The sequence below is a fragment of the Acomys russatus genome, chromosome 29 (assembly GCF_903995435.1).
Source record: "Acomys russatus chromosome 29, mAcoRus1.1, whole genome shotgun sequence".
Lineage (NCBI taxonomy): Eukaryota > Metazoa > Chordata > Mammalia > Rodentia > Muridae > Acomys > Acomys russatus.
The window spans coordinates 24,490,552-24,775,682 of NC_067165.1; the positions used below are offsets into that span (position 1 = coordinate 24,490,552).

At 48.2% G+C, this 285,131-nt stretch overlaps 5 protein-coding genes, 1 non-coding gene and 3 pseudogenes across 9 annotated transcripts; 4 read left to right on the forward strand and 5 right to left on the reverse strand.

The window, feature by feature from the left end:
* Window positions 1-10,271: 10,271 nt before the first annotated feature.
* Window positions 10,272-21,479, reverse strand: LOC127211986 (antizyme inhibitor 2-like; annotated as a pseudogene).
* Window positions 21,480-44,255: 22,776 nt separating this feature from the next.
* Window positions 44,256-66,575, reverse strand: Serinc2 (serine incorporator 2). Its single transcript, XM_051171624.1, has 10 exons — window positions 66,444-66,575; window positions 57,259-57,420; window positions 56,416-56,606; window positions 55,314-55,393; window positions 54,858-54,995; window positions 51,941-52,110; window positions 49,635-49,725; window positions 49,171-49,306; window positions 45,898-46,110; window positions 44,256-44,415 (listed from the first exon to the last, which is right to left on the reverse strand). The coding sequence occupies exons 1-10, from the start codon at window positions 66,480-66,482 to the stop codon at window positions 44,280-44,282; spliced, it is 1,356 nt and encodes a 451-aa protein (XP_051027581.1). The 5' UTR covers window positions 66,483-66,575; the 3' UTR covers window positions 44,256-44,279.
* A 35,930-nt stretch (window positions 66,576-102,505) lies between these two features.
* Window positions 102,506-109,354, forward strand: Fabp3 (fatty acid binding protein 3). The gene is made up of 4 exons (XM_051171631.1): window positions 102,506-102,672; window positions 106,062-106,234; window positions 107,958-108,059; window positions 109,276-109,354. The coding sequence occupies exons 1-4, from the start codon at window positions 102,600-102,602 to the stop codon at window positions 109,324-109,326; spliced, it is 399 nt and encodes a 132-aa protein (XP_051027588.1). The 5' UTR covers window positions 102,506-102,599; the 3' UTR covers window positions 109,327-109,354.
* A 1,312-nt stretch (window positions 109,355-110,666) lies between these two features.
* Window positions 110,667-144,169, reverse strand: Zcchc17 (zinc finger CCHC-type containing 17). 4 transcript variants are annotated; one of them, XM_051171627.1, is made up of 8 exons: window positions 144,052-144,169; window positions 138,930-139,050; window positions 133,101-133,158; window positions 127,295-127,395; window positions 124,757-124,848; window positions 117,917-118,017; window positions 115,781-115,926; window positions 110,669-110,869 (listed from the first exon to the last, which is right to left on the reverse strand). In XM_051171627.1, exons 2-8 carry the CDS (start codon window positions 138,993-138,995, stop codon window positions 110,711-110,713), a joined length of 723 nt encoding a protein of 240 aa, XP_051027584.1. In that variant the 5' UTR covers window positions 138,996-139,050; window positions 144,052-144,169; the 3' UTR covers window positions 110,669-110,710. The 4 variants fall into 4 exon arrangements, with proteins under 4 accessions (XP_051027586.1, XP_051027584.1, XP_051027587.1 ...); XM_051171630.1 differs by lacking the exon at window positions 138,930-139,050 and having other exon boundaries at window positions 144,052-144,129; XM_051171629.1 differs by lacking the exons at window positions 127,295-127,395; window positions 144,052-144,169 and having other exon boundaries at window positions 110,667-110,869.
* A 910-nt stretch (window positions 144,170-145,079) lies between these two features.
* On the forward strand, window positions 145,080-154,067 carry LOC127211987 (pleiotropic regulator 1-like; annotated as a pseudogene).
* A 9,785-nt stretch (window positions 154,068-163,852) lies between these two features.
* Window positions 163,853-166,185, reverse strand: LOC127211669 (pleiotropic regulator 1-like; annotated as a pseudogene).
* Window positions 166,186-167,943: 1,758 nt separating this feature from the next.
* On the forward strand, window positions 167,944-198,005 carry Snrnp40 (small nuclear ribonucleoprotein U5 subunit 40). Its single transcript, XM_051171422.1, has 10 exons — window positions 167,944-168,144; window positions 171,351-171,480; window positions 173,714-173,807; window positions 175,930-176,095; window positions 179,177-179,299; window positions 186,249-186,369; window positions 189,813-189,895; window positions 191,754-191,815; window positions 195,495-195,598; window positions 197,436-198,005. The coding sequence occupies exons 1-10, from the start codon at window positions 168,001-168,003 to the stop codon at window positions 197,483-197,485; spliced, it is 1,077 nt and encodes a 358-aa protein (XP_051027379.1). The 5' UTR covers window positions 167,944-168,000; the 3' UTR covers window positions 197,486-198,005.
* Window positions 198,006-212,513: 14,508 nt separating this feature from the next.
* Nkain1 (sodium/potassium transporting ATPase interacting 1) lies at window positions 212,514-257,048 on the forward strand. Its single transcript, XM_051171347.1, has 7 exons — window positions 212,514-212,628; window positions 250,258-250,395; window positions 251,867-251,947; window positions 254,521-254,718; window positions 256,043-256,103; window positions 256,579-256,660; window positions 256,818-257,048. The coding sequence occupies exons 1-7, from the start codon at window positions 212,575-212,577 to the stop codon at window positions 256,825-256,827; spliced, it is 624 nt and encodes a 207-aa protein (XP_051027304.1). The 5' UTR covers window positions 212,514-212,574; the 3' UTR covers window positions 256,828-257,048.
* LOC127212134 (U6 spliceosomal RNA) lies at window positions 248,734-248,839 on the reverse strand. The gene has a single exon (XR_007833514.1). It is a non-coding gene; the product is annotated as a U6 spliceosomal RNA (small nuclear RNA).
* Window positions 257,049-285,131: the final 28,083 nt, after the last annotated feature.

Sequence of the window (285,131 nt, forward strand, 5' to 3'; positions counted from 1 at the left end):
ACACATACATACATATATATATAAAACAAGACTGGCAAGGTGGCTCAGTGGATTGAGATGTCCTCATGGCCTTTACAGCATGGGTTCAATCCCTGGCCTCAACAGTGGAAGGAGAGAACTGCTCCCACAGGTTTGCCTCTAACCTTCAAGTGTGCACTGTGCACACCCATGCCCCTCTACACACTAAATGAACAGACCAACGAAACAATGAATAGAAGGAACGAGACTGAAAGAGCATAAAGTGGGAGCTAAGAGGCAAATCCGCTGCACATAATGAGCCACCATGCCACGGTGTGCTGCACCAATGGACCTGGATTCTAGTCTGTACCTCAGGGGTGATCAGCCTGTGAGCTCAGAGCTGAATGTGGTCTGAAGTGGTGTCGACCATGGTGCCTCTAGTTCCTGGAAGGTGTAAACTGAGCTCTTTGGAGGAAGCACCTAAGATCCATGTTAGTCACCAAAACACATTTTCACATTCACTGGCAAAGTTGTGGTGCGCATCTTCACAAAGAATGAAAAACTACAGAGGTGACCTTTAGGTTTTTTGGTTTTTTTTGAGGCATGGTTTCTCTGAGTAGCTCTGGCTGTCCTAGAACTCACTCTGTAGACCAGGCTGACCTTGAACTCAGTGGTCCCTCCGCCTCTGCCTCCCGAGCGCTGGGATTAAAAGCGTGTATCACCACGTCTACGCTATGGCCATGAGTTTGAAGAGACAAAAATCAAACTTGTGGAAATGAATGACAGAACAATGAAAAGCCAAGAAATGTGTAAAGTGCATGGGGCGGGCACAGCTGAAAAGAGAAAGAAAACTCTAGAATGAGCATGGAGACAGAGAACTAAAGTTTGAGGCCAGTGAGAGGCTCAGTGGGTAAAGGCATTGGCCACCATCCACATGCCCGCATGGTGGACAGAGAGAACAGACTCTTGGAAAGTGTGCTTTAACTTCCACACATGTGCTCTCTGTCTGTCTCTGTCTCTGTCTCTCCTCTCTGACACATGTGCACAGGACGTATGGCATCACACACCCTGGAGGATTGCTATGAATTTGAGACTAACCTGCACTACATAGCGGGTTCTAGTCTAGCCAGGGTTATAACCGTGAGATTTTGTCTCAAACAACCAAAGCAACACAAAGAAAGGGCACAGGACAGCACGCGAGGGGGAATACTTGCCATTGGTTTAACTGGAAGTGAGGAAGGAGGAGAGAAGTCAGTGGCGGAAAGTCCCCCAGCACCCACCAGACATTAATTTACTGATTCAAACAACCAGACAAATCCCCAGCCAGGCATTTTATCTTATTGTAATAAATGCACTATACACATTGAGGTTGCTAAGGAGGGGGAAAACTGCATGTGGCGGACCATGGGAAAATTCTGCATGCTTTCCCTTTAAACTACTCTTTATAAAGGTCCCTTAATTAAGAAAAATGTAACTACACATACCATGGCGAAAACACAAAATACTAAAGACAAAGAGGAAGTCTTTTTTGTTTTTTGCTTTTGGTTTTTCGAGACAGGGTCTCTCTGTGTAGCCTTGGCTGTCCTGGACTTGCTTTGTAGACCAGGCTGGCCTAGAACTCACAGAGATCCACCTGCCTCTTAAAGGCGTGTGCCACCACGCCTGGCTCCAAAGAGGAAATCTTAAAAGCACCCAGGAAATAAGAAGATTATCCCCAGAGACGGAGAGATTTGGAATGAAAGGGTTAAGGGTTAAGGGTTAAGGGTTAGCCACCTCCACTCCACTGACAGAGCCCAGATGCAGATTTCCAGCTTCCCCTGGATGATTTATGACCGTCGTAGGCTGTACTCTGGCCAACAAGCTCAAAGGCTAGAAACCGTTCGTACACAGTGTGCTTTTGAGCACAATTCAGTTAAACTAGAAAACAATAATAGCGCACTAAATGCTAGTAAATTAAACAATGAGCTGCTAAATAATGCATGACAAACTCAGGAAGGAAATTCTAATTAAGATAGAATATGTGAAATTGAGGGGTTGTAACTAACGCAGGCTCATAGAGTCAGTAGGTTTTCCTGATATTTAAAAAAAGAAAAGAAGAAGAAGAAGAAGAAGAAGAAGAAGAAGAAGAAGAAGAAGAAGAAGAAGAAGAAGAAGAAAATTGAAAATGGAGTGACAAGCCCAGCAATGGAGGGTCAGGAGTTCAAGGTCACTCTCAGCTACACAGAAAGTTCAAGGCTATCCTGGGCTACATGAGACTTTGTCTCAAGGGTTAAGAAAACATTTAAAAAGAAGAGTAAATCACAGAGGGCAGAGAAAGAGGAAATATGTTTTTAAAGAAAAACACTGGACGCGCTGGCTCACATCGGTAAGTCGGCACTTGAGAGGCTAAGGCAGGAGGGTTGCCATGAATTCCAGACCAGCCTGAGTTACAGAGGGACACTCTGCCTTAAAGAAAATAAATCATTGAGTCCAGGACAGCCAAGGCTACACAGAGAAACCCTGTCTCAGAAAACGAAAATAAATAAATAAATATTAAATAATTAAGCAATGAAAGTGTTAATGTTCTCTAAATATGATTTGTAATATGAATAAACCTCTAACAAGACTAAAAAGAGAAAAAAAGATCAGGGCCTGGAAAGACATGTGCTCAGTAGTTAAGAGCATGTGCCCTGCTTGCCAAGAACCTAAATTCAGTTCCCAGCACCCACATCAGGCATCCTCCCCTGGCCTCCTTAGGAACCGTTACACATGTAGCACACACACACACACAACACACACAAATAAACATTCTAAAAACAAAAGGGCTGGGCATGGTGGCATACACCTCTAATCTCAGTACCGGGGAGGCCAGCCTGTTCTACAGAGAGTCCCTAGGCAGGCAGATCTATGTGGAAAGACTGTAAAAGGAGGAGGAAGGGAGAGGCAGAGAGGACACTACAGGTATCAGAATGCAGGAGAGATCATTATTACAAACTCTACACAATAAGAAGCCAGGTGTGGTGGGGCACACCTGTAATCCCAGCACTCAGGAGGCAGAGGCAGCTTGGTCTACAAAGCGAGTCCAGGACAGCCAAGGCTACACAGAGAAACCCTGTCTTGAGAAAAATGAAAAACGAAAAACAATATGGAAATAGGATAAACTTCTGTCACATGATGAAACACCCTAAACAGAAATAAATCCTTTGAAAGGATAACACTGCAAAACCAACACAGGAAGAAAAGAAAACCCAAGTCAGCCTTTTATCAACCAAGGTCACCCCAGCTTGAATGGCATTACTGGTATTCCAACACTGAAGGGAAAAAATACACTAATCTTACACAAACTCAGACTATAGAGGAAGGAGAACCATTTCCCAACATATTTTATGAGGTCAGCCTAATCTAATGCTAACGCCAAATAAAAATCATTATTTTAAAGCCACAGGCCAATATCCATCACACACACAGTGACAACAATCTTTAACAAAATATTATAAAACTGAGTCAGTAATGTAGAAACAGTGGTAGATGGGGTTTATCCTCGACGTTTAAAATCTCGGGCCAGCGAGGTGGTTCAGTGGGTAAAGGCGATTGCTGCCAAGCCTGATGACCTGAGTTCGATCCCCGTGCTGACAGCGTAACCCAGCCTTTTCAGCCTTCCAACACTGAAGGCCAGCGGCTCTCCAGGGCTCCTCCAAGCACCAAATGGGAACCGCTGAGGCATTCATGCTCGTGGGCTGAGCACCATTGGTTCTCAGCCTCTCCGGTGTGTAGTCAGCCGTTCTTGGACTGCCCATCCTGTGTGGTGCAGCCGATCTATTAAATCCTCATAATGTAGATTCATCCTATTGGCTCCGTATCTCTAGGGAACACTACTATACCTTGGGACCACAAGCCAAGCCTGCGTCTGTGTGGGCCATCCCAGCTGACGCCAGACCTGTGTGTTAAGTCATCTCTGACCTTTTGCTTGATCTATTCCTGCAGGTGACTGCAGCCCATGTCGCCCATAGTACTGACCCAGCTGCCTAGTTCCAACCACAGGGCAATGAGACAATACTTGGCTTCATTTTATTTATTTATTTATTTATTTATTTATTTATTTATTTATTTATTGGCTTTTCAAGACAGGGTGTCTCTGTGTAGCCTTGGCTGTCCTGGCCTCGCTTTGTAGACCAGGCTGGCCTCGACAGGTATTAGTATTTCAGAGCACTAAAGTGGCTAAAGAGGAAAACAGCACTTTTCACTTCGGAGCAACTTGGGCTTTTCCACATGGCTGATGGGAGTGTGTGTTAAGTGCAAACAGTTCAGCAGAGTCTGAGGAAGCTAAGTGTTTATCTGCCGTATCAACCAGCAGTGCCGTTTCTAGAAACGTAGCAAGATAGCTACGTCCAATTTCAGGTCTGCAGTAAGAAACGCACAATGAGAGAGGAGGGAGAGAGAGAGAGAGAGAGAAACAATGACAAAGGTTTCCTGATGCTAAACATGCATTCAATGCTTAGGCTTGTCAAAAGGGGAGGGGGGAGAAATCAAACATAAATGGGATTAAACCTGTGGTAGCTACGCATCAGTGAGCGGGGAAGTCGGTGTGGGAACAGAAGCCCTGCGCAGTGGGGCAGCGCTTGGCAGCGACAGTGGGAAACTCTGACAAATGGCCTGCTTTCACTAACAAATGACTTACAAGAGGGAAAGAGATAGAAACTAGGAAACATCAAAGCAAACACAGCTCTGACTACTCAGGACAATGAGGGGACCCTGACTCGGCCTTCTCCTGGGGCTGATTACACCGTCTGCTGGCTTGCTTTCTGCTGCCGAGATCAAACTGGAGGAGGAAAGCAACCACAACTGCAAAAGCAACTAGAGGGAGGAGAGGGCTTTTTTTTTTTTTTTTTAAACCAGCTTACACTTCCAGGTAACCACTGAGGGGAGTCAGGGAAGGAACTGAAAAGTAGGAACGCAGAGGCAGGAATGGAAGCAGACTCTACAGAGGAACAGGCAGCTTCCTGGCTTTGCCCCCTCTGGTTCACGCCATGTTTGGCCTGCCCATGGTGGCATCACCAACAGTGGTCGGGACCCCCCCTCACACCCACCAGCAATCAGGACTGTTTCCCACAGATACAGCCGTAGGCTGATCTGATCTAGGCAATCCTGACATTTAGACGTCTTCCCAGGTCACTCTTGGTTGAACGAAGTTGACAATAAAGTTGGGACTAGAAACATGGCTAAAAGTGGTGTCTGTTACGGCTGAGTGGATGACTGTAGGCTGGAAGGTTGTAGGTGTCTTAAAACTGATTGGTTTTCATCATAAAAATTAACGTATGCCCCCCCCAATAAAACCCACAAGAAACAAGGGAAATCTCCTAGGAGACGGGCTCCTGGGAGAGTCCTCAAGGCGGTTTCCACAGTGGGTTAAATGAGGTGGGAAGGCTCACCTTAACTATGCGGTGCACTGTTCCCTTGGCTGGGATTCTAGGCTGACTAAAAGAGAGAAAGGCAGCTGTGCAGGAGTCTCCAGCTCTTGGCTTCCCATACTGTGACCAGTTCCTGCCGCCCAAACCTTCCCTGTGGTGATGGACGGTGGCCTCCAACCCTGAGCTGGAATAAACCCTCCCTTCCTCACAGCAGCAAGAATTACAACAAAGAAATTGTACAAAAACAAAACCATACACATAAGATAGAGGCAAAGCAGAAGTTGGGGTGATAGTTTCACTTTGGGCAGGGGGCTGAGAGTCTGAGAGGAATCCGGGGGCCGGGGGGGAGCATCTGAGGTGACTGGCAGTGGCTCTGCTTTGCCTTCAGATGGGAGCAGCTACTAGGAGCTTTGTTGTACAGTGTTTTTTGTTTGTTTGTTTCTTAAGATTTTGTCTTTTAAGATTTTTTTCTTAAGATTGTGTTTTAAGTGTGTGTGTGCGCGTACGTGTGTGTGTGTGCGTATGTGTGTGTGTGTACGTGTGCGTGTGTGTGTGTGTTCAGGCTGTCTCTGGAGGTCAGAAGACAGTATCAGATCCCTTGGAGCTGCATTACAGTCTGTCTGACCACACGAGTGCTGAGAACCAAGCTCAGATCCTGGGAAGAGTGTGTGTTCTCAACTACTGAACCATCTCTCCAGCCCTAAGCAGCTTTTTGCTTTTTCTCCCCCGAGACAGGGTTTCTCTGTGTAGCCTTGACTCACTTTGTAGACCAGACTGAACTCACCGAAATCTGCCTGCCTCTGCCTTCCCTATGGTGGGTTTTTTTAATCAGCGTGGTTTCCTGGGTTTCTCCTGTATTTATGCATAAAAATAAAAATAGTCTGGGGGCCAGGAAGATGACTCAGTAGGTAAAGACACTTAAAAACAAACAAACAAACAAACAAAAAAGCAAAAAAAAAAAAAAAACCACGCTCACAAACAGAATTTTTATTTTTAAACATTAAAATACATTTATTTGTTTATTTTATCTTAAGTAACGCTGGGAAGACAATTGATCATAACAATAATAAATAGCAAACGGTTTTCTTTGGGAAGGTTATATGCAAAGTTCAGACCTTTCTCTTTTTTACAAAAGCTCATATTGCTGGGTGACTGGAGTACATGCACAGAATCACAGCATTCAGGAGGCTGAGGCAAGAGGCTCATGACTTCCAGGTCTTCTCTTTAAGCACCTGGATCAACCCACACCTGTCAGCCTCTCTGGCCATTGTTACTGTTCCCTTCTGGTCCAGCCTTCTCCCAAGCCTGTCACCTGTCGGGTGTATTCCCCTGGCTCCATCTCCCCATCACCTTCTCCAGTCGCTCTCTGAATCCCTTTAGTCATCCAGGATAGTCTATCCTTCTCTAGTTTGCTTCCCTGCCCACTTCCTGTGCCCCTCCCCCCACACCGGATGTCCTTGCTAAAGAGCTTCCTGACTGATCCCGGTGCCCACAACAATAAGGCCCAGAGTAAGTGTTCAGTAAATGTCATGAATGATTGGATTAAGTGGGGGAAGGACAGATGGCTACTTGTAATCACCTCTCTAGAGGTAGTTCAGTGCTAGAGCACTTGCTTGGCATACCCCAAATCCTAGATTAGGGCCCCAGAATTTGGGGGTGCAAAATTAAATGGGGAAAAGGAGAAAGAGGGGGCTGCAAAAATGGATCACTGCATCTCGCCTCCGATCCTGATGGCAGGAGTTCAATCTCGGGAACACACATGATGGAAGAGGAGGGAACCAACTTCTGCACGGTGTCCTTTCATTGTCGCGTGATCGCCGTGGCATGAGCGTGTCCCCTACACACACACACACACACACACACACACACACACACACACACACACACACACTAAAGGTTTGAAAGGCGTGGGCAGGGAGGGGGAGAAAAAGAAAAAACAACAAAAGAACACCAATCCAGCCCTTTTCAGTTGGCTTCTGTTCGCGCCTATTAGCGCAAGGCCGATTACGGTCAATAGGTGGCAGGAAGGCACCGTGGCTGAAGCCAGGGTTTACCCATGATCCATGCTTGCTGTGTGTAGGCTGTGCTGCAGAATGGAGCACACCGAGGACCGAGGACCGCAGACTTAAATCCCTGGCTTTAGCACTGGCTAAGTGACCCACGGGAAGTTGCTTCTATAAGTGGGTAGGAAAAGTTCCCGAGGACTTCCGGGGCTGTGGGTAGAGCCTAGATCTTCAGAGACCACCTCCCCGCCGCGGCCACTTCAGGCTTTAGCCATCTCCCTGTCTTGGTATCTCCTGCAACCTCCACCCACTCACTCTGCACCTGTGCCCACGGCAGGACACGAGTGAGGGCAAACCACCAAGTCGTTCACTCCTTCAAGTTTCCCAGGCCGCCCCTGCACAACCCACAGCGGTTCTCAGGCGCATCCTCTCCCGGCCTTCCTTGTTCTGGCTGTCGCCGCTGTACCTTCTGGGAACGCAAAACTCCTTCAGCCCACTTCTCTTCACCATGACCCGGGTAGTTGAATCACTGGGAAGCTAATCTGAAGAAAATGACGACCCCAGCCCCCGCTACACACACACACACACAAACACACACACTAGATTCCTCCAGCTTGCTTGGGCTCCGATACACCACACGCCCTCCACCCTGCCTGGCTTGAGGGCCCATCAGCTTTTGCTCTTGAAATTCAGACCATGAACTCTCAACCTAAAATAAACCCTTCCTCTCCCCTTGGCCCCACCTCCTTTCCCGTAGCCCTCTGTAACACACCTCCCCGCGAGACTGCCCGTGCTGAGATCCCTCACACACACTCCTTAGACCCTGAAGCCCATCAACGGCCTCAGCATTCTTCCCTGTTACCTCACCTCCTACCTCACCAGCCTTGGACACAGCTGAGCATCCTTCACTTGTCTACCGCTGATGCCCTTGGGCCTAGAACTATGACCGCCACCCATTACTGACCCCTTTCACTCGTCTATCTTGGCTTTTCCTCAGAGACTGATTTTGTAGGAGCCACTTAGAGGTCTATGCATCTTGTCAAACATGTTGAAGCAGAGTTTTGATTTCCACCCTCCTAATCCATTCCAGCACCCTACCCATGAAAGGGCAGCCCTGGGCCTAAACCCTGAGGTCTGTCTCACTTCCCCTCAAACCCCCCCCCCCCTTTTTCTAAGATTTATTATTATGTATACAATGTTCTGTCTGCATGTACACTTGCAGGCCAGAAGAGGGCATCATATCACATTATAGATGGTTGTGAGCCACCATGTGGTTGCTGGGAATTGAACTCAGGACTTTTGGAAGAGCAGGCTGTGCTCCTAACCTCTGTGCCATCTCTCCAGCCCCCGACCCCCCCTTTTTTCCCAGACAGGGTTTCTCTATGTAGCCTTGGCTGTCCTAGACTAACTTTGTAGACCAGGCTGGCCTCGAACTCACAGTGATCCACCTGCCTCTGCCTCCCAAGTGCTGGGATTAAAGACGTGCACCATCACAGGCGTGCCCCCTTCTTTAACAGGATCCCCTTGCTGCTTCTCCTGACCTCTGCCTTCACCTGCTCTGGATTAGCATAAAACCCCTGACTTAGCAAGCAGCCTGACCAGCCATCCTAGACCCCTTTCCTGCCTCATCTTAACTTCCTTTCCACACTCTGCACCGTCACATGGGTCAGTCTGGCCTTTTCTTGAAGTTCATCCTCGTTCTGACCTTTGCACTTGCTGTTTTCCATGTGGGGCTCTCTTGGATGCGCTGCCACACTTCCTCCCAGGCTCTGAGCCGTCACTTGGTCCCTGTGCTGCCCACTGCTGCCCAAGTACTCCTCCTTGTTAGGATTCTGCTAATGTTAGGATTCTGCGACAGTCTGCCTACCTGTGATGTCACTGCTTACCTGCCACAGGGGCGTGGCCCTGTCCTGGGCCATATAAAAGAACAGACCCTCCATGTGGCTCTCTCTCCTCTCTACCCGTGTCTACCCCTCTCTAGATCTCTCTCTTCCTCCCTCCCTCCCTCCCTCCCTCCCTCCCTCCATGTGTGACCCCAGAGACCTCTTAGGTGGATCTGTTGCGTGGTGGGATTCCATGCCTCTGTACAGCTCCGCCGTTCACCTATAACCTCCACTGCTCAGCTTTTTACACTCCTCCTCTTTCGTTTTTCTTGTCAGGACCTATGCTCCCGCATCACCTTGTCCTTTAGCTGTGTGTTTGTTTATGCTCTGCCTTTTCTTACCTGTAAGGTAAAGCTTTTCCTCTCACTCAAACATGGGTCCCTTGGGCCTAGAACAGCACCGGGGTGGTGGGTGGGTGGATGGATGGATGGATGGATGGATGAATAGACGGATGAATGGATGGATGATGGATGGGAGGTGGTAGATAGATGGATGACTGATGGATGGGTAGATTGATGGGTAGATGATAACAGGTAATGAATATGAATGGCAGGTGATGAATGGAGGATGGATGGGTGGGTAGTGGATTGCTCAATGGATGAACAAGTAGATGAGTGATAAGTGGGTGGATGGTTGATAAGGACTGGATGGATGGTGGATGATGGATACCTGGTAGGTAGATGGATGAAATGGATGAGGGAAGAATAAATGACAGATGAATGTTAGGTGGATTATGATTGGCTGGCTGGCGGGCAGGAGGGATGATTATAGATGAATATTAAAAGTCCTAGAGAACCTACACCCACAGAACAAGCAGGGCACACCAGCTCTTGCGCCTACACACAGCCTTTTTATTTTCAGCAAAGCCCAATCCTATCTGTACTTTGAAACCCCTTCGATGGACAGAGGTTAATGTTTCCAGTCTGATTTACAAGATCTGGAGAGGCCCACCGTCCCAAAGCTGAGCCTTTCCCACATTCATGGGAGGGGTCTGCAGCCCACACCTTCTGCCAGATGTCCGGGCAAGAATTCTCTCCAGTTCAAGGATACTGGAAGATTGACTCAGAAGGTGGAGATGGCAAGCCATAGAGAGTGCAGGGGAAGAGGCAGGGCTCCGAGGGGGAACTTCTGCAGGGAGAAGGAGATGGGGTCAGAGAAGGAAGGGTCTTATCATATCACTAGGATGTTAGACATGGCCCTCGGGGACATGTGGCCACACACCAGCAAGGCCAGCACCATTCAACTACAGTAAAGAGTGAAGAGAGTGGCTGTCCTGTGCCAGCCTTTAGGACACACACAACGGCCTGCCCTCCTGGAGCTTGCATTCCATCACAGCCATGTCTCAGCCGACCAGCCCAGAGTTCTGGAAACATACACAGCACATACAGAGATGCACCTAAAAGCATCGAGAGCTGATCTGACCCATGCAGCCTCCACAGACACATGTGTCTGCACAGGCATGAGTCGCCAGATGTGCCCTAGGAAACACATACAATTGTGTACATGCAGAGCCTCGTGCCTATGCCCAGCACGACAGCCTGCAGGGCATGGGCAACCCGAGCCCCTGCCTCTTGAGTCAGCACTAGACTTGGTGATCTCAGAACACAAAAGGCCTCCTTACCTTCACATGATGGGTATCCTGGGGACAGGCTCCCTGAGGGAGATTCGGAAGGCACCGTAATGGCCCTCGTTGAGGTAGTATCCCAGCTTCCTGTGGCCTCCTGGGAACAAGGGGTAGACAGAATGAGCTGTGCTTGGCCAGGTTTCCCTAATGAGCTCCAGTTCCCTTGGGAGAAGCCCAGGCCCACTGCTCAGTACTGCAGAATTCTTGCCTTGTCCTAAGCATCTTCCCCAATGCCCCTCCTGTTATGATTTAAGCCTGTATCAGGTGTTGGTGGATATTGAGCCAGGGCCCTGCTTTTGCTAGGCAAGTGTCCTACCATTGAACTATATCTGCAGATCTTGGCTTTTGAGATAGGATCTTACCATGTAGCCCAGGGTGACATTGGAGTTAGTGATCTTCTTGCCTCAGCCTCCTGAGTGCTAGGATTGTGGGAATTTGCCATTACACCCTGTTTTGTCTTAATCTTGTTTCTTTGAGACAAATTCTCATAGCCCCTACTGGCTTATGTAGTGTATAGTATAGTATAGTGTAGTGTAGTGTCTTGAACTCATGGTCTTCCTCCTCTTCCTGAGAGCTGGCATGACAGGTGGGTAGCAGCATACATAGTCTTGTTGATACTCTTGACACTCTGGCATCTGAGGTCTGCAGACCCAGTAGAAGTCTGACTTTCCCAGGCTTATAGAAGCAGTAATTGTCCACATAGATGGCCACCCAAGTATACGACCACCATCTCAGAGCCCAAGAAACCAGCTGCTTCTGTGTATATATTTTTTAATTTTTACGTTTATTTATTTCATGTGTATGAGTGTTTTGGCTGCACGGTGTTATCTGTACATCACATTCATGCAGTGCCCACTGAGGCCAGAAGAGGGCGCTGGAACTGAAGTTACAGATGCTTGTGAACCCCCGTACCAGTACTTAGAATTGAACACAGGTCTTCTGCAAGAGCAGCAAGTGCTCTAAACTGATAAGCCTCCTCTCTAGCGCTGCTGCTGACTCATTTCTTGAGCTATCTCTGCTCCAGCCACTTTCTTCGGTATTTGTCACAGCCGCCCTTACACTTTGGAGCCCGCTGAAGTCACCCAAACCAGCCAGAACTGAGCCTGTCTTGCATGCTCTCAGCCTTGTCACTCCCTCCCTCCTAAATCTCAATGGAGGTGGAGTGTGGTGTTTCATGTCTGTAATCCCAGCACTCGGGAAGCTGGGAGTAGGAGGGCTGCCACGAGTTCTAGGCCAGCCTGGACTACAAAATGAGACCCTATCTAAATAGTAAAATGACGATGACGATGAAAACAGTACAATATACTCAGCTGGTAAAGAGTTTGCCTAGCATACACAAAGCCCTGAGTTCAATGCTGGCACCCCATAAAACCAGTCATGGTACTCCTCTCAATGGATGGAATAAAATGCCTGCATTCCATCCGGGAAGCTGAGAGTGGCTATCGTTACTGACCTGGTGACCTTTTGCTATCTGTAGAGGCAGACCCCACCCAAGCCTCATCGAAATCCTCCAGAAAGTCTATCCCAGACTCTCACTCCCTAGACCTTTATCTTTAGCTCCCAGTCAGTAGAACCCATCCTGGGGGATACGGCACATGTACTCTATGGCCTGCTGAGGAATTTTAAACGTCACATGTACTCTATGGCCTGCTGAGGAATTTTAATCCAGCCACTTGGCTGCTCTGGTAAGGGATCACATCCAAAGACCTAGATCTGTGTGATCCATCTGGAATACAGACACACCCTTAGTACATGCCTTTAATCCCTCTGGCTGCAATACAGACAGGCCTTTAGTACCCGCCTTTAATTCCAAACAATGACGTCTAACTGAGGGGCAGACAGTGATGAATGAGAGAAAGATTTGACAGAATGAGCCAGAGATTGGATTCTCCTAACTTTCACAAGAATAGACAGGAAAGAGAAGCTACTTAAGAGCAGTGCAGAGAGAGAGGAGAGAGAGAGAGAGCGAGCAGGAGAAGAGGAAAGGGGTTGGGGAGTACAGTTCTGTTCCTTACAGTTCAGTTCAGTTGAGTTCAGGGCAGTTCAGTTCAGTTCATGGAATTCAGAGGCAGTAGAGGCAGTTTTTCCAAGCAGAGAAATTCAGTGAAAAGCAGAGAGAAGCCAGTTTGAATCAGTCATCTTGGAGAGGAGTTTTGAGCCAGAACAGCTCAGTTGAACCAGCCAGCCAGAGTTCAGAAAGAACTAGAAAGGGTGAGCTTATTCATCAGTATATCTCAGAGGTTGAAAACATTCTAGGCCTAGATTAGCAGACAGAGACTGGAAACTGAAGCCTTCAAGGTCCAGGCTTGCAGAAGACTAGATTGTACAGAGGCTAGAAGCTTCCAGGCCTAGGTCTAGGGGTATTTAGATAGAAAAGCTCTAGGCTCAGCCCAAGCCATGTATTATTAGTAAAGCCTGGGTACAGCTCTCATTTTATCCTATCATCTGAGAAAATAAAAACTACTTTTACAGGACTGGAGAGATGGCTCAGAGGTTAAGAGCACCGTCTGCTCTTCTAAAGGTCATGAGTTCAATTCCCAACAACCACATGATGGTTCTCAACCACCTATAGTGAGATCTGGTGCCCTCTTCTGGCGGGCAGGTGTTACATGCAGACAGAGCAATGTATACCTTTTTAAGAAACAAACAAAAAACTCCATTTACATCTATGCTGTCTCTGTTAGACCTATAGAACCCACCTACTGTCCCCTCCCCCCCCCTTTTTTTAGTTTAGTTTAGTTTTGTTTTGTTTTAGTTTTTTCAAGACAGGGTCTTTCTGTGTTAGCCTTGGCCGTCCTGGACTCACTTTGTAGACCAGGCTGGCCTTGAACTCACAGCGATCCGCCCGCCTCTGCCTCCTGAGTGCTGGGATTAAAGGCGTGCGCCACCACCGCCCGGCTCCCCTTCCCCTTCTTAACCCACCCTATGTGGATGATGCATGCAGGGACCTGTGTCTCTGGGAAAACTGTGTGTAAAAATTTATTGGGAGGCAGCTGTCTCCACAGAAGTATGTCTTGCCATAGCTAATTAGAACAAATCCTTAGGACAAATCCTGGGTGTACTGTAAAACAATGCCCAACTGTGACAGCACCAACCGCCGCAGATGGCTCCCTCTGCCTGAACACCCTGCCTCTATTGACATTACTCAAATAAGCATCTGACAGCTTTCTCCCTAGCTCTCTCACACTCTGGCTATTGTGACTCCTGGATCCTCCAGACATGACCGTCTACCAGTCTGTCCCTCGCAGCCACCTTAGTTTGTCTTCACAGCATTTCTCTTGAACCCGCATTCAGATTTCCAGCCGAATTCTCTTAACATCTGGGCGACTGCCTGCCACTTGGATGCTGACCCTGAATACGGATTTTCTCTCCCCTGTTTTTCCCTTCTTTCTCCTCCCTCTTTAAACCCCAGTCACCGTGGTACGTGAATCAATTCTGGTTTGAGTTCGTCGTGATGCCAGGGATGAAGGGTACCAGCCTCAGACTCAGAAGGACCTGGACCAGCTGCATTACTGACTAGCTGTGCTGCCTTGGCTGAGTCACTGCCCGTCTCTGAGTCCCTATGTCTATACATGCTCACCGGGGGTTAACCAAAGCTGTCTCGCAAGATTGGTGAGCAGACCCCAAGGCAAAAATATGTATTTCATCTGTCATTGGTTTCTGCTGATTGGCAGCTCTTGCTTTTTTGTGGATATCACAGACACTAGCTCCCAAATCCTTGTAACTGACTGTGGCGGAGTGACTGAAGACAGGTGTGCTACATCCCGGCATCCTCAAAACAGTGGGGGGAGGGTACCAGACCAATAAGTATCTACATGTCAGTGTCACTCAGCCCCAGAGATCAAAGAGCACTGATCCAGTGGACGAAGACCTGGGAATGTTCTCGATTTCGCCATGAAAATATTTCTGGGCTGTTCTCTGGCAACACGGCAACTCTTACCTTCCTCCCACACTCAGCGACAGAATAGCCAAAGATCTCTCCTGGGAGACACAGTGATGAGTGTCAACGGTTACTGTCACCAGAGGATGTCAGCCTTCGGGATGCATCTGATCATAGCAGTCAGCCCTGCTTTAACTATTGTGGGACCTTGTGTCCCTGTACTGTGGAACTGTCACCTGCTGCCGTGCCCAAGAGTCTGCTCCTGATTGCCTAGGTTTAGTTACGGGGTGTCTAGGGCCTTGAAGTATGTACCTTGCAATTGTTCCCTTGGTACAGAATAGACTTCCCAGATACCTAGAAGAGTACCTCGGTCTCTGTCCTTCACCTCCCTTTTTTCTGGGGAACACTGAACAGTGCACAGATGGGGCCAATCTAGTGCCCAACTCTGATCTCACTTCCTATAACTAGGCACCCCAGACCCACTGACCAACCTCTCTCTGAGTCCTGGGGACACCTGGACTGTGGCTACACCTGGCACCCACCTGGCTCCAGCGAGGACTTCTTGGCTATGATGTTCACAGCAGCTGTGCACACGGCCAGGCTCTGCAATGAGCTCTGGGAAGTACTGGGCCAGGGCAGCATGGATTACTCTCGACATCTGAGGCGACAGGTGCCACCCCTGCCGTAGCCTCAGTGGAAGCAAGTGTCCTGACCAGTCCCCCTTCCCTTTTTCCCCACAATAGGCATGAGGAGGGAGGGCAAGCTCACCTCTTCTTATTCAGAGAGAAACAGGTAGAAATGAGGCTGAGAGAGCTCAGAGCCACAGCCGGTGCCTGGGCTCTGGCACCCTAAAGAATATGACATTGTGGCTGGAGAGATGGCTCAGTGGTTAAGAGCACTGGCTGCTCTTCCAAAAGTCCTGAGTTCAATTCCCAGCAACCACATGGTGGCTCACAACCATCTACAATGAGATCTGGCGCCCTCTTCTGGTGGGCAGGCATATACGAAGGTGAAACACTGTATACTTAAATAAATAAATCTTTAAAAAAAAAAAAAAAAAGCCGGGCGTGGTGGCACACGCCTTTAATCTCAGCACTCGGGAGGCAGAGGCAGGCGGATCGCTGTGAGTTCGAGGCCAGCCTGGTCTACAAAGTGAGTCCAGGATGGCCAAGGCTACACAGAGAAACCCTGTCTCGAAAAACCAAAAAATAAAAAATAAATAAAAAGAATATAACACATGGCCAGTGGTTAATGACATGTCTGAAGAAGGACACAGTGGTTGGAGAGACAGCTCAGTGGCATAACACTTACGCACCTCCAGCAAGGGTGAAGATGAAAAAGAAGAGAGGAAGAGAAGAAAGAGGAGTAAGAAGAAGAAGAATGGGGATGAGAGGGAGACAGAAGGGGAGGAGGAGTAAGAAGAGGGCGGGGAGGAAGAGGAAGAGGAGGAGACCATTGTTAGATGTAGCTCCTGATCTTGTATCGGAGCTGTGAGGCTACAAAGAGAAGTGTGATACACAAGTTTTCACACTTGGAAACACTCACAGCCACACATGCAGTCAGTGAAGATGCGCACCAAAGGCAAACCCCAGGGCCTGCAAACAGACTACCAGTTACACAACGTTACATACAAACACGTAGGCCTGCCCCTGTCCCCCAAGCCCAAGCTGCTACACCCAGACTGCCACTCATCCCCTGGGGCCCATCCTTCTCACCTCTTCAAATTTGGCTTCTGAGCCCTCGATTCCCGGGAAGCCCCCTCCAAGATCCAGGAGGCTCATGTGGCGGCCAGCCTTGCGGCCCATCTCAAACACGTGATGGCAGTCAGCGATGGCCTGCCCGTATGTAGCTCTGGGGTGTGTAGCCCCACATGGAACCTACATGGAAGCTTAGCATGGCCATTGGTGCGGAAGACACACAGGTCAGTATGAGGACAGATGCACTGAGCAACACCCACCCAGGGACCTTGAGCCTGATGCTAGCCAAGGTGACTGTATGTGGCCTTGGTCACTTCAGGTGTCCTCAGGGAGACACATGCCCTACAGTCACCCTATCAAGGCTCATGACAGAGTGATACTTTCCCCCCAGCTGCCCACTTCTAATGCCTTTGTTGAAAGGGCTCCTCTTCTCTTACCTAGAATCCACGTCACCAGAACCCCACAACCCAGTGCCCCCTGAAGATAACCTGAGAGCCATATCAGGAGAGCTATTTCTCAGCAGATGTAAAACCTGCCTGGCCAGATGCCTCTGAGGGCAAAGGTCCTCACCGCCAAACCTGACTACCTGGGTTCAAGTCCCAAACCCCATATGATGGGAGAAGAAAACTGACTCTTAAAAGTTGTCTTCTGACCTCCACATTTGCACCATGGCATGGCATGTGTACACACACACACACACACACACACACACACACACACAGAGAGAGAGAGAGAGAGAGAGAGAGAGAGAGAGAGAGAAAGAGAGAGAGAGAGAGAAAGAAAATAAGTGTAAAAACTTTTTAATTAAAAAAATTGTAAGGAGCCTGTAATCCCAGCGCTTGAGGAGGCAGAGGCAGGCAGATCCCCATGAGTTCGAGGCCAGCCTGATCTACGGCTTCAGGACAACTAAGGCTACACAGAGAAACCTGCCCCCCCCCAAAAAAAAAATTGTAAGGGGCCATGAAAAAAATAACGAATAAGAGCAGTCTTTTTTTTTTTTCTAGACAGTATCTAATATAGCACATGCTAGCCTCCAACTTGTTTATATAGCTAAGGATAACCTTGAACTTCTGACCTCTCTGGCCTCCACTTCTAGAGTGCTGGGACTTTGGGGGTATGTACCATGACTGGTTTTATCTAGTCTATCCCAGGCAAATGCTCTACCCACTGAATGAAGTCCCTAGCCCCGCCCCTTTTTAGAGACCAGGTCTCCTGTTGTTCAGTCTGCTGCCCCTGACCCTGTCCTGCCTCTGCCTCCCTAAGAGCTGGGATTGCAGCTGTGTGTCCCACACCCAGGGCTCAGAAAGAATGGAAGGAATGCGTGTATCCAAGAGGAACAAAATGTAAAAAATTAAGAGACTGGATCTGCAAGCATGATTAGACCCCGAGGGAAAAAGGAAGTCAGCTACACCAATCCTGACTTCATTTAAAATTCCAATCTTTCTCATCATGGAGATTTTTGCATTTGTTTTGATTTTTTTTAAATACTGTTTGAAAATGTTGCATATCTGGACTGTTAAGTTTTTTTGATGTTTACTTAAATTTTGTCCCCAAGGCCTCACATCCTCTAGACTTAGAAAACACACCAAGCAGAGGTGTCCCTGAGAGTCCTCTGCTGCCTAGGGCCAACAATAGAAATCAGGATGGGAAAGGCCAGTGCTCACATACGCGGCCCCCACCACAGCCAACCCCAGCTCTCTCACCACCTGGAGCAGGCGTCCGCATGCCCCCAACCAGGCTCCAAACTTGGCGTTCAGCAGGAAGGTGTTTTGACTACCCTGAGTCTGTATCCGGAGGACCGACCTGGAGGAGGAGGGAGGATGGCAGGGATGCATGAAACCCCGAGATTCTCCAACCTTCCCACCCATCCCTGCCTAGTTGCTCTCAAGGACTCAACATGGAGAGCAAGGAGCAAGGAGAGCTCCTTACAGACTCTGCCGGGCAAAAGTGGGATAGAATCATATAGATATTGTATAGATTATATTATATCAGATGAATAGGCTGAGCAGTGGTGGCAGATGCCTTTAATCCCAGCACTCACACTCAGGAGGCAGAGACAGGTGGATCTCTGAGTTCGAGGCCAGCCTGCTCTACAGCTTGAGTTCCGAGGCTACACAGAGAAACTCTGTCTCAAAAAAAAAAAAAAAAAAAAAAAAAAAAAAAAAAGAATCAGAGAAGTTACACAGCTTTCCTAAAATCACACAGCACATGGCTTATGAATCTGAAATGTGAGCCTTGGTCTGAGTCTAGCATAAGTACTTCTTTTATGATATCAGGATGCCAGACCTCCTCATGCCAACCTCCATCCAAAGTCTGTGCAGAGACAAGGTTTTCTTGGCACGAATGTGTGCCAGAGAAGGCACTGGGCAGCCTGACTGAACCCTATGCCCGCAGCCCGACCCTCTTGATGCCCAGAGGCTTTCTTGGGACAATCTTCTTCTACCTGGTTGCTGAGGCCCAGACCCATCTGTCGGAGTCCCCTGGCCCACTGTCTCCAGTGGTACCTCTGCCATCTCACCTAGCCCCCCAGGGTGGTGCTGGGCCACCTTAGTCAGTTCTTCCTCGCTGTCGAAGGTCAGAAGCTGCACCCCACAGCGGGCTGCATACCGGATGTGGGAGACAGCCTTGCAGGGGTTGGCGAAGATGATTCGGGAGGGGGCCATGCCCAGGGCTAGCACCTGCTCCAGCTCCCCCTTGGCATAGGCAAAAGCCAGAGTTCGGGCTGACCGGCTGCTCCTGCCTTTCCTAAGTCTTTGGGGACAGGACCTTAGCCGGAACTAGTGGGAACATCTTCCAACAAACCCCTGTGGAGCCAGGTTCCTCACTGGGAGAGTGTCCAGCCTCACAGAAACCCCAGACAAGTCTCACTCAATACCTGTGGCTCCTCCCAGCACTTCTGACCTGCCTCCTACACTAAAACTCTCCAACCCAGAGGCTGGGCTTTGTTTCCCATCCCCCGGAGTCTGGTTCTTATATAACTCAGCCATTTTTTGTTATGTGCTTTCTGGTTCCCACATGCTCTCTTGGTCCCTTTGACCTCCTCATCTCTTTCTCGTCTCTTCCTCTCTCACGCCTCTCCCAATCCTCTCATGGCCCAGTCTGTCCTTCTGGCCATGTTCAGTCTGGACTCTTCCAGAAGCCTCTGCCTGTTCTTTCTCTTATATCCACAATAAAAACCTCCTCAGCCATACCTAGGAGTGGTCGTGTCCTCACTGTCATTCAGAGTTGGTCCCATTTTAAAGAAGGAGAAACTGGGCCCAGTGTGGCGCATGCCTTTAATCCCAGCACTCAGGAAGCAAAGGCAGGTGGATCGCTGTGAGTTCAAGGCCAGCCTGGTCTACAAAGTGAGTCCAGGATAGCTAAGGCTACATAGAGAAATCCTGTCTCGAAAAACCAAAAAATAAATAAATAAATAAATAAATAAATAAATAAATAAAGAAAAATAAAAACAAAAATAAAATAAAGAAGAAACTGAGGCTCAGAAGGGTAACTGGCCATGCCAGGCAGGGAGCCATTCCTTAGTTCAGGTTGTCTGGTCTTGCTGCACATCCAAGTACAAGGCTGGCCACAGCATGGCTTGTTTGGCTTGTTTGCTTGTTTACTCATTTAAAAGCACCTGAGGGGCTGGGCCTAGGGCTCAGCTGGTAGAGTGCTTACATAGCATGCACAAAGCCCTGGGTGCAATCAACACCAAATAAATTGTGTGACCTGTGCCCCGGGAAGGCGGAAATCGGAGGACCAGAAGTTCAAGGTCATCCTCAGGCGACGTGGTGAATTCTAAACTAGCCTGGACTGCATTAGACTCAGTCTTCCCACAAATAAAATCCAGCAGCAGCAACAAGAAGAAGTCTTGAGCTTTCAGCATGCCAGTCACCATCTTGGGGGCCAGAGGCCCCGCTCCTGATCTCCTGACACTGGCAGTATTTCTCCAGAAAGTGATAGGCTCGTGGGGGAGGTGATTGGCAAGCTGGCACAGGCTCACCTGGCTGGCACAGTCAAAGCCAGTGCCCAGAGCAGCCAGGACAAGCAGCACCCAGGGCCTGCTGTTGCACTTCACTGCATAGAAAGGCTGGACTTGGGGCAGGGCCTGGAGGAAGGTCTGGTGGCGGCTGGCCAGCACATCCAAGTCAGCCACCATGAAGGCGTCTTGGCGGCCCTGTTAGAACAAGAATAAGAGAGCGAGGTGGGGGAAACAAGTTAGGTCCTTGAGTCCTTTCCACTCCATGACAAACACATTACTGTTCCTCCAGTTTTCTTCTTCCTTTCCTGCCACTTCACTCTGTGGTTTTGTTTTTGTTTTGCTTTGTTTTGTTTTAGGCAGGATTTTACTAGTCCAAGTTCCTGCTGCAGCCTTCCTGAATTCTGGGATTACAGGTGTACGCCACTACCTCTAGCTTGCTTCTTCCTTTTTAGGGCCTGCAAAAATAGACTTGAGGTCACACAGCAAGAATATGACAAAGAGAAGATTATTTATTTATTTATTTATTTATTTATTTATTTATTTTTAAAGACTTAGTCTCTCTATGTAGCCCTAGCTGCCCTGGAACTTGCTCTGTAGACCAGACTGGCCTTGAACTTACAGAGATCCACTTGCTTCTGCCTCCTGAGTTCTGGAATTAAAGGAGTGCACCACCATGTCTGACAAAGAAAAGATTTGAACTCTGGTCTTTTTATCTCTTGAAACAGAGATGCGTGAAGGCAGCCATCTGTAGTCCAAAACTGGAGACAGATGACTTCAGCCCCAGACAAAGGCTTGGTTGGGGGTAAACTCCGATGCCAGGGAAGGGAACTGAAAGAACTGCAGGCTTCACCCAGTGCAGGCCCAGAGAAGGCCTGGTCTAATGGCCTCCCGGTCTGGAAACAGGAAGCCTTCTTGGATCCCAGCAATGGACTCACCCTCCCTCCTTACCGAGATGGAGAACTCCTGGATCTTCCTCAGGACCAGCTTCCAGGCAGATTCCTCTGGCCCCAAGGTGATGGGCTCTGATGGCCACAGGCTTTCTGCAATTCTGGGCAGCTCTCTTGGGCCCTCAGAGGGTGTGCTCATCCCTGAGACTAGAGCCGAGGTGTTCTCGAGGCACAGTTCTGACATCCTAGAAAGGATGTTCTGTGGACCCAGTTTCTTCCTTCCTCAACTCCTGCTGTCCCTCCCCACAGCCAGGGTGGCCATGTCACTGAAGCCTGGGCCCCTTTCAGCCCCAAGAACTCCACCAAAGCCCTGCTGACTAAAGCTTTACAGTGGCCTAAGCTTTACTAATGGCCTAGCTATTGACGCAGGTGACAAGCAAGGCATGGCAGCCAATCCCTCAGGGCAGAGAATATGACCCTTCTCCAGGTCCCTTCCTACACTCTTCCATTCAAGATGACAAATGGAGACTCAGTAGAGTCCCACCGTAGATCACAGGACATTACAAGTGAGACCTGTGACCCAGTCCCACAGGGGAAAGAGGGGGACTTGCCTCAGGTGGGGTGGTTGGCGGCACCTGGGTTCCCAGAAACAGTCAGAGATCCCTCAGACCAAAGTGGAATCCCTGATGGCCAGAAGGTCCATAGTAGAGGCTGTGTCTGTGACCTATCCACACATGACTCACCCTGTGGCCATCATGACCTGCTTCCTCAAGTACAGAGAGCTGGGACGACAGTGCTGCCTGGGCTGCGGGGGGAATATTTGTGGGGTAATCTAGTCCAAACAAGATCTAAGGGAACAGAAAGCCTATCTTCAGACCAAACCTCCAGAGAAGCTCACACCTTCCAAGGTGTGCCCACTGACAGGTGTTGTGGGTGGATGGGGACGCCTGTTGAAAGCAAGCACCGGCCACCTTCAGAAGCAGGAGAGCCCAGAAGCCCTTTCACCTCTCCCCTTAACTCCCCAAATGTGTCCAGATCACACCACAGAGGGTGTGGGCCTAGGTATAGGATCAAGACCCCAAAACTCTAGTAAGATGTGGCCCTGCAGGCCGGAGTGTGTGCTGGGCCCTCGTGGTACCTCTTGCTCTGGGCTGCCTATTTAAGCGGGATGGTGAGCCTGTTCACGTCACTCCATTTTGACCCATCCTACCTTTCCACAAGAGCCTCTAAGGCCTCCCTGTGATGAAGCGACCACCTTGGGAGCAGGGCCTACACTTAGAATGTCAGCTGTCACTTTTGGAAGGCGTGTGCCCCACCTTCAAGCTACAACCCAAGTAAGTCTGAATATAGTTTCAGCAGAGGATGGCTAAGGAATAGTCCTTTTCATCCGTCGTATTATACCCTTTTTTCCTGGGCAGAGTGGGGACACCAGGGGCCTGGGCCTGGGTGATGGAAGGGCCCAGTTCGCCCTTCTGATGGTTGAAGAGCTAGAGACATGATTGGCCTTTTTTTTTTTGGAGACAGGGTCTCTCTCCGTAGCCTTGGCTGTCCTGGACTCACTTTGTAGACCAGGCTGGCCTCAAATTCACATCAATCCACCTGCCTCTGCCTCCCAAGTGCTGTGATTAAAGGCGTGCGCCACCACGCCTGGATGACATGATTGGTCTTAACCCAGAAATTAACCCACTTATTAGTCCCTCCCTACAGCCTGTCTCCTGCCTGCAGCCCCTCTGGGGTCCTCCTCTCCCAGGATAGCAGACGGCAAAGGCTGTCTTCCCATTATAAGAATGTGGCCACGGGCGCATCAGTTGACGGTTCTGAGCTTTGGTTTCCTCATCTGGAGAACGGACAAGAGGAAGAAGAAATCTGTGAAATAATGTGCATGCAAGGCCTTGCTGCCGCCACTGCTGTCTAGACGCCCACTGCTCAGAGGGCACAGAGTCTCCTGTGTTGGTTAAAATGAGAGCAGAAGGAAAAAACAGTATGATTTTCCCAACCTATGGAACCTGGCATTCCGCTAGGATCATGGGAAAGAATGATGGATGATCCAAAAATGGACTCTGAGCAGATCTCAACCGCTGCTCAGCAAGGACAGGCTCACAGAACACACATTGTGGACAGTAAAAAGAAGAGCTTGTGCCAATAAAATCAGTGGGAAATTGTTCAGAGGGCTAGACGTGTGGTTTTTATTTTATTTTAGTGTTTGGTGTTGCTACCTGCGTAGCAGGAAATCTAGTAGACACTTTATATCTAGGGTAAATATTACAATGAAATAGTTGTCCCCTATTGAAGAAGTCACTGTAGAAAACAGTGCTTGTTTCCTGTCATCTACAGAGTTGGTTTTCTGAAAGAGCGTTATAGCCTTTGCACGACCTTGGCCACAAGACAGTTCTGGCACATTTGCAATGTCTTGCATTACTGAGTGCTGAGACCTACTGTACACAGTAAGGACTAAAGTCCCAGGGGTGTGATGTTTTCCTTCAGGAACCATATAGATTAGATTACGGGCTTTGGTATGAGGAATTTGTTTGACCCAAAAAGCAACTCTTGTGTTGGCTCCAACTTTCCCAATGCTACTTTATTTGGGGTTCTTTAAATGCTTAGACCTCCCTTGCCACCCACCTATCCTAGATAGGACAAAAAGGAGGTTTATGGGAACAGAGGAAATAGACCTTGTTGGATTCAGTTCCTGGGAGCGATTCCCCTGGCGTAGTTGGCACAATTTCAGCAGACCAGCAGATCCACCAAAGTTGCTGCTGGAACCTGGAGCAACCAGAACCCAGAACCTCAGCCGAAGCCCAAAGCCTCAAAGCCTTCAAGCCTTCACTGGAGCGGTTTTCTCCCGGAGCATCTTGAAGTGGAGTGATGAACAGCCAAACAATACCAAGAACGAAAAAGCACCTTCCCCCCCCACAAAGTGGCTCGACTTCTAAGTGGATAACCATCACCTGCTCTCTCACAAGTCTGTTCCCCATCCCACACTTGGGATCAAAACGAAAACAGAAGCAACTTAAGGGAGAAGGAACTTACCTCAGCTCCTGAGTTCAAGGAATCCTGGTGAAGTCCTGGCTCTCCTGCCTCCCCATCCAGGGGCTGAGATTACAGCCAAACCTGGTTTGAGCCCATGTCTTTTTGTTTTTTCTTGAGACAAGGTTTCTCTGTGTAGCCTTGACTCACTTTGTAGACCAGGCTGGCCTCGAACTCACAGCGATCCACCTGCCTCTGCCTCCCGAGTGCTGGGATTAAAGGCGTGTGCCACCATCTCTCGGCTTAAGCCCCATGTCTTTTGATGCCCTTCTTTCAATCCCTCATCTCCACAGTGGAAGCAAGAAGCTGACTTTCCCAGACACCCTTGGCAGCAAGGCACATGGGGATGTGATAGATACGGAACTATTGAAGAGGTTTGATTATTTTATGTGCATGAACGTTTTGTCTGCGTGTATATCTGCGCACCATGTACGTTACATGTCCGGCGTCCATTGGGAGTTACAGATGGTTGTGAGCCACCACGTGGGTGTTGGGAATAGAATCTTAGTTGTCCATGTAGCTCCAACACCTGACCCGCTGACCTTCCTTAGAATCCAATGTTTTGCCTGAGAGCTTTTAGTGAGTTCCTTTTCTGCAGAAATAGCTAAAAGGATTGGTTTTACAGTGGGTTTGCAACTGGGTCAGTGGGAATTAGTGATGAACACCACGCACGCACCCACGCACGCACGCACCCACGCACGCACGCACGCACGCACGCACACCTATTCTTAATTACCTAGGAAGGTTGAGTTGAAGGTCAACACTATGGAAAGAACACGTTGCCACACTATATAAGTACATTTAAGTCCCCGGTTAAGAAAATTACCTAAAGCCGAGTGTGGTCATGCACACCTTTAATCCCAGCACCCAGCAGAGGCAGGTGGATCACTGTGAGTTCAAGGCCAGGGTTCTGTGTAACGGAGAAACCCTGTCTTAAAAACAAAACAAAACAAAAAAGAAAAGAAAGAAAGAAAAAAATGAAATGAAAGTTTACCTGGTGTTACTTAGATTAAAACTCCCATGAAAGGAAAGCTTTAGTGAGCTGGGGATGTTGTTCAGTGGTAGCACACTGGCCTAACATACAGAAGGGCCCGGGTTCAATCCTTAGCACCTCCCATAAAAAAAAGTAAGGCTTTTAGAGACAAAATACCCTCTGCTCAGAAATGCCACAAAAGACCTGAGAGACACAGATGGGAGCATGCATTAGGTTCCTCCAATTGGGCTCAAGACTGAGGGGAGAGACATGGCTCTTTGGTTAGCTTCAGCTGTCAGCTTGACAGACTACAGTTATGTGAAGGAGGGCGTGTTAACTGGGGCACTGCTTCCATCAGATTGCCTTGTGGGCGGCATGTCTGTGTGTGGGGTCATCTTCTTCATTGCTAATGGATACAGTAATGCCCTGCCCACCGTGGGTGGTACCGTCCCTAGGCAGATAGTCCTGGGGTGTATAAGAAAGCACATACCTAGAGCTTAGCGCCAGGAGGTGAAGGATGCAGGGCTGCAAAGCTTCTGGGAAAGGCCTCATGGATCCAGCTCCTCCCATAGTCACTCAGGGCAGCAAGGAGCAGCCAGCCACACCCAGCTGCTGTGAGGGGGCCCAGTAGACCCAGCATTCTTCTCCTCTGCGGTCCTTCACAGAAAGGGGAACCCGCCCCTGTCCCCTGTACACCCGGGGCCAGAGCAGCTTCACACATCAACAAGGCCCTTGCTTGGCATCTGTATGACTCCTGTGTCCATTTTACATCTTAATCCAGCCTACGGCCTCCTGGCCAGGACCTCCTAGACCTTGACAAGTGAGGGGCGGGGTGGGGCGGGGTGGGGCAGGGTGGGGTGGGGGGGGGGGGGAGGCATGAGGTTCAGGAGGTGGAATGAGCTTCTCTTCAGTTTCCCCCTGTACTGTGCTGTCTGTCTGTCTGTCGTGCAAAGAATTCAATAAAGCTCTCACCTGAATGAGATTCACTCATACCTGGTGAGAAGAGAGGCTTGGGACCCCTGGAACTGGACTTACAGGCAGTTGGGATCTGTGATATGGTGCCGGGAACTGAACCTGGGTCCTCTGTTAAAGGCAGCAAGTGCTCTTAACCACTGAGCCATCTCTCTAGCTCTCATCTCGTTCTCTTGTAAATATAAAATGTTTAAGTGTGAGTATAGGTGTGTCTGAGTGTGAGTATGGGCATGTGAGGGTGGGAGCCTGGGGAGACCAGAAAAGGGTGGGCGTCAGAGCCCCAGAAACTGAAGTTACATGGCATTGTGACCAGCCATGTGGGTGCTGGGAACCAAATTCCAGTCCTTTGGAGGAGCAGTATACACCCTCAACCACTGAGCCATCTCTCCCGCCCCCGTGCAACTGGCACTCTTTAGAGTGGGATTGTAAGTTGGTAAAACCACTTTGGAAAACATGTTGGTAATACCTACAAGTTAAATGCGCCTGTGCCCTATGGCTTAAGAACTCCATTTGAGAGCGGATGTCCCGTTAGAAATCAGTGGACCTGTACCCACTAGTGTACCTGTCTACCAAAGACATGCACAAAATGGCCAGGCACAGGAGGGAGATTAATAATATCCTCAAAGTAAAAACCAGCCAAAAATCCATGAGCAGTAGAATCTATAAGCAAATTATGGTCTATTCTATGGACTAGAACATAGGAATGAAAAAGGACAGCGCTAAATGGAAAAACATGAGTGAGTCTTGAACTATTTTGTTTTGTTTTTTGTTTTTTCGAGACAGGGTTTCTCTGTGTAGCCTTGACTGTCCTGGACTCACTTTGTAGATCAGGCTGGCCTCCAACTCACAGCGATCCACCTGCCTCTGCCTCCCGTGTGCAAAGATTAAAGGTGCGTACCACCACCACCACCCAGCCTGAACCTGCTTTTGAAAGGTAGAATCTGAGTAACCGAGCTCCTGTGAAAGAAGGGGAGTCTGAGCTAACTGTGTGCCCGGGTCTGGCTCCCTTAACTGTGCACTGCTTTGGGTTCTTCAGGGTCTTGTTAAAGTAAATCCTCTAAAGCTTGCAATGATAGGGGTTGGCAGCTTTCCCCTCCTGGGACCGATGTGGTCACTGTCCCTGGGGAACGGCCTTCAGAGCAGGAGGGATGGTGAGGTGGGGCAGGGAGGGAACAGCTGTCATTTCCAGCTCTTTACGAGAAGGCAGCATGGCTCTTGGAGAGTCAGAAACAGCTCATCCACCCAGGGAAGAAGATTAATTGTGCTGACAAGGGAGGCGTGCCGTGATCCGTGGGCTGGAGGCTCATGAGGCCCGTAAATCTTCCCAAATGACCCCATTATATATCTTGTGACACTGCCAACCACATCAGCTCTGATTTCATATGAAAGTCCAGGGCCTGATAGGACAATGTGTGAAAGACAAATTGTGTTTACTTTTTTTTTTTTTGTATGTCTATATGTGGTGTATGCATGGATATGTGTTTATGCGTGGGTGCAGAACCAAGTGTTCACACAGAGGCCAGGCATCACAGCCTGTAGACAGCAAGCTGATCAAGCCATGAGGAGCACACCATGGGTCCCTTGAAGGCCTGAGTGTTCTGACTCCAACTGGTGCCATCCACCTTGCCTCTGGGGTCACGCGCAGTCACTCAGGACCTCACTTTTCCTTTGAATTAAAAAGAATCATCTATTTCAGGCGTGGACTCTCTTCCCTCTGTCTACTATGCAATACTTTTCAGAAACGCGAGGACTCCTACACTGATGCTGGGCCTGGTGTCTCCCTCCATCCTCAGTGTCCTGCTCTGCTTTGCTTTAGTAAACACCACACTATACACTGGCTTGCTTAGGAATAATTTAAAATTGCTACCTATTTAAGTTGCATGTGATGTTCACACACACACACACACACACACACACACACACACACACGTGAAATTATTTTTCTCTCTGGAGCTTATAAACTTTCTCACAGTAGGCCATTACCTCCCAGATTTACTGTGTGTGTTTGTGTTTGTGTGTCTGTGTGTGTTTGTGTGTGTGTGAGTGTGTGTGAGTGTTGCATGACTTTTCCTGTTGGACACAAACACCATCTATCCACTCCAGATAGGGAACTCGTGACAGACCAAATATTCTGCCCTAATCTAGTTTGGTGTGGTGGTTTGAACAGGAATGGCCCCCATAGGCTCCTGTGTTTGAATGCTTGGCCCATAGGGAGTGGCACTATTAGATAGAGCCTCTTTGGAGTAGGTGTGGCCTGTTGGAGTAGGTGTGGCCTCTTGGGAGTAGGTGTGGCCTTGTTGGAGTAGGTGTGGCCTGTTGGAGTATGTGTGGCCTCTTGGGAGTAGGTGTGGCCTTGTTGGAGGAAGTGTGTCACTGTAAGGGCGGGCTCTGAGGTCTCCTCTGCTCAAGCTATGCCTAGTATGGCACACAGTCTCCTTCTGCCTGTTTGTCAAGATGCAGAGCTCTCGGCTCCTTCTCCAGCATGCTGCCGTACTTCCCGCCATGATGAGAAGGGACTAGCCCTCTGAAACTGTAAGCCAGCCACCAGTGAGATGTTTTCCTTTATAAGAGTTGCCCCGGTCATGGTGTCTCCTCACAGCAATGACACCCTAAGACACTTGGTGACTCAACATAAGTGCCTGGCACAGCTGCCTCACTGAGAAACCCAGGATTGTGTGTGCACGAATCGCAGAAGTTGCACCCTGGGAACTCTCGGTCCAACTTGGAGGTGACTCCACTGAGGAGCCTCCTCTGTCAACAGTTATTTGCTGCTTATATAAATTCAGGAACAGGGGCGGGGGAAGCCGGGCATGGTGGCGCAAGCCTTTAATCCAAGCACTCAGGAGGCATAGGCAGGCAGCTGATCCCTGAGTTCGAGGCCAGCTTGGTCTACAGAACAAGTTCCAGGACAGCCAGAGCTACACAGAGAAACCCTGTCTTGAAAAACCAAAATAAATAAGCAAACCAACCCAGGAAAGGGCTCTTGAGTCCTGTAATTTTCTTGTGAGTTTTGTGAACTCCCCCGCTCATTTCACAGAGTTGGAAACTGGAGGAAGTGGGACAGGGAGACTAGCGAGCATACTCAGGGCTTCTCTCAGCACGATTCAGATACGCAACCAGCACAGTCACCATCATCCCCTGCAGTACACTAGGTCACCAGCGCTTACTCACCCTACAGAACTGGAAGCCTGTGCCCTCTCCCCAGCCTCTCCCTCCCGTATCCTCACCCCAACCCCCCCGCCCACTCAGCTCCTTCCCTTGTAGGATCATTCGCATGTCTTGGTCATTGTGAAGGACACTGTGTTAAGCACGGGACAGCAGCCAGCCGCCCTCGGCACACCCAGACGTGGGATTGTGGGTCACATCGTAGTCCTGTTTTTAATGTTTTGAGAACGCCCATACTGCTTGTTCTACTGACTGGAACTATTTACAACCCCAGGGACACCTCATGTAAGAGGCCATCTCCCACACACCCTCACCAGCGTGTCCTGTCTTTCGGCCTTTTAATAATGACCACTCTAACAGGTGTGAAGTAATTCCTCACTATGGATTTAACTCACATTTCCAGGTTGATTAGTCGTTGTGAACAATTTTTAAATAAAAAATTTTTTTGTTGAGATTTTACTTGTTTTTCTTTTATGTGTGTGGGTGTTTTGCCTCCATGCATGCCATGCAGTACATTTGGAGACCAGAAGAGGGCATCAGATGCCCTGGGACTGGTGTTAACAGGTGGTTTTGAGTCACCCAGCAGTTGCTAAGACCACAACCTGGCTCCTCATAACTGCTAAGCCATCTCTCCAGCCCCTTGTACATTTTTGCATGTATTTGATGATCTTCTGTTTATTTTCCTTTGATAAACATGTATTCTGGGGTTTGCCCCCTCATTCTTTTTCAATCTTCTTTTTAAATTAGTAATTACTTTAGATTTTTGATCAAACACATGGAGCAGACTGGTGAGAAGTCAGGAGACACAACAGGGAAATCCAATGCTGACACTCCCTTCTGGCCTCTGAGGGCACCACGCATTCAGGTAGTACGTAGTCATGTGTGCAAGCAAGACACTCATACCCACAAAAATAATGAAGATAAATTAAAAACAAATAAAAGTGAAGAGTAATCAAAGAGAGACACCTGATATGGACCTCTGCTTTCCACACACACATATGCATGTGCATTGGCATGTGCATCTGTATGCACACACGCACAACACACACACACACACAGGCACCCTTGCAGAGCTGTGTCCTTACAGATCCCCTCCGCAGACCGCCTATAGCCGTCTGCAGATAAGCCTGTCTCCATCCAAGTCAACCATGCTTTGCCTTCATGTCCCCAGTTCCCGCAGACTTGTCCTCTTCCTTCTCACATGGAGGTGATGTAACTCACCAGGGTCCCAAGGACAGTGGCTAAGCACAGTCCAGTGTCATGGCTCAGGGCTCCTTTGACAGTCAAGCAGACAGACAGGCAGACAGGCAGACAGAGAGTAGAACAAGGACCCTCTCAGGGTGGTGCCTATGTGTTTCACTGTGCTGTGACTCAGTTTCCTGGATGGCTCCACAGGGGGCTAGAGAAAGTCATCACAGAAGAATCACCCCTACAGCCACTTCTGATCGAGGATGGGGCAGGACCACCCCTCCTTACCCTACTCAAAGCAGGACCTGTGCCCTGACCTCTCTGGGCATGCTCTGACCTGTTACGGAGCTCCCCCCTCCCCCATCCACTTTTCAGATTAATAAACTGAAGTTGAAAGATTGCAGTGACTCACCTTCGGCACCGGGAGCCTGGGATCTTCCGCTCCTGGAGTTATGTACATGGCGTCTGGTTGTAAAACGGGGACCAAAAGCAACGGCTTCGTGGGGGTGACTGTTAAGGCCAGATGAGGTAGGAACTTATGAACCCCCCAGGGCTAGTGTTGATACATCTTAACCCCCTGCTGGTGGGAGGGGTTTGGGCTTTGACGATGGAGCAGGTGCTGTGTGCTGTCGATGGTGTCCAGATGGTGGCGCTATTTCAGGGGGACTATAGAAACCGTAAGAGGTGGGGGCCTAACTGGAAAGAGTGCATCACAGTCATCCGGAGAATGTTGGGGGAGGGACCTTGTCCCTGGCTCCTGCCCACCCCCATCTCTGCATCCAGCCCATCACAACAGGACCCACTTCTGTCACATGGTCCTGTCACCATCGCGTTTTCCCTCCGAACGGCCCCAGAAACACGGAGCCAAAGACCATGAACTAAACCCTCTAGAAGTGTGAACCAAAATAGAGATTCCTTTTTAAAAGTTGCTTCTGTCATGTGTTTTGTCCCAGCAGGATTAAAAGGTAATAAAATGCAGTTTGAAGGATGCTCCAACTAGGGGTCAGGTGCACCCAGTGGAGACTCCCTCAGGAATCTGATAGGTGCAAACAATTCTGTCTTGTGAAGCAACCAGCTGGTCTCATGGTTTGCCTACTCCCAAGCTCCAGTGTATTCTAGCACCTGCTCTATTCACAGATGAAGAAATGAAGCTTAAGGAAATCTGTGACGGGGGCTGGAGAGATGGCTCAGTGGTTAAGAACACTGTCTGCTCTTTCAGAGGACCTGAGTTCAATTCCCAGCTACCACATGGTGGCTCACACCCATCTATTATGTGATCTGATGCCCTCTTCTGGCATGCAGGTGTACATGCATATACACAAAATTAAAAAATAAATCTTTAAAAAAAAAGAAAGAAAGAAAGAAAGAAATCTGTGATGTTAGCCAGGCGTGGTGGCGCACACCTTTAATCCCAGCACTCAGGAGGCAGAGGCAGGCGGATTGCTTTGAGTTCGAGGCCAGCCCGCTCTACAAAGCGAGTCCAGGACAGCCAGGGCTACACAGAGAGATCTTGTCTCAAAACAAAACAAACAAACAAAAACAACAACAACAACAACAACAACAGGAAATCTGTGAAGTTTGTGTGGTGCGGCAAGTTTCCGGCTGGTCTTAAACTTGCAGCGTGCTTCATTGTCCCCAAACACAGGATCCTCCAGGCACAGGATCAAGTTGGGAGAAGTGAATGTGCTAAGGTCAGGCTGACTGGAATCTATAGACACTGAGTCACAGTGAACAGCAGAGGGCAGTGGGGGCCGGGGGGAGCCACTGTTGGTATCTTATGAATGAGAAGCTTAAAGTTTACAACTAGGTGTGGTACTGTACGCTTGCAATCCTGTTGGGCATAGTGAGTTTCAGGCCAGCCTGGGCAACATGAAAGACTGTCTCACGCACACACACACGCACACACAGAGAGAGAGAGAGAGACAGAGAGACAGAGAGACAGAGAGAGAGACAGAGACAGAGAGAGACACAGACACAGACACAGAGAGAGACAGAGACACAGAGAGGAGAGAGACAGAGCAAAAGACAAAGCAAGGCTTCTCTGCCCTGCTCTGTAACTCACTCCAAGGGTAAAGACGGATGCCTCATGTGTGAGTGTTCACAGACACTGACAGGCTGCTCCGGGAAACAATGTTGCAATGCAATTGCAGGCCAGTTAAGGGAAAACCATTTCCTCCTAGTCAGTAGGAGTTAAAGCAGTTGGGCCAGTCACCTGGCTGAGGGATCGCCCTTTAGCAAGGCACATCTGTCCCCCTTCCCGCCTCCCCCCACCCCACCCCACCCAAGCCATACTGAAGAGATGAGTATTTGACCCTTTAATGAGTGAACATGCTTTCTTTCCCAGAAACTGCTCTTGGCCCGACTCAGAAAGGTATAACTTCCCTCTCCTCCTCCTCCTCCTTCTCCTCCTCCTCCTCCTCCTCCTCCTCCTCCTCCTCCTCCTCCTCCTCTTCCTCCTCCTCCTCCTCCTCCTTGTCTGTGCCAAGCCTGGCTATGCTGTCTCTAACACTGGGCTTCCTTCCTCTTTCTCTGGAACCCTGTCCCCTTCTGCCAAACTGCTGCTGGGTTACCTCGGGGCTGACCTCCATTGCTGGAACACAGGTGAGCAACCCAAACCTCAAGGCTTTCTCTCTTCCTGATCTTCATCTCCTTCCTCTAAGAAGATGCCAAGATTTAGGGTTTGCCTGCCCTGTAACTTTTCTTTTACATGTCACTGAAACTGTCATTAAGCTTTCTTCTGAAACCATTCTTTTTTGTTTTGTTTTGTTTTTGTTTTTGAGACAGGGTTTCTCTGTGTAGCCTTGGCTGTCCTGGACTCACTTTGTAGACCAACCTGGGCTTGACCTCACAGAGATCCTCCTGCCTCTATGTCCCAAGTGCTGGGATTACAGGTGTGTGCTACTACGCCCAGCCTGAAACCATTCTTCTTTTTCTTTTTTCTTTCTTAAGATTTATTTATTATTATGAATACAGTGCACTGTCTGCATGTACACCCGTAGGGCAGAAGAGGGCATCAGATCACATTACAGAGGGTTGTGAACCACCATGTGGTTGCTGGGACTTGCACTCAGGACCTCTGGAAGAGGAGTCAGTACTCTTAACCTCTGAGCTATCTCTCTAGCCCCTTGAAACCATTCTTGAATGCCCTGGGATTGACAGAAACTGTTAGTCAGAGATTCTCTGCTCCGGAGTCTGAATTGGGCCAGGCTGCAGATGGGATGCCTTAGACCAGTGCTTCCCAACCTGTGGGGTCACTTACCATATGTTTACACTACAGTTCTTAAGAGTAGCAAAATTACAGTTATGGCTGGGCGTGGTGGCACATGCACTCCCAGCACTCGGGAGGCAGAGGCAGGCGGATCGCTGTGAGTTCGAGGCCAGCCTGGTCTACAAAGTGAGTCCAGGGTGGCCAAGGCTACACAGAGAAACCCTGTCTCGAAAAACAAACAAAAAAAAATTACAGTTATGAAGTAGCCACAAAACAATTTTATGGTTGGGGGTCAGCACAACACGAAGCACTGTATTAAAGGGCAGCTCTAGAAAGGTTGAGAACCACTGGCTTAGACAGAAGAGGTTAGAACAGATTGAATGAGAGCCAGAATTTAGGGCTGGAGAGATGGCTCAGAGGTTAAGAGCACTGACTGTTCTTCCGAAAGGTCCTGAGTTCAATTCCCAGCAATCACATGGTGGCACACAACTATCTATAATGAGATCTAGTGCCATCTGCTGGCCTTCAGGTGTACATGCAGACAGAACACTGGATACATAATAAATATATAAATCTTTTAAAATAAATAAAGCTGAGTTTGTAGGAGGCAGAAGAATGGGTATAGCCTGGAATTCAGTGTTGGAGCCTGGGTTGGTCCCTGGCCCTTGAGCGGTGTGATCTTGGGCCTCCAGACACTTGCTCATCTCTGAATGGACATAAAAGGAAGATCCTTGAGGCCGGAGAGACTGCTCAGCAGTCAAGAGCACATGCTGTTCTTGAAGAGGACCCACACCAAGCAGCTCACAACCACCTGTGATTCCAGCTTCAGGAGATCTGACATCTCCCTCTGGTCTTCGATGACACCATATACACATACACATAAAGTAAAATAAAATAAATATTTTTTAAAAAAACTTTAAAAGGACATATGTTGGCTGGTTTTATATCAACTTGACCCAAGCTAGCATCCTGAGAGGAGGACATTTGAATGAAAATGCCTCCATAAGATTGGGCTGGTGGTCCTGGGCGCTATAAGAAAGCAGGCTGGCGCCAGGCGTGGTGGTGCATGCCTTTAATCCCAGCACTCGGGAGGCAGAGGCAAGTGGATCGCTGTGAGTTCGAGGCCAGCCTGGTCTACAAAGTGAGTCCAGGACAGCCAAGGCTACACAGAGAAACTCTGTCTCAAAAAAACAAAACAAAACAAAACAAAACAAAAAAAAAAAAACCAAAACAAAACAAAAAAAGAAAGAAAGAAAGCAGGCTGAGGAGGCCAGGAGGAGCAAGCCAGTTAGTTTGCACTGCTTTATGACCTCTGCATAATTTCCTGCCTCCAGGTTCCTGCCCTGAGTTCCCACAGTGATGGACTGGACTGCTACCAGGAAGTGGAGGACAAAGCAAAGCCTTTCCTCCCCAGGTGGCTTTTGATCGGGGTGTTTTGTCACAGCACTAGAACCCCAGCTAACACAGGACCGGTTAAAAATTACAAGCTTCTTCTCATCTTTCTGTTCTCAAAACACAGACTGAGAAGCCACCAGATGTAAAGCTGATGCATCCTTTGTAACTCAGTCTCTGCTAAGCAGTAGTAACATTTATTTAACTTTCCCCATTCCTTCCCAGGCAGGCTTTCAGTTTGCTTCCAGCTTTGTTGTGAACAATGCTGCCCAACAGCATCTTTGATGTTTTCATCTTGCCTGTATCCTTCCATCCCTGTGTGTATGTGTGGGGGGGGGAGGGAGATACCTGCATCCTTCCATGCTTGTGTGTGTGCCTGCATCCTACCATGCTTGTGTGTGGTACCTGCATCCTGCCATGCCTGTGTGTGTTCCTGCATCCTGCCATGCCTGTGTATTTGCCCGTATCCTTTCATGCTTGTGTGTGTGTGCCTGCATCCTGCCATGCTTGTGTTTTGTTACCTCTATCCTTTTACACTTGTCTTTTGTACTTCCACCCTTCCATACTTATGTTTTGTTCTGTTATACAGATTGCAGAATTTTCTAGGTGAAAGCACATGGGTGGCTTTCATTTAATCAGTATTGTAAGATTGCTTTGGCACTATACAGTGCATTCAAGGCCAGTCCATGTAACTTAGTGTCTCAAAATAAAAAATAAAAGTAAAAAAAAAGAAAAAAGAAAAAAAAAAGAAAGTGGCTCACTATATATATATCCCAGTAGTAGAAAACTACTGGTCTGGCAATGAACCTAGAGGGTCTAGGCTTATTCTTTAATACAGAAAACAAATTGCTTTGACAGTTGTAATGATGAAGGACCACAAACAATGGACATAGGTCCCTTTCTCTGCTCCCCACCCTGACTGTCTCAGTCCAAATCTCTCCCTGTCACCACTCAACTGGCGAAGATTTCTTTGTTAATCCTGAATAGAAACTGTGGATGGATAAAAGGTATACAAATACCGCTCCTAGGAGGCTCCCCACCCATTTCGTGTTTGGCTGCAGAGAGCCTGGGCAGCAGAGCAGTGTGAGCAGCGGGAAGGAGCGCCCTCTAGTGTTCAGGCTTCCAGATCAGGTCTTTTGTCCCTTCCCAGCAGCCTGGTTAGCCTGGGTTGCTGCAGTTCAGCGGGTGGTTCCCAGCGCCTACCAGCAGAGCCCGCCAGGTTCAGGACTGTGGGTGCAGCTAGTGGATGGTTCTGAGTCCTCAACAGCCGCTTCTTCAGCTATCAAGTGGCTCCTGTTACTTCAGCCCTAGTACAACGATTGCGGACACTGTGCTGAGAAGCCAGGGCCTTGGTTCAGCAACCAGGTGCCAGTCCCAAGCAGGCATCTTTGAAAGCCCAACAACACTAGGGATCGGAAGCTGGGCAAGAGATGCCAGATCTGCTTCCAAAGCCACCAGGACGTCACTATCTGTAACACAGCGTCCTCTCTCAAACCGCTGGGCTGTTGCTGCTGTTATAATGATGGTGTCGGCCGCCGCTGCCTTTACGTTGCCAGCGGGGCCTCCAGTACTGACAGTAGGCAAGTCCGGAGTTTACCGGCCAGGAATGTGTCTCCCTGCCAGAAAGGTCAGTGAGCCATTCATTTTAGACCAATCACAGACCTTGTCTGGGCCAATCACAGATCTGCCTCTGTAGCACCAATCACAGTCTTTAAGGTTTGTGTTTTGGTGCAGTCACGACTTGGCCTCTTACACAGTTCCTCCACCAGGAGAAGGGCTCCTCCTGGGACCAAAAATAGAGGAAGTGGTTGCAGGGTTAACTAAAACACTACTGTCTCACCACTACCACCTTCTGCTCCTCCTTCCCCTCGTCCTCGTCCTCCTCCTCTCCTCCTCGTCCTCCTTGTCCTCTTCCTCCTCCTCACTCCTCTTCCCCCTACTGAAGACCGAGCCTCCTGGAGCACACAAATTTGACTCAAGCTTGTCATATAGCTAAGGATGGCCTTGTGCTTCCTGTAGTCATGTCTCTACCTGCCAAGTGCCGGCATAACCTATGTGCATGAGCACGCCCGTTTCAGTCAGTGCTGGCAGTGAAGCCCAAAGCTCCGTGCATGCTGGGCACACACTCTGCCAAGTGAGCTGCATCTGAAGCCCCAAAGTGCAGCAGCTTTTGTGTGTGTTTAATGTTTCTACATTTAAACTTTTATTTTCTATGTATGGTGTTTTGTCTGCTTACACGTCTGCGCACATGTGTGCCTGGTGCCCTTGGGAATCAGCAGGGGGAGCTGGATCCCCGCGAGATGGTTGTGAGCTGCCATGTAGGTGCTGGGAATTGAACCGGATCTTCCGTGCTCATAAGTGCTGAGCCATCTCTCCAGCCCCACAGCAAGCAAAGCTTCTTAAAGTGTGGAAGGTGACTCCATTCATATAGAATCCCATAACTAGAGAGCTCGCTCTCTCTCTCTCTCTCTCTCTCTCTCTCTCTCTCTCTCTCACACACACACACACACACACACACACACACACACACACACACAGGCAACAGGGAAAGGTCTCTGATTGGACAACAACCAAAACTTAATTCAAAACCAAACGCATACTGAGTTTGAGGTGTGTTGCCGTGTGAGACTCCACTGCAGCCTTGGGTCTGAACACATGACATGGACACTTTGGCCAGAGGATGCCATCGGACCACACAACTCCAGTGCTGCCTGAAAACCTCAGTTCAGATTATACACTGTTGTGTTATAAACTGCAGAGTCTTCATTGAACCTCTGCCTCCTGAGTGCTGTGATTAAAGGTGTGCGCCACCACGCCTGGCCTGATTTAATTCTTTATATAAAAACAAACATACCGGGGCTGGAGAGATTGCTCAGCGGTTAAGAACACTGACTGCTCTTCCAGAGGTCATGAGTTCAATTCCCAGCAACCATATGGTGGCTCACAACCATCCACAATGAGATCTGGTGCCCTCTTCTGGCCTGCAGTACATGCAGGCATAATACTGTATACATAATAAATAAATAAATATTTTTTAAAACATATCTTGGTATACAAATCTGTTTTCATTTTCATAATTAGAAAAAAATTTGTATGCAAAGAACTATGGTTATATAAATCTTTGATTTATATATGCATATATATACAGACGTGGAGTTAAGTAAAATTTCTTGTGTAAAAGGATGGTGAGTGGGAAAACTATAGGAAGTCTTAACCTACACTTATACATCAAGCCTAGTTAGAGCGAAAAGTCTGGTACAAACTGTTCCGAGCAGCCCTGGCTAGGACTGTGCCCTCGGGAGCCAAGGCAATCAGCGGCTGTCTTTTGTACAGTGTCTGTGGAGTGTTTCCGAAGGCTGCTGCTGGCATAAGGGCAGTCAGGCTGGCTGTTTGCTCAAGGCAGCTGAGACAACAGGAGAGTCCAATAGCAGCTAATTGGTGAGTCAAGTTGCCCATTCCCAGGGTCTTCCCTCATATAGAGGGAGATAAATAGCAGAAGAGGTGCTACCAACAAAACTGGCCATTAACACTAACCATAATTTTTTAAAAAGATTTATTTATTTATTATTATGTATACAGTACTCTGCTTGCATGTACTTGCAGAAGAGGGCGCTAGATCACATTACAGATGGTTGTGAGCCACCATGTGGTTGCTGGGAATTGAACCTAGGACCTTTGGAAGAGCAGGCGGTGCTCTTAACCACTGAGCCATCTCTCCAGCCCCATAATTTTTTTAAAATTAAGATTTAAAAAAAAAAAATTAGCTGGATGTGGTGACACACATCTTTAATCCCAGCACTGGGGAGGTAGAGGCAGAAGGATCTTTTTGAATCTGAGGCCAGCCTGGTCTACAAAGCGAGTTCCAGGACAGCCAGAACTGAAAGAAACATTGTCACAAAAGTTTTGAAAATATTTTATTTTTAAATGTTTATTTATTTTTATGTGCACAGTTATTTTGCCTGCAAGTGTGTCTGTGCAAAAGACAAAAGAGAGTGTTGGGTCCCCTGGGACTAGGATTACAGATCATTGTTAGCTGCTGTGTGGGCACTGGGAATTGAACCTTGGACCTCCGCAAGAGTAACCAGTGCTCTTACCTGCTGAGCCATCTCTCCAGTCCTCTGTTTGTTTATTTTGAGACATAATCCCACTCTGTAGCCCTGATTGGCCTGGAACTTGCAGTGTAATCCAGGCTGGTCTAGAACTCACAGAGATCCTTCTGCCTTTGCCTCCCAAATGCTGGGATTAAAGGTGTACACCACCACTCCAGGCCTTTCTCTCTCTCTCTCTCTCTCTCTCTCTCTCTCTCTCTCTCTCTCTCTCTCTCTCTCTCTCTCTCTCTCTCTCTCTCTCTCCCTCCCCCTCCCCTCTCTTTTCTTTCTTTCTTTGTATGTTTGTATGTGACAGGGTTTCTCTGTGTAGCTATGGCTGTCTTGGACTCACTCTGTAGACCAGGCTGGTCTCGAACTCACAATGATCCTCCTGGCTTTGCCTCCTGAGTGCTGGGATTATAGGTGTGCGCCACCACTCACAGAGCCTCCAGGACTTATTTCTTTACCTACCTATTTATTTGTATGTGTGTGCCTGCTTATCCATATGTGCACTATATACATGCAGTGCCCACGAAGGCCAGAAGAGGGCGTTGTATTCTCTGGAACTAGAGTCACAGGCAGTTGTGTCACCCAAGGTGGGTGCTAAGTACCAAACTCTGGTCCTCTGCAAGAGCAGCAAGTGCTCTTAACCGCTGATCTGCCTCACAGACCCCTCTACAAGATTTAAGAGACAAGATGCAAAAGCACTTTATAAAATCACTGCAGCGGGCATCTTTCTGTGTGCTGCTGCCCCCTGGTGGACGGAGTGCTCAGTGTTGCGGTTTGATGGCGGCAGGGCCTCCAGGAGAGTAAGAGGCAGTTGTTATCAGAAGTCCGTTCCTTTCCCTTCGTCGGCCCTGGGACCCTGGGGTGACACTGACTATGACATGGGTCACCGCTGGGCACCAGCAACACTCTGGTTTTGTCTGTTTGCTTGCCTCTCACGACAACATCTGGTGACTGTGTGATGATCGCAAAAGCTAATGTTGTTTCCTGGCTCTGCCCTCTGTTCCCTCTGTAGACACTGGATTCCCTCCTGCTTGAGTTTTTCTACTAGGCCAGAGATTGCAATTGCCCAAAGAGCAGTGTTTCCAAGTCTGGGGAAGACTTACCTTCATCTGGGCTGGTTGGCGTTTAACTCTGCACTGTCCTGGGTAGCTTTTGGGGTGTTTTGTTTTGTTGTTTGGTTGGTTGGTTTTGGGGGGAGGGGTTGTTTGGTTGGTTGGTTGGTTGGTTGGTTTTTGGTGAGACAGGGTTTCTCTGTGTAGCCTTGGTTGTTGTGGACTCACTTTGTAGACCAGGCTGGTCTCGAACTCACAGCAATCTGCCTGCCTCTGCCTCCCTGAGTGCTGGGATTAAAGGCTTGTGCTTACGACGCCCAGCTTTGCAGTGTATTCTAAACCAACTAGCCATTCCTCTCACCCTAGCCTCAGGTGTAAGGCTTACGGGCATGCCCCACCCATGCCAGGCTTCCCCATGCTTTGTTCTAGTGGACTCTCACCTACTCTGCCAGCCTCAGCTTCAAAGTCATTTCTTGGGAGAGCTGTGTGACCTTGTACCCCTCAATGCCAGAACTTGGGTTGCCTGACTCAGCGGAGCCCTCCCCTCCTATTCCTTCCACAGCCTTCCTGCGGCTGCTCCAGAATCAAACAGTGCTCATCCAACTAGCCTGACTCATTCTGAGTGTTTCTCTTTATCAGACTCTATCCTAGGCCCCTAGGGACCATAAACAACAGAGAGTGAGCACAGGGTCTCACTGGCATTGGCCTTGGGGAGAGTTGGACCATACAGTGACAGTCATACAAATGGATCCAAGGGTCACACAAAAGAATAAACACGGCATTAGAAGAAATGGGTGCTAATTAGACTCAGGATAAGGGCCCTACCTGCTCTTCTTATTATTAGTGAGATTAATGGCCAGTTCACTATATCAGCTAGTGTGGTCCTCACAGGCAGATATGCTTGAATTCTTGATCACCAGTTAGTGAACTGTTTGGGAAGGATTAGGGGGTGTGGCCATGTTGGAGACCTGTGTCTCTGGGAGTGGCCTTTGACATTTCAAAAGCTCATGTGGGTGTCTGTCTCTGTCTCCCTCTCTCTTTTCTTCTCCTCCTTCTCCTCCCTCCTCCTCCACCTCCTACTCCTTCTTCTGTTTTTGAGACAGGATTTCTCTCTGTGTAGCCTTGGCTGTCCTGGACTCTCTTCGTAGACCAGGCTTACAGAGATCCACCTGCCTCTGCTTCCCAAGTGCTGGGATTAAAGGCGTGCACCACTACGCCTGGCTCTTCTTGCTCTTGTTGTTGTTATTGTTTTCTTCTTCTTCTTCTTCTTCTTCTTCTTCTTCTTCTTCTTCTTCTTCTTCTTCTTCTTCTTCTTCTTCTCCTTCTCCTTCTCTCTCTCTCTCTCTCTCTCTCTCTCTCTCTCTGTCTCAGTATGTAAAGTTCTAAGCTATTACTCCGGGTCCACTCCTGTCTACTTCCTACCATGATGACCTTTAAACCTAAACAAGCCCTTAGTTTCCTTTGTGAAAGTTGCCTTGGTCATGGTGTCCCCTTCACAGGAACAGAACAGTAACTAAGTTACCAACGCAGCTGGCAGAACTGATGCCTAGCAGGACTTAGTTAATCCTGGTGGGGTTGTTTTTCCTGGTGTAAGTGACCTCCCAGCCAGGCACAGCAGAGCTCCCACAGACATCAAGGACCCAAAGTCTTCCCATTCTCCTAAGGCAGATTTCCTATCCACGGATTGGTTGTCTCAATGTCCCAAGAAGGATGCTGAACAATCTGGGGCTATAACACACTTACAAACTTTCCCCCCTGGTCTTTGTTTGTTTGGTTTTTGTTTTTGGGTTTTTTTGTTTTTTTGTTTTTTTGGTTTTTTTTGAGACAAGGTTTCTCTGTTTTAGCCTTGGCTGTCTGACAACTCATTCTGTAGACCAGGCTGGCCTCGAACTCACAGAGATTCACCTGCCTCTGCCACCCAAATGCTGAGATTAAAGGCCTGCGCCACCACCACCTGGCCAATCAACCACCTCTGCAAACGCACAGGTCTTGAGGAACACTCTGGACATTTTTCTTTTCCCAAAGGAGAAACAAGGAGAGAATAATTTGTGCACTGCAGAGTGCTCTGACCACCTCCTGGAGTCTCCAGTAGAGAGGCACGAGGACCACACCCATCCCAAGTGAGAGAGCCTTCCGTGGCTTCACCCAGTCTGGCCTCCATCTGCCTCACCTCACCTAGGGAAATCTGTCTAAAATACAATCTGACTCTACAACAATTCACCTATAGACATCTGGGGGCGCCCCAGCACCCTCTCACACCTTTAGGCATTCTCCTGGCTCAGCACCCCACGTCTCCCCACTGTGGGATAACCTAGTCTCCCCACAGGCCCTGAGGGTCTGTGCCATCTCACCTACCTATCTTCTCACTCTCCTCTGGCCCCACATGCCCTCTGCACCCCAGTTTGTACTTGCTCCTGAGCCCCACATCCTTGAGCTTATATACGGCCACCAATTGTCACCCCTCTCGGCCCAACTCTTCCCGATTAGTTTCCAGGGTGCCTACATCGTTCTTCCACTCCCCGAAACCCCGGGGGACCTGGGAAGTGGCTGTGTTCCAGGCAAGACTATAAACAGCACCCAACTGGACTGTCAAAGAACTACCTACAGGACACACCCACAAGGGGGTGGGGTGCATGGCCTACGGCCTGTCAGTGACCCTCACACCAGGCGCTCTTGCAGGGCCAGGACTTTTACTGAGCATCTTTGGCTGAGCCTGGTGGACACTTCTTGAGCCATCGCCGAAGCCACTGACTCACCATTCTCCTCTAATCACCAAGGAGCTAGGTGCCGGCCCCCCCCCCCCACGCCTCAGAGTAGCAAAGCCAGACAGGTTTGGTAGCCCCAGGGCACAAGTGCTTCCCCCAAGTGTTCCTAAGTCTGGGACTCTTGGGGGTCTTCTCTGGACTCTTTTTTTTTTTTTTAAGTGTTTTTGAGACAGGGTTTCTCTGTGTAACAGTCCTGGCTATCCTGGACTTGCTTTTGTAGATCAGGCTAGTGTCAGACTCACAGTAATCTGTCTGCTTCTGCCTCCCAAATGCTGGGATTAAAGGCATGCGCCACCACGCCTGGCTTTCTCTGGACTCTTTTGTTTGTTTGTTTGTTTGTTTGGCTTTGGTTTTTCGAGCACAGGGCTTCTCTGTGTAGCCTTGGCTATCCTGAATTCACTTTGTAGACCAGGCTGGCCTCGAACTCACAGCGATCCACCTGCCTCTGCCTCCCAAGGGCTGGAATTAAAGGTGTGCACCACCACACCCGGTTTTTCTCTGGGCTCTTACAACGTCAATCCCAAGTACCATTTGAGTACAGTGACGAGGTCCAGACTATAAATGTGGGTCAGAGGGAGCCGAACTCCAGGTCACACACTGGACACACAGGCCCTTTCAGCTTATAACCCCCGCCCTCTATCCTGCCCACCATGCTCTCTAAAACCTTCACTTCCAGGCATGGTGTCCCAGTCACCAGCCCCCAAGTTGGCTAAGGAGGTATGGGGGGGCAGGGTCACACCAAGGCTGAGGAAACACAGGACATGGAAGGCGCACACATGTACAGACGTGTTTATTGGATGAAGTCTCAGAGACTCGGTAAGGCACGAGGTCTAGGAAGGGGGTCGGCTCCGGAGGCCTGGAGCACAGGCCTTGGTGTGGGCACCGCAGTGGGGTGTGCACCCCCTGCCAGCTGAGAAGCTCTGGGCCACTCTCTCTTTTCACGCCCTCTTCTGGAGATCCTGAGAGCAAGGTCTACTTCTGTCCCAAGGGTGGGTGTGCATGGCCGGGAAAGTGGGACTTGGGTCAGAGCAGAATGTCCCACAGACCCTGGAGTCCCAGGACTAGGGCAGGTCCTGGAAGAGGGTGGGTAGGCGTGGCCAAGGATGGGCTGGCCCATGCTGAGCCCCTAAGGCACCAGGTGGGCAGGCTGCACGGCATTCTCAGCTGAAGTCTCTGTTGGGCAGGATCAGGGGGGCCACCAGGGTCCACAGGTAGAGGAACAGCCCCGCCCAGCTGGCACAGATCTTCACCCAAACGGAGGTCCACGTGCTGATCATCTTCTGGGTCTCACCAGGGCTGGAACACAGCATTGGGCTCATGAGCCTGGCCCCCTGTGACCTCAGTCTTGTCCCCTGACTTGGTGAGCCAGCTGAGACCTCTAAATTCAAAGGCGGCCCTTACCCTGTGACTCCAATCCCCATGTCTCACGCCGGAGACACCTGGCCTGTGACCCTGGGCCACAGAACCAATCTTGACTACAGTTCTAGGCCTTGGCTTGACCTGACCTCCTGGCCCCTCACTTTGTCGGCCCTGAGCCAGGCATAGTGTTTTACACCTATAGTCCCAGCACTCAGGAGGCAGAGTCAGGAAAATCAGGAATTCAAGATTACCCTTGGCTACAGAAGAAGTTCAATAGACCATCTTGGGCTAGAGGAGACTGTGTATCAAAACCAAAGCAAACAAGTCCAAGGTCCACTGGCCCAGGCCTGTAATCCCTGCCTCTCAGCAAGTGAGGCAGGTGGATCTCAAGTTCAAGGCTCGCTTGGGCTACACAGAGAAACCCCATCTTTAGCATGTTGTCAACTAGTCCTTTGACTCCTCATCCCTGGGGACTGATGAACTCCTGACCTTAATCCTGCTTGACCTTGACTTTGGTTCTTGTTTTTTTTTTTTTTTTTTTTTTTTTTTGGTTTTTTTGAGACAGAGTTTCTCTGTGTAGCCTTGGCTGTCCTGGAACTCACTTGCAGACCAGGCTGGCCTGGCCTGGAACTCACAAAGATCAACCTGCCTCTGCCTCCTAAGGGCTGGGATTAAAGGCGAGCACCACCACGTCTGGCTTGGCTTTGGTTCTTAATCCACTAAGTCAGCCTTGGCCCCTGACCTTATTACCCTGACTTCCCTTCCCTGTCCCTTTACTGGTTTGATTGCCCCTGAACCTCAGTTTTAACCAGATGACCTAGCCTCAGTGTATGCTGACAGACTATTGCTCCTCAATAGTCCTGACAAGATGCAACTCTCAAAGGTTCCCACCCCAACTCTAGACCTATTGACTCTGACTCTTTGGTTGTTGTTTGAGACAGGGTTTTCCTGTGTAGCCTTGGCTGTCTTGGAACTCCCTCTGGAGACCAGGCTGACCTCGAACTCATGGAGATCCGCCTGCCTCTGCCTCCTGAATTCTGGGATTAAAGACTTGAGCCGCCGCCACCCATCGACTCTGACTCTTAATTCTATGATTGCAACCACCATATCCTAATCCTGCCCCTCCATGCTTCCCCCACACTGGACTCCCCTACAATCCAGCCCTGGTTTGCAAATATGGTCCCCCTGCTCATCCCAGCACCTCCTCCGATCTGTCCCTTCCTGTGTCTTTGCAAACCTGTCAGAGGCTGGGCCAACAAAGACACAGCAGGGAAACTAAGGCAGAGAAAGGCGGTTTAGGACCTAGAACAGGATCTGCCCACCCAGGTTCCCAAGCCTTGAGCAGAGACTGGAACACCCAGAAGGGTACGCCTGGGGCTGCCTGGATCCTCCCCGCCCACCGCACTTGCTGCAGCATACCTGTACCAGTTGGTAAGCGTCATCATGACGTGCAGGGAAGCCAGCACCAGGCAGAAGTGGAAGAAAGAGTAGCTATAGGTGACACCATCCTGCTCGTTGTCATAAGCCCGGCCCTCGCTGACAGCCACCTGCTGCTGCTGCTGCACAGTCTCTACTGGACACTCCTCTGTCTGCATCAGGCTGTTCACCTGCCGGTGGTCAGAGGAGCGCAGGCTGGGAGAGAGGAAGGCAGGCTGTTAGGGCCACTGATGGGAGATGGGCAGACACAGCAGGCTGTGGCCCCGTGTGCCATGGAGTCGGCCACAACACTAGACTTAGGGAGTACAGGCTCCTTGGAGACCCAGCAGCCAACAAACTGTTCAGACCCTCAACTCTACTCCAACTCCTTTTTAAAAAAGATTTATTTATTCATTATTATGTATACAGTGTTCTCTGTCTGCTTGTACACCTGCAGGCCAGCAGAGGGCATCAGATCACATTATAGGTGGTTGTGAGCCACCATGTGGTTGCCGGGAATTGAACTCAGGACCTCTGGAAGAGCAGTCAGTGCTCTTAACTGCTGAGCCATCTCTGCAGCCCTCCAATTCCTTATGTCCCTGGGTGAAATACACCCTCTGTGAACTCCAAATTCCCTCAGGGTCTCTCACGAATGCCCAGTACAGGATATAAACTAAATAGTCAATTTCTTATCATTACCAGAACGGGTGCTGAGTACTAAGTTCTGAGTACCAAGTCCTGAAAAGCACCAACCAAACCAGGAGCCTCATTCATCAAGGTTTTACTTGGTTAAGGTTAACTGGGTCTGCTAGGAAGAGGAAGGCTCACTTGAGAAACTGCCTCCATCAGAACAGCTTATAGGCTAGTCTTCGGGACATTATCCTGGTTAACTGTTGATGTGGGAGACCCAGAAGGACACGGCTCATGTGGGTGGTCCACCCAGGACAGGTGATCCTGGTCCTGGGCTACATAGCTCTGTAAGAAATCCAGCTGAGGGGCTGGAGAGATGGATCAGAGGTTAAGAGCACTGATTGCTCTTCCAAAGGTCATGAGTTCAATTCCCAGCAACCACATAGTGGCTCACAACCATATCTTCTGGCCTGCAGGCAGAATGCTATATACATAATAAATAAATAAATTAAAAAAAAAGAAAAGAAAAGAAAAGAAAGCCAGCTGAGCAAGCCATGGGGAGGTGGGTAAGCCAGAAAGCAGTGTTCTCCATGGCTTCTGTTCCAGTTCCTACTTCCAGGTTCCTGCCTTGAGTTCTTGTTCTGACGGCTTTCCATGATGGACTATTTGTTGCCTTGAAAGTGTGTAAGTAGATAAACTCTTTCCTCCCAAATTGCTTTTGATCATAGTGTTTATCAAAGCAACGGAAAGAAAGTTAATACAGGTTGGTATTTGGGTGGAGGGTGTATGTGTTATGTGTGCACGTGTATATGAGGTGTCACTGCCTGTAGTAACAGTGTGTGTGTGTGTGTGTGTGGGTGTGTGTGTACACACATGTGTAGGCCAGAAGATGATGTTAGGTTTTCTCCTCAACTGCTCATCAACTTTGTTTGCTTATTTATTTATTTATTGTTTTTTCGGGACAGGGTTTCTTTGTGTAGCCTTGGCTGTCCTGGACTCACTTTGTAGACCAGGCTGGCCTCGAACTCACAGTGATCCACCTGCCTCTGCTTCCCAAGTGCTGGGATTAAAGGCGTGCGCCACTGCCGCCCGATGACTTTATTTTTTAAGACAGGGTCTCTCACTGAATCTGGAACTTGCCATTTCAGATACATTGGCTGACCAGCAAGCTCCTCACACACACACACACACACACACACACACACACACACACACACACACACACGTCCACCCTGCAGTGCTGGGGGCTACAGTAGCGTGCTACAGATATATGCTGGGGACCCAAACTCAGCTCCTCATGTTTACACAGCTTGTACTTTATCCACTGAACCGTCCTCTGGTTGTTTTGTGTGGCTGTCTCACGTAGTCCAGGCTGGCCTGGAACTCCGTCACTACGTAGCCCAGGTTGCTCTAGAACTCACAGCAATCCTCCTGCCTCTGCCACCCACAGGTTGGAATACAGGCATGAGCCGCATCTGAAAACCTTAAGCTGTATTAGTGTTCGGTATTGAGTTTTAGCAGTTGCCTTTATATTTATGAAAAGAAGGCAGAGGGGAGGGTCAGTGGCCGAGCACTGGCCTGGCACATGGAAGGCCCTAGCTGGAACCCAGCGCTGAAAAGAAAGACCAAAAACTCCCCTGGGCTGGCAAGGTGGCTCAGCGAGATAAAGGTGCTTGCTGCACACATCTGGAGACCTGAGTTTCATTCTCAGAACCCATGGGAGGGTGGACAGAGAGAACTGACTTCCACATATGTGCCAGAGTACATGCACTACCACACACGTCACGCTCACATATACAAAAATAACGATTAAAATGCCTGTACTTTATTATCTGGGTGCTGGCCTTTCTTGGCTTTTGGTTGGTTAATGAGTGAGTCAATGCATTTGATACCTTGGAGTTTTACTTGGGATTTTTCTACAGCTTATGCCTTAATACTTTAATATTAATTTAATATTAATAAATACCTTAATTCTTTCTGTTTCCATTGGCCCATAGTTTTAATACATGATATATATATATATATATATATATATATATATATATATATATATATATATATTTTTTTTTTTTTTTTTTTTTAAGTTTTTATGCAAATAACTAACAGGACCAGGGACATGGCTCAGCTGGTCAAATGACCTGCTGCCAAGCCTGATGTTCAATCCCCATGTGGAAAAGCAACTAAAAGGGGCATTTTCTTGATTAATGACTGATGTGGGAGGGCCCAACCTACTGTGGGTAGTACCACCACTGGGGCAGATGTATAAGAAAGCAAACTGACAAGCCACCAAAAGCAAACCAGTAAGCAGTGTTCTTCCATGGTGGACCATGATTGAGATGTGTAAGCCAAGCCGGGCGCAGTGGCACACACCTTTAATCCCAGCACTTGGGAGGCAGAGACAGGCAGATCTCTGTGAGTTCGAGGCCAGCCTCGTCTACAAAGTGAGTCTAGGACAGCCAAGGCTACACAGAGAAACCCTGCCCTGAAAAACCAGAAAAACAACACGAAACGAGATGTGTAAGCCAAAGAAGCCTCTCCTTGCCATGTTGGTTTTGGTCATGGCATTTACCACAGCAGCAGAGGGCTCCCCAGTCCTCCCTCCCTCTCCTGACTCAGTGCCCCTCCCAGAACCCAGGCCCATGGTACCTAATGAAGAAGGTGCACAGGATGAAGATGACAAGACCCACAATGCTTGGGGCATCCCACCACACGGTGCTGTAGTCCTCCAGGACCACCTGGCTTGTTCCATTTTTAGTGGGCAGATGAGGGTTGCATTTTTGGTCTGGGGAAGGAACACAGATACCTTTAAACTCTAGCTGACTGTATCTCAGAGTCAGAGAACTCTGGGGTTAAGCAGAGAGCTGACCCAAGAGGGCAGACAGATAGACAGACAGACAGACAAACACACCTCTAAGGCCCAGCCAACAGCAGACAACAGACAGCACATGGCAGATACAATGAAAGACAACTTCAGGAGTAGGTGAGACCCTCATGGCCACCACACCCCCATCTCCACCCCCAAGACCAAGTCTCTGGGTGTCCCGGATCCCTATGATGTCCCTAGCACTTCAGCAGGCCAGTGTTGGACCAGCAGCCTGTCTCACACTCACCAGGGACGTTGGATAGGGCAGACCAGGTGACAAACATGGTATACAATGTGATGACGGAGGCCTGCAGCAGACCTGAGTTGGGCTGGGCATCCTGGTAATAACAATTCATAGGTAAGAAGAGCTCAGGTCACTCACCCCACCAGTCACTCCTTCCCACCCAAAACCAGAGCCCTAATTCTTTCTCTTGACACCCCAGTGACCAGCACCCTTACTTCTGCAAATGCTCAGGTGGGCTTCTCTAGTTTGCTCGGCTTCCCCTGTCCCTCCCCCAGTGTCACACTCCAGAATCCCAACACTGCAGCCTGTTCTGCAAACCTCTCCCACCTCAGTGGCTTTGAAGCTGGACACATGCCTGGCCCCTCTGCCTGGTGGGGGTGGGTGGGTGGAGGAGAGCTGGAGAGGGGGAAATAAGCCCCTGAGCCCCTGCTATGGCGGCTCCGCCCTACCAGCCTTTGCTGCACAATGCTCTGCAACCAAACTTGCTTTGTTTGTCCATGACTCCTATTGCTGGATTTTACCCGACTCCTCAGAACATGCGGAAGCTCTGGAGCCAGCCTGAGTTGGTTCAAAACCAGCTCCACTGTTTACTAGCCTTGGCTAAGTCTCCTCTCTGTCTTCTTTTTGTAGAAGGGTATGTGTGTGTGTGAGTGTGTATGTGTGTGAGTGTGTATGTGTGTGTGTGTGAGTGTATGTGTGTGAGTGTGTATGTGTGTGAGTGAGTGTGTGTGAGTGAGTGTATATGTGTGTGAGTGTGTATGTGTGTGAGTGTGTATGTGTGTGAGTGAGTGTGTGTGTGAGTGTATATGTGTGTGTGTGAGTGTGTGTGAGTGTGTGTGTGTGAGTGTGTATTGTGAGTGTGTATGTGTGTGACTGAGTGAGTGTGTGTGTGAGTGTATATGTGTGTGTGTGTGTGAGTGTGTGTGTGAGTGTGTATGTGTGTGTGAGTGTGTATGTGTGTGAGTGAGTGTGTGTGTGAGTGTATATGTGTGTGTATGTGTGTGTGAGTGTGTGTGTGAGTGTGTGTGTGTGAGTGTGTATGTGTGTGAGTGTGTATTGTGTGAGTGTGTATGTGTGTGACTGAGTGAGTGTGTGTGTGAGTGTATATGTGTGTGTGTGGTGTGTGTGTGCGTGTGTTGTGGTGCGTGTGTATGTGTGTGCGTGTGTATGTGTGCGTGTGTGTGTGTGAGTGCGTGTGTGTGAGTGTGTATGTGTGTGAGTGAGTGTGTGTGTGAGTGTATATGTGTGTGTATGTGTGTGAGTGAGTGTGTGTGTGTGAGTGTGTATGTGTGTGAGTGAGTGTGTATGTGTGTACAAGCCTGCACACAGAGGCTAGAAGACAACCTCAGCTGTTGTCCCTCAGGAACCATCTTTGTTTTTTGAGAGACAAGGGCTCTCGGTAGGCCCTGCTGCTTGCCAACTTGCCTAGGGTAGCGGCCCCTCCCTCCCCACCTCTTGGATTATAAACACACCTGACATTTTTGACACGGCTCCTGGGGAATCAAACTCAGCCTCTCAGGCTTGCACAGAGAGAGCGCTTTACTGACTGAGCCATGGCCCAGGCCCTCTTCATCCCTTTAAGCCTGTCTGCTTCTCAATACAATGGGGTTGACAATAGTAGGAGGAATGAGAGACTTAAGGTTGGCTATTCCTATCCTCCTTCCTCTACCTCCGCACAGCCATACCCATGTCACCGCAGAGCTTGGTGACAGCGGGTACCCACCAAGTGAGCCCCACATTCATCACCATTCACAGGCCTCAACTTTCACAGTGGGCAGTGAAGGCTCTGAGCGGGAGAGTGGACCCCAACCTAGGTACTAATGATTCCCCAAACCTTAAGCTCCCTGTCAGCACCGAGATCTGCCCGGGTATAAACTCTCTGGAGAACAAAGGAGCATTGTGCCAGCCCCACCCATTGTCTCAGAGGGTCTGGGATGGGACGTCAGGAAATTACACGCCACGCCCCCAAACCTCCTTTTGAGCTCTGAGAATCATTTCTGTTGACTGGCACAACATTAAGCCTGCAGCTATGGCTGGAGTCTACTCGACACCTGTGTACCTAAAGAGACCTCCGCCTGAGAACAACCCCAAAGAGCATTTTATGCTTGAGGAGGGAGGGGCACAGTACAGTTAAAGCACTTTCCCAAAGATGCCCAGCGCGTAGATACAACAGTCAAATCACGAGACCAGGAGCTTAGAGGCCTATAAACCCAGCCTGAGTTTCTGTGGCCCGTCAGCCCCTGCCCGGGGACCCAACTTCCTTCATGAGGTCCCACCTGTAAAGGGACTGGGCCAACCAGCAGGCTCACCTGGACCTTGGGCAGGACGGCGATGATGGAGACACAGACGCAGAAGGTGAGGTTGAGGCTGATAAAGACCTTGCCCTCGTGGCAGGCGCCGGACTCCGTGTAGTAGACGAACATCAGCGCCACCGCAGCGATGGACACCAGGTAGAACAGGAAGGTGAAGAAGAAAAGGCCTGGGCAGAGCGGTGTGGAGCCAAGGCTCAGATCCAGGAGGCAGGGGCAGGGACACCGACTACCCCGGGGCGGGGGGTGGGGGGTGGGAGGGTGGGGGAGGGAAGACCTACAGTGCAGCCGCTCTCCTGCCACAGGCCTCAGTTCCCTAATGTAGGCAGTGGCTCCCCATGGCACCTTTGTGACTTCCTGTCCCAACCCAATCCATAGTGAGTCATGTGCTCTAAGGAGGTGATTGTCACTCTGAGTACAATAAAGACAAAACAAGATGTCGTTGCACCTCTGCCATTCAAAAGAATTTGTGGGTAGGGCTGGAGAGACGTCTCTGCAGTTAAGAGCACTAGGTGCGTGTGTGGTGGCGCACGCCTTTAAAATCCCAGCACTCAGGGAGGCTGAGGCAGGTGGATCGCTGTGAGTTAAAGAAATAAAAAAGAGCTCTTACAAAGGACCAGGGTTCAGTTCTCATTGCCCACATGGTGGCTCACGACCATCTGTAACTCAGCTTCAGGTGATGTGACACCCTTTTCTGACCTCCAGGGACACCAGGCACAGACAGTGAACATACGTGCATACGTGTTGGCAAACACCCATTCACATAAAACAAAACAATTCAAAGTGATTTTTGGTTAAAAAAAAAAAAAAAAAATCCTCAGGACGACATAGAGTATGAGTGATCCGGCTTCACCCTCATTACCCGTTTAACCTCCACCTAAGGTTCGAGTTGCGGTTAGACAACTTCAGCTGCGTTGTAGCTTAAATGTGCTACAAGTTTGTAATCTAGAAAATGAACTAATAATGAATAACCCAGCAATAATCCCAGGCTCCATTTCAAACTCAAAGGATTCCATTAAAAAAAAAAGATTTATCTATCTATCTTTCTATCTATCTATCTATTTATTATGTACACAGTAGTCTGCCTGCATATATGCCTGCATGCCAGAAGAGGACACCAGATTTCACTATAGATGGTTGAACTCAGGACCTTTGGAAGAGCGGCAGTGCTCTTAACCCCTGAGCCACCTCTCCAGCCCAGAATATTCCATTTTCTAATCTGATCTTCCTTTTGTTGTTGTTGTTTTGAGACAGAGTCTCTCTATGTTGACTGAAACTTGCTCTGTAGACCAAGCTGGCCTCAAACTCAGAGATCCACCTGCCTCTACCTCCTGAGTCCTGGCATTAAAGTATGTACCACCACGCCAGCACCCTTTCTGTGTTCTTTGAGAGAGGGTGTGTCTCATGTAGCGCAGCCTGGCTTCCAACTTATTTAGTAGAGGCTGGCCTTGAACTCTTGACCCTCCTTTCTCTTCCTCCCTGATGCTGGGATTATCATATCTAGGTTCTTTACTTTTTTTTTTTTTTTTAATTACTATTCTGTGTGGGCACATGTACCATGGCACACACGTGAAAGAGCGGAACTCCATGGAGTCAGTGCTCTCCTCCCACATTTACATAAATTCTGGGAATCAAAATCCAGGTCACTAGGTTTGTGTGACAAATGTCTTTTACCTATTACCGATGTCAAGAGTTTGCTTTAACTGTCAACTTGGCATAACCTAGAGTCACTTGAGAAAGGAGTCTGAGGGGAGACTCAGGGGAGAGACGGCTCAGCGGTTAAGAGCACTGACTGCTCTTCCAGAGGTCCTGAGTTCAATTCCCAGCAATCACATGGTGGCTCACAACCATCTAGAATGTGATCTGATGCCCTCTTCTGGCCTGCAGGTGTACATGCAGGCAGAGCATTATATACATAGTAAAGAAAGAAAGAAAACAAAAGCAAAAACAAAAAACAAAAGAAAAAAAAAAACCACCCAAAAAACAAAAAGAGAAAGGAGTCTCATATGAAGAGCTGCCCAAATCAGATTGGCCAGTAGGAGGCCAATATCTGTGGGAGACTGCCTTACATTGATGTAGGAGGGCCCATCCGACTGTGGGCAGCTCATTTCCCTAAGCACGTGGTCCTCAGCTATATAAGATGGCTAAATATACATGAGCCCATGAGCCAGCCAGCTAGCAGCACTCTTCTGTGGACTTTCTTTCTGTCATGTTGTTGTTGTTTTGTTTTGTTTTTCTGAGACAAGGTTTCTCTGTGTAGCCTTGGCTGTCCTGGACTCGCTTTATAGACTAGGCTGGTCTTGAACTCACAGAGCTCCTCCTGCCTCTACCTCCCAGAGTGCTGGGCTTTCTGGCATGCACCACCGCGCCTGGCCTTTCTTTCTTTCTTTCATTTATTCTTTCTTTCTCTCTTTCTTTCTTTCTTTTAATGAGACAAGGTTTCTCTGTGTAGCTTTGACTGTCCTGGAACTTGCTCTGTAGACCAAGCTGGCCTTGAATTCTGAGATCTGCCTGCCTCTGCCTCCCGAACGTGTCACCACCACCAGGCTCACATTGTGCTTTTTATGTGGGTTCTGAGAACATAAACTCAGGTCCCCATACTTTGGAAAGGCAATAAATGCTAGCCCGGCCTTTCTTGCAGACTTACAAGTGCGAGAGATTTGGCAGAGCAATCTGCTGCGAGGACTGCAAGTAGACACCACTTAAAGCACGGTTGAGCCACCACCAAAAGGGCCTGGCCCATTGCTTGCTGTGTGCAGAGTCTCCTACAGAAGCTACTGACCTCAACCCCTCAGAGCCCCTCAGGCAGCTTCCGGCCATCAGTCTCTTTCTCCCCTCATCCCCAAACTTCCTCAGCTCCCCACCCCGATTCCTCAGGCACCCAGCCCCTCGCTGCGAAGGCCAGCATGGCACCGACCTGCGTACCAGGCTGGGGAGTCACGCTCCTCCGCCTTGCACAGCCACCGCTGGTTCCAGGAGTGGGCAAAGTCAATGAACAGGATCAGCTGGATGAGGATGAAGAGGAAGGAGCCCACGACGCCGAAGTAGAACCAGACTGTGGGGAGAGGGCAGTGAGGTAGGTGGTTGGGGCCAGAGGAGCAGCTGTGGGGACAGCAGGTCCCACAGTTCCTTGCATGGCTTCCCTCGGGTGTTCTTTCTCAAACACACCCACCTATTCAGCAATCACCTCTTCTCGGTTTAACCGAGTAATAGTGCCCCACCCAGAGTTACCCTAAGGCTTCAAAACCCAGCGCCAGGATGTTATCTAGCGAAGGGGATGTCGAGGACCGGTCATCTGGAGTCAGTATGATGCCACCCACACTCTCCCACCCTCCTTCCTTGCTGCCCCTCCCTTGTCCCTGAAGCCACCTACTCTTTGGAAAGGAGCCATCGGGAATGTAGAAGGCGCCCACGGTGATGCCCACAAGGATCAGGAATTTAAAAAACCAAAACCTGCAGGAGAAATGAAGGGGGAAAGCTGAGTGGGGGTGGGAGTGGGGGAACATACAGAGCCAGAGCAGAGGCTGCCCAGAACCTCCACCCCCAGGAAACAGGTCCAAGGAGAGGTGAAGGGTCTTCCTGGTGATCTGATAGACACAGGGTCTTCCCCACTCCTACAAAAAGCCTGGAGCTCAGGGCAGAGGGAAGAACCGAGCAGTGAGACTGCCACTAAACTGCTGTGTGATCTCAGGCCAACCTCTAGCTACCCTCTCTGAGCTTTTTCCTCATTGGAAAAATGAATTTGAGGGCTGGAGGGATGGCTCAGAGGTTAAGAGCACTGGCTGTTTTTTCAGAGGTCCCGAGTTCAATTCCCAGCAACCACATGGTGGCGGCTCACAACCATCTGTAATGGGATCTGGTGCCCTCTTCTGGCCTGCAGCCATATATGCAGCCAAAATGCTGTATACATAGTAAAAACCTTTAAAAAGAAAAAGATAAAGCCGGGCATCGTGATGCAGGCCTTTAATCCCAGCACTCGGGAGGCAGAGGCAGGCGGATCACTGTGAATTCGAGGCCAGCCCGGTCTACATAGTGAGTCCAGGACAGCCAAGGCTGCTACACAGAGAAACCCTGTCCAAAAAAAAAAAAAAAAAAAAAAAGAAAAAGAAAAAGGAAAAAGAAAAGGAAAGAAAGAAAAGATAAGAAAGATGAGTTTGAGTGAGGGCTGGGAAATAGTTCAGTTGGTAAAGCAATTGTCATGCAAGCATGAGAGCTGACATCTGATTTCCAGTAACCACGGAAGAACTCAGACATGCTTATCCCTGTGGGCTGGATAGCCAAACTAGCAGAACCAGCCCCAGGTGAGGGACTGAAGAAAGGTGTGGATGGCTCTTGGGAACAGCTGGAGCTGATCTCTGGCTTCTGCTAGTGGATCTGAGAGGGGCGGGGGTGGGGCGTCCAAGATCTCTGGGGACTGGCAAACGGGAGAAAAGCCCTCCAGAGGAGTTGCCAGGGTGCAGGTGATCGCTCCTCACCCGTTCTGGATGGCTGCTCGCGGGTCCCGGCTACTGCGGACACAGACCATCAACAGCATGAAGAAGAAGAAAAAGGCTGCCGTGGCAAAGCACATGCGGTAGACAGCCCGGAAACCCAGCAGGGAGCCGCAGTCCAGGGGGCCTTGTAGGACCACGGGCTGCTGGGTCCTGTCCTCACACACCCAGGGCAGCTGTGGAGACAACAGGGCGGCTTGAAATCCCCACCCACCAGAACCCTGCAGCCTCCCATCAGATCTGAGCCTGCCTTCGTCTCCATAGCCTGTTTCCCATCCCGTGTTAGGCTGAACCCTAAGAGAGGCTGCCCAGACCTTCTAGCTCCCACCTAGCTGGCCATTTCTCTGTTGTCACCACCATCCAGACCCCATCACCCATCCCCACCCTCCATCATAGTACTGTGGTAGGTCAAGTCCTGCTTCCAAAATGGTCTTCACTTCCTGCCTTCAGTAGTATCCCTAAGAGGCCTGTGGCCTCTCTACAGACTCCTCAGGGATCCACACCAATACAAAAGCCAACATGTTAAAGTCTTGGGTATAAAAGCCCCAGCTGGAGTTGCACTAAGGTCAAGTCAGGATTCCCACCCTGGGCTTCAGCCTTCAAGGGGAGACGCACTCCCAGGACCTGCCTATAGAGGGCAGTCGTAAGGAAGAGGCGTCTCCACAGGAAGCGGGCTCCTGAGAAACTGCGATCCACCTCATTGATGTTCAGTTCCTCCTGCCCATGCGACCTGCTGTACCAACAACCTCGGGAACTTCAGTCACCTTACCTTGTCTGTGGAGGGCGGGGCAACCCCGGCGCCTTCCAACCTCCCTCCGCGACACTCACCTTGTAAAGCTGACTCTCCACTCCTGGGCTCAGCATGATGATGGACACCAGTACGCCCAAGAAGAGAAAGCTGGTGAAGAGGAGGCGGCTCACGGTGGAGTTGCGGGTGGAGGGGCAACAGCCGCATAGGATGCAGGGCGCAGAGCCGCAGAGGCAGGATGCCTAGGGGTGGTAGGGACAGCAGCCATCAGTCTCCTTCCCCCACATGGGCAGGCAGCACCCACCACCTACTGTATCTCAGTCTTCAAATCTGTGCTGAGCTGGGGAGGTGACCCCCACTGACCTTTCTAGCCCGAGACTGAAACCGGTGACCACAGAGTCCGTGGGCAGCGTAAGAGAGAACTGGGGGTCACACTATCGCTCAGGCAGAGGGAGTAATCAAAAAGAAAACCAGAAGGCCAGCTGCCCCTGATGAATGACCCTGGGTGACTCTCATTCAACCTCTGAGCCAGGGGATCACGACAACAGCCATTCTTCACAGGCAGTTGTGAGAATGAAGCATGGTGTTTAAATAGGTCTTGGGGTTTCTTTTTTTTCTTTTTTAATTAATTTATTTATTTTATGTATATCAATGTTTTCTTTGCATGCACATCTGCAGATCCACCTCTGGAAGAGCAGCCAGGGCTCTTAATCGATGAGCCATCTCTCCAGCCCTGGGTGTTTAAATTGTAAACCCCAGCCAGGTGTGGTGGCTTATGCCTGTAGTGCCTGAAGCAGCCAGCCTTGAACTTAAACAGCTCCTTAGGGAAACCCCGCCGCCCCCCACCTCCCGTCTCTTCCCCGGTTCATTTTTCTCTATAGGACTCTAGAATTCTTTGTTATCTTACTTGTCTGTCTGCTTCTTCCTTGTAACAAGGATGGGTTTTTTGCCTGATTTGCTCACTGGGTCACATCCAGAAACAATACCCAGAACCTATTAGAGGCTCATAAACTATATGTTCAATGAACACGAAGTGTCCAGCATAGAACCAGATGCGTGCTAAACCCTAAGAAACCAACCAGGGCATTCAAAACATCTGGACTTGAGCCTCTCCCAGCCACTGTGTTTTGCCTGAGGCTGAACCCATTCTGGACAGCAGATGGTGATCTAACACTTTCCATCATCCACCTCTGAGTGACTAAGGAGGCTGTGTCATAGCTGAGTCAGTGAAGAAGAGACTCACCCCTCTGGGAAACTGGTCCCCAAGCACAAGCCTTGAGGACACACACTCCCAGGCCAGCCACAAACAGCCCAAGTCCTTACCCAGGTATTTAAGAACCCAAGAGGAACAGTCTTCCGTGGACATAAGCCAAAAGTTGCCGGCACTTAATAAGCTATTTGGGCTATTTGAGAGATGCCCACTTTTCTGTGACAGAGCTGGTTTGGACTGAATTCTGGTAGGTCCTAGAAGGCTTCCTTGAGGGAGTGACAGAAGCTAAGGGCTGAAGGATCAGGAGGCAATGCCAGACCCAGAGCAGGAAAGTGCTCCTGCCCAGGGCAGCTTTTGAGGAAGGAAGCAGGAGAAGGCACAGTGAGCTGGCGCTGTGCTGCTTGATGGGCTGACAGGACCATGCATTCAGCTGCACATGGGACCCCGGTTTTCACCCACAGGACAATGGACAGCCTCTGAGGGTACCCAGCCCTAGCTACAGAAACGACCTTACCCAGAAGGATCAGCTTAGCTGACCGAAGCTTCTGAGACTCTCTGGCTCCTCTGAGAACTTTCTGGCCCCGTTGTGGGCACAGCATCCTCCGTGTGGCTCCCTTCCCAATCTGTCTCTTCTCCTAGACTGAAACCTCCTTGGGTAAAATCCCTGTCACTCACAAAACCAAGTGCAACATGGGTGCTAAATGCAGTACAAAATTTTTCTTCACTGTCCAAGTCACAGGCACCACCCTTCCAGCAACTTCGGGTCACGGCTTCCGGTTGTCCCCTGAAGCCCAGGTTCCTGACTATGGCCATCTCTGGGTAAGCCGGAGAGAGGTCTCATCTTACACATGTGGGTGATGAGGTTAAAGGTTAAAGGGCTTAGCAGAAGTTGTACAGCAACACAGATCACAGCACGGAGGGTGGGAGACAGAAGTGACAGGAAAGGTTAGCTGCATGGTGGATGAAAAGCATTCCACCCACCCATGGCCTGCTTCCTGTCTTTAAAAAAAAAAAAAAAAAAAAGGAAAAAATTAAGACCCAAAAAGGTGACAGCCTAGCACTTGGGAGGCAGAGGCAGGCGGATCACTGTGAGTTTAAGGCCATCCTGGTCTACAAAGTGAGTCCAGGATAGTCAAGGCTACACAGAGAAACCCTGTCTCGGGGGCGGGGGGAGGGAGGGAAGGTGACAGGAGACAGGGCACGGCCACGCACAACTGTAATTTCCAACACTCCAGAGGCCGAGAGCTGAGGGAAGAACATCATGAGTTCAAGACCAACCTGAGCTAAATAATGCATTTGAAGCCAGCCTGCCCACCCCCATCACTGCCCCAAAAGAGGTTCATATGACCAGGACCTGTTAGTCAGCCCAGGAGACTGGCAGGTCTGCGCTGCCAGGACCAGACTTTGCCCACAGACACACTGCTTCACAGTCCACTGGCTCCTGGATGGGAGAGCTGTTTAATTTCTAACCGCCCCAGCCATGCAAATAGTCCCTGAAAGGCTAGAGCAAACCATGATGTCCCTCCCACCTCAGGGACCTGGTTCCCTTAGGCCCCGCCTCTGGCCCCGGGACACTTTCAGTTTGTGACACTTGGAACAGCTGCCTCCTACCCTGGACCAGTTCCCACTAGAGCTGCCTCCCATAGACACGCTGGACTCTGGACCAGGTGGGAGAGCCACCACGTGAGCTCACAGGAACACCGGAAGCGTGCTGCTGTGGGGGCTGTACACGCCAGGAAATAACCGGAGGAGGCTGACAAGCCGGTGCCTGTCCTGTACGTTAAGGTCCTCCTCAACAGGGCTGCTCTACTCTAGGGGCGTGTGTGATAATACGTGGGCATTAGATAACATCCCTCTTAAAAAGGAAAACACTGGGTGTGGCGGTACACCAGCAATTGGAGGGCAGAGACAGTTCAGGGCCAGCCAGGCCACACAGTGAGATGTGTCACAAAAGATAAATAAATAAATAAATAAATAAATAAATAAATGCCAACACATGCTACAGCCTGCACGACATGATTCTGAATGACATAATCCAAGTGCAAAGGACATGAATGGTATAAGGGACCCGGAGTAGCCGAACTTATGAAGAGGAAGTTTCGGTGAGCTGGCATGGTGACCAGGAACTGCAGAGCCAGCACACACAAGGGTTTCTGCCTAAGGAGGTGAAAAGTTGCTGCAGATAGTGCTGGCAACAACTGCATGTGAGTATGAAGGGGACATCCTCGAACTGTACTAAAACTGGCTAAAACGCAGCCCAGGGAGGCTGAGGCAGGAGAATCCCTTGAGCCCTGGTGCCCAAGGTCGTCAGAATCCCATTTTGAGGCCTGGCTCAAAAGAAATGACTACAGTGGCAGAGCTTATGTGTATTTTATCACAGTGGGGGGTGGGGGTGTCTGTGATGTAGCTCAGCCGGTGCCTAAGCTGCGCAAAGCTTTCGTTCGGGTCCTCCTGGGTGAGGTGGTACACACCTGTACTCAGGAGATGGAGGCAGGAGGACCAGAGGTTCAAGGTTATCCTCAGCTACATAGTGAGTCTGAGACTAACCTGGGGTACATGAGACCCCAAAGAAGAGGGAAGGGAAAAAGAAGAGAGAGGACTGAGGGGATCAGGGGGAAAGGAGAAAAGAGAAGAGGAAAAGAAAGGAGAGGAATAGAAAGAAAAAGTGGGCAAGCATTTTCACCTCCCTGAACCTGTTGCCAAAGCTGGGAAGTTAAACTGTAGCTCAGAGGCAAGGCCACTTGCCTAGTACATGACGGCAATGAGTTCAATACCCAGCAACACAAAGAGACGGAGCTGGAGGTGGTAGCCCACACAAGTACTGCCAGAACTTGGGAAGCTGAAGCAGGAGGATCACGAGTTCAAGGTCATCCTCAGCTACCCAATGAGTTCAAGACCAACCTGAGCTACGTGAGACCCTGCCTCAAAACACAAAAGCAAGGAGGAGGAGGAGGAGGAGGAAGGAGAGAAAGAGGAGAGAGGGGAGGGAAGGAGTGCAGCCACAAACACCACTGTACTCTCAGGACCTCCAGGGTGGCTGGAGTGGTACTGGGAGGTAGCCACTGTCCTGGATTTCACCCCAAAGGCAATGGAGTCACTGCCAAAGAAGAGTGACAGCAGATTTATACTTAGTGTCGGAACTGTGGTCCCAGAATGGGGAGGCAGATGGTGGAGTGGGGGTGCAGAGAGAGAGAGTCACTGGCTGCTCTGAGTCACCCAGAAGAGAGAACTGACATCAGGAGACAAGATGGCATTGGCAGTCATCACTGAATGTCTGAAGTGACAACATCCACTCTCACAATGTCACTTGCTTGTACTGGGACTGTCTGCGGAGATGAATGACAGGTCCTTGAAGACTATAACAAAGATCAAAGATCCAAATGGTAAGCATTATACTAGATAATATGGTATATACTATATAATATGGTATGGCATTTCATCATCGTTTAAAGGCCAAAACCCTGGCACAGGGATGCACCCTGCAGCCTCCACAAACCATGGTTCCACTGGATGAGCCACCCTCGCCTCCAAGCACAGAGGGAGAGGCAGCTGGAGGCTCCCACACCTCTCCTGTAGGCTCCAAAGCTGGCTTGGTGCCAACTCTTCCAGCTCTGACCCGAAATAAGCTCTGCTCCCTCCCTGCATTCAGCTTCTTTATCTATGAGTCGGGCCCTTAGGCAGGAGGACACCAGTTTGGACAAGCTCAGGCTCCGTATCAGGACAACCCTGTTGCCCCCGGTGTTCCTCCTTCTTTATTTGGCAGTCCTCAGCAATTCACCACTGTGTGGTGTTTATGGCTTGGCTGCCACATGCCAGCTTGATGCAAAAATTCGTCCATGCACCCCTTTCTGAGTCCTGCTCAAACTTCTATAAAGGTGAGGGGCAGGTCTCACTGTTCCTCTGACTGACAGGGAGAGGGTTACATGTAGCCCTCTGTGAACAAATGAGAAGATGCCAAGGCAAGGTTTGAGACCATGCCTTGCATAGCCCCCCTCAAACACACAACCCTCCCTAAAAAAGCTGCTGGCCATCCAGGCTGTGTGACTTGCTTAGTGACTCCCACCCTCCGTGAAGCCAGCCTATCTCCTTATCTAAGGCAGGACTCACCTGCCCAGTGCAAATGCCAGGAAGAAGTGGACATCCCATCCACCCAAGGCACCCAGAAACACTTGGGATCTTTCCATCAGGACTTCTCCCAGGGACTGGAGAAATGGCTCAGGGGCTAAGAGCGCTTGCTAGACAGTCACGAGGATCAGAGTTCAGGTCCCAAGAAATCTACGTAATGAGTCATGGGTCCCATGAACACCCGTAACCAAGCTTCAGGGCAGGGTAGAGACAAGAGACTAGCTTGCTCAACCTCACCAAGAAAACATGAGCCCCAGGTTCAGGGGAAGACCCCCACCCCAAAGGAGTAGGTGGAGAGTGTGACAGAGGACATGGCATGTTTCTGGCTTCTGCAAGTGCGTACATGCGCATGTGTGTATAGATACGTGCACAATCATTCACACACAGCAATAAATAATCTTTTAAAAACCTCACTCCCGTGGGGGCAGCTTTTCATGGAAGCAGGCTGAGGAGGCGTTCCCCCGCTGCACCACCTAATACTGCTTTGCTGTGAGGAAATTATTGACTCTATCTGTTCCAGCTTCTTCATCGTCAATAATGCTGAGGTTATGGGTATGCACCATCATGCCCAGTTTATACACCATACTGGGGAATCGAACCCAGGGCCTCATGTACGCTAGGAAATACTCTCCCAGCTAAGCCACGACCGCAGCCTGAAATGGGAATGACATCAACCACATCCCTGGGGTCACGTACACAGAGTGACACAGTTATTGTTGATTGCCAAACCGACAGACCCGTCTGAGAGAGAAGCCTCTAGGGGTGTGTATAAGGGGGTATTATAGATTAGTTACCCCCCTAACTAGGTGGGCAGACCCATGCAAGTATGGGTGACAACATTCCTCGGGCTGGGATTCAGGACTGAAGAAAGAGACCTGAGCACAAGACTGCGGGGCCCTGTGACCAGCGGCCATAGGCTCCTGGCACCAAGCCTGCCCTGCGGAAACAGCCAGTAGCCTGGAGCTGTGAGCCGAACTCCGTAGGTTGCCTTCGGTGGATACTCTGTTGCAGCAAGGAAAGTAACTATTTACTAATAAATAAGTATCCTTCTTGCAGTGCTGGGCCTATGCCACAGGCCAGCTCAATTCCATAGTGACTGGTGGGCACTGTTGGCATGGTCACCTGTAAAATGGAATAACAAATGCTATATAGGGCTTCAGGGAGAATCAGTGCGACAGCATCACCAAGGACCTTGGTCCAGCACCAGGCACACTAGATGTCAGAGGAAACAAAGGCAGGAGCAGATCCTTTACAGGTGTTAGACACTAACTAGCTTACAGTTCTCCCCTAAAACCTAGACCGAGGGTCAGACTTTTTTTTTTTTTTTTTTTTTTTTGAGAGCGAGGGCATTATGTATCCCAAGGCTTGCTTAAAATTCTGAAGGCAAACATAGTGGTGTATGTCTGCTCTACATTCTGAATACCGGGATTGCAGATACACTCCACTACGTTTGGCTTCAGAGTTTTATATTTTTAAGAAAATATTTAGGGGCCAGGTGTGGTGGCATACACGCCTTTAATCCCAGCACTCGGGAGGCAGAGGCAGGTGGATTACTGTGAGTTCGAGGCCAGCCTGATCTACAAAGTGAGTCTAGGACGACCAAAGTTACACAGAGAAGCCTGTCTCAAAAAACCAAAAATAAATAAATAAATAAATAAATAAATAAATAAATAAATAAATAAATGTGTATGGGTGTTTTGCCTGTATGTATATCCATATAGTGCGTGAGTGCGTGCATGCATGCATGCATGCAGAGCCCAAAGGCACCAGAGAGGGCATCATATACCTTGGAACTGGAGTTATAGATGGCTGTGAGCTGCCATGTGAGTGCTGGGAATCAAGTCTGGATCCTCTGGACCAGGAGTCAGTGCTCTTAACTGCTGAGCTACCTGTACAGCTCTCTGGCTTCAGAGTTTTGGGGTTTCTTGTTTGTTTGTTTGTTGTTTTTCGAGACAGGGTTTCTCTGTGTAGCCTTAACTGCTAGATCAAGCTGGCCTCTAATTCACAAAGATCCATCTGCTTTTTGTTTGCTTTAGATTTATTATGTATACAGTGCTCTGCCTGCATGCCAGAAGAGGGCATTAGATCACATTATAGATGGTTGTGAGCCACCATGTGGTTGTTGGGAATTGAACTCAGGACCTCTGGAAGAGCAGTCGGTGCTCTTAATCACTGAGCCATCTCTCCAGCTCTCTCTGTAACTCACTCGTCCTTGGACTGTGCAATCTGAAGTGGACGAGCTACCACCACCACCACCACCACCACTACCACCACCACACACACACACACACACACACACACACAGAGGGTCTGAGAAGCCTGTCTGGCCTCAGCTCTGGAGACTGCAGACTGGGTGACTCAGAGCAGTTCTTGGCTCCGGTCTCCAGATGGAACTCTCCACCTTGAGTCCCACAATGCCCATTCACTGTACACAGGAGCCAGGCAGCAGTTTCCTCCTCTCTCATCTGTCCATCTCCCCTGCTGTATACCAAGGGAGGTCACTGCTGTGGCCTTCACCTCACTGATGGGGAGACCATGACACCAGGATTGGCAGGACTGCCTTCACGACCCCTCCCCCTGCAGGGTATGGGGTAACCAGGCCAAACCAGATGTGAGTGGAAAGGTCTCCCTCCCTAACCAGGAAGCAAACCTGTCCTGGAAAGGGGTATGGGCATCAGCAAGCACTATCCTGATTACCGGCTCAGGCTAGTGTGCAACACACACACACACACACACACACACACACGCACGCACGCACACTTCAGTGGAAATAGAAGCCCAAGAGAGGACATGAGCTGTGTCCAGGGACCCACTCCATTGCCTCCCCAGGCTGAGCTCACTCTCAGAAAATGGCTACAAAGAAAACCTGTAGATGCCCAGCTCTTGCCTGGGTACCCGCTCCTAACGCGCACTCAAATCAGGGACAAAGGAAGCAAGTCCTGAGCCTTCCTTCAGCAGCCAGACACCGGAGCCCCTCTCCGCCTCTCTTTGTGTGGGGCCAGAAGGGGAGGGAGCTGTCTGAATGAACCTCAGATTTAATGAGGGGAGGAAAGAGAGGAAAGGGGGCTGGGAAAGGGAAAGTAGGGGCCTCCCAGCCGGGTATGGCTGAATCCCCTCCTCTATGCTGATTGCTGCCCCAAAACAGAGCTGGTTACCCGCCTAGTCCCCAACACAGGCGACCAGGTGGACACACACATCCTCTCTTCTAGGTCTTCTCAAATCCAAAGTTTGGTCCAGGTGGTCAGTGACAACCGACACCATCCTCTCTCCAAGAACAGAGTGGGAGAGAGGGGCTCCTTCCCACCCAACCCCCAACCCCTTCCTAGCTCCCGCTGGAGGGAAAGGTCCAATGCTTGCAAAGGGGGAGGGGGGCTGCCCTAGAGTGAGCGGGGCCAGACTGCGCGCAGAGAGAAGATGCTGATGGACGGACAGAGCCGGAACCCTAGAGACTCGGACAGAACAAACACAAAAGAGCAGACGGAGCCAAGCGACCTGGGCAGAAAGAATGACGGACGCTCTGCCAGAGGAACCAAAGCGCAGGCAGAGTGTGCCGGGACCCTGCCAGTTACACAAAGAGTCCCGCGCTCCAGAAAGAGACGCGCCACGCATCCAGGGGCCGCTCTGGCGCGCGGCAACCGTGGGGGCTCCGTGCTCCTGCTTCGGGCCTCGGTGCCCCGGGTTCCCAGAGCGGTGGCTCCGAGGGCTCCGAGGGCTCCGGGCCGCGCCCCACCCCTCCCCCGCGGTCACCCGACCCTCGACACCAGCTGTGCACCGCGGCCAAAGCGGAGCGGCTGCGAGGTGAGGATAAGAAGGGCACCGGTGGAGCCCCAGAAAGACAACTTTGGAGGAAGCAAAAAGAAGAAAGTACTTGGCGAAAGACGGTAAATAAAAAGTGCCCGGGGCCGTGGCAGGGAAGGGTTAGGCACTCACGCAGCTGAGCAGGGAGCAGGCCCCCAGACAAGCCCCCATGGCGGTGCGGGACGTGGGGCTCCGGGCGCCGGTCTCTGATCCCGGATCCGGTGGGACTTCAGGCGCTTGGGTGGCCCTACCCCAAGCCGGGCCCCGCCCCGGCCCCGCCCCACCTGCCGAAGCCGCTCGACACTTTCCGGCGACGCTCGGGCCTCCGAGGACTCACCTGGAACAGGTGCTAGAGCCAGACTTTACGGAAAGAGGGTGAGGTGGGGAAAATTCCAGCAATAGCGCGGACGCAGTCCCACCCAGGTTTGTATCTGGAACCAATGCGAGAGTTTGGAACTACACTTGGATTTGAACTTCATCAGGGCCATTGTGTGACCAAGCTCACAATACTGTCACTGTTAGAGGAAGGATCTAAGAGGCGGTCTTCCCTGACCCCCTTGGACCTTGGCACAAAACCTCTGCTCAATGATAAATTGCTGAACGATAAAGTACTGGATAAAAAGCAGGAGTGGTAACGCAGCTGAGTTAGTAGGCTGCTTACAGAGCCACGCATGAAGTCCTGGGTTTGATTCCCACAACACTGGGCATGGTGGCAGAGGCAGGAACCACAAATTCAAAATCATCCTTAGCTGAATAGCCAAGTCCTGGTCAACCTGGGCTACCTGAGATCCTATGTAAGGAAAGAAGGGATGGAGGGAGGGAAGAAAAGAGAGAGGGGCAGACAGAGGGAGGGTAAGGGAGGCTATTCTACTTCTCTCGGTTTCCCCTATTGCACTAAAGGTGCTTGCCTCACAGGGCTGTTAGAACACACAGCAAATAAAAGCCCTCACCATCCCATGCGTGTAAAGGCCCCAGCCTCCTACTTGCTTGGATCACTTCCTTTCCATCCACCTGTTCTTCAAGCTACTGGCTCTGTCTTGAGCCACACAGTCACATGTACACAGAAACACACACACACACATACACACACAGCTCAGCATTCCTCCCTCCCTCCCTAGCTAAGGAGGTCACTGGGAGAAGGTCATCCCCAGCATCAGGCGTGAGACCCAGCAACAGGGTTCTCTATAATTATGGTAGCTCACCCCAGCCTTCCCCGCCCCCCCCCAACTCTAGACCAGATAATGTTAGGGAAGGAAATCCATAGGCTTTAGCTGGCCCCAGGGGCCAAAGATCCTGCCCAACAGCTTCCCTGGGTGATTCATATAGCACCTGGCTGAGCTGGTAACTGTGCCAGGGCTGCTCTGCAAACACCCTGCACTTTCCCTCCTCCACACATGCTCCTGATAGTGCCTTCAAAGCTTTGCTCACATCCCACATCTTCTGGAGGAAGGGAACAATGACCTGGCCCAACTGGGGATGACCCTCTGCCCAGTCCCCTTGTGCATCTAGAATAACAGACCTCACATATAACTCACCCCAGCAGAGCTCAAGCAAGAGGCACGCACGCTCTTTCATGGCTCCGTTTGGAGTCCGTGTCGGTCCTGAGAAAGTAGATTCGTTCCCTGCCCCCAGTTCACCAACGAGGAAGCTGAGGTTCGTGTTGTTGGTAAACTTGGCACTGGCCACATGCTGGTTGTGGTCGCAGAAATTGCTGCTATCACTGCTCAAATCCACACAGCTCAGAAGGGGTAGAGCTAGGAGGCCATCAAGGGTGGCCTTGACCTCAGACCCTCAAAGCCTGTCTTCAGTCATTTATACCTCTCTTGGAAAGTGAAGGGATTGAAAACAATGTGCCCCACCCCCCTTCACCCCTGGCTGTACGCTTGTGAGCAACACACAAGGAAGGTACATGGCAAGGCAGGGTAGGGTGCTTGCTGACTGGATATGTGAGCTTTTGCCCTGAGCTTCTTCCTCATTCTGCTGTGACAACATCTGGACCCTACAGCCTCACACAGTCACCTTCCACGCAAGCCTATCCTCGAAGCCTGAAGTGCCTCCCACCCTCCGAGTATGCCCGTCCCAGGGTCTGCTACCTTGGACTCCCCTGTCCCATCAACTGCATCCTCTACCAACAGCACCTCCCTTCTGTGGCCCAGAGATACAGAGGGGTGACACCTGGGGTTCTTATGCTGCCCCGGCCTCTCAGAGCCTATGCCACCCTGGGGACACCTCCATCCCTTTGCCTGAAGTAGGGGTGGTTACTATGGTGAACCCCACAAAGCAGACAGGAGCATCTGAGAGCATTGTCTAAGAGGCACTTGCTTTTAGAGGTGATGGGGTGGTAGAGACAGGATCTCACTGTGTAGTCATGGCTAGCCTAGAACTTGCTTTGTAGACCAGGCTGGCCTCAAACTCACAGAGATCTTCCTGCCTTTGCCTCCCAGGTGCTGGAATTAAAGGTGTGTGCCACCAAGCCTGGCTAAGCAGCTGCTTTATGAGAGGAGAGGACATCAGTATGGCTACAGAGAAGAAAAAAAAAAAAAAAAAGCCCCAGAAAATTTCCCAGAAGGATACTGTGCTTCCTGGCCTTACCCCTGGCCGAGACAGAGGACAGCTAGGTTCTATGATCCTCCTCATCACCCTGTGCGGAGGGACCAGCCCTGTGCAGGCTACTTACTGTGTGGTCCTGTCCGGGGACCTCCTCCTCTTTCAGCCTCACGCTTCTCATCTGTAAAATAAAAACAATCATTTTGCTCTGGTTATCTCAGGGGCTGTTGAAAATGTGATATTAAGAAGTGGATGGAGGGCTGGGCATGGTGGCGCACACCTTTAATCCTAGCTTTAATCCTAGCGCTGTGAGTTCGAGGCCAGCCTGGTCTACAAAACGAGTCCAGAACAGCCAAGGATACACAGAGAAATCCTGTCTCAAAGAGCCAACAAAACAAACAAACAAAAACAAAAACAAAAAAACAAGTGGATCGAGCCAGGAAGTGGTGGCAACATATTTAATCCCAGCATTCAGGAAGTAGCCTGGTCTACAGAATGAGTCCCAGGACAGCCATGACTACACAAAGAAGAAACCTTGTCTCAAACCCAGCAAAAATGGGTTGAAAGGCTTGCTTACTTGGCAACCTCAGGCCATCAGCTTTTCTCTCCTGCATAAGACTAGAATAGCTCTGCCTCTCACACCTCCAAAGATAAGATCACAGCAAGCAGCTGTGTGGCCATAACAAGCCAGTCTCTCCCATCCTCACAGGAGTGCTCCGATATAGGGTTCAGCTCTGCCACTTAATGCCATGGAAACCGTATCCACTGAGAAAAAATTGCCAGGGTCATTTGGTCCATCCCCTTGTGCCTACCCAGTTGAGACCTGTTCAACCCCTAGTCCCCACAGGAAGCAAGCCTTGCCTCCCATAAGCCATTTGCCCCAGGGTTCCCTGGGACTTACTTTTCAAATCTGAAACATAACCCTCCCCAAGTCCTCAATGCCCTCCTAACTTCCCACAGTCCTCACCATCCTCCCATCCATGAGGACTCAGCTGCACTCCTGCTTTGAGTCTCCTGTCCACTGGGCCCGAGATCTCTGCACTGGCCTCTACTTCCTGCTTATGACCCATTTACAGAGTAGGGATGAGGCCATCCCTTATGAATATGCATGTAGGGTAATGAGGGCTTGGGATTGGGGAGCCCCTGGGAAGAACCATAATCACTATCTATATACAAATTCCCAAACGGCAGGTCCCTCTTCTCAGAGGTGCCTGGGAGCTGACGCAGCAATCCCAACATGGGCAGTAACTGCTCCTAAGTGCCTGTGGCTGCTGGCACTTGCATCTCCTGTAAGATGTACCAAAGGTGGGATGAACTCAGTGGCTACGAGCAGAGCTCAGGTCATTCCAGAGGATGGAACATCAGAGCTGCAAAGTTTAGACCCTGCTGCCAGATGCTCGGCTGAGAATATGTGCTCATGGAGCCACGTCTGGACATCGCATGCCAGTTACGTGACCAGGGTCTTTGAGGAAGATTCGTGGTCATCCCAGTACTGGATGTCTCAAAAAAGCCAAAAAGCAAGAAGGAAGGAAGGAGTAAGGGAGGGAGGAAAGGAAGGAGGGAAGGGAGGAATGGGGGAAGGGAGGGAGGGAAGGTGTGAGGGAAAGAAAGAAAAAGGAGAAAGAGAATAGGGAGAGAGGCAAAGAGGAGGGAGGAGGAAAAAAGGGAAGGAGAAGAAGGAAGGAAGGAAGGATGGAAGGATGGACAGCCTCAGTACCTGGAAGTGGCAAGCTGAAGATACACCTAGAACTACAGAGACAGCCAGGTATGCATTCAACACATGAACAGCACGGCATGTTCAACACATGTGCAGGCATACACATATGGTGTCACACATGCACAGATGTAAGTGCAGATGTCCAACATACGCACCTCTAGAACACTTTAGGACCTTTTTTCAAGTGACAGTCACAGATTCCAGGGTGTGGCCAGGATGCTAAGGATGAAACAGTGTCCTTGCTGACAGTCACTCTTGGCAAAGACAGAACGACCTGGTGGGCTTTGTTGCCTGTTCCAGAGGGCTCCCACTTCCTGTGGGGGGAGTAGCTGGGATGAGAAAGAAAAGGCAGGTGAAGGTGGAAGGGCAAACAGTGGGGCATTATCAGATGTGCCGAGTGCTGAGGGTCTGGAGATGTTTCCCTCAGAGTCATCAAGAGTACAAGTGAATAGCCGGGCATGGTGGCGGAGTTTGAGGCCAGCCTGGTCTACAAAATGAGTCCAGGACAGCCAAGGCTACACAGAGAAACCCTGAAAAGCCACTGCTCGAAAACAAAAACAAAACAGAACCCCAGTGTGTCTATCACATCTCACGGTCTTAAACTATTCTTTCCTTCTTTCTTTATCTATCTATGTTATGTGCATGCGTGGAGCTCAGTTCTCTCCTTCCACCAGTGGGTCCTAGAGATCACACTCAGGTTGTTGAGCTGGTGGCAAGTACCTTTACCTGATGAGCCATTTTGCTGGTCCACAAACTGCTCTTTTTACAGATGCACACTCCATTCCAGAGAGGGCCCGGGAGCTGCCTGGGGTCAATTTGATAGGGCCCTTCAGAACTGCTGGGATGACAGCCCAAGCCACAAGCTGCCTTCTGCTCCCTTCCTGCCTTAGGTCCCTTGCATAAACTATGGGCAGGAAGGTAGCTACTCTATGGGTCAGTAGGACCCAGGTCCTCCTCCTGCTGGGCCCCTGGGCTGTGGGCTGCTGTTGCTCCTGGCTAGCTGGAGCTAGTTTCCACACAGTGAGTTCCTACTGAAATCTTGGACCTAAGTCATAGGGCAGGGGCGGATGATGGGCAGAGCTGGAGGTAATGAATGTATGGGAAGGAGAGAAAAGCCACTGCTCCACAGAGCTCTGGACACCTGCTTTTGCCCTGATTTCCTCCAGGAAACCCCAGGGTTTCAGACACCCACACTTCTGCCCCTCGCCAGGAGACGCTGCTTGGTCAAAGCGTGTCCAAGCTGTAGATGACAGAGCTCCAGGTCTCCATGGCTGCCCTGGGGCTGGTGGCTGCACTTCCTCAACCCTAGTGCATCCCTTTTACCCAGGGAATGATACCGGCTTCATAGGTACTAGAAGACTGTGGTGCAGGTGGTCCTGGCCGTTGGCCCAACTTCCTGTGTGATCTTACCTCACTGCCCAAGTTCTGGGATTGTAGCCGTACTCCACCAAGCCTGGATTTCTAACTTAGTTTAAATTTTGTTGAAGTATGATCATGTAGCCCAGTCTTCCAGTAGGTTAAAAATGAAGAAATACCTAAATAAAATAGTCATAACTACTACATGCCTTGCTTAATAAGTTAGCATTTCAAATACACACACACACACACACACACACACACACACACACAGGGTTGAGGGAGCAGCAAGCAGTGACATGGAGAGACTCACAAGATTATTAAAGAAATCATTTTAAAGAATAGGTTTATAAGCCGGGCGGTGGTGGCACACGCCTTTAATCCCAGCATTTGGGAGGCAGAGGCAGGTGGATCACTGTGAGTTCGAGCCCAGCCTGGTCTACAAAGTGAGTCCAGGACAATCAAGGCTACACAGAGAAACCCTGTCTGGAAAAAAAAAAAAAAAAAAAGAATAGGTTTATATAACACTTTAAGAAAATATTTTTTCAAAAAAGAATAGGTTTATAGCTATGTTGTTTGGTTTTTTGTTGTTGTTTTGTTGGTTTATTCTGTTATATAAAAAAAAATCTTTCCGGTATCCAGAAAGGTTAAAAGAATTGTACAGTCTGTCTGGGCAAAGTGGTATGTACTCAGCACTTCAATGGAGGCTGAAAAACCAAGAGTTCAGGGCTAGCTTGGGCTACGTAACAAGTTCCAGGCTGTGATAGGCTACACAGTGAGACTTTATCGCAGAGAACCAATAGCTAGGAAAAACAAACAACAAAAAGAAGAAAGAGAAGAAAAGTGCTGACACACTTACTACCTGGAACCCACAATGAGCACTGTGTAGTATTTTTTGCTCTATCATATATCTATCCTTTCATTTATCTCTCTATTTTCGCATCTACCCATCGACCACCAACCTGTCCCTTCCTCCACCCATCTCCCAGTCCATACAATGAATGTGAAGACCCAGCCCAATAACTTTACTTTCTTTCTTTCCCACACTAATAGATCGTGTTACATGTGTGCACATACCAACACCCACGCACCCACATGTATACCTACTGCATATGATTTATTAGCACCCCAAATTCACATGTGCACTCTCCATGTACCCTCATCGCAAACAGCACCCTGCCTTGTGCCCCGTACTCTTTGCTCACTTGCACTCTTTTGGGTTTTTTCTGTTTGTTTGGGTTGGGTTTTTTGAGGGGGTTTATTTTTTACAGGGTTTCTCTGTGTAGCCTTGACTGTCCTGGACTCACTTTGTAGACCAGGCTGGCCTCGAACTCACAGCGATCTGCCAGCCTCTGCCTCCCGAGTTCTGGGATTAAAGGCGTGTGCCACCATGCCCAGCTAATAGGCACACTTGTAATCCCAGCATTTAAGACAGAGGCTGAGGCAGAGGAGGGCTATAAATTCAAGGCCAGCTTGGGATTCACAGGTGGGCTTGGACTACATTAAGAGATCTTGTCAATAAGCAAATAAATAAATCTGTAAGCAAGAACGGCTTTTATTACTAGTGTCCCCACCCCTGCCCCACAGTGTTGTGAATCCACTGGCTTTGCCACAAATCAGATCTACCATGCTCCCAAATCCCCAAGAGCAAAGCATTTGGGCAGCTGCTTCCCAAATTCTTTAGGCCCACCTGTCTGTCTCTGCAGCTGCTACAGAACAGCTGGGCATCAGAGGTTGCTGGGAGGCTCCCTGGCCCTGGGGACGGGAAGCCCAGGATTCCCTGTAATCAGGGCAGCCTCAGAACCAACCCATTTCATCAGAACAAGCCAGCTCGTGGCAAGCCATAATTAGCACTGTCAACCTGCTCAGCCCCGGGCCATGACCTGAGAAGGAGGCAGGTAGTTAGTCAAAGTCTTTCATTCCGGGGAGCCCCCCTCACTTAGGGTTCATGGAAGAGTGTCTGCCAACACAAGCAGGAAGGACAGTCGGCCTGAAGCCAAGCAGCTCCTTCACCCTCACACACTGCCCCACCCCCAGCCCACACCCCCCTGCACACCCAGGCAGCAGGCAGCCCAAGCAAACAGAGCTTTGTCATGGAAGACCTGATGGGTATCCACACAAAGAGCTCTTTTCTACCTCAAAAAAGTAGGGGGAGGGGGGTGGCTCAGAGTGTAAAGTGCTTGCTGTGCACTGAGGACCACAGTTTGGATACCTAGAACCCAGGCCTAGCCAGATGGGGTAGTGCACATCTGTAACCCACTGTGCCTACAGTGAGAATATAATCAGAAACAGCGGAGTCCCTAAAAGCGCAAAAGCCAAGCCAGTTTGTGCAATGGTGACAGGGATCTTGTTTCAGGGTGGGAAGCAAGGATAGGCACCCACGGTTGTCCACTGACCTCCACACACGAATGGCCCCACTTGGATGCACAAAAACTCACAGACACACACTACACACCCATCTTTAAAAGGAGAAGAAGGATGCCATGGTTGCACACACCTCTAATCCATGCACTGGAGAAGCAGAGGCAGGTTTCTGTGAGTTTGGCAGGCCAGGACTGGACAATGAAACCCTATTTGAAGACACAGAGTGCTTGAGTCATTAACATGGAGAAATCAAGTCCATATTGACCGGGTGTACATGCTAGGACAGCCAGGGCTACATAGAGAGACTCTGTCTCAGAAAAAAAAAAAAAAAAAATTAAAAGGAAGAAGGAAAACCAAGGGTGGTGAACCACAGAAGAAAAACCAACAAGTATAAAAGGGATGTAGGAGGGAGGGGAACCCTTAACAATCTGAATTAGCACAGACCTAAGGGAAGACAGTATAGAAGTTCCTCAAACAAGTTAAAAATAGAACTATCATATGAATGGGAGGGAATATTCCAAGCAGGGGAAATAGAATGAAGAGAGTGTTAGAAAGGGGGAAGAAGAGCTGGATGTGGTATCGCACGCCTATAATCCCAGCACTTGGGGTGATAGAGGCAGGCGGATCTCTGTGAGTTCGAGGCCAGCCTGGTCTACAAAGCAAGTTCAGGACAGCCAAGACTACACAGAGAAACCTTGTCTCCAAAAAAAAAAAAAAGGGGGGGGGGGGGAAGGGGGCAGGGGGAAGAAAGGGGGATGGTAGTGGTGGTGGTGGAATGGAAGAAGGATTGCATGAGTGCATGAGGTGGGGGATGGGAGGGCAGGGTAGAAGAGGAAGTATGGGGACAAGTAACACTGAAGGCCTTTGGGGAAAAAAAACTTATAGAAACCTGCTAATGTGGAGGCTTCCTACTATATAAATATATATAGCATGGAACAAAACCTCAAGTAGATACCACATGCTAGTAAGTAAAAACTCTAGTACCAGAAATGGGTGACCTCTTTTGTTTTGTTTTGTTTTGGTTTTGGTTTTTTTTCAAGATAAGGTTTCTCTATGATTAGCCTTGGCTGTCCTAAACTCACTTTGTAGACCAGGCTGGCCTCGAACTCCCAGAGATCCACCTGCCTCTGCCTCCTGAGTGCTGGGATTAAAGGTGTGCGCTGCTGCCGCCCCCACCACCACCAGGCTGGGGTGACCTCTTTTTAAGTTGTTGGCCAATGAGACTTCAAACAGCAAAGGCTATTACATTACTCTTGGTTAGCCCCCACGACTCGACAAAAAAGACCCTATTGTTGGAAGCTCGGAGAACTTGAATCATTAAAATGGAGACACCAAGCAGACACTGACCTGGAAGCTCCACTTACTGACTAGCCTTCATCGTGCTGGAAGGGGCTGGGCGCACTACTAGAGAAATAAACCTCACTCACACCAGCCCATTTGGTAGCTGCCATCTCTCACTTGCTTTTATTTTGTTTCGCTTGGTTGGTTTTTTGAGTTACAATCTGCCCTGGGCTCCGGGGTGCTTGGATCACATGTGCACCACTACACTCAGCTTTTTTTTTTTTTTTTTTAACTTTTATTGAATGTCTCTGATTTACATGTCATGCACCGAGATCCCTCTCCTCCCCCCAGTAAAATAAAGCAAACAGACAAGCAAAATATCTTGTCACAGAAGCTATAGTGTGTTACACAGTGCAGCCTCTTGTCCACCTATGTTTACTTTCAAATGTTCATTGCTAAGAGTCATGGGTCTGGTTGGAGGCCTACGCTATCGTTACCGGATCCTCACTGGGACTGCTGTCGGATATCCCATTGTTGCCGTGTGTCAAGGAGATTCTTAATCTTTGATTCTGCAGATCTACCCCTTCATGTGTTCCAGCAGGTCATACATGGGGTAGATGTTGGGGTGAGGTTCCCTCAGAGCCCTGGATCAGAGCCACTCCCGTGTCCTCAGGGCAGGTCCAGCTCTCCATCTCCTGTGTCCTCAAGGCAGGGCCAGCTCTCAGGCTCCCATGTGTCCAGGGTTGCCTCACCTGCTCCTTCATCCTCAGGGCCAGATCTGTTCTTGTGTCCTCAGGGTCAGCTCTCCTGCTCCCGTTCAATTCTCCAGACTGTTGCTGGCCGGCAAGGCCTGGATGGCCTCCTACTCCTTCAGGATCTTGTGGGACATCTAGCAGGTGGCAAGTAGAGGTCCCTCAAAGTCTTCATTGAGTAGCTCACAGAAACCATTGATGTTGGCCCAGCTCAGCTTCTTGTCCCGGGGAACTTGTGGCTCTGTTGATTTCACCTCCTGAGTCTCTGGTTCCATCGAGTGCTCCATCCGCCATGAGTCCCCGCCTCGGTGCTGCCCCAGTATCCACCTTTGCATGATCCAGCTCACGGCACTGAGCATGGTCTCAGCCCATGAGAGGAGGTCTGTGAGGCCTGTGGTGTGGGTGGTAAGGTCCTCGACTCGAACACCAGCCCCTCCTCGAACGCCATCTCCTTGGCGCGCATTGCACTGGGCAGCAATCCAAAAGGCGACCTGAGCGTGGTCTCATGGTCCTGCAGTGGGAGGGCATGGACGATCCACATGACAGGATTTCCTTCCTTCTGGGAAACACCAACACTGTGTTTTGGAGCTCTCAGTATGGTCCTTTGGTGGCTGTTCTGAGGATCAGACACAGTGTGTGATTGACGCCATCTTGGATGATTTTGGATTGGGTATTTTTAATACATTGCGCTAAGCGTTTCCTCCCAGTCAGGGCACTCTCAGGGTGAACATTTCTGTGTAGCTCTGGAACACAATCCTCCTCCTCAGAATGCATTGAGATCCTCATCTTTCGAACACTGAGACCTACCATTGAGCGAACCTGCCTTTTTTGACTTTTCAGGACAGGGTTTCTTTGTGTAGCCTTGGCTGTCCTGGACTTGCTTTTGTAAACAAGGCTGGCCTCAAACTCACAGAGATCCACCTGCCTCTGCTGGGATTAAAGGCGTGCACCACCACACCAGGCTTTGTCCTGCATAATTTTAACAGTTGAGAAGCATGCAGACTGCTTTCACTTTGGTCTGCTTTGAGAGTTCAAATACAAGTGACTGTGTGCGCGCGATCGTCAGTTCTCTATGGGAGCAACTGGGAGGTAAATTGCTGGGTCATATGGAAACCCTAACCCTAACTTTTGAGGAGCTGCCAACCAAACTTTTCCAAAGCTGCTTCCCCAACCCCGACCACCGTCACATGTTTGCGGCAGCAGCAGCAGCGGCAGCACTGCAGTGGGGAAGCCCTCTCCCCAGCCTGTGGCTTCTCCCTAGAAACCAGCACATGCTTCTGTTTCTTTCTTTTCTTCCTTTTTCTTTTTTTGGTTTTTCAGGACAGGGTTTCTCTGTGTAGCCTTGGCTGTTCTGGACTCACTTTGTAGACCAGGCTGGCCTCGAACTCACAGCAATCCGCCTGCCTCTGCTGGAATTAAATGTGTGCTCCACCACGCCTGGTGTGATGCTCACTTTTGAGCTTTAAACGTGTCTTGGCCTGCTAGGCATGGTGGTGCACGCCTTTAATCCCAGCACTCAGGAGGCAGAGGATCTCACTGTGAGTTCAAGGCCAGCCTGGTCTGCAAGCGAGTCCAGGACAGCCAGTGCTACACAGAGCAACCCTGTCTCGAAAAACCAAAAATAAAGAAAGAATGAATGAAAGAAAGAAAAGAAAATGTCTTGGCCCATATAGATCTATGCCGTGGGACAGGCCTGCCGCTGGGGGGAAGTTTCTCTCCCATCCTTGCTGTATACCTTGTTCTTGATTTCGCAGTAAGGACTGGCATTTGTATCCCTAGAACCCACATGAGAGCCAGGAGGCTTTGCAGCAGCCTGCAACTCCAGCACCTGAGAGACAGAGAAGATCCCCTAGCTGGCTAGCTAGACTGGCCAGAATCCCTCAATGATAAAGTGGGAAGAAAAAAGGAAGGAAGACACCTGACATCAACCTCTTTCCTCAGCACAAACACACACACACACTCTCACAACTCATACACACTCACACACACGTCTACACATTTAGACACACTCTCACACACATTGACACACCCATACACACAATCACACTCACATATGCTCACACACCCACACACACAGACTCACGCATACACACTCACACACACTCACACAATGCGGGCACACACTCACACACTTACACACACATATACACTCTCAGGCCATGATGGCACACCTGCAATCCCAGAACTCCACAGGCTGAGCAGGACTGTATAGTGAGTTCAAAGCCACACTGAGCTACAGAGACTCTGTCTCAAGCAAGCACATAAACATGACCATGTGATCAGAGCCAATTAGAATTTTGGGTTCTGTTTCCACTCTAATTAAAGACCCATCTGCAGCCAGGCATGGTGGCGCACGCCTTTAATCCTAGCACTCAGGAGACAGAGGCAGGTGAATCACTGTGAGTTCAAGGCCAGCCTGGTCTACAAAGAGAGTCAAGACAGCCAAGGCTACACAGGGAAACCCTGTCTCAAACACCCCCCCCCCAAAAAAAAGACCTATTTGCAAATGGGCAATGGTCACTCAGACCTGCAATCCCATCATATGTGAGGCTGAAGCAAAAGGATTGCTTGGAGTTCAAAGCCAACCTGGGCTACATACCAAGACCCCATCTCACAAAAAAAAAAAAAAAAAGGAATTCCTTCCTGGCCCTCAGACCTGACTGTAGCTGTCCTCAGCCCTTCTCTCTCTCTCAGTGCTCTCTGGGAACTTTCAGTTTCCAAAAATAGGTGTGCGACCTCTCTCCTCCTGGCTTTGGCAGTTGTGGATATGACCTCAACTCCAGAGAATCGCCCATCACTTCCACCCCCATCTCTGATGGAGTCCCTGCTAGCAGGGCCAGCTTCCGGGGTGCACATGATCCACAGAGGGGCCCTTTGGTCAGGAAGAGCTCCAGGTTGCTTTAACTCTCTACTGCCACCCTTGAAAAGCATTGGGATGTTTTAACAAGGGTCACCAAGTTTTCCTTCTGCTCTGCGGATGGAACCTGCCATTTAGGTGGCTGGCCACGCTTTGCCTCCTGCCTCTCACACAGCATGAGCTCTATGACCTTAGGGATGGTCCAGCCCCTTTTCTAATCACAGTGCTTGGTGGAAAGAGAATGAGAGAATGCTCAAAATGCATGACAGAAAAGAAGTTGGGGGCGGGGGGGGGGCAGGAGGGGGTGGGGGAGCAGAATGGAAGGAAGGGAAGGAGGGAGAAAAAGAAGAGAGGGTGGACCTGGAGAGTGGGAGGGACAGAAGGAGCTTACTGGACCATCAAGAGTAGGGTAGTAGGAAGTTCAAAGTAAACGGAAGTTGGGTGGGCATTGTTAAGTAGAAGAAACAGCACAGGCAAATAATCCTGAAAAAAAAAAAAAAAATCCTGAGAGAGAGCCTTCTGGGCAGAACCCCACGGCTGCATTAGCCTCAGGTAAACCCCAGCTGTGATGGCAGTAGGAGAGGAAGGGCAATGACTACCTTCTGGAAGCAGCCATTTCCCTGGGTCAGGATGGAGATAAATGCCCGGATGCAGAAGAGAAAGCGTTAATTAGTGCCCTGAGAGGCCCTCTCCTGTCACTGGGGAAGTGGCAATAGGTCGGGCTAGGAAGTCAAGGGGACTGATGGGATAGCTTGGCCCACAGTCAGACCTCCAGGGCTCGGCCAGCTGACTGACCAGTCAAAGCGCCTTCACTCCTACTGTGCTACTTCTGAGTCTGGTTCAGCTGTTCTGAAATGAATCGCCTCCTGTCTGCTGGTAGGGTTCCTCTGGCCCCCAGACCCTGTATCTTAGCCAGATCTTGGATACCTGACTCCCTATTCCAGAACCTAGGTGGTTCTGGCCTTTGGACTGGAAGAACTAGATTACAGAGTGGCCCCTGCAGTGTGTGTCCCAGGTGCCCATGGAGATGGGGTGGTAATGACCTGGGGTGGGGGGGTTAATGACCTCTTAGTGTTTATGAACTGAGACCTCAGCAGAGCCTAGCAGAAACAAAGAGTCCCAGATAGTTGCTAACTACTAGCCTTCTGAGAGGTTTTGTAGCCATTATAAGGATTGGCTGGCCCTGGCGCAGGAGTGTTTCAGACTTTGGATCTTGAGAGACAAAGAAAGGAAGCTGTCTGGTGTTGTAGACTTTCACTTTGGGCCTTCCTCCCTTGAGTCTCTCACCAAACCTGGAGCTAGGCTGGTGGCCAGCAAGCCCCAGTGATCCTTCTGTCTCCACCCCACACGGGACTGATATTAAACAGGAGCATGAGGCCGGCCATGCCAGGATTTTTTTGGTTTGGTTTGGTTTTTTGTTTGTTTGTTTTTCAAGACAGGGTTTCTCTGTGTATCCTTGGCTGTCCTGGTCTCACTTTGTAGATCAGGCTGGCCTCGAACTCACAGAGATCCACCTGCTTCTGCCTCCCGAGTGCTGGGATTAAAGGCATGCGCCACCACCGCCCGGCTCATGCCAGGATTTTATATGTGCGTGAACTCATGTCTTCACACTTGCCCAAATACTTGCCCAGCAAGCACCCTTCCCTGCTGTGCCTTCTCTCCAGTCTCTCATTTTATAATTTTTTCAGTTTGATTTTTAATTATGTGCATGTGTGTGTGTGTGTGTGCACCCAGCACAGGTGCCTGCTGAGGCCGGAGGCGTCAGATCCCGCCAGAGCTGGAGTTAAAGGCAGTTGTGAGGTGTCTGACACGGGTGCTGGGACCTGAATTCTGATCCTTTGCTTTTGTTTGTTTGTTTACTCGTTCTGCTTTTGTTTTTGAAACAGGGTTTCTCTGTAGCCCTGGATATCCTGGACTCACCTTTGTAGACCAGGCTGGCCTCAAACTCACAACGATCTGTCCGCCTCAGCCTCCTGAGTGCTGAAATCACAGGCATGTGCTACCACACCCTTTAATTTTGACCCTTCTCAAGACCACTACAAACCTCTAACTGCTGAGTCGTCTCTCTAGCCTCCAGATTTCTTCTCCTTCTTCTTTTTTTCTGAGATGAAGGTTCTTCAGTGTTAGCCTTGGCTATCTTGGAACTTGCTCTGTAGACCAGGCTGGCCTCAAACTTACAGATATCTGCCTGCCTCCTGAGTGCTAGGATTAAAGTCGTGTCCCATCACCAGCTGGTTTAGTTTTATGCTTATCAATATAACCTGAAATATCTTTTATATGACTTTTTTTGGTGGTTTTTTTTTAAAGGAGGTCGTTTTGTTGTTGTTTGCTGTTATTTGGGTTTATTTTTTCTTTTTCTTTCTTTGCTTTTTGTTTTTGTTTTGTTGTTGTTGTTGTTGTTGTTTTGGGGTTTGTTTGTTTGTTTTCCAAGACAAGGTTTCTCTGTGTAACCTTGGCTCTCCTGGACTCACTTTGTAGACCAGGCTGGCCTTGAACTCACAGAGATCCACCTGCCTCTGCCTCCTGAGTGCAGGGACTACAAGTGTGAGCCACCACGTCCTGTTTTCTTTCTTTCTTTTAATTGTTGTTGTTGTCTAGTTTAGGGCCTAGAGAGTGCTGACTTCTCTTACAGAGGATCTGGGTTCGGTTCTCAGCACTACGTGAGGCAGGTTGTAAGAACCTATAACTATGGTTCCAGGGGATCCGTCACCTCTGACCTCCACAGCATCAGCACGGTACACATGAATTCATGCAGGCTCATAGGCACACACAAATTAAATGTGTGTGTGTGTGTGTGCGCGCGCACACACACATGGACACACACGTGTGAACACACACACATGCACCCTTAGAGGCTATAAGAGGTCATCAAGCGCCCTGTAGCTGGAGTTACAGGTGGTTGTGAGCTACCCTACATGAATGCTGGGACTAATTTCAGGTCTCAGGAAAGAGCAAGAAGCACTCCTAACCACTGAGTCACCTATTCAGTCCTTTATGCTAGTCTTACTTTTGTTTGTTTGTTTGTTGCTTTTCGAGACAGGGTTTCTCTGTTGCACAGAGCCCTGGCAACTTTGTAGACCAGGCTGGCCTGGAACTCACAGCGATCCACCTGCCTCCACCTCCCAAGAGCTGGGATTTATTTATTTTCAGTGTGTGTGAAGGTGAACATGTGTGGGCACACGCATCACAAGAGACACAAAGAAGTCAGAGAGCAATTTCAAGAGCTGGTTCTCTTTTTCCCCTGTGAGGTTCTGAGGACCAAGCTCAGGTCAGCAGGCTGTGCCACACACCTTTACCTGATGAGTCACCTCGCTTTCCCTCACTTTGCTTTCTGAGATGGAGTCGGGCTATCTAGCCCTAGCCTGATACTTACTATGTACCTCAGACTAGCCTTAGAGTTTTATCAGTCTTCCCGCCCAGCCTCCCGAGGACTGATCTCAGTCCTCAGTAACATACTCAGCTGCACAAGGTTTCAGTAACTTTGTGACTAAACAGTGTTTGCACATTGAGTCATCAGAAAGAAAAAGAATCATCCATGCCGGGCGAGTCCAGGACAGCTAAGGTTACACAGAGAAACCCTGTCTTGAAAAACCAAAAAAGTTAAATTAAAAAAAAAAAAAGAAAGAAAGAAAGAAAAAGAAAAAGAAAGAAAGAAAGAAAAGGAATCATCCATGCCTGGCACAGTAGCACACACCTGTCATCTCAGCACTCAGGAGGCAGAGGCAGGTGGATCACTGTGAGTTCAAGGCCAGCCTGGTCTCCAAAGCAAGTCCAGGATGGCCAAGGCTACACAAAGAAGCCCTGTCTTGAAAAAACAAAAACAAAACAAAACAAACAAAAGAAAGAAAGAAAGAAGAGATGAGAAAAGAAAAAGAATCAACCAGATGTAGTACCCACACCTATATAATCCCAGCACTGGAGAGACTGAGGCAGGAGGGATCCAGCCTGAGCTACACACACACACACGCACACACACACACACACACACACACACACACACACACACACAGAGCTATATAGCATGTCTCTGCTTAAAACAAACAAATAAATAAAGGTGACAAGCAGGGCCTGGTACCCATGCAATTCCAATTACTTGATAGGCTGACTCGGGAGAATCAAAACTCAAGGCCCTTCTGGGCTTCAGAATAAATGCAAGATCAGTCTGGGCAACTTAATGCAACACTGCCTCCAAACCAGAAAGTATGGTGAACATGGTGGCACACACTCGTATTGGGGAAGTTAGAGGCGGGAAGATCACAAGTTCAAAGTCATCCCCAGCTATATAGTGAGTTTGAGGCCAGTCTAGGATCCAGGGAGACCTTGTTTAAAAATGAACAAATAGCCGGGCGTGGTGGCACACACCTTTAATCCCAGCACTCGGGAGGCAGAGGCAGGCGGATCGCTGTGAGTTCGAGGCCAGCCTGGTCTACAAAGTGAGTCCAGGATGGCCAAGGCTACACAGAGAAACCCTGTCTCGAAAAAACCAAAAAACAAAAAACAAAACAACCCCCCCCAAAAAACAAATAAATAAGCTGGTAAACAAAAGAAGGCAGATTAAGAGCACTTGCTGTTCTTGCAGGGGACAGGGGTTTGAGTCCCAGTACCAACATGAAGGCTCCCAACCATCTATGGCTGCACTTCCAGATCTGACAACCTTTCCGGGCCTCTGTGAGCACTGAATGTGTCTGGTGCACAGATACACACACACACGCACGCGCAGGCAAAACGCTCATGCATGTAAAATAAAATAAATCTTAAAAAAAAAAAAAAAAGGTGTAGGTTTTGGAAAGATGGCTCAGAGGTTAAAAGCACTGGCTGCTCTTCCAGAGAACTCTGATTCAATTCCCATCAACCAAAGGGGGGCTCACAACCATCTATAATGAAATCTGGTGCCCTCTTCTGGCATGCAGGTGTACATGCAGACACAAAATAGTACACATAAACAAAAAAATAAATCTTAAAAAAAAAAAAGGAATCCTGCCCTTTGGTAGTTGCAACACTCAGGCAAGCTGGCCTTGCACCTTAAGTCTGGGCCTAGTGGAGGGGATGCAGGGGAGCCGGCCCCAACATCAAAAGCTTGGAACAGAGGTAATGCCCTCTGCCTTTCCTCTCCCCCGCTACAGTAGCTGGGAGAGCTGGCTCTGGGGTGGAAAAGCTAGCCCTGCCCCCTCACTGGCTATAGCACTTGGGAGAGCAGACATTGGCAACACAGTGGAGGTTCACCTGATGGCGAAAGCACAGGTGAGCCAGTCCAGAGGGTGTGAAAGCTGAAGAGCTGGCCCAGCCCCTCACAGGGTACTTGGGAGAGTGGCCCCTCATCCCTGCCTCCACTCCTTGGCTGGGCAGCCCAATAGAGCTGGCTCTGGAAGCATGGGTGTGGATGAGCCACAAGGACATGACAGCAGGAGAGCTGACCCTGCCTCCTGAAGATGGTGGCTTTGGATGGTCCCATTGGAGCAGTGCTGGACTGTAGCCCTGGTGGTGCCGACAAGGGAGAGCAGGTGTGCTGGTCAGCCCAGCTACCACCCAGGCCCAGGTCCAGGGCTCTAAATTGGCCCACCCCCAAATCTATATCATCTCTGAATGGTTGGGATCATCAGGGGCCAGTCCTGCTGATTCAGGGCTGCAGGATCTCCATGACACAGGGCAGCAACCGGGTGACCTGGAGATTGATAACTCACTTCAGTGAACATTAGGAAGTGAAGATGTGTTCACAGAGGGGCATATACTCTGGGACACACTGGCACACACTACAGCTTCCATGATGAGATGTTTTCTATGCTTTGTTGTTGTTGTTGTTGTTTGTTTATTTGTGTGTGTTTTATTTGGGGAGGGAGATTATAAGGGCAAAGGGTGGATATGAGAAGGCAGGGTTTTATTGAGATAGGGTTTCTCTGTGTAACCTTGACTGTCTTGGATTCAATTTGTAGACCAAGATGGCCTCGAACTCACAGTGAGTTTCAGGGCACCCAGGGCTACAGAGAGAAACTCAGTCTTGGAAACAAAACAAACAAATAAAAAAAAGAACAAATAAATCAAAACAATAATTTTTTTTTTTTGGTTTTTCAAGACAGGGTCTCTCTGTGTAACCTTGGCTGTCCTGGACTCATTTTGTAGACCAGGCTGGCCTCAAACTCAGAGATCTGCCTGCCTCTGCCTCCTGAGTGCTGCACTACCACGCCTGGCATGCCCAGGCTATTTTTACAAAAATAAAAAACTGTTCATAGCTCATGGGCCAAGTGAAAGATCACCTTGGTTTCTCAGGCAAACAGAAACATTAGAAACAGTCACTGAGCATGAAGGTGCATGCCTTTAAATCCCAGCACCTGGGAGGCAGAGGAAGGCAATCGCTGTGAGTTTGAGGCCAGCCTGGTCTACAAAGTGAGTCCAGGACAGTAAGAGCTGTTATACAGAGAAACCATGTCTTGAAAAACCAAACCAAAAAGCCGGGCGTGGTGGCACACGCCTTTAATCCCAGCACTCGGGAGGCAGAGGCAGGTGGATCACTGTGAGTTTGAGGCCAGACTGGTCTACAAAGTGAGTCCAGGACAGCCAAAAAAAGAAAAACCAAACCAACCCCCCCCAAAAAAAAAAAACAAGAAGTGGCCCATCCACCTGCAACATAGCATTCTGCTTAATGAATAGCTTTTTTTCTCTTTGGATAGCTTTGTTTTCATGTCTTAGATGTTTTTGTTTATGCACACAAGTGTTTTTCCTGCATGTATGCATGGGTACCACCCATGTGCCCTGGTGGAGGCCAGAAAAGGGCACTGGAGTTCAGTGCTGGGAACTGAACCTGAGTCAGGCTGGCCTGGAACTCACAGAGAGTCACCTGCTCCTGACTCCCAAGTGCTGGGATTAAAGGCGTGCGCCACCACTGTGGTTGTCCCCAAAAGTACGTGGTGGTTCACTGCTGTCATCCCAACACTTGGGAAACTGAGGCAGAAGGAATGCCAGGAGTGCAAGGCCAGATCGTTCAAGACTAGGGAAGGGAAAGAATCATTTTCATATTTATCCTTGTGACACTTCTGACACTTATCCTAACGATATTTATGTTCTCACAGCAGGGCAGGAATGAGTTAGAATGTGGGTTCAGTGGCGGTCAGTGCCCAGGCGGAGGAGTATTGCCACACCAGATCTTAGGGGTAAGGACACCATCAGCCACCCAGAATGTGCAGCTGATTGGTATCAGGAGGCCCACCTCAAAGGGCAGCTCTGTCCCTAGCTCTCAAAGTGACCTTTAAGAGTCTCCTTGGGACCCAGTCTGGCCCAAGTGAGGATGAACCAAGGATGGCTCCTTGGTGCCCCCTGGTGGACACATTGGTGCATGACGCCATCTGATTCCAGTACAAGGCCTCTTGGCCCTGGAGAAACTCGAAGTGGTTCAAGCACTTTATTTCCAGGTCTCAAGAGGAAGAGAACGATGCCTGCGTGCCAGAGAAACCTTCAGGTCTGTTCCTATCACTCACTCTCAGTTATCTCTCTGAACATGTTTTCTTTTTTGCAGAGGAAGGGGTGTTTGTTTGTTTGTTTGTTTGTTTAGGAACAGGATTTCTCTGTATAATACCCCTGGCTGTCCTGGAACTCTGTAGACCAGGCCGGCCTCAAACTCAAAGAGATCCGCTTGTCTCTGTCTCCTGAGTGCTGGGATAAATGCACGCAAAATCAGTCGCTGATACCATTAAAAAAATAATTAATAAGGCTGGGTATTGCAGATCACACCTTTAACCACACCTCTTGGGAGGCTGAGGCAGGTGGATGTCTGTGAGTTTGAGACCAGCTTGCTCTACACCCACCTTCCTAATGCTACCACACTTTAATACAGTCCCTCATGTTGTGCTGTGGTGACCCCCAACCATAAAGATATTTTGTTGCTGCTTCATACATGTATTTTTGCTGCTTTTATGAACTGTAATATAAATATCTGTGTTTCCCAATGCAGACCCCTATGAAAGGGTCATTTGACCCCCAAAAAGGTTGTGACCCATAGGTTGAGAATCTCTGCTCTATATGGTGCATTCCAAGTCCATCAGAGCTACATAGTGAGACCCCCTCCCCCATCTCAAAGAAAGAAAGAAAATGAGCCAAGTGGTGGTAATGTACACCTTTGATCCTAACATTCCAGAGGCAGGCAAATCTCTGTGAGTTCTGGACAGCCAGAGCTACACAGAGAAACCCTGTCCAAAAAAACAGAAGAAGCTGGGCGGTGGTGGTGCATGCCTTTAATCCCAGCACTCGGGAGGCAGAGACAGGCAGATCGCTGTGAGTTCGAGGCCAGCCTGGTCTACAAAATTAGTCCAGGACAGCCAAGGCTAACATAGAGAGACTCTGTCTGGAGAAAAAAAAAGAAAAGAAAAAAGAACAGAAGAGGAGGAGGAGGAGAATGAAGAAGAAGAAGAAGAAAAAGAAGAAGAAGAAGAAGAAGAAAAAGAAAAGAAAAAAAGTCATAAAGCTTGATTGGCTTTTACTCGTGGAGGTGTGGGTAAGTGTGTACTTGTGGGGATGGGGTGGGAGCCGAGAAACCCTGTATCAAAAAACCAATAATAGCCGGGTAAGGTGGCGCCTGCCTGTAGTCCCAGCACTCAGGACGCAGAGGCAGGAGGATCTCTGTGAGTTTGAGGCTAGCCTGGTCTTCAAAGTGAGTCCAGGACAACCAAGGCTACACAGAGAAAGCCTGTCTTTAAAAAAAAAAAAAAAGACCAAAAATAACGTGATGATGATGATTTTTTTAAATTTTGAAGTGGGGTCTCACTGTGGGGTCCAGGCTGGCCTGGAACTTGAGCCAACACTGGTCTTGAACTCCTGATCCTCCTGCTGCTTCTACCTCCCTGCTCTGAGCGCTGGCGTTAAGGAGTTCACCATCACGCTCAGTCTCACATCCAGATAAACACTAAGAACAAGTTCCATGCTAGAGCTTGCAGCAGGTGCCAGCCACACAGGGGAGAATATACAAGACACAATCTTTGCCCTTTACAGGCTAGCCTACGGCACCGATTACTGCACAAATGTCTACACTCCAGTCTGAGCAAACCACAGCAGGAATGTGGACAAGTTCAGTGTGTTACCGGCGAGTGGAAAGAGTGGGTTACAGAGCTGGACCGAGGCCAAGGGGAAGGTAGGGATGTCTAGACCTAACAGTGAAACACAGTGGTGGCGCACGCCTTTAGTCCCAGCACTCAGGAGGCAGAGACAGGCGGTTCGCTGTGAGTTCGAGGCCAGCCTGGTCTGCAAAGTGAGTCCAGGACAGTCAAGACTGCATAGAGAAACCCTGTCTTGAAAAAACAAACAAACAAAAAGAAAAAAAGAAAACAACCACACATTCTGATTTGCAGGAACAAATCTATGGGGCCTGGTTCAGTCCTTCAAATTACAAACTGGCCTTGGGGCTAGAGAGATGGCTCAGAGGTTAAGAGCACTGTCTACTTTTCCAAAGGTCCTGAGTTCAATTCCCAGCAACCACATGGTGGCTCACAAACACCTGTAAAGTGATCTGATACTCTCTTCTGGCCTGCAGGTGTACATGCAGGCAGAATGCTGTATACATAATAACAAATAAATTAAAAAACAAAAACAAAGAAACAAAAAAACCAATCCTGGCCTCAGGGCCACACCCCCAGGGAGGGGCTAGGGTGAACTAGGTCATCAGTGATGCTTGGTAAAAGGCCACCAATTCCTTGATTTTTTAAAAAAATAATTTATTTACTTTTATTGTATGTGCATTGGTGAGTGAGTTCCAGGACAGCCAGGTCTGTTACACAGAGAAACCCTGCCTCCAAAACAAAACAAAAACAAAAATGCCAATCGCAATTGGATATGGTGGCGTACACCTTTAATCCCAGGACCCTGGAGGCAGAGGCAGGCAGATTGATGTGAATTTGAGACCAGCCTGGTCTTCAAAGTGAGTCCAGGACAGCCAAGGCTACAGAGCCACTGAGCCCACCTTACTTATTTATGTATTAATTTATTTTATGTGTATGTGCATCATGTGTGCCTGGTGCCCCCAGAGGCCAGAAAGGGCATTGGATTCCTTGGAACTGGAGTTTCAAATGGTTCTGAGCCCCTGGGGACTGAGCCTGGGTCCTCTGGAAGAGGAGCCAGTGTCCAAAATCACTGAACCATCTCCCTAGCCCCAGGCTGTTTTCCTCAACAGCTTATTTATTTACTTATTTAGAGACAAGAGCTCTTCTTTAAGTCTGGAGTTCACCATTTTAGCTAAAATGGCTGGTCATCGAGCCACTGATCTCAGTCCGCACCTCCAGCTCTGGGATAGTGGGCCCACACTGCCATGCTGGACTTTACTCATGTGTTGAGAACCTGAACGCATGCGTTCATACTTGTGCGGAAAGCATATGGCCCACTGAGCCATTTTCCCACCCTACAGACTTCCTTCTTGTCCAGGCAAAATAACAACTCTGAAAACAATCAAAGAGAGGAATATTTCTGAGCCCAGTATGAGTTCCCACTATGGCATCCTAAGTGGGGTTCTACTGCAGAAGGGGTTACAAGAAGAAACGCTTTCAAGCCAGGCAGTGGTGGTGCACACCTTTAATCCCAGCACTGGAGAGGCAGAGGTAGGCAGGTCTCTATGAGTTCCAGGCCAGTCTGGTCTACAGAGTGAGTTTCAGGAGAGCCAGGGCTACATAAGAGAAACTCTATTATCTCAAGAAACAAAAAGAATAATGCTTTCTTTTAGCTGTAAAAACAAACAAAGTTATAAATCCACACATTTACCAATTATCTGGATAAGAGCATCAGATGAGAGGGTGGGGTGGGCTGCAGCAAACCAGAGAAATCTCCTTGGGGGGGGGGCGCTCAGATGTGGTTTTCTTAGGTTCTTTGCCTTAGGGCTGGTGCAGGCTGGAGGTCTGCAGAGGAATGTATCTGTTAGTCACAGGAATGTCAGGTCCGGTGGAAGTTAATAGGGCTCTCGTAGGAATCAAGTTGGCCGGCAGTAATTTTACCTTTAAGAATTTGAGATAGCCTGTGATAATGTTGTCCTAAGGGAATCAAGACGTCTGCGGTAATTTTATCTTAAAGGAATTAAGATGGCTCTAGATAATCTTATCTCGTGATAGCTCATGGCAATTTGGGTCCAGAGCCAAAATTACCATATTCCACCACGACATCTGCAGGGTCTTTATTAAGGATGCAGCAGCTTCTTCAGCGAATTCCCAGTCACGTCCTCCACGGTACAGCTCTCGGCGTACGAGCAATGTTATATATAATACAGTGTTATCACTGCGCCTTCCTCCTGGGGTTGCTGCCCTCCCTTCTGTTTTCTCGTATCCATCACTCCTGGAGTCTTCTACTCTCCCTCCCTTTATTAGACAAGCAGAAGAAAGGAGAGAAAGGAGTGCCAGCGGGTCAACTCAGATGGACAAAGATGTAATGCCTTGCCTTTCCAGAAGGGGGCGCGCCGTCCACATACACACCAACATGCTCTATTGGGAAGGTGCTGCACTGACTTCTGCTTTGCTCTTGTTTGTTTTTGGTTATTTGGTTGACTTGATTTGTTGCTGCTGTTTCGTTTTATTTTTCTAGACAGGGTTTCTCTGTGTAACAGAGATCTAGCTGTCCTGGAACTCGCTCTGTAGATCAGGCTGGCCTCAAATTGGCACAGATCTGCCTGCCTCTACCTCTGAGTGCTGAGATTAAAGGTGTGTGCCATCACCCTCAGCCTGGTTAGTTTGATTTTTTAAAAAAAGATTTCTTTATTACGGGGTTGGAGAGATGGCTCAGAGGTTAAGAGCACTGGCTGCTCTTCCAGATGTCCTGAGTTCAATTCCCAGCATCCACATGGTGGTCTACAACCATCTATAGTGTGATCTGATGCCCTCTTCTGACCTGCAGATGTACATGCAGACAGACCATTGTATATATAATAAATAAATAAATATGTTTAAGATTTATTTATTACTTATACAGAAGAGGACACAAGATCACATTATAGATGGTTATGAGCCACCATATGGTTGCTGGGAATTGAACTCAGGACGTTTGGAAGAACAGCCAGTGCTCTTAACCTCTGAGCCATCTCTCCAGCCCAGTTGGTTTGATTTTTTGTTTTGTTTTGGTTTTGGTTTTGGTTTTTGTGTAGCCTTGGCTGTCCTGGACTCACTTTGTAGACCAGGCTAGCCTTGAACTCACAGCAATCTACCTGCATCTGCCTCCCGAGTGCTGGGATTAAAGGCGTGTGCCACCACTGCCTGGCTAGTTGGTTTGATTTTTTGTTTGTTTGTTTGATTTTTAAAGAAGGTCTCAGGCTGGAGAGATGTCTCAGAGGTTAAGATGGCTGCTCTCCCAGAGGTCCTGAGTTCAATTCCCAGTAACCACATGGTGGCTCACAATCATCTATAATGAGATCTGGTGCCCTCTTCTGGAGTGCAGATGTGCTTGCAGGCAAAACACTGTATACATTATAATAAATAAATAAATCTATTAAAAAAAAAAAAAAGACAAGGTCTCACTATATAGCCTCCGTTGGCCACGAGCTTACTATATAAACAAGGCTGGTCTTGAACTCACGGAGATCTGCCTGCCTCTGCTTCTTGAGTGTTGTCGTTCACTCACTATGTAGACCAGGCTGGCCTCACACTCACAGAGATTCTCTTGCCTCTACCTCCTGAGTGCTGGGATTACAGGTGTGAGCCACCACACCCACCTACTTACTTACTTACTTACTTACTTACTTACTTACTTCTTTTCTCTTTTTCTGAGACAGGATTAATCTGTATAGCCCTGGCTGTCCTGGAACTCACTCTGTAGACCAGGCTGGCTTCAAACTCACAGCGATCTGCCTGCCTCTACCTCTGGAGCGCTGGGATTAATGGCGTGCGCCACCACTGCCCTGAATCTCTCATCAGTTTTACCTTCTGCCTTTATCCCTGGTCAATGGTCAGAAAAAAATCGTTCTGCAATTGCCCCTGTTTTCTCTGCCTTCCCAGTTCCTATCCCACACGTAAGAGACATATGTGTCCTTCTGACCCTGCCTGAAAAGCTGCTCCTGTGCCAGTAGGTCTTCTCACCATCTTGGCAGGGTGAGCAAGAAGAGGAAGACTTCCTCTTCAGTCTTTCCTAGCATATGTGCAGCCCCCTGTGTTAGCGACAGCCTTAAATGTGGCCACTCTTTTCATCTCTCATATGAAGGCAGGGGCCGAGCATGGGTCCTATGCTGCACCCTGGGTGGTGCCAAGCATCAAGCCAACAGCCAGTTCAGTAAGAGTTGATGACAGAGCTGTTGCGTGTGCAGGTGCATGTTTGTGTGCACATGTGTGTGAATGGTCTGATCTACCCGAAGTCCAGGCCAAGGAGACAAGGAGAACATTTAGAAATAGCCCCAGTCCAGGCCTGGTGCCCAGATAAACTGATACTATGTAAAAGGGTTGGGGCTAGGGCGGGGTGTGGGTCAAACAGCCTGGGCCACTAGCCCTTTGGGTCTGTCAGTCAAGGCAGATGCGCCCTGCCTGCCTCCTGGCAGGCCGTCCTCATATTCAGACCTTGGTGACCCTCAGTGACCAGAGAATATTTTGGGCTGCTGCTGGGCATCACCTGCTCCCTTGGCAGCATTTGTAGGGCAAAGGGGAGCCTGCCAGCCTGTCTACTGATGAAGGCTTAAGATAGGGACACTGGAAAAATCTGTCCCCTCTGTGCTTTGCTCCGTATCACCCTCTTCCCTACTTGGACGTCCCCTTCAGCCGCAGGCAGAGTTTGAAGGATTTAGGAGTTCATCGGGTTCACCCTTCCAAGAAGCTGGGAGTGCTAAAGAAAGAGACAGGCCCAAGGTCATGGAGCAAGGCAGGAGGAAGGGGTACAGCGCAGTGGATGAGGTATAGAACCCCAAGAGCCCATCTGGCTGTCCAATTTGGCTGTTTGGTGAGCACAGAATAGGAGCCATGTGCCTGTGTTGAGTTTATCTTCAGGGTCACACAGGGACAAACATGGCTGCTACACTGTTGTTAACTGTTGTGGTGAGATAGGGAACATCTCTTCAGGGGCTCCAGGCCTGGTGGTCCCCAGCTGGCCCAAAACGTCTTCCCAGAAGCAGTTTCCTCTCTCCTAGTTCCTATGTCTTTGTTGACTGTAGTGTCCCAGCAGGCTGCTGCTACAGACCTCTGCACAACTGAGGAGTCTAGGACAGTCCAAGTCAGGATGCCAGCTTTGGCTCTGTACTTGCTTCCTGGAACATATGTGACCCAGAGACTGCTGAGACCAAGAGCCTCTCAGGAACACACGGTGATCACTTGTCCTTGCCCACCATACTCAGCAGCCTCCTGGAACTTCCTGGATTCTTCCAGAATCCTGAGCAGGCTGTTCCTGAGCAGAGGACACTCTGAGATGGGAACACTGAGATAGCGCACCAGGAGAGGCCACTGCCCAGGGGCAGGTCAAGTGTTAGTTACTGTTTGTTTGTTTTTGAGACAGGATCTCACTATGTAGCTCGGGCTGGCCTAGAACTCAATTATGTAAAACAGGCTAGCTTTGTACTCCCAGAGATCCACCCGCCTCTGCCTCCTGAGCACTGGGATCCAAGGTGTGCACCACCACACCCAAGCTAAGAGATGCTCTTTTTTTTTTCAAGACAAGGTTTCTCTGTGTAGTCTTGGCTGTCCTGGACTCACTCTAGACCAGGCTGGCCTCGAACTCACAGTGATCCGCCTGCCTCTGCCTCTCGAGTGCTGGGATTAAAGGCGTGCGCCACCACCGCCCCCAGGTCAAGAGGTGCTCTTTATAAAGCATTCAACTTCCCTTTCTCCCTCACTTCCGAGTGAACATCTATGCCGTACTGACAATTCCACGCATGTATGCAGTGAAACCCCGTCCAAACGCCCCCAGAACTCCCATGCTCCCCACTGCACCTTCATGGCTTCTTTTTCTTCTTCATAACCCAGAGTTCAGTTAGTAGTGCTGGTTGCATGCCTGTGGATGTTAGGCCCCCCACCTCAGCACAAACAACCCACCAGCTGCCAAACCCCAAAGAAAAGTGACTCTCCATTTCCCCAGCAGTCACCAATTTCAGCTACTGGCTCCCTCATGCCAGGGTAGAGGCTCTTGCGCCCCTCTCCCATCCACGCTGGGATGCTGACTGTCCTGGTCTTGTGTTTGTAAATTCAAGGGCCACATTGCGCCCAGAAGATGGCGTTTCACAGCACTCTGTACCACTCTCTCTCTCTTTCTCTCTCTCTCTCTCTCTCTCTCTCTCTCTCTCTCTCTCTCTCTCTCTCTCGCTCTTACATTCTTCCTGAACCTTCCTCCACTATGTTCTGTGAGCCTTGAGGAGAAAGGGGCCCATAGGAATGTCCCAGTCAGGACTGGGCACAAATCGCCTCTCTGTTTACTTTAGCTAGCCCAGGGTCAGGAGTTTCAGTTTTTGCAAAGGAAATCTTTCCATTTGAGAGCGTGGTGACAGACAGAAGCCTAAGAGACCTGGTTTCTGGGAACAACCCTGTTCCCCCAAAGAAAGCTGCCTTTGAGATCCAGGCTGGCGGAGCAGCCCAAAGGGCAATTCTCACCTGGGAAAACTTGGGGCCTGGGGGATGGAGTGAGAAAGGAGGACAAGAGATAAGATCCACTGACAGGAGGAAAGCTGAGAGGTTCGAACAGAGAGGACACTGAAGAAGGCTGGTGAGCCAGTCAGATGGCTCAGGGGATAAAGGTGTTTGCTGCCCAGCAAGTCTGATGACATGACTTTGGTCTCCAGAAGCCAGGTAAAGGTAAAAGGAGCAAACTGACCACACAAAGTTGTCCTCTGAACCCCACCTGTGTGCTGGTGCAAACACACACACACACACACACACACACACACACACACACACACACATCATGTATGTGCACGCACCAATGCTCAATGCAATAATAGTAAATAGTAATAATAATGATAAAACAATGTAGTGTCTCTGTATGTATGTGCGAGCAGGTGCCACAGCACACGTGTAGAGGTCAGAGGTTCTTGTCCCAGGGACTTACTCAGGCCATCAGACTTGGCAGCCAGTATCTGGAAGGGCTGAGTCATCTGGCTGGTCCAAAAAGAAAAAAAGAAGGGGACAAGTCAAGAGCACAGAAGTTTGCTTTGCCCTGGTTAGTGCCTTGGCCATACAAACCCTTGCCAGGAAGACCCTGTACATCAGGGAGGAACACAGACCCACCCAGCTGGAGAACGGCCTCCAGTGGACAGCCAAGACAGCCGTAGATCCCATCAAAGCAGGATAAATGCCCTGATGAGAGAGTTAAGCTGAGAAACACGTCTTAACTAAATGAGGATGGGGTGGGGCAGGAGAGGCAAGGAGGCCTACAGAGGAGTGAAGCATGCACTCCTGCAAAGCAAGGGGTGGGGTGGGGAGCGGTGGAGGGGGCAAGGGGGGTGGCGTCAGGGGACTGGGCTGGAGAGAGCCAGGGGAGGTGGTCACAGACCTCAGCAAGGGGTCACATGCTATGCAGCTAGCAAGGGAGTGTGAAAGATGGTCCTGTTCCCCACTCCCCATAGGCCCTGGTTTGTCTTCTGAGTGCTCAGAGGGGCCAGCTTGTTGGGGCTCTTGATGGCTTTTACAGATGAATACACTGAGACCTAGGGAGGAGGTCATGGGGTCACCCAGCCGGTATATGTTAACAGATGTGGGGAGGCGACAGTCTCACTCTAGGGCCCCTAGAGCCAGAGTGGTATGTGAGCTGAAATTCCCTGAAAAGCCACACCTGTGCTGAAGACTCTGCTGGTGGGTGACCCACCGGGTGAGAATGTGGTGGCTTTGGGGAGCTGGAATGTCTCAGACCCAGAGGTCAAATTAACTTGGACTGTTTTTAGTCCCTGACATCTTTGTAACTACCAGGGAAAAAACTCTTGGAATGTATTCACTCAGCTGAGCACCCGTGTCCACGGTCCACCGAGGAATGCCATCAGCCAGAGTCTGAGGCACAGTAGGGAGAGCCCTCCTTTTTGCTGCGACACGCCCCCTCCGGTTTGGCAAAAGCACCCTTTTGACTTTCTTTTGTTCTGTGACTATGGAGAATTCCCGCAGGGCTAAGGAGATGGCTCCCTTGCAGTCTGACCACCTGAGTTCGTCTGTGATCCCAGCCTTCCTACAAAGAGATAGAGGCAGAGACGAGAAATCAACCTGAAGTCCTCAGGCCAGCTCACCTGGAGTACACAGCAGAGCAAGAGAAACTGCCTCAACAAAGTGGACATTCCCCAAAGTTGTCCTTAGACACACACACACACACACACACACACACACACACACACACACACACACACACACACACACTTTAAAAATGAAAAACCAGGGCTGGAGAGGTGGCTCAGAGGTTAAGAGCACTGGCTGCTCCTCCAGAGGTCCTGAGTTCAAGTCCCAGCAACCACATGGTGGCTCACAACCATCTATAATGAGATGTGATGCCCTCTTCTGGTGTCCAGGCATATATTGTAGTCAGGACAATGTATAATGTATACATTGTAAATAAATATTTTTTTTTTTTTTTTTTTTTTTTTGGTTTTTCGAGACAGGGTTTCTCTGTGTAGCCTTGGCCATCCTGGACTCACTTTGTAGACCAGTCTGGCCTCGAACTCAGTGATCCGCCTGCCTCTGCCTCCCGAGTGCTGGGATCAAAGGCGTGTGCCACCACGCCCGGCTTAAATAAATATTTTTTAAAAAATGAAAAACCAAAATGCTCATGACACTACATGCATGGTGGAACATGCTATTTGGAGTGAGTAACTGAATCCATGTTGACAGTAGCTAGAGTCACTGGCTTGCTGCCTCACTCAGCCAATCATTCATCTACTCAATATATGAGCCCTACTCTCTGCTGGGCACTCTTCTCCTTTTTTAAGGATATATTCATTTTTATTTTTATTTCTGCATGCATTGATGTTTTGCCTGCATCTGCACGCTATGTCTGTATGAGGGTGTTGGATCACCTGGAACTGGAATTATAGAAAGTTGCGAGGCACCATGTGAGTGCTGGGAAGTGAACCTAGCTCCTCTGGCAGAGCAGCCAGTGCTCTTAACCACTGAACCATCTCTCCAGCCCCTAAACATTCTTCTCAGGACATACTTTTATTAATAACCTAGAGAAAGAAGAGAGTTGAGATAGAGAGAGCAGGCCAACGAGTTTGGATTTTTTTTTTTCAGTGAGCCACCAAGGACACGGGCTGTTTTCTTAGAAGACACGGTGTCCCTCTTCTCTGAGCTGGGTCTCCCTGAATAGGGAATGCACTGTTCTCTTTCCAGGGAGCACCTGCCACAGGCGGCAGTTTCTCAGACGTACACTGGCGTTGAGTACACCAGTGCCTTTGTCATCACTTGTCCTCTCAGGCCCAGAAGTCTCAGACTCTTGAGGAACAAGGAAAACAGATTTCCTAGTGGCAGAAGGAACACTCCCCCCAACCTCCATGCCTGTGTTCTCCTACTCTGCGCATGTCCGCCTGTGCGCATGCGTGCCCACATGCCCACGTGACAGCAGTAGTGAGACTATTTAAATGTAAAGATGAGAGAACTGATCCACAGTACCTGAAGGTCACTATATACCTCAGTGAAAAATCCTATATGTCCTTTCCTACTGACCCAGGGTCTTGAAATATCTCGAGGGCCTGGAAGGGAGAAATAAAGGAAGTTACTACTCACTGAATATGAATGCATTGGGATCCCTGTGTGTTTCTGTTCATTTACCACCTCTTCCAACATAAACCTCAAGGCCAGGGCCTCACAGAGGCTAAGCAAATGTCCTGCCAGTGAGCTATACTCCTACGCCCGCGCATTAATTCTGTTTTAATTCCAAGCTCTGAGAAGTCAAAGGCCTTCCTTTATAGAAGGGGAAGGAGACTTGGGGGCCAAGGGGCTTGCCTCATTTTCTACATAGTAAGGGGCAGGTCTGGGATGTATGAGGCAGGCCTCTTTCCAAAGCAAATACACCATTCACTAAGAGGGGTTGCAGGACAGTAGAGAAAGAGCTAAGATTCACTGACTCCTTATCAGGCAGAGACAGACAGCCTGTCACCCTTGCCAGAAAAACCCCTTGTTGTACGGACTAGGGGTGAACAGAAGGAGGGTCTCCACGTCTCTGGGTTGGTGGAGCCCCAGTTCAACCAACCTCTTTGGCCTCTACCTCTCGGTTCTTCCCCCAAGCTAGTGGACACTCCCACATGGAGGCATCCAGATGGCAGGGAGGGCCCAGGAAACAGCTGTAGATGAGAGTGTTCTGCCTGGTCCTTCTCCCCAAGGACCCACTCCTGGTTACTCACCTCTCCTCATCTTCATCTACCCAGCCTGTGGTTGCTGTGGAAACATAGAACAGCAACACCACCACCGGGAGAAGGCTGGGGAGATGCTGCTCCTGAGAGGCCCTGCTGCCTGACAGATGTTATAGCCACATCTGGATCTACTAAAGGCAAGAAGGGTGAGAAAAAAGGCACAACTCACCCCCACCCTCTGGTGTAGAGAGCACACAGGGTGAGGAAAATGCCTACACTCAGAGAATGATGTGTGAACCGTACATACTTAGAAGGGAGGATGAGCCGAAGCTGGTGGTACAAGCCTGGGAGGCTGAGGCAGGAGGATGGAAAATTCACAGCCTACCCTGGGCTATAGAGTAAGCTCAAGGCCAGCCTGGGCAACTTGGTGAGATCCTCCTGCTCAAATTAAAAAACAAAAATGAGGGAGGGCTGGAGATATATAGGCTCACGGGAGAGCACTTGCCTAGCATGGGTGAGGTCCTCTGTTTAATTCCTAGTATTGAGGGTAAATGAGAGAGGGAGGGGAAGAGGGCACGGGGTAGTGGTCTGGCGAGATGGCCCAGTGGGTAAATGCACTTGCTGTGAGGACCTTCCCAGAACCCACAGTAAAAGGAGCAAACAGACTCCTGAAAGCTGTCTTCTGACCTCCACACACATATCAAGTGACATCCATGCCTGAAGCACACATACATATCACGCACAGAAACAACAATCATCGTCGTCATCATCATCATCCTGGTAGAAGGAAAGAGAACATGGCTTAGGAATTGGTCTTAGTGGCCCAGGCCAGAGCTTTGCAGCCGGAGTGTAGGTTATTGGTCTTTTTTGTTTGTTTCTGGTTTTTTTTTTTTTTTTTTTTTTTTTTTTGTTTTTGTTTTTATTCTCAAGACAGGGTTTCTCTGTGTAGCCTTGGCCATCTTGGACTCACTTTGTAGACCAAACTAGCCTCAAACACACAGTGATCCTCCTGCTTCTGCCTCCCTACGTGCTGAGATCAAAGGTGTGCGCCACCACTCCCAGCTGGTAATTGGTCTACAACTCAAGTTATCAATGCAAGATTCCATGCTGCTCGGATGGTGCCAGCATCCAGGAGGCAGAGGCAGGAGGATCACTGTGAGTTTGAGGCCATCCTGATCTACAGAGTAAGTTCCAGGACAGCCAGGGCTACATGGAGGAACCTTGTCTCCAAAAATAAAAACAACAAACCATCAGGAGGCAGAGGCAGGCAGATCGCTGTGAGTTGGAGGCCAGCCTGGTCTACAAAGCGAGTCTAGGACAGCCAAGGTTACACAGAGAAACCCTGTCTCGAAAAACCAAATAAATAAATAAATACTGAAAAATAAAAAAATAAAACCAGAGTTTTAAGTGTATGATCTCCAAATAGCCCCCATTTCAAAGATAAAACTGATTCAAAGTGGCTTAAGTGAATTTGCTCAAGGCCACCCAGCACTGCTGATACCCACTGTGATCAGACTAGAACACAGATCTTTCTGCCAGCAGCTGTCAGCCACCCCAGCTCCCGGGCACTGTATTACACAGTCCGTGCAGACAGACTGCTCAGGTCCCTGGGTCCCTGGCTTGTCAGTCCTTGAGAGAAGAGGCTCCTCGCCTAAAGCCTGTGACCTTGAATCAGAAAGCATCCCACGTCCTCCCTCCCTTGGCACCTGCTCTACTGCTGAAGTCACCAGGGCTCCAGGCCCAGCCCTGAGGCCTGTCCCTGTAGGGTTGGCAGAATTAGGCTTCTCAGCCTGCTGGCAACTGGGCTCTCCAAAGGAATCAAGACCCGGGGTAGGGAGGGATGAGAGGACTCTTCCTCATTGGCCTCCTTCCTAGAATAGCCAAGGGGTGGGAGAGGGGGACTTCCACATGAACAAAGAGAGGCCGAGGAAGGAGGCCTTGCCACACCGCAGGTATAATAGTCAGGCCTCAGGTCTGGTGTTCATTCCTGAATGACTACCCTTCTAGAGTTCTAGAGACTGAAGCTCTTCTTCTTCCTCCTCCTCTTCTTTTTTCCTTGATGCAGGGTTTCTCTGTAGCCCTGGCTGTCCTGGAACTTGCTCTGCAGACCAGGCTGTCCTTGGACTTACAGCGATCCTCCCGCCTCTGCCTCCCAAGCTAAAGGCGTGCATCCACTGCCCAGCTGAGGCTGAAGTTCTATGTGCGCCACTCCCTCCTGGGTAGAGCCTCCAACACCCAGAAATTCGTTTATGCCCCTCTTCCTCTGAGTCCCCAAGTCAGGAGAGGTCCCCGCCTATAGTCACTAGCTGCATGACGCTCCCAGAAGAAAATTATTTTAGCCTGTACCCTGTTCTCTACGCTCGTCCCCAAAGCAGGGCCAGCACTACGTAGCTGAGACAGGGTCCCGCCCTACGTAGCTCAGGATGGCCTCCATCTCAGGATTTTCTTGCCTCCAGGTGCCTTAAGAACTGTTGAGTCAAGCCAGGCCAGCAGCATGTAGCTGTAATCCTAGGAGACTGTGTCGGGAGGGTCTTTAGTTCAAGGTCAACCTGGGCTACACATCCAGATGCTGATTTGGTAATTATTAAACAGAAATCTGGGGGCTTGAGAGATGGCTCAGAGGTTAAGGGCACTGACTGCTCTTCAGAGGTCCTGAGTTCAATTCCCAGCAACCACATGGTGACTCTCAACCATCTATGATGTGATCGGATGCCCTCTTCTGGCCTGCAGGTGTACATGCAGGCAGAGCGTTGTATACATAATAAATAAACAAATCTTTTAACAAAAAACAAACAAACAAAAAACCGCAAAAAAACAGAAATCTGCTGAACCACGGAATGGGCTCCACTAAACTTCCTTTACTCACCTGTGAAAAAGTGGACACTACCACTTACCAATAAAAAGTGGTGGCGCACGCCTTTAATCCCAGCACACGGGAGGCAGAGGCAGGCGGATTGCTGTCAGTTCTACGCCAGCCTGGTCTACAAAGCGAGTCCAGGATAGCCAAGGTTACACAGAGAAACCTTGTCTCGAAAAACAAAACAAAACAAAGTTTCCAGTGTGATCACAGCCTGAAGCAGGCTACAATCATCAATAAAATGGGTCATATTTAATAAAGTGCTTTAAGATGACAAGCAGGGCCGGGCGTGGTGGCACACGCCTTTAATCCCAGCACTTGGGAGGCAGAGGCAGGTGGATCGCTGTGAGTCTAAGACAGCCAAAGCTATCACAGAGAAACCTTGTCTCGAAAAACCAAAAAAAAAAAAAAAAAAAAAAAAAAAAAAGACAAGCAGACTAGTGGCAGAAGTCAGAGGAAAGACTGACTCCAGCAGAGGGCCACAGCTTTCTGGCAGTTAAGCTTTCCGCGGCCAGAAGAACTGCCTGAATAGACTGTTTCTTCACTAAGTGAGAGAAGAACGACCCCAGCGCAAGCTCAGAGGTCAGAAAAGCTTGGAGCGCTTTCAGGGAGCGGCGGGCAGGGAGGCACCAGCAGGAAACATTGCGCTGGGAGGAGCAAGCACATGTGGGGCCAGCACGAGGGGAGCAAGGTCACGTTCAGCTCGGAGCAGGTGAGGCACTGGGCAGCTCAGCCACCTGCCGTGTCCACCCGGCCGGCGGGGAAGAGTACCTTGACCACGCGCTCTGTCTGGGCTCCAATTCGTTTCTACTTGTGGTTACCGCGTCTTTCCCTCTGAGCCCCCATGGACCCAGGGCCGGTGAGATGGGTTACTGGGTAAAGGCACTCGCTGCCAAACCTGATAACCCCAGTTTGATAACAAGGACACACATGGTAGAAGGCGAGAAGTGACTCCCGCGAGTTACAATATCCCTACCCAATAAGCGAGCCTGCACTTGCACGCACACAATAAGTGTATAACCATAAAGAATTAAAAACGAGATGGCGTAAGGGTCAGGCGGCATTTTCCCAACGCAAGGGCGAGTTTCTTTTCTGTGTGGCTGTGAAGTGCTCTTCTTGGGTGTCTGGGAGCGCCCCACAGCCAGGGCAGGGATGGGCTAGGTGGCACAGGCAGGACCGCGGACGGCGCTGACGCAGGAGCCGGGCGGGCTTGGGGGATGGGCGCCAGCCCCTTGAGGGAATGCAAGCCCCGGCTTCCTATTTCGGGAGCAAGGGGTGTGGACCACGTTCATCATGTGATGCGAGGGCTATTTAAAGAGGCTCTCCCGCCAGGAGCCGCGGTTCTGAGAGCCTGGACGCCTTCTCTCTCATCGCACCATGGCGGACGCCTTTGTCGGTACCTGGAAACTAGTGGACAGCAAGAATTTTGATGACTATATGAAGTCACTCGGTGAGCAAACCGCGGGCGCAGGATCCCGGATGCGGAGGGCCCCTAAAACTGGCCCTGGCACTGAGCTCCAGCTGGAGTGTTCATGCACCTCCCATACCCTCCCTGCCAGTCTAGGCAAGGAATACCCAGGCACCGAGAGTAGCCTGGGCTCGAGTACCCTCGTCCCATCCCCCAGCGTCCTGGAAGGGGCTGTCATGGTCCGAGTCTGGCCAGCGACGCAACTGGAGGGGGCCGGGGAGGGGGCGCGGCGGGACGAGAGGCAGAGACAGCTGTGGCTGCAGAGGTCCGGGCTGGGAGGCGCTTTCTAGGAAGGATGTGTGTGATCTGGAGGTGAGAGGGGAGTTGAGTAGAAGAAAAGAAGGCGGGAGGTTGGCAGCAGAAGAAAGCAAACGGGAGCATGGTGGTCTAGAAACTGAATCCCGAAAGGGAACTTAGGAAGAGGTGAGGAGAGACCTGGGCAATCAATTAGCAACAGTCTCTCCCCTTCCGTGCAGGTGCCCTGTTTCTCAGTCTGACCTTCCCCTGTAGTGTGTGCAACCAGCCCCCCGGATTAATGCCAGAGACGTTGCTGGTAGGGTATGGGGCAAGGTGACCACTACACATGGGCTTTCCTACTACACCGGTCTAACGCCTGTTCGGTGCCAGGGATAGGCAGAAGAAAGCTGGTGCCTGGTATACAGCAAAGAGTGCCAGAAGCAAGGTCAAGAGCAGTGAAGGGGAAGTGTGGTTTCCGGATGGGGAAGAATAAAGCTTCCAAGAACCTTGTTAGTAAGAACTATGAAAATTGCCAGGCGGTGGTGGCACAGGCTTTTAATCCCAGCACTCAGGAGGCAGAGGCAGCAGATCTCTGAGTTCGAGGCCAGCCTGGTCTACAGAGTGAGTTCTAGGACAACCAAGGTTACGCAGATAAACCTGTCTTGAAAAGAGAAAGAAAAAAGTCCCATGCCTTGCCTAGATAGGAAAACAACACGATACACACACGCTCACCACCTGATACGAAAACCCAGGATTTCTTTTTGCCAATACTCAAGACTGAACTTAGAGAGCCTTGGGCATGCCAGGCAGGCACTCTACCGCTGAGCCACCCCTCCCCCAACCTCTTATACTTTGTGTGACGGGTTCTCACTAACTTGCCCAGGCTGGTTTTGAACTTGTAATCTGCTATCTCAACCTTCCAAGTATTTGAAAAGCTAGGACTACCTAGAGTTCTTTCCATATCAACATCGGCCTGTGGTATGAACCATTCACCCAAGACTGGCCCCACCCCTTCCTTTCTTTATCTTGGGCTCAGGTAAAAACCCTTCCTGTGTAGTCCCTGGCTATATCATCATAGTAGACTAGGTTGGGACAAGGGAAACTGGGCTGGTCATGGCTGAGCTAGATTCCATTCCTTCTTCCAGAGGAAGGACTAGCATATGATATGTTGGGGGTGGAGTGTGTGCATAGCTTCCTCTCACCTCCTTCTGGCTCTTCTCTGAAATGGGCATTTTTGTCCTCTTGGTTTGGGGCTGAGACACAAGGCCTTGCACATGCTACACAAGCACGGTGACTGCCAAGGCACACCCCCAGCCAGAGATCCCATCAGCATCTAAGCGTGCATTCTCCAGGAGGGCAGATGGCCTGGCTTTCTGTGTTGAGATACAGTCTCACTGCGTGGCTGTCCTGGAGCTCCCTGTGGAGACCAGGTTCTCTTGGCTCCACGGCACTGGAGTTAGAGGCATGCACCACGCCCAGCTAGTTTTGATGCCTGGCTTTAGTACCCCCTCCCTGAGCTGCAGCTGCCTTCCCAACCTCCTTTTTGCCTCAGTGTCTTTGGGCTGTTGTTTTCTGGGTGCTGATAGAAACCAGGGTCTTGAGCAGGCTGAGCACATGCCTCGACCCTCAGCCCAGAGCAGCTTTTAGGGGACTGAGATTCCATTTAACCTGCACATGTAGTCAGGCTGAAGCCCAGGACAGTACAGATTCACCCCAATTTCAGCAGTAGGGTTCATTAGCACCCTACGCCTGTGGGTAGGGCCTGGGGAAACCACTGGCTCACTACTGAGGCCCAACTCACTCAGATACCACTCCTTGCTGAGGCCAAAGCCCCCCAAGCCTTAGCCTACAGAACCAAAGGTTCTCAGAGCAGAGCAGCCCAGCCTAGTTAAGGAGCTACAGGCATGGTGGCTTTAATGCTAGAGTATATTCCAAGGGTGGCACCGTGGGACTAAAAGACGGTTTGGGAAGCTATGTCACAAAACACTGATTATTTAGTTATTTGGTCTTTTTGATAGAGAGTCTCACTGTAGCCCATGTTGTTCCATTCTGGGGTTGTGCAGCCCAGGCTGGCTTTGAATTCTTGGTATTCCCCCCTGCCTCCTGAGTGAGATGCTAGGCAGGAGTCACCATGCCCAGCCTGAAAGAGCACAGGTTCTAAGCCTCATCTATAGATAGATTGAGAGTAATAAAGCCTACACTTAGAGCTGTTCCAAGAATCACTTGGCCACCCATGTAGAGCTTGTACAATGCATGTAGCTTCAGGCAAATGCAGGTGGCTGGGTGGATATGCCATCTCCCTATGTTGGCCTGCTTCCTGCTTCGTTGCTGAGAACAGCTCAGCATGCACCGGGGCCAGAGCACAGGTAGTCAACAACGGAAGATTCCAGGGAAGCTACAACCCGAGGAGGTGAAGGTCTGACCTGAGGGATCTGCGTACTTCACCTGCTTGTGGGACGCTTGGCCCCTTGCCTAGGGCTCAGGTCCAATGCTTATGTCAGAAGTCTCCCCCAGGGACTTCAACGCAACCCCTTGTCGCTACCACGTCAGCCTTCTTAAGTCTGAAGGAGACAAAACTCCTTGTACTTACTTGTAACCAGGAGGCTTTGAAGCTGTAGTACTGCCACAAAGAGGGCAGGGCACTGACATCTCAGTTTTCAGGGCGAAATTGGTAGACAGTTTTTGTCCAGGGGACTGTAGAAGGCAGTTGACTATTTCTTCTTTCTACAGTCTATGGTCTGAGTGTTCAGGAGGCCAGAGGCACCAGTTGCTCCATTCTGGAGGTGTCACAGTGTGTAGCAACTTCAAACTTCATCTCAGTGTTCACATCAACAAAACCTTCCAGGGATAGGACTGAGTGAGGGGCTGTCTATGTGGCCCATACCCCTTGATACCTTACTCTAATGCCCACTGTTGCTGACCTTCCCCGGCATCAATATTCCTTCTATTTCACACCAGTCTGACATTTGCAGAGCTAAGGAAAAGACTGAATGAATGAGAAAATGGCCCTCAAAGACACGGGCCACTATGGTTCTCTTTCCTCATGCCTAGGCCCAACCAAGGCTTCTCTTTGAGCTTGTCAGTGCCTCTCTACCCTAGCTAATAGATTCTCAACCACCTGTCCCTGCCATTAGGTGTGAGCTTTGCCACCAGGCAGGTGGCTAGCATGACCAAGCCTACCACAATCATCGAGAAGAATGGCGATAATGTCATCATTAAGACACACAGCACCTTCAAGAACACAGAGATCTGCTTTCAGCTGGGAGTGGAGTTCGATGAGACTACGGCAGATGACAGGAAGGTCAAGGTGGGTCAGACAAAGTGGGTGGAGGGTATTGAGGCACTGGAGGCTAAGAGGCTGGCCCTCTCTTAGCTTCCTCACTTTGAACTCCAAGGGGCAGACTGTCATAGATTCAATAAGGTTCATAAAATCTTTTCAGTGCTGGGATGCCCATGGGGTTAAGTACAAGCTCTGGCTTATTTTCTTCTCACCTTTCTGAGAAGGATCTATCAGCCACCACTGGTGTGGGCAGCAGAGCCAAGATATTCTTTTGACCTTGGTGTCTCTAGCCTCAGCTGGGTGACCTTGTGCACCAAGGTAAGCTGTAGCTCTGAAGACTTGAACAGCCATGGCTGTGTCCTGAAATGCTTTAGGAATGATGCCCAGAAGCCAGTGCCCTGCACTGAGGTCATCTGGACTCTGTCAGCAAAGTAGGCAGCTGGGAACAAAAGGCTGAGCCCTATCTGCAGCTCCCAGGCTAGGCCACCGACACTAACACACACTTTCTAGAGCCAGCAGACGACAGGCAGAGCTAAGCTCCAGGATGTGCATTTACCAGCATGAATGCTGTAGGTGTTTGTAGTCTCTCCAAGTATTTATTCCAGAGTATGGGACGGGGCACCTACTGCCAGTGTTGCTCAGTTACCTCATGGTGGCTATCCTGGGAGCTTGCTCCAAACCTCCTGGCTCTGGGCCTGGCACAGGACTGAGGAAGGGCTATTGACATCTTTATTTATAGGCTGTCCCTATACCAGTATCCTATGCATTGTGACCCTAAAATTCATCTGCTTCAGCTGATTCCTCCCCCCTGTTGGCCCCAGAAAGAACAGGGTAGGTACCGGTCTTGTAGATGCCGAGGAGCTAATGCCCAGCTCAGGGCCAAACGGCAGGCTAGCAATAGAGCAGAGGATGGCCTCCTGAGTGACAGCCTACCCTGTGTGGAGGCAGGTGCTCTACAACATGCCCCTACCTACATCCTTAAACTTGCTACCTTCTTGTGGGACCAGATCGCACATTAAATACAACAGTGGTCCACTGGGATGTTTGGGTCAAAAATTAACTGCTCAGTTGAGAAAAGCCAATGGGGAATGATGATTCTGTAAGATGGAATATAGACAGCAAAGAGACGTGATCATGTTCAGCCATTACCCCTCTAGACTCCTACCTAACAAACCCTGCCTACTTATTTTTCTGGCCTACAGCTCCCAAATTCCTAGAGAAGAGAGATCTGGGGAAGCCGCCAGACACAAACTAGCTGAGATAGGCTGGTGACACTGGGGACCAAATGGTCACTAAAAACTAGAGCTGACAAAAACTCCAAGGACACCTGGTCCTTGGGATTGCTGCTCTTTTGCCAGTTGAGGGGGTCACATGATACAAACTAAAGGGAAGTCTTTAATTTTCAGAAAGCCCAAAGCCCTTTTAGATATTGACGTGCACAGGACTAGAAAATTCAGGATTCCTCTTTGGAATCTCAGAGGAAAGGATGGGTTGGTTTGAGGGGGACCTGGGGCTGTGTTCCACCTGAGCTACCTCAGGTGGGCATCCCTTGGGGCTTGTGCCTCTAGGCTGAGCTGCCTGCCTCACCCACTGCCTGTGAGCCCCCACCCCTGCCAGGCGGCCACAAAGCAAGAACCCTGTGTACTTGTGTTGGAGGCAGGCTATCTGAATGCTAATCCTAGCACCATCACTGGCTAGGTTCCTGGCCTGCCCCACTTGTCCTGCCCTTCAATTCTGGCTCTTTCCACAGTCAATCGTGACACTGGATGGAGGCAAACTTGTCCACGTGCAGAAGTGGGACGGGCAGGAGTCGACACTTACGAGGGAGCTAAGTGACGGGAAACTGATCCTGGTAAGATGGGCAATGGTGGGGCCTTCTTTAGCTCAAGTCCTTCCTTGATGCCAGAGGAACTGTAACAGGAGGCAGGGGTGGAGTCATGACACCATTCAAGTATCAGTCTAAAGGCTGTTTGACTTTGGACACATCACTTTTGTTTTTTGTTTTTCGAAACAGGGTTTCTCTGTGTAGCCTTGACTGTCCTGGACTCACTTTGTAGACCAGGCTGGCCTCGAACTCACAGTGATCCACCTGCCTCTGCCTCCTTAGTGCTGGGATTAAAGGTGTGCACCACCACCACCCACGAACCTTGAGGGCTGCTGGGAGGCCAGTGTATTCACAACCAAAACCACCGTCCAAGTGGGAAGAGTGCAGCGGGTACCCACCATAGCCTCCTCCTGCTTGCTGTTCCGCAGAGGCAGGAAGCAGGACCAGTTGATCTCAGGCTCTCTAGGAGCAGCTGCCACTGTCCTCTCCTGGAGGAATGCAGACATCTGCAGGAGTAGGCTTGTGCCTGGTGGACACTGCTGGGGAGCGGCCCCCTCCTGGTTCGCCATTTGTCTACTGTTCCTAGCTTCCTGAAAGTATCTATTGTCTAGATAGGTGATAGAACCAGGCCTGCAGATCCGCTTTGGACAAGTTTGAAAGCCTCAGTAGAACGTTGCCTTGTAGGCCTGCACCAGGAGCACGGAGAGCAGTGTCAGCACAGTGGACTTTCCTGGCTCAATGGGACTTGCTAATTGCATAGTCACAGGAGACTGGGGCTCCTACCAGGTTAGGGGTGAGGTGTCTAGCTTTGAAGGTGGCTAACAAACAGGACTATAGTCACTGGGCAGCTAGATTATGGTGTGGCCATGGCTTGGCTCTACTGTGCCAGAATACTAGGTGGTTAGGGGAGGGAGAAAAAGATGGCAGATTAGCAGTTTCTCAGGGCTCTGGGTGTTCTTGTTCGCCTGTCTGCTATGCACCAGGCACCACCTTTGGCCAGCGCTAAATACAAAAGGGGAACCAGAAAGCGCTGAATCTTGACCAATTGACCTCCTCTTTCAAGGGCCCATCCCCCCCCAAAAAATCTCTAAAATGGTAATTTTATCATCTTAAAAGATTTGTATCGGGAAAAAAAATGTGACTCGTCCGGCACACAGCAGGTGTTCAGGTGCTGTCCAGGATGAAGAAGGTGGCAGCGTTCCCTTCCTTGCTCCACCCCATCTGACCCTGTCTTTCCTTCCAGACTCTCACCCATGGCAATGTGGTGAGCACTCGAACTTACGAGAAGGCATGACCTGGCTGCTCGTCACCGATCGCTCCTCTGCCAACCGGCTACCCCTCGACTCAGCACCTCGTTGCCTCATTTTTTTCCTTCTGGTGTTTTGTATAGATACACTTTGGTTGGGATTTTTCTGGAGATAAGGGGCATCAGCCTGGATCCAGTTCCCACTGTGTATGTGGTTTATTTTTTAAAACTGTATCCAAAGGGTGCTCTGAGGTCAATAAAGCAGAGCCAAAGCCAGCCACTTGCCTTTTGTCTTCCTTTCCTGTGTCACAGTAAATGACAGTCTGCAGGTCACCTGGGAAGCAGCTCTGATACAAAGCTGAGTGCAGTCTCAGGTCACCCGTGAGGAACCACAGGACATGCACAGTGCCTTCACACTCACCTGCCCACGGTCAGATGACTTCACTGGCTGTCACTGAGTGGCTACCCCACAGCCATCCTGCACAGAACACTCTGTGGTGTGCTGTGGCCGCCCTCCTTCTGGAGTACAGGCTTAGGACATAGGGTTCAGGTGTGGACCACTGTGGAGGGAGGTGACTGCTAAGCGCCTGCTCATGCCCAGCAAGTCCCCAAGGTTACAGAGTCTTACTGGTTTTTGTTTTGTTTTGTTTTTTAATCAACCCAGGAAAAATAAGTCCTCACTGTGGAAGAGGGGCCTTACAAGTGATCTCCAGACAGTTGTGACCTGCCAGTGGCCTTAGTCTGGCCTCTTTCCAGGGTCTCGGATAACATATTAAGTATTTTCTGTCAACTGATGTGTTAAGTCTGTAAGTTACCCAGGAAGGATTATGGGAATACGGCTTTCTGGAAGTTTAAAACAAACAGTTCCATTTATGCCAGGAATTTAAGCAGCGACCTGAAATGGAAGCAATCACTCCCGTAGTGAGAGACAGAAAACAGAGCAATGACCATGGCTTCAGATTTCTAGTTCAGCCGTCACTGCAAAGACTGTTCACGGCCATGGCCGTCACTTTGAGTATAGACTCTGGATGAGGAAATGGAGAAGTCACCCACAACTGATCGAGATAGCAGGACGGTGGGGTTGCTCTCCAGCCACAGCCAGGCTCCCAGGCTCCCCTCCACAGTGGCACCTGTGGCTCTAGCATGGACTCTTGCAAAGGGATCCAGTGCTGGCAGTGGCAGCCGGGGATGAGACTAGAACCTTCGCTGAATGAGGAAATTATGTACATAAATGCAACGGCCGCAGGGGTTACTTGCAAAGGAATCAGGAGCAATAAGGAAAAAACATTTTGGGAACTGCCCTCTAGCTCCCCAATCAGCTTGCTGCATGAGGAGAAGCCACCTGAGAGCACGGGGATGAGGTCATGGGGTGGGGGCCCCTTTCTCACTACTGAGTCTTTCAGGAGCCAGGACTGCAGGGCCTACCCCGCCCTCATTCCCTGTGTTTCTTGTGTTTCTTCCTCTTCTTCTTCTTCTTTGTAGCCTTGCTGTCTTTTGATGTATGTCTCGCCTTCTTGCCCACATCACTCTCAGAGTCAGAGCTATCACAGTCAGATGATTTCCTGTCTCTATGTTTCTTTTTCTTCTTTTCCTGAAAGGGAAATGTGCAGTTTCAACATTTGTGTGTCTATCTCTAATATCAAAACCACAGGAGGTGACCAACAGGTGAAACATAGCTGCGTGGTGCATGCTTGAAATTCCAGCACTGGGAAAGTGGGAGAAGATCAGGAGTTCAAGGTCAGTCAGGACTGCATAAGACTTTGCAAAGAAAAAACAAAACAAAACAAAACAAAAAACCCCCCAGGCAAAGTAGCACATGCCTGTAATTCCAGCTCTACAGAGGCAGATTTGGGAGAGTGTATACTGTGAGCTCCAGACCAGCCCAGCTATAAAAGGCAGTAAAATCTCTAATGAGAAGAACTAAGACGCATGACACCTGTAATGTAGATTTTTGTTTTGTTTTAGCTGTCCTAGACTCACTTTGTAGACTAGGCTGGCCTCAAACTCACAGTGATCCACCTGCCTCCCGAGTGCTGAGATTAAAAGTATGCATCACTATGCTGGGCTTGTATCGTAGATTTTTATCCTATTTGAACCATGTTGAAAGTGTGCTGATGTCCACAACATAGATGACAACATGTTTACAGACACGCAGAGTTAATACCCGGAAGACTCCCCCGGAGCTAGAGTCTGTTGTAGGAGGTTGTGAGAAACCAGTATGGGTTCTGGGAACCGAACTCCAGGAACTCCAGTGGCACATGTGCTTTTAGCCACAAGGCATTTTTTTTTCCAGTCCAGGGTTTCCTTTTTTTAAAAATAAGCATCTACTCTTTTTTGTTTGTTTTATTTTTGAGACGGGGTTTCTCTGTGTAGCCTTGGTTGTCCTGGAACTCATCCTGTAGACCATCCTGGCCTCTTAACTCAGAAATCTGCCTGCCTCTGCCTCCCAAGTGCTGGGGTTAAAGGCATGCGCCACCACGTCCGGCTCTGGCTCATTTTTACAAGTACTTGCTGGGCATGGTAGATGGATCTCAATGAATTATTGGTCAGCTTAGTCTACACAGTGAGTTCCAACACAGTCAGGACACTGTTTTAAAATTAATAAATAAAAACAATAAGTTTAGGCCAACCTTTCTAACAGTCAAAACAACAGGAAAAACAAGTATTTTGGGGGGGTAGGACGTCTTAAAACAGGGTCATGTAGCACACTTCTATCCTTGAACTCTGAATCCTCCTGCCTCAGCTTCCAGTGCTGCAATTGTAGGACCGTACTACCATGTCAGCTATTCGCATTCTTTGGAAGACATATGTACATCAGGCTTTTCTTTCATCTTTTAAAAAAATTTATTAAAAAAAAAAATTAAAAAAAAAATTTATTAAATTTTTTATGTATACAGTGTTTTGCCTCACTCTGGTCTCTCGATCTGGGCACAACACTAGGAATTGATGAACGTGCGATAGAGAACAAAATAAAAGTATATGGCTTCTCTCTCAGGAGGATGTTTTTGCTGTTAATAAAAGTGTATGGCTTCTCTCTTAGGAGGGTGCTATTGCTGTAAAACACATTTTTATAAACACAAGGGCAGAAACAGAAAGTGTGGCTGTATGTGTGTGTCTTGTCAGAGAGAGCTCATAAAAGAGACTGGGGCCGGGGCCGGGAGATACAGCTCATTGGTTAAGAGCACTGGCAACTCTAATAGAGGACCCGGGTTTAATTCCCAGCATCCACACAGCAGCTCACAACTGTCTGTAACTCTAGGGGAACCAACTTCCTCTTCTGGGCTCTGCCAGCACGAGGCACACACATGGCTCGCAGACACACACCCATAGACATTAAAAAAATAAACAAGAACAACAGCAACCTCCCACCCCGAGAGATCAGAATTCATGGTAGGATGTTTAAGAGAGTCACAGCTAGGTGTTCTGAAGAATGCGCACTGCACAGAGGCAGGAGCATCAGCTCACCCCGCCTGAGCGACATGAGGAGTCTGAGCCCGTGAGGCCATATCTCCAAAAGTCAGTGTCAGTTAGGAACTGACTTGTCACCGCTTTCTATTTTGAGGAGCTGGGCATCACCCTATAGGGAACACTGCCAAAGATCATAACAGCCCCACTCAGCAAAGGAAAGAACTGTAGTTAAGGTTTAACTTACACAGCCAGTCACAAGTTCCCAGGGACCTCAAACTACTCAAATTATGTTGGAAAGACTCAAGCCAAAGTCTAAAGTACTCAGGAGACCCCAGGTTAGTGATACGGAGAGAATATACAAATCAACCATTTTCAAGCTACTTGGCTAATTCTTCTAATGGACCCTTACACACAAAATGAAAATAATCCTTTTTATGTGAAGAGCCCACTGAGGGGAAAGATTACATCAGAGCCTTTCACTCCTAGAGCTTGTAATGTGTGACACAAAATGACCACTCAACCAATCTTTAAAAAGCTCACACCTGCAATCCCAGCACACAGAAGGCTAAAGCAAGAGGATCACTGGAGGCGTGTGTGGTGGCACACGCCTGTAATCCCAGCACTCGGGAGGCAGAGGCAGGCGGATCGCTGTGAGTTCAAGGCCAGCCTGGTCTACAAAGTAAGTCCAGGACAGCCAAGGCTACCCAGAGAAACCCTGTCTCGAAAAACCAAACCTTCCCCCCAAAAAAGAAGATCACTGAAAATTAAAAGCCAGGTGGGACTCAGTGTAAAAATTATTTTTTTTTTCCAAGACAGGGTTTCTCTGTGTAGCCATCAAAATTAATCTTAAACACATGCACGCATGTACACACGCACATGTGCACACACACCACCACCAAAAAAACTGGACGTGGTGGCGCACACCTATAATGCCAGCAGCACTCAGGAGGCAGAGGCAGATGGACCCCCGCTGAGTTTGAGGACAGCCTGGTCTACAAATAGAGTTCCAGACAAAGTAGGACTACATAGTGAGAGACCCTGTTCTTCCCTCACTGCCCAACAACAACCACAACAACAACAGAGCAGGGGGAACATGGACCAACCACCACCAAAACAAAACAAACTCAATAACCAACCACAGAAATATCTTACAAGTTAGGAAAGCATCTATTGGCTGACCAAACTACAGCACAGTTCTTTCCCTCTTTTCTGCACAGCATGGTACAAATCTTTCTGTCTGTACCACAATAAAATCTGCTGTATGAATCACTGTGCTCTCAGCAACAAATGAAGATAACTCCGAGACAGAATTTCTCACCCACTGATGGGAGCAGGCAAGTGCGTCCTGGAAGACAATTTGATACGGTCTATCTAGAGCCTTAAGAGTCCTTATTTTATTTCTTTATTATATTTAGTGTCAGTTGTTTTGCCTACAAGTGTTTATGTGAGCCATGTGCATGCCTGGTGCCCATGAAAAGAAGGCATCAGATCCCCTGGAACTCGAGTTATGAAGGGTTGTGGACCACCATGTGGGTTCTGGGAATCGAACCCAGGTCCTCTGCAAGAGCAACAAATGCTCTTAACCACAGAGCCAACTCTCCAGCCCTAAGAACCCTAAAGTCTTCAATATATTTTTAGTTGTTTTCTTTTGTTTCTTTCTTTCTTTTCTTTTGAGACAGGGTCTTTCTATGCAGCCCTGGCTGGCCTCCAATTCACAGAGATCCACCAGACTTTGCCCCCCTTAAGCGGAGTCACAGTCTGCACCCCTAAATGCCCAAACTCACTACATATCTTCTGCTGGCCCTGAAACTGTGGCAGTCCACCTTCCCCTGCCTCCTGAGTGCTGAGATTACAGGTGTGAGCTGTCAACCTGGTTCCCTTTTAAAAGATATTTTGTTTTTTGAAATTATGTTTAAACGTATGCTTGGTGTGAGTGCAGGCCACAGAGGCCAGAGGTGTCAGACTTCTCTGGGGACAGAGTTACAGGTGGTGTAACTGACACCTGACATGGGGGCTGGAGACTGAACTCAGGCACTCTGGAAGAGCGAGCGCAACAAGCTCCTGTCCAGCGAGTCATCTCTCAGGCCCTGCCCTTCTTCTGAAAAGATTATTTTTTACTTGTATATGTGTAGTGCCCATGGAGGCCAGAAGAGGGTGTCAGATCCCCGGAAACTGGAGCTACAGGTGGTTGTGAGCCACCATTAGGTACTGGCAACTGAAGCCAGGTCCCCTGCAGGAGCAGCCAGTGCTGCCACAAGAGAACCTGTCTCAAAAATAATCAATCAATCAACCAATCCTTATAGAGTGAAACATTATGTGGCTTTTTGCTTGCTTGTTTTGTTTTCTTGAGACAGGGTTTCTCTGTGTAGCCCTGGCTATCCTGGAACTCACTCTGTAGACCAGGCTGGCCTCAAACTCTGAGATCCGCCACTATGTGGCTTTTAACATCAAGTTTTTTGGTTTGTTTGTTTTCGAGATAGAATTTCTTTGTGTAGCCCTGGCTGTCCTGGAACTTGTTCTATAGACCAGGCTGGCCTCGAACTCACGGAGATCCACCTGCCTCTGCCTCCCGAGTGCTGGGATCCCCGATATAGGCTTGTGCCACAGCACCCAGCTAACATCAAGGGGTTTTTTGTTTTGTTTGGTTTGGTTTTTTTTTTTTTTTATGAACACTTAAGGATACTTAAAAATAAGAAAAATGCACACTTTTAATCCCAGCACTAGGGAGGCAGAGGCAGGTGGATCTCTGTTCGAGGCCAGCCTGGTCTACAAAGCTAGTCCAGGACAGCCAAGGCTACACAGAGAAACCCTGTCTCAAATAAACAACAACAACAACAACAACAACAACACAAAAACAAAAAAGGAAGAAAATAGGAACCAAACTACAGTTACAATAACCATAATTTTATATTATATGTATAGATATACATTTACTTATATTGTTAGCTAGGAAAAAGATTAGAATATGCCAAAATTGCCAATACAACTCTCTCTGGAACCATTATAAGAGCTTGCTTTTTCTAAATACTTACAAAATGCATTTGTACCTCAATACCAACAAAAATGTGATAAATAATAGCAAGCCAGCTTTTACCTTCTTTCTTTTCCTGGAAGAATTCTTTGTGGCGTCAGGCTTCTCAATTCCTTCTTCCTTTGCCTCTTCTTTTTCCTCTTCCTCCTCAGGGATCAGAGAATACTTGGTTCCACCTGGCTGCATGAAACAGTCTTTTGCAAAGTGGCCTGCAGAAAAGAACACAAAGGCTAGGGAGGTAAAAAAGCTGCCTCCTCCGCAGAGACCACCAGTTCAAAATATTAAGAGTTTATTGGGAGTTGTGTTTCTGCCACCTCAAGGTAGCAATGCCCACCCAACCAGACCCAGGCAAGCAGCTGGTGTTAGAGCGCCTGGAGACGGTGGTGCAGCTTTGGAAATGGCAAAAGATACGAGCAAGCAGGCTTGTGCTGCCCTCCCTTAGCAATGGGGCTTATTAATTTTTAAAGATCTATTTTGGAACTTATTCCTGACAATGAACCACTGTTCCAGAGAGCATAACGTTTAACCAAGGGAACTGAATTGCAGGCCAAGCCCTAAAGAAAGACAGCTGGCAGGAAGTGGGCACTCACATTCAAGCCCACAGAGACAGGCACAGACACCCTGAGAATTCAGACTGTCAGGTCTGGCCAGGGCCTTCGAGATGAAATTCAAACCCCGCTTTTGCATCAGATACGAAGGCCCAGTGAACACTTAGCTCAGGTTGGATGTCTCCCTGTCTTGTGCTGCTTTTGATGCACAAAGCCAGCTACCTTCACCCAGAGCTCTGTTGGCTGGGCCAAGTTCTATTTCTTGTTATTCTTCTTGTTTTATGGAACAACAGGTGGATATAAGTAAGGGGGCTCCATGCTGAGCCTGTGATGCCACTGAGTGTCCCTTTGGGGCTGGAGAGATGGCTCAGCTGTTAAAGGCTAGACTCAGAACCAAAAACATGAGAGTCCCTTTGATTGTTTTTGAAATTTATTTGGGTTTGTCTGTTGTTTTTAATTATGTTATACGTGTGCACCTGTGTGTGGGTATGTACATATGAGTGCAGGTACCCAAGGAGACCAGAAGAGGGTTTCCAGGCACTTCATTCAAGAGCAGGAAAGAAGTGCATGAAGTAACTACAGGGCTGTGTATAAATGTGTTTGTATATTGAGCCCAAAAGTTAGATGAGGCCTGGAACAGCTTTCCAAATATAAGGGATGCTGCCACAACTTCCTCACTGGGTACTGCTTCTCACTGTTACAGTCTCCTTCTCTTTCTTCGTTAATTAAAAATAGGGGCTTAAAACCCCACAAACTTGGGGCTGGAGAAATGGCTCAGCAGTTAAGAGCACCGGCTATTCTTCCAGAGGACTCGGGTTCAAATACGGGCACCCACATGGCAGCTCACAACTGTCTGTAACTCCAGTTTCAAGGGATCTAACACCCTCACACAGATACACATGCAGGCAGAACAACAATGCACATAAAATTGAAAAATAAGCTGATGTGGTGGTGCACACCTTTAATCCCAGCACTTGGGAGGCAGAGGCAGGTGGATCTCTGTGAGTTCGAGGCCAGCCTAGTCTGCAAAGTGAGTCTGGGACAGCTGAGGCTACACAGAGAAACCCTGTCTCGAAAAAATAAAAAAATAAAAACAAAACAAAACCCCACAAATTCAACCAGGACACAAATCTGCTACCGTCACTGCAGAAAAATGTACAAAGCATGATGGATGGAAAGAAAGGATGGAGAGGTGACAAATTTAGGTCACTGGAAATGTGAAGACAGCAGTCTCTCTCATTATAGCTCCAATAAGGGAAGTCAGGCTAAAAAGCTAGAAGAAACCTGAGGAAATGGAGCAAAAAAGAGACAGCCCTCTGTCTCTATCAGAAGAGGGCACTGCATCAGACTTCTCAACTTAATTCTGAGGTAGGGACGGGGGAAAGGATCTGATTTGGATGCTTAAGGAATGTATCTCCAAGTCATTACATCTCTTAGAACAGTAACTGTGCCTGGAGATAAGTGTGTCGGAGGGCCGTATGAGAGTGTGACCACTAGTAACTGTGCCTGGAGATAAGTGTGTCAGAGGGCCGTATGAGTGAGTGTGGCCAGTAGTTAACTAAAAATCACACCGAGCTAAAACTACATGGTGTCCTCCAGCCGGTGGCGGGTCCACAAGGAGAGCAGACAGGAATGTCAGGCCTCCGCCTACCTTTGCAGCCACACTTCTTGCAGGTTGTGTTCAGGACAGCCTCAAGGGTGATCTTCTGCCCAGTGTAATCCTGGAAGGACCGCCTCCGCCTCTCCTCTTGCCTGGAATGAAAGAGATCCTGACCACAGGATCCTTCTAGAGATGTGGCCATATATATGACAACGTAATGCTACTTGTTGGTTTTCTGTTTTGTTTTTGGCAAAGAAAAGGGAAAGAGAAAAGTGTTGGGCAGAAAAAGACAATGAAACAGCTTCCTCCCCCCCCCATTTAGAATGAGGATTTGAAATAATAATTACAAATGAGACTAGACTTCCTCTCAATAATGTACAGGAAAGACATTTGAAAGGATAACTGCCAGGTAGTAATGGTGCACGCCTTTAATCCAGCACTCGGGAGGCAGAGGCAGGCGGATCGCTGTGAGTTCAAGGCCAGCCTGGTCTACAAAGTGAGTCCAGGACAGCCAGAGATACACAGAGAAACCCTGTCCCAAAAGGAGGAGGAGGAACAAGAAGAGAGAGTATAATTACTCACTATTCAAAAAAGACCCCACAGCCCTTAGCAGATCCCTCACGGATTTAAAAGACCTTCACAGGCCTTCTAAAAATCAAGCCCGAGTTCTTTACAAGACCGTGGTGTTGGGCTTTCAGCTAGCCTCTTTACTTCCAGGCTTCTCTTTTCTTCATTTAGGCCCTGGCCAATGAGTGACTTCTGCCTTTGATGTGAAGCCTCGCTTTTCTTACTCCACCTCCACAATGCTCCCCAAATGCTCCAAGGCTCTCAAGTCTTCCCCAAGCCCCTAGGCCACGGGTGATTGGTGTTTACCTTCCTATCACACTTACTTTTTGTTTTTGTTTTTGGAGACAGGGTTTTTCTGTGTAGCCTTGACTGTCCTAGACTCAATTTGTTGACCAGGCTGGCCTTGAACTCACAGCGATTGCCCACCTCTGCCTCCCGAGTGTGGGATTAAAAGTGTGTGACACCAGGCCCAGCCTATCACACTTCTAATGAGCATACGCTCCAGTATAAAAGACACACACACTTATGTAAGTACATAGCTCTTCTGGTTTCCACTGTCTGAGCGTTCCTACGTAACTAGCACTGGGACTGATAACAATAACCAATCTGACGGCCATCTCATGCTTGTTCCTAAGTCAGCCCTACTCCAGAGGAGCCACCACTCTAACTGATAACAGCACAAGATCAATTTTCTCTTTACTCTAGCTGGCAGTGACGGTATACCCTTATAATCCCAGAATGTTGAGGAGTTTCACAAATTCCAAGTTCAAGACCAGCCTGAGCAATTTAGCAAGGAACTGTCTCAAAATAAAAGTAGTAATGTACCCAAGATGTCAACTCAGTGTTAACAAATGCCTAGCATACAAAAAGCCCATGTTCCACCTTTGAGTACCAAAAGGTATATCTACACACACATACACAAGCATAGACACAGACAGACACACACACACACAGACACACACAGAGGATACTTCCTGTATAGTCCTGGTGTTTGTGAAACTCATCCACATTGTGACTAAACACTTAAAATGTAGCTGGTGTGGCTATGGAATAAGATAGTAAATCTCACGGGGCTGGAGAGAAGGCTCAGTGTTTAAGAGCACTTGCTCTCTTCCAAAGGACTGAGGTTCAATTCCCAGCAACCAAATAGTGGCTTGCAATCATCTGTAACTTTAATTCCAGAGCATCTGACAGTCTCTAGACTCTGAGGGTACCAGACACAAATGGTGCAAGCAAAATACCTATACAGATAAAATAAAAATGGAAATAAAATAAAACCAAAAAGATACTAAATCTCACTTACTTATTTCTACTCTTTGAGATACTGGGGGTTGCACCTAGGCTTCTCACATCCCAGGCAAGCATGGCACCCACAGGCTTCATCCTCAGCCCTCTCTTCACATTTTAGTTTGAGACAAGAGTCTCACTAAGCTGCTTTCGCAGTAGCTAGGGTTAATTAATTTACACTTAAAAGGCCCCATCTTATTCGAAGCTACCCAAGTGGACAGTGCAGACAAGCATGTAATTTAAGTTCTGAAAAGGTCTTTGCAAATGTCTGGTCTTTGCCCTAGAAAAAAATCAAAATATACATAGAGCCAATTATCTGGTATGAATTATAGAAATGGGCCCTTTCAAAACAATAGTAAAGTCTGAATGACAAAAACCAAGACAGGCATCTGAGAACAGAGAGTGAGTCACATGCTTAGGTTTCCAGGTGTCCTTGTTTTAAGTGGCCCTGGGCTGCAGCTTAAACACATCGCAGCACCCGCCCCATCAGACCTCCCACTTGACAAGCACCGCCCAGTCAGCCCTCACGGCCTGACTCATGGCTTCATCACAGTGATGACTTCCTCAGTGGTCACCATGGTTCTGTGCTTTTTCGTTCAATTTACTCAGCATGCAGATTAATTTTTTTTTTTTTCTTTTCTTTCTTTTCAGTTCAGCTAGCTAGAGCGGTATGCACCAGTGCCCAAACTAGTGGCAGGAGCAAACGCACAAAGACCATATGCCCAGGATGCACAGGCCTGAGGTTTAGGCCCCAGCACACAGTACAACAAAACATGAGCCTTCTCTTTCTTTCTTTTAAGGATTTATTTATTTAGGTATACAGTGTTTTGCCTACATTACATCTCTTTATTAGATGGTTGTTAGCCACCATGTGGTTGCTGGGGATTGAATTCAGGACCTTTGGAAGAGCAGTCAATGCTTTTAACCTCTGAGCCATCTCTCCAGCCCTCTCTTTTCTTTTCTTTCTTTCTTTTTTTAAGCCATTTCTTCGTTACTCCCAGGAGCTGATGGCCTAGCAGAGGGGAACACCAAAGCCATGTGAGTGGCTTTAGGGTGAGTCCTAACTGCTATGTCAGCTATGCTTGCCTGGAAACTTCCTTTAACCCTTTCCTCACAAACAGCCACTTACTAGAGGATGCTGAAAGGTGAGATCAGGCCAGCATCAGAGAGGTAGAGCAGGCAGATCTCTGTGAGTCCCAGGCCAGCCTGAGGTGCAGAGTGAGTCTGAGGCCAGCCAGGCAGCATAGAGAACCTGCTTCAAGAAGGTGAAGCCAAGATAGATCTTGATAGAAAAACAAGAGGCTGACCAACTGGTACTAGCTGGAAACGAGGATGCTGAACATACTAAGGAAAGGATGTCTCGGCTGGGGCAAGTGGGGGGGGGGGGGCTTGGGGTTAAAAAGGGGCATAGATTTGATTAGTCACCACTCCTACTACAGGGACCCCTAATGTGGTACTGATTTTCTTCTTGTGCCTTTCCTAAAGTCTTCACTGCCCCAAACACCGTTCCTCCTCCTGTGTTCTGAAAATACCACACCCATTCCTTAACACCTAGCTCAAATATCACCTTCTCTCTGAACATGAGGACCCAAAATAAAGCCCTCATCAAGCTATACCATGCATGCTTGCCTTGTAATGAATAGATAGTAAATGAACACTAGACATCAGGTGTTACAAGAGACAAGGAGGGTAAGGCAGGCCCTTGTGCCCTTGTGCTCATGGCCTATATACATTCTTTCAAAGAGAAAGTGTGCCAGTTTCAGTACCGGGAAAAGCAAGGACGTACTTAAAATAATAATTACAAGTAGCTATCTATACTGTTTATGATGGACTAGCCAATAAGATGGCTACTGCTAATAAGTCTCTTGTTAAACTTTCCTGTCATTTTTATTTCACTACATTTATTATGTGTGCACACATGCACTTGTGCCACCATACATGTGTAGAGAGGTCAGAGGGCAGTTTGCAAGGGTCAGTTCTTTCCACTAGGTGGGTCTCAGTAGGCCTTCACCTATGAAGCCATCTCGATGGCCCTCATTCTGTTATTTCTGAGCTATGTCTCATTATTTCTATTTTATAAGGGGGGGGGGAGGAAGCTGAGGTTAATGGAGATTAAAAACCTGCTCAACCCAGGAGTGGTGGCACACGCCTTTAATTCTAGCACTCAGGAGGCAGAGGCAGGTGGCTCGCTGTGAGTTCGAAGCCAGTCTGGTCTACAAAGTAAGTCCATGACAACCAAGTTTACACAGAGAGACTCTGTCTTGAGGAAAATAAATCTGCTCAAGACCATGTACTAGTCTGGAGACAGCCCAGAGTCTGCGATGGAAGTCTAACTCTGACCTCTGTGACCATGCCTCCATTCCATGAAGCCTTCTTTGCTATGTCTGCAGTTCATCCCAAGTTCAGCCACCTGACTTTTACTAGAAATAGACTACACTGAGGCGCAGCCTGCAAGCAGAAAGCCTTCCCTTCCTATGCTTTCCCATGTATCTTTGTTTTTCTTGTTGCTATTTTGTTTTTTTGTTTTGAGACAGGGTTTCTCTGTGTAGCCCTGGCTGTCCTAGACTCACTTTGTAGACCAGGCTGGCCTCAAACTTACAGAGATCTGCCTGCCTCTGCCTCCAGAGTGCTGTCTTTCTTGTTTTATAGTTTGCTATTGTCAGGGTAGCTTCCAAGAAATTCTCAGCTTCTTAGTCTGCAAAACATAGGGTTCTTTAGAGAAAAGGTGATTTTATTACAATGTAATCAATAAATGCCAGACTTTAGCATTTCTGAGTTAAGCTGTGAAAGATTACCATTGTAACAAAAGTATTTTGCCAATGAGCAACCCTACAGACACATCACTACTTAGACACTAAGGTACAGAAATATGAGCAGCTGAGTCACACACAGTGGCTAGGGGCACTGTGTGGTGAGCAGGGATGTGCTTTAACATTGCATCCTACATCAACGTATCTGACCCAGGCACAGGTTAGTTATCTCCAGCTGCAAACTAGAACTCTGAAGTGAAACGAAGACCATCCTCACCTCACAGGTTGCTATGGGAACCACAGGCACTGATGTGCACCTGCCATATGTGTGGTGCACAGCATCTTTTCAGCAAATGCTACCTCCCTTCTTTTAAGATAAAACTCCCTCATAGCTAAAGCAATTTTTCCCAGAATGATAAATATAAGGGCTTCTATTTTTTTTTCTGCAATAAAGATCTCATTCAAATTATACTCATTACTCTGTGTGGGTGTGTTCCCAAGCCAGCATCTCACTATGTAGCTCAGGCTTGCCTTAGTCTCCCAAATACTGGGATTATAGAAATGTGCCACCACATCTGGTTCATTTGTTAATCAGTGATGTCACTGCCAGAGAGAAGGAACATGATGTTTACATCAAAACCAACAAATAACAACATGGTTAACTTGAAAATAAATTTAGTTTACTGACTTGAAACAGTTAATAGGTCTCTCAAAGGATCGTGTGCGTGTGCGTGTATGTGTGTTAGGTTTCTCCTTCTACCTTTACATGGGTTTCAGGAATGAACTCGGATTGGCAAGTTTACATAGTAAGTGCTTTTACCCAGTGAGCCATTACAACCCTCCCCCAGCAAGGGGTCTCAAAGAGTAAGCAATTTCTTATTAGAAAGTCAATAAAGAGCCAGGTGTGCTGACTTAACCTTTAATCCCAGCACCTGGGAGGCAGAGGCAGGTGAATCTCTGTGAGTTCAAAGTCCATCCTGGTCTACATAGTAAGTTCCAGAAGAGCCAGGGCTTATGTTGAGAGACCCTGTCTCAACAACAACTACAACAACAACAAATCAATAAAGGGACAAGGTAATAGCAGTTTTCTGGAATTGAAACATTCCATCCTGGGAGGGAGGGAGAGAGGGAGGGAGGGAGGGAAAGAGAGAGAGAGACAGAGAGAGAGAGAGAGAGAAGAGAGAGAGACAGAGACAGACAGACAGACAGAGAGAGAGACCCCCTGTCTCAAAAAACAAACACCTTTCCCCTTAAAACAAAACAAAACAAAACAAAAGCACTTGGCATAAAGTCAGGGGACCTGAGTTCTAGCCTCAAGACTGAGTGGTAGAAGGAAAGAACCGCTCCCATAAGTTGTCCTCTGACCACAAGGTTCCCCAATAAATAAATGAATTCAATACAGGAGCTGAGTCAGATTGAAAGCTTCCTGTATGTGCAGACACCATCCTCAGAGCAAGAGAAAACCTTCCATTCTGAAAAGTCAGGAGAGCCAATGGATGGTGCTGTGCTCACAGACTGGGAATCTAACACTACCCCGTCTCTACCTTTCTTCAGAGCCAATGCAGAATCTCATAGGGCAAGCAGTGACAGCACTTCACGAGCACCTGCTGCTAACAGCTGAAGGGCAGAAGCAGAAAGAGAGAAGAGAAGAAAACAAAACTGCTGACGAGACACCGTGATGCTAGATTTGTGTGACTGGTTACTGTTTCAGCTCTACACAGTAGGCTGTGTGGCGCGTGCACCCCTGTAATTCAGCGCGTGGGAGACTAAGGTAAGAGTACAGAGAGCTTGAGGCCACCCAGGCTACACAGTGAGGCCGTGTCAAAACTGACAAAAAGCACATTCTATACCTATAAAAACCAAAGGTCAGGGGGCTGGAGAGATGGCTCAGTGGTTAAGAGCACTGTCTGCTCTTCCAGAGGTCGTGAGTTCAATTCCCAGCAACCACATGGTGGCTCACAATCATCTATAATGAGATCTGGTGCCCTCTTCTGGTCTGCCGGCTCACATGCAGGCAGGATATTGTATAAGTAATAAATAAATAAATCTTTAAAAAAGTGTTGGGTTCACTTATTATTATCTGTGTGTGACAGAGACAGAGACAGAGAGAGAGAGAGAGAGAGAGAGAGAGAGAGAGAGAGAGGAGAATTTAAAAGAAAACAAAGGTCACCAATGCTGCATTACTCACTAATATCACAGCCTACAATAGTAGCAGCCCAACCTAGTCTAATTTACTACAATCTGTACCTGGTGCTGGGATGTCAGCTCTTCCCAACCCTTTACCTACTCAATGATAACGTTGTTGGGATCGAGGTCTTTCCCAGTTCCTTGGTTGACAACTTTCATGGAGAGGGACACTTTTATTCTATCATTTTTCATCTGAAAAAGACAAAAGAAGAGTCACCAAAACCCATGGTGTGTGTGTGTGTGTGTGTGTGTGTGTGTGTGTTGGTGTTCATGTGGGTGCATGTGGGTATAGAGGCCAAACGTTAACCTAAGAGTCATTCACTCCCCTGAACCCCTACCTTGTGTTTTGAGAACTGGAGCTCACCCATTCAGCCAGGCTGAGCAGCAAGTCCTGGGCTCCTCTACCTCCACCTCCTCACTAGGACCATGGCGTGTACCACCCACATGCCTAGCTTTTGACTTGGGTGCTCGTGTATCTGAACAGGTCTTCATGTTTGCATGGCAAGCATTTACCAACCAAGCTGTGTTCCTAAGCTTCCAAACCCAAGGACCTGACCACCAATTTGCAATACCTCAGAGTCCAACTTGTAAACATCATAGCAAACATGAACCTCAAATGGACTAGGTAGTAAGCTAAGAACACTGTGGGTACAAGAAGTAGAAAGAGCAGACCTAATGGCAGAAGAGATATAGGAGGTAAAATAGAGGCCAGGGGCCAGTGAGATGGCTCAGTAGGTAAAGGTGCCTGCTGCCAAGCCTAATGACATGAGTTGGATCCCCAGGACCCACATGGTGGAGGGAGAGACTCCAGCAAGCCGTCCTCTGATCACTACACATACTGTGGCCTGCATGTGGGGACAGGTAGACTGACAGCTGACATACACACACCCTCTTGCCTCAGCCTCCTGAACACTAAACTTACAAGGGTATGCCACCATGTTCAAAGGCTACGGAACATAACACAGTGAAGCACTCAACATTTTTTCACTTTTTAATTGCTTCCATGGCTTTCTGCCTGCCATTCCCTGGTAGAACACAGAGGGCAAGCATTCCTATGCCTGCACTACCTGTCCCATTCCGTGGTGCCCAGTTCTAGGAAAAAATTACTGTCATTTGTGTCCTTTTTTTTTTTTTTTTTTTTTTTTTTTTCTTTTTTTCTGAGACAGGGTCTCTTTTTTTTTTGGCATTGGCTGTCCTGGACTCACTTTGTAGACCAGGCTGGCCTCCAACTCACAGCAACCCGCCTGCCTCTGCCTCCCGAGTGCTGGGATTAAAGGCATGCACTACCATGCCCAGCCCTTGTATCCTTTTCATTCTGGCCCAAGATAAAGAGTACTTGGAAAGTACTCTTTGAAGCTATGGTACAGAGCAAATCTCCTTCTTTGGTTCTGTTCTTTCTAAACTTCAGGAGGAGAGTTTCATGGACACCCACTTGTAAAAGGAACTTTTATTTGCCTGGTTCAATTGTTGTCTGGGTGGCTTACTGCCTCCTTAGGCTAACCTAGGCCTAGTCCTGGAAGCTTCTAGCCTCTGTTCAATCTAACCTAGGCTTAGAATGTTTTCAGCCTCTGAGACTTACTGCTTAATAAAATAAGCTCACCCTTACTTGTTCTGAGCTCTGGGCTGCTGGTTCAGCTCAGCTGTTCTGGCTTAAAATCCTCTGCCAGCTGACTTATTCAATCTGGCTTCTCTCTCAGCCTCTGAATTGCTCTGCTTGGCCTCCAACTAACTCCAGCAATCTGCTCTGATCTTCCGGCTCCTTCTCATTCTCTGGACCATTCTGCCTTCCCTGTGTCTAGCTTGTTCTGTCATTTGACCTCTCTCTGTAAAGCTCTCCAGGTAAAACTGCCTCCTCTCTCCTCATTCTCTGTGTTGACTCTGAGGTAGCTTCCCTTTCCTCTTTGTTCTCAAGAGACTTGGGCGTATCCTATTCTGTTAAATCTTTCTCTGAGTTGTCACTTTTTCTGCCACTCAACTGGACATCACTTTCAAACATGGGTGCTTCTTTCTACAAACTAACTTTATCTTCATTATTTGGGATTAAAGGCATTACCACCACGCCTGGATCTAAACTTTTCTTTACCTGAAATTTGCTTTATACCAGGCTGGCCTTGAACTCAGATCTTCTTGGCTCTGTTTCCTGGATTAAAGGCATGTCTGTATTCAAGCTGGATCACACAGACCTAGAAGGTCTTTGGTGTGATCTCTTTTCAGAGCAGCCATGTTCTGAATTAAAATTCCTCAGGCTGGAGGGATGGCTCAAAGGTTAAGAGCACTGTCTGCTCTTCCAGAGGTCCTGAGTTCAATTCCCAGCATCCACATAGTGGCTCCCAACCGTCTATACTGTGATCTTCTAGCAAGTAGGTGTACATGCAGCTAGAGCACTCACATACATTAAAACAAACAAAACTCCTCTACACCCACTCCTGCAACACACTTCAGACTTCCTACTTTGTCTCCTAAATCTGGAGGACAACCAACCAGAAGATCCAAAGTCAAGAGAGGTGATGGGGCAGGATTTAAAAATAAGAATGTTAGCCACCACCAACATTTACACACAAACCATCACAGAATTCCAATGGAACGCCAGCTTTTTATAATCCTTTTTCAGACCACATGGCATTACAGGAAGCTTTACCTCTCGGCCAATCAGCTTCACCCACACTTTGTCTCCAGCATCTACTATGTCAGAAGGCTTATCCACTCGACAGGATGACATGTGAGTTCGGTGGACCAGACCTGAACACAAGAAAGAAAGAAAAAACTAGTGCTCTGAATGCATGGGTAGGAAAAAGATAGGATATATACATGGAAAATGTTTAATTTTCAATGAAAAATGTATATAGATTAAAACTACAACAAATTAAGAGCACCCTTTAACCTAATAAATCAACCAACACTATTTAAAGTTTATTTTACTTTATGTATATGAGTGTTTTGCCTGCATATATGTCTGTACATGATGTATATGCTTGAAGAGGGCGCTAGATCTCCTGGAACTGGAGTTACAGACAGCTGTGAGCTGCCATGTGGGTACTGGGAACCAAACCCTGGTCCTCTGGAAGAACAGACAGCGCTCTAAACCCCCAGCTGTCTCTCCAGCCCCAAGAAACATTGGTTTAATAACTGTAGGCTGGGGTGGATAGAGCTCAGCAAGAGAACATGAGCTTCGTATGTACTAGGCTGGGCATTCAACTCCTAGCACCAAAAGATGGGGTGGGGTGGGGGTGGGGTTAAATGAAACATGTAATAAGATAACACACAATACCCTGCTGAGTTTTGTTTTCTGTGGGGATTGAACCCGAGCCTCCTGCATGCTAGGCAGGCATTCTACCACTGAGCTACATCCCCAACCCTCACAAGATTTATTTTTAATTATGTGTACGTGTGTTTGCATGCCAGGTGTCTGATTGTGTGTCTGTATGTGCAGGTACCCAGAGAGCCTAGAAGAGGACATCAGATGCCCTGGAGCTGGAATTACAGGGAGTTGTGAGTAGCCAACATGGGTGCTGAGAAACAAACTCAGGTCCTCTGCAGGAGCAGCGATTGCTCTTAACTGCTGAGCCACCTCCTCAGTCCCATTCATACAGTGTAGTACACAGAAAGACAACTTGGTGAACTCCTGTAAAAGCACAGGTGTGAAGGTGCTGTACCTTTGACTTTCTCCTTCTGTGGTGACTATCCTTTCTCCTTCTGGGCCCTGCACATGCTAGTCAGATGCTACCACTGGCCAAGGCATTCATGCATTTGATAGAAAATTATCACTGGAACTGTTCCCAAAGGGAAAAAAATCAACAGAGGCAAAAACCCATGGGTGAATTTTTAAAATGTAAGAATTGTAACTGGGTGGTGGTGGTGGCACTCAGGAGGCAGAGGAAAATGGATTCTCTGACTGAGTTCAAGGCCAGCCTGGTCTACATAGGGAGTTCCAGGACAGCCAAAACTACACAGAAAAGCCCTGCTTCAAAAAACAAACAAACAAACAAGCAAACAAGTAAGAACTGAAGCTGAAGAAAGGGCCTAGAGAGATGGCTTGGTGGTTAAGAGCACTGGCTGTTCCTGCTCTTCCAGAGGACCCAGATTCACTTCCCAGCCTACATGGCAGCTCACAATTTTCTCTACCTCCAATTCCAGGGGATCCAACACCCTCACACAGACATACATGCCGGTGAAACACCAATATACATAAAATAAATGAAAAAAAAAAGAAAGAAAGAAAGGCTGGAGAGACGGCTCAGAGGTTAAGAGCACTGGCTGTTCTTCCAGAGGTCCTGAGTTCAAATCCCAGCAACCACATGGTGGCTCAGAACCATCTATAATGAGATCTGGTGTCCCTGTCTGTCTTGCAGGTATACATGCAGGCAGAATGCTGTACACATAATAAATAAACCTTTTTAAAAACTTTTTAAAGAGAGCACCTGTTGCTCTTCCAGAGGAAAGTTTGATTTCCCAGCACCACATGATGATTCAGAAACATCTTTAACTCAAATTCTTAAGGGATTCTTGCGTTCTTCCAACTTCTGAAGGCACCAGATAACGCACATGTTCTACATACTTGCAGGCAAAATACTCATAAAAGAATACAATAAATAAATCTAAGAAAAAAGTTTTCATATAAAAATTAAGCTATGCCGAGCATGGTGACGCAGGCCTGTAATCCCAATACTCAGGGAGGCAGAGGCAGGCGGATCACTGTGAGTTCAAGGCCAGCCTGTTCTACAAAGTGAGTCCAGGACAGCCAATGCTACACAGAGAACCCCTGTCTTGAAGAAAACAAAAAACAAAAAACAAAAAAAGAAAGAAGGAAAGAAAAAGGCATGGTAGTGCATACCTTGAATCCCAGCACTTGAAAGGTAGAGGCAGACAGATCTCTGTGAGTGCGAGGCCAGCCCAACCTACAAAGCGAGTCCAGGACAGCCAGGACTACAAAAGAAACCCTGTCCAGAAAAGAAAAAAAAAAGAAAGAAAGAAAGAAAGAAAGAAACAGTGGGTTAAACTGTTAGTCCAATACTCAAAAAACTAGGTAGGAGGGTCACAAATGTGAGTCCGAGACAGCCTGGGTTGCAGATTGAAATCCAATATCAAAACAAACAAACAAACAAACAAACAAAACACTCTAAATTTACTTAAATAACTAATAATTGGACATCATCTTGGTCAATGATGGTACATATGTCAAATGGAAAAGAAAGCAACTAAATTAGTTATAGAAAGCTGGGCGTGGTGGCTCATGTCTTTAATCCCAGCACTCTGGGAGGCAGAAGCAAGGAGATCTCTGTGAGTTTGAGACCAGCCTGGTCTACAAAGAGAGTTCCAGGACAGCCAGGCTATTCCACAGAAAACCACTGTCTCAAAAACAAAACAAAATTAGTTATAGAAAATTAGAGTTAATATTAACTGAAAAAGATACATATAAAAAGTACTTTAAAAAAATAGTCTAGCCAGGCAGTGGTGGCCCACGCCTTTAATCCCAGCACGCGGGAGGCAGAGGCAGGCGGATTGCTGTGAGTTCGAGGCCAGCCTGGTCTACAAAGTGAGTCTAGGAGAGCCAAGGCTACATAGAGAAACCCTGTCTCGAAAAACTAAAAAAAAAAAAAAAAAAAAAAAAAAAGTCTCAAAAATAAAAAAATAAAAAAATGGTCTCACTGTGTAGCCTAGGCCTTCTGATTCAATTACAGGCCTATGCTACATATACTGAGTAGCAAAGTACTTCCACCCCCCACCCCCCCCGGACAGGGTTTTTATATATATATATATATATATATATATATATAGCCAAATTTGTTTAAACTCCATGTGAACCTATATGGAATGAAGTTACCTAGAAATGTCTGAATTTACTCTGTTTCTTAGAATGAAAGACAGACAAAATTATTGTCCTGAGCTCATAACGAACTAAGAGATAGCTGGATAATGTATAGTCAGGTCCGTCCTAACTGATAAGTTGTATACTCTTATAAGTTTCAGACCCTATTAACCTTAGACCCTGCCAACCTTCATCATTCTGAACTCACCATGAACTTATGTAATGGATACATAGATAAGAAATGTTTAGCTTTAAAACATGTAACCTGTTATATCTTAGAAGTCATCTGTTCTGTGATTAATTGTACTCTTTTGACTATGAGGTAATCCCTTTGCTCAGAAGTATAGGTACAGTCTACAATAAACGTGGGGAGGGGAGAACAAAGGAGAAAATGAGGGAAAAAATTGAGGAGAAAATTGAAAGAGCAGAGGAAGATTGAGCAGCTTAACTTCAGTTGAAGTTAAGACGCCTGACTTCATCCACCTTTTCTCCTGGTCCTCTTCTCTTGAATGTATGTGTGTGAGTGGTTGATTTTCTATCTCTCTCTTACTTCTTATTTCTCTGTAGATTCGCAAATAAGTTAGCAGACTCACGGCGATCAGCCTTCTACGGCTAATAAGCCTAAGTTTACACCAACTTATTGGAGATCTCCACAAAGAGGCCTGTCTACAGATCAAAGAGCCTCCCTTTTACGACTCCTGTGCAGTTTCTAGCCAGAAGCTTTTACAGCCTCAGCCATAGGAAAAAAAGTGGTCAGTTTAAGTTCTCCTCCTCGGCCGCAGTACAGCCAGTCCCTAAAGAAGAAACCTTGGGCCCTTTTCCCCTTCCTTCTTCTTCTTTCAATCCTTTTTTAATTCCTACTATTTGAGGTTTCTTCCTGTGTAAATAACGAGATCTGCCTTGTTTCATGCGTGCTTTTCTTTGTGGTTTATTACATTTTTTGAGACAGGGTCTCTCACTAGGTAGCTCTAGATGGCCTGGGCCTCAGTCTTCAGATGAGGGCAGCCTGGAACTCACTGAGATCCCCTTGCCTGTGCTTCCTGAATGCTAAGATGAAAAGTGTATGCTCCCATGCCCAGCTCTAAGTTTTCACTGGTTTCCTGTTAGTACAGATTTTTACTAATTCAATGTGTGTGAGAGACACCCATGTGGAGGTCTGAGGTACCGCATGGGCTCAGCTCACTGACCTGCAGTCCTCTGACTTGGTGGCAGCTGCTTTACCTACTGAGCCACCTCACTGACCCTGTTGTTGATTCTGTGGCATGGTCTCACAGCCCAGCTGGCCTCACACTCACTGCAAGACTCCTGTCACAGACCCCAGAGAGCTCAAATTAAAGGCCTGAGCTATGATGTACAGCTTTGTTTCACAGACCCTAAAATTCTTTTTTGTTTTGTTTTGTTTAACCATGTATTCCAGACTAGCCCCAGTTTCAGCACCGCTGCCTTCATCTCTCCTGTGTGGTTCCTGGGGATGCGATGCTGTACCAGGCAAGGCTCATTTCCTTTCTTCATGCTACAGTCTCTGGTATCAACACACTTTTTGTGTTTGGAGGTGTGTATGCGTGTGTGGAAGTATGAGCGCAGATGCACATGTGTGTGCAGGGGCCACAGCAGGACATCAGGTGTCTTCCTCGATCATTCTCTGTATAGCGCCCTGAGTCAGGGTCCCTCTGAACAGGAAGTTTGCAGTTTAGTCCAGGTTGGCAGCCCAGTGAGCTCTCAGGATCCACTCTCTGCCCTCCAATGCTGGGCTTAGCACAGGAATATATTCTGTGCCTGGCTTGTTTGGGCGTGCTACGGATATGGGCTCAATTCCTCACATTCTCTCTTTCTCTCACTCTGATTTTGTGAGACAGCATTTCTCTGTGTAGCCTTGGCTGTCCTGGAACTAGCTCTGTAAACCAAGCTGGCTTCGAACTCACAGAGATCTGCTTGCCTCTGCCTCCCGAGTGCTGGGAGTACAGGCAGCGCCACCATCTCAGGCTTAATTCCTCATGTTCTCAGAGCCATTTCCTTAGCTCCTTTTTTTTTTTTTTGCTTCATTTTTTAAGACAGAGTCTCACCATGCAGTCTTTGGCTGCCCTTTAACTTGTGGCATCTCTCCTTCTTCTGCTTCTTAGGTGCCAAGATTACAAGCCTTGACCAGTACACACATGTTTCTCCAGTCCATTTAAAAAAACAAATATCAAGGGGTGTCGAGAGCTGCTCTTCCAGAGGACGCAGGTTCAATTCCCTGACCTACATGGCAGCGCACAATTATCTGTAACTCCAGTTCCAGGGGATCTGACCCCCTCACACAGACACACGCGCAGTAGGAACACCAATGTACATAAAACAAAATTCAATAAATTATTAAAAACAAACATCCATTTACTGCTCAGTTAGTAGATGCTGCCAAGCCTAAGATCAAGGCATGCACACAGTGTGTACACACACACACACACACACACACACACACACACACACACACACACACACGCACTCATGTAATAAAACTGGATCCCTAGTGCTACACTGAAAATAAAGTAAAATAAACAAGCAACTATCTGAAAAATCTAGGTCCTATGGTGAAGACGCTGTGGGGCCATAGCAGAATGAGTGCAATGGAAGTGCTGAGTTTCCAGTTAAGGGCTCTCACCTTGCTTCCGACAGCCCGGGATTTTGATAAAAGCTCCATAGTCTGTCACCATAGCAACCTATAAAGGCAAAAAAGAAAAAGAAATCAATGTTCCACAACTGAGAACCAATCTTTCCTCTTTATTTATTTATTTTTGACAGAGGATCTCAGGTAATGCAGGCTGGCCTCCAACTCACCATGTAGGCAAGGCTGACCGTGAGGTTAAACTGTTCTTTCTAGAGCCTTCCATCCCTCCACCTCCAGCAACAACAAAACAAAAGGACTCAGAGAGACCCCATCAAAGTGGAAATTAGCACGATGGCACCTGCCATAGATGGGCACAGTATTCCTGGGGGCCCAAGAATAATCACTCAAGTGACACAGGAAGGTGGATGGGAGAAATTCAGAAATTATCTCAGCTGAAACTCAGGCCTAGGCTAAATGAATTTCTACCTTTAAAGAAGAGCCTGCGTTGGCCTTGAAACCTGTGCTGCTCCTAATGCAAATGATGAGCCTGAGGCTCAGAGCTCCAGGTCCAAAGTTAGAGAGGAGCTCATCCAGGCAGACAGCATCTCAAATTTTACCTCAATGACATTTCTACCTAGCCAACACTAATTGCCCTCAAGCATTTCTTTTGACTGTGGAAGTCTAAAACAAACCCTGGCTCCCACTGCTCTCCTTACACCACACTCAATAGATACTGGCTGCGAGATCTCAGAGGGTGAGGAGAAGATGAATATAAGCTTCTTTCTCATCTACGCTGTCACTGCACAATGCCTCCATCCCCTGGTAAGCCTATTAGAGATGAATGCTACAACACAATTTGGACCAGTTTCTTCAAGGACACTGGCCCTACCAGCTGGAGGCGCAGGAATTTGCCAATATGTATACAGCAGCTATTTGTGCCAGGTACCAAGCCAGAGAGTATGAAATATAAACAACTTTAAAAAAATAGATGCCTCAGGGGGATCTTGGTGAATTCAAGGCCAGCCTGGTCTACAAAGTGAGACTAGGACCGCCAAGGCTACACAGAGAGCCCTGTCTGGGGGATGAGGGTGGAAATAGATGCCTCTCTGGAGACGGTGGTACAAACCTTTAATTCTAGCACTCAGGAGGCAGGGGCAAGCAGATCTCTGAGTTCCAGGCCAGCCTGGTCTCAGAGCTAGTTCTAGGATAGCCAGGGCTAAACAAAGAAACCCTATTTCAGCCAGAGTGTGGTGGCACACATCTTTAATCTGAGCACTTGGGAGGCAGAGGCAAGAAGATTGCTGTAAGTTAGAGGCCAGCCTGGTGTAGGACAGCTAAGTCTACACAGAGAAACCCTTTCTCAAAAAACAAAAAACAAAAAAAAAGAAAGAAACTCTATTTCAAAGAAACAAAATAAAACAATATCAACAACAACAACAACAACAACAACAAAAAAAACAAAAACAAAAAAATTAGAAGCTACTTAGCCAGTTATTAAAAGAATACAGACTGCCCAAGATAAATCATTATACACAGTCAGTGAAGTTAAACTGTTACTCTGATAAACGCTATAACAGAAGCATACCTACTATCTACTACGCACTGCTGCAGTGAAAATTTTAGAATTTTAGTTTCTTTAAAAATACAGAAATAGGGGCTGGAGAGATGGCTCAGTGGTTAAGAGCACTGACTGTTCTTCCAGAGGTCATGAGTTCAATTCCCAGCAACCACATGGTGGCTCACAGTCATCTATAATGTGATCTGATGCCCTCCTCTGGCCTGCAGATGTACATGCAGGCAGAGCTCTGTAAACATAATAAGAAATAATAAATCTTTTTTAAAAAATACAGAAATAGAGCTCAGGGTGGTGGTGCAAGCCTGTAATCCCAGTACTTGGGAGGCAGAGGCAGGTGGATCTCCGTGAGATCCCTGTCTCAGGGAAAAACAAACAAACAAACAGAAATAGCTGGGGGGGGCGGGGGGGAGTTGGTGTTGCCACAAGCCTGTAATCCTAGCATTCAGGGAGGCAGAGGCCTGGTCTACAAAGTGAGTCTAGGACAGCCAAGGCTACCCAGAGAAACCCTGTCTCAAAACAAAAACAAAACAAAACCAACAAACAAAAACCACAGAAATTGGGGCTGTAGAGATGGCTCAGAGATTAAGAGCACTGGATGCTTTTCCAGAGGTCCTGAGTTCAATTCCCAGCAACCACATGGTGGCTTAGAACCATCTAAAATTAGATCTGTTGTCCTCTCCTGGCCTGCAGGCAACATAGAGGCAGAACACTATATATGTAATGAATAAATTTTTTTTAAAAAGCAGAAACAGTTGGGTATGATAGCACACACTTTTATTCCCAGCACTCAGGAGGCGGAGGCAGAGGCAGGCAGATCTCTGAGAGTTTCAGGCCAGTCTGATCTACGAAGAGAGTTCCAGGACAGACAAGGGTGTTACACAGAGAAACCGTGTTTCATAAAACTAAAACCAAAATCAAAACCACAGAAATATTGTCAGAAAATGTTTTCGTTCTAACCTCAGGTGGAAATCTGGGGATTTTTCAGAGGGTATATAAATGCTAGAGCTCCAATAGGTGGGTTGTTGGTTGCTGCTGGTCATAGTTTGTTAAGTAAACAGCAAATTATTAGATAACCTGATGGTGAAGATTAAACTGGCCCCGAGGAGCTCAACACCCCTAATCTGAAGGTAACTTCACCCCTTTCCAGACCCTGACTTTATTCAGGGATCTCTCCCTTTCCCCTCTATGCTTTTTCTCTCTCATTTCTAGTGTTGGGAGGTAAATGGGTGGAGAAGAGTGGAAGAAAGAAGAACCCACAGAGTAGCAAATGCCCGTTCCACACCACCGCACACTTAAAGCCTTCTCTCATGCGGCTTCTGCTTCCTCCTTAAACTTCAGTGTGCTCCTGCTATCCCAGCTGGAGTCTGGCAGGGAGCAGACTTGGAAGACTGAAAAGCCAGCTTGGCCATTTGTTACCCACTGGGTGATTCCTGAGCTTCTAGAAGACCTCCTTACCCTCTGAAAGGAGTTGGTTTTATGGAGATATTTATAACGACCTGTGTTCATATAGTGTGCAATGTATGTGTATACACATGTATGTTTGTGTGCACTAACACACTTTAATAAGAGTTCAATCTCTTTTTTTTCAATTTTGTTTCTGAGTTTGTTTTTAAATAGGGTCTTACTGTGTAGCTCTGGCTGGCCTAGAACTTACTATGTACACCAGAGATCAGGCTGCCTCTGCCTCCAAATGCTGGGATGAAAGGATGAGGCCCTACACCTGGCCATTGTTTTCAATCTTTTTTTTTGAGGCGGGGGGCAGTTTCAAGACATGGTCTCTCTGTATTAGCCTTGGTTGTCCTGGACTTGCTTTGTAGACCAGGCTGGCCTCGAACTCCTGCCTCTGCCTCTGCCTCCCAAGTGCAGGATTAAAGGTGTGAGCCACCACACTGGGTCATTGTTTTCAATCTTTTTTTTTTTTTTAAGTTATTTATTATTATGTATACAGTGCTGTGCCTGCACGCACACCTGCAGGCCAGAAGAGGGCAGAAGATTACATTATAGATGGTTGAGAGCCACCATGTGGTTGTTGGGAATTGAACTCAGGACCTCTGGAGGACCAGTCAGTGCCCTTAACTGCTGAGCTACCTCTCCAGCCCCCATTGTTTTCAATCTTAACATAACTGGTCCTCCATTTAATATTAGCCAATGAACTCACTCTGTAGACCAGGTTGACCTCAAACTCAGAGATCTACGTGCCTCTACCACTCTGGAATTAAAAGTGTACACTACCATGCCTGGCTTGTTTTTTAATTGGTTTGATCAAGACAGGCCCTCAGGCTGACATGTAGCCCAGGCTGACATGGACAGAGATGATCCCCTTGTCTGCACTTCCCAAGGGCTGGAATTACAAGCATGCAAAAGTATGTCTAGACAACCTTACACCATGATCTGCTAAAAAGGCATTCAAAGCTATGGAATTCTCCAGCACTCTGGAAGTAGAGGGAAGGCAACCACAAGTTCCAACTTGGTGTAGACTGCACAGTGACTTCTAGATTGTCTAGCCTAGTGTCAACATAGCACTAGCTAGAGTCATTCAGAAAGAAGGACCCTCAACTGAGAAAATGCCCCTTATCAGACTGGCGTGTGGAGCATTTTCTTGATGACGGCCCATCCCACTGTGGGTGGTGCCACCCCTGGGCAGGAGGTCCTGAGATGTATAAGAAAGCAGGTTGAGGGGCTAGAGAGACAGCTCAGGAGGTAAGAGCACAGACTGCTCTTCCAGAGGACCCAGGTTCAATTTCCAGCATCCTTATGACATCTCATAACTGTTTTAACTCCAGGATCAGAAACCCTCACACAGACGTACATGCAAGGCAAAACACCAATGCACATAAAATAAAAATAAATAATTTCTTTTTATAAATTAGGAAAGAAGGCAGGTTGAGCAAGCCAAAAGCAGCATTCTTCCCTGGCCTCTGCTTCCATTCCTATTTCCAGGAGCCTACACTGAGCTTCTGTCCTGATGTCTCTTATGGACTGTGATATGGGGTGCAAGTGAAACAAACCCTCTCCTCCCCAAGTTGCTTTTGGTCATGGTGTTTTATCACAGCAACAGAAATCCCAAGTAAGACAAGCTCAAATACCTAGAGAGACCCTGTGTCAAAAACAAAGAAAAAACAAAAAGAGGCCAGGTATGGTGATGACATACGCCTTTAATCCCCACACTCAGGAGACAGAGGCCAGCCTGGTCTAAATAGCAGGTTCTAGACCATCCAGGGCTGCAAAGACCCTCCTTCACTGCTTAATGGTAACATAAAATCACATATTAGGCCACGTGAAGTAGTTCATGCTTGTAATTCCAACATGTGGAAGGCTGATACAGGAGGATTGCTGTAAGTTGAGGCAAAGGCTTGACTACAAAGTAAGTTTGGGATCAATCTAAGTTAAAGAGCGAGACCCTGTCTCAAAACTAAACAACAACAGGGATGGCAGACAGCTCAGCAGGTGCAGGGCTGCCACCAAGCCTGGCAACCTGAGCTGAACTCCTAACCCTCCCGCCTCCATCTCCTCAGCGGGGATTACAGGCGTGTTTCTGTGCTGTTGGGATGAAACTAAGGGCCTCCTGCATGCTGGGCAAGCAGTCCTCCAACTGAGCCACATTCCTAACAATGACCTGTTTCTGACCTGCTATTCTGAGTGCAGTGTCACGAACAAATTGGAGAGGGGCTGCAACAGAAGCAGGAAATTCCAGTCAGAGCCAAGAAAGAGATGTAGAGCCAGGCGTGGTGGTGGTGGCCTTTAATCCCAGCACACGGGAGGCAGAGGTAGGTGGATGACTGTGAGTTCAAGGCCAGCCTGGTCTACAAAGTGAGTCTAGGACAGCCAAGGCTACACAGAGAAACCCTGTCTCGAAAAAACAAAACAGAACAAGATGTAGAACTTGGATAAGGGGTAGCAGAGGCATAAGTAACCATGGAAACTAGAGATATAATTAGAACTCATGAAGGAACTAGAGAGGGAAACTCAAGACCAAGTCAAAGGATGAAATCAAGAACAATGACTAGATTTCTAGCTTTGGAACCAAATGGATAACCGTCCGTTCTGCTAAAATAAAACAAACAAAAAACCTGGGAAAGAAACCTGTTTTGTGACAAAAAAAAAAAAAAAAGTTTAAAATCTAAGTCAGAGATTCTTTGAGGCACCAAAATGAAGGTGCACACAGAAGTGTGCAGCTCAGAGGAGGTGTGTGCAGCATGGGTCCCATGGCCTTCCCATTCAAAATGGACAGGAGAATAACCCCACATGTTTTCCTCAACACATTCTTAGTTCTCTTTAAAAGGGAAGTTTCAAAGTGCAAAACATACCTCTCCTTGAAAAATAGAATAGAGTGCAGGCAGGTTTTCCATGGTCTCGGGCCTTCCTGAATTCATCCTTAATATTCTATGGCTCCTCCATTTCTCTTCTGCCAAGGCTAATTCAAACGTCCTTTTAGAAAGAAACAATTACAGAGACATCTGTATTAGAGAAGAAAGGAGGGGCTGGGGGCATGACTCAACCATAAAGAGCCCACTGCACAACCATCAGGACCCAAGTCCAGATCCAGAGAAAGCCAGGCACAGTGGTACATGTCTGTAACCCCTATGGCAGGGGACAGAGAGAGATGGATCCCAAGTCAGTGATCTACTGGCCAGAGAGCCTACCAGACTGAACCCTAGGTTCAGTGGGCAACTGTGTCTCAAAAGAGGCCAGTGGTGGCGGCGGTGGTGGCGTGCACCTTTAATCCCAGTACTCTGAAGGCAGAAGCAGGCAGATCTCTGCAAGTTCGAGGTCAACCTGGTCTACATGAGTTCTATGATAGCCAAAGATACACAGTGAGACCCTGTCTCAAACAAACAGGCAACAAAAAGGTGAAGGTAAAGACTGATAAGGAAGACACCGAACATCAACCTCTGGCCTCTACACACATCCCACATGCATATAAACCTACACACACACACACACACACACACACACACACACACACACACACACACACGGAATAAGGAATGAGGCTGGATATGGAGGTCAGTGGCAGAGGGATTGCCTACCACGCAGCCTCAAACCCTAAGTCATGCCCAGAAACACAAAGAGAGAAAGAAATGTGCAGACAGCCCATGGATAGCCTCCAAAAAGTAACGCCATTAGGCCACACCGTGCACTCTAATCCACATCTCAGCACTCTAATTGTGGGTCATTTGGGAACCTGGATGTCACTTCTTTCTGATTTGTTACTTATCCAAAGTCACTAGGCTACTGGAATTTCAGCCTAAGTAGGGGGCTGGTTTGGTTGGTTGACTAGTTTATCTGGGATGTTGTTGTTGTTGTTGTTACTTTTATGTATATTGATTAGTGTATGTGGTGTATGGGCGTGCCTGTATGTTGATGTGCACGGAGGCCAGAGGAAGTCAGGTTCCTGCTCTATCACCCTCCATTCTAGTCGCTTGAGTCAGGGTCTCTCACTAAACCTGGAGCGAGGCAGGCCGTCGGCAAGCCCCAGTGGACCCTTTCCTCCCTCACAGCACCAGACTTACAGATCCAAGGAACCAGAGTTGGCTTCTTATGTACACTCTGGGGTTTGGAACTCAGGCCCTCGCACTTGCGCAGCAGTTATCCTGCCCTGCTGAACCATCTTCCTAGCCTAGTTTCTTGAGACAGGAGTTTTCCTATGTAGCTCAGGGTGTCCTTCAGCTTGTGGAGACACCTTGCATCTGCCTCCTCTGTGCTGGAATTACAGGCATGTGTGACCATGCTTGGCTTTGCTCCCGACCGGTTTTTGTTTATAATACTATCAAATCTAAAACCCTGTACATGCTATGTAGGACTGGACCAGTGAACTTTATGCCCACCGCCACTGTTTCTTTCCTCTCCATCCTTATTCCCTCACATTTAGTGTTAGGAGGTTAACTTAACCACTGGACTCATGCCCAGCGCCACTGTTTTGAGATGCGGTCTCACTATATTGCCCAGGCTAGCTCTAGAACTTGAACTCCTGAGATGAAATGACCTTCCCACCTTATCATCCTAAATAACTGCTACAGGATGAACGTCACACCTGGGTGGGTTTCATTCTTTTTATTACTAGGTGGCCAGCAGATCTAGTGGAATCAGGGAGCATCAGGGATAGTGAGAGATAGCATCTCAGTAAATACAGTGGAGAGCAACTGAAAGAGACATGCGATGTCAATCTCTCATCTCCTTACGTACACATGCGTGCCCACCTGCACACAGGAACATGTGCACACTAACAATAGTGCACAGGATGGAGGCTGGTCTGCCAGTTCTTGAGAAATGGACCCCGCCTCTCTGATTTCCCAGCTATGTAGTCTCATGTCCAGATTTTGCCTTCCTTTGCCCAGCATCCCTGGCCTCCCATGCCAGAGCAGGTGTTAATAATTTGAACTCAATGGTTCTATTAAGAGACCGTTCCTAATCCCTCCAACCCTTGAAAAGCTAATTAGTGAACTATAGAATCTATACTAGCACTGGGGCAGCAGAAATGAACTGCAGAATCTATACTAGCACTGGTGCAACTGTGATGAGTGGACACTGTAGTTCCCCTCATCCACACACAGTCCTGGAAAGAGTACTACACTAGGTTGTTCCTTGCAAAATTAGGCTGTGAGAGCAGGAAGAGGGCTGGAGAGAGAGCTTCAGCAGGTAAAAGCACTGACTGCTCTTCTGATGGAACCAGGTTCATGCCTTTTTTCTGACCTCCTTGGGCACCAGGCTTATACATGGTCCACATATATAATTTCAGGCAAAACATCCATATATATATATATATATATATATATATATATATATATATATATATACACACACACACACACACACACACACACACACACACACACACGAATGATACTTCTAAAAAATTAGGTTATAAAGAGCTATATCAGCTGGGCCTGGTGGCACAGGCCTTTAATCTCAGCACTCGGGAGGCAGAGGCAGACGGATCCCTGTGAGTTCGAGGCCAGCCTGGTCTACAAGGTGAGTCCAGGACAGCCATGGCTACACAGAGAAACCCTGTCTCGAAAAACAAAACAAAAAGAGCTCTATCTTTTTCTGTCCCCCAACCCCTCTCTCTTTTGAGACAGACTTATCTCTATGTAGCTCTGGATGTCCTGGAACTGCATTGACTAGCCTTGACATTACAGATATCTACCTGCCTTTGCCTCCTGAGTGCTCCAACTAAAGGTATGAAACCACTACACCCTCCCTAAAGCTCTGTTGTTTGCTCCTATCACAAAACAGAAACCTTAAGCAGTTTTTTTTTTAAATAGGGAGGGTCTTGATTTTCTTTTTGCAGTACTAAGGATTGAACCCAGAGGTCACATCCCCAGCCCCTGGCTTTGTCAGCTAGACTCTCACTATGCAGGAGCTAGAGACAGAAGGCTCTGAGGTTGAGAGCACTTGTTATTCTTCCAAAGGACTTGAGGTTAGGGTTACTAGCACCTACAGGGTGATTCACAACTACAATTCCAAGTCCTCTTCTGACTGCTGCTAGCACCAGGCATTCACAAAGTACAAAGACATGCATGGACTTGGGTGGCAGAAGCAGGCTGACTTCTGAGTTCAAGGCCAGTCTGGTCTACATTAGTGAGTTCTAGGACAGCCAGAGCTGCAAAGTGAGACCCTGTCTGAGCGGAAAAAAGGAAAAGCCAAAAGAAAGGAAGGAAAGGAAGGAAAGGAAGGAAAGGAAGGAAAGGAAGGAAGGAAGGAAGGAAGGAAGGAAGGAAGGGGCTTACAGAATTCTATATGGAGGCATTTTCTCAATTGAGGTTCTCTCCTCTCAGATGACCTTATCTTCTCACAAGTTGACATGAAATGAACCAGGACACTCACACACATAAATTAAAAAGAAAGAAAGAAAGAAAGAAGGAAAGAAAGCTTTTTTAAAAGAAAAAAAAAAAAAAAAGCTTTTAAAGGCGGGGGGAACACTCTGTACCACAAACTGGCTTAAAACTCGAATCTTCTGCCAGGGGTGGTGGCCCACGCCTGTAATCCCAGCACTGGGGAGGCAGAGGCAGGCACATTGCTATGAGTTCGAGGCCAGCCTGGTCTATAAAGTGAGTCCAGGCCAGCCAAGGCTAACAGAGAGACCCTGTCTCGAAAAAACAAAAACAAGACTCAAATCCTCTGTCTTGCCTCCAAGGGCTGGGGTCACAGGCACAAACCACATATGATTCCCTATGCAATTTGGGGGGGGGTGAAAAAAAAATCACAATATTGCCCAGGCCAGCTTTGATTTTGTAGCAATCCTCCTACCTCAGCCTCCAGTGTCGGGACTAGGAGCAGAATCCTCTCCTGCATCCAATCCGTCATGAAATCCATTTACTTCCCAGCTATCCCAAATACTGTTAGTCTTCAGTCCCACCTCCAGCTGGGCGCTCACTGACACTGCTGATCAGAGCTACTGTGTATGCTCCCAAACTGGTCTGCTTGCCTCCAGTAAACATGCCCCTATCTTTCCAATCTCATCACACCACTAAGCCTGAGGAGTAAAGTCACCTCCTCCTCCACCACCACATCCCACGCCCTGGCGTAGAGAGTAATCTCTCACTGGTTTCCTATTAATTTTAAAGTAAAAGCTTCAAGTTCCTGCAAATCTTCATGACCTCTGCTCTCATCAAGCACCACAACCCCTTGAAGCCTCTTTGAATCTGAGGGGGGGATGGTTTGTTGGGGGTTGGAGGGGGTCATCCTCTTTCCAAGGGACAAGGCCCACCGCACATGCTGTTCTGTGAGGAAAGGTCTCCCTTCCTTCCCTCCCCTAATTAGAACAGTGCCATCAAAGAGCAACAGCTCAGGCATCGTTTCCTCTGAAAAGCCTTCAAGCTTACATTAGTTACTCGTGGCATAAGGCATCCCTGTCTTAACTAGTCTTCCAATCAACTGGTGAGATTTGTTTAACACGTTTCCCACGCTCTGAGGCTGGGGGCCGTGTTTCTTCAGTGTGTCTCCCAACGCTCTGCACCATAATTTACAAGAAGGCCTAGTCCTGCAGCATGAATCTTAGATTACTCCACAAAAATTGTGCTTTGGAGGAGCTAAAGGCTAGTCCCCTCATCACTATCTGAATCGGGGCATAAATTACACCCTTAAAAAAAAAAAAAAAAAAAAAGCCCGCTATACCAGTAACAAAAACTAAATCGACCTCCTGAGCTAAAGCCAGCATTGAAGCCGGAAGGCCGGGAGTCGAGTCGGTCCCTGGGAAAGCCAGCACAGAGCTGGACACAGAATCGGCTTTGTGCAGATCAGCTGTTCGAGTCCTGCGGCCAGAGATGCCAAAGCTCCGCTCCAGCCTGCCATGGGACTACTCTTTCCCAGACCCCTCTTGCCCCAAACTGGCAGGGTTGTCAGCTCAAAATGGCAGGCTCAGGCCTAACACCGACTCGCGGCTTCGGGTACGCAACAGTCACCCTGCGGGGGTCACCATTCACTCACTGTGCGCGCTTCTAGCCGGGAAGCAGCTTCATCGCCAGGAACGCCGAAACGGTTCAGCTCGTTCTCACCCACAATGCACCGGGCGCCTTGGAGGGGACGCCAGCTCCAAGCTCCAATCCCAGAATTGCGCCCTCGTGACGTCATCAAGACGATCCAATCGCAAGAGTGTGTTCAGAGGGCGGTACAGAAGGAAATGTTGGAAACGGATTGGTCGCTCCTCTCCGGAAGTTCTGGAGGAAGAATTCTGTCGGAACCTCCATCCAGTCTAACTTAGTCCCCCAAACGTTTTCAGCCTCAGAGACTTAGAATAAACTCATCCTTTCTTGTCCTTACTGCGCTCTGGGCTGGCTAGCTCAACTCAGCTGTTCTGGCTCAAACTCCTCTCCCAGCTAATTTACGCAACCTGGTTTTTCTCTTAGCCTCTAAATTTTTCTGCTTGGCCTCAAACTAACTCTGTCTCCTGGATTCAAAGTGTGTTTGCGTTTTGTTTGTTTTTGTTTTTTCGAGACAGGGTTTCTCTGTGCAACTTTGGTTGGTCTGGACTCGCTTTGTAGACCAGGCTGGCTTCGAACTCGCAGTGATCGACCAGTCTCTGTCTCGTGAGTGCTGGGATTACAGGTGTGCGCCACCATGCCCAGTTTAAAGGTGTATTTGTATTCAAGCCAAATCACACAGATCTAGGGGGTCTTTGGATGTGATCTCTTGCCAGAGCAGCCATGTTCTAAATTAAAATTCCTCTACACACACGCCTGCACCGTACTTCATATTGTTTTTCCTAAACTGCAGGACAGACAACCAGAAGATACAAGCTTCCGACAGATGACAGGGGCAAGATTTAAAAATAAGAATGTCAGCCACCACGAACATTTACACACAAACCATCACAGAGTTCCAATGGAAGGCCAGCTTTTTATAATCCTTTTTCAAACCACATGGCATTACAGGAAGCTTTATATCTCGGCCAATCAGCTTCACCCACACTTTGTCGCCAACATCTACTATCTCAGAAGACTTATCCACTCGACAGGATGACGTGTGAGTTCGGTGGACCAGACCTGAACACAAGAAAGAGAAAGAAAAAACTAGTACTCTGAATGCATGGGTAAAGCTGGACGTGGTGGCGCATGTCTTTAATCTCAGCACTCGGGAGGCAGAGGCAGGCGGATCGCTGTGAGTTTGAGGCCAGCCTGCTTTACAAAGTGAGTCCAGGACAGTCAAGGCTACACAGAGAAACCCTGTCTCGAAAAACAAAATAAATAAATAATGCATGGGTAGAAAAAAAGGAGTTGAGGTATACAGGGAAATTTTTAAATTTTCAATGAAAAAAATTACATAAATTGAAACTACAAACTGAAACAATTTAGGAGCACCATTTAAATCGGGCCTGGTGGCGGGGAGAACTAGCACCCTGTAACCTAATCAGCAAACCAACACTGGTTACATTTTATTTTACTTTATGTGTATGGGTGTTTTGCCCGCGATTGTCTGTACATCATATATGTGCTTGAAGACGCCAGAAGAGGGCGCTAGATCTCCCGGAACTGGAGTTACAGACAGCTGTGAGCTGCCATGTGGGTGCTGGGAACCAAACCTTGGTCCTCTGGAAAAACAGCCAGTGCTCTAAACCACCCAGCTGTCTCTCCAGCCCCAATAAACATTGGTTCAATAACTGTTAGGCTAGAGTGGATAGAACTCAGCAAGAGAACATGAGCTTAGTATGTACTAGGCTGGGCATTCAACTCCTAGCACCAAAAGATGGGGTGGGGGGGTTAAATGAAACATGTAATAAGATAACACACAATACCCTGCTGAGTTTTGTTTTCTGTGGGGATTGAACCCGAGCCTCCTGCATGCTAGGCAGGCATTCTACCACTGAGCTACATCCCCAACCCTCACAAGATTTATTTTTAATTATGTGTATGTGTGTTTGCATGCCAGGTGTTTGATTGTGTGTCTGTATGTGCAGGTACCCAGAGAGCCTAGAAGAGGACATCAGATGCCCTGGAGCTGGAATTACAGGGAGTTGTGAGCAGCCAACATGGGTGCTGAGAAACAAACTCAGGTCCTCTGCAGGAGCAGCGATTGCTCTTAACTGCTGAGCCACCTCCTCAGTCCCATTCATACAGTGTAGTACACAGAAAGACAACTTGGTGAACTCCTGTAAAAGCACAGGTGTGAAGGTGCTGTACCTTTGACTTTCTCCTTCTGTGGTGATTATCCTTTCTCCTTCTGGGCCCTGCACATGCTAGTCAGATGCTACCACTGGCCAAGACATTCATTCATTTGATAGAAAAATATCACTGGAATTGTTCCCAAAGGGGGAAAAAATTAAGCGACGCATGGTGGCATATACCTTTAATCTCAGCACTTGGGAGGCAGGAGGACTGGTCTACAAAGTGAGTACAGAACAGCCAAGGCTACACAGAGAAATCCTGTCTCAAACAAAAACAAAATAAAACCAAAAAGAAAAAGAAAAAAATCAGTAGAGGCAAACACCATTTGAGGTATTATCTATGAATGTTGAAAATGTAAGAAATGTAGACATGGTGGTGGTGGTGATGGTGCACACCTTTAATCCCAGTGCTCAGGAGGCAGAGGAAGATGGATTCTCTGAGTTCCAGGACATCCAGTCTCTCCTGAGACTGAATCCTGAGCCTTGTGCAAACTAGGCAAGCACTGCTTCACTGAGCTTTACTCTGTCTTCAGTGCCAGGATTTCTGACATGAAGCCACAAAAAAGGGCAAAGCAAATCCATCATATATTCAATAAACCCAACAAGGCTTAAACAGAGAGAGTCACAACTGAATGTCTGCCATAAAAGAAAATGGCTCCTCAATCACAGAGAGAGAGGGAAGGAGGGAGGGAGGGAAGAAGAGAGGGAGGAAGAGGGAGGGGGAGAGAGACAGACAGAGAAACACACACACAGACAATTTATTACTCAAACATCTTAGAATGTTCTTTCCATTCTTTTAGGCTCAACGTTCATCTCTTTCACAACTTCCACTGGTTGGAGAACAAGACGGTGAGACTGTCAATCCATGAGAAGGCAGGGACAGCCCAAAACGTGACACAATCAACACTCCGTCTACAGACACTGCACTTTCCTCTCTAGACTGCTGCAGTGAGCCATCTCCAGTGAGTGGCATGTGACAACACAGGCAGAGAAGTCAGTGCTTTCAGGCCCTTTCTCTGTTGGGATTAGAGATGCAGTCAAACACTTACCAGCACTTCACTGCAGGCAAAAATGGATCAGAGGATGGAGGAAAAACAGTTTTGTCAATCAAATAACCAGAGTCTAAAATAGGAACATCAGCCCAATTCTGCAGATTTTATTTATATACTGATACACATAAATATATATAATATAAATATAAATGAATATTATATGTAATTGGGCCTTCAAAGACAAGACCTAATGACATTCCCCACCTGGAGGAGCTAGACACACTGTAGGGAAGTCAACCACTCAAATTTTCCACCAAAACTACACAAGATGCTAGGATTAAAGCTCACAGTTTCTCCCCCATTATGAGGAAACTAAAGACTCAAAAAAATCAAGTGATTTTCCCATGTCAAACTAGTGCAAGACTTTAATTTATGTGTTTATGCTACAAGACTCACTGACTGTCCACTCTATCTCAGACATTGTACTAGGTCCTCAGCCATCTGAATGGCTTAGGTAAATTCAAAGCAGTCTCCCTCACTTTCTTTGCACACTGCTTTAATTTGTTCCCATATGTACTTGTACCAGGCTCTGCTGTTCCTATGACAGTCACCAGCAGGATAGCTATTTTACACTTAAGTGTTAAAATAAAAAGTCAGCACCTAACATAATGGACTACAAACATAGTAAAATATAAACCATGAAAATGCATTTGGTGGGGCTGAAGAGATGGCTCAGCGGTTAAGAGCACTGTCTGCTCTTCCAGAGGTCTTGAGTTCAACTCCCAGCAACCACATGGTGGCTCAAAACCATCTATACTGCGATCTGAGGTCCTCCTCTGCCTGCAGATGTACATGCAGGCAGAGCACTATATACATAATAATAAATAAAAAAGAAAGAAAATGCATTTGGCTGGGTGGGCCGGTGCATACCCATAATCTCATCACCGAGGAAGAGGACAGTGGGTGCTAGCCCAGGATACAGTGTGAGTTCTTGTTCAAAAACTTAAAAACAGCAACAAGCTGGCTCAGCAGCTAACTGGATGCAAGCCTGAGGACCTGACCTCCAGCCCTGGCAGGCACACACACAACCACACATGGAGGCCCAGCACTCCTCCTGTGCAGTGGGAGGCAGAGACAGGGAAGTCACCTGCAAGCTCACAGGCCAGCCAGCCTGGAGTATGCAGCCAGGCAGAAAAAACAGACAGCATCTCCGGGGTGTAAAAAGAGAACTGTCTCCCAGAAATTGCCCTCTGACCTCCACATGTGCACCGGAACACCCATGAAGGCCAATAATGATAACAGGAACTAAAAATACATATCTGTGTGTATATATCTATGTGAGTGTGTTCATATGTGTACTGCTTTGGTCTTTCTCCTTGTTTCCAGCAAAGAATCCATAAAACATGATTATCTGAGTCGCTGGTCAGGGAGGGTCACAGGAAGAATCCAGTGGTGAGAGGGCAGGGATTTCAGGGCCATCCATCCAACTCCCAGCTGGGAAAGAAGGAGCAGGTGAAGAGGGCCCTGAAGAACAGTCCCTGTGGACATGGACAGCCATGGAGCTCATGGGTTGGTGCAGAGCATGCTGGGTAGACCTGGTGAGTGCACCAGCACCTTCTCCTCACTCTGCTCACACCTGTCCTATTGGGTCCCTTCCACTGGTGCTCCTGAGTTGGACTTCTCATCTCACTGGAACCAGCAAAAGGAAGTGAACTGTTTTTCCTGAGTTCTGTGAACTTTTACTTTGGTATTTTGGGTGATTGTTTGTTGGAGACAGAGTCTCATAGTGTAGCTTTGGCTGTCCTGGAACTCACGCTGTAGACCTGGGTGACTTTGAGCCCAGAGATCTGTCTGGCTCTGCCTCCAGAGTGCTGAGATTAAAGGTGTAACTCGTTGTCCTTGGTTTTAGTTTTTGTTTTTAAATAGAGTTTCCTGTAGCCCAGGCTGGCATCCACTTCATTGTGCAGCCCAGGCTGGCCTGAATTTGTGATACCCGTACCCTTATTTCCCATGTGCTGGGATTACACGTGTACATCACAACTGATCTACTCTAGCAGATTACCAAACTTAAGAAGTGGGGGCACGGGAACCTTCAAGTTAGAGCTACCTGGTCATCTTTAAAGGCTCATGAGGCATGGCAATCTTGGGGGACAGAGCCCCTTTAACTGTAGGGTCTGATATTAATTCAGGGATGATAATGTCAGAATTGAATTGAAAGTTGTTGGCTATCTTGTTGGTGTCCAGACAAATGGACACTAATGAGACCAGATTGAAGCATTACCGCCCCACATAAACTTCTACTGAGCAGCACTATAGGAGCAAGGTTAGGGCCAGGGAGACGGCTCCGGGGTAAGGTGCTTGCCACCAAGCCTGATGACCTGAATTCAAACGCAGAACCCACATGGTAGAAGGAGAGTACCCTCAAGTTGTACTCTGACCTCCACACAAATGCTACAGCAGCATGTCCCCAAGCTTCATTCACAGATACAAAACAAACAATTGAATGTTAAAAAATGAAAGACTGCTTTTGATCTGAATCTTAGAAGGAGGTCTTCAGTGGTTAAAGGATTCTGAGAACAGAATCTGAGAAAGTAATTCAAACTAGCACATCCCTGAATTAAAGATGTTCCATTCCAACCAGACCACAACTAGCTTATGGTATTGCTCAGTCCTTCCGTGGCAGGACATAACTCTATCCCCCTTGGAGGAGCTAGACACACTTTGGAGAAGTCAACCACTCAAGGTTCCCACCAAACCTACACAAGAAGCTAGGATTCAAGCTCACGGTTTCTCCCTAATTACTTGGCTCCCTGGCCCCTTCCTGTGAGTCTCGCACAGCTGTCACACTGACAGATCCACTTGTAAGCTGTCAGCCTCTATCACAGGCACTGTCTGACAGGGAACAGACACGAGTGAGGTGAAAACTGACTGCTCAAATGTAGCAGGCTTTCCATCTCCACCAAGTCCCCAAAGTGTCACATAAATGATCACATGAACTTGGCACCAGCAGCCATGACAGGTACACGAACAGGAAAATCTGTCTGTAGGCAGAAAGAGGGGTGAGTCCTGGGGGTTGGGGTGAGCTCCACCTCCCTAAGTCCCCCAACATAAATCAAGGAACTTAATTACAGACTGCTAGCTGCCAGCTTGAAAGCCAGTGGTAAGCCACCTAACGCAAGGACGAGATACACAGCACTGTTGTCTACCAGGCTAACGAGACAGCTTGATGAAACACAGATCTGCACAGCGTTCTGACAGAAAAAACTGTGAAAGATGCCAAAAAGTGAAAAATCCCTCTCCTGCTCACATCCTTCTCTCAGCAAGCCAACTCCACATAGGAGACCACTGGGAGGAGTTTGTTCCCTGGTGTCTGAACAGACACAATCATTTAAAATACAGAGACACAGGCACATACTCTTCACAAGGGCAAGAGCACAGCATGCCATGTGAATACAACTGCTTTTTATTTATTTTATTATTTTTTTTCGAGACAGGGTTTCTCTGTGTAGCCTTGGCTACAGTGATCCACCTGCCTCTGCCTCCCGAGTGGTGGGATTAAAGGCATGTGCCATCACGCCCGGTTCCAAAACTGCTTTTTAAAATTCCCACTATTTGAGGTTTCTACCCATGTCAATAATGAGATCTGCCTTGTTTCATGCATGCTTTTCTTTGTGGTTTATTACATTTTTTGAGACAGGGTCTTCTCACTAGGTAGCTCTGGATGGCCTGGGCCTCAGTCTTCAGATGAGGGCAGCCTGGAACTCACTGAGATCCCCCTGCCTGTGCTTCCTGAATGCTAAGATGAAAAGTGTATGCTCCCATGCCCAGCTCTAAGTTTTCACTGGTTTCCTGTTAGTACAGATTTTTACTAATTCAATGTGTGTGAGAGACACCCATGTGGAGGTCTGAGGACAATTACAAGAGTTAGTTCTCTCTTCTACCGCATGGGCTCAGCTCACTGACCTGCAGTCCTCTGACTTGGTGGCAGCTGCTTTACCTGCTGAGCCACCTCACTGACCCTGTGGTTGTGTCTGTGGCATGGTCTCACGGCCCAGCTGGCCTCACACTCACTGCAATTCTCTGGCAACCTGCTGTATCCTGGATACAGTCCTAGAAACATGTAGAGGGGTGTCCTGCGTACAGAAAGAGTGAGAGCTTTGCAGTGAGAGGGTTGCCTTCCAATCCTAACTTGGCCACATCCTGCCTGTGCCTTACATCCATTTGTTTCCGTTTGCTGCTATAGGTAACAAAAGATAATCGTCACCCGCCTGACACTGGAGTCCAGCACAGGATGTGCACTCAACAGTGTATAGTTTTTGATGACTTGTTACTCAAAACAACAGAAGTAAAGAGAGGCAAAGGCTGCTAGACTCAAGTGAGGCACTGAACTTGGATCCCTGGAGTGCCAAGGACCGGCTCTGTCGGGGATAGGTCCTTGGGAACGAGAGTTCTGGAAGTGTCAGTGTGCAAAGACAAGGCGAGTGACAAACAGAGCAACCCAGAATTGAGTTTGCGTCTGAGTGTATTTTTCAGACAAGCAGTCTAAATTTTTATACATACATTTCAAAAACATGGGGTGGGAGGTGGTTACATTTTCCCACAGAGTAGATTCAAGGAAGTCAGTGAACAAGCAAGCACACACAGTACGAGCACAGAGTGCAAAGTCATTGTGTTGTCATATTTTGAATTACAACTTTAAATGAAACAATGTAGGGTACAGAACACACGGCGAAGATGTCACCACTTCTAAGTCACTGGCTTGATATCAATATGCCTGTGCTCCATTTGTCCAGGGTCAACGTTCTCCCATAAACGGAACCTATGCCCAACATCTGTGTGTCAAGACAATTTTTTCTTTCAGTTCTCTTTTCTAATATCTGAGTGCCACTATCTGGAGCTTTCTTTTGAAATACTTTATTTCTTTGTAAGCCATAATATAGCTTATTAACTAATGATTAATTTTTCAATATGTTTCTTTTAGTAAGTGGAAGTGAAGCCGAACTACTCCAGCCCTTAACAGTCCCTGGCTGCAGTCCCGAGTTAGGGTCGTCTCATAGCAACGTGGTCATTCCTGAAAAAGTCCTGATCTGGGAGGGACGTAGAGTTAAGTTAGAAGAATAGGGACAGAATCACAATGAGAGAAAAGAGGAACTGCAGTCAGCTTCTCCTGGCAGAAACATCAGCCCCAGTCCAGGAGCCTCTCCCTGGTCGGGGGTCGTAGCCTTAGGCCTGTGTAGTATTTGTCACACAGACTCCACTGGAGGAGTCCTGACACTGGAGCCCCAAGTCTCCTGCTTTACCAAACATCAGCATTACTCAATTCAATATTATATGGTATAGGTTTTATTAAAAATTTCCATCTTCTCTTTATCTATCAGTTTCTTTATTAAATTTTTTGTGTTTTCTTTTGATACAGGATCTCGCACATAGCCAAGATGCCCACTGGTAACCTGTAGAGTTTCCACAGCAGGTGCCACTGGTGCATCAAACCTGGCCTGAGACGATAACACCACGGCTGAAGACTGTGCAGCGGAATCACTTGGCATTCTTTGCGCCTTAGTCTCAGCAGTCAAGGCAACACAAGGTCCTGGTGGATAGGAATGTGTACCTGTCACCAAATATGCAAATCTTACTGCTCCAGCTAGCAGTGAGTACCAACATCCAGGGACTTCTGACCGTTCCCAGCCAGCTGCAGTGAGTTCCATGGTAATGGAGACCGCCATCACCAAGAACTCGGCATCAATGACTAAAACAGCCCCTACAATGCCCAAACCCCAGTGGCACCCACCATGGAAACTCTACAGGGTTATCAGTGGGCATCTTGGCTGGGTTTGGTGCATCCTTATAGAACCTGGAAATCAGTGGTTCCTTACTGGGTCCGCTGACAGAACTATAAAGGTTTAGGACTTGGCTAGTGGCTCATAAAGCTGACATTGACCACATCAGTGCAGTGCCTGGTGTGACGGTGAGGCCGAGGAGCCATCACTTGTTCTCTTATGGAGAAGACAAACAAGTCCAGTGCTGGGATCTTGAGTATTACAAGACTGTGAGGCACTACCACGGCCACGTAAGTGCAGTGTATGGTCTGGATCTGCATCCAGCCAGCGATGGCCTGGTGACTTGTAGTCCAGATTCCACTCCTCACATCTGGGATGTGAGAACTAAAGCCAGTGTACACACTCTGTCTGGACACACCAGTGCAGTGGCCGCCATGAGGTGCCAGGCTGCAGCAGAGCCACAGGTTATTACTGGGAGTCAGGACACCACAATACGGTTATGGGATCTGGTGGCTGGACAGACAAGAGTGGCACTGACCAATCATAAGAAATCAGTCAGGGCTGTGGCCTTACACCAGAGACATTACACATTTGCCTCTGGATCTCCAGATAACGTAAAGCAGTGGACATTCCCTGATGGAGGCTTCATTCGTAATCTCTCTGGCCATAGTGCAATTGTTAACACACTGGCAGTCAACACTGATGGAGTCCTTGTCTCTGGAGCTGACAATGGCACTATGCACCGTTGGGACTAGAGAACTGGCTACACTTTTCAGCGACTTCCCGCAGCTGCACAACTTGGGTCATTAGACCGTGAGTCGGAAATATTTGCTTGTGCTTTTGATCAGTCAAGAGAGATGGCTGCTAACAGCTGAAGCGGATAAAACCATTAAGGTCAGCCTTAATGGCTGGCTCCTGTGTAATTGAGACTGAGTTCAGATTCTAGGGCTGCTCCTGGGACGTTCTGGACTGGGTAGTCTGTCCAGCATCAGATTCTTATTGGTCACCTGTGAATGGTGATAGCAGGGGTGGACAGTCATGGGGAGTTTTTGGAGGGTTCCTGTGTTGGGACTATTTGAAATGTTAGCAAGCCTCAGGGCAGTGGGGCCTCTCTGCGTCCTTTTGTTTTGTTACTGGAGGTGAAGGGATGGAAGGCTCTAGAAAGAACAGCTTAACTTCCTGGTCAGCCTTGCCTACACAGTGAGTTGGAGGCCAGCCTGAATTACCTGAGATCCTCTGTCAAAAATAAATAAATGCAGAGGAAAGATTGGTTCTCAGTTGTGGAACATTGATTTCTTTTTCTTTTTTTGCCTTTATAGGTTGCTATGGTGACAGACTATGGAGCTTTTATCAAAATCCTAGGCTGTCAGAAGCAAGGTGGGAGCCCTTGACTGGAACTTCAGCACTTCCATTGCACTCGTTCTGCTATGGCCCCACAGCGTCTTCACCATAGGACCTAGATTTTTCAGATAGTTGCTTGTTTATTTTACTGTATTTTCAGTGTAGCAATAGGGATCCAGTTTTATTACATGAGTGTTTACACAGAGAGAGAGAGAGAGAGAGAGAGAGAGAGAGAGAGAGAGAGAGAGAGAGGAGAATGTGAGGAATTGAGCTCATATCCCCAGGACCCCCAAACAAGCCCAGCACGGCATGCATTTCTGTAAGGCCAGCATTGGAGGGCAGAGACAGTGGATCCCGAGAGTTCACTGGGCTGCCAACCTGGACTAAACTGCAAATTTCCTGTTAGGAGCGACCCTGACTCAGGGCGCTATACAGAGAGTCATCGAGGAAGACACCTGATGTCCTGCTGTGGCCCCTGCACACACGCGCACATCTGCACATGCACACACCTCCAAACACAAAAAGTATGTTTAAGTCAAGAGACTGTAGCATGAAGAAAGGAAAATGAGCCTTGCCTGGTACAGCATCGCATCCCCAGGAACCACACAGGAGAGATGAAGGCAGCGGTGCTGAAACTGGGGCTAGTCTGGAATACATGGTTAAACAAAACAAAACAAAAAAGAATTTTAGGGTCTGTGAAACAAAGCTGTACATCATAGCTCAGGCCTTTAATTTGAGCTCTCTGGGGTCTGTGACAGGAGTCTTGCAGTGAGTGTGAGGCCAGCTGGGCTGTGAGACCATGCCACAGAATCAACAACAGGGTCAGTGAGGTGGCTCAGTAGGTAAAGCAGCTGCCACCAAGTCAGAGGACTGCAGGTCAGTGAGCTGAGCCCATGCGGTAGAAGAGAGAACTAACTCTTGTAATTGTCCTCAGACCTCCACATGGGTGTCTCTCACACACATTGAATTAGTAAAAATCTGTACTAACAGGAAACCAGTGAAAACTTAGAGCTGGGCATGGGAGCATACACTTTTCATCTTAGCATTCAGGAAGCACAGGCAGGGGGATCTCAGTGAGTTCCAGGCTGCCCTCATCTGAAGACTGAGGCCCAGGCCATCCAGAGCTACCTAGTGAGAGACTTTGTCTCAAAAAAATCTAATAAACCACACACACACACACACACAAAAAGCATGCATGAAACAAGGCAGATCTCATTATTGACACGGGTAGAAACCTCAAGTAGTAGGGATTTGAAAAAGCAGTTGTATTCACATGGCATGCTGTGCTCTTGCCCTTGTGAAGAGTATGTGCCTGTGTCTCTGTATTTTAAATGATTTTGTCTGTTCAGACACCAGGGAACAAACTCCTCCCAGTGGCCTCCTATGTGGAGTTGGCTTGCTGAGAGAAGGATGTGAGCAGGAGAGGGATTTTTCACTTTTTGGCATCTTTCACAGTTTTTTCTGTCAGAACATTGTGCAGATCTGTGTTTCATCAAGCTGTCTCGTTAGCCTGGGAGACAACAGTGCTGAGTATCTCGTGCTTGCGTTAGGTGGCTTACCACTGGCTTTCAAGCTGGCAGCCAGCAGTCTGTAATTAAGTTCCTTGATTTATGTTGGGGGACTTAGGGAGGTGGAGCTCACCCCACCCCCCAGGACTCACCCCTCTTTCTGCCTAAAGACAGATTTTCCTGTTCATGTACCTGTCATGGCTGCTGGTGCCAAGTTCATGTGATCATTTATGTGACACTTTGGGGACTTGGTGGAGATGGAAAGCCTGCTACATTTGAGCAGTCAATTTTCACCTCACTCGTGTCTGTTCTCTGTCAGGCAGTGCCTGTGATAGAGGCTGACAGCTTACAAGTGGATCTGTCAGTGTGACAGCTGTGCGAGACTCACAGGGAGGGACCAGGGAGCCAAGTAATTAGGGAGAAACCGTGAGCTTGAATCCTAGCTTCTTGTGTAGGTTTGGTGGGAACCTTGAGTGGTTGACTTCCCCAAAGTGTGTCTAGCTCCTCCAAGGGGGATAGAGTTATGTCCTGCCACGGAAGGACTGAGCAATACCATAAGCTAGTTGTGATCTGGTTGGAATGGAACATCTTTAATTCAGGGATGTGCTAGTTTGAATTACTTTCTCAGGTTCTGTTCTCAGAATCCTTTAACCACTGAAGACCTCCTTCTAAGATTCAGATCAAAAGCAGTCTTTCATTTTTTAACATTCAATTGTTTGTTTTGTATCTGTGAATGAAGCTTGGGGACATGCTGCTGTAGCATTTGTGTGGAGGTCAGAGTACAACTTGAGGGTACTCTCCTTCTACCATGTGGGTTCTGCGTTTGAATTCAGGTCATCAGGCTTGGTGGCAAGCACCTTATCCCTGAGCCATCTCCCTGGCCCTAACCTTGCCCCTATAGTGCTGCTCAGTAGAACTTTATGTGGGGCGGTAATGCTTCAATCTGTTCTCATTAGTGTCCATTTGTCTGGACACCAACAAGATAGCCAACAACTTTCAATTCAATTCTGACATTATCGTCCCTGAATTAATATCAGACCCTACAGTTAAAGGGGCTCTGTCCCCCAAGATTGCCATGCCTCATGTGCCTTTAAAGATGACCAGGTAGCTCTAACCTGGAGGTTCCCGTACGTACCCCCTTCTTAAGTTTGGTAATCTGCTAGAGTAGATCAGTTGTGATGTACACGTGTAATCCCAGCATGGGAAATAAAGGTACGGGTATCACAAATTCAGGCCAGCCTGGGCTACAGGAAACTCTGTTTAAAAACAAAACCCAAACCCAAATGAGCAAGGGCAATGAGTTACACCTTTAATCTCAGCACTCTGGATGCAGAGCCACCAGACAGCTCAAAGTCAGCCTGGTCTACAGAGTTCCAGGACAGCCAAAGCTACACTGTGAGACTCTGTCTAGAACAAACAATCACCCAAAATACCAAAGTAAAAGTTCACAGAACTCAGGAAAAACAATTCACTTCCTTTTGCTGGTTACAGTGAGATGAGAAGTCCAACTCAGGAGCAACAGTGGAAGGGACCCATAGGACAGGTGTGAGCAGAGTGAGGAGAAGGTGCTGGTGCACTCACCAGGTCTACCCAGCATGCTCTGCACCAACCCATGAGCTCCATGGCTGTCCATGTCCACAGGGACTGTTCTTCAGGGCCCTCTCCACCTGCTCCTTCATTCCCAACTGGGAGTTGGACTGATGGCCCTGAAGTCCCTGCCGTCTCATCACTGGATTCTCCCTGTGACCCTCCCTGACCAGCGACTCAGATAATCATGTTTTATGGATTCTTTGCTGGAAACAAGGAGAAAGACCAAAGCAGTACACATATGAACACACTCACATAGATATATACACACAGATATGTATTTTTAGTTCCTGTTATCATTATTGGCCTTCATGGGTGTTCCGGTGCATATGTGGAGGTCAGAGGGCAATTTCTGGGAGACAGTTTTCTTTTTACACCCCGGAGATGCTGTCTTTTTGTTTTGTTTTTTGTTGTTGTTGTTGGGTTTTTGTTTGTTTGTTTGTTTGTTTTGGTTTTTCGAGACAGGGTTTCTCTGTGTAGCCTCGGCCATCCTGGACTCACTTTGTAGACCAGGCTGGCCTTGAACTCGCAACGATCCGCCTACCTCTGCCTCCCGAGTGCTGGGATTAAAGGCGTGGGCCACCACGCCCGGCTGGAGATGCTGTCTTTTTTCTGCCTGGCTGCATACTCCAGGCTGGCTGGCCTGTAAGCTTGCAGGTGACATCCCTGTCTCTGCCTCCCACTGCACAGGAGGAGTGCTGGGCCTCCATGTGTGGTTGTGTGTGTGCCTGCCAGGGCTGGAGGTCAGGTCCTCAGGCTTGCATCCAGTTAGCTGCTGAGCCAGCTTGTTGCTGTTTTTAATTTTTTGAACAAGATCTCACACTGTATCCTGGGCTAGCACCCACTGTCCTCTTCCTCGGTGATGAGATTATGGGTATTGCACTGGCCCACCCAGCCAAATGCATTTTCTTTCTTTCTTACTTTTTCTTTTGTTTTTGAGATAGGGTTTCTCTGTGTAGTCTTGGCTGTCCTGAACTTGCTTTGTAGACCAGGCTGGTCTCTAACTCACAGTGCTCTGCCTATCTCTGCCTCCCGAGTGCTGGGATTAATGGCGTGGGCCACCAAGCCTGGCCCTCAGCCTACATTCTTATTTTATCCAGGACCATCTTCCTGGATCCATACATCAGGCAGTTGAGGGGCTTTTCTTGGTTGAGATTCCTTCTTCCAAAGTGACTCTAGCTGGTGTTAAGTTGACATGAAAATAGCCAGCACAGAGGCTGGAGAGATGGCTTAGAGGTTAAGAGCACTGTCTGCTCTCCTAGTGGTCCTGAGTTCAATTCCCAAGAGCCACATGCTGGCTCATAACCATCTATAATGGCATCTGGTACCCTCTTCTAGCTTGTATATGTACATGCAAGAAAAGCACTGTATACATAAGTAATAAATCTTAAAGAAAAAACTAGCTAGCACTTATACTATACCAATTGTTAGCATTTCTGAGTCATTCCTTAACATTTTAAAGGTACATTTTAAGCATTTGTAGTCACCCTATATAACTTTGTATTGTACTTTATTTTAACCATGGGAAATGATGGTGTGCACAGTTCTGGACACATTATGACTACAAAATGAATGACTGCTGTGTTTGGTTGGCTCTTGTGGCGACTGCTCAGGATTGAGGCAGTTGCTGTGCTTATGTTGGGTGTTAGTTTGCTTCCAAATTCTGTTGTATTGCGTTGTGCCTCCTGCATGCATCTCTGTAGCCCCAGTTACTCAGGTGGCTAAGGCGAGTAGATGAGTCTGCTTCGTGGTCAAAAGGCAGCCTGGGTGCATAGGACAATCCAACCTGATTATCTTCTTAGTCCGATTCCTAGAAGTGCTTGTAGTGAAACTGTTAGCCAGGTGGCAGACACATGTTCTGCTGGGGACTTCTAGATTCATCCTTGCTTAGCATCAGGTGTATCGGGTGCTTCTGTTTTGTTTTGCTTTTAAGGAAGGGGGTCTTTATACATAGCCCAGGCTGGCCTCAGGCTCTGACCTCTGCCCCAGGTCTTGGATTGCTACAGGTGGACTTAGCTCCATTCATACTCTTTGTAGATGCCCTTTATTTTCCTCTGGCAGACTCATGCCACCTGCTGGTCCAACTGGGTATTGGCAGCACTTTGTAGTTGGTAGGTGTAATTTTGAGACAGATGACTGACATAGGTGATTTCTTGTGTCTCTCTGAAGCAACCAGTTTCTATGGTCAGCAGGATGGAGTGCCTGGATTGACTAGACTCTGACTGGGCCCACAGCTGGGGATTAGCTTGCAATACCGAACGAAGCTTGTTCTCTAAAGGAGTTCACCTTCAACAGTCAGGAAAGGGATAATTTTTAAATTCTTTTAAGAGGCTGGAGAGGTGGCTTTGTGGTTAAGTGCATGGACTGTTTTCCCAAAGGATCCAAGTTCAGTTCCCAGCACATCAGGTGTCTCACACCCACCTGTGAATCCTGCTCTTGTGGTATCTAACACCTCGTTTCTGCAGGTACCCGCACTCAAACACATTCACAATGTAAGAATAATTAATTTTGAAGAATTTTTGGTGGTTTTGGGGCTTTATACTTTTGAGACAAATATCTCTATACATCCCTGGCTGTCTTGAACTTGTTATGTACCAGGACAGCCTTGACCCCACAGAGCCCTGCCTGCCTCTGCCTCTCTAGAGCTGGGATTAATGACATGTGCTACCGTGCCCAGGCAAAGTTGAAACTATTTTAATTACATAACTTTAATTTATTTTTCTAGTGCTGCAGCTCAAACTCAGGACCTTACACATTAGGCAAGTGTTCTACACCTGTGCTACCTTCCACCCCAGACTTAACAGTTTTGATAGTTATTGTTAAGTAACTTCTAAAAGTTAATTCTAAGTGTAATAATTTTTTTTTTTTTTAATATATGAGGACTCTGTCCGCACATACACCTTCATGCCAGAAGAGGGCACCAGAGCCCTTTATAAATGATCATGAGGCATGGTGTGGTTGCTGGGAATTGAACTCAGGACCTCTGGAAGAGCAGCCTCTTAACCTCTCTTAACCTCTGAGCCATCTCTCCCCTGCCTTCTTAGTAGTGTTTCTTATTTTTCCGTTTCCACCAATATTGGTTACTGTTTTCTAAGCATTGCTGGTAACCTTTTTTTTTTTTAACTTAATATGTTAAAAATAGTACTTTGGGGCTGGAGAGATGGCTCAGGGGTTGAGATCACTGCTCTTCCAGAGGTTCTGAGTTCAATTTTCAGCAACCACATGGTGGTTCACAACCATCTATACTGGGATCTGGTGCCCTCTTCTGGCCTGCAGGTGTACATTCAGGCAGAGCACTCATACAGAAAATAAATAAATAAACCTATTCAAGAAATAGTACTTTGCCACTATATTGTACTTTGAACAGACCTATAGTTGAATCAGAAGGCCAGCCTTGGCTACATAGTGAGACCATTTTTTTAAAGATTTATGTATTTATTTTATATGTATTGTATTTCTACATCTAATTTAGTTGTTTCTTTTTCCATTTGACACATTTTCCATCGTTGGCCAAGATGTTTTCCAATTATTAGTTATTAAAATAGATTTAGAATTGTTGTTCTTTTTGTTTTGATACTGGGTTTCAATCTGCAACCTAGGCTGTCTTGGACTCACTATATAGCTCAGGCTGGCCTCACACTTGTGACCCTCCTACCTCAGTCTTTTGAGTATTGGACTAACAGGATAAGCTACCGTGTCCAGTTTAACTCTTGCATTAAATTATTCTAGATTTGCTTATTGTATTTATGCACATTAGGATTTTGCCTATGTGTATGTAGATCACCTGCCCACCTGCCACCTTCAGAAGTCGGGGGAAGGCATGAATCCCCTCAGAACTGGAGTTACTGATGAGCTGAGTCATTATATGGTGCTGGGAATCAAACATCCCTCTGGAAGAGCAATGGGGGCTCTTTTTTTAAAAAAGAGATTTTTGTTTTGTTTTGTTTTGTTTTGTTTTGTTTCGAGACAAGGTTTCTCTGTGTAGCTTTGGCTGTCCTGTACTTGCTTTGTAGACCAGGCTAGTCTCGAACTCACAGCCCTCCTCCTGTCTCTGCCTCCTGAGTGCTAGGATTAAAGGCGTGCGCCACCACACCCAGCTTTTTTTTTTTTTTTTTTTTTTTTTTTTTTTTTTTGAGACAAGGTTTCTCTGTGTAGCCTTGGCTGTCCTAGAATTGCTATATATACCAGGCTGGCCTCGAACTTACAAATATCCACCTGCCTCTGCCTCCAGAGTGCTGGGATTAAAGGTGTGTGCCACCATGCCCTTTAAAAAATATTTAAAGTGGGGCGGTGATGGCTCATGCCTTTAATCCCAGCACTGGGAAGGCAGAAGCAGGCAGATCGCTGTGAGTTTAAGGCCAACCTGGTCTACAAAGTGAGCCCAGGACAGCCAAGATACATAGAAAAACCCTGTCTTGAAAAACAGAACAAAAACAGTTAATTAAAAATAAAAAAATAACAATGTTTACATTTATTCTATGTACATTGGTATTTCACCTGCAACTATGTCTGTATGAGGGCATTGGATCCCCTGGAAGTGGAGGTAGAGGCAATTGTGAGCTGCCATGTATCTGAGAATTGAATCTGGGTCCCCTGGAAGAGCAACCTCCATCTCTCCTGTCCCTGCCACAAGTGCTCTTAGCTGCTGAGCCATTTCTCCAACTTCAGTTCTTAAATTTTTCTCTTTTGTTTGTTTGTGTTTTGAAGCAGGGTTTCTCTGTGTAGCCCTGGCTGTCCTGGAACGCAGAGACTCCATCATCCTCTGCCTCCTGAGCATTTGGGAGGCAGAGACAGGCGGGTTGATGTGAGTTCAAGGCCAGCCTGGTCTACAAGGGAATCAAGGCCAGCCAAGGCTACACAGAGAAACCCTGTCTTGAAAAACAAAACAAACAGAAAAAAGTATGCACCACTGTCATCCAGCTACAGTTTTTACATTTTTAACATTCAAGATAATAATATCTCAAATGGTTTTGCTCATACATTTTAGCTTCTATTGATTTTTTTTCTCTTTTCTTTCTTTTTATTATTATTGTTGTTGTTGTTATTATTATTTTGGTTGTTGGTGGTGGATTTTCTTGAGACAGGGTTTCTCTGTGTAGACTAGGCTGACCTTGAACTCATTAAGATCTGCCTGGCTCTGCCTCCGGAGTGCTGTGATTAAAGATGCATGCCACCAGGCCTGGCTTGATTTTTTTTCTTTGGGAACAGTTCCAGTGATAATTTTCTATCAAATACATGAATGCCTTGGCCAGTGGTAGCATCTGACTAGCATGTGCAGGGCCCAGAAGGAGAAAGGATAATCACCACAGAAGGAGAAAGTCAAAGGTACAGCACCGTCACATCTTTTCTTTTAAAGGAGTTCACCAAGTTGGCTTTCTGTGTACTACACTGTATGAATGGGACTGAGTAGGTGGCTCAGCAGTTAAGAGCAATCGCTGCTCCTGCAGAGGACCTGAGTTTGTTTCTCAGCACCCATGTTGGCTGCTCACAACTCCCTGTAATTCCAGCTCCAGGGCATCTGGTGCCCTCTTCTAGCCTCTCTAGGTACCTGCACGTACAGACACACAATCAGACACCTGGCATGCAAACACGCATACACATAATTAAAAATAAATCTTGTGAGGGGTTGGAGATGTAGCTCAGTGGCAAAATGCCTGCCTAGCATGCAGAAGGCTGGGGTTCAATCCCCAATACCACAGCAAACAAAACTCAGCAGTGTATTGACGTGTTAATTTTGTTGTTGTTGTTGTTGTTGTTTTTTGTTTTTTGAGACAAGGTTTTTCTGTGTAGCCTTGGCTGTCCTAGACTCGCTTTGTAAACAAGGCTAGCCTTGAACTCACAGAGATCCACCTGCCTCTGCCTGCCAAGTGCTAGGATTAAAAGCATGCACCACCACGCCTGGCAGTGGGGCGCAGTTTTAATCCCAGCACGTGGGAGGCAGAAGGTGGGAGATCTCTAAATTCCATGCCAGCCTGGTCTGCAGAGCAAATTCCAGGATAGCAAGACTCAAAAAACAAAACAAAACAAAGCATCAACAACAATAAAAAGGTAGAGACAGATAACTCTGAGTTTGAGGCCAGCTCCAAGCCAATCAAAGTTATACAGTTAAATGGAAAATATAGTGTGTGTGCATCTGAAATGAGGGCAAACACTGTTGCTCCTCCCCTCCACACACAGTTATGGAAAGAGTACTGGGAAAGCATGAACAGGGCTGGAGAGAGAGCTTCAGCAGTTCAAAGCACTGACTGCTCTTCCCAAGGATCCAGGTTCTATCCCAGGCGCTACATGGTGGCTCACAGCAGTATATAACACCAGACCCCAGGGCCTCTGATGCTTTTCTGACCTCCTTGGGCACCAGGCTTATACACGGGGCTCACACATTCAGGCAAAACATCCAGACATGTAAAATGATCGTTCTTTTTATTTTTTGACCTGGGAAGCAGTTTATTGTAAAATCCAAAGCAGCAATGACTTCTGCAAGTGACCTTCCACGGAGGACCTCACATCCTCATCAACAGCAAGCTATGACCACAAGGACAGCCAGGAAGACACTAAAAGCTCTTTCTCCTGATAATTTCTGGTTTCCAGCTGACTGGGTGAGTTAACTCTGTGGCCATCTCACTACCCTCTCTGTAAACCTTAATGCTTTTATCAGCTTCAGCTGTTAGCAACCGACTCTCTTAACTGATCAAAAGCACAAGCAAATATTCCCGACTCACTGACTAAAGACCCAGGTTGTGCAGCTGCGTGAAGTCGCTGAAAAGTGTAGCCAGTTCTCCAGTCCCAACGGTGCATAGTGCCATTGCCAGCTCCAGAGACAAGGACTCCATCAGTGTTGACTGCCAGTGTGTTAACAATTGCACTATGGCCAGAGAGATTACGAATGAAGCCTCCATCAGGGAATGTCCACTGCTTTACGTTATCTGGAGATCCAGAGGCAAATGTGTAATGTCTCTGGTGTAAGACCACAGCCCTGACTGATTTCTTATGATTGGTCAGTGCCACTCTTGTCTGTCCAGCCACCAGATCCCATAACCGTATTGTGGTATCCTGACTCTGCCAGGCTCTGCTGCAGCCTGGCACCTCATGGCGGCCACTGCACTGGTGTGTCCAGACAGAGTGTGTACACTGGCTTTAGTTCTCACATCCCAGATGCGAGCAATGGAATCTGGACTACAAGTCACCAGGACATCACTGGCTGGATGCAGATCCAGACCATACAGTGCACTTACGTGGCCATGGTAGTGCCTTACAGCCTTGTAATACTCAAGATCCCAGCACTGGACTTGTTTGTCTTCTCCATAAGAGAACAAGTGATGGCTCCTCGGCCTCACCGTCACACCAGGCACTGCACTGATGTGGCCAATGTCAGCTTTATGTGCCACTAGCCAAGTCCCAAACCTTTATAGTTCTGTCAGCGGACCCAGTAAGGAACCACTGATTTCCAGGTTCTATAAGGATGCACCAAACCCAGCCAAGATGCCCACTGATAACCCTGTAGAGTTTCCATGGCGGGTGCCACTGGGGTTTGGGCATTGTAGGGGCTGTTTTAGCCATTGATGCTGAGTTCTTGGTGATGCCAGTCTTCATTACTATGGAACTCACTGCAGCTGGCTGGGAACAGTCAGAAGTCCCCTGGTGTCAGTACTCACTGCCAGCTGGAGCAGTAAGATTTGCCTCAACCCTGGCCTGAGATGGGAACACCACAGCTGAGGACTGTGCAGCTGACTCACTTGGCATTGCGCCTTAGTATCAGCAGTCAAGGCAATACCAGGTCCTGGTGTCACCAAATGTGCAGCTGTAGAGACCAACTCAACACCATTTTGTGTGCAGGGCCTGCGCACCTGACCCCACCCCACCCCCGACCCCCAGAGTTCCCAGGGAGAGCCACAAACACACAGCTAACAACTGTTCCTGGGAGCTTGCACCCAGGGCCAACCAATCAGAGCAACAGGTCACAGTGACCAGATCAAACAAAAAAAAATTCCCTCCTGTGGTCTGGCCCTGGTCCCCTCACTTAGCCCTGGTCATGCAGCCAATCAGCTTAAAGGTCACCTTGTTAGCCAATCAAGTTTGTACTAATCGCTGTTGCTGAAGTCGGCTTCTGTAAAGGGTATAAAAACCCACAGCTTTTGCTGCTGGGGTCTCCTCCTTCCCAAAGGCAGATAGACCCCATCGCAACGGATCAATAAAAGCCTCTTGTGCTTGCATCAATCTCGGACTCTGTCTCTCATTCGGGCTTCCAGGAAAAGACTCTCGGTATGATTCTTACACAACACCTTGTCCCTGGTCGGCAGGATACTGCTTGTGAGGAAATGAGTCAGCTGCGTTCTGCGGTCCCTTCTTCTTAAGGTTCTCTCTCTCTCTCTCTCTCTCTCTCTCTCTCTCTCTCTCTCTCTCTCTCTCTCAGATTTATTTATTATTATATATACAGTGCTCTGCCTGCATGTACACCTGCAGGTCAGAAGAGGGCACCAGATCACAGTGGTTGCTGGGAACTGAACTCAGGACCTCTGGAAGAGCAGACAGTGCTCTTAACGTCTGAGCCATCTCTCCAGCTCCCAAGGTTCTCTTTTGAAGTAGCCTGTGCAACTCAGGACGATAGTCACTCCGAAGCTTGAGTGCCATTTTCCACTTGTGACTCTCTTCATCCAGAGGCACAGATTTTCCATTATCAGGTACAAGCATGTCATGGGTCCTCTTCAATGACCTGAACAATAGTGTGTGTGTGTGTGTGTGTGTGTGTGTGTGTGTGTGTGTGTGTGTGTGTGTTCAGAACGCTTTGTATTGTAAGGACCAAACTAACAGCCATGTTCTATATGTCCTGTAACTAATGCCATGGTCAGTATGTTCCGTGAGAGCTTGTCCTCTAGGTGGCCCTTCTCCCTGCATTCCGGAAGTGACCACGTACTGCTGTGAACTGCGCCTGCCAGCAGTCCCCAGAAACTCCACCGGAGCAATTAGATATAATCAGCTCCCAATGTTCCTCTGAGATGAAACAAAAACAAAAACAAAAACTTCCCCTTGAGACTCAGCCTCCACTCAATCCGCCTGAAAGTCAACATTCCTAGGACCTACAACTTCCCCTTGAGATCCAACCTCCACCCAACCGTGACCCACATCCCCACTTACGGTTTTTCTCCCTTATAAACCCACTGCCCTTGAAGCTCTACGCTACTCTCCTATCCTGTTGCCTTAGGAAGGACAGTGGTCCAGGCTGGAGGCCATAATACGGGACCCTGTGTATGTTGCATCGGGATTGAGTCCTGGTGGTCTTTTGGGGGCTCTCGCGATCTGGGCACTACAGTATTGCCCTCCACCACGTCTACACGGTTTGGTCTACTCCTCCACCAAACTCGAAGACCACCTCAGATACTTATAAAATGATACTTCTTAAAAAAAAAATCTAAATAAAATTCTGAAGAGCAATACCCCCCTCCACCATGTCCACCCCCTTTTAACATATTATTTCTATGCCGCTCTGGGTGTTCCTGAACACCATGTACCTGTTCAAACTGCTTTTGCCTCGTTACTTCTCAGATTAAAAGTATGAAACCACTACACCTGCCTAAAGCTTTTTGTTTATTCCTACCACAGAACAGAAAACTTAAACAGTTTTCTTTTTTCTTTTTTAAGTGGTCTTGACTTTCTTTTTTGCAGTACTAAGGATTGAACCCAGAGGTCATATGGTCACATCCCCAGCCCCTGGCTTGGTCAACTAGAATCTCACTATGTAGGGGCTAGAGAGAGATGGCTCCGAGAGTGAGAGCACTTGTTCCTCCTCCCCCTCCTCCTCTTCTTTTTTGGCTTGCACTTGTTACTCTTGCAAAGGACTTGGGGTTAGGGTTTCTAGTTCAAGACAGCCAAGGCCACACAGAGACACCCTGGGGTCGGGGGAGGGAAGCCAGTTGAACCAGTAACAAAAACTAAGTCCGCCTCCTCAGCCAAACCCGACACTGAAACCGGGAGCCCGAGAGTCTTGCTTCCGTTCCTGGGAAATCCAGCACAAAGCTGGATGCAGAACCAGCTTTTTGCAGATCAGCTGTCAAGAGATAGCTGCCTGAGGGTTCCAGTCCTGTGGCCAGAGAGATCCCAAAGCTCTGCTCCAGCCTGCCAAGGGACTATTCTTTCCGAGGACCCCTCTTGCCCCGCACTGGCCGGGCTGTCAGCTGAGAATGGCAGGCTCAGGCCTACCACCGATTCCTGACTTCTAGAATGGAACAGCTACTTGGCTGGTTCCCCACACATCACCAGGGCTCGCTTCCTAGCAAGGGAGCCTCCACGGTGCCAGGAAAACCGAACCAGCTCCGCTTGTGCTCGCCTACAAGTCACCGCACGCCTAGGAGGGGAGCCAGTTCTGCTCCCCAATCCCAGAGTTGCGCTCCAGTGACGTCATCAATGCGGTCCAATCACAAGAGTGTATTCAGAGGGCGTTACAGAAGAAAATGTTGGAACTTGATTGGTCGCTCCTCTCCGGAAGTTCTGGAGGAAGAACTCGGTCGGAGCCAATTGCGCGGCGCCTGAGGCCGGCGGCGCGGTCTGTGGCGGCGCTGAGTATAGTGGATACCGCCATGATCGAGCAGCAGAAGCGTAAAGGCCCGGAGCTACCGCTGGTTCCCGTTAAACGGCCGCGACATGAGTTGTTGTTGGGAGCGGCAGGGTCCGGGCCCGGAGGCGGGCAGCAGCAGGGGACCCCGGGGGCATTGCTGCAGGCGGTAAGTGAGGCAGCATCCCGCCTTCGGCCCTCTGCCCTTCTCCCTACGAATGGTACCGGCTCTGCGGGAACGGAAGCAGGTCTCTGTAATGGTGCTTTGGTTCTGCGTCTGTTTGATTCGTGTTTCACTGTTGGACGCCTGTTTTCAGCCTTTCAATAGCCCTACGAAATAGCATCGAATCATTTAAAACCTTGCCTTCAAAATCAAGACCCAAGCTTACGCATCCTAAATCGTCTTCAGGGATCCAGCATAAAATAAACATTCAGCAAAGTTTGTAGAGTAGACGAATGAATGAACGAGGGAGGGAGGGAGGGAGAGAGAGGGAAAGCTATGGAAATGAGTGATACTGCTCACTCTGCTACCTGGCACAATTTACTTTTTTCTTTCTCTGGCTTTATAATATTTATATTAACCTTAATTAGCATCCGTTGGCTCTCGTTTTTTGGTGTTTGCTTGTGTAATTTCCATTCATCTTGGTAACAGCCTAGAAGGAGCTGTTATTTTGTTTATGGAGAAGCAAACTTTTAAAAATCAGAATCCATGCTCCTACCTACATGCCTTGTAAAACAGTGATCACACCTCCCGTACTATGATATTAGGTTCGGATGAGGAAATAAATGCGCCTCCTGCCACAACTCCTTAGTCAAACCCTACTGGTGTAGTCCTTAAAATATATAAATAAAGTTGGCAAGTGGTGTGGGGCTGTAGTTCCAGCTTTCCAGAAGGCTGACAAGAAACTTGAGGGAAGGAGTGGAGGCCAGCCTGCACATCATAGCAAGATTCTGTCTCAAGAAGAAGAAAAGCTGGAAACACATTTATAATTATCACTCAAGAAGCTGAAGCAGGAAGATCAAGGGTTCCATTGTAGGGTATTATTATAGCAAAATCCTGTTGAAAGAAAGAAAATGTCCAGCACTCGGGAGGCAGAAGCAGACGGATCTTTGTGAGTTCAAGGCCAGCCTGGTCTACAGAGTGAGTCCAAGTCTACACAGAGAAACCTTGTGTCGGAAGGAAAAAAAAATCAAATTCAAGGCAGAGGCAGGCGGATCTCTGAGTTCAAGGCCAGCCTGGTCTACAAAGGGAGTTCAGGACAGCCAGGACTACACAGGGAAACCCTGTCTCAAAAAAACCCAAGACAAAACAAAAGTCACATTCTTTGTAATAATTCCCCTTGCTCATCTAACCTGTTTCCTAACAGGTCACCTTGCTCAAGTGACACCAACATATATCTTCTTAAATTTTCTTTGTTGCATTTGCTGGAATGGCCTTCCAAATGCCTATGTGGTTGGCTGTGGTGACAACCTTGGAATTATGGTTTCTTTAAAAACACAGAAATGTTACAAGAATGTGGTGTTATTTTAGTCCCAGGTGTGGGGATATAGGCTGCTTCAGATTCCACAGCAGCTATGACTTGCCTCATGTTCTAGCAGAGGCCTAGTTTTGCTAGCTGCAGATAGTTTTGTGATTGTGAGACGGCTGAAATTCTGGGAACTTTTTAGAAGCTCTGTAAATACTAGGGCCCCGACAGGCAAGGTTGGTGTTTGGTGGTCGTTTTAGGGAGGTTGTTTGCTGTTTGTTAATAGCTGTGGTCAAAGAAGAAACAAAAGGAAAGAAGTTATATTCAGGGGTTTTTCTCTTTCTTCTCTCCCCTTTATCCTTGTTTCTCTCCTATCTAGTGTTAGGGGGTGAAGCCTGGGTTGGGGAGAAGTAATGGGTGTAAAAGGAAGAACTCATAAAGTAGCCAAGACCCGCTACAATTGCCTCTTGCAGGCCTTTGTTCAGATACCAGCTTTCCTGGCCGCTGTATTTAAGTTGCAGCATCTTGTACTCTGTAACCATATTGTTTCTTTCTATGGCACACAACAGTAGGTGTTTTATCTTTTTTTTTCCCCCTTCCCTTTCTGTCACTTTCCACTAGAGTGCAAGGCCCATTATTTTATTGAGTGCGGTTTCACCACTGCCTAGATATTTTAGGTTTATTTTTATATATGTGTATGTATCTGTGGTGAGTTTTTTTCCCCCATGTATGCCAGGGTGCCCTCAGGGGCCAGAAAAGAATTTTGGATTCCCCTGAACCTGGAGTTACAGACACTTGAAAGCTGCCCAGTGTGGGTGCTGGGAGCTGAACTCTGCTCCCTTAGAAAAGCAGTAAGTGCTCCTAACCACTGAGCCATCTCTCTAGCCAGCATGGATGGGTATGATCATGGTACATTATTTCATAATGAAACTCATCACTTTGTATAGTTAATACATGATAATAAACATAAGTAAGTATGTTGGGATCTACTAAAGAGTTTTCAGGATTATTGGTAGTACACTTGTTTTTATTTGAGAAGATTGTCAGTCCAGAATTGGAAGAATTGCCAAGCCTAGGCTTAGTGTCCAATACCACGATCAAATAAATACCAGCACTCAGGAGGACTGAACATCTAAGAGCAGCCTGGGCTACATATCAAGACCCTGCTCACACCCCAGAAATCTATTTTGCATAATAAGCTGCATCACACGGGCTTCTCAAAGGTTTGTCGGGTGACCTAGACCTGAGAAAAATGGTGACTGACATGGAGAGTGTGCACTCCCAGAGCGCCATTTCTTTGGGGGGCAAACTTCAGGTGGTGATGGGGCCTGGGCAGAGTGCATTGGAGCTAATGGCAGGGAGATGGCTGCTACTTGAGTTTGAGTGATGAAAGAAAGACTCCGGGAGCTGGGCGTGGTGGCACATGCCTTTGATCCCAGCACTGGGGAGGTAGAGGCAAGTGGATCGCTGTGAGTTCGAAACCAGCCTGGTCTACAGAGTGACTCTAGGACAGCCAGGGCTACACAGAGAAACCCTGTTTTGAAAAGCAAAAAAAAAAAAAAAGAAAAAAAGAAAGACAGGCTGACTCCAGGGAGGAAATATTTAAAGGGAACCAAATAGGGAAAATAGAGAAGGGCTTCTGTAAGAGACATCATCCATGTTAAGATGCTGAAGCATAAATGAACTCAGTGTGATGAAGCATTCGGAAGTTGGCCGTGGCACAAGTGCAGACTGACGGAGGGGTGTAGTCATTGCACATATGCGGGAATGGCGAAGGGGTTATCCAGGGAGGGTTGGGAGCTCTGCGAGCAGAGGTGCCATTCCCCAGTCCACAGGAAATGGCTGCCCCCTGCTTCACAGCTTCCTTTGTCTGTGCACAGTGGCTGCCTCACACTTCTCTTTGGTTTAGGGCCCTCCGAGGTGTTCTTCCCTTCAAGCCCCAATCATGTTGCTCTCTGGACACGAAGGAGAAGTATACTGCTGCAAGTTTCACCCCAACGGATCCACCCTGGCATCTGCGGGATTTGACCGGCTCATATGTAAGGCCCAGTTTTTTAATCTGAGTTACTGCTCTCTGCTAAATTATGATTTTTTTTTTTTTTTTAACTTTGGGTACCATAGAAGGCATCAGACATCAGTCTGAATTTGCAGATTAAACAACTATGGTTGTAACACGCTAAAACAGGGCGTTAAAATTCTGAGCAATCATTCTGGTACAGCTGAAGCTCTCCGTGGTAAATAAAAAGGAAGCAAACGTTTTGCTGATTGGAAAGTGCATTGCTTTTGTTGGAGTGGTGGCAGCAGCTGCAGCTGCTTGTCCTTCCTCCTCCTCCTCCTTCATCTTCATCTTCATGCTGGAAACTGAACTCAGGACCTTTGGAAGAACAGTGCTTTTAACTTCTGTCATCTCTATCTCTTCAGCCACTTCTTCCTCCTCTTCTCTCCTCTATCTCCCTCTCTTCCTCCCTCTTTCTCTTCTTCCTTCTCTACCTCCTCCTCCATTCTGCTTCTATCGCTCTCATGTAGCTCAGGCTGTCCTCAAACTGGCTGTGTAGTGAGAATAACTTTGGGACTTCTAATCCTCCTGCCTCCACCTCCCAGGTGTTGGCATTACAAGCTCATGCTACCAAGGACAATTGAAAATATATATATATTTTTTTTTTTAAACGGTTTGTTTGTTTGTTTGTTGTTATGTATACAGTGCTCTGCCTGCGTGTACACCTGCAGGCCAGAAGAGGGCATTAGATTACATTATAGATGGAATTGAACTCAGGACCTCCCCCCCAAGCCATCTCTCCAGCCCCCAAAATATATTTTTCACGGAGCCAACTCTTGAGCTGATTTAGCAAGAGCATCAGTTTAGCTTTAGTGGGCTACTGAAAGTTAAGAAAGAGAGAACATTTCTACGTATAGAAACCTGAGGCCTTAATCCATACCTAGGATCCTAGTCTGTGAGGGGGAAGGATGGGATCCTCACGTGGTAACCACTTGAATATCACCACCTGATACTCAGCTAATCATTAGAAATACCCATCTTTTAAAAAAAAAATAAAGACGGTTTGGGGAGATGGCTCAGCAGTTAGAGCACTTTCAAGCTGGGTATGGTGGCACCTTTAATCCCAGAATTCTAGAGGCAGAGATAGGTGGGTCTCTGAGTTTGAGGCCAGCATGTTCTACAGACAGTGTTCCAAAACAGCCAGGGCTACACAGAAAAACCCTGACTCAAAAAGAAACAACAAAAAAAAAGAGCACTTGTTACTGACTCTTCCAGAGGACCTGATGAGTTCAGTTCCCGGCACCTGACAGCACAGTTATCTATAATACAAGCCAGGAGATCCAGTGCCCTCCTCTGACTTCTGAGGGCATCCGTACGTTGTGTGCACAGCAGGTGTGCTCCACCCCACATGCACAAGGAACCGAATCCCACAAGCCATGTTCTGACCATTCGCACACTTCCATGTACATCAGTAAATAATAAATCTTTTTAAAAAATAAATAGAAAAAGAAGCTGAGAGGTAGTATTACTCAATGGTCCCTTTTTCAGGCTTTTTACAGACTCCAAGCATATGAGAAAAGGTACCAACTTTTTAAAAATTAAAGCTGATGGGGCTGGAAAGATACCTCAGCAGTTAAGTGCATATATTAGTCTTGTAGAAGGCCCAAGTTCAGTTCCTAGTACTTACACGGCGGCTCCCAACTATCTGTAACTCCAGTTCCAAGGATCCAACTCTCTCCTCTGGCCTTCATCATTATCAGGCATGTATGTGGTGTGTGTATGTACCATTCATACAAGTAAAATAATTAAGCAAATCTTGTCTAGTAAGTTAAGGCTGAAAAAAAGAGCTCAGTTAGGACCTGAGTTCAATTTTCTGAACTCAGTTAGGGAGCATATGCTTGTAAAAGCTAGTTAGGGGGCATAGTTTGTAATCTCTGCCCTAGAGTGGTGGACAGGCCGCTCTTAGGGCCCATCAGCTGGCCAGCCTAGTCTACTTGGCAAATTTCTGCCCAATGATCTATCTATAGCAAAAAGAAAAAAGCTGGATGGTGCCTGATAAATAACAACCCAAAGCTGTCCTCTGGCTGCTGTGCGTGTGCACTCATGTGTGTTCTCACCTGCATATGTACAAAGACAAAGAAATTCTAGTGTCAGGAGAGTTGGTCTAATTGGTAGAACCAATGTTGTTTCATGGGTGTATAATTTCAGAGATATTTTTCTGGTCGTTTTACAAGTGACCTGCCTCTGGCTGATGCTGGGTTTTCATCTCTTAACAGTGTTGTGGAATGTCTATGGGGACTGTGATAACTATGCGACATTGAAGGGACACAGTGGGGCAGTGATGGAACTGCACTATAACACAGACGGCAGGTGAGTGTTCTGCATATGAAATGACAAGTGCTTCCATACTGATGCTTAGCGTCCTTTACCCTTCAGCCCTGAGTTTTGTCTCCGGAGACCTTCTCAAAAACAGCTGCGTTTAGCAGGGCATAGTGATATAATCTGTAATGTCAGACTGAGAAAGCTGAGGCAGGAGAATCACAATTAAGGCCCAAGTGGGTGATGTAGTACACAATTAAAAGCATGCGATTATTTATCTTCTAAAATGCCAGTATTCAGACCAGCTCTATAAGACCTGAAGCACATGTAATTTGAAATTAGCTCTTTAAAAGTTTTTATTGCCGGGTGTAGTAGGTCATGTCAGCTCTCAGGAGGCAAAGGCAGGTGGATCTCTTGAGTTCCAGGCCAACCACAGTGACATTTTTATCTATTACTGTGTGTGTGCATGATGTCTCTGTGAGAGGGGTGCGTAGGTAGAGGTCATGACAGCTTAGTGGAGCTGGTTTCTTGGTTTCCTTTATGTGGATTCTGGGAATCAAACTGGCAAGTGCCTTTGTCTAGTAACTGATCTCACAGGGCTGAACATTAGCTATTTATACCCCGAGAGGAATAAACTGCATGTTAAATCAAAATAGCAGGGCGTGGTGGTGCACACTGCAATCCCAGCACTCAGGAGGCAGAGGCAGGCAGATCGCTGTGAGTTTGAGGCCAGCCTGGTCTACAAAGTGAACCCCCACAGCCCAGGCTACACAGAGAACCCTGTCTCGAAAAGAAAACAAACAAACAAAATAATAAATTTTTAGAAATGTAAATAGATGGGAAAATTGTCTACCCCTTCAAAGATACTTACTGTTTAGTTATACATTTCTCTAAAATCTTTTTCAACCAAAATTGTTGAGTTTCTATATACTTATTGGACCCAGATTTACAATATTGTCTACTGATTTTTAAAAATTTTCCTTTAGCCTACATCTGTTGTCATAAAAGTTAAAGCTGCATGATTTTAGGACACGTACAGGTGCTATAGAAATTTAGTTACACCAAGTCAGCCCCATTGTTACACATTTTGTTAACTTACTTCTTCCCTTTTTTTCTTATTTATGGCACTGAAGATTGAACCAACTATGCACGTTTACTCTTTCTCGCTACACACTCTCTTTCTCACTCACACACAACGTTGCACACGGCACAGAATAGTTGTTGAAGTCAGGGGCCATCTTTTAGGGGTTGGTTCTTATTTTCTACAATGTGATTCGCAGAGATCAGGCTTGGCAGTGGGAACTTTACTTTCTTCTCACCGACCCATAATATTTCTTTTTCTTTTTCTTTTCACTTGTCCATGTCCCTGTATTCCAAGACAGACATTGTACTAAGAGAATATGGTGGTATTTGGTGTGTGGAGTGCATGTGTGTGTCCATTTGAGGACAGAGAGGGACGCTGGTGTCCAGCTTTATTGTTCTGTATGTTAATCTCCTGAGACAAGGTCTCTCACTGAGTCTAGAGCTAAGCTGTTGAGCAGCAAACTCCAATAATCCACAAAGAAAGCGTTATAAGGTCAAATTTAACTTAGAAATCACTCCAAGAGACAGAACAAGGGATTGGAATTAGCTCTCAAATCTAAAGTTACTACAGTCAGCCTCATCTTGACCACAGCAGGTAGTGCTTAAATACTTTCATGTGAGAGGGCATTGTGTCCACGTGTATCACAAATAAGGAAAAGGTGCACTGATAAGACCGCCATATTGGTTGTGTGGTGGTGGCCAGCCTGATACAGAGCCTAGAAGGTGAGTAGGATTGCCAAAGACAGGATGCAGCCCCTGGGGCCAGGAGCTAAACCCACAGTGCGGAGGAGTGATCTGGAAGAGCTTGACACATCTTGGCAAGAGATGATGTGTGGCCCCCCCCCCCCAGAGTTATCTTTATTTTATGCATATGGGTAGTTTGCCTGCTTGCATGTCTGTACACCACATGCATGTGGAAGCCAAAAGAGGGCATCTGATCCCCTTGAACTAGAGGTGCAGCCAGTTTGGGGCTATTATATGGGTGCTGGAATCAAACCCAGGTTCTCTGGAGGAACAGCCAGTGCTCTTGACCATTGAACATCTCTCCAGCCCCTGCTGTTTGTCCTATTTTCCTGTGTTCTTCTTCTAGCATGCTCTTCTCAGCATCAACAGATAAAACGGTGGCCGTATGGGATAGTGAAACAGGAGAGAGGGTTAAAAGGCTGAAGGGACACACTTCCTTTGTGAACTCCTGTTATCCAGCCAGGCGAGGCCCCCAACTTGTCTGCACCGGCAGTGACGATGGTACAGTTAAGGTAGGTATTAACTCTTGTCTGTTGCGGTTTAAGTTTGCACAATAAAAACTCTATCTTGTCGTCCTACTAATATTCCAAAGCACACTTAAAATTTTCCCAATTGAAATAATACCCTACAGAATTGTATAGAATATATTGCTACGTGGAATCAGTGGGCTGTGTGGATTTGATCCATGGCTCAGCTATGAATTGTGTGGCTTTAAGCAGTTCATCACTTTCCTAATCTTTTTTGTTTCTTGGTTTTTTTGTTTGGTTTTGTTCTGGGTTTCTGTTTCTTTTCCAGATAGGACTTCTCTGTGTAGCCCTATCCTTTAACTCACTCTGTAGCCCAGGCTGGCCTCCTGAACCGCCACCACCATGACCTAGACAAAGACAATTAGAAGACAAACAGCTGCTTTTCCATCATCATTTCTTTGTTCTGTATGAATAACCAAAAGATTTCCTTCTCAACACTTTTTGTTGTTGTTGTTTTTTCTGAGATAGGGCTTCTCTGTGTTGTATCCTTGGCTGTCCTGGACTCGCTTTGTAGAGCAGGCTGGCCTTGAGTTCACAGCAATCCACCTGCCTCTGCCTCCTGAGTGCTGGGATTAAAGGTGTTTAAACAGGCTGCTCTGTGGCCCAGAGAACTTCAGACTCTTGGCCGAGCCCCTGCAGAAGCTGGGAATACAGGTGCACGTTGTTTACACACTTTAGCAAAAGAATCTGAGCCAAGCTGTGGCATGTGTCTTTAGTACCCGGTACTTGGGAGGCTGAGACAGCAGGGATCCTTGAGACCGGGAGTCTGGGGCCCTGTGCAGCAGCAAGACCTTCTCTTTAGAGAAACAGAAAGAGAGAGACCTAAAATGGCTCATTCCCCCAGCCCTCCATTGTGTGAGAAACAGTGGCCCTCACTTCAGGAGCATCTTGTTTCATAAACAAAGCACTGGAGACAGTAGTGAGATCAAGACAATGAATGACACAACCTTGCAAAGTCAAGCAGTGGCCTAGAATGGCAGGTTTATAAACTGAGCTGAGGGGTAGAGAGATGGCTCAGTGGTTAAAAGCACTGGCTCCAACTTTTAATCCCAGCACTAGGGGAGGCAGGGGGAGGTGGACCACTGTGGCTGGGAGGCCAGCCTGGTCTACATAGTGAATCCAGGACAGCCAAGGCTACATAGAGAAACCCGGTTTCAAAAAGCAAAAAAGAACACTGGCTTCTCTTCCAGAAGTCCTGATTTCAATTCTCAGCAACCACATGGTGGTTCACAACTGTCTATAATGAGATCTGATGCCCTCTTGAAGATAGAGCATTCATAAACATAAAATTAATTAATTAAAAAAAAAAACTGAACTGAGCCGGGTGTGGTGGACGCCTTTTAATCCCAGCACTTCCGAGGCAAAGGTGGACAGATCGCTGTGAGTTCGAGGCCAGCCTGGTCTACAAAGTGAGTCCAGGACAGCTGAGGCTATTACACAGAGAAACCCTGTCTTAAAAAAACCAAAAAAAGGACTGGAGAGATGGCTCAGTGGTTAAGAGCATTGACTGCTCTTCCAGAGGTCCTGAGTTCAATTCCCAGCAACCACATGGTGGCTCACAACCATCTATAATGTGTTCTGATCATACTGTATATAAATAAATCTTTAAAAAAAAAAAAAAACAAAAACAAAAAAAGAAAAAACAAAACACAAGGGGGCTGCAGAGATGGCTCAGAGGCTAAGAGCACTGACTACTCTTCCAGAGGTCCTGAGTTCAATTCCTAGCAATCACATGGTGGCTCACAACCATTGATAATGTGATCTGGTGCCCTCTTCTGGCCTGCAGGTGTACATGCAGGCAGAGCACTGTATAAATAATAAATAAATCAATAAATCTTTATGCCAGGCATGGTGGTGCATGCCTTTAATCTCAGCACTTGGGAGGCAGAGGCAAGCGGATTGCTGTGGGTTTGAGGCCAGCCTGGTCTACAAAGTGAGTCCAGGACAGCCAAGGCTACACAGAGAGACCCTGTCTCGAAAAATACAAAAACAAAAAAGAAAAAAAAAAAACTGAGTTGAACATCAAACTGTCCTCTTTACATTTTACATACTAGTTTTGTTTTGTTTTTTAAGATTTATTTTTAGGGCTGGAGAGATGGCTCAGCAGTTAAGAACACTAGCTGCTCTTCCAGCGGTCCTGAGTTCAGTTCCCAGCAACCATATGGTGGCTCATGACCATCTAAATTGAGTTCTGGTGTGTAGACATATATGCAGGCAGAACATTGTGTATATAATAAATAATAAGTATTTTTTTTTAAGAGATTTTTGGGGGGCTGGAGAGATGGCTCAGAGGTTAAGAGCACTAACTGCTCTTCCAAAGGTCCTGAGTTCAATTCCCAGCAACCACATAGTGGCTCACAACAATCTATAATCAGATTTGGTGCCCTCTTCTGGTTTGCAGGCAGAATACTGTATACATAATAAATAAATAAATTTTTTTTTTTAAGATTTTATTGTTGCCGGGCGTGGTGGCGCACGCCTTTAATCCCAGCACTCGGGAGGCAGAGGCAGGCGGATCGCTGTGAGTTCAAGGCCAGCCTGGTCTACAAAGTGAGTCCAGGATGGCCAAGGCTACACAGAGAAACCCTGTCTCGAAAAATCAAAAAAAAAAAAAAAAAAAAAAAAAAAAAAGATTTTATTGTATGTTTGTAGGTTGTGTTGTCTACATGTCTGTCTGTGCACCACTTTTGTGCCTGGTGCCTGTGGAGGCCAGAAGAGGGAGCCAGATTCTCTGGAACTGGCTGGGAAATGTAGTTGGGTCCTCTACAGAGCAGCCAGTGCTTTTAATCCCTGAGCCATCTCTCCAGCCCAGATTCTGGTTATTTTAAAGTTTAGTAGGCATGTGGCCTTGTAGGCAAGCTTGGCTATTTAGTAATTTGCTGCTCTCAAATTCCTAGTTTGGGTGGGAGGGAGGTAGCTTGGTGGACTTTGTTCCAGGTCAGGAATAGCTGAACTGCCAAGCATTAGCAAGGCCTGGCGTTTCCCATCCATTGGAAGCTGAATGAGGCATGTGCTGTGCTTGCTCCTGAGAATGATGTTACTGATGGTGCCTGTTTTCTGCTTCAGCTTTGGGACATCCGGAAGAAAGCAGCTATCCAGACATTTCAGAACACATACCAGGTGTTAGCTGTAACCTTCAATGACACAAGTGATCAGATTATCTCTGGTGGAATAGACAATGATATCAAGGTATGTTTGCTTATATCATATTTGCTGTTCAGAATGATGAGATTGTAGGAGGTTGATACTTAATGCCAACCAAAAAGAACGTAGCATGGTGGCGCACACCTTTAATTCCAGCACTCGGGAGGCAGAGGCAGGTGGATCTCTGTGAGTTTGAGGCCAGCCTGGTCTACAAAGTGAGTCCAGGACAGCCAGGGCTACACGGAGAAACCCTGCCTCAAAAAACCAAAAAAAAATAAAAATAAAAAAAGAACATTTCTTTTTGTCCTGTTCTAAGTACTTCCTCAGTCAAAGGTTACATTTAAATGTATAAATGTTCATATAAATGCTACCAAGAGTCGCGTGGTCAATATGACGTGTGAGGGGAACTGTGAAAAATACAGAGTATTGTAATCCCAACACTCGGAGGCAGAGGCAAGTGGATCTCTGAGTTCAAAGCCAACCTGGTCTTACTACAGAGTGAGTTCGGGACAGTTGGAGCTACATAGATACTATCTTGAAAAAAGAATACAGAGTGTTTTCGTTCCCAGCTAGACGTTGGTCTGTTCGTCCTGTTACACTCATTTCTGTGTGTGGAAGGTGGAGAACAATTAGCAGGAAGTTCTCTTCTGTCACCAGGGTCCTAGGAGTTGACCTCAAGCTGTCAGCTTGGCAGCAGGTGGCACTACCTGCTGAGCCATCACAGCCCACAAAAGACACTGCAAATCACTCAGCTCTCTGGTCTAATGAGACAGTGACTGGTCTGTGACTGTCCTTGTCCCTCCATGCGGTTCTTCCTGACACTATGGAAAGGACATTTCTATACTTGCCCAAGAAGAGACAATTTAAAGATGTTGGAGAAGGGCCATGGAGCGTCCAGCACTTGGATTCTACCTCCAGTCCCGGCATTTTCTAGTTTTGTGATTGCTGTGTGGTCTTCAGCTCTTTTATGCTCCAGTTTCCTCACACGAACAGCTAAGAGGGTGATGACCCAGTGTCTGTCTCTCAGGGTTGTGAGGTTCAGTGTAGTCCAAGATGTAGCAAATGCCAGTTGACTAGCAGTTCTGGAGCTACACTTGATGCCTCTACATCTCTACTTGGTGTCTTTGAGGTGTTCAGAGACTTTATCTTTCCATCTGCTATGTGTTAGTTAGGTCATACTCAAGGTCCTGTTGTGGCCCTGCTTAGAAGCTATTACTTCCCTTTCCCTCTCTCCTTTGCTTTTACTAGATGAACTGTCCTTACTTTTGTCTAACAGTGGTCCTATAAATGGGGAAAGGGCTTCAACCTTTTTTTCTTTGTCATGCCATCAGCCTCCTGATTTCCTTCGTTCACATGCACACGCTTGCAGGCGCACACGCTTGCAGGCGCACACGCCTTGTGTAGCCCTAGCGGTTGGCCTGAGTCAAGCTCTCTGTATAGCTAAGGGTGATCTTCCTGCCCCTCCTATTAGAGACTTAGCCATAACGGAATGGTGAGGGAAAAAATACAGGTGGCTGGAGATGCAGTTCAGAGGGTAGAATGGAGCCCTGAACTTGATTTCCAGGGTGGTGAGGCATGCTTGTAATCCCAGAATTTGGGAGGTGGGCACAAAATCAGAGGTCCTCCTAAACCTCTTGCTGTCATCCTGTGGGTTGTCCTTCACAACCATAGAACATTGATTGTGATGATGATGATGATGATGATGGTGACGATAACATTGTCTCCAGTCCATGAAGTGTAGACAGACAGACAGAACCCAGAGTTTTATTCACAGTCATCCTCATATTTATAAAACGCCCCTGAAGAGCTTTCTGTACTATTTTAATTTCTTCCTTCCCTTTGATTCTTCAGTCCCTTGTCCCCTGGTTATCTCTGATGGCCTACCTCTGCTACTGTGCGTCCATAGCCGCAGTTCTTTGCAGGGTTACCTGTGATGGTTAGTATTGGGCCATGACAGGAGGATGCTTGTGAGGGAGGGAGTGTCTTAATTAGTGTGGTTGAGGTATTGAGATCACACTAAATGTGGAGGTTCGGTTCCTTGCATAAAAAGAAGAAAGCTAGCTGAGCACAAGTATTCATTGTTTTCTGCTTCCTAATGCAGGCACAGTGTGCCCAGCTGCCTTGTGTTCCTCATACCCTAACTGGCAACCTGAGTGCAACCCCTGGAAGCCATGTGGTGAGAGGAGAGAGCAGATGCCTGTAGTTGTCCTCTCACCTCTGCATACGCACACCACTTAAGAGTCGTGCATGTGCACTGCCTCTTTAAATAAACAACTAAATGTGAACAAAGTAAATATGCTACTTTGGTATATACTTATAAAAATGTTGAGCCAGGTGTAGTGGCGCACGCTTTTAATCCCAGCACTCGGGAAGCAGAGGCAGATGGATCGCTGTGAGTTCGAGGCCAGCGTGGTCTACAAAGCGAGTCTAGGACAGCCAGGGCTACACAGAGAGACCCTGTCTTGAAAAACCTAAAATCCATCCCCCAAAAAATGTTAATGCTGGGGGCTAGAGAGATGGCTCAGAGGTTAAGAGCACTGTCTTCCAAAGGTCATAACTTCAATTCCTAGCAACCACATGGTGGCTCACAACCTCTATAATAAGATCTGGTGCCCTCTTTAAGTGAGCAGGAGTACATGCAGGCAAAAACACTGTATACATATTAAATAATTTTTTTTAATGTTAATGCTCACATGGATTTCCTATGACTATCAAAAGTGAACTGGTATGGTGGTTCACATCTCTAATCTCTATAAACCCAGCATAAGAGGGCTGGGGCAGGAGGATCACAAGCTTGAGAATACCCTGGGCAACATAATGAGAACTTATCTTAAAAACAAAACAAAAAACTGGTAAATAAATAGTCAGAGTTGGGCTAGAAAGATGGCTCAGTGGTTAAGAGTACTGGCTGCTCTTCCAAAAGACCCAGGTCAGTACCCAGCACCTACATGCCAGCTCTCTACTGTCTTTAACTCCAGTTCTGGGGGCTCCTACATCCTCACTGAGGTGTACATGTAGGCAAAACACGAATGCACATAAAATAAGAATAAACTGTAAATAATCAGAGTGTAGGGCAGTTTCCATCCCCAAAATGTCTCCAGTGTCGCTCTTTGTGCCAGTTCCCACCGCTAATGTTTATCAACCATTGGTAACAACCATTGTTCTGTAGTTCCTTATGAAGCAGATGGTGTGTAGCTTTGGGAGAGCAAGGTTCTTCCTAGTAAGCTATGAGGATTTGCTTCTCCTGTCTTCACCACGGGAATAGACAGACAGAAGAACAGCCTTGTGTTAATGCCGTCATCTTACTACAAGAGCATGGGTGCTGCTGCTGCCCTCTGTGAGCCATGGTGCAGGGAGTCCAGGGGCCCACCTTGTCCTGTGTTGGAGCTTTCTGCGCCTTCTCAGAGGGCGGTGGCTCACACCTTCCCTCAGGGCAGGTTCTCTGCAGAGAGTAAGTCCTAGCCACTGAATGTTGGTATAAACCAGTTTGGCTTTGAAATTTGAACTTATCTCAAATATGAGGATTATATAAATAGAGTCCCATGAATGCTGCAGTTAAATTTAGCTCTGTATTCTAAAATATCCTTCCTGTGTTTTTGGAAAGTGTCCCGATTCACATAGCCATGCAGTCTTCATCTTTCTAAGCTAAGTCTTTTGGTTTTGAGATAGTAGGTCTGGCCTTGAATTCACTGATAGTCGCTGCCTGCTTCCTGATGCTGAAATTAAAGGCGTGCACCACCACACCCAGCTTGTTTTGCTTTATTTGGGAGGCAGGTTCTCAAACGTGCCATCCTCCTATCTTCACCTTCTAGATGCTCACATTGTAGGCATATATTTAAACATTCAAGGTGGGTTTTTATAAGGGGTGTGTGTGTGTGTGTGTGTGTGTGTGTGTGTGTGTGTGTGCATATCAGCATATGTTTATGAGTGTGTATGAGTACACATCCCTTAGGAGGCAGGAGAGGGTATCTCATTCCTTAGAGCTAAGTTAACATGTAGCTGTGTTAACATGTTGTGTGTCCTGGAAAATGACCAAGGGTGCTATTCATTGGATACTCTGGAGCAACAAGTGCTCTTAACCACTGAGCCAATAAACCAAGAATTTTTTATTTATTACATATATAGTGTTCTGCCTGCATGTATACCTGTACACCAGAGGAGGGCACCACATCTCATTATAGATGGTTATGAGCTACCATGTGGTTGCTGGGAACTGAACTCAGGACCTTTGGAAGAGCAGACAGTGCTCTTAACCTCTGAGCCATCTCTCCAGCCCCCCAGATTTTCACTTCGGTACATGGGTTCATTAATTCCTTTTTGAAGAAAAGAAAGTGCCTTGCTTTAGGAGATGTCAAACATCCTTTTTTAAGTCAGAGAATGCCAGGCCTCCAGCTTTGTCCTATTATTATTATTATTATTATTATTATTATTATTATTATTATTATTATTATTATATTTTATGTGCAGCGGTGTGAAAGTGTCAGATCACCTGGAACTGGAGCTAAAGACAGTTGTGAGCTGCCATGTGGGTACTGGGAATTGAAGAGTCCTTTGGAAGAGGAGACAGTGCTATTAACCACTGAGACATCTCTTCAGCCCCCCAGACATCTTATTTATTCAGAAAAATTACATGGCAGCATTGAATGGAGTCTTTCATAATACCAATGACCTTCACAAAATTGCTAATCTTTTTCCAAGTGACATCCAGGTTATTTCCATTGCTGTTAATGTTTCTTTTTACATATTTGCTTAATCGCCTATTATATAAATATTTTTTTATATTTTGCCTCTAGAGTTATTCTTAGGAACTGCTCAGTAATATTTAGAGCCTGCCATGTACCAGGCATATGCAAAGTATTCTTATTTATAATCTTTCAGAATGGAAGAGCACTTGCCTACTGAGCCTGAAGCCCTGGGTTCAATCTCTAGCCCCACAAAAAATACAAAAGAGAGACAGACAAGAGACATGTAGACATTGTTGAGGCTGGAGATGTAATTCACTGGTGACTCACAAAGCCCTGGACTTGAGCCTCGGTGATGAAAAACAGCAAAGGACAGAACGCCTACATATCCTGTGTCTGTCTTCAAGAAGCGGCTCTAATGGGTTCTTTGCATAAATATGCTTTCCATTCTCTCTTTTTTTTAACGTATGTATGCACGTATATGTATGTGTGTATTTCTTCTATATATGTGTTGTGTGTGATATAAGATTTTTAAAAAACCTTACCGAGTGTTCTTTTATTTTTTGCTTTTTCAAGGCAGGGTTTCTCTGTGTAGCCTTGGCTGCCCTAGACTCCCTTTGTAGATCAGGCTGGCCTCGAACTCACAGAGATCCTCCTGCCTCTGCCTCCCAAGTACTGGGATTAAAGGTGTGCGCCACCACACCTGGCTCCTTACATAGTGTTTTTTAATTTTATGTTTACTTTATATAATGTTGGACTTTGTTTTCATTTTGTTTTGTGTTCAGTCAGTTTCTCTGTGTGTCCCTGATTGTCCTGGAGCTTGCAGTAGTCCTGCCTCTGCCTCTTAAATGACATTCCTAAATCCACCACTGGGCCTACCTTGTGTTCTTTTATTTATATGTTTTTATTTATTTTATTTTATTATTATTATTATTATTATTATTATTATTATTATTATTATTATTATCTTTTTGTTTGTTTGTTTTTTGTTTTGAAACCCTCGCCTCAAATGCACTTTATAGCTAAGAGTATCTTTGACTCCTGATCCTCCTGCCTCAGGTGGATGTGGTGCCACACACATGTAATCCTAGTGCTCAGGGAGGCAGAGGCAGACAGATTGCTGTGAGTTCTGGTCTACAAATAAGTCCAGGATAGCCAGGGCTATCCTGACAAAAAAAAAAACCTTTCCACCAAGTGCTGGAATTCAGCACTTGGGTTTTGGGTTTTGTTGTTTTTTGTTTGTTTTTTGGGTTTTGTTTTGGGTGATTGTTTTTGGTTTTTTAGATGGGTCTCATAACCAAGTAATCCAGAACTCTGTGTTGTTCAAGCTGGCCTCAAATTTAAAATCCTTGTTTATCTGTCTCCTGATTGCTACAATTAGACATATACCACTAAGCCTGGCATCTGATTTTTTTTTTCTCATTTTTTTACAGTTTTAAATATTGTTTCTTTTAGGTTTTTTGAGAAAGAATTTCTCTGTGTAGCTCTTACTGTCCTGGAACTCACTCTGTAGACAAGGTATATATGTATGTGTGTGTATGTATGTATACATATATGTGTGTGCATATATGCGCGTGCGTGCGTGCGTGTGTGTGTGTGTGTGTGTGTGTGTGTGTGTGTGTGTGCGCGTACCACATATGTGCCAAGTGCTGGAGAACTTCCAAAGAGGGCACTGGATCTTCCTGGAATGAGAGTTACAGATGGATGTGAACCACCATATGGGTGCTGGAAACCAAACCCAGATCCAGCCTGTTTGTTGTTGTGTTGTGGTTTGTGTGTGTGTGTGTGTGTGTGTGTGTGTGTGTGTGTGTTTGGTTTTTCAAGACAGGGTTTCTCTGTGTAGCCTTGGCCATCCTGGACTCACTTTGTAGACCAGGCTGGCCTCGAACTCACAGCGATCCGCCTGCCTCTGCCTCCTGAGTGCTGGGATTAAAGGCGTGCACCACCATGCCTGGCTTGTTGTGTTTTTAAGGCAAGGTCTCTCTATGTAGCACTGTTTGTCCTGGTACTGACTATTGTAGACTAGGCTGGCCTTGAACTCACAGAGATATGCCTGTCTCTGCCACCCAAATAGTGGGATTAAAGTCATGAGCCATCATGTCCTAAGCTTCTCTGCTATTCTTTTGTTTTCTGGAACAATGTCTGCATAGTCCTGGTGGTTCTAGAACTCACTATGTAGACCAGGCTGGCCTCACAACCACAGAGATCCTCCTGCCTCTGCCTTCTGAGTGCAGGGATTAAAGGTGTGCACCAGCACACCTGGCCTTTCTTTGTAATTTTTCCATTTGAAAATTAGTTTTGTGTTTTTCCAGGTTTGGGACCTGCGTCAAAACAAGTTAACCTACACCATGAGAGGCCATGCAGACTCTGTAACTGGCTTGAGTTTAAGTTCTGAAGGATCTTATCTCTTGTCCAATGCAATGGACAACACAGGTAACCTTGGAGAACAACACTGTTCTGGGGCTGGTGTCTGTTGACTGTAAAAACAGGCAGAGCACTTAGTATGATGTCCTGGGGGAGGTGGTGGTGTGACTCAGCTAGTTAAGCTACCTGTCATCAGATGTGACTACTTGCATTAGATCTAGGGGCTCCCGTGATAGAAGGAGAAAGTCGGCTCCACAGACTGTCCTCTGACCTTCATATACATTCCGTGGCATGTGTGCGTCCTCACTCACTCGTGTTTTTTCTCTCTCTCACACGTGCACACACTAAATAAGTACATTTTTAAAATTTTTTTTTTTCAATTTTATTTTATATGCATTGGTGTTTTGCCTATGTGTATGTGAGGGTGGACTTTCAGACAGTTAGGAGCTGCCATATGGTGCTGGGAATTGATCCCGGGTCCTTTGGAAGAGCAGTCAGTGCTCTTAACTGCTGAGCCATCTCTCTAGCCCCTAAAAATATTTTCTCAGAGGTCTGGGGAGTTAGCAGTGGTAGACTACTTGCCTCAAACACATGCAGCCCTGTGCTCTCTCTCTCTCTCCAGCCACATAGAAGAACTGGAGGGAAATGTGCATCAGAGGAAATGAAGTGCAAGGGGTAAAGGGTGCTAGACCATTTGCATGAGGTGATCTAGACTCCAGGACTGTAGTCCTAAGTCTCTTGTATAATCTGAGCTGTTGTGCCCACAGTGTTCCTCTGTGACTCAGGCATTCCTACATAGGTAAAGTCGTAGAGGGCTACATTTTACCTTTCATCTCTGCAATGCTGTGGATCCAAACAGGATACAAGAGACTGCCTCATTAGCTGAATGAGATGCTTGGCCGTTTGTGGTCCATTTGAGGCGTTTTTCTGGCTCTTTTCTGTGCTCTTTTCTGGCAGCTGTCTTCCCTCCCAGTAGCACTGTTATGGGAGTCCTCAGGAAAACATCTCAGCATTCTGGACTTACAAGCCCATTCTCTGACCCTTTCTCTTTGCTTGTTTTTGAGTTACAGAGTGGGAGGGTGGGTTTACTTTAGTAAAATGGGCAGTAATGAGTTTGGAATGTCCTTGGTGTACCAACTCATAAGCTTGTGGGAACTAAAACACAACTTGCTGACATTTTGTAACAAAATTGGTGCTTAACATGCCACAGATGCTCAGCAAATGTTTCCTGGATACCTATGCATCTTTCTTCCTGCTTGTATTCTCATATAGTAGCAGACTGTGATGTGTAGCTGACCTTGATTATAATGGCTCTAACTGCTGCTTACAGTGGCTGATTATATGTGTGTCCTAAGCTCAGAGGATTTACCATTGGCCAGCCTAGCATTCTGAAAGTAAGGAACACGAAGTTTCCGTATTTGTTATGGTTATCCTTGAAATAGGCTTTTTTTTTTTTTTTTTTAAAGTTCAAAGTTAACCTCAGCTACATAGTCAGCGTTGCCCTGAGCTACATGAGACTGTATAAAAACAAAAACAAAAACAAAAAAAACCTGGTGCTTTCTTTGTTTTTTTTTTTAATTTTGCAGAGCAGGAAGCCAAGCCAGTCTCGCTTTACCTGACATTACTCATATTTTTACATACATAACAGAGTGAGATTCAGAGTTCATGTCTTCTGAGGCAAGAATGTACGTAGAACACTCACTTGGTGTGTGTGAGGCCCTGGATTAAATCCCATCAACTGGGATGTGTGCTGAAGATGGGGACACATGTGTCCTAATTCTCATTGTGGTGGTTTCTTGCTTTGTTCAAGTTTAGACTGTTTAGACTGTCAAAGTGCCCATCAAAAGGAAAGGGTACGTTGGGTTTTACGGATGTGTGATCACAGCAGTCAGTGGCATTTAGATTGTTATGTGGAGGCTGGGGAGATAGCTGAGTAGATACCTTGCCTGCTGTTCAAACATGAGATGAGTTCAATTCCCGGCACCTGTGTAAATCCCAGACATCTGTAACCCCAGCCCTGGCCTACAAGGAGGCCCCTAGAGGTCACTGGCCAGCCAGTCTAGCAAATTGGTGAGTTTAAGGTTCAGTGGACCCTGTTTCAAAAAATAAAAGTAGAAGCTTAGAATGGTGGTTCACACCTTAAATTTCTGCTCTTGGGAAGTAGAGGCAGGGGAAGATCTGTGAGTTCAAGGCTAGCCTGATTGATCTACATACAACAATGAGTTTTAACCTTCCTAATGCTGCAACCCTTTAATATAGGGTTGTGGTGAGCCCCAGTCATAGAATTACTTTCATTGCTACATCATCGCTGTAATTTGGTACTGTTATGAGTTGTATATAAATATTCTTGGAGATAGAGGTTCGTCAAGGGGGTCAAGACCCACAGGTTAGGAACCTCTGACAGAGAGTTCTGGGCCAGGAAGGGCTACAATATGCGACCCTGGAGGGAGGAAGGGAGGGAGCGCGCACAACTGAGAAAGAAGAAAGCCTCTGATATCTACACACACGAATGTACACTCAAGCATGCACTCACATTATATACCTAAAAATATTTTTAAATTTTTATTTAATATATATGAATGTTTGTCTACATGTATGTATGTGTTCTGTGTACATGCCTGGTGCCCTCAGAGGTCAGAAGGGGCCATTGGATCTCCTGGAACTGGAATTACAGGTGGAAAGTTGCTGGGAGCTGGACCCAGGTCTTCTCTGCAAGAGCAACAAGTGCTCTTGACCACTGAACCATCGCTTCAGCCTCCAAGATTTTTTATTTGTTTTGTTTGTTTTGTTTTTCGAGACAGAGTTTCCATGTATAGCCTTAGCTGTCCTGGACTCGCTTTGTACACCAGGCTGGTCTCGAACTCACAGAGATCCACTTGCCTCTGCCTCCCGAGTGCTGAGGTTAAAGGCATCTCCACCATGCCCGGCTCAAAAATTTTTTTTTAATTAAAAAAAAACTGTTGGGGCTGGAGAGATGGCTCAGAGGTTAAGAGCACTGGCTGTTCTTCCAAAGGTCCTGAGTTCAATTCCCAGCAACCACATGGTGGCTCACAACCATATATACTGAGATCTAGTACCCTCTTCTGGCATGCAGGCACATATAATAAATAAATAAATCATTAGAAAAAAAAAACTGTCATATTGAAGTGTTGCTGGATATGACTCTAAATTGACAGAGAAATCATTTGGAAAATGTTTTTTTATTTTGGATGATGTGCATGTGAGTGTGTGCGTGTGTCAGGCTGACAGAGAGATCTAACTCTATTCTGTTGGAAATCCCCAACTGTTTTTCATCTCTCCTTCCTACTTCCCTTAGCTCCCCTGCTCTGTGCCCTTACTTAATGACAAGGACGGCCGCACTGGCCCCAGCTGTAGTGTAGTTTATTCTCACTAGAAGAGTGAAAAGGCTTTGGCAGTTGGCATCAAGTCGTGTTGGAGACAAGATTTTTTTACTGCATGCTGCTGACTCCTAGTTGTGTGTGTTGCTTGACTGGTTTGGATTTGCTTTGTAGTGCGCGTCTGGGATGTCCGGCCATTTGCTCCCAAAGAGAGATGTGTGAAGATATTTCAAGGAAATGTGCACAACTTTGAAAAGGTGAGTGGTTCCTTCCGAGGGAGTTGGTTTTGCTGTGCATTTGATCTGAAGAAACAATTAACGTGATGCTAAGGACAGAGAGTTGTTGACCCACTAACACTAAGAATGAGTGAAGTCTGGTAACCTTCCCTCATCAGAGCAGCCTCTGTCCTGCCTCAGCCCCCATGTGCTTAGGTTACAGGAATGTGCCCACATGCTGGTCTCACAGCTCTTCTTGCAGAAGGAAAACTAGTACAGCCTATTGGACATGTCAGTCACATGGGTCCCATCCTCACTCAAAGGACTGCTGACTTCAGTACAGGGCATTCCTGGCCTTTTATTTATTCCTTGGGAATCTCAACCTTGTAAGTCCCTGTCTGTGGCCCAGGCACCCATTGCTGCTACCCAGATACCAGTTGATGGGACCCTGGATTCACAGCCATTCCCTTTGTATCATGTTGGCCCAAAGCCAGCAGAATTTTCTCTAACCCTCAGGTGTCCAGATCAGCTCCTTTTCTGTCATAGTTTGGTAAAAGAGGTCACTGGTTTCCTCCTGTGTGTTTACTGAGGTTGCTTTACCTTATAAATAAGTCTTACTTCTTTTTATTTATTTTCCTTACTTAGTTTTTTTTTTTCAAGACAGGGTTTCTCTATGTTGCCCTGGCTGTCCTGGACTCTATTTGTAGACTAAGCTGGCCTTGAACTCACAGCAATCCTCCTGCCTCTGCCTCCCAAGTGTTGGGATCAAAGGCATGTGCCACCACGCCCAGCAATAAGTCTTATTTCTGTTGTGTTTGTTTTGTTTTGTTTCCTTCAGGATAAACAGCTTAAGTATTTTAATGAGGATCAAGATAAATGGAGTTAGGGCTAGAGGCTAAGAGCACTGTCTGCTCTTCCAGAGGTCCTGAGTTCAATTCCCAGTAACCACATGGCTCACAACCATCTATAATAAGATCTGGTGCCCTCTTCTGGTGGGTGGGTATACATGCAGACAGTACATTGTATACATAATAAATAAATAAGTAAATAAAATTTAAAGATAAATAGAGCTAAGGGAACCTTCATTTAAAGCAGAACAAATTTTTGTTGCCTGGTCTGTTCTTTTTTTTCTCTCCCACCCCCTCCCCCGCCTGCCTCTCCCTCTCTCTCTCTCTTTTCCAAAACAGGGTTTTCCTGCATAGCCTTGGCTGTCCTGGACTCGCTTTGTAGACCACCCCTGGCCACCACCCCCAGCTGCCAGGTCTGTTCTTAATAACTGGAGATTTAGGATTTCTGCATCTGGTTTTCATGTAGTATAAGATTACAAAGCAGTCTGGACAATGTCTCAGCAGTTAATAGCTCTGGTTGCTCTTACAAAAGACCAGGCTCTGGTTCCTGGCAACCACAGGGCACCTGACAGTTGTCTAACTCCAGAACCAGGGAATGTGATGCCCTCTTCTGGTTTCCTCAGTCACCAGGCACACATCATGTGCCCAAACATGCTTGAGACAAAACACCTAAAGCAGTACACTTAGAATATTAAAATAAGCTGGACAGTGGTGCTGAACGCCTTCATCCCAGCACTCAGGAGGCAGAGGCAGGCGGGTCTCTGAGTTTGAGGCCAGCCTGGTCAACAGAGTGAGTTCCAGGACAGCCGGGGCATTAAACAGAGAAAACCTGTCTCAAAAAAACAAAATAAATAATTGAAAAATTAGATAAATAAACATTTAAAGAAAGACAAGTAAAGTTACAAAGCATGCTGTTTTGAGCAGGAAGATGATAGCTGATGGTCATTCTGGGAGCTACTCAAAGTCTAGTAGGAAATGTAATGTCAGTCTGCTCCTAGCACAGCAATAGGAGTTTGCCACATTAACTGAACAGGGGGTTCCTGTTATTACAGAACCTCCTGAGATGTTCTTGGTCACCTGATGGAAGCAAGATAGCAGCTGGCTCAGCGGACAGGTAACGTTTCTGGGAATAAGGTAGAGAATGACATGTCTCCCTCTCTGCTCTCCAGACTGTATCTTCCCAGTAACTGTTCTGCTATTATCTGTGAATTTTACCTGCATCTGTCGGTCTGTCTGTGTGTCTCTCTCTCTGTCTCTTTAACAAAATATATTGCTTTTCACATCATACATCTAACTTTTATTAGTATTTCCCCATCTTATGTCTAGACAAACATTGGTACACCCGTGAATTACTCTGAGCAGTTGGGTTGTCTTGATATTCTCGTTAAACCCAGTGTACTGCTAGTTGGTCCTTGAATTGTGAGTATTTGCTAACTATTCCAAGAATGAATTCAATTGTCAGAGATGACAATCAAATTCCACTCTTGTGGGCCTGGAGAGATGGCTCAGTGAATAAGAGCGCCGCCTGCTCTTCCAAAGATCCTGAGTTCAATTCCCAGGAACCACATGGTGGCTTACAACCATTTATAATGTGATCTGATGCCCTCTTCTGGCATGCGGGGTACATGCAGATAGAGCACTGCATACATAATAATAAATAAAATCTTTTAAAAAAAAATTCCACCCTTGTATCATCCCAACATCTGGTCATAGAAGCTAGTAAGATGATTCCAAGCCGTGAGAAGTGCCAGTGTTGCTGAGTGAAGTAGGCTGGGTGTCTTCTATCTCTGCCAAGCCATAGACCACGGCTTTCTTAGGTGTGAGCTCAGATTGGTTCAGTGCCTTATGTTGTGAATGAGACACAGGAGTGAGTTCTCCTATCAGATACTGTCGGGTTTGGTGTCAGGTAGTGTGTACTTGAGGGGAAATCAGATGGAGTAGGGATTCTGAGTGCGCAGGTCAGAGGACCCCTGAGGTTCAGTGGTAGAGGCCTGGAGGTGGGGCTCTTCCCTAGCTCCTAGCTTTCAGCACATCTCAGGGTTCCCTTTGCAGACATGCTTGGAAACTTTGTCTTTTTTGTTTTTTCAAGACAAGGCTCTGGCTGTCCTGGAACTCACTCTATAGACCAGGCTGGCCTCAAACTCAGAGTGATCCTCCTGCCTCTGCCTCCCTGAGTACTGGGATTAAAGGCGTGCACCACCACACCCTGCTTTTTGTCTTTTTTTTTTTAATGTGTCTTAGGCATGAAACAGCTTTGGCCACCAAGCCAGACATAAAGCTAGGATGAGCAAGGGACTGCCATCTGTGCTGCCTCTGACTTATATATAAGAATAACAGCATTGCCGGGCGTGGTGGCGCACGCCTTTAATCCCAGCACTTGGGAGGCAGAGGCAGGCGGATCGCTGTGAGTTCGAGGCCAGCCTGGTCTACAAAGTGAGTCCAGGATGGCCAAGGCTACACAGAGAAACCCTGCCTCGAAAAACCAAAAAAAAAAAAAAAAAAAAAGAATAACAGCATTGATAAGATGTCTCTTTGCCCATTGGGAGGGGGTTAGTTTTTTGTTTTGTTTTGTTTTGTTTTGTTTTTTAGTTTCTCAATAATGGAAAATCTCTTAGATTCCTCAGGGTTGCTTTCTAAACCAGAGACTCAACCATCATTTTAGCCCTGTTTCCCCTAGGTATCCAATTTCCCCAAATACCCTTAATACTTCTCCAGTTTTCCTGGCATTAAACTTGGAAGGACTTAAACATTTTCAAGCATAATAGCGGGCCGTGGTGGTGCACACCTGTAATCTCAGCACTCAGGGAGGCAAAGGCAGGCAGATCGCTGTGAGTTCAAGCCCAGCCTGGTCTACAAAGAGACTCCAGGACAGCCAGGGCTACACAAAAGACAAAAAACAAACAGACAGACAGACAAAAACTTAAATAGACCAACAAGCCAGGCATGGTACCTGCCTATAACCCAGCACTCAGGAGGCTAAAACAAGAGACAGAGTTTCACTATGTAGTCTTGGTTGTCAAACTTGCTATGCAGACCAAGCTGGCCTTGAACTCAGAGGGTTCTGCCTGCCTCTCTCTTCCTCCCAAAATGCTAGGATTAAAAGTGTGCACCAGTGTGCCCAGCTCATACTTCCTGTTATAATGTCCTCTCATCCCCTCCCCCCCCCCATACCACTCCTTACAAGAGGATGCACGGCTTAGTCAGAAAGCAAGCCTGTCTCCTCTGCACAGGCCACCCTAACAGCTTAAAGTCAGCAAGCAGCTCTGTTACGTAAGCAGCCTGCTTCCTACCAAATGGTGACAACATGCCCAAGTGTGGAGAGGACAAGGAACCCCTCTAAATTTAGCATGTTATTGGCAGCTGTGGAGTGAGGCCTTGAAGTAAACCCTTGGAGATCTGGGTTTCTTCTGGCTTCTGTACTTGAGAGGTAATATCCAGCTCTTTGCAGCTTTGCAGCCGAGCCTGCATCTGGCAGATGTCCCCTTCCTACTCACAGATCACGGTCTTACGTGCACTTTAACCCTCCATAGCCCTGTTAAGGACACTGGCTGGCAGGGCCAAGAGGACTCAGGCGAGCCTGCTGACTTTGTAGGGGTCTGGCTTTATAACGCATATACTCATAATAACAACAGCAGCCTAGTCTATGTCCCAAGCACTTTACACATATTCTTACTTTTCTTAAAAAGCTATAAAAATCTTTTTTTCATTATTATTATAACAAAAGAACAGAGTTGTCTGGTTGGTTGCTCAGCCAGGGACCCACTGCCCTGGAGCTTGCCCCAGCTTTTCCGACTCTAGCACTGTTGGTCTCCACTCTGCCCTTGGTGGGGCTGGTGAGGGACAATGGTTTGTGCGTGGTGGAAGAGGGTACCACAGAGGGCATGAGCACCAGCTAAGAGGTAGAGGTAGCTGGGGCTCTGCCTCTTGTGTAGAACCATTTAGTTTGGGAAACAGGGTCTCATGTAGCCCAGGGTGGCTCAGATTCACTGTGTAGCTGGGTGTGGTGGTGCACGCCTTTAATCCCAGCACTCAGGAGGCAGAGGCAGAGGTGGATCTCTGAGTTCGAGGACAGCCTGGTCTACAAAGTGAGTCTAGGACAGCCAAGGCTACACAGAGAAACCCTGTCTCGAAAAACTTAAAAAAAAAAAAAAAAAAAAAAAACAATGTGTAGCCAAGGATGGCTTTGAAATCCTTATCTTTCAACCTGCTCCTGCCAAGTGCTAAGTTTATACCCAACTACTCCAGATCTTTTATCTGGTTGCTCTGGAGACTAAGAGCATAAGGATCTAATTAATCAACCTTTGTTTATTGTTTAGAGGGGTTAGAACATCTCACAGTTTATCCCAGGCTGGTCTCAAACCCACAATGCTCTTGGCGTACCCCATCCCAGTGCAGCTATGATCTCTGTACTTTCAGAATTTTCTAAATTCTGTAAATAACAAAATCACGGGCTGTATAAATTTTGTTGAGGTGGGGTTTTTGTTTGATTGATTGATTTTGTTTTGTTTGCTTTTGAGACTGGGCTTCTCTGTGTAGCCTAAGCTGTCCTGGACTCAATTTGTAGACCAGGCTGGCCTCAGCCTCAAACTCAAAGAGATCCACCTGCTTCTGCCTCCTGAGTGCTGGGATTACAGGTACACGCCATCATGCCTTCTCAGTTTTGTTGGTTTTAAGCCACCAGATACTCTCCTGATATAGTCCTAGTTTCTAAACCCCAGAGCATACTTCAGTAAACAAACACTCCCCTAGCCCTCTTCTAAGGAACCGCACTTGTTTGTTTTGGCACCTTGTAGGTTTGTGTACGTGTGGGACACCACAAGCAGAAGGATCCTTTATAAGCTGCCTGGTCATGCTGGCTCCATCAATGAAGTAGCTTTCCACCCGGACGAGCCCATCAGTAAGTCCACATCTGCCCTGACTGCTCCAAGCTCTCCCTGGGGTCTTAGGAGTCCGTTATGTGACTCCAGTGCTAACACTTGGGTTTTGAGGGTGTTTTGGTGTGGGATTTTTGGTTTTTCAGTGGTTTGTGGGGGGTGGGGCAATTGTCAACATAAAGCAGACACCAGTGCCATAGCAACCTAGGGGCTGCTTTTTCCGTGAACACTCAGATGAAGCTGCAAGTCCTTTTGGGTTTTTTTGTTTTGTTTTGTTTTGTTTTTGGTTTTTTGTTTGTTTGTTTTTGTTTTTTTGTTTTGTTTTGTTTTGATTTTTGCAACAGGGTTTCTCTATGTATCCCTGGCTGTCCTTGAACTCATTGGCCAGGCTGGCCTCCTCTCAGAGGTCCACCTGCCTCTGCCTCCAGAGTGCTGTGATTAAAGGCGTGCGCCACCACTGCCAGGCAAAACTGAAAGTCCTTTTCCTTCGGCTGGTGTCTTACTATGTTAACCTCTGTTTGGCTGGTGCTCACTACCTGTTCCATGCTGCTCTCACACTTGAAGTGATCCTCCTGCCTCAACCTCCCAAATACTGGACTCTTCAGGTGTGAACCCAGCACTCAGCACAGGAAGGGATCTCAGGAGAGTCAGTATGAGGCAGTTTATTGTGGAAAGTTTACTCTGGATCTAAGTGGGGCTTTAAGAATGAGCCTAAAGGGGCTGGAGAGATGGCTCAGAGGTTAAGAGCACTGCCTGCTCTTCCAGAGGTCCTGAGTTCAATTCCCAGCAACCACATGGTGGCTCACAACCATCTATAATGTGATCTAATGCCCTCTTCTGTCCTGCAGGTAGAGAACTGTATATTTATTAATAAATAAATCTTAAAAAAAAAAAAAAGAAAGAAAGAAAGAAAAGAAAAAAGAAAGAATGAGCCTAGAGTGGGCACATGCTTCTCAGGAAGGTTGCTGCCATCTACAGGTCAGTCTTGGAATTACTGTGGGGTTGCATCCAGTCCTCACCTGAGAAGAGCCTGCCTAGACTGAATCCTCTGGTCAGGTTTTCTCCATGCCTTGGTCTCTTGGAGTGACAGGGACTGTAGACAAGAATGACTTGTGAATATTTAGATTAAAATTATAATAAATTTGATTAGCTAGCTAAGCCAAGTAATGTGCCTTAAATTTAGAGAAAAAAAAATCTGGCCTGGGCGTGGTCGGCGCACTCCTTTAATCCCAGCACTCGGGAGGCAGAGGCAGGAGGATCAATATGAGTTAGAAGCCAGCCTGGTCTACAAAGTGAGTCCAGAACAGCCAAGGGTACAGAGAAACCCTGTTTCAAAAAACCATTTAAAAAAAAAAATCTGCTAGTGTTCCCTGGGGCTTTCTGTAAGAAACAGAGGCACACTGACGAGGTGGGATGGGCACTTGTAATCTCAGCTCTGGGTGGATCACTGGAGGTTTGAAGCTAACCCATCTACATAGCAAGTTCTAGATCAGCCTGGGCAGAATAAAGAAACTGTTTCAGGAACCTTGTCTGTGATGGCCCTAGGCCTAAATAGACATACACCCCCCTGTGGAGGTGGGGGGTCTGGGATGGACATAGACAAGGAAGATCTTTTTCTGGGTTTGACTTGCAAGAGCATCAGGATTTGAGTCTGGTTGTGTTTCCCTGGCACAGCAGTCCTCACAGATTCAAGGGGACTGGAATCGAAAGCCAGGCTGCAGTGTCCTGTGTGTGCTGTGTAGGAGGAGAAGCCAAGCTAAATCCAGTTGTTCTTTGTCACAACTGTCTCCTGGCACAGGACACTTGAGCCCCAAGTATCCCCAAGCCTTCATGGTCTTACGTCTTGTTCTTTTCCCTCAGTCCTGTCAGCATCCAGTGACAAGAGGCTGTATATGGGTGAGATTCAGTGAAGACGTGGAATGGAAGCTCCCAGGCTGTGTGACCTGAGGCTCGGACTGCATCATTGGCCAGGGTCAGATGGTGTCCGGGCTGACCTGCCTTCGGATGACCAGCATTAGCCGGCAGCTGAGGAGGTGGCCATATTCCAGCAGCCACTTGTACCCATTTACCAGAACAACTGTGGCCTCTGGTACCACCTGCCAGATTTCAGGGATTGGTTTCTTCTCTTTAAAAAATAAGATTTCTTCAGAGGGACAAACATTGGTTTGAGGTTTCCTGTTTTTTAATCTAGGTTGGAGACAGGGAATGTCAGTTGAAATTTGCTGGTTGGATTTGTTTGCTGATTTATTTTAAATTGAGTCACTGGCTTGTATATTTTTCTTTCTGTGTTTGAGTCATTTTGTATTAAAAATCCGAACAGATACCTTTTTACAAGAGCCTCGTAGCCTGGATCTACTGCTGCCTTTTCTCTGAGGCCTGATTGCTGTCGGTCAGGGCACACATGCATGTAATCCACTCACATTTCAGAGGTGTTGTTTTCTAGAACCCCCACCCCCTTCTGTTTTTAGATTTCTTCACTCCTGTGAAGATGACAAAGTATAATTATCAGCAGCAAGTACTTTCCTGTAACTAGCAGCAGAGCATCCCAAAGGTGATACATGAGGTCCAGAAGAACCTGGTTCTCGGATATTTAGACAGGGCCTGCTGCCCCGCCCCCTGCCCAAAGCGCTTTTCTTACACAGTCTTGTGCTTGGGCTCCTGGGGTAGGCAGCGCTGTGGCAGCCCTAGCTGGAGCTCTTGGCCAGAATGCAACCCACATGGAAGATGGGTGCTTGATAGGCTTTGGCCACAGCATTTTCTAAGGCTTTTTATGATCCTGTTTTCTTGTCTGATTTTCCTGCTCTGACAGAGATGTTGAGAAATGCTGTCATGTGCATTCTGCTGAGACTGGCTCCTGCCTCCCTGAGGTCTCTAGGTGACTGTCCAACACTGCAGCGTCCATATGCTCCTGGGAAGTAGATTGTATATTTTTGAACCTTCTGTCTCAAAGCAACAACTCTCATTATGTGTGTGTGTTTGACTTTACACTTTGAGCTTACCAACTTAAATCATATCTATCACAAGCCACCCTGGGTTTAGAACATAGTCATCCAACAACACCAAGCCCTGTTAATGTGACAGGCAAAGTCATCATTGCTGAGGACAGAGAGACAAAAGATCTTGTCCTTGCCACCATGAGTGGTGCACAAGCCAATAGAGAGTAGTTGGAAATAAACTGCTTCTTTTTTTTTTTTTAAGTGAGCTCATGCCAAGATTTATTTAACTTATTAATGAAGAAGCCAGCAGGATGGTAAAGCCCCCAGAGCAATCACTTTTAATGCAGTGGCTGAAGGTTGAGTAAAGCGCAGTGGAAACACAGGGGGAAGCGATTTATGGCGCCTTCGAGAGAGCGAGGAAGCATCGTGGGTGCTGCAGTTATGCTGGGATCTGGACAGGAAGTGAGAGGGCCGTCTAAAACCACGCAAACTCGAGGGTGCGGTGCTGTGTTTCACGAACCAGGGGACAACAAACCCAAGGACCCGGATCCCAAGGAACGGAAAGCAGGTACTTGATCCATAGAGGTTCCTGAGGTGTGTTCCACAGACTCTGGGAAAGATGGGCTTACACATGAAATTCTTCATTACTTTGAGGCTTTACACACAAAGTACTGTGTACTGTGAGGTCAGGCCACACATGGCACACAACTGTCATCCCAGCACTTGGAGCCAGGGGACAAGAGAATCAAGTTCAAGGTCATTCCCTGCTACATAGCTAGCTGGAGGCCACCCTGAGTTTGATCCCCAAAAACTGAATACAAATCCAGATGCAGTGTTGCTCACTTATAATCAAGCACTCGTACAGCAAGATTAGAGCTAGAGACAAGGGGATCGTCTAAAAGCTCATAGGCCAGCTAGCCTGAAGCACCCACACAGCGTGATGGACACACGCGAAAGACTCTGCCTCAAAACTAATAAAGTGGAAGAATCGGCCACACAGATACATAATAGGGAGTCTGAAATCTGGCCTGAGCACAGTTAGCTACATATACGGCTATGGTGACCTCCAGGAAAAATGTGTCCCCAAAAGGCATGCAGCCTGCTCTCAGATCTCTCTCTCTCTCTCTCTCTCTTTTTTTTTTTAAGATTTGTTTATTATGTATACAGCATTCTGCCTGCATGTCAGAAGAGGGCACCAAATCTTGCTGTAGAAGGTTGTGAGCCACCATGTAGAAGTCAGGATTGAACTCAGTGTTCTTAACCTTTAAGCCATCTCTCCAGCCAAGTTTCTTATTCTTTCAATCTATGTGTGTCTGCTTCTCTGTATATCACCCCTCACATACACATAGGCCATAAAGGCCAGAAGAGGACATTGGGTCCTGGGGATTGTAGTTAACAAGTAGTTGTGAGGCACCTGATCTGGGTGCTGGGCTTGGAATTCAGGTCTTCAGAAAAACTAGCAAGTGTGCCTTTTGTTTTTGTTTTTCGAGACAGGATTTCTCTGTAGTCTTAGCTGTCCTAACTCAGTTTGTAGACCAGGCTGGCCTCGAACTCCCAGCGATCTGCCTGCCTCTGCCTCCCTAGTGCTGGGATTAAAGGTGTTCACCACCACACCTAGCCTGCAGAGCCATCTCTCCAGCCCTGTGGCCCTTTTTAGCACCAGGTCCACATGCCTCAGTCCAGGCCCTTCAACTCATTGCGTGTGTATGTGTGGACCTGTGACATGGCACACGTGAAGAAGAGAAGACATTTGGTGGAGTTGATTCCATCTACCTTTAAATGAATTCCACAAATTAAACTTGGGTACCAGGCTCTGAATGGGGGTGAACACATGTGGAGGAAAGAGAACTACTTGGAGTTGGTCTCCCCTACCATGTGGATCTTTTGGTCAAATTCAAGTTGTCAGGTTTGGCAAAGCCTTTATCCACTGAGTCGCCTCACCAGCCCTTACCGTGCTCCTAAAAGACTCTCAGGTCCCTTGAGAGTTGATGGTGACTGGAGGGTGCAAAAGCCCCAGAGACAGGCGGTGTTTCCTCTAGGTTCAGTCCTTCCCAGTCCCTTAACAGGGCTGAGTAGGAGCCATTAGCAGGAAATGGCAGTACCACTTAGGATTGAAGAGAACAGAGCCCTAGCCTGGGAATAAAGATTTAAGCATAAAACATCTCCAGGGGGGTAAAAATTGTCTTCTAACTTTGGGAGAGATAGATCGCTCCCGAATGAGTAATGGCATCTCTGGCTTTCAGTTAATTTCCCTTTATGGCTTCCAGTCTCTAGCACTTAATACCCTGGGCACTTAAAGAGCCAAACTTCCTCTTCACTGGGTGGCTTTTTGTAGACTGAAATGTGAGGAAGGTGGGTCTTAAGTCATTGTTTTCTAGTCGGCTTCCCCCACCCCCAGTTATTTCTTCTAACCCTAAGCCCCAGTTCTATTTACCCCTAATTCTTGTTTACAAACAGGTGTTTGGTTTTGGGTGTTTTGTTTTTTTTTTTCCCCTCGAGACAGGGTTTCTCTGTGTAGCCTTGGCCATCCTGCACTCACTTTGTAAACCAGGCTGGCCTTGAACTCACAGCGATCCGCCTGCCTCTGCCTCCTGAGTGCTGGGATTAAAGGCGTGGCCACCACGCCCGGCTTTTGGGGTTTTTTTTATTCACATTACATCTCAATTGTAGCCCCCTCTCTCATACAAACAGTTCCTGGGAGTACAGGAGAGCCCTGTCTTTCTTTCCTGTCTTTTCATGCTGTACAGAGACAGTTAACCCTTTAAGAGGAGAGAAGTGACTCCCTAGAGTTGTCAGTAGCCGCAGTCTGGGATGAGTCCCCAATGAAGATCCTGCCATCCTTCCGTCCAATATAATCAGATGGCAGGCAGAGATGCTACCTTGTCCCGAGTCAGCTGTCCTGGAACTCGCTCCGTAGACCAGGCTGGCTTCAAACTCGGATCCCACCTGCCTCTGCCTCCCAAGTGCTGGGATTAAAGCCGTGCACCATCACTGCCCAGCCTGAGCCAGCTGTTTCTTTTTTGTTGTTTTTGTGCTTTTGGGTTTTTTTGTGACAGGATTTCTCTGTGTTAGCCTTGGCTGTCCTAGACTTGTTTTATAGACCAGGCTGGCCTCGAACTCACAGCGATACACCTGCCTCTGCCTCTCCCGAGTGCTGGGATTACAGGCGTGCGCCGCCACGCCCGGCTGCCAGCTGTTTCTTAATGACTCAAGATGGGGTGAAACTGAGGTAAGTCTCCCCTGAACAGTTGGGGCTGCGGGAATTTGAGCCTTGAGGGGAAACTGGTCGGGAACTTAGGTTGTCAGGACTGATCCTTTCAGGGGACTTAGGATGTGTTCACTGGGGCTGTGGGTGAGGCTCTGGGTTTGATCCCCAATAGCAAAGACTCAAAAACAAATCAAGAGACTTTGAAACTAGACAGCTATTATCCCAGGCCAGGTTAGGGGGTGGAGTTTAACATGGCAGTCTCTTTCTGTGGTTCTAAGTAAAGCCCTTAGCTCTCATCAGCTATCTCCACCTACCCCATGCATCTCGCAACCCTTCTCTGAAAGCATCCTGACTGAAGCCCTACCCTCGACATTGAGCCCTGGGCTGGACTAGTTTTCAGGCTTCAGGGGTTTTTTCTGTTTTTTCATTCCACTTAGAAGGTCATCTAGACTCTAGCATTGTTTTTGTGTGTGTGTGGGTTGGTTGGTTGGTTTTGGTTTTGGGTTTTTGAGACAGGGTTTCACTGTGTAGCCTTGGCTGTCTTAGACTCTCTATGTAGACCAGACTGGCCCCAAACTCACAGCGACTCGCCTGCCTCTGCCTCCCGAGTGCTGGGATTAAAGGCGTGCGCTGCCACGCCCGGCTCCAGCATTGTTCTTTAACTTGGGTCAGTTTTGTTTCCTAGTGGACATTAGATGATGTCTGGTCAGCAGAGACCAAGGATACGTGAAGAATTTGCTGCTGCAGAAAGCTGTCTGTGATGCTGTTGAGAAAACCTGCTTTTGAACAGTGGTATTCATTCATTCTGTTGCCATAGAGTTGACTGAACCCAGGGCTTCAGGGATGCTGTGCCAGTACTTTATAACCCCTGGGCAGTGATTCTCAAAGTGGGCTTTCCTGGGCCAGCAGCAGCAATAGCAACACTCAGAACTTCTTAAAAATACAAATTCTAGGCCAGGCAGTAATGACGCACGCCTTTAATCCCAGCACTTGGGAGGCAGAGGCAGGTGGATCACTGTGAGTTTGAGGCCAGCCTGGTCTACAAAGTGAGTCCAGGACAGTCAAGGCTACACAGAGAAACCTTGTCTTAAAAAACCAAAGTCAAAAACAAACAAACAACAACAACAAAAAAAACCCCACTAATTTTAAAGGCCAGATGGTGATGCACACATTTAATTCCAGCACTCAAGAGGCAGAGGCAGGTGGATCTCTGTGAGTTTGAGGCCAGCCTGGTTTACAGAATGAGTTCAAGGACAGAGCTACACAGAGCAACTCTGTTTCAAAAAACTATAGAGGAGAGGAGAGGAGAAGAGGAGAGAGAGAGGGAGAGAGAGAGAGAGAGAGAGAGAGAAAGAGAGAGAGAGAGAGAGAGAAGTGATGTTTAGCAATCTAGAGGAATCTTCTTGTTTTTTAAATAATTTATCTAATTTCTATTTTATGTGCATTGATGTGAGGGTATCAGACCTCTTGGAGCTGTACAGTTCCAATTACAGACAATTGTGAGCTGCCGTGTGGGTGCTGGAAATCGAACCTGGGTCCTTTGGAAGAACAGACAGTGCTCTTAACCACTGAACTATCTCTCTAACTCCCTGGAGGAGTCCTCTTAAGTACTTTGGGGGGCTCTTTGTTGTTGGTTTTGTTTTTGTTTTTGTAGGGCTAGTGACTGAACCCCTATCTCATATGCTAGACAAGTGTTTAGCCTTAATATGCTTTGCAGCCTGCATCTTCCTGGTGCACCTGATTCACCTTCAAGAAGCATCGTGCTCAGAAAGCGCTGGTCTTTCTGGTCCTTCTGAGGAGCACTGCAGAAGCTTCTCCTATTTGCTCCACCATTGTCCTTTTCTGTCCACTAACCTTTGAGGCTCAGCCCTGCACAATGCACCATCTCATTGAGAAACAAGTCTAGTGAAAGGAGAGCTGGCTTTTAACCTAGCTGGAGCCTATCCAGTCATCACAGTGTGGACTGTAATGGCGTCTTTTAGTCTTGACTACACACTGGAGTCACCTGGGGAGCCTTTAAAAGCCCAGACTCGGGGGATTGGGGCATGGGGGAAGCCCAGACTGGGGCTGTGCCCCAGAGCAGGCAAGCCTGAATCTTGGAGATGGACTCAGGAAAGCTCCTTGGGTGCCTCCAAGGGATAGTCAAAGTTGAAAACACTGGTGCTGGCCATCCTGCAACTACACCAGAGGGCAGCATAAAGCCAGCAAACACCCGCCTACGTCCTGCCACATGCAGGCACACACACAAGCATGTACACACACACACACACACACACACACACACACACACACACACACCGTGTGTTACCCATCATCTTGCAGGAAAGCCACTGGCTCTCACCAATGCTGTGTGAGCTGCAGAACCTCTACCAAAGCCCCTGGCTGAACTAAATGTAGGAGTTTGCGGTGGTCATCTCCGCCTGGTGGACTAGAACTTGGTGTAAAATAATACCCTAAAAAATGCTTCCAACTGGAGGTTGGAGAGATGGCTCAGAGGTTAAGAGCACAGTCTGTTCTTCCAAAGGTCCTGAGTTCAAGTCCCAACAACCACATGGTGGCTCACAACCATCTATAATGAGATTGGGTGCCCTCTTCTGGTGTGTAAGCACACATGTGGGCAGAATACTGTATAAATAATGAATAATCTTTTTGAGATAAGGCTTCACTGTATAGCCTTGGCTGTCTTGGACTCCCTTTGTAGAGCAGGCTAGCCTCAAACTCACAACAATCCACCTGCCTCTGCCTCTCAATGGGCCATCACACCTGACTAATAAATAAATCTTAAAAACAAAACAAGTACTATATGTTTCTTTTTTTTTTTTTTTTTTAAAGATTTATTTATTACATATACAGTGTTTTGCCTGCTTGTACCCCTGCAAGCCAGCAGAGGGCACTAGATCACATTATAGATGGTTGTGAGCCACCATGTGGTTGCTGGGTATTGAACTCGGGATCTCTGGAATGGCAGTCAGTGTTCTTAACCACTGAGCCATCTCTCCAGCCCTATATGTTTCTTAAGATTGTCTCAAAGGAAAAAAAAAAAAAAGCCTAGATACAACATAGTGCTGGGCAGTGGTGGCGCACACCTTTAATCCCAGCACTCAGGAGGCAGAGGCAGTTGGATCGCTGTAAGTTTGAGGCCAGCCTGGTCTACAATGTGATTTCAGGACAGCCAAGGCTACCCAGAGAAACCCTGGCTCTAAAAACAAAAACAAACAAAGAACAAAATAGTTCCAAAAAGACCCTGTCAGTCAACCTATAGCAGTCCTTCCTCAGTTTGCCCGAAAGTAAAGGGAGAGTCCCCAGGGGCACACAGATAACACAAATAGAGGTTTTGGTCTTCCTGAGAAATGAGGGTGCTGGGGATTGAGCCCAGAGCTTTGGTTAAAGCACACCCTACCTGCAACGTCACGAAACTTTTTATTAGACAATTTTTTTTAGACAAAAATTAAAGCTGGGCTTGATGGTGCACACCTTTAATCTCAGAATGGTAGGCAGAGGCAGGTGGATCGCTGTAAGCTCTGGGCCAGCCTGCTCTATGTAGTGAATAGCAATTCAGCCAAGGGTACAAAGTGGGGTAGATAGGAATACATACACATACATACATTCTCAACTAGGTATTTTCAGAGACTTCCCTGAAAGTAGAAGATGGTGGCTAGAGACAAATTAGGTAAAGTTTCACTGAGAAAATGGCATTCCAAGTGAGTCGTTTTAAAAAGATTTATTTATTTTTATTTATTTATTATGTATAGAATGTTCTGCCTACATGTGTGTCTGCAGGCCAGAAGAAGGCACCAGATCTCATCATAGATGGTTGTGAGCCACCCTGTGGTTGCTGAGAATTGAACTCAGGACCTTTGGAAGAACAGCCAGTGCTCTTTAACCTCTGAGCCATTTCTCCAGGCCCCAAGTGAGTCTTTTTTGTTTGTTTGTTTGTTTGTTTTGTTTTGTTTTTTCCAGACAGAGTTTCTCTGTGTAGCCTTGGCTGTCCTGGACTCACTTTATAGATCAGGCTGGCCTCGAACTCACAGGAATCTGCCTACCTCTGCCTCAGACTTGTATACCACTGTAGCCAGCTTGTGAGGTAGATTTGTGTGTGTGTGTGTGTGTGTGTGTGTGTGTGTGTGTGTGTGTGTGTCGAGCTGGGGAGAGGACTGTCTATTGAGGTAACGGAAAAACAGCAGCACAGTTGGCACTGTCTTGGTGGATGTGAGTAAGGCTGACACAACACACTGTCTTGGAGGAGAAACAGGTAAGCAAGAGCTTTGGGAACCACTGGGACAGTTGCAAAGGGCTCCAGAGACAGTCGGAAGCTCACACTTCCTCCTAGGAAGAGAGCGGCTGCAAAAGGCTCAGTGCCAGTGCGTGCCACAGGAGAGCCCCAACTGAGGATGCTCTTGCTAAGGGCTGTCCAAGCACAATCACTGAGGAAACAAGACAACTGGGCGTGTTGTACATCAAAGAGCTACCTTGCAAAGCCACAGGCTTTTATTCTAGGGCACCTTAAAGCACACAGACAGGAGCAGTGGGTTATAAGAAGTTTTACACTCAGGAGGCAGAGGCAGGTAAATCGTTGAGTTTGAGTCCACCCTAGTCTACAGAGTGAGTTTCTGGACAGTGAGGGCTACACAGAGAAATTCTGTCTCAAACAAACAAACCAACAAACAAACAAAGCTGGGCATGGTAGCACTTGCCTTTAATCCCAGCATTCAGGGAGGCAGAGGCAGGTAGATCACTGTGAGTTTAAAGCCACCCTGGTCTATAAATCGAGTCCAGGACAGCCAAGGCTACACAGAGAAACTCTATCTGAAAAAACAAAAGCAAACCAAAAAAGGCATGGAAAGCTAGGCATGCTGGCCCACTTGTAATCCTAGCATTCAGAAGGCTGGGGCTGGAGATTTTGAGCCCAGGCTAGTATATAACAAGATTATCAAAAGAAAAAGAGAAGAGGGGACTGGAAGGTGACTCAGTGTGTAAAGTGTTTGCCACACAAGCTGAAGTCCTGAGTTCCGTCCTTAAAACCCAAAATAAAAAAAAAAAAAAAAAAAGAAAGCCAGATATAGAGGCGACATGAGGATTCGTGGCTTCAGCAGTGCTAGTCCTGTCAGTCAGTGACAGAATGTCCCAAAGAAAGGTTACTGCTGGCAAGATGGCTCAGCATGCAAAGGAGTTTGCCTCTGAGCCAGACAGGAAACCCACTTCCAAAAAGTGCCCTCTCACCTAAACACACCACACACACAACACAGAACACCCCCACACAACACAACACACACACACCACATACACACCACACCACACCATACCACACCAAACACATACACAGCACACACACACACACATACACACAAACACTGTGTGTACCCTACCTGCAGAGATATTGCTTAGCCTTTCCAGGCCTGGGGCTTTGGGTGTTCAGGTCACCAACCTGTCAGGGAGATGTCTCTGGGGCCTTTTCAATGCTGCCACTCTTTGATTTTTAAGGTGGCCTTTCCTGAGAGCCTATCATGGTCATCTCAGGCACCCCCCAGACTGCTAAGAACAGACACCTGGTGATAGAAAAGGACAAGACATGGACAGCCAGCGGGGAATGTGAATCCCACCAGAGCATCTGAGACCCTCTGGAGGGCCCAGCCTGAGCCCACCCCATCTGCCTTCCTGTCTGATGTTGGCCCTGGGACAAGCTTAGTGCCGCATAATAAAGGGCCGGCAGCAGTGTGCGGCTGCGGGCTGCTGGGAGAGGGCCTCCCCTCATCCCTCAATGTCCCAGCTCAGCTGGCCTCAGGGCCTACTTGAGCTGAAAGCCCGTGTGTCCTCCAGGGGCTGGTGGGAAAGGAGATTTGTCTCAGCTGTCAGCAGACACTGTGCAGGAGATGTGGGGCCCGCCCAGCCCAGTGGAGGTCATTTTCTGCAGCACCATTTAGGATCCTGACCTTCCATCTCTGTACACCCCCTCTAGCCTTTTCCCCTGGTCCATCCTCCCTTTTAAAGATAGGGTCTCGCTATAGGGCTAGCTCCTGAGCTGCAGTGACATACTTGGCTTCTTTCGTGGCTGATGCAGAACCCAGTCAAGCGCAGGAGTCTCTTGAATGATAAAGGGAACTTTGGTTTCTTGAAGCCACGGCCTGGTACATGCCAGGCAAGCACTTTAACATCAAGGATGTTTATTACTTACGTTTACAGGTTTTTGTTGTTGCTGCTGCTGCTATTTGAGGCAGGGTCTTCCTCTGTAGCCCAGGCTGGATTGGAAGTCACCATTTAGCACAGGCTGGACCCAAACTCCAGTCAATCCTCCTGCTTCAGTGTCTCAAGTGCTGGGGTGACACCAAGCCCAGCTATTTAGTTTTCTGGGGTTTTTTTTTTTTCTTTTTTTAACATTTATTTATTCTTTATTGTGTGTATATTCATGTGTACTTTTTTATTGGTTTTTTGTTTTATTTATTTATTTATTTATTTATTTATTTATTTATTTATTTAAGACTGGGTTTCCATGTGTAGCTTTGGCTGTCCTGGACTCACTTTGCAGACCAGGCTGGCCTGGAATACACAGTGATCTGCCTGCCTCTGCCTCCCGAGTGCTGGGATTAAAGGCGTGTGCCACCACGTCCAGCTTGCAAGTTGGAACTTTTAACCCTACCCACTGTTCTTCCGTGAGGACTGGAGTGAAGGAGTCCTGGTGATGAAAATGTCTGAAAACCCTTGAGCAAAGAGCTTCTTCTAGACAGTCCATGCTGTTGAATGTTGGGCACACCAGCTCCACAGACACAGAACGGCCTGTACTGAAGGCCATCAGATCCTACCCTATGAACCTCTTTTCATCTGGCCATCCATTGGTATCCTTTATAATAGACCCAGTAATATAAATCCAGTACCTGCCAACATACTGCAAGCCACTCTAGCTAATTATGGAGCATGAGGAGGGGGTCGTGGAAGCCCCACAGACAGCCTGTCCATCAGCAGGACAAAGAGCAGCAGGAGGCTTGGGGACTGGCCTCTTGCAGGGAGTGCTGGCTTCTGGGAGCAAGCCCTTCCCCTGTGGGGTTTGGGCTGAGTCCCAGCTAGTTCAAGCCATAACTGAATTGAATCGTCAGACATCCAGCTGGTTTGAAGAATTGGTTAGTGACAGAAAATGCCCCCAGAAGCTATAATTAGTGAGCACGGTAGGCCCTCCAGTGTGAGAGGAGGGGGAGTTATCAGACTTACCACTCAGCCAGGTCATGAAAAAAAAAAAAAAGTGTTCTCAGGCCTTCAGTTTCTCACCTATAGAGGGTGAACCCACAAACTCTGCCTTGCCTCGGTATAGAGCACAGGGGACTTCCCACTCCTGGTTTCCCATTCATCTATCTGACCTCCTTCTGGGCCTGACTGTGATGCTACCTTCACACTCAGGAAATGGAACAGTGTTTCCATCCTGACTCCTGCTGCTTCTTTCCGCACAGCCTTCCCTGAAATGCAAGTTTTGGTTTCTTTATAGACTCGGTTACGTTATGTAAATGTGTTTTTGTTTTAATCCCAAGTGTGGAATTTTAGTTTGGGCTTTAGTGTGTCCACACTGATAATTGCCTCCTGCAGGGCATGGTCTTTGCCAGCTGGTAATGCCTAGCTTGTGCGGCACAGAGAGGGGCGTGGTCTGGGACTCTGAGAAAGATAAATAGGAGAGCCCAGAGAGAGAAAGTGTGGCATGTGGTGGTTTGGAGAGACCAGAGATAGACAGTGCAGCAGACAGATAGAAACATTTCAGTACAGCACCTCAGAGGAGACTGCTTGCTGCATTTGCTGTTGACAGAGATTGGTATTGCCCCAAAAGAACCCATTGACCCTAAACAGCCAGGAGAAGTAAAGGGGTCTGCGCCCCCTCTCCCCACTAACCTTCTTTCTCATACCCAGGATTAAGGGGTTGGTGGAAAGGAGGTAGAGGCTTCAATACTCCAAATAAAATAGAATTTAAAAACAAGCATCAGGCCGGGCGGTGGTGGCACACACCTTTAATCCCAGCACTTGGGAGACAGAGGCAGGTGGATCACTGTGAGTTTGAGGCCAGCCTGGTCTACAAAGCGAGTCCAGGACAGCCAAGGCTGTCTTGAAAAAACAAAAACAAAAAACCAAAAAATCTCATGATACCGATAACAATTGCAAGCCCCACCCCCCACCCCACGTTATCCCCAGTTATGAACCTCTTGCTGGAGATGACAGCCTCTGCTTGTTCAGTTGTGTTGCTCCTTCTGAGAACCTTAGGCTTCAGGATAAAAAGGGACCCACTGGGACCCAGGGCTGGGCACAGCATGTGGTGGTTAGTTTTATGTCAACTTGACACAGGCTAGCACCAATGTGAGAGGAAGGAACTCCCGTTGAGAAAATGCCTCCCTAAGACTGGGCTGTAGGCAGCCTGTGGAGCATTTTCTTAATTCGCAATTAATATGGGAAGACCCAGCCCTCTGCCATGGCCTCTGCATCAGCTCCTGCCTCCAGGTTCCCATCTTGGATGAGTTCCTGTCCTGAGTTCCTTCCGTGATGGATTACAAATGTGGGAGCATAAACTAAATAAGCCTTTTCTTCCCCAACTTGCTTTTGGTCATTGCGTTTCATAGTTACCAGATTAAGACACAGGGTCTGTATGACAGGTGTGCCCCTCAATCCTGTCACATGACGCCTATCCATGACTAAAGGCCTGGGGAGCCTAGGGTAAATCATCAAGGTAGTATCCTTATAGTGCTCGCAGTCTACTTCAGGAAACAAAAAGCTAAGAAGGTTCTAGATTGAGCTATCATGAAAGTATAGAAGGCTGGAGTGAGCTAGAGAGGGGACCTCCCTGGGTCACCAAGGGTCAAGGAGTCAGGCCTCAGCTGAAATATTGAAGATGAACCAGAATCCACTGCAGATGAGGACCCCAGAGCAGAACAAGCTTGGGCCTGAGAGATGGCCACTTGCCACCAAGCCTAGAGATCTATGTTTGATCCCTGGGACCCAGATAGAGGATGCTATCTCCTACACATTGTCCTCTGAGAGCCACAAGGGTGCTCTAGCATGCGTGCGTGCAAACACAGACATACAACATAAATGAATTGAAAAGAACAAACCGCTGGGCGGTGGTGGCGCACACCTTTAATCCCAGCACTCGGGAGGCAGAGGTCAGTGGATCGATGTGAGTTCGAGGCCAGCCTGCTGTCCAGGACAGCCAAGGCTACACAGAGAAACCCTGTCTCAAAAAACAAAAACAAAACAAACCTAAAGTCAGAGAGGGGCTAGAGGGAGTGGTGGCCCAGGATTCTGTAGAACAGGATGTAGACTGGATGACCTGGGACAGAGGTTAGTTCAGACTTGGAGTGAGGTGGTCAGGCCTTCCTTGGGCCTGTGGCATAGGGACATTCGAGAGCCTGGGAGGACTGGTCAGAGAGGAACAGAGCCCTGTTACTGTAAGGACAGTGACAGTGTGTGTCCAGTTTTCCAGCCAGTGAGGGCTTGCTAACTGACCACAAGGCTGTCTGAGCACACTGTCAGCATGAAGGAAGGACTGACAAGAACTCACTGGAAAGGCTGCAGGGGGTCCCCTGGGAATCCAGGTCACCTATGTTGGATCTGCATGGATTGGCTTTTCTTTTGTGGCAAACAGGACTCTTCGGAGACTTTGATAAAAAGCTGGGAGCCGGCCCCCACATACAGTTATGTTCTGTGTAACATTTTAGGGAGTTCCCAGATTACAGGAAGCCTAGCTACTCGTGGAAACCGGCTGGACACAGCTGCCTCCCTAACAAAGGCTGAGAAAAGTCTTCACTGTTCACTGTTATCCCAGTTGCAGTGTGTGTGTGTGTGTGTGTGTGTGTGTGTGTGTGTGTTGGTGGCTGTTCTGAGCATGTGCGTGGTTGACTTTGGAAATTACTTGCGAGGCCTTTTGTTCTGTCGTTGTTGACAGCATTAGAAATCAAATCCGGGGCTTTATGCATATTTGTCTAAGGTGTTTTAAAACACGTTTAGCTGGGCACGGTGGCTTACATATGTAATCTCAGGACTTGGGAGACCGAAGCAGGAGGATCTCAGAGAAGCCAGCCTGGGGCCTGTCCGGTCCCTGAACTATGAAGATTCGTGGGAACTGAACAGTACTTCAAGCTCACCTCTGGCTTCCAGAAATCTAGGGATACATCAGGAGAAAGAAGAGAGAAAGAAGAAAATGTGGCGGAGAAACTAGGTGGGCTGGCAAGCTGAGCTGAGGACACAAATGAAAACAGAGGGCAAAGTTTGAAAGACAAGGCTCTCCAGGTAGGGGGGCTCCAGATCCCTCAGCAGACCAGGCTAAGGGCTAAAGCTGGGTTCACAGGACAGCTTGCAACGGACTTTTTTCTACTTTGCTCTGGACGGCCCCGGAGGGGAATGGTCCAGAGAGGTAATATGATCTGCCCAAGGTGACACAGCCAGCGAAACAGCAGTCTGGATGCGACCCAGTGCTGCCAGCGCGCAGGACCCGCACTCTTCCACTTGGCTCCACGCCCCTCCCCTCCCCCGCCCCCCTCGCTCTTCCGCCCCTCCCTCGCCTCCCTCCAGGGTGGCGGCCGAGCCACGTGGTGGGTCGGGAAGCGGCGGCTGCCGAGCGCCCCGGCCGCTGCCCCAGCTGGGCAGTGCTGCACCGCGCTGCGCTCGGTGCCTGCGGGGGCCGCTGCGCGCTGGCCGGCGCCGCGAGCGGGAGGTGTGCGGACGAACGGCCGCAGACAAAGGAGGCGCGGCGGAGCCCGCGCGGACCGGGCGCACCATGCACTCGGGGCGCGGGCGGCCGGCCGCGGCTTTGGGGATCCGGCCCTAGTCGCGGGCCCCGCCGCCCCGGGGCGCCACCGGAACGACGCGGTCCCGCGCGGCGCGAGGAGGAGCCATGGGCAAGTGCAGCGGGCGCTGCACACTGGTCGCCTTCTGCTGCCTGCAGCTGGTGAGCCGCGCGGAGCGGGGTGGGGCAGCGGCTGTGCGTGGGCACCACCCGGGGTGCGGGGTGGCCGGGCGGAGCCTGCCCCGCGCGGGCCGGCTTGTCCCTTTGTGTGCGCTCCTTGCTTCAGCCCTGCGCTCGCGCGCACGGTCCAGCGCGCCCTGGCTGCACGCGTCCGTTCGCACTGTGTGTGCGTGGGCTCCCGCTGGGGGCTGCGGCCCGGGACTGTGGTTCCCTTGGGGCTGGGGGTGTGTCCGAGGCTGGTCTTTGCACTCGGTGAGGTCCCTGGCCGCATGTTCCTCTCCAGATATCTGGTTCCGTGGGTACCCCATCCCTCTGGGCTCCGCCCCTGTGAGCGTCTCTTACAAAGTCTCTTTCTGCTCCTGTGTATGTCTCTGGGATGTTTTTAGATATCTAGCCATTTCGGTTTCCTGTTTGTGTGGTGGGACCTGAGACTCTTGAGAACCCTCAGCCGTCCTTTGTGTTGCTTTTCTGTCTCCCGGCACCCCGCTGACTGGGTGGCCTGAGATGGAGAGCTTACCTCCTTGAGAAGGGTTACCAGAAATGGATGCATCTTGAGCCAGCCTGACCTAGCAGACACGGGACCTACTCTGTGGCATTGGTCAGGCCTCCGAGGTCCCTAACGTCCCGGGAGCCATCTGTTCTATCAGCAGCGGGGTTGGGGTCAGGTAAAGAGTTCCCTGGTTTCATTGGATGGGGACCCTTGGGTATCCTGGGAAGAATCAGAGCATCTGGGGGCTGTGTGCTGGCCCCAGTTTGGGGGATATGAGTCCTTTGACTAAGAGTAGGGGACAGCAGAGTGAATCTGGAGGCTAAGTGACTGAGGTCCTGGCCTGTGAATTGAGAGGGTGTTAGAGGAGAGCGCGGGTCTCTTGCCTCCCTTAGAGCTGGGGTCCAACACCTAGGGCTTTGATTCTCTTTTAGGCAGTGTTGGATAGAACTGCAGACAGCATCAAATCTGAGGAGGAGCAAAGGGAGCCTCGACCTCACTCCTGTGGGTCCCATTATCTGAGTCTGCTTTCTGGCCTGCACATGCCGGCTGCTCCTCCCCACAGGTGCTCTGTCCTCTCTTACCTTCCCTTTTGAGCACCCAGCCCAAGCCTGCTATCCACAGCATTGTCTTCACAAGGCCACCTGATCTGTCAGGTGTCCATCCTCAAGGATGGCAGAATCATCACCAGGTAGGACAAAAAAAAAAAAAAAAAGCCTCCAAAAGGGCAGCAATAGCCATTTTGTTCCGGCCAAATCCCCAGCAGCTGGACAGAGCTTGGCACCTCATTAATATCTGCAAACTAAGCAGAGAACCAGTTATTTGGCAGATCTGAGCTTATAGTTAGAAACATTCTCCTTTATCTATTTTCAGGAACATAAAATGCCCAGAAATTCAAGAACTTTGCAGAGGATTTGTTTTCTTTAAAATGTTTTTTAAAATTATTTATTTATTTATTTATTTATTTATTTATTTATTTATTGTATATGAGTGCTTTATCTGCAGAAGAGGGCATCAGATCACATTACAGATGGTTTTGAGCCACCATGTGGTTGCTGGGGATTGAACTCAGGACCCCTGGAAGAGCCGGCGGCACTCTTAACCACTGAGCCATCTCTCCGGCCCCTTTTTTTTTTTTTTTAATTTATTTATTTTTAAAATTCTGTGTGTCTGTGTCCGTGTGTGTGAGTGCAGGTGCACAGGGCGTCCAGAAGAAGCCACCAGGGCCTCTGGACCTGGGGTTACAGGTGGTGTGTACTGAGAATGAAACTGAGTCCTCCGCTGAGCTTTCTCTCTAGCCCCAAGGGTCCCTTTCTGGTTTTGTTTGCTTGTTGTGTTTGTTGTTTGTTTGTTTGAGATATGTTCTAACTCTCAGTCCAGGCTGGTCTTGAACTCAAAGCAATCTTCGTGCTTCAGCCTGCTGAGTGCTGGGATAACAGGATGACTAGCTTACATTTTATACTACTGTTTTCTTTTGTTTGTTTTGGTTTTTCAAGACAGGGTCTCACTCACTATGTAGCCCTGGCTGTCCTGAAACTCACTATGTAGACCAGGCTGGCTTCGAACTCACAGAGATCTACCTGCCTCTATGCCCAGCTTACACTACATTATTTAAATTTAAGAAAAGGGAGGTGTAGCCAGGCGTGGTGGCGCACGTCTTTAATCCCAGCACTCGGGAGGCAGAGGCAGGTGGATCTCTATGAGTTCAAGGCCAGCTTGGCCTACAAAGTGAGTCCAGGACAGCCAAGGCTACATAGAGAAACCTTGTCTCGAAAAACCAAAAGGGGGGGGGCAATGTGCATATATAATGAGTGAATAAACAAGCCCTCAGAGTGGAAAACAGGGCAAGTTTTCTCCTCTCTGTGCCTGATGCTCTCCGCACAGGTGGACCTGTAAATAGTTTGTCCCAAGCTCTCTCTCTCAAATGCTAACTCAACTAGGTGCCAGCTACTCTTGGGAGTGCTTTTCCATGAGTTAACTTATTTAACCTTCATTGCATCCCAGTGTTGTAACTTGCTCAAAGGGATCTGGGATCCAGGAACTGGGATTCAGGCATGGGACCAGCCTCCTCTGTTGTAGCTCTGGCCTTGGAACATAAGGACTCGTAGGGGCACCTGTCTTGGAAGGCAGAAGTGCTACGGGGGGGGGGGGGGCTCCCTCAGCCTCCACGCTCTCCCAGCCAAGTGATGCCCACTCTTTCACTGCACAGAGTAGCTTAGCCAGGACCTGGGTGGGATTCGGGTTCTCCCACACCCTGCCTGGGTGGCTTGGGCAGCTTGTGCGGGCTACATGAGACAATTTAGGAAGCGCTCGAGGGGGGGAACTCGAAAATTGGTCTCTTGGCTCTGATGCTCTGTCTGAGCTGATTGCAGAGAGGGTCCCTCCAGCTGTCACTCACTAGCCCCCTAGAGCCCCTGCAGCCTGGCAGCTTCCAGAATACACTCTCAGGATGGTGAATGTGCCAGCCTTGGGGCGGAGAGATAGGCTCAGCTTTCTTATCCAAAGGACTGAGGTATTAAAAGAGGCAGTTAGATATTTTTTTTCAGCTGGAAAAAGGTAAGAGAGAGGATCTTTTTCTTTTTCCGGTGGAGTTTCGGCATTGTAGGGAAGCAAGCCGGTGCAAGGCCTTCTGTATTGGGATAGACTTGTTTTGGACAAAGGGTAGAAGAAGGGGATGGAGCGTTAGAGGAAGCAGATTGGGGCTGTGCCACTGAGGTGGGCAAGTGTAGGGTGATAATTAAGGCTTTGGAGTTTTAGTGGAGCCATCTGGGTTCCTCACCTCTCTGCTTTTAGTCACTTCCTGCCTTGGGTGATCTTGGATAAGTGGTTCTGCCTTTCTCTTTCCTGTTTTTGTTTTTAGTTTTAATTAATTTAGTGTGTGTGTGTGTGTGTGTGTGTGTGTTTGCGTGTGTGTTTGCGCGCGCGCGCACTTGCACACAGATGCCACAGCGTGCATGCGGAGGTCAAAGGACAACTTGCAGTGATCAGACTCAAGGTACCAGGCTTAACAGCAAGCACTGTTAGCCTGTGAACCGTCTTGTTGGCCTGGTGTTGGTTTTTTTGGTTGTTGTTCTTGTTCTTTGTTTTTTTGTTTTTTCCAAGACGGGGTTTCTCTGTTTAGCCTTGGCTGTCCTGGACTCATTGTGTAGACCAGACCAGGCTGGCCTCAAACTCACAGCGATCCGCCTGCCTCCCAAGTGCTGAGATTAAAAGCGTATGCCACCATGCCTGGCCTTAATTGTAGTCCGTGTCGTCTCATGTCCCGTGTCCCATGTCCCCCCCCCTCCCCCCCCATCCCGTCCCTGTGTGTGTGTGTGTGTGTGTGTGTGTGTGTGTGTCCCGGTCATCTATGAAGTGCTAAGAACTTGAAGCCTGGCTCCTGGGCTCCCAGCTCTGCTTGACTGGGATGTGAGAGGACATCTGGGCAAGTGTGAAAAGGGTTTTGTAGCTCCCTTCTGTTCCCAGGTCCTTTGGTTTCCTGGGTTCTAATTACTGTAGCGTGCTGACGTTATTAATTCAGCTCAGCCCCTGATTTCCACTCATTTGCATATTTCTTCTCCCTCCCTCCTCAACTCCTTCCCAAGCTCTTGTGGCCACTCCGTTGTTCTTCCGGTAAGGGGATGAACCGGGGGACGTTTGCCCTGGGGACTCGTCATCGGTTTCTTCATCATCATCATCATTATCGTTCCGTTTCAGGAGGCCTGTGCTAAGCACTTTGTATGCATTACCTCATTTAACCAAATGAGCTTACATATGTAAAGTGCTTGGCAGAGTGCCTGGTACATGTTAAACGATCAATAAATGCTAGCCATTTCCCTGCCTCTACCCTTCACGTTGCCTTAATTCCACACCGTGGGGTGGATGGTTTTATTATCCCCTTTTTCGGATGAGGAAATTGAGGTGCCCAGGGGTGAGGAGGTTTGCCCAAGGTCACCAAGCTTGTTGGTGACAGAACCTGAATGCCAGCCCTCCTCCTCTGCCTTTGGGGGGCGGGGAGTTCGTGACGTCTACAGTTTCAGCTTTCAGTTTCCTCATCTCAAGTGAGGTGTCAGTGGTCTTGTACTCAGTGTTCCCACTATGTGCTGGCAACGGCTTCCTACTCTGTCCCAACTCTGTGTGACCTTGGACTGATGCATCCTCCATGGGCCCCAACTTCTGAGTCACCTCCCCCACCTCACAGAGTGGTAGGAAGGCTTTTCTTAGCCAGGTGCCAGACACATAGTAGGTACTCAGAAGAATATGAGAATCATCACCCCACATCCCGCCACCGCCGCCGCCGCCACCACCGCCTCCTCCTCCTTCTGGAAAGCTCTTTGCTTTCTGGAAGATGGTGGGTGGGTGAGGGGGAAATAACTGGGCTTCCAGCTGAGCCGCGAGTAATGGCGTGAAACATGGTCAAGCTGATGGATGTCGTTATTAGCGATAGTGATGGTGAGGATGGAGGGAGGCGGCTCTCCAGGGCCTGGGCTTCCCAGCAGCTGCCGCTGGAAGCTCATGGCTCCTTCTAAGGATCCGACTCTTCTTCGCCTGGGCCTTGAGTTAGGAGTGTGGAATTGTCCAGGTCTCTTCTGTTCTTCAGTCTCTTGTGGACACAATGAAGCTGGGATACCTACTCCCTTGAACAGATGGACAGGTTGAGGCCGAGGGCTCTAGGGGAGAGTGACTGCTCATGGGCATTGAATTTTGTGGTAGGGGGAGGGGAGGGGGCCAGAAGTACAACTCTGTGAGCATGTAGGCGTTGCTGCCGTCTTCTCACCTATGAAATAGAGCAGCACGTGTACTGCGTGGCAGTCTGGGGGCATAGTGACATGATGTCCTGATAGTGTCAGGCACTAAGCTGGCTGGGGAAATGCTCCCACAGTTGGATGCTCTTTGGACAGGTCACTCAGCCCCATCTCTGCCTAGATCAGAGGTTTTACTGAATGAGGTCATTCCCACAAAGGCTCCTGTTTATCCAAGTTTGTCACAGTCCTCTGCCACTTCCCTTTGTCGTTGTTGTTTGAGACAGGGTTTCTCTGTGTTACTTTGACTGTCTGGGAACTTACTCTGTAGACCAGGCTGACCTCGAACTCACAAAGATCCTCCTGCCTCTGCCTCCTGGGATTAAAGGTGTATGCCACCACCGACCGGTCTTCCTCCTTTTTACTTTTTCAAAGATTTTATTTTTAATTATGCGTGTGTGTGAGCGTAGGTTCTCTCAGAGTTCAGAGGTAGCTGGAGCTACATGGATGTTGGCAGCCACCTGATGTGGGTGCTGGGAATCGAATTCAGGTCCTCTGAAAGAATAGCACGTGTTCTCAATAATAGAATCATCTCTCCAGCTCTCCTCCCCCTCTCCTCCTCCTCGTTCTCTTCCTCCTCTTCTTCCTCCCCTCTTCTCCCTCCTTTTCTGTGGTTTTTGGCTTTTGTTATTTTGAAGATAGGGCCTCATGTGTTCCAGGCTGGCTTCGAACTCCCCATCCTTTTGCCTTCCTGTCCCAGCTGTCGACATTATAGGCATGTACCGTGCCCAAGACTTCATTTCCTGAAATAAACCTGTCTTTCTATGGGGTGTCTGCCGTGAGCCTGGCCTAGGAAACAAAACATTAATAAGAAGTTAAGAGGCCAGTAAGACTGCTTAGCTGTCTGGTAAAAGAGCTATGCTAAGCAAGCCCCCAGGACCCGCATAAGGCTGAAAGGAGAGAAATCACCTCCATGAAGTTGTCCTCTGACCTCCATTTTGTGCCCCATGACACATACACCTGTCCCATCATGTGTACACAGAGTAATATTTATTATTTTATTTTACTTTGTGTGTATTGGTGTTTTGCCTGTGTGTATGTCTGTGTACCATATGTGTGCCTGGTACTCAAGTTAAAAGCAGTTGTGAGCCACCATGTGGGTGCTGGGACTGGGATCCGCATCTTCTAGAAAAGCAGCCAGTGCTTTTAACTGTTGAGCCATTTCTCCATCCCCTACAATAATAATATGGCTGGTTTTTTTTGTTTTGTTTTGTTTTGTTTTGTTTTTTTTAAGAGACAGGGTTTTTCTGTGTAATAGCCCTGGTTGTCCTGGAACTCTCTTTGTATGTCAGGCTGGCCTCAGACTCACAGCGATCCACCTGCCTCTGCCTCCCAAGTGCTGGGATTAAAGGCGTGTACCACCATGCCCGGCAATAATAATATGTTTTAAAAGGAGGCCAGTGAAATGGTTCAACTGGTAGAGGCACTTGCTGCTAAGCCTGATGCCCTGCATGTGTGAAGCCTTGGGTTCAGTCCCAGCACCATGTAAGGCCAATGTGCACATGCGCACTTCAAGAACTTTTTTTTTAATTTTTTTTTTTTTTTTTTTTTTTTTTTTAATGAGACAGGGTTTCTCTGTGTAGTCTTGGCTGTCCTGGACTCGCTTTATAGACCAGGCTGGCCTCGAACTCACAGCGATCCACCTGCCTCTGCTTCCTGGCACTTCAAGAACTTAAGGTAGGAGGATCAGAAGTCAAGGTCAGCCTGCGCTGCTAGAGACGCTATTATAAAGGAGGAGGGGGCGGGTCCAAGCCATGCAGTAGAGCTGAGTGCCTTGTGCCTGCCTCCTGCGCCCCCCTGCCCCCCCCCCGAGAGCTACAGGTGTTTTTCGGGGACTGAGGCATTGAGCCTCAGCACACACCTTGCCTCTGCTGGGAGATTGAACGCAGAGGTTTGGGATGAGCTGTTAGCCATGGAGATACGTTTCTAGTCTCCTGGTCCTGCATCTCAAAAAAAGCTGGTGGGTGTAAGGGGGTACGAATGTGGATTGGGGGGACTCTGGCTCAGCCTGGGCTCTGAGTTCCAGTCCTGCTGTTTTGTGGCCGAGGTAGTTACCTTGGACAAGACAATATTTCTGAGCTGCCACCTGTACTGTTCTAAACTGAGCTAATCATAACCTGCCTCTACATAATTGGGTCCCCCCCACCCCACCCCCCATGAGTGCAGAGGATCAGAGGTGAAAGGTCCCGCCTGTCTGAGAGGCGGTAGGGCAGGAAGAGCTGTGCCCTTCCTCAACAGTTGAGGAGCAGGATGGAGCGACAGCCCTATTTAATCTCGGACTTGTTGCTCCTTGATCTGTAAAATGGGGTAATGATAGCAGCAGCTTCATAGAACTGTAAGCGTGTGACCTAAACCTTGGCTGGCTCATGAAATACACCCTCAGCGGTGACCCAGAGTCCTGGGTCCCGGTATTCACTTATGGTACAGCTTTCCAGACCTAATTTCCCCAGTCTGTGAAATGGGAAATTGGAAAAGGCTACTGGATTCCATAAGTATTTTCAGACTTACACAGACCTAGCTGGGGTGGATGGTGGTGGGTTCAAGGGCAGCCTGGGCTACATAGACCCTGCCTCAACCTCATCCTGTGCTGGTAACCAGTTGGTGAGTAACCTGTCTGTCTACTGTAGTGATTAAGAGTGTTTGCAGCTGGGCGTGGTGGTGCATGACTTTAATCCCAGCACTCAGAAGGCAAAAGCAGGCAGATGGCTGTGATTTCAAGGCCACCCTGGTCTACAGAGCAAGTCCAGGACAGCCAAGGCAAACACAGAGAAACCCTCTCTCCAACAACAACAACAAGAAAAGAATTTGTATGCAGGGCTGGAGAGATGATGGCTCAGTGTGGTTAAGAGCACTGACTGCTCTTTCAAAGGATCCAGGTTCAATTCCCAGCACCCACATGGCAAGTCACATCTGTCTGTAACTCCAGTTCTAGGGTATCAGCACCCTCACACATACACCATGCAGGCAAAACACCAATGCAAGTTAAAAAGTTATAAATAAATTAAAGAAAAAGAATTTGTATGCAGGCTGGGTGACTGCCCCAGCCTGTGGGGTTCAGCTAAAACTTGGGAGGAAGTTCACCTGTTGGAATGCAAGACACAAAGAAGGAGAGCAAGTCTGATTGATCAAACTCTCAAACTTTATTAGTCAGGCAGCAGCTTTTATAAGTCAGAAGGCAGGGAAGCATATTGCTGTAGCAACCCAGCTGCAGGCTTTTCTCAAAACACAGGGAAATCCAGGCAGGGTCATAATGTCCTGCCACACAGGGTATCTGACTCCATCTTTGTCTAGTCTAACTGCTAAACCAAAACAGGGTTGCTCCGTCTCTATCTGTCTTCAGTCTGACTGCCGACCCACAACAGGGTCAGCTAGTTTCTGGTGAAAGGCAAGCTCTGGGAAAAACAGAGACTTAAAGGTGCAGACTCTGACAAGATGGCTGAACATTGGCCATATGGCCTATTGTCCCCAACAGGTGACTTTCTGGATATATAAATAAATATATAATAAATTTGATATACATACACACACATATATATGTGTGTGTGTGTGTGTGTGTGTGTGTGTATGTATATTGGAGTTTGGGGGGGTTGTTCTTTTGTTTGTTGCTTTTTTCTTTGAGACGGCGTTTCTCTGTGAAGCCTTGGCTGTCCTGAACTCACTTTGTAGACCAGGCTGGCCTCGAACTCACAGCAAAACGCCTGCCTCTGCCTCACGAGTGCTAGAATTAAAGTCATACGCCACCACATTTAGCTATATATTGGTTTTTAAAGACAGGTTTTCTCTGTGTAGTCCTGGCTATCCTTGAACTCACTCTGTAGACCAGGCTGTCCTCAAACTCAGAGATTTGCCTGACTCTGCCTCCCAAGTACTGTGATTAAAGGCGTGCACTACAAAATGTGTGTGTGTGTGTGTGTGTGTGTGTGTGTGTGTGTGTGTGTGTGTGTGTGTATGGTACTGGATATATAATAAATCTGAAGATGACCCAGGTTTCTGGAGCTACCGGATGCTGAGTCTTGAAAGGACAGTACCAGTAGCATAAAACAGTGTAACAAATAGTAAAAAGTGTATTCTTAGGTCCCTCTGCCCTAAACCTGTTTCTTCCTGACCCCTCCCTAATTAGACGCCTGTGGAGCTCTGGATCCTAGAACCAGAGAAGGGAGAGTATGTGGACATTTCACTCCCTGCCTGAGAAGAGGCAGCCTGAGTCTCTCAGAGTAAGGTTAGCTCGTAAGTCTTCTTTGCTTTGGGGAGGGGGGAAGGTTCTGCAGCCCCAGCCTGAACCAGAGATGTGGGTTTTCAATTACACAATTAAATGCACAATTAGGCATAATTACCAGTGCTCCGAGCCCGAGACTGCTCATAACAGGCGTGTAATCTACTGCAGCCTCTGTTTATACTACTCGACGCGCTCCCTAATGATGCTGAGATGCCTCCACACAGCACTGTTGCCATGGAGATGAGCCTGCCGCCACCACGTAAAGCTGACAAATCGTGCTGTGGTCCTGGACCCCTGGATTGCTTCCCCGGCCTCTGCAGCCACCTTGGAAGTGGAGGGGCTAGCTAGGTGGTTCGGGAGGGCAGGTCCACCCTTCCTGTTCTCCAACACTCTTCCTTGTACAAGCCAGGCTTGGATCCACCAGGGAGCCCCTAAGTGGCCCCTGAGCCACTGGGGAGCTTCAGGTCCACCAGAGTCCTCCAGTCATGAGCAGGGTGGTCCAAATCCTGTGCAGATCTGTTTCAGCATCTCTGAATGTGGACACTCCTGCTGTTCCCGGCTTTTAGATGCATCTGTCCCTGGCGCTCTGTTTCCCCACATATGAAATGGACCACATGGGCTCTCCACAGAAGTTTACCAGGCGTTTAGGACACACCTTGCACTGTAACTGCGCTAACTGCTTTAGCCCATAAAGCTGCCCATGCGTGGTAGACAGCTGGCATCCCTCTTTACAGAAACAGCATCCTAGGCCCACGGCAGCCACATCAGGAGGCAGCGGCAGCGCTCTGGTCCAAGCTCACAGAGTTTCACCACAGCCACGTCGATGCCCCTCCCCCCGCCCCCAGCAGCTGTACCTTTTCCCATCTGAGAACCACAGAGACCACAGAGCTGCATATGCCTAGTGCCCAAAGTCAGGGTTTCACATTGTGGTTTCTTTTCTAAAAAATGCGTGTATAAGTGTTTGGCCTGCATGTATGTCTGGGTACCACATGCACGCAGTGTCTTCAGAGGGCAGAAGAAGGCGCAGATCCCTCGGAACTGGAGTTACAGTCAGTTGTAAGCACCACACAGGTGCTGGGCATTGAGTCTGAGTCCTCAGGCGGAGCAGCCAATGCTCTTAACCTCTGAGTCATTCCTCCAGTCCCATACCCTGTGGCTCTTAGTAGAAGTAAAGACAAGTTTAAAAGATTTCCTTCTGATAGTGTGTGCTGAGGGTCTCTCTGTCCCTGCCATCTCCACCTAGCCTGATCCAGCTGTCCAGAAGGTGAGGTGTCCCCACCCCCTACCCTGTCTCTCAGACCTAGCACTGTGCTGTGGTCCTGAAAAAATTCCTGAATCTAGTTATCCATTCGGGCAGCCCTACCTAGGTCAGTAGAAGCTTTGCTACTGTTGTTGGCTTGGATTTTCTCTCTCTCTCTCTCTCTTTCTCTCTCTCTCTCTCTCTCTTTTGTTTGTTTTTTGAGACAGAGTTTCCTGGCTGTCCTCAAACTCACAAAGATCCGCCTGCCTCTGCCTCCCAAGTGTACAGCCATGCCTGGCCTGATTTGGATTCTCTTGTAGCCCGACTAGCCTGGAAATTGGTAGCTGAGGGTGACCTTGAACTCCTGGTCCTCTGCTCCCACCTCCGATGAGAGGGGATTACAAGTGTGTGCCACCTCACCTGGCTTTTCTTTTTGGCGTTGCTCTCTTTTTCTGTAGTTGAAAATATTATATATTTGGTGTGTGTGTGTGTGTGTGTGTGTGTGTGTGTGTGAGAGAGAGAGAGAGAGAGAGAGAGAGAGAGAGAGAGAGAGAGAGAGATGTTTGTGTACATGTGGAGGTCAGAGGACAACTTTGCAGAACCGATTCTCTCTTTTCACCTGGCCCAGGAACATAATTTGTACAAAAAAAAAAAAAAAAAAAAAAAAGAGAGAGAGAGAGAGAGAGAGAGAGAGAGAGAGAGAGAGAGAAGAATCTCTGTGTATGTGCGAGCCTGCCCAAGTATATGTGCATCACATGCATGCAGGAGCCTGAGGAAGCAGGGAAAAAGTACCCGCTGCCCCAGAACTGGGGCTACAGGTGGTTGTGAGCCAATCCCAGATCCACTGCAAGAGCACCAAGTGCTCTCGTTAAGAGCTAGCTCTCCAGCCTCTTGATCCACCCCATAATATTATTTACGAGCACCTACTGTGTGCTGGCTCATAAGAACACAGATGGGTCAGACAAAGTAGGCCGCTCGATTCGTGGTGCTGATCACAGTGCCTTGACGTCTGTGTAACTTGGTTGGGGCATTTGTTTTTGTTTTTTTGTTCTGTTTCTGTCTTTTTTTCTTTTGCGCTGATAATTGAAGCAGAACCTCACTCTACCTGTGAGCCACACTCCCAGCCCTACCCCTTAAGTGCCCTGATCCATCATGCAGCCGGCACTTTGTTGTTATAGAGTCGGGGTGTGAGCAGTCCTGACTGGCATTGTGTGCTTCCTGCTGTCTGATGCTTATCTGCCCTTCTCGAACCTTCTCCACACACCCTGTCATTCCTGCTTAACAGATGGAGCAGCTTGGAGTGCAGAAGGCTTAAGAACTCTGCCCAGGGCCTCACAGCCCCTGAGGGTCAGAGCAGACATCCAGCTGCCATGTAGCTCACCTCCCGACTGAGGTATTGCTTCTCTGGAGCATCCTGCCAGTTTTCCTGAAAGAACGCAGCATTTGGTTGGAGGGTCAGTTGCCTACCTGGCAAAGACCAGGACTCTCCTAAATTTACGGTTCCCTAATTAGCATGTGAAAAGCTCAATTTTTTAATTTTAATTTTATTTATTTATTTATTTTTGAGTGGCCATCAGACACCCACTTCACCCTGGTGCTAATCAGAAAACTAAAACCTGGAGTTGATTTATGATCTGCCCAAGACTACATTGTAAGTTAGAGGTAGAAATGAAACTGGGACCCAAAGTAAGTTTGCAACACTTGTTCCAGCCTTCCTCATCATAAGCCCTCCCAGTTTGTTTTAAGACAAAATGGCATATAACGCGCGGCAGCCTGAGACTCAACTATGGAGGTGATGATGACCTTGAACTCCTGATCCTCCGTCCTCAGCCTCTCATAGTGTTGGGGTTGCTGGTACAGCCAGCAGGGTTACAGGGAAAGGAGTTTGACAGTGGCGTGTGCGCGCGCGTTTGTACACATTCCAAACTGCGCCCGGCTGCAGACCCAAGCATTTGTGGGGCAGACTCTGGCACGGAGAGATTTGTGGATCAATAAACATTTTTTTTTCTTCCTCCCTCTTCATTTATTCATGAACTCTGAACTCCCCGGCTCCCAAGAAACTGCCTGGAAGAAAGCAATTAGGTGGTAATTAGAGCCACTCCTAACGCCGCCGGCAGGGGTGGGGCAGCCCTGGGAGTCCCCGGTAGCCCCAGCTTCTGCTCGCCCGCAGAGACAGGGACACCCTCTGCAGGCACAAGGACTGCTCTCCGGAGGCGGCGGGGCGAAAGCACTCAAGTGCTGCCCTGGCCTCCAGAGGAGGGCTCTCGGCGTCTCACGCTGAGTCAGGCATTCAAATGAGGAGGCTCCCGGATAGCTGCGTGCGGAGCTCCTGGGCTCACCATGTGAGGAATCCCCAGCCATGCTCCGCAAGAAAACTAGAGTCCCATGGCTCCTGCTTTCCAGCAAGCCCTCTTAGCATACTGTAGTGAATGAGGACGGCCAGGATGGCAGCGTGTTATAAATCACCTGGAGGGGGCCATTTTCCAGTCAAGGCTCCATTCACTGCCAAAGGACAAATATGAATAAGCCGGGTGTGGTGGCCTACGCCTATAATCCCAGATCTCTGGGGACCAGGGCAGGAGGATGAAGAGGTTGAGGCCAGTCTAAGCCATATAGTAAGACTTTGCCTCAAACACCGACAGAAGTGGCACTCGGCCACGCAAGCCTCGGAGGGCGTGGGGGTGCACGCCTTTAATCGCAGCACTCGGAAGGCAAGAGGCAGGTGGATCATCGCTGTGAGTTTGAGGCCAGCCTGGTCTGCAAAGCGACTCCAGGACAGCCAAGGCTACACAGAGAAACCCTGTCTGGAAAAACAAAACAAAACAAAAGTCAGCCTCAGCTACATGGGAAGTGTGAGACCATCCTGGGCTACCTAAGACCCTGTCTCTAAAACAAACAATTACAAGAGAAGTAATAATACGGGGGTGGGGGGGCATTGTTCCAAGCCTACTGTGTGTTTTTTTGTTGTTTGTTTTGAGATAGTGTAGCTGGCCTGGAACTTGATTTTTTGTTTGTTTGTTTGTTTGTTTGTTTTTGTTTTTCCAAGACAGGGTTTCTCTGTGTAGTGAGTCCTAGACTCACTTTGTAGACCAGGCTGGCCTTAGAACTCACAGTGATCCGCCTGCCTCTGCCTCCCGAGTGCTGGGATTAAAGGCATGCCCCACCGCCGCCCAGCTTGGAACTTGGTATTTAGACTATCTGGCTTCAAACTCCCAGAGATCTGCATGTCTCTGCCTCCTGAGTGCTGGAACTGAAGACAGTTTACGGGACATTCCGGCTGCTCTTCCCCATATAGTGGCAAAGATAGAGCTGGCTGGCAGCTCTCTTCCTCCTCCATCTCCGTTGTCTTATTTTTCTGGTAACCTTGGCTGGTGGCACCATTGTATAGATGTTGACTCTGATGTACAGGTGGGGAAACTGAGGCTCAGGACATGACAAGATCTGCCTGATGTTGGGCTCTCGTCATCCAGAGCTGCCTTGCTGACGGCCACGGACAGTTTATCGTGCCCTTACTTGGGAATGGCACAACCCAATTCTACTTTCCCGAGCCCTGCGCCCCACCTCTGGTTTGAGTCACCATTCCCAGACTGACCACTGCCCCCCTCCCCCAGCATTCTTGGCAAAGGAAGGCCAAGGCCTAGAGGGTGAGAGGACCTGGCCTCTTGAGGCGAGGTCACCATGGAGTCAGGGGCTGGTGGTTCCTGTCTTTTCTTCTGCAAATGAAGGGCTATGTCCGGCACCTGGAGACATCCAGCCTTCCTTCTTCCCTTTCCCTGACCTACCTTGGGGGAAATTGCCATGACAACCAGCTTCCCTGCACTGACCTCTCTCTCTTAGACCCTGCCCCTTTTCTCTGAGTGACAGGCAGTCACCCTGGCAACAGATTTTGGTGCCCAGCAGGGGCCTATGATTTGCCTCTCCCTTTCAAATAGAAAGCTACGTTGTGTGGCTGGCCTCTGTCTAACTGGAGATGGGTCCTCTGCAGCTTACCTGCCCCTCACCATCAGCCCTGGATCTCTTTCCACCAGTACTGAGGGATCTTTTCTTTCTAATAATTTATTTTTATTTGAAAGCCGGGTGTGGTGGCGCATGCCTTTAGTCCCAGCACTCACGAGGCAGAGGCAGGTGGATCACTGTGAGTTGGAGGCCAGCCTGGTCTACAAAGTCAGTCCAGGAAAGCTAAGGCTAACACAGAGAGACCCTGTCTCAAAAAACCAAAATAAGGGGCTGGAGAGATGACTCAGAGGTTAAGAGCACTGACTACTCTTCCAGAGGTCCTGAGTTCAATTCCTGGCACCCACATGGTGGCTCTCAACCATCTATAATGTGATTTAATGCCCTCTTCTGTCATGGAGGCAGAGCACTGAATATGTAATAAAAAAAATCTTTAAAAATAACAAAATAAACAAGTAAATAAATAAATAAATGTATTTATTTTTATTTTATATGCATTGGTGTTTTGCCTGCATGTATCAGTGTGAGGGCACCAGATCTCCTGGAACTTGAGTTACAGTTGTGAGCTGCCATGTGGTTGATGAAAATTGAACCCTGGTGCTCTGGAAGAGCAGACAGTGCTCTTAACCGATGAGCCATCTCTCCAGCCTCCCACACCCCCCAAGCCCCCAGACAGCGTTTCTCTTTGTAACAGCCCCAGTTCTGTCCTGGAACTCACTCTGTAGACCAGGCTGGCCTTGAATGCACAGAAATCTGTCTGCCTCTGTTCCCGAGTGCTGGGCTTAAAGGTGTGTGCTACTGTGCCCTGTTTTGTTTTGTTTGCTGCTGAGGATCTTGTTTTTATTTTTTGGGACAGAGTTTCTCTGTATAGCCTTGCCTGTCCTGGACTCGCTTTGTAGACCAGGCTGGCCTCGAACTCACAGAGATTGACCCGCCTCTGCCTCTGGAGTGCTGGGATTAAAGGCATGCGCCACCACGCCTGGCTGCTGCTGAGGATCCTAATGGAATACAGAGGATCCTAATGGAATACAACGTTGATTCTGTCCATCTGCCTAAAACCCACCATGGCTCCTCATTGCCTTCAACCTGAGCAAGCAGCAGGATTGCCACAGGCCTTGCAGATTTCTCAGAGGTGAGAAGTCTGTAATCTCAGCATCTGGAGACGGGCCCCGACAATCGCCACAAAACTGGCATGGGCTACGTAGTGAGATCTTGTCTCAAAGAAGCAAACAAAATATTTTTAGGTCTCATCCCCCCAGAGTCTCTGGTTTATTTAGTAAGTCTGGAGCAGGACCCTTGGATTTGCATTTCTAACGATTTCCTAGCTGGCGCCTGCTGCTTCTGGTCCAGGTACTAAATAGTCCAGACTGTGGTTCTCCCAAGCTGTCCTACTGAGCTTGCTTTTCATTTTTTTTTTTTTCATTTATTTATTTTGTGTGTACAAGGGTATGTTTGCACATGCACTTGTGCTCACCATGGCTTGCCTGTGGAGGACAGAGGACAGCTTTAAGGAGTTGATTCTCTCCTGTCACTTGGGTCTCGGGATCTAACTCAGGCTGTGAGTCAGTCAGGCCTGGCAGTGTGTGTCTACACACTAAGCCATCTCACTGGCCTTTGACCCCAGTCTTGATCTCCCACCATATCCGTGTCGCCATGTTCAGCCATGCTCACCCCAACACCCAGGTCCTTCCGTGGTGTTCACTGTTTCCTCCTCATCTGCTAGGCCAACCGATCCATCTTTTCTCCTTGGCTCCTGCTTCCTGCCTCTTCCCAGGTTGAAATGGGATCCTTTCCCAGAGCTTGGCACCAAGCATAGCATACTGAATGCCCTTGATGACTACAGGGTACTTGAGTGAAGGGCTTCATGGTTCATTTGGCTGGTAAGACGTTGGCTGGTTTCACTCCATGCCAGGTGCTAGGGTTGAGTGGTGCCAGTGGTAATGTGGAGGCACTGAGTGCAGGACCAGAAGAGGGATGCAGGGCAGAGAGTGGAGCTCAGTCAGGAGAGTGCTTGCTTTTTGTTTTGTTGTTGTTGTGTTTTGTTGTTGTTTTTTTCCCCCCAAGACAGGGTTTCTCTGTGTAGCTTTAGCTGTCCTGGTCTCACTTTGTAGACCAGGCTGGTCTCGAATTCATAGAGATCCACCTGCCTCTGCCTCCCAAGTGTTGGGATTAAAGGCATGCACTACCACCGCTTGGCGAGAGTGCTTGCTTAACAGGCATGAAGTCCTGAGTATGGCTCAGCTTAGCATCAGCGGGAGGTGAAGGTAAGAAGTTCAGAAATGCAGGGTCATCCTCGGTGTAATGTTCAAAGCCAGCCTGGGCTTCATGGGATTGTCTGACAAAACAAAACAAAGGGCAGGCTGGATGGTTCAGGGGAATTCCGGCCTTTGTCTGGAATTAAGTTCTTGGAATCCATGTAAAGGTGTAAAGAAAGAATTGATTTTACAAAGCTGTCCCCTAACCCCTAACTTCTACATGTTCTCTCTCTCTCTCTCTCTCTCTTTCTCTCTCTCTCTCTCTCTCTCTCTCTCTCTCTCTCTCTCTGTGTCCTCTCTCTCTCTCTCTGTCTCTCTCTCTCTCTCTCGCACACACACACATGTCCGTGCACACATACACTTGTATAGCAGTTTCGAAGGGAATTGATAAGTCTGGATGTAAGGAGGGCATGGGCCTTCAAAAGCCATTGCATTCACCCCTCAGTCCAGCGAAGCAGCAAGCTGGACCCAACAGAGGGGTTCTCTGGGCCACACTTGTTCTGTGGTGGAGCTGGGACTTGAACCTAGTATTCCTGATGCTGAGTCCCAAGCTCTTCAAACCCTTCACTGATCCCCACCTTCACCCCATGTAGCCTGAACCTGAGTCTTTCCTCTGAAATTGTCCTCCTTAAGGATTTAGCAGTTTGCTCATAGCAGACACCTCCTCTGGCCAGACCCCTTGCTGTTAGACCGAAATCCTGCTCACTCATCTGCAGAGGCAAACCAGCTGCTAAGGGATAGGGCAAGCCCAGCTGTTGCTGACAGTGGGTCATGACTTGTACATGAGATCCTTTCCAGAAACAGCAAGGCTGCCTGGGACTGTGCCTGGGACTGCCTTCCCCACATATCCAGAGATGCCCCTTTCTCTGGGACAGGACCCCACAGCCAGGGGAATGGAAACTCTGCCCGGCTTCCACACCACTAAGTAACGAAATAGAATATGCCTTATTTAAGGGCTTGTTGTCTTAGTTCATAGCTTCTATTTTGTCTGTTTTTTAGAAAGGGGTCTTGCTGTATAACCCATGTAACCCAGGCTGGGCAGCAGCTTGGTAGATCGCTGAGGCTGGTCTCACACCTACAGCCATCTTCTGGCCTCTGTTTTCAGAGTCCCAGGATTACAAGCACGATCCATTACACACAGCTGTTTTTAACTTTTAAATGTTCGGATACAAGTGTGTGGGCCTCTTTTGTTACTCTCCCCAGATGTAGAAGAATACAATGCAGACAGACACAGGCTCCCCCGGGGGCTTGATTAGCCTCCGGCACTGCCAGCTAGCTGCTCGTCCTGACATTGCCTGAGAGAACTGATTTTGCAAAGCTGTCTGCTGGTCAGTAGCCCATAAGCCATCTGAGTGGACTGCTGTCCCCAAGCTGCCACAAGCTGTCATCCCCAAGACAGGACCCCATCCCTTCATACCCACCTTCTGGCCTGGCAATGCCTCCCCCTCCATGGAAGCTATAGTGTATCACAGTGTGTCACACAGTATACACTTGTCCACACATCTTTACTTGGAAGCGTTCATTGCAGTGCATCATTGGTCATGTTGGAGGCCTCTGGCTTCTGTCATATCATCAATACTGGATCCTAACCTGGACTCTTCTCGGATATCCTGTTGTTTATTACTTTGTTTCATGGAGATCCCTCGCTTTGGGTCTGCAGGATGGGTCCCCTTCACACACCCCTACATCTCATAGATGCGGTAGATGTTGGGGTGGGGCCAACTCATACCCTTGGATCTGGGCCTGGGTGATAGTTGAGGTGGTCAGCCCAACAGCTCTTCCAAATCCACATCATCAGGGCGCGCTCTCCAGCACTGCCCCAGCTAGCTCACTCAGGGCTGTAGCCGTCAAGGGCAGGGCCAGCTCTCCCACTCTCATGCTCTTGGGGCTGGCTCACCCACACCCATGCTACCAGGGGTCAGCTCTTCCTTTCTGCCCCAGTGAGGGGCAGGAACAGCTCTCCTGCTCTCATAACCCTGGGGCCAACTCTTCCAACCTGCCATTTTGGGGGTGCATCTTGCCTGTGCCACCACATAGCAGAGAAGGGGCAGGGCCAGCTCACCATCACCCAACCCCCACCACTGTGCAACCTAGGCAAGGTGCAGATCTTTTTTTTTTTTTTTTTTTTTTTTTTTTTAAGATTTATTTATTCATTATTATGTATACAGTACTCTATCTGCATGTACACCTGCAGGCCAGAAGAGGGCATCAGATCACATTATAGATGGTTGTGAGCCACCATGTGGTTGCTGGGAATTGAACTCAGGACCTCGGGAAGAGCAGGCAGCACGCTTAACCACTGAGCCATCTCTCCAGCCCAAGGTGCAGATCTTATGGAGGCATTTTCTTAGTTCAGGTTTTCTCCTCTCAGATGACTAGCCTGTGACAAGGTGACATAAAGCTATTGAATAAAAATTGTGTGTGTGTCTGTCTGTACATGTGTGTGAAAGAGTAGGTACTTACATGCCATGATGCATGTGTGGAAGGAAGGTCAGAGGACAATTTGGACACATTGATTCTCTCCTACTCCATGATAGCTCTGACAACTGAACGGGGATCATCAGCCTTGGCAACAGATCCTGTTTGCTATCCATTGAAGCCATTTCTCAGGATGGAAGACTGTAGCCCATCCTGTTGCTTCGGTCTCCTAAGTGTTGGGTTACAGATGTGAGTTCCTGTGTCCAGCTGGCATTCAACTAAGGCTTTGCAAACAGTGGCTGGAGTGATACTGGCCTTTATCCACCACCACCACCAGGCTCTCTGAGGTGTGTCTGTGAAACCTGCAGTCATGACTGCTGGATAGAATTTCCCCAGGCACAGGGTCCTGGAACACAGGAAGGGTCCCTGACAGGCTGACAGGATCCCTCTAGCACAAGCCCAGAGAAAGGGATGGGATCCAATCCCTATCTCCTTTCCTCATTCTTCCAGGGGAGGACAGGGCCCTGGCATCAGGATCCTTTAGGGACTCTTCTAGAAAGTAAGTTCCTGCCCATGCAGGAAGAGCACAATTTCAGACAGTACTCCAAAGAGTGGAAGCTACTGGCTCCTCTCTTCTGGGTAATGGTGGGCAGGAGTTTCCTGTTTAGCCTTACCCTGTGGTTTTGGTGCTTCTGAGGAGGGTCCATGGGGAAGGGCAGGTGGTCCACAGCCAGGAAGTCTCACTGAATAAGCCAAAACACCATAGACATTGCTGGGAGGGAGGGAGGGCAAGCAGGCGGTCGGGTGGGCGTGCTCCAACCCACTGACACTCATGAACTCAAGAAGGGTCTCCGTCTCATTCATGGAGAGAAGCCGGGTCAGCTCACAGGGCAATGAGTGTGGTCAGAGCTGGGACTCCAGCCAGAGACCCTGGCGGAAATCCTCAGCAGCCCCGTGGTCTTAGCTGATTACTTTGTTTCCCTTTTCCCAACCGCAGAGATCCGAGTCTGCAGGGCACGTCTGTGAGGGCCAAATGGACCAAGGCTTCCTAGGACCAGGAGACAACATGGCATAGAGGTGTTTCTTCTGTTAAGATCTCTTCTTGGCATCCTAGAGCCATAGTGCAGTGCCTCATGAAATGAGCCCTTCTCCGTGTTTGCACACAGTAGGCTCTATGAAGCAGACCTCCTCCTCTACCTGCTCCCCTCCGGCCTCCTTTGCAGCAAGCCACTGCCCCCCCCCCCCCATTCTGCTAGAATTCTGGCTCAGGGTCAGGAACTGATTGCAAAAGTTAGCTCCCTGCCCCTCCGGCACTCCTCTCCAGTCTCCAGGCCTACCAGGGCAGATTGTAGGTGCCAGGCTAAGTAAGAGCTTGGGCTCTGGTCACACCACCTGGCTTGCTGACGACTGCCTTCCGTCAAAGGGCGGGATGGCCCATTCGTCACTATGTAGTTCTGAGGGCTGAGTGCAAGTGGTTGGCAACAAGGCCTGATATGGTCAGTGCTCACAAAATTGTAGCCATTGTCAAAAGTTCAAAGCGGAAGTCTGTCTGTCAAGTCTACTCGATGGGGGTACCTCCTTAGGATTCCCTGTGCAACCCTCCCTTCTCCCACAACCCCCCTCTCACAGTCTGTGCCCACAGGCCCCAAAGAAAACTCTTAACGCGGTCAGAGTGGAATAAAGCACCCTCACCCCCTATGGCAGGTAGAGAGCGGGTGTGTGAGGCACACTCTCTCTGTTTGTTTGTTTAGCCAGTCCTTAATGGCATGGACTCTAACACCTATGCAAATAAACCCTCAGCTTGTAAGGGCAGTGCAAAGGAAAGGGTGCCAAGGGGTCAGGTTCCCTCATCCCTTCAAGCCTCTGTATCTTTATCTGTCCCGCGGGCTAATTCTAACAGTGACCCAGGGTGTCATGACCCATGGCCTGCCCCTTTCAGGGCTGTCCAGATGTTGGTGTTGGTTTGGGATCCTGGGGAGGAGGGGCTTTTGTGCACCTTTGCCTGCTGCCTCCTGACACCCAGAGCTGTTGCTGGGCAGAATCCCCCACCTGGCTCTTAGGCAGAAGTGGTTGCGGTTGCCATAGCAGTGAGCCTGGTTTTCATCAGCATTTCCTTCCCGGGAGCCTCCAGGCAGGAGGGCCACTAAGTCAGCCAGGGAAAGGGCGTTTTCCTTCCCCTGCTTAGGTCACAGGAAGGGTGGCATCAGTCAGGAGAGGTGACCCCACACCAGGTGACTGATGCGTCCCAGGTGGCATTTAGCCCCACTGGAGTAGTCCCCAAAGCCAGGGTGCGTTTATGCTCTGCTCAAGCCTGCCTGGTCTGTCCTCTCGACACAGTAGCCCCTTCCATTGTGTCCTCCATGGCCTCAGCTCAAGCCAGATGGGTATTCTCCAGGCCTCCTCCCTCCACAGGGCCTTTGCATTAGTCCTATTGCCTCCTCGCCTTCAGACCCCATCCTCCACAAGCCTTCCTGACCACGCCTACTGCAGCTCTCTCCTGGCTCTTTCTTCAGAGCACTGAGCGCAGAGTAATTTTGATGTGTGTGTGTGTGTGTGTAAGTCTCTTGCTGAATGAGAATTCCTAAGGGCAGGAGCTGGGTCAGGGTCTGCACTTTTTTTCTTTGTTTCCTTTTTGTCTTTGAAACAAAGTCTCATGTAGCCTAAACTTGCCATTTAGCTGAGGCTGGATTTTGGACTCCTGATCCTCCTGTTCCCACCTCCCAAGTGCTAGGATTACAGGTATGCATTACTACCATTCCTGGTTCCCTTTTTGACAATTATAGAGGCTGGAGAGATGGCTCAACGGTTGAGAGTACTGGTGACTTTTCCAGAGGACCGGAGTTTGAGTCCTAGCACTCACAAAAGGTGGTTCGTAGCCTCCTATAACTCCAGTTCCGAGGATCCAACACCGTCTTTCGGCCTCCTTGGGCACTACACACATTTGGTGCCTATACATATACACATACATTTAAAATGCCCTTAAAAATTAAGATTTAGCCGGTACTGTGGTGCATGGATTAATCCCAGCACTCAGAGGCAGAGGCAGGTGGATCGCTGTGAGTTCGAGGCCAGCCTGGTCTACAAAGTGAGTCCAGGACAGCCAAGGCTACACAGAGAAACCTGTCTCAGAAAAACAAAACAAAACAAAATGAGAACATACACACACACACACGGGAGAGAGAAAGAGTCAACAGGTTGTAATTGATGAGGTTTTCCAGTTGCACTAATATGGATATTGAGTTTAATGCCAGCACTGCGCCGTCATCACCGCTGTTCTTTTGTTGTTGGTTTATTCTAGATATGGCCACACTATAGCCTTGGCTAGACTGGAACTCAAAATAAAGATCCATGTGCCTTTGCCTTTGTGCTTGGTGCACACTACCACACCTGGCTGTCTTAGGTTTTAAAAATCAATACATGAGCTGGGCGTGGTGGCGCACGCCTTTAATCCCAGCACTCGGGAGGCAGAGGCAGGCGGATCGTTGTGAGTTCGAGGCCAGCCTGGTCTACATAGTGAGTCCAGGACAGCCCAAGGCTACACAGAAGAACCCTGTCTCAAAGAAAAACAACAACAAACCCGAGTAGGTTTATAGACCTACTTTGTAGAATCAGTTCCTTCTTTCCACTTTTATGTGAGTTTCAATCTTGAACGTAGGCTTTCAGGCTTGCATCTTCTGATGGGAAGTGGCTTGACATGCTGGACCATTTTGCCAGCTCCAGTATTTCCTTTTTAAAGATTATTATTATTTAGGCATCTTTACATTCCCATATGATTTTTAAGACCCAGTTTCTCTTTATAGCTCTGGCTGGCTTGGAACTCGATATGTAGACCAGGCTGCACTTGAATTCATAGAGATCCATCTGCCTCTGCCTCCTGAGTACTGGGTATATGCCACTGTGCCCTACCCATTTCTGTCTCTGTCTCTATCCCTCTCTGTCTCTGTTTCTGTCTCTGTCTGTATCTGCCTCTGTCTGTCTATCTGTCTCTTTCTCTGTCTGTCTGTCTGTCTGTCTGTCTCTCTCTCTCTCTCTCTCTCCAAGACCTGCCTCAAACTCTGCGTCCCAAGTGCTGGGATTAAAGGTGTGCACCACCTCTGCCCATCTCTCTGCCCATTTCTTTATAAAAACAAAGGTTATTACTATTTTGATGAAGGCTGTGCAGAGCATTTGCATCAATTTGGAAAATACTGTTGGTCAGTTACTATCATGTGGCCTCTGGCAAGTGTGAAAACCTCTCTTGGTCTCTGTTTCTCATCTATAAAAAGGGGGAGGGTCCTGGCAGGTTTTGTTCTGGTTCTCCCCTCCACCCTCCCAGCCCCATCGCCATCCCACTCACCACTCCTGCACTTCTGAGCTCTGCCATAATTAATTCTGTGCCTAAGTGCCAGCTCCATTAAGGTGCTTTCTGTCAGGAGTTTGGGGCTTAATTATGGGGTGGCGCACATTGTACTTAGTCAGAGAATCTGATTAATCACCGTTTTATTTATCTGAATGTTTGTCTGCAGCCGGCATCTCTGGGGAGGTCTTTGTGCTGAGTTTTCCTGGCTTGGAAGATCTTCCCACTGCCTCCTGCCTTCAGAGCTCCCCTTCAGAGGAGGTTCTCCTCCTCGGCCTTCCCTGCCTGCCCCAGAGCCTGCTAGGACCCTACATCTCTCTGGAAGCTGGGCCCTCAAGAGAGCTCATAGCCTGGATATAGGAATATAAAGCAGTGTGGGCATTGCCAGGAATTGAGAGTTCTGAGAGAGTTGGAACCCAAGCCTGGAAAGGAATTCTGGGTGCTGTCCTCAGCTTGCCTAGAATATCCCACATATGTTCACCTCATCTCCCATCTTCAGTTCAGCCTCCTCAAAAGCTCTAACTTCCTTAGCTGTCAGCCGAGAATGTCTCTCTGCTCCAGGAAGAGTTGGCTCAGTAGTTAAGAGTGAATTAGGATCCCAGCATCTACATCAGGTGGCTCACAACCGCTTGTAATTCCAGGTACTGGAGACTTGCGCCCTCTTCTGGTCTCCATCGGTACTGCATGCACATGTGTGCACACATAATTTTAAAAAAATTTTTTTGAGAGAAAAGAGAAATTTCTCTGCCCCTTAGACCAACAGATGAGCCCTGAGCCCGAGATCCAGCCTCAGCTTCCCCTTCCTGTCACCTCTCCATTGCATCCATCCAGTCATCTATGCTATCCCAATGTCATCTATACCATCCTAGTTTGGTCCAACTTGCCCAAGATGTTGTTTGTCTCTAAAAAGTGCAATGCCCCAAGAAATCTCACAGTCCCCCTGCCTCAGGCTCAGGGATTCACTTATATATATTTGTCATCTATTACTTTTTTAAACTTTCCTACCCTGTTTTTGCTTCCTTATGCAAGATACTCCTCAAAGGAAAAGCCTTGCAGAACTGTGACTGTGCCTCACACCCCATCCTTCCTCCTTCTTTCCCCGTCTACATAAAAGTAGCCTCATACTGCTGCCCACAAGTTTCTGCAGCCTGCCTTTATATCATACATAGCCTGGCCCTCTTTTCATACCCTCTTGTAATGACTACACTGTGTCCTGCTGGTTGCAAGCTTCGTGCTCTGCCAAATTCAAATGTCATCTCCTCTGTCACTGTCTTTTCATAGCCGAGGTACTTGGTGTAGAGGCCAGGGGTGGTTGACCTTGGGTGTTCCTCAGAACCATCTACCTTGTTTTTGTTTGTTTGTTTGTTTGTTTGAGACAGGGTTTCTCTGTGTAGCCTTGGCTGCCCTAAACTCGATTTGTAGACCAGGCTGGCCTCGAACTCACAGCGATCCGCCTGCCTCTGCCTCCCGAGTGCTGGGATTAACGGTGTGCGCCACCACCGCCCGGCTATTGTTATTGTTCTGTTTTAATAGGATCTCTGTTTAAAATGGTGTTTTTTGGGGGGGGATTTGCTTATTTTTATTTTGTGTATATGGGTGTCGTGCCTGTATTTAGGTGCACCATGTGCATGCAGTGCCCTCAGAGGCCAGATCAGGGTGTTGGATCTCCTGGAACTAGAGTTTCAGACTGTTGTTAGCATTTATGTGGGTGCTGTGAATTGAACCTAGGTCCTCTGGAAGAGTAGTCAGTGCTCTTAATCATTGAGTCATCTCTCCAGCCTCAGCCTCCTGTTTGTTGTTGTTGTTGTTTTCTGAGACAGGGTCTCTTATTTGGACTTGAGGCTTACTGTTAAGGGTGGTCAGCAAGCCCCAGGGATCTGCCTGTTTGTTCCTCCTCAGCGCTGGTATTGTGAGTGTGTGCCATTGGACAGTAGAGGTTGCTGAACCATTAATACACTGTGGTGCTTAGTTTTCTATGTAAGTTCTGGGGATCAGAATAGGTCCTCAGCCCTGTATAGCGAGGACCTGATGGGCTGAGCTATCCTCACCCTGCCCCTCCCTATTGGTAACTTTTTTTTTTTGGTTTTCGAGACAAGGTCTCTTTGTGTTAGCCTTAGCTGTTCTGGACTCACTTTGTAGACCAGGCTGGCCTCGAACTCACAGTGATCTGACTGCCTCTGCCTCCCACGTGCTGGGATTAAAGGCGTGTGCTATCTTAATAATAATGTACTGAACTCATCTTCTTTGCAACTCCGGCAAGTAGGGAGGCCATAGGATGGAGAAGCTGAGGTTTGTAGGGAAAATGAACCCAGGTTCACACACAGCAGGCAGGGTAGCATCATAAACTCATAAGCATAACATCATAAGCAGTCTGACTTCGCAGCTTTCACCATAAACTGCTTCCACTGTGAGTGCTGCTGGGGCCAGAGCAGGGTTAGAGCCCACTGCTTCACCAGGGAGGGGGTGGGGTACGGTGGGAATGTGACCCCACAAAGGCCAAGCCCATAGGAGGTATCCATAAACAAGTCAATGGCACAACTTGGCAGTCAAGTTTGAATCCATGTCATGCCAGAACCTAAAAATGAAAGGCCAGGTCCAGAGCCGGGCGTGGTGGTGCATGCCTGTTATCCCCAGCACTCACGGAGGCAGAGGCGGGTGGCTTTGTGAGTTTGAGGCCAGCCTGGTCTACAAAGTGAGTCCAGGACAGCCAGGGCTACATAAGGAGAAACCTTGTAACAAAAAACTGAAGGGGAAAAAAGAAGAAGAAGAAGAAAGAAAGAAAATCCAGGTCCAGGCAGGAGTCAACCAAGTGGGAAGTGGGTGGGGCATTGCAGCCTCAGCTTCAGATGCAAACTCTATAGGACTTTCTGGGACCTCTCCTGGGTACACAGTGGGTGATAGGTGTTAAGTTACTTAGTCTGGGGCTGGAGAGATGGCTCAGAGGTTAAGAGCTGTTCTTCCAGAGATCCTGAGTTCAATTCCCAGAAACCACATAGTGGCTCACAAACATCCGTAATGAGATCTAATGTCCTCTTCTGACATGCTCGCGTCCGTACAGGTGGAGCACTGTATTCATAATAAATAAAATAAATCTTTTTTTTTTTTTTTTTTTTAAGTTGCTTAGTCTGGGGTTGGAAAGCAAATCTAGACAGCACTGCAAGGTGTGTGGCCTTGTCTCCATCTTCAGGGGAAGAGGAGTAAACTGAGTCACAGAGGTGTGACTGGAGACTGCCTCCCCTTGTGGCTTCTAAGGGGTTATTTACCAGATGGTGAATGAAGAAACAGGCCCAGTGGGGTGGTGAGGGTACTTTGATTTTTGTTGGGTTTCCCCTCATAGTTCTGCCCAGGGCTGTTCTGGGGTTTATGCAAATTAATGTAGATGTATGCTAATTGAATCACTACCAGTCAGCATGCTCTAATGGAGCTGCCAGCTCAGAGACATAGTGAGGCAGAGCTGTCCAGAAGGGGCCCAAGGAGCCCCCAGCTGAGAAAGGGGTATGGGTCAGTGGTCACTGAGATGAAGGGGGTGGGGTTGCCATGGATACAAAGGCCAAGGCCCTGCCTCTTGACAGGACCAGACTGGCCAGATCAGCCTGCTGGGGCCTCACTGAAGCTCCAAGCTGGTCTCTCAGGATTAATTACCCAGAAGGTGATGCCCAACTGCTTTTCAGCTCACACACCCCTCCCCCACCCCCCCCCCAGCCCCACCCCCACTCCTACCCCTGACCCAGTCCAAGTGGGGAGCTGGGCCACAGCAGGAAGGCCCAAGGACAGACAGATTTGCTGGAGTGTACAGACAGGCCCAGTCACTCAGCTCCAAGAGCCGGTGAGAGGGTGGAGTGAGCTTGGGATGCAGAGTAGCTAGAACCTGAGGTTTTTTGGTGTCTTCACACATGAGCCTTCTACAGCTCTGGGGCCTCAAGTCCCCTCATCTGTACCTTGGGATGGGACTAGGAGATGTAACATGCATACAGCAGTACTGAGCCGGGCGTGGTGGCGCACGCCTTTAATCCCAGCACTCGGGAGGCAGAGGCAGGCGGATCGCTGTGAGTTCGAGGCCAGCCTGGTCTACAAAGTGAGTCCAGGATGGCCAAGGCTACACAGAGAGACCCTGTCTCGAAAAACCAAAAACAAACAAACAAACAAACAGCAGTACTGGGCTGGAGAGATGGCTCAGCGGTTTAAGAGCACTGGCTGCTCCTCTAGAGGACCCGGGTTCAATTCCCAGCACCCACATGGTAGCTCACAACTGTCTGTAACTTCAGTTCCAGGGGGGGTCTGTCACACCAGGCATGCATGTGGGGCGCATATCTGTGCGTGCAGGCAAAATACCATACACATAACATAAATCTTAAAACACACGCGTGAGCACGTGCAAACACACAGCCGTACTTAGTAAAGAACACTGAGGTAGACCCTTAAGGTTGTCAGTTGGGGTTTGTTCCTTTGTATGAGAAGCGTGCACCTCACTTCTCTGTGTTTCTTCTTCTCCTTCTTGGGGTTTGGACATGTGGTACTGGGGTCCTTACAGTTGAGAAATGATGCAAGCAGCGTCTGTAGGACAGGAGCTCAGATCATTCGTCACCACTGAGTTTTCAGGACTCGGCCCACAAAAGGCACAGGGTTCGCTCAGCAGGAAAAGGCGCTTGCTGCCAAGCCTTGATGGCCTGAGTTTGACACAGGGGGGCCTACATGGCGAAAAGTGAGAATTGATCTCTGAAAGTTGTCCTTCGACCTACACACACACACACACACACACACACACACACACCATATAATATTAAAAAGCAAATTTTTTTTTTTTTTTTTGAGATAAGATTTCTCTGTGTAGCCTTGGCTGTCTCTGTAGACCAGGCTGGCCTTGAACTCACAAAGACACACCAGCCTCTGCCTCCCAAGTGCTGGGACTAAAGGTGTGCGCCACCACTGGCCAGCCTAAGAAGCAGTCTTTAAAGAATCATCTACAGAATGAATGAGTGAATGAATGAATGAATGGGTGCTGTGCTTTCAGAACAGTGTGTCTGGGAGAGGAGGGCCTGTCAGTGGCAGGGTTATTCAGTGGGTGCGCTTGGTCTATTCTCTTGCCTCCACTCCCGCCCCCCACTGTCTGGGAAAGCAGTTAGATGTGGGACCCGGTTCTAGAGTCAGCCGCCTCCTGTCTGGGTAACAGCAGCAGGGTGAGGTGCCCTTAACCCGCAGCACCTGATAGAGAAGAGGGCATGATCTGGGTGAAATCAGGCTGGAGGAGGCAAAGCTGTGAGTGCCAGGAAGCTTCTGGAATAGGCTGGCCCAGGGGCTTGTAGTGTCACGTATCAGGCTTGGCAGCGACTACTTTATCCAGTGAGCCCTCTCACCAACCAATTTGCATGTTTGTTTTGTTGTTGTTTTGAAACAGTTTTATATAGCCCAGGCTAGCCTCAAATTCAGGATGTAGCTGAGGCTGACCTTGAATTTTTTTTTTTTCTTTTTTAAATTTTGAGACAGGGTTTCTCTGTGTAGCCTTGGTTGGTCTGGACTCTCTTTGTACACAAGGCTGGCTTTGAATTCACAGAGATCCGCCTACCTCTGTCTCCCAAGGGCTGGGGTTAAGGGCCTGCACCACCACACCCGGCTGACCTTGAATTCTTGATCCTCCTGCCTCTACCTCCCCAAGTATCAGGATTACAGGTGTGTGCTACTATCCCTGGCTAATAGAGTTTCTCTGTAACAGCAGCCCTGGCTGTCCTGGACTCACTTTGTAGACTAGGCTGACCTCAAACTCACAGAGATCTGCCTGCCTCTGCCTCCCAAGTGCGGGGGTTAAAGGCTACACCCAACCACACCCGGTTCCATCCCTGGCTTTTTGAAACTTTAATCTCAGCACTCCGGAGGGAAGGCAGTGGTAGGTAGATATCTGAGTTTGAGACTATCCTAGTTGTATTGAGTGAATTCCAGGACAGCCAGGGCTACAAAGAGAAACTTTGTCTCTAAACCAAAACAAAGCAAAACAAACTGGTTTTTGTGTCAGTGTTGGGATTTGAATCAGCCTTACAGTAGCCTTGCCATTCAGCTATCCCCCTCCCCCACCCACCCACCCTTAACTTTCTTATACACATATCTTAGTTGCAAGTTCACAGCTCCAGGTGTGTGTGTGTGTGTGTGTGTGGGTGTGTGTGTGTGTGTGTGAGTGCATGCGTTTAGAACCTCAAGCCTCCTGGCTCCATGCTGGGCCCCCATGAGGGGACCACTCCCAACTGTTGTCTTTTCCTGGCTCTTGATGCTGCATTTACTGTCACACTCTTTGGGTGTCATTTTCTGGCTTTTGTTTTTTTACACGGGGGACTCATACTGTCCTGCGGCTTGTGTTCTTTACTTAACAGTGTGATAGACTTGGCTGGTTTCCAGTGGGATCTGGACTGGGGGCGGGGGATGGCTGCTGAGATTCCGGAAAGTAGCAGGGGACACCATGCACTAGAAGGAGTCCCCGGAGATCACTAGGCACAGAGAGGGGTCCCTGTACAGTAGTCCCCATATCAACCACTGGAGGCCCGTGGCCTAGCTCTCCCTTCCTTCCTTCGTATCTGTCTTTCTTTTCTTCCTTCTCTTCCCTGCCCCCTTCTCCTTCCTTTCTTCTTTCTTTCCTTCTTTACTTCCTTCCTTCCTCTTTCTTTGAGATATGGCTTCTCTGTATAGCTCAGGCTGGCATAAAACTTAGAGTAGCCCCTCCTGCCTCTGTCTCCTAAATGCTGGGATTATAGATGTCCGCCACCATAGCAGCTTGGACCCTTGCTTTCTAAGGCAGAGGCCTCATGGCTTGTGCACTGCCTCAATCCCCCCGTCCCTAGCCCAGGGGCTTGGCACAGAAGGCGCTTAAGAAATCTATTCGATGGATTAAATCCTTTCCCCATCCTTGTTAAAGACCGTCCTGGTCTCCACCGCTGTCCCTTTGACTCAGCTAAGATATTCGTTGAGCTGGCACACAATGGTGCTGTCCCCAGGTGGAGCCCTGAGGTGGGTCCAGCTTAGGAGCTGGGAAGCCCCCTCCCCTCAGGCAAGTGGCTGTCCCTCCCAGCTGTCACTGTGCTGAGCCTTAATGAGGGGCCGCACCAGTCATCTCCGGGGCTCTTTCCAGCCTGCGGCAACAGCTCTGGCCCACCCCCTCATTTCACGGATGAGGGGCTGAGTCGAGTGTAATTTTGTCAGCTGCTTCAGAAATCCACTGGGAGGGGGACTATCGAAGTACATGGAGTGTTGCTGCCTTGTACCGAGGACTAACTGTGTGTCGGGCACCGCGCTAGCTGAGCGCCTTATGTGACAGAACACTTCACCATCAAGGAAATGGGGGTCAGGAGAGGCAGAGGAACCTGCCCAGGGTTGCAGGATGAGTCACTGACTAAGCTGGGGATTCCACTCCAGTCTACAGGACCCCAGAGGGGGGGAGATTCACTCGTCAAAGCCAGTGAGAGACAGAATTGGGCTGGACTTCCCACTTCTCCAGGACCTTCAGGGAGCCACCTTCCTCTTCCGCCAGACAGCCAGCCTTCTGCAACTAAGGCATATGGCAGCAGACTGGAATATTGGCCAGCGAAGTAGTCGACTTGCAGAATTGATGGGCAAGGGCTTCTGTTAAGTTTCATGGTCCTTTGCCTGGCCTCTTTCCTGCCTGCCCTAGCCAGCTTCCTGGGACTGAGGTGGACCCATCTGTACTGTTCTCCACTCCCACCCCAGTGCCCACCTGGGATTGGGCCCCTGGGGTTGGAGTCTAGACAGACGAGAGCATCCTACTGAGACCAGAGGCAGCTTTGACAAGGGGCTGGAGGTTCCCATAGCAACAGCATCCCCCCTCAGCTGGCAGCCACCCGATAAATAAATAATTAGGGTTTGGGGGTGAGAGCTAAGGGCTAGGGGGGAGGGGTAGCCAGGCAGACTAGGTCTTCACTCTGGAGAGGAGAGGATGGGGGCGTAGGGTGGGTGGGGGGGACAGTCAGACTTGAAGTAGTCTGGGAGAAGAGGGTTGGAATGGCCAGGTGAGAGAAAAGATGGATGGTGAAAGTGGTCAGATGGGAGATCTGTTCTCTTAGTGATCCCTGGACTTGGGGTGTTAGAGAGCAGGAAGAATGCCTGAGTTAGAAGCAAGGTTTCTAGCTCTTGCATCTGGATACGCCAGGGGAGTGGACACCAGAAATGGACCAGGTCCAGCAGATTAAGTTTATGATGAATGCTAGGCATGGACGCATAAAGTTGTAAACCCAGCACTCTGGAGGCTGAGGGAGGAGGATCTCAAATTCCAGGACAGCCTGGGTTCCATAGCAAGACCCTGTGTCCAAAAACAAACAAACATAAAACAGAATTGTATTCAGAATGGGGCCGAGCCTTGGGTGGCATGGCGGGCAGTGAGGGTGGAGAGTGAGCCTCGGGGCACCATGGGGATCCAAAGACTGCCAGCCCCTGTTGGGACCTTAGGAGCATGGGAGGAAGAAAAAAAAAAAATGTGTCCTGAAGAAGCTGCTGGGAAGGTGCAGCGTGTGGGGACAGGGCCAAGGATGGGAGTAGGGTGGGGGTGGCACTGTCGGGAGGCAGCACACGACCCCAAGTCTTCAGGAGTGGTGAAGCTTGGGTGCTTTGTCCTTATCTGCGGTCTTCTGGGCCTAATATCAGGAGACTTACCTTCTGTGGCGGGGCTGTGTGGCTTTGGATTCGTGATAGAGGAGACTGTGTGAGTCACCCCAGAGACCTGCTTTCTGGTTTCCATAGGGAAGTTTTCACAAGGCTGTTCACCTGGCTAATAGGCTGACCACATTAGAAACGCCTGGTGCTAGATGTGCTGGCAGAGACACCTTTAATCCCAGCACTCGGGAGGCAGAGGCAAGCGGATCTCTGTGAGTTCGAGGCCAGCCTGGTCTACAAAGCGAGTTCCAGAACCGCTAAGAAGAAACATCCTCAAGGCTGGCTTTCTTCTCAGCATTCATCCATCCCGAGTCTTTCTTAAGGGAGCAGGCTGCAAAATAACAGGGAGAGAGTTAATGACCTCTAGTCCCAGCAGCCGTCCCTGCCTTCCACCATTATCCGCATACAATAAGTTGGTGGCACACGCCTGTGATCTCAGCGGTCCAGAAAGCGAGGCAGGGTTTCACCAATAACCTTGGCTACATGGTGTGAGCCCAGGGTGGGCTACACGAGACCCTGTCACCAAACAAACATACAATAAGGGGACAGGAAGATGACTCAGTGGTTAAATCCCTTGCCACCAAGCCTGACACTCTTTTTTTTTTTTTTTTTTTTTTTTTTTGGTTTTTCGAGACAGGGTCTTTCTGTGTAGCCTTGGCTGTCCTAGGCTCACTTTGTAGACTAGGCTGGCCTCGAACTCACAGCGATCCGCCTGCCTCTGCCTCCCAAGTGCTGGGATTAAAGGCATGTGCCACCACGCCCAGCCAAGCCTGACAATCTTGGGTATCATCCCAGAAGCCACAGATTCCCAAAAGTTGTCCCTCTGACTGCCACGTGCTCACCATAGCACATTCTCACACACACACCATAATAACAACAACAACAACATATTACATGTTATGAAAGATGGTGGTGATGCGTACCTGTAAGCCCAGCAGGAGGGAGACAGGTCAGGAAATTGTCCTGTCAAGATCAATTCACAGCTGGGCATGGTGGCGTACGCCTTTAATCCCAGCACTTGGGAGGCAGAGGCAGGCGGATCACTGTGGGTTTGAGGCCAGCCTGATCTACAAAGGATACACAGAGAGACCCTGTCTCGGGGCGGGGGGGGGGGCGCGGGGGCGGAGGGGAGGGAGATCAGTTCATGCTGAGCTATCCACCGAAAGCTGGACTTGAGCTCTGATTCTTCTGTCTCTACCTCCCAAGCGCTGGGACTGTAGTACACAACCCTCCCAGTAAAACTCTTTAGTGCCCAAGATGTCTTTTGGTTTGGTTGGGATTTTTTGTTATTGCTGTTGTTATTTGGTTTTTCTTTTTTCTTTCTTTTTCTTTTCTTTTCTTTTCTTTTCTTTTTTTTTTTTTTTTTTTTTTTTTAAGATTTATTCATTACATATACAGTGTTCTGCCTGTATGTGTGCCTGCACACCAGGAGAGGGTACCAGATCTCATTTTAGATAGTCATGAACCACCATGTGGTTGCTGGAAATTGAACTCAGGACTTCTGGAAGAGCAGACAGTGCTCTTAAGCACTGAGCCATCTCTCCAGCCCTGGTTTCTCTTTCTTTCTTTTTTTTTTTGTTTTGTTTTGTTTTGTTTTGTTTTTTGTTTGTTTGTTTGTTTGTTGAGACAGAGTTCCTCTATGTAGCCTTGGCTGCCCTGGACTAGCTTTGTAGACCAGGCTGGCCTCGAACTCACAGAGATCCGCCTGCCTCTGCCTCCCGAGTGCTGGGATTAAAGGTGTGCACCACTGTGCCTGACAGTACCCAAAATGTTTATTGGGAATGTTTTCCACTCACCTTGAGTCAAGGTGCACTTAGCTGACAAATTAGAATTTTAAAAATTATCGTATACATTTCTCTCTCTCTATTTATGAATTTATCGTGTGTGTGTGCTCGCGTGTGTGTGCACACGCACTGTATCAAAAATGTACATGTGGAGATGAGCATACAGCATGCAGGATTGGTCTACCATGTTGGCTGTGGGTTGTCAGGCTTGGTGGCGAGTGCCTTTACCCATGGAGGCATCATCTCCCTGCACCCCAAGTTTTAATTTTTAAAAATGTCTCTTGTTTATGTTTTGAGACAAGGTGTTACTATGCAGCACAGACTGGCCTCTGACTTGGGTTCCCTTTGTCTCTGCCTCCCGACTCCTGGAATCATGGGGGAATTGTGTTTTGCCACACTTAGGCAAAGATCTATCTTTACATCTGTCTCCCTCAAGCCTGGGTCTTGTGACTGGTGGTGCGCGAGCTTGTGATGTCTGGTTTCCTCTTTACATTATTGCTGAAGGGCCGGGACCTCCGATCTTGCCCAGGAGGTGCACACTGTTCTGAGAGATGTAGAGGTGCTAGTGGACGGGACACAGGGGATGCCAGGGGAATGGTCAGTTGATCAGAGCTGAGTGCTGGAGTGGACAGGGGATGACCCTTCAGGACAGGAACAGCCAGCCTCTGGGGATGAGAGTTGAGCTGTACATCTAAGCCCCAGGAGGGCTTGGGGAAAGAAAAGTGGAGGCTCCAGTTTCTATTTCAGTTGCTGAAAGAAGTCAGGGGACAACAAGATGGCTCCACACAAATTCACCTGACACCAAGCCTGACAACCTGAGTTTTATCCCTAGGACCTTTATGTAGGGAGAATTCTGGAATTTTGGTTTCTTAGCAAAACAACAAACAAACAACCAAACAAAGCCACAGAAATATTATGTAAATGTTTTCGTTTTAATCCCAGGTGTGGGGGTGCAGGCCTGCTTCACAGCAGCTGACTATGATTTGCCTCATGCTCTGGCAGAGGTGTGGTTTTGCCAGCGGCAGATAGTTTCTGCAATTGTGTGGTGTTTGGATTTCTGGGAATTTTTCAGAGGTATATAAATCCTAGGACCCCAAGAGGTGGGGATTGGTGGTTGTTGGATGAAGGGGGTGTGGTTGTGCTCGAAGAAGAAACAAGAAGAATGAAATTAGAGTCAAGGATCTCTATCTATCTCCTCCTCCCCATTCATCCTTTTTTCTCTCCTATCTAGTGATAGGGGCTGGAGAGATGATGGCTCAGCGGTTAAGAGCACCACTGGCTGCTCTTCCAGAAGTCCTGAGTTCAATTCCCAGCAACCACATGGTGGCTCACAACCATCTGTAATGAGATCTGGTGCCCTCTTCTGTCCTGCAGATAGAGCACTCATCTATATAAAATAAATAAATAAAAATCTTCAAATAAAAAGAAATACAAAACAAACAAACAAAATTTTTTTTAAAGCACCCACAGGGGGCTGGAGAGATGGCTCAGAGGTTAAGAGCACTGGCTGCTCTTTCAGAGGTCCTGAGTTCAATTCCCAGCAACCACATGGTGGCTCACAGCCATCCGTAATGAGATCTGGTGCCCTCTTCTGGTGTGTAGGTGTACATGCAGGCAGATTATTGTATACATAATAAATAAGTCTGTAAAAAAATAAAAAAGCACCCACAAAGTATCAAAAAATCTAGCTACACTTACATGGTAGAAGGACAGAAATTACTCCTGGGAGTTGCCCTCTGACTTACATATGAGTGTGTGCACACACATACACACTTTTAAAAAAAGATTTATTTATTATTTATACAGTATTCTGCCCACATGTGTGCCTGCCCACTACAAGAAGACACCAGATCTCATTATAAGTGGCTGTAAGCCACCATGTGATTGCTGGGAATTGAACTCGAGACCTTCGGAAGAGCAGACGGTGCTCTTAACCTCTGAACCATCTTTCCAGCCCCCACACTTTTTTTTTTTTAATGGAATGCTTCACAGATTTGCATTTGGTCCTTGTGCAGGGGCCAAGCTAATCTTCTCTGTATTGTTCCAGTTTACTATATGTGCTGCCAAAGCAAGCACCAATTTAAAAAGAAAAGAAAAGACAGAGACAGAGTGGAGAGAGGAAGAGGACAGGCCTAAAGAACTCTGTCCCCAAGGTCAGCCAACCACCCAGGTTGGGGTTGGATTGTGGAGTCCACTGATCTCAGCTGGGTGGATGACCCTTCCAAAGTCCCCCAGCAGACAGAGGCACACTCCCCACTCCACCTGAGCCAGTACCTGCTGGAAAACATGGTACCTTGGTACCTAGATGAGACGGGCGGCAAGGAGAGGTCTGTTCTACTGCCTGCCTGCCGGCCTGCCTGCTGTGTGACCTTGGGCAAGTCGTTTGTCCTCTCTGGACTGTATCTTCTCTTTCCTCAGGATGACATAACGATCCCAGGTCTGCCTTTCTGCCAAGGCATGAGCAGGGAGAGATGAACTTGGAAAGCCTCTAGCCATCTGCAGGGCCCTGGGAGGGTTGTCACTAGCAGGAGGCAGATGGGAAGGCGCCAGGCTTGGGCCTGGCACCACCAGGCTTCTCTCATGTCCTGCCCAAGCCTGCAGCTTCTTTGGTCTCTGCCCAAGCCTTGCCATCTGTGTGGTGGCACCAGCCTATATCTTCCTGCTTCCCTGACAGGAAGTGACCCTGGGATCTCTCACTTGACCCAAATCCCACCCCACCCCCCAAACCCCATTCCTGGGCAGACAGACCCTCTGCTCCACTCTGAGGGGGTGTTGTTGCTATCTTTGTTTTCAGTGCTGGGGATCAAACCCAAAGAGCACATGCTTGAAGTGCTCTACCACTGAGCTTTAGTCCAAGTCCCATAAAAACAAACACACTACATTTATTTATTTGGGGGAAACCCTTGTGCACAGATCAGAGGACACATTGTGGAGTCAGCTCTCTCACCTTCGTGGTCGTGAGGATCAGCCGCAGGTAGTCAGGCTTGGTGACAAGCAACTTTATCCTCTGAGCCGTCTTGTCCCTGCCCCATGTCTGTCTGTCTGTCTGTCTGTCTGTTTGAGAGATGGCCTTATGAGGTCACCTAGGAAGGGTTCCCCAGCAGGAAGGAGAGGGCAGGGACCCTGGCTCAGATTCTCACCCCCTTCCCCAAAGTCACGATCAGGCTTAGAAGCCTTGGTTCCCTCCTCCCATGATCTATCCCTCTGTGGCTGAGAGACCAGCTGCCTTGGGCTCAGTGCGTCACCATCGGTCTGCAGTATCAAGAATGAGTCCCTCGGCTGGGCATGGTGGCGCGCGCCTTTAATCCCAGCACTCGGGAAGCAGAGGCAGGCGGATCGCTGTGAGTTCGAGGCCAGCCTGGTTATTAAGTGAGTCCAGGACAGCCAAGGCTACATAGAGAGACCCTGTCTCACAAAAAAAAAAACCCAAAAAACAAAAAGAATGAGTCCCTGTCCTTTTGGGTGGCAGTTGTCTCAGCCTGTCCTTTCCGCAGGTGGCTGCACTCCAGCGGCAGATCTTCGATTTCCTGGGCTACCAGTGGGCCCCCATCCTGGCTAACTTCCTACACATCATGGCTGTCATCCTGGGCATCTTTGGCACCGTGCAGTACCGGTCCCGGTATCTCATCCTGGTATGTCCTTTTCCTTGCCCCCTCCTCTCCAGCCCAAAGAGACACAAATGTCCAAACCTCAAAAGTATATACTTTGAATGGACCAGTGTGGTATGTTCTCATTAAAGAATCTTCCTAGCAGATAATGTAAGTGAGTATATGTGTATATATACATATATATTTGGGGTAGTTTTGTTTTGTTTTTGTTTTTTGTTTTGTTTTTTGAGACAAGGTTTCTCTGTCTTGGCTTTCCTGGAACTCATGCTATAAACCAGGCTGGCCTTGAACTCACAGCGATCCGCCCACATCTGCCTCCTGAGTGCTGGGATTAAAGGCGTGCACCACCACTGCCTGGCCCCCTATCCCTTTATTAAGAAAGTATGGTCTGCAGCTTGAGGCTGTGGTTTTTCCCTCCACCGCTAACGGTCTCGTAGACTCCTGGTCCCAGGACATCCTCAGCCTGCTGCTGGTCCTCAGTGCAAGGGAAAAGGCTTCTCAGTAGATGAACCCACCTCCATACTTGATACCTGCAGTAACATGGACTTGCAGTGCCTTGCTAGGAATGGTCCGCTCCTAAAGGCTCAGCTCCACCATGCCGGTTCTGCCGTCAAGTGCCCTCACCTGCTGAGGCTTCTCAGCAGCCCCTGCAATTTGCATTTAAATTTTTTATTTTTTTATTTTTATTTTTTTGGTGTTTCAAGACAGGGTTTCTCTGTGTAGCCTTGGTTATCCTGGACTCACTTTGTAGACCAGGCTGGCCTCGAACTCACAGAGATCTGCCTGCCTCTGCCTCCTGAGTGCTGGGATTAAAGACGTGCGCCACCACACCAGGCCATTTAAAATATTTTATTTGTTTGTTTATCTTTAATTACGGAGAGGGACACTTGCGTGCGAGTGCAGGTACTCCAGGAGGCCAGAATAGGGCCTTGGATCCTCTGGACCTGAAGTTACAGGTGGTTGTGAACCTGTACTTGTGTAGGGGCTGGGAACCAAAAAAAATCTCATCTTCACTGCTGAGCCATCTCTCCAGCCCCAGTGTGTAACTTTTTGGGGGAGGGGCGCGTTTTGAGACAGGATTTTCTCTGTGTAGCCCTGGCTGTCTTGCAACTCGATGCTCTATAGACCAGGCTGGCCTCGAACTCACAGTATTTCACCTGCTGGGATTAAAGGTGTGCGCCACCACGCCTGGCCTCAATTGGTATTTTTAACAAACTCCTCAATGTAATTGCAGTATGTCTAGAGGGGGTCCCTCTCCAAGGAGCTGAGCTAAGAGCCAGCCCAGCCTCCTAGCTGTGTGAGCCAGAGAAGCTCAGCCCACCTCTAGGCCTTAGCAGAGGGGAGAAGACATGCCTGCCTGCCTGGCTGCTCTGCAAGGATGTGAAGAGTGGGTTCCACCGCAAAGATTCCCTTTGCCCTTGAGGTCTGTCTCCATTGACTGCGCCCACCCCACCCAAGCCCTCCCCTCCCCTAAACTCACCTCTGCTTTCCACAGTATGCAGCCTGGTTGGTCCTCTGGGTGGGCTGGAACGCGTTCATCATCTGCTTCTACCTGGAGGTTGGACAGCTCTCCCAGGTAAGCCACAGGCCTGGGGGTGGGGGGGTAGGGAGCGGGGTGCTCCTAGCACAGTCTGACCTCTGCAGTCCCTACTGAGGCCTGGCACGTCATCTCTTCCACACCCCTTTCTCCCTCTGCACACTCATGTATTCTGTGCAGCCCGCTTGACCTCCATATTTTTTTGTTGTTGTTGCTGGCCTCCTCTGTGCTTCTCAAAAACAGAGATGGAACTGTCGAGGCTAAAAGAGCATTTGCTGTGAAGGAAGCTGAGCTGAGGACTCTGTTGACCTCTCGAGGTCAGCGAAAACGGCAGGTGTACGTTGGCCCCGTGGTAGGATGCTCAGAGGAAGGAGGCCAACATGCCATACACGCACGCTTTATTGCTGGGACGCAGAGGCTTGGTGGGTCCAGGACTTCGTCGATATGGTTCTGAAAGGAAAGAGACTAAGTGGCCTTTGTTCAGGGGAAATTGAACAAACTGTCATGTGGAGAAAAGCTGAGGAAAGCAGGGGTGTGGAGCTGGAAGAAGAGCAAGCCCAGAGAGACACAGCTTCTATTTTTAGATCTAAAGGAGGCCAAATATGTGAATAAAGAACTTTGCCTTCTTGGTTTGACCCTGCTCCATTTAAGTCCCTACTGTAGTAGCGTGGCCCAGCAGTTTGACCCTGGGCAAATGGCCTGCTCTCTTTAAACTGCAGTTTGCACTTTCTTTAGACTCATTTATTATTTATTTTATGTGTGTGGGTGTTGTCTCTTGTTTTTGTTGTTTGGTTTGTTTCGTTTTTTGTTGTTGTTGTTGTTGTTTTTTCCCAAGACAGGTTTCTCTTGTAGTCCTGCTTGTCCTGGACTCACTTTGTAGACCAAGCTGGCCTTGAACTCACAGCTATCTGCCTGCCTCTGCCTCCCAAGTGCTGGGATTAAAGCATGTGCCAGCATACCTAACCGACACTTGGTGTTTTTCTTTTTGTTTTGTTTTGTTTTTCAAGACAGGGTTTCTCTGTGTGCCATTGGCTGTCCTGCTTTGTAGACCAGGCTGACCTTGAACTCACAGAGATTGGCCTGCCTCTGCCTCCCAATTGCTAGGATTAAAAGTGTACGCCACCCATGCCCAGCTATGTTTGTTTGTTTGGTCCAGTTTTTTGTTTGGCTTTGTTTTGTTGTTTTTTGAGACAAAGTTTCGCTGTGTAACAGCCCTGACTGTCCTGGACTCTTTGTAGACCAGGCTGACCTGGAACTCACAGAGGTCCGCCTGCCTCTGCCTCTGGAGTGCTGGGATGAAAGGCATGTTCCACCTTTCTAATACTTCCCCACAGTCTGAATACAACTTTCGGGAGTTGGTTCCTTTTTTCCTTCCACTGCAGGATCTGGGATTGAGCTTGGGTGGTCAGGCTTGCAAAGTAAGCGTTTTTACTCACTGTGGGTATTCAGACTTCTGGACATGTTTCTGTGACATATGTGCATACACGCGCACACACACACACACACACACACACACACACACACACCACCATCAACAACAACAACAATAATTAAATTTAAAAGAAAACAACAGTGAGAAGGCAGTTGAGGAAGCCACACAATGTTGGCTTCTGGTTGTGAGCCTAGCCTTTAATGGCTGAGCCATCTCTCCAGCCCAGTGTTGGCTTCTGGCGTCAGCATGCACACATGTGAGTGAGTATACACACACACACACACACACACACACACACACACACACACACACACACAGAGGAAAGTAGAAGCTGGGCATGGTGGCCCACTCCTGTAATCCCAGCATCTGGGAGGCAGAGGCAGGCAGATTTCTAAGTTCGAGGCCATCCTGGTCTACATAGCAAGTTCCAGAACAGCCAGGGCTACCCAGAGAGACCCTGTCTCAGGCGGAGGGAAAGGAAAGTAGAGAGCATAGCGACCCATTGTGGTTACACAGGAGATGAAGCTTGGTCTCAGGCCTGTGTGTCCGGTGCCTGGTCAGCATGGTGAAGGAGCGAAGGCATCGATGGGCACAGGGCTGCACACCCTCTGAGCAGCTGACCTAGCCCTGCCCCTTCTCCTTCTAGCAAATGGGAGATTGCGGACCAAGGAGAGACGAGATTTATCCAGAGTCACACACAAGGAGAGCAATGGACATCCATTGGGTTGTATAGGAACTTGTATTGAGGATTTTACCAGTGTCTGAGGAGTTAGACCCCATCTCTCTTTGTTTTTTGAGACAGGGTTTTCTCTGTGTAGCCTTGACTGTCCTGGAACTCTTTGTAGAGCAGGCTGGCCTCAAACTCAAAGAGATCCACCTGCCTCTGCCCCCTGAGTGCTGGGATTAAAGGTGTGTGCCCATCCCTCTTACTGTCCCTTCTAGTTCTGAAATTCAAAGGCTCCTATATAGGCTCAATTCCCACCCTTTCCAGCCTAGTGATAGCGGTGATGTCTACATGAGCATCTGCTGCCACCTACTGGTCAAGTATGGACATACAGGTGTAGTCATTTCCTTCACAAATCAAGCTAGAGAAGAACAGGCTGTGAGCATCCAGGTGGTGATGGGACCTGGTGAGCATCCCTCCCCACCGCTCAGTATCCCAGGCCCCTCTGCCCCCCAGGACCGGGACTTCATCATGACCTTCAACACATCCCTGCATCGCTCCTGGTGGATGGAGAATGGGCCAGGCTGCCTGGTGACTCCTGTTCTGAATTCCCGCCTGGCCCTGGAGGACCACCATGTCATATCGGTCACTGGATGCCTGCTTGATTATCCTTACATCGAAGCCCTCAGCAGTGCTCTGCAGATCTTCCTAGCTGTGAGTCCTGTTCACCACCCACCTGCATATTCCCAGAAGTACAGAATCCAACCCACCCCACTCTAAATCCCCAATTAAAAAAAAAAAAAAAAGATTTTATTTATTTATTACATATACAGTGTTCTGCCTGCACACCAGAAGAGGGCACCAGATCTCATTACAGATGGTTGTGAGCCACCATGTGGTTGCTGCGAATTGAACTCAGGATCTCTGGAAGAGCAGGCAGTGCTCTTATTAACCTCTGAGCCATCTCTCCAGCCCTCATCTCTCCAGCCCAAAACCAGGTGTGATGGCAGATACCTGCAATTCCAGCATTCAGGAGGCAGAGGCAGGGAATCGGGATTGTGAGTTGAAGGTCAGCCTCCATGACATAGTGAGGTTCCAGACCCCATACCTGCCTAGAAAAAGATAACGCCTATGTATTGCAGCCCCCCCCCTCTGCTCCTGCCCGGATCTGTGTCTTACGATACCTCCCTCCTCCTTGAGTAAGACCCAGACTCAGGAAGAATCACTGAGAAGGAGCAAGTGGCAGTTCTACATGTACGACTGGAATACCCTGGGGAGTGGGGGAGTGGAGCGACACACTGTGACTGTGACTTCAGACAAGCAGTTCACCAATTTGTGCCCCAGTCTTCTCAGGCCCTGGTCGTTCGTTAGGTGAAAGGATTCTGTAGTCCTGCCTGTATAAAGTGCCTAGGACAGGGCTGGCCCTCCCATTAATGGTCTCAGGTAGCCCAGGCTGGCCTTGAGCTCTGGACCTTCCGAATGCTAGGGTTGCAGATGTATGCCGCCGTGCCAGGCTGCAACTCCCATTTGGAGCTTTCTTCTTTCTTTAATTTCTTCTTTGGTTTTCTTTTTTGTTTGTTCATTTCGAGACACTTTCTCTGCATAGTCTTGGCTGTCCTGGAACTCACTCTGTAGACCAGGCTAGCCTCGAACTCAGAGATCCACCTGCCTCTGCCTCCCGTGTGCTGGGATTAAAGGTGTGCGCCCCCACTGCCCAGCACAGTCACAGTTTTGGGTTGTGGCTGTCATTTTGTTTTGGTTTTTAAGATTTATTTATTATGTATACAGTGTTTTTGCCTGCGCCAGAAGAGGGCACCAGCTCTCACTATAGATGGTTGTGAGCCATCATGTTGCTGGGAATTGAACTCAGAACCTTTAGAAGAGCTGGTATTAAAGTGTCCACCCTGCACAACCTATGAGTCTTTCAAACACCAGTATTTAGCTTAAGTGTTTGCTTAGGACAGGGCGCTGAGTCATATGAGGAGAGGGGACAGGGACAACTTCTCTTTCTCTTCCTGACTGTCATCCCCTCTCCCAGCTGTTCGGCTTCGTGTTTGCCTGTTATGTGAGCAAAGTGTTCCTGGAAGAGGAGGACAGCTGTAAGTGCGGCTCCCCACCCCCACCCCGGGGAGGCGGGGCGACCCGTCTTTTCAGCACCGTGGACAGGGCTTCCTCGCCTCCAGGGAGCCCAGGGTTAGATGGGGGCCAAGAAGAGACAACTAAGGATAGATGGGGGTCTGTGTAACCGCTCTGGGTTAGGACCCAGATGTCCAGGTGCTTAGACCAAGGCCCCAGAACTGCCTTTTCCGAATCTAACCCTTAGGGCCTTCCTTCAACCAGACCGCCTCTCTCCAGCTGCTGCGGGTGCATGGCTGGGTTGGGGGTGGGCAACACTTTACCCTCCTCTCTCCCACTCTCATACAGGCCCCCCCCCCTCAAGTTTACATCCTGGGCGTGGTCTTTTCCAGCCCCACCCACCCCTTCCCTAGCCTGGCTACCCAGGAATGGGTTCCTGTCCTGGGTTCTTAACCTTTCAGGACCCAGTCTTCAGGACTCACCCCTTCCCTTCCGCAGTTGACTTCATCGGTGGCTTTGACTCCTATGGGTACCAGGCGCCTCAGAAGACGTCGCATTTACAGCTGCAGCCTCTGTACACGTGGGTCCCTGGCGGGGGTGCTGGGTGTGGCTGAAGGGATCGGGTCTTTAGTGTTGGTGGACAGAAGGGCACGGAGAAGGCATGGGCATCCGGGTCTCTCTGCCTTCCTGCTCGCAGGCCTACAGATCCACCCCTAACCCGCTTTTGTTTCCTGCAGGTCGGGGTAGCTTCTGCCCAGCACCCACCCTCTTACAGTGCCCAGGGCAGTTGGAGAAGGAAGCAGCTCTGTCCCGCAGCTCGGATCACGATGAGCAGGCGCGCCCCCTGGCGGCGCATAAGCTGACTGCAGCTTGTGCGGCCTGGATCTGCAGCTCCTGAAGCAAATGTGGACTCAAATTTGAACTCGGACTTGACCCTGGCTCTAACTTGGCCCTTAGCAGCTGGACTTCAGGGCTGGGGCGGGGCGGGGCGGGGGGGGGGGGAGGGGAATCACTGGGTTTGTATTTTTTTTAATCTCAGCCTTGGTATGTGCCGGGGTCTTCCTCTCTCTTCAGCTTCATTCCTTACCTAATATCTCGCCCTCAATCCACACAGCAAGACAGACGGACTTACTCCATCTCACCCATCTCTCCCCTGCCCTGGGAAGAGATACTGTGAACTAGAAGCAGTCCTGGCTCCAGCTGCAGCCCCGCCACTGACATCCTGTGTGACATCTGGCAGAGCCTTTGCTCTCTCTGGGCCTCAGTTTCCCCACCTCAAATAATTAAACCGGTCTCTTAGTAGATGATGCTTCCAGCATTCTCACTTGACTCTCGATTCCCTGGGCTGCACTGCAGCTGTGGAAACTAAGGCCCAGAGATGTGAGGTGACTTGCTGGAAAGCACATAGTAAGAGCCGGGCTGTGCTAGTTTGAGAGTCCAACCCGGTACCTGGCCTGTGGACTTGGTTTACGAGCCTCCTTCTAGCTTGGACATCCCTGCACACTCACACGCCACCACCCCCACCCACCAGCGCCACTCTTAAAGCAATATACCACTTTGTTCTCTTGTCAGGAACCAGACAGACAAGAGCCCAAAGCCTTGAGTTCAGCCTGACCCACAGGAAGCCTTTGTAGACTCAGCCTGCCCATCTTTGGCAAACCTTTGAACCTCATCTTTCAGGAAAGCAAGTCCCTAAGCCTGGGTCCCTATCTCATGATTCCCACCCACCCACCCCAAGCAATTACACTAACCCTCAATCCCTTTACCTACATGGCCATTGTGGTTTCAAAGGGGAGGAAGATGAGTACTGAAGGGGCAGGATGGGGCTCGGTGACTACAGTCAGGAGGGCGAGCGCCCCACCCATCCTGAGTACTGGCAGATTAGGACTGGCTCTTCTTCATCACCTCTCTCCAGAGATGTCCTGAGGACCACATGTCCTCAGTACTGCCTGGTGTGTTATGTTCAGAGAGAGAAGACATCAGTGCCCCCCAAGCTGAAGCAACCGTGGTTTAGGATGGCAGCGAAGAAGCAGAGGGAGCTAGCAAGCAGAGACCTTGGGCAGTAGAGATGGTTCACGCCACACTGTGGTGAGCACATCCCTGCCAGGCCCACTTGTCATCCAATGTGCCACACAAGACAGCCAGGCCCAGGAGCTCCTCTAGCCATCACAGGTCCCTGGGTAGTGAGCCAAGTCAGAGGTGGATGAGTTTCCCTTAGGCCAGGCTGCCTCCTGCCACTGGGCCACCTCCCACCAGGTGCACTCACCTCTCCCATCCCTTCCCAGGCTTCTTTCTACTCAAGAGTTTGGCCACAGGTGCTTTGAAGCCTTTTGGTTTTATACACTGGGTTTTGCAAGGGGATTGGTTGGCTTCTCAATGAGACCTTGTGGCCCGGGACCTCCCTAGTATCCATGCAGGTGGGTTGATTAAAAAAAAGAAAGAAAGAAAAGTTTTCTTCACTGTGTGCCTGTCTTGCCCTCTTGCTCAGAAAGGGAAAAAGTCCCACCACCACTCCCCAAAAAAGGGGGGAGGGCAAAGCTGCATGGTCATTTCAAGTTTCTTGTTGTTGCTGCTGTTGTTTGTTTGTTTTTGAGACAGGGTTTCTCTGTGTAGCCCTGGCTGATCTGGAACCCACCATGTAGACTAAGATGACGTAGAACTCTCAGCGATCTGCCTGCCTCTGCTTCCTGAGTGCTGGGATTAAAGGCGTGTGCCACCGTCACCTCCCGCTGTCATTTCGTTTTGTTTATTTGTTTGTTTTTTGAGGCAGGGTTTCTCTGTGTAGCCTTGGCTGTCCTGGACTCACTTTGTAGACCAGGCTGGCCTCGAACTCACAGCAATGCCTCTGCCTCCTGAGTGCTCATAGTAAAGGCATGCGCCACCATGCCTAGCTAGTCATTTCACTTTTAACGTCTACACATAAATTTATTGTTTGTTTATTTTAGACAGGCTCTTTTTGGGGGGGGCGTTGGGTTTTTTGTTTTTGTTTTGTTTTTCAAGACAGGGTCTCTCTGTGTAGCCTTGGCTGTCCTGGACTTGCTTTGTAGACCAGGCTGGCCTTGAATTTATAGAGATCCACCTGCCTCTGCTTCCCAAGTGCTGGCATTAAAGGCCTGCGCCACCATGCCCGGCTTTTTTTGGTTTTTCAAGACAGGGTTTCTCTGTGTAGCCCTGGCTTTCCTGGACTTGCTTTGTAGACCAAGTTGGCCTTGAATTCATGGAGATCTGCCTGCCTCTGCCTCCCGAGTGCTGGGATTAAAGGCATGCACCAAGCTGGGCGTGGTGGCACACGCATTTAATCCCAGCACTCGGGAGGCAGAGGCAGGCAGATCGCTGTGAGTTCAAGGCCAGCCTGGTCTACAAAGTGAGTCCAGGATGGCCAAGGCTACACAGAGAAACCCTGTCTTGAAAAACCTAAATAAATAAATAAATGTGTGCACCACCACTGCCTGGCTGAGAGAGGGTCTTGCTGTGTAGCCGTGGCTGGTCCAGAACTCACCATGTAGACCAAGGTGGCCTTGAACTCATAGAAACATAATCGCTGAAGTGCTGGGATTAAAGGTGTGAGCCACTGTCCTTGCCCTTCCTTTTAAAAATATCTTATATGGGTGTCGTGACACATGCCCTTAACCCCTGTGCTCGGGAGGTGGAGGCAGGCAGATAGATGTTTGAGGTCTAGGACAGCCAAGGCTACACAGAGAATATATCTCGGGGAAAAAAAATCTTATACTGCCCTCCCCAAAAATATATATCTTATAATAATTCATGTTGGGGGCACTTGTACCACAGTGTTCACTGGAGGATAACTTCGTGGAGTTTGTTCTCTCCCTCCACCTTTTTTTTTTTTTTTTTTTTTTTTACTATTATTATGATATTTATGTGTGGGGTGCAGGAGTAGGGATTGAACACGCACTCATGCCAGAGAGTACATGTGGAGGCAGAGAACCGTTTGCTTGAATCAGTTCTCATCTACCGTGGGAGTCATGGGTATCAAACTCAGGTACCCAGGCTTACTTGGCCTTTACCACTGATCCAACTTCCCTTTGTGTGTGTGTTTGTTTTGAAACTAAGTTTCACTGTGTAGCCAAGTCTACTCATACTCATGTATTTATTTTTTTGTTTTGTTTTGTTGAAACATAGTTTCCTTTTGTAGCCTTGATTGTCCAGGACTCACTTTGTAGACCAGGCTGGCCTCGAATTCACAGCGATCCGCCTGCCTCTGCCTCCCGAGTGCTGGAGTTAAAGGCGAGGGCCACCAGGCCTGGCTCTTATCCTTTATAATCTTCCTCCTCAGTGTCACATTACAAGTGTGCACCACCATGCCCAAGCCTTTATTATACACCCCTGAGGCCCTGGCTTGTGCCTTAGACTAGCTTTGTGGCTTTGGACAAGCCACTGTCTCTTCTTCAAAACACCACAGAGGTTGCTGGGTAGTGGTGGCACAGATCTCTCATCCCAGCACCCGCAAGGCAGGTGCAGGAATCTTGGGAATTCGAGGCCAGCCTGGTATACAAAGTGAGTTCTAGAGCAGCCAGGGCTACACAGAGAAACCCTGGAGAGAGAGGGAGGAAAAAAAAATGCAAAATGCTTTCTATTTTGTTTTCTCAGTAAATGCACATTCTGATGATGTTTCTGGGTCTCTTGCATCTCGGCTCTTTTCTGTTTTCTCTTTTCTCTTCTCATCTTGCGAGATGTGCCTCTCCAGTTATGACAATCAAAATTATCTGTTGACATGACCCTGGAAGGCAGCATCACTCCCAATCAACACAGACTCAAGTTATTACAGGAAAGACTTTGAATAAGTAGATCTAAAAATTGGAACAATTTATAGTGTTTTAATTTTATGTATGTTTGTGCACATATATGCCTAGTGCCTGTGATGGCCAGAAAAAGGCAGCAGATCCCCTGGAACTGGAGTTACAGAGTGTTGTGAAGCTACTCGTGGGTTCTGGAAATCGAACTCTGGTCCTCTGGAAAAGCAGCCAGTGTTCCTTACCACCAAGCCAGCTTTCCCAACCCTGAGGCTGTGACCTTTGAACATTAAACTTGGATGATAGTGTTTCTGCCTGTAAAATGGCACAGAGAACCTGAGTCTGGCAATACACATCATTAATTCCAGCCATTCAGGAGGTAGAGGCAGAAGAAATTGATATTCAAGGAGGCCTGACAACTTAGTGATACCCCTATCTCAAAATAAAAAATAGCAACAAAGGGCGGGAGAGTTGGCTTAGTGATTACCATCATTTGCTGTCCTTGCAGAGAACCTAGATTTTATTCTCGGCACCACATGGCGACTTAAAACCATCCTTAACTCTAGTTCCAGGGGAACCAGTACCACCTTCTAGTTTCTTTTTTTTCTTTTTCTTTTTTTTTTTTGGTTTTTCGAGACAGGGTCTCTCTGTGTAGCCTTGGCCATCCTGGACTCACTTTGTAGACCAGGCTGGCCTCGAACTCACAGTGATCCTCCTGCCTCTGCCTCCCGAGTGCTGGGATTAAAGGCGTGCGCCACCACGCCCGGCTCCACCTTCTAGCTTCTACTGTGCATGAAGTACACACATGTAAATGCAGGTAAATCATGTATGCACATAAAATTGTAATAATAAATAAACCTTTTAAAATATTTAAAACAAAAGGGCTAGGGATATGGCTCAGTGATAGAGCACCTGCCCAGCAAGCTCATGCCCCTCTGACACAAAACAAGGAAACACTTTTAATCCGAGCTCTCTGGAGGCAGAGGCAGGTGGTCCTCTGTAGGTTTGAGGCCAGCCTGGTCTGCATAGAGCAGGGATTCTCACCCTTCCTAATGCTGCAACCCTATAATACATTTCCCATGTTGTGGTGACTCCCAACCATAAAATTATTTCATTGCTACTTCATAACTGTAATTTTGCTACTGTTAGGAATATCTGAGCCGGGCATGGTGGCCCACTCCTTAAATCCCAGCACTTGGGAGGCAGAGGCAGGCGGATCGCTGTGAGTTCGAGGCCAGCCTGGTCTACAAAGTGAGTCCAGGACAGCCAAGGCTACACAGAGAAACTATGTCTAAAAAAAAAAAAAAAAAAAAACCCACCAAAAACAGCATATAGTTGAGGTGTGGGAGGATTATACATTGTTACCCTACTGCTCCTTGCTCAGGTTCTGTTTGTAAATATTTTTATTTAATTATTTATTTGTTTTTTTGAGACAGGGTTTCTCTGTGTTATCCTCTGTAGACCAGGCTGGCCTAAAACTCACAGTGATCTGCCTGTCTGCCTCCCAAGTGCTGGGATTAAAGGCATACGCTACCACACCCGGCTAACTGCTTTTATTATATTATATTTTATTTATCTATTTTGTGTGTATTGGGCGGGGGTGATTGCATGCCCACCGTGGCATTCCTATAGAGGTCAGAAGATAATAGTTTTAGTTTTGTTTAGTTCGTTTTGAGACAGGTGTGTAGCCCTGGCTGGCCTGGAACCCAGAGATCCACCACCTGCCTCTGCCTCTCTCGTGGTCTGAGAGTAAAGGTCACCATGCATGGTCAGAGCAACAGCTTTTAGAAGTGTGTTTTCTTCTTCCATAGTGGAAACCAGGGTTTTCGAAGCAAGCGCTTGCGTTAGCTGAACCATCCCCCAGCCTTCCCCCACCCCCACAAATACAGTGTCTCTTGTTGTCAGGCAGCCTAGGCTGGCCTTGAGTTTCTTTTTTTTTTTTTTTTTTTGGTTTTTTGAGACAGGGTTTCTCTGTGTAGCGTTGGCCATCCTGGACTCACTTTGTAGACCAGGCTGGCCTCGAACTCACAGCGATCCACCTGCCTCTGCCTCCCGAGTGCTGGGATTAAAGGCATGCACCACCACGCCCGGCGTTGGCCTTGAGTTTCTACTCCTCCTGCTTCCTTCTCCAATGCTGCAATGCAGTGCTGGGAATTTACTACTAGGACTTGTGCCAACGGAGCTGTATTCCAGCCCCTCAGACTAGCCTTCAATCGGATGAAATATTTCTGTCACATTTCCCAAGTGGTAAAATTAAAGATGTGGACCACTGCACCCAGCTCTTTGCTTTCTTGTTTCCTTCTTCCCTCCCCTCCGTCCCTCCTTCCTTAGATAGGGTTTGCTGTACTATTCAGGTTGGGTTTTTTTTTTTTTAATTTAAAATTTAAATTTATGTGCATTGGTGTGAGGGTGTCAGATCTTGGAGTTCCAGACAGTTGTGAGCTGCCATGTCGGTCCTGGAAACGGAACCCTGGACCTTTGGAAGAGCAGGCAGCGCTTTTAACCACTTGAGCCAATGCTGCAGCCCACTATTCAGGTTGTTTTGAACTCCTGGGCTCAAGCATTCCACCCACCTTCTTCTGGGCCGTATTCGTATGATACATATGATATGTTACATACACATATATGATAAATATATGTATCATAGCACCGAGTTCTTGAGCACCCTCCTACCAGTCACTGAGAGCTATCCAACCTTCAAAAATACCGAAAGTATGGGCTGGAGAGACAACTCAGCAGTTAAGAGCACTTGCTGCTCTTGCAGAAAACGTGTTAGGTTCCCAGCATCCACGTGGCAACTCACAACAATCTATAACTCTAGTTCCAGGGATCCAATGCCCTCCTCCTCCTCCTCTTCCTCCTCCTCCTCTTCCTCCTCTTCTTCTTCCTTTTTTTTTTTTTTTTTTTTTTTTTTTTTTTTTTGGTAGATTTATTTATTATTTATACAGTGTTCTGCCTGCCATGCCAGAAGAGGGCACCAGATCTCAGTATAGGTGGTTGTGAGCTACCATGTGGTTGCTGGGACTTGAACTCAGGACCTTTGGAAGAGCAGACAGGGCTCTTAACCCCTGAGCCATCTCTCCAGCCCCCCAATGCTCTCCTCTGACCTCCTTGGCACCAGGTATGCACATGGTGCAGATGTGCATGCAAGGAAAACACTCACACATAAAAAAGTAAACACTAACCCAGCACAGTGCACACCCCTGTAATCAATCCCAGCACTCAGGGAGGCAGAGACAAGCAGATCGCTGTGAGTTCAAGGCCAGCTTGGTCTTCAGAGTTAATTCCAGGACAACCAGGTTACACAGAGAAACCCTGTCTCAAAAACAAAGAAACAGCCGGGCGTGGTGGCGCACACCTTTAAGCCCAGCACTCGGGAGGCAAAGGCAGGCGGATCACTGTGAGTTTGAGGCCAGCCTGGTCTATAAAGTGAGTCTAGGACAGCCAAAAACTATCACAGAGAAACCTTGTTTCGAAAAAACAAAAAAACAAAAACAAACAAACAAACAAGGGCTGGAGGGGTGGCTCAGAGGTTAAGAGCACTGACTGCTCTTCCAAAGGTTCTGAGTTCAATTCCCAGCAACCACATGATGCCTCACAACCATCTATAATGTGATCTGGTGCCCTCTACTGGCCTGCAGGAGTACATGCAGGCAGAACCCCTATATACATAAATAAGTAAATAAATCTTTTTTAAAATTAAAACAAACAAAACAAAACAAAAAATGTAAGTCCTTGGGTATAGGCTCCTGAATATGCACTAAGAGCTGTGGTGTAGGGGTTACAGATGTAGCTTAACTGGTAGAGTGTTTGCCTAGCATGCCCGAACCCCAGTAACATATAAACTGGGTTCAGTCATACACACTTGTAATCCCAGCACCAGGGAGTCCAAGGCCATCCTCAGTATAGAGAGGGTGAGAAGCTAGCCTGAGATACATAAGACCCCATCTCAACAATGAGTAAAATAAAGAGTCATCCTTATCGGAATAGTGGTGAGTGTCTCTGTTTGCCACTCAGGAGACCACGGTTCAATTCCTGATGGCATCCTTTGGGGCTAAAGAGATGGCTCAGTGGTTAAGAGTGTTTGCTACTCTTGCTGGGCGTGGTGGCGCACGCCTTTAATCCCAGCACTTGGGAGGCAGAGGCAGGCAGAGCGCTGTGTGTTCAAGGCCAGCCTGGTGTACAAAGCAATTCCAGAGCAGCCAAGGTAACACAAAGAAACCCTGTCTCAAAAAGCCAAAACCAAACCAAAACAAAACAGCGTTTGTAGCTGGGCGTGGTGGCGCACGCCTTTAATCCCAGCACTCGGGAGGCAGAGGCAGGTGGATCACTGTGAGTTCGAGGCCAGCCTGGTCTACAAAGTGAGTCCAGGATGGCTAAGGCTACACAGAGAAACCCTGTCTCGAAAAACAAAAAAAAAAAAAAAAAAAAACAGCGTTTGCTACTCTTGCAGAAGACCCTAGTATGATTCTCAGCACCCAGAGATTGGCTCACAGCCATCTGTAACTTCTCTTCCAGGGGATCCCCTTCTCTGATTTCCACCAGCACTGGGTATGCAAGTGGTACACAGACATGTGTGCAGTCATAATACTTGTGAAAATAAAAAAGAAGATACTAAAGAAAGAAGAAAGAACACCTTGCCAGGTGAGGTGGCACACACCTTTAATCCCAGCACTCATGAGGCAGAAGCTGGCAGATCTCTGAGTTCTAAGCCAGCCTGGTCTACAGAGTGAGTTCCAGAACAGCCAGGGCTACACAGAGAAACCTTGTATTGATGATGATGATGATGATGATGATAATGATAATAATAATAACAACAAACAAACAAACAAAAGATTAAAAAGTAAAGAACAGCTTGATTAGGGCTCTTAGGCCCCAGATAAATCTTGGTTGGACTGTATATAGCTAGCTGTGCTGATGTGGCCACATCACCACATGAGCTCTTCAGAGACCCAGCTATGAGTGAGAGAGAGCCTTAGTTCCCAAAGGCAGTGCCAACAAGCTTTGCAATCGTCCCACAGCAAACTCTCTGTGCGTCCTTGGCCAGGACCTCTGATTCCCTGCTGGTTCAGCCATGGGGGCAGGCTGCATTTTATACCCAGCTGAGAGATCCAGCAGAGTTGCCGAATGGTCCAGGTACTGTTGACCTGGGATCTCCACCCCACAGGCACATATTCCACATGCATCTTTGTCTTCGTGCCCTATTCAGGGATCGCAGGCCCACAGTGTGGCTGGGATATTGAGGTGGAAGGAAATAAATAAAGACCCTGAGACCTAGCTGCACAAGGAATTTGCTCCCAGGAACTGAGAGTCAGGTAGCAGGCAGAGGCAGAGACAGAGACAGAGGCACAGGCAGAGGCACAGGCACAGGCAGAGAGGCACAGGCAGGGGCAGAGACAGGTGGATCTCTGTGAGTTCAAGGCCAGCCTGGTCTACAGAGCAAATTTTAGGATAGCCAGAGCTGCACAGAGAAACCCTGTTTCTGGGGGGAAACGTTACCAAGTAATTTCTGAGCACCAAACTAATGTCCTTCCATCTTTACAGTGAGTGACCCTGTGTGGTGGGCCCCAATAGACTCATGTGTTTGAATGCTTGGACATAGGGAGTGGCGTTATTAGGTGTGGCATTATTGGAGCAGGCTTAGCCTTGTTAGAGAAAGTATGTCAGTGTGGAGATGGGGCTTCGAGGGATGAGGTCATATAAAGGCTCAAGATATGATGGGTGGATGTCTGCCTGCGCGCTGCCATGCTCTCGCCGTGATGATAATGGACTAATCCTCTGAAACTGTAAGCCAGCCCCAGTTAAATGTTTTCCTATATAAGAATTGGCTTGGAGCGGGGTGTGGTGGCGCACACCTGTAATCCCAGCAGTTGGGAGGCAGAGGCAGGCAGATCACTGTGAGTTCGAGGCCAGCCTGGTCTACAAAGTGTGTCTAGGAAAGCCAAGGCTACACAGAGAAGCCCTGTCTCGAAACATCCTTCCCCCCCAAAAAAGAGTTGCCTTGGTGGGCTGGACAGATAGCTCAGGGGTTAAGAGCACTGACTGCTGTTCCAAAGGTCCTGAGTTCAATTCACAGCAACCGCATGGTGGCTCATAACCATCTATAATGAGATCTGGTGCCCTCTTCTGGCCGGTAACTGTATGTGCAGACAGAACATTGTACACATAATAAATAAATTTTTTAAGAAAAGTTGCCTTGGTTCAGCACTCAGGAAGGCAGAGGCAGGTGGATCATTGTGAGTTCAAGGCCAGCTTGGTCTACAAAGTGAGTACAGCACAGCCAAGGTTGCAGAGGAAAACAAAAATAAATTGCCTTGGTCATGGTGTCTCTTCACAGCAATAAAAATGTACCCCATGAAGCAACTGCTATCTATAGTTCCCCTTGTATAGAAAGAAGAAACCCAGCATAGAAAGTAAAATGTGTGTGTGTGTGCGCGCGCGTGTGTGTGTGTGTGTGTGTGTGTGTGTGTGCGTTAACGTTCTTGGGCGGGTAACTCCTGACTATATTTTCATATGTACACAGTTTGGGGGCGGGAGAGCTAGGCCATGGGCTGAGATCACTGGCTGCTCTTGCAGAGGACCCAAATTTGGTTCCTAGCAGCACATCACACATCTCACGGTTACAACTTCCTACTACAAGTCCAGCTCCAGAGGATCCATTGCCTCTGACCTCCTTGCACACCTGCACTCATGTGCACAAACCCACATGCAGACACATAATTCAAAATTAAAAGTAATAAAATACATTTTAGCCGGGCGTGGTGGCGCACGCCTTTAATCCCAGCACTCGGGAGGCAGAGGCAGGAGGATCGCTGTGAGTTCGAGGCCAGCCTGGTCTACCAAGTGAGTCCAGGATGGCCAAGGCTACACAGAGAAACCCTGTCTCGAAAAACCAAAAAAATAAAAAATAAAATAAAATACATTTTAAAGTATATGGTTCTACATGAGACATTGCAAACACCTCCCCATCTTCAGCTCTGTGTGTGTTTGTGTGTGTGTGTGTGTTGTTGTTGTTGTTGAGACAAGGTTTTATTTTGCAGTCTTGGCTAGCCTTGACAAACTCCAGAACGTCAGCTCTACCTGAGTGCTGGGATTACAGGCATGTGGTAAAATACTCTGCCGATAAATATATTTGGATGAATGAGTGAATTAGACAGTAATTATGTGGTGGGTAAGAAACAACTCAGGGGCCGGGCAGTGGTGGCGCACGCCTTTAATCCCAGCACTCGGGAGACAGAGGCAGGCGGATCGCTGTGAGTTCGAGGCCAGCCTGGTCTACAAAGTGAGTCCAGGATGGCCAAGGCTACACAGAGAAACTCTGTCTTGGAAAACCAAAAAAAAAAAAAAAAAAAAAAAAAAGAAACAACTCAGGGGCTGAAGAGATGGCTCAGAGGTTAAGAGCACTGGCTGCTCTTCCAAATGTCTTAAGTTCAATTCCCAGCAACTGCATGATGGCTCACAACCATTTATAATGAGATCTGGTGCCCTCTTCTGGTGCGCAGTGGTACATGGAGTCAGTATGCTGTATATATAATATATAAGTCTTTTTTTTTTTTTTTTTTTTCCTTCTGAGGAAAAGAAGGGCGGGAGAGATGGTTCATAGGTAAAGAGCACAGGCTGCTCTTCCAAAGGTCCTGAGTTCAATTCCCAGAAACTACAAGATGGCTCACAACCATCTATAATGAGATCTGGTATCCTCTTTTGGCATGCAGGTGTTACATGCGGGCAGAACACTGAAAACATAATACATAATTTTTTTTAAAAAAGAAAATAAATAAAATAACTCAGATCTCAGGTAAGTTCTGGTTCTACCACTCACAGCCATGTGGTGCACAGCCATGTCACTGTGTAAGACCAGCTGTGAAATACAGAGAATATTACCTATTTTACAGGGTGGTGTGGAGTAAGTGCAAGTCGCTCTTGAACTACTTATTACACAGCTATTAGTAGGTTTGTTTTTTGTTTTTTTGTTTTGTTTTGTTTTGTTTGAGACAGGTTTTCTCTGTGTAGCCTTGGCTGTCCTGGAGTCACTCTGTAGACCAGGCTGGCCTCGAACTCACAGAGATCCGCCTGCCTCTGCCTCCCGAGTGCTGGGATTAAAGGCGTGCGCCACCACACCGAGCTAGTACAGTTCTTAGTAAGTACAAATGCATGCTACTGGAAGTGGGACCTGCTGAGACTATGGATACTCGGGACCCTAGAGCGGCCTGCGGAACAGCAGGGCTATGGAGCACAGCACCCAACTCTCCCAGGCCAGCTACTTGATCTGACACCCCCACCAGTCCTTCTCCCACCTCCGCAGAGGTGTTCCTCTGGGCCCTGCCTTTCTCAGCCTAGCCTCGCCCCCACCGCCCCGCCCGCCGGCTTTCTCCCTTCGGGTCCACGCCTCCTTAGGGCGGAGTTTTAATCTCCCGCCCACCTCTGCCTCCCAAGCCAGAGTACCATCCTCCAACCTTTCTGGCCGGGTGTGGGGCTCCACCCTAGCTCCTCCGCAGGAGTGGAAGATACAGACCCCACTGCTTTCTGGCTCTAGTGCCCAAGGTTGAGCTGAGATCGACTTTGCCCCCATCTACCTTGGTTCCTCCCCTACCTAGGCCTAGTCGGGTCTGTGTCTTGCCATGCCCCCATACGGGCCTCTAGCCTCACCCCACCCCACCCCCACTCGCCAAGGCACTCACTAGTTCACCAGGCTCTGTCCTTTTTTTTTTTTTTTTGCCCCGCCCACGATCGACTCCTCCTGGGCATGCTTTGACTTCAACCCACTAAGACTCTGTTCCCAGTTAGGCCCCGCCCCCAGATCCTCCTGACCCCGCCCCCCGGTGCGGCTTCTGCTCCTCCTGGCTCGGCCCCGCCTTGGCCCCACCTCGCCTACTCTTTGTTCCCACTGCGAGAGCCCGCGTCTCCGGGAGCTGCAGAATTCTCCGAGTGTGGCCCGTCTGAAGTCCAGTTCTTGCTGGTTCCCGGACGCCCGGGCCTGCTCTGTGTAAGAGGTGTGCGCTGGCGCTGGGCCAACCCTTCCTTTGTTCCCTAGAACATTCTTTTGCCTAGCCCTCCTACCTGTGGAGTCCGGATTACGCAGCACGGAAACCGATCGCCTTGTGACCCCTGGCTTTAGCTAACTGCTTCCTTGTGCTGGTGGGAGCTGTGAGCCCGGTACCTGATACACAATACCTGTAGGAAGGGTACTTAGTTGTTTGCTGCTGGCACCTGTCTTCTAAGGTCTCCATGGAAAAAGCGAATCCCACCCCCACCACGCCCCCACCTTGTTCCTTCTTTCACCTTTTCCCTCACCCCACAATTTATGTTCTGTCTTTGTCTCACCCCATGTCCTTGTCTCCTCAAACACATCCACACCCTTACTCAGTTACCCTAAGGTACGCTTCTTAAGTAATCCCTTACCGGGTTTTTCCAGTTACTGTTTTAACAATCGAGCCATAATTGGCCTGGAAAAAAGGCTCTGAGATTAAGAGCACTTGCTGCTCTGGAATCCAGTTCGGTTCCCAGTACTCATGTTACAGGCTCGGAATGTGATTATGTGGGTTTTCCCTCCCAGGACGCTCTGTAATTTAGTTTATCTGATTTTTAATTTGAATATCTGGGGTGGTGGGGTTCATAGCCAGGGCCTTATGAGTGGTGGTAAGAACTCTATCACTGAGGTACATCCTAGTCCCCCACCCCGCCCTTTGTGTGTGTGTGTGTGTGTGTGAGTGAGTGTGTGTGAGTGTGTGTGTGTGTGTGTGTGTTTGTTTTCCAAGACAAGGTTTCTCTGTGAAGCCTTGGCTGTCCTGGACTTGCTTTGTAGACCAGGCTAGCATCGAACTCACAAAGATCTTCTGCCTCCTGAGTGCTGGGATTAAAGGTGTGCGCCACCACACCCAGCTTACCCCTCCCCCCTTATTTTGTGCCTTATGCATTCTTTATCAGGGTTGGGGAGGAAGCCAGAAGAGGGTGTCAGATCCCTTAAGACATGTTACAGGCAGTTGTGAACTACTATGTGAATTCTGAGAACCAAGCCCTGGTCTTCTGCAAGAGCAGTCAAGAACACTTTAACAGGCACTGAAGAGATGGCTCAGAGGTTAAGGGTGCTGACTGGTCCTCTAGAGGTCCTGAGTTCAATTCCCAGCACCACATGGTGGCTCACAATCGTCTATCATGTGACCTGATGCCCTCTTCTGGCTTGCAGGTGTACTTTAAGACAGAGCACTGCATACATAATAATAAATAAATAAATAAATCTTAAAGAAAAAAAAAAAGCACTTGGTCTAGTGGCACACATCTGTAAACCCAGTATTACGGAGACAGAGGCAGGTGGATCACAATGAATTTGAGGCCAGTCTGATCTACAAAGTGAGTCCAGGACAGCCAAGGCCACACAGAGAAAACCCTGCCTCAAACACTTAAAAAACAAAAACAAAAAACCACTTTAACTTCATTCCTAACTGCTCAGCCATCTCTCCAGCCCGATCTCCTGTTTTTACACTTTAATTAAGGCATTGTCAATGCCTGTTTGTGGGGCACAAAGTGATATCTCAGTACACATGTACACTATAGAATGTTTTATGAAATCTTAAAAAAGATTTTATTTATTTATCATAGATACACAGTATTCTGCCTGCATGTACAACAGAACAGGGCACCAGATCTCTCATTATAGATGGTTGTGAGCCGCCATGTGGTTGCTGGGAATTGAACTCAGGACCTTTGGAAGAGTAGTAGCCAGTGCTCTTAACCTCTGAGCCAGCTCTCCAGCCCGAGTTTTATGAATTTTTACAAGTGAAACTTTTTGTAATTCGTAATTTGTGACCTTATAAAGATACAAGAAAATGTCCAGAAATTAAACTAAATGACTAGATAGCTTACTCAGGGATGGAGAGATGGCTTAGAGATTAAGAGAATGTTGTGCACTTGCAAAGGCCCTGAGTTCAGTTCCCAGCACCCATCTCAAGCAGCTCACAACTCCCTGTAACTCCAGTTCCAGGGGATCCAACACCTCTGGTCTCACATGCACAAACCCAGACAGACAGACACATAATTAAAAATAGTAAAACTAAGCTGGGTGGTGGTGGTGCACGCCTTTAACCCCAGCATTTGGGAGGCAGAGGCAGGCGGATCGCTGTGAGTTCGAGGCCAGCCTGGTCTACAAAGCGAGTCCAGGATAGTCAAAGCTACACAGAGAGATCCTGTAAAAAAAAAAAAAAAAAAAAAAAAAGTTGAAGGTAGCGAGACCCACACAGTGGAAAGAGAGGATGGAATTTCACAAGTTTATCCTCTGGCCTCCTCATGTATGCCTTGGCACAGGTCTCATCCCTACACACAAATAAATGATTATGTACAATAAAAAATATGAGACAAAGCAAAGAACAAGAAAAACAAGGCCTGATGTTGATCCCCGGCCTTCACATGTACAGGTGTCCATACACCCATGTGAATATGTACACACCACGCGTAGCAAGACAAACAGAGAGAGAGAGAGAAAAGAAAGCCAATAAGCCAATACCATGAAGAGTTAACTGCACCCAGGAAAACTGTTGTAACAAGATTGGCAATGCCAACTGCTCACAAGGGTGTTGGCAAAAGGAACACTTGGGCACTGCTGGTGAGCCTGTGAAATGGTATAACCACTTGAGACAGCTGTTTGGCAGCTTCTACTAAAAATCACACACAATTACCCCATGACCCAGCCTTTTTGCTTTTACTCAAGAGAAATTAAAAAAAAAAAAAAATTTTTTTTTAAAAAAAAATAAAAGATTTGGTTTTTTTATCCAGTCTTGAAAAAACACCCGGAGCTCATCCTTTGGACTAGACTGACTAGCCAATGAGCTCCTGAGATCCTCCTCTCTGTTCCCCCAGTTCTGAGTGGCCACAGTGCCCGGCCTTTACGTGGGTTGCGGGATTAGAACTCATGCTTGGAGGAGGTATTCTACCAACTGAGCCCCCATTCCTGATTCCTGGTCTGACTTTCTAAAAGATGATTAACACAGGCATGCAACCGTAAAGGCTAAAAATAGTACTCTGAAAATGGCCCCCAGGTACCATCCACTCCCCTATCCTCTCCCACCCTTCCCCCACTCCCCTGTCCCCCACCCTCCCACCCACCCATACTCCCCTACTCCATCCCCATTCACACCCCCTCATCAAAAAGGTGAGTTTCAGGAAACTTCTATTCCCTTTGAGCCCAACTTTGTCTTTGTTTTTGTTTTTTTGTTTCCATTTTTGTTTTTCGAGACAGGGTTTCTCTGTGTAGCCTTGGCTGTCCTGGACTCGCTTTGTAGACCAGGCTGGCCTCGAACTCACAGCGATCCGCCTGCCTCTACCTCCCGAGTGCTGGGATTAAAGGCGTGAGCCACCATGCCCGGCTCCCAACTTTGTCTTTGGTTGTCAGTCTTTTGTTTGTTTTGTTTTTCGAGACAGGGTTTCTCTATGTAACACCCCTGGCTGTCCTGGACTCACTTTATGTCCAGGCTGGCCTCTAACTCACAGAGATCTGCTTGCCTCTGCCTCCCGAGTGCTGGGATCAAAGGCTAAAGGCTTGTACCACCACTGCCCGGATGCCTGTCAGTCTTTCTTGAGCCCCAGACGGAGAGGAACTTCCTGTGGTCTTCACAGCTGCTCATCTCCCCAGCTAGTAAAAGCTAATAAATGTTGTTGAGTGAATGTCAGGCACCATTCAGAAAGCCTCAGCTTGTAGCAGGTTTTTGTTTTTGTTTTAGGTAGGGTCTCACTGTGTGGCCCTGGCTCTGGAGCTTACTATGTAATCCAGGCTGGTCTTGAACTCACAGAGATGAGATTGGACTGCCTCTGCCTCTGGAGTGCTGGCATTAAAGGTGTTCACCAATACATCAGAGTTTCTCCCAACTTTTTTTTTTTTTTGAACAGGGTCTTCTGTAGTTAAGCCTGGCTTTGAACTCCTGATCCTCCTGCTTCTGTCCCCCGAGTTCTGGGATTACAGGCACACACAACACTTTATTACATTTTAATCCAAGGGAGCAGCAGTCCCTTCAGATAAAGCCCATAAATGAAGAATGATATCAATAAAATTTTGTTAAATGAATAAATGATGATGAAGGAAGGCCCCCAGGGACTCCCACAGGCAATGTAAGCTTATTTATTTCTGCTTTTTTTTTTTTTTTTTTTTTTTTTTCTAACACTTCCTAGCTGGGCGTTGGTGTGGCACACGCCTTTAATCCTCGTACTTGGGAGGCAGAGGCAGGCGGATTGCTGTGAGTTCAAGGCCAGCCTGGTCTACAAAGCAAGTCCAGGACAGTCAAGGCTACACAGAGAAACCCTGACTGGAAAAACCAAAAAATAAAAAAATAAAAATAAATAAAAAAATAAAAACCAAAAAAAAAAGCCGGGCAGTGGTGGCTCACGCCTTTAATCCCAGCATTCAGGAGGCAGAGGCAGCAGATCACTGTGAGTTCGAGGCCGGCCTGCTCTACAAAGCGAGTCCAGGACAGCCAAGGCTACACAGAGAAACCCTGTCTTGAAACAAAACAACAACAACAAAACCCAGCACTCCCTGTCTGTCAGCTGCTGGGCAAAAACACTGAAGATGATCATCGGTTACTCCTGTTGAACAGCGTTACCTCATCCTTCTGGTAACAGGATCCCAGTCTTTCTCAAGGGTATTGTCTTTCTCCACTCAACCCACACGGTCCATCAGTTCCAGGGCTGTTGACTCAGGCCAAACCACTCAGAATATGTCAGCCCCTTGGCAACAGTGACTGGCTGTTCCTGGGAGTGTCATGCCAGTGTGGACCAATGAAAGCCAGGTCTGGACTCGCATGGCAAGAGAACTCTGGAGTTGGCTGCTTACAGAAAAAACGGCCAGAGGAACTGAGTCATGAGTGAAGGGGAGGAGTTAGCCACCAGAAATGGCGGGACACCCCCCTCCCACTGGAGGAAAGACAGTACGGGGGTAGAAGGGGAGAGAAACAGAATGTACCATGGAGAACTTTGGATTTTACAATTAGAAGCTATTGGAGGGCTGGAGAGATGGCTCAGAGGTTAAGAGCACCAGCTGCTCTTCAGAGGCCCTGAGTTCAATTCCCAGAAACCACATGGTGGCTCATAAGCATCTCTCCGGAGATCTGATGTCCTTTTCTGGCATGCAGGTGTACTTGCAGGCAGAGCACTGTATACATAATAAATAAACAAATCTTGCCAGGCGTGGTAGCACAGGCCTTTAATCCCAGCACTGGGGAGGCAGAGGCAGGAGGATCTCTGTAAATTCAAGATCTTACAGCCTGGCAGCCGGGCGTGGTGGCGCACGCCTTTAATCCCAGCACTCGGGAGGCAGAGGCAGGCGGATTGCTGTGAGTTCGAGGCCAGCCTGGTCTACAAAGTGAGTCCAGGGTGGCCAAGGCTACACAGAGAAACCCTGTCTCGAAAAAACCAAAAAAAAAAAAAAAAAAAGGGTCAGAGTTGTCATGTGGTCTGGTTCACTTTGTTAGAAGATCTCTATGAGATAGCTCAGCAGGTGAAGGGGCTTGCTGCCAAGCCTGATGGTGACCTGTGTTTGATCCCTGGCATGTTCCACACAGTGGAAGGATCATACTGACTCCCTAAAATTGTCCTCTGCCCTCCACACTTGGCCCCAAAATAAATAACATGTTTAAATATTATGAAATAAGCCAAGCAGTATTGGCTCATGCCTTTAATCCCAGCACTGGGGAGGCAGAGGCAGGCAGATCACTGTGAGATTGAGGCCAGCCTGGTATACAAAGTGAGTCCAGGATAGTCAAGGCTACACAGAGAAACCCTGTCTCAAAAAACCAACAAAATAAAACAAATTATAAAATAGAGCATTGTCCAAAGATGAAATTAGGACTGAGGAGAAGGGGACAGAGGCCATGGCTGTCACTGAAGACAGAGACAATCAAACTCTGGTGACAAATAATTTGGCATGGCTTGTTTGAGAACAAAGGGAGAGCTAAAGAAAACAGTCTAGAGAGCACCAGTCAATGACATCATTTGAACACCTGGATCCAGCTGTGCCTGAGCTTGCTTCTCCTCTTTAATAATTATGTGAGACAATACTTTATTATTTTGAAATTTTATTACACTGGGTTCCATAGGTCATTTGCATGCACACACACACATACACACATATATGTATATATAAAAATATTTTTGTTTTTTGTTTATTCTGTTTGTTTCTTGGTTGTTGTCAAGACATAGTGGCTCAAAACTATCTATAATGAAACCTGGTGTCCTCTTCTGGTGTGTAGGCACACATGTAAGCAAAATACTGTTTACATAATAAATAAAGAAATCTTTAAGTTACCAAAAAAAAAAAAAAAAAAAAAAAAAGCTGCCTGGTGTGGTAGCACACATCTTTAGTCAAAGCACTTAAGAGCCAGGGCCAGAGGTAGACAGATTTGAGTTCGAGGCTGGCCTGGTCTACATAGTGAGTTCCAGGACAGCTAGAGGCTACACAGAGAAACCCTGTCTTGATAAACAAAAAAAAAAAAAAAAAAAAAGGAAAGAAAGAAAAAGAACAAAAAGCCAGGCAGTGGTGGCCCATGCTTTGTTGTTTTCTTTTTCTTTCTTTCTTTTTTTTCTTTGGTTTTTCAAGACAGGGTTTCTCTATGTAGCCTTGGCCATCCTGGACTCGCTTTGTAGACCAGGCTGGCCTTGAACTCACAGCGATCCACCTGCCTCTGCCTCCCGAGTGCTGGGATTAAAGGCGTGCGCCACGCCCGGCTGGCCCATGCTTTTATTCCCAGCACTCAGGAGGCAAAAGCAGGTGGAGCTCTGTGAGTTTGAGACCAGCCTGGTCTACAGATCGATTTCCAGGACAACTAAAGCAACAGAGAGAGAGCTGTCTTAACGTCCTCCCAATAATACAATAAAAATAAATTAACTGAGCCGGGCGTGGTGGCGCACGCCTTTAATCTCAGCGCTCGGGAGGCAGAGGCAGGCGGATCGCTGTGAGTTCGAGGCCAGCCTGGTCTACAAAGTGAGTTCAGGGTGGCCAAGGCTACACAGAGAAACTCTGTCTCGAAAAACCAAAAATAAATAAATAAATAAACAAAATAAATTAACTAATTAAGTCTGCATAAACAAACAACCTGATTTGGTGCCGGAACTCTGTAGGCAGAGGCTTATGGGTCTAAGTTCCCAGGCCAGCAAAAGAAACAAAAGTAACAAAAGACATTGTCTATAAAAGCCAACTACTATTAGGAAATCCTTGATCTCCTGCTTGCAAAGTGCTCATTGAATAATTATCCGGGAAGCATCTAGTGTCACCAGCTCCAAGTCCAGGAGCTGCTCCATGGGATCCAGACCCTGTGTGAATTCCCAGTGAGTTTCAGTGGGTGGGACCAGAGTATCGGGAGCAGGTGATGGGGTCTGTGATCCTCTAATTGCTAGGTAGCGGTGATGGGGGCACAGGAGGAGGGGTGACTCTTGCTGTGATGAAGGCGGCAGGGACTCTTTGCAGGATTAGCAGCAACTCTCTGCAATTTCTGCAGCAGGAAAGTAAGGGATGTGGGAATACGAGACAGGTGCTCAGCAGGCCTGATCCATGCCCTGGAGGGAGTCCAGATTCCATACAGACAGGAACACTAAGCCTTCAGGCATCAAAGTTCAAGAAGAAAATAATACTACCTTTACAACTGGGTATCTGGGTGAAGAGGCACACACTGTGCGGAAAAGGCAGAGGCAGGAAGAAGGCTAAGAGTTCTGGAACCATCTTGGTCCACACAGTAAGTCCAAGCCAGCCAAGGCTACATAATGAGACCACATCTCAAAAATAAACAAAAGGGGAAAGGGTGATGGCTCCTAGTGATGAAAACCCAACTATCGTATAAAAGATCGACGTGTTCAACAGAGAGAGAGAAAATTACCCCACAAGGGGGCTGGATCGGCCATTAAGATCTGGTGCCTTCTTCTCATGTGCAGGCATACATGTAGGCAGAACAGTGTATATGTACTAAATAAATAAATAAATCTTTAAAAAAAAAATACCCCACAAAACTAAAGTCACATGATGCAAGAGGGCCACTTGAGGTTAAAAGGCAGGTGAAGGTTGTGGGGGAGACGCAGCTAAGGTAAATGATCTGCCTGGAAGTAGCAGAGTGTTATCGATGTGAATGACACAGAGCTGGGCTTGGTGGTCCAGGCTTGTAATAATTCCAACAATCAGGAGGTTAAGGCAGGTGGACGGCAAGTTCAAAGCTTGCCTGGGCTATGCAAATCCTTTCTTTCTTTTTTTTTTTTTTTTTTTTTTATTAATTTATTCTTGTTATATCTCAATGTTTATCCCATCCCTTGTATGCAAATCCTTTCTAAAAAAAAACAAAAAAACAAAAAACAGGCCTGGGGAGATGACTCAGCATCAGCCAAGTCTGATGACCTACCTGGGACAGATCGGATTCTTGCATGTTGTCCTCTGACCTATACACTTAAGCCTGCACATACGTGCGCGCGCGCGCGCACACACACACGCCCCACAATGAAACAAAGCAAAACAATAAACAAACACAGACCGCCCAAGAGGGAAGGAGACAAAGTCTTAGGCTGTCCCCCACAGGACCCGGCCAATCCCCATAGTAGCCAAGATCCAGTTGGGGCAGCAGGAAGGGTGTGGCGAGGTCTGTACTTAAAGCTAACCCTTGCAGAAGGCACTTGGCTACAGATCAACCCTCAGTCTTTTTTAATTTGTTGTTGTTGTTTTGTTTTTTGTTTTTTAGTTTTTCAGAAACAGGGTCTCTCTATGTTAGCCTTGGCTGTCCTGGACTTGCTTTGGAGACCAGGCTGGCCTTGAACTCAGACATCCACGTGCCTCTGCCTCCTGAGTGCTGGGATTAAAGGCGTGGTGGCACACCGGGCTTGAACTCTCAGTCTTACCCAGAAGGTTTTGCTTTCCAGCTCTGGAAACGCCCGGTTTGGGGCCTGGTGGAGGAGGGTGGTATGTAGAGTCTGTGTGAGGCCTGGGGGAAGGGTGCCCAGTGGAAGAAAAGAGAATACCGTACAAGCAAGACCCCATGACACAGACGGCTCAGCTTGGCAAGCAACCCTGTGTTTATTCTGGCTTGGTAAAAGAGTCTTTCTCTGTAGCCCAAGTTGCCCTTAAACTGGCATCAGTCTCCCAGATTCTGCCTCCCAAGTGCTGGGATTACAGGCACGAGCCACCCTGCCTGGCTGTAGTCAGCACTTCTACATCCTTGCATATTAGCAAGGACGTCACATATGCTAGGCCAGCACTTTCCACTTTGCTGCCCCTAGCTATGGCCAGTGCTTTAGGAAAGGAAAGATGAACTGAGGAATTTCTTTTCTTTTCCTTCCTTCCTTCCTTCCTTCCTTCCTTCCTTCCTTCCTTCTTTTTCTTTTTCCAAGACATGGTTTCTCTGTGTAGCCTTGGCTGTCCTGGACTTGCTTTTTTTTTTTTTTTTCTGGTTTTTCGAGACAGGGTTTCTCTGTGTTAGCCTTGGTTGTCCTAGATTCACTTTGTAGACCAGCCTGGCCTCGAACTCACATCAATCCGCCTGCCTCTGCCTCCCGAGTGCCGGGATTAAAGGTGTGCACCACTACGCCTGGCTCTGGACTTGTTTTTTTTAGACCAGGCTGGCCTCAAACTCACAATGATCCACCTGCTTCTGACTCCAGAGTACTGGGATTACAGGCGTGTGCCACCATGCCTGGTTCTTGTTTTGGTTTTTTGGGACAGGGTCTCACTATGTAGGTCTGGTTAGCCTGAAGCTACTCTGTAGATCAGGCTGGCCTCAAACTCAGAGATCTGCCTGCCTGTGCCTCCCAAGTGCTGAGACTACAGGTGTGTGTCACCACACCAGGCTGAACTCAGGAATTTCATCATCATGGAGTTCCACATACTTCTGTGGATAGTTTGTTCTACCTCTGGGTTCCAGGCCACCTGTAATATTTGGCTTTAGGAAAAGACCCATATGTCACTGTGCACATTCCCCGAGGCCCCTCAATCCCTTGGCCACATACGGAAGAGAGGGCATGGTACAGGGTGAGGCTTAGGGGCTGGGGAGCCTGCACGGGTGACTGGAAAGAGGACAGGACAGGAGGCATCAGTTTGTCCCTCTGCTGTCATGGGATAGGGCATTGTGAAAGCCCTAGAGCAGAAAGCCCATCTGGCCCCAAAGAGGGCTAATAGGCTTAGCAGAGAGCCTCCTAAGGACCTAGCTAAGACTCTCTGTCTTTCATCCTTGCCATGAAATGTGCATGCACTTCCTGATGGTTGTTGGCGTGGAGTAGCTCAGAGGTATAAAGCATTTGCCTAACAGGTGTGAGGTCCAGTTTAATCTCCAGCAAAACAGTCACTCACCCAATGCCTGTAGTAACTTAAAGAACCTGGCCTGAGAGAAGAGCAAGAGAAACAGGAAAGCCAAGCCATGGGGTCCTGCCTGGCCTGGAGCTCTCTCTCTGTGGACCAGGCTGGCTCTGCCTCCTGAATGTGGGCATTAAAGGCCAGTGCCACCACTGACCAGCTAGCCTGGAACTCTTATGTAAAGGAGGCTGGTTTTGAACTGATAGAAGTCTGCCTGCCTCTGCCTCCCAAGTGCTGGGATTAAAGGCAAGCCTCACCCAGGCACATTCGTGGTGCACAGATATGCACACAGGCAAAATATGTGTTCGCATAAAATAAATGTAAGTAAATGTTTAAAGCAAAATGTGCCCCAGGAAGCCTGGCACTCTCCACTCTCCTGGGGCTCGCTCGCCACCACCTCCCTGTTTTATTTAGCCCAGGTTACCCACATACCCTCTACTAGTTGAGAGTGATCTTTTTTTTTTTTTTTTTTGGTTTTTCAAGACAGGGTTTCTCTGTGTAGCCTTGGCCATCCTGGACTCACTTTGTAGACCAGGCTGGCCTCGAACTCACAGAGATCCGCCTGCCTCTGCCTCCCGAGTGCTGGGATTAAGGCGTGTGCCACCACGCCTGGCCTTGAACTTCTTTTTATATTTATTTTATCAACATGAATGCTCTATCTGCATGTACACCTGTGGATCAGAAGAGGGCATCAGATCTCATTATAAATTGGTATGAGCCACCATGTGGTTGCTGGGAATTGAACTTGGGACCTCTGGAAGAGCAGCCAGTGCTCTTAACCTCTGAGCCATCTCTCCAGCCTGATCTTGAACTTCTGATACTCTCTTTCCCCAACTACCTGAGTATAGGCAGGCATGTGTCACCATACCTGGCTTATTCAATGCTGGGGACCAGTCCATGGCCTTCTGCACACTAGCCAAGTACACTACCAACTGAGTTCCATTTTCTGATCCCCCAAATGCTTTCTTTCTTTCTTTCTCTTTTTCTTCAGTGTTAGGGATTACACAACCCAGGGCTTCATATATGTTAAGTACAAACTTTACACACACATACTACTGAGCTGCTATAGGCTTTAACTGTTTTGTTTTTGTTTTTGGAGACAAGATCTCCAGTTGAACTTGTTATATAGCCAAGGATGACCTTGAGCTCCGGATCTTTCCACGGGCCTCCTAAATGCTGGGATTATAGGCAGCTGCTGCCCCACCCCCACTCCACCCCTGCATATTCTAACTTTTGCTTTTTATTTTCTTTTTAAAAATTTATTTTCAAGCCGGGCATGGTGGCGCACTCCTTTAATCCCAGCACTCGGGAGGCAGAGGCAGGCAGATCGCTGTGAGTTCGAGGCCAGCCTGATCTACAAAGCGAGTCCAGGATGGCCAAGGCTACACAGAGAAACCCTGTCTTGAAAAACCAAAAAAAAAAAAAAAATTATTTTTCATTGTGTTGGTGTTTTACCTGCATGTATGTCTGTGTGAGGTTGTCAGATCCTCTGGAATTAGAGTTACAGACAGTTGTAAGCTGCCATGTGGGTGCTGGGAATTGAACCTGCATACTCTGGAAGAGCAGCCGGTGCTCTTACCCAAGCCATCTCTCCAGCCCCCCAACTTTTTTCTTAATGGAGATGATGAGAATTGACAATTAAATCCTGAGGAGACCTTGGCCCTGGGGGTTATCACAATTCTCTTCTGCTGAGAGTGTGAGTCAGTCAGTCAGTCAGTGGGAGGGAAGAATACCTCACGATGCTGGAAAAGACTAGAGGGAATGGTGGATGTGAGGAAAATGGCTGTTGGGAGGGAGGACAGATGTCCTGGAGTAGGAAGAGGACAGTCTGATTGGGAGACTGAGAATCTAAGCCTTGGGGGCTCCAGGGAGAGGTGGCAAAATATGAAGGTAGAGGAATCAGGAGCTGGCAGGAGTGAGGCCAGGAGGCTGGTCAGGGTACAGAGAGCCCTGAGCCCAGCCTGAGCTTTGTGACCTGTGTCCCCGGGGCAATGGGAAAATGGGAAGGGAGTGCTGGCTGAGGTTCTCTGGTTATATCAAAGGGCAAAATTGCAACAAACTTGGTTATAGATCAAATTGGCTCCCATTCTGCAAGTTGGACTGAGTTTGCACTGGAAAGCAGTAAGCTTTGTAAGATGAGAACAAAGAAACAAAACAATAAAAATGCTGATTTCTTTCCTGCTATTTTTGGTAATGGTTAGACCTGGGACTTCCTTGTTACGCTGACTCAAGTGGACTGGCATCTCCTGTTTTTAGGGACAAGCAGTCTATTTTGGAAAATGTCTGTTTCAAGAGAGTTTCCCTGTGGTTTTGCAGTCCATGCCTTGAGTTACTCCATTTTGGTCTGCCTTAGTCTGTTAGGGCCTAGTGCAGAAGCAGGCCCAAAACAATGGCCTGAGTTTTGTTATGTTTTGTTTTTTTCAAACAGACTAGGTATCTCTGTGTAGCCTTGGCTGTACAGAGATCTGTCTGCATCTGCCTCCTTGAGTGAACATTTTATAGTAATAATAATTACAACATTCAGTGTATTTGTGTGTGCCCGTGCGCGTGTGTGCGCATGGGCATGTGTGTGCCTTTGTGTGCAAGCGTGGTGGTTTATTTATTTATTTATTTTTAAAGATTTATTTTTATTATTATGTATACAGCACTCTGCCTGCATGTACACCTGCAGGCCAGAAGAGGGCATCAGATCACACTATAGAGGGTTGTGAGCCGCCGTGTGGTTGCTGGGAATTGAATTCATGACCTCTGGAAGAGCAGACAGTGCTCTTAACCTCTGAGCCATCTCTCCAGCCCCAAGTGTGGTGGTTTAAATGAGAAATATCCCTTATAAGCTCATGTCTTGGAACACTTCCTTGTTTGGAAAGGTTATAGAACCCTTGTGAGGTAGAGCCTTGTTGGAAGGACAATGTTCTGGAGCCCGGCTTTGAGATCTTCCCACTCTCTCTTTGCTTCCTATGTGTGGCTGGAAATGTGAGCAGCCAGCTGCCTATTCCCACTGCCGCGTTGTCACTGACTTGTTGCTATGTCTTCTCTTCCAGGATGGACTACACTTCTCTGGAACTGTCAATCAAAACAAACCCTTTCTTTGGTTGCCTGTTACTTTTGTCACAGCCACCAGAAAGTAACTAATACAGCATATTTGTGTGTCTGTGGGTGTACATATGTGTGTCTGTGGGTGTACATATGTGTGTCTGTGGAAGGAAGAGGACAAATTCAGCTCAGGTTTTGCTCCTCAAATCCTATCCATCGCACGCTCACGTGTGTGTGCGTGTGTTTGTGTGTGTGTTGCCAGGGAGACTGTGTAGTCAGAGGATGACCTCAGGTTTTGGTTTTACCTTATTTTGGGGCAGGGTCTCATGTTGCTTCCCACTGCATATGCCAATGAGCTTCTGGGAATTCTCCTGTCTGCACCTCCCATCTCCCTGTAGGAAAAGTGGGATTAGCCTGTGCTACTGTGGCTGGCGTTGGGTGAGTTCTGAGGATCCCAAATGAAATCCTCGTGCTTGCTCAGCAAATTCTTTATGTAGCCATCTCTCTAAGCCCCCTTTGTTTCTCTTTGATGTCTTACACTGGCCTGGGGCTTGCTAATTAGGCATCTGTTTCTGCCTCCTCAGCCTTTGGGAATGTAGACTCATACAGTCAGGCTGGCCAGATGGCTCAACAGGTAGAGGCACTTGCTGCCAAGACTGAGTTCAGTTCCTGGAATCCACATGATGGAAGGTGAGAACGGACTTCTGCAAACCTTATTGGGTGGTTTTTTTTTTTTTTGATTTTTGAAACAGGGTCTCATTATGTAGCCTGGGTTGGCCCGGAACTCCCTGTGTAGACTAAGCTGGCCTTGAACTCCAGAGCTATGCCTGTTTCTTTCTCTAGAGTGCTGGGATTAAAGGTGCATGCCACCACACCTGTCTAGGTAAAGTCATTTTGAAATTTAATTTTTCGTTCTTAGAAATCACAATAAAACGAGTCTGTTTGCTAGGCATCGTGGCCTACAGCTGTAATCCCAGCACATGGCAGTCCGCGGCAAGATGATCTGTAGTTTAAGGCCAACATAGGTTTGAAAAGGAAAGGCTGGACAGAGACCATAGTGTGAAGCGCATTCCTAGCATGCACCTGGGATTGAACCTGTGACGCCCTAAGCATATAATTGACTCCTGAGTTATACCTCAGCTCTATAGGATTGATTTATAACATTTTGCCTACAGATTATGTCCCGTTAGCTAGTGAGTGAATCCCTCTAAGAACTGAAATACTTTGGGTGTGGAAATACTCTTGGGAAGCAGGAAGATCAGGGTTCCAGGTCATCCTCCGTAACATAGTGAGTAGGAAGCCAGCCTGGGCTACATAGTGAGTTCCAGGCCAGCCAGGGCTACACAGAGAGGCCCCTTCTCAAACATCATCAACAACAAAACCAACCAATGTGTGTATGCAGAGCATCATAGCAAAGGCCTCTGCATACTAAGCACACTTGACCACTGAGCAGTTCTCCCAGATTCAAAGGAATCTGCAAAGGAGATAAATATTCCAACATTCTAATATTACCTTTTTGGTTTTGTTGGGTCAGAGTTTCTCTGTGTAGCCTGGCTGTCCTGGACTCTCTCTGTAGACCAGGCTGGCCTTGAACTCTTAGAGATTCACGTGCCTCTGCCTCCCAAGCGCTGGGATTAAAGGCATGCACCACCACACTTCACTTTTTGTAAGTGTTCCTATGAGGATGCAGCCCCCCCAAAAGACAAGGTCTCCTCCTAAACATGAAGCTTCCATTTCAATAGACTGGCTAGTCAGCAAGCTCCCAGGGACTGCTTGGTCTTGCTTGGCAATGCTGTGAGCTGAGCTGCCTGGCTTTTTACACGGGTGGTGGGGATTTGAACTCAGGTCCTCATGGTTATGCAGCAAGTGCTCTTATCCACTGAGCTATCTCCCCAGCTTCTGTATCTACAATTTTAACATAGTCTTATTCGTCTCCTAAACAATGTCATAATATGTTGTGCCAATAT

What these genes read in the sequence shown, in the direction of transcription:
- Serinc2 (XM_051171624.1), bottom strand. Translation starts at nt 66,482, where the DNA reads ATGGGGGCTTGTCTGGGGGCCTGCTCCCTGCTCAGCTGC. An exon ending in TGCCCTATCCAACGTCCCTG is followed by an intron (nt 49,307 to 49,634) that starts GTGAGTGTGAGA and finishes TTCCTTCCCCAG; the next exon opens with ACCAAAAATGCAACCCTCAT. An exon ending in CTGTGCACCTTCTTCATTAG is followed by an intron (nt 46,111 to 49,170) that starts GTACCATGGGCC and finishes CCTCTCTCCCAG; the next exon opens with CCTGCGCTCCTCTGACCACC.
- Fabp3 (XM_051171631.1), top strand. Translation starts at nt 102,600, where the DNA reads ATGGCGGACGCCTTTGTCGGTACCTGGAAACTAGTGGACAGCAAGAAT. An exon ending in TGACTATATGAAGTCACTCG is followed by an intron (nt 102,673 to 106,061) that starts GTGAGCAAACCG and finishes CCCTGCCATTAG; the next exon opens with GTGTGAGCTTTGCCACCAGG. An exon ending in CAGATGACAGGAAGGTCAAG is followed by an intron (nt 106,235 to 107,957) that starts GTGGGTCAGACA and finishes CTCTTTCCACAG; the next exon opens with TCAATCGTGACACTGGATGG.
- Zcchc17 (XM_051171627.1), bottom strand. Translation starts at nt 138,995, where the DNA reads ATGAATTCAGGAAGGCCCGAGACCATGGAAAACCTGCCTGCACTCTAT. An exon ending in CCCGGGCTGTCGGAAGCAAG is followed by an intron (nt 127,396 to 133,100) that starts GTGAGAGCCCTT and finishes TCTTGTGTTCAG; the next exon opens with GTCTGGTCCACCGAACTCAC. An exon ending in CAAGAAGTGTGGCTGCAAAG is followed by an intron (nt 115,927 to 117,916) that starts GTAGGCGGAGGC and finishes TCTTTTCTGCAG; the next exon opens with GCCACTTTGCAAAAGACTGT.
- Snrnp40 (XM_051171422.1), top strand. Translation starts at nt 168,001, where the DNA reads ATGATCGAGCAGCAGAAGCGTAAAGGCCCGGAGCTACCGCTGGTTCCC. An exon ending in ATGTGCACAACTTTGAAAAG is followed by an intron (nt 189,896 to 191,753) that starts GTGAGTGGTTCC and finishes CTGTTATTACAG; the next exon opens with AACCTCCTGAGATGTTCTTG. An exon ending in CCACCCGGACGAGCCCATCA is followed by an intron (nt 195,599 to 197,435) that starts GTAAGTCCACAT and finishes CTTTTCCCTCAG; the next exon opens with TCCTGTCAGCATCCAGTGAC.
- Nkain1 (XM_051171347.1), top strand. Translation starts at nt 212,575, where the DNA reads ATGGGCAAGTGCAGCGGGCGCTGCACACTGGTCGCCTTCTGCTGCCTG. An exon ending in GGTCCCGGTATCTCATCCTG is followed by an intron (nt 250,396 to 251,866) that starts GTATGTCCTTTT and finishes TGCTTTCCACAG; the next exon opens with TATGCAGCCTGGTTGGTCCT. An exon ending in CCTGGAAGAGGAGGACAGCT is followed by an intron (nt 256,104 to 256,578) that starts GTAAGTGCGGCT and finishes TCCCTTCCGCAG; the next exon opens with TTGACTTCATCGGTGGCTTT.